The sequence below is a fragment of the Girardinichthys multiradiatus genome, chromosome 10 (assembly GCF_021462225.1).
Source record: "Girardinichthys multiradiatus isolate DD_20200921_A chromosome 10, DD_fGirMul_XY1, whole genome shotgun sequence".
NCBI lineage: Eukaryota > Metazoa > Chordata > Actinopteri > Cyprinodontiformes > Goodeidae > Girardinichthys > Girardinichthys multiradiatus.
Window position 1 is genome coordinate 28,425,181 of NC_061803.1, and position 251,838 is coordinate 28,677,018.

The following is a 251,838-nucleotide window of genomic DNA, read 5'->3' on the forward strand; positions in this document are numbered from 1 at the left end:
GTAAGGGGAAACTCTGGACCTATATTCTCAAATGATATTTCTCCCTTACTGATTTGAGGGAGAGATCCACCAGAGGGGGGTGGAGAGACCAGGAGGTTGTTTACCTGTGGGACTGGAGACAGTGAACACTGGTGTGCCAGGATGATTGATTGTCCAAGAGTTTCTGTAGTTGGTGCAATGGAAGGAGGAGGGTGGACAGGGTTCTCAGAGGGAGATCCACGGAACGAAGGAATCAGGAGACTGCCAGCTGGTTTGATGCAATGAGGAAACAGGAGGCTTGAGTCTTGGTTCGTGGAGCTGGATAGCTTCTTTCCAGAAGACAGTATTCCAGGCAGGGTTCGATGCTGAAGGCAAAGTCAGGTTCAGGTGACTTGCAAGGCAACAAATCCAAAATTACAAAAGGGCAAAGCAAGGTCAAGGCAAAGGCAAAGTTAATGTGGCTTGAGCTGTACCACAAAGGGCAACACTCTGGCAGTGAGCTGCTGGCAGCCTCCTCCTTAAATACTCCTCAGCAGATCATCAAGGAGATAGAGAACACCTGTAACCTCTCCTCCGGTTCAAAACGCCATCTAGAGGCTAAGAACAGAAATAGCACCAAACAGACAGACATGGCACAGATCCTGACACATGCCTCTCTGTGTACATACAGTACAGACCAAAAGTTTGGACACGCCTTCTCATTCAAAGAGTTTTCTTTATTTTCATGATTATGAATATTGTAGCTTCACACTGAAGGCATCAAAACTATGAATTAACACATGTGGAATTATATACTGAACAAAAAAGTGTGAAACAACTGAAAATATGTCTTATATTCTAGGTTCTTCAAAGTAGCCACCTTTTACTTTGATTACTGCTCCGCACACTCTTGGCATTCTGTTGATAAGCTTCAAAAGGTAGTCACCTGAAATGGTTTTCCAACAGTCTTGAAGGAGTTCCCAGAGATGTTTAGCACTTGTTGGCCCTTTTGCCTTCACTCTGCGGTCCAGGTCACTCCAAACCATCTCGATTGGGTTCAGGTCTGGTGACTGTGGAGGCCAGGTAATCTCGCGCAGCACCCCATCGCTCTCCTTCTTGGTCAAATAGCCCTTACACAGCCTGGAGGTGTGTTGGGGTCATTGTCCTGTTGAAAAATAAATGATGGTCCAACTAGACGCAAACCGGATGGAATAGCATGCCACTGCAAGATGCTGTGGTAGCCATGCTGGTTCAGTATGCCTTCAATTTTGAATAAATCTCCAACAGTGTCACCAGCAAAGCACCTCCACACCATCACACCTCCTCCTCCATGCTTCACGGTGGGAACCAGGCATGTAGAGTCCATCTGTTCACCTCTTCTGCGCCGCACAAAGACACGGTGGTTGGAGCCAAAGATATCAAACTTGGACTCATCAGACCAAAGCACAGATTTCCACTGGTCTAATGTCCATTCCTTGTGTTCTTTATCCCAAACAAGTCTCTTCTGCTTGTTGCCTGTCCTCAGCAGTGGTTTCCTAGCAGCTATTTTACCATGAAGGCCTGATTCACAGTCTCCTCTTAACAGTTGTTCTAGAGATGTGTCTGCTGCTAAAACTCTGTGTGCCAATGACCTGTTCTCTAATCTGAGCTGCTGTTAACCTGCGATTTCCGAGGCTGGTGACTCGGATGAACTTATTGTCCACAGCAGAGGTGACTCTTGGTCTTCCTTTCCTGGTGCGGTCCTCATGTGAGCCAGTTTCTTTGTAGCGCTTGATGGTTTTTGCGACTGCACTTGGGGACAATTTCAACGTTTTCCCAATTGTTCGGACTGACTGACCTTCATTTCTTAAAGTAATGATGGCCACTCGTTTTCTTTACTGAGCTGCTTTTTTCTTGCCATAATACAAATTCTAACAGTCTATTCAGTAGGACTATCAGCTGTGTACTGTATCCACCTCCTGCACAACACAACTGATGGTCCCAACCCCATTTATAAGGCTTGAAATCCCACTTATTAAACCTGACAAGGCACACCTGTGAAGTGAAAACCATTTCAGGTGACTACCTCTTGAAACTCATCAACAGAATGCCAAGAGTGTGCGGAGCAGTAATCAAAGCAAAAGGTGGCTACTTTGAAGAACCTAGAATATAAGACATATTTTCAGTTGTTTCACACTTTTTTGTTCAGTACATAATTCCACATGTGTTAATTCATAGTTTTGATGCCTTCAGTGTGAAGCTGCAATATTCATAGTCATGAAAATAAAGACAACTCTTTGAATGAGCAGGTGTGTTCATACTTTTGGTCTGTACTGTATGCGCAAGACATTCGAACCTATACAAACAAGCATGGGCACCTTTTCATATCATTTGTAGCTCAGTTTGACATTCATGTTCAACTTAGAGATATGGAGTTCTTAAGGAAGCCTCTTAGAGGCAAACATTTTTTATTTTACACACGGTCTATGTCAGAAGATAAATATCAGTGCAGGTTTTGTATTCTTGCTTTCTTGCATTATTGTCTATGCCACCTCGCACAGCCAGCTAGATCAGAAAAATCTGTGTTGCACACAGATGTCTGTGGAGATCACTTAAGGACGATAGTGGGCATACTAATCACAAAACGTTTGTGATATTTGGCTTTTGGGTGTAATTTATGGCAAATGTAAAAAGCTCACACTAAAGTGATATTACATTATGAGGGTAGGGCATTTAAGAAGAAGCATGCAATGATGATTTCCTCATCTCAAACGATGTATTGAAACATTGGTGGGTACCATCTGAATCTTTTAATAATTGTTATGCTTGTTTATTTTTATACTATGTTCAACTTAATGTGTTTTATGTTGTACAGTGTTTTATGACTTTACGTACGTGCTTACCATTGCAGTTAAATGTGGGCTAACTAATATATTCAGATGATAATCGGATATTTCCTTAATGGTGTGGCAGCAGGTGAATGTCGCGTGAATTAGTCCAAAACTTGCTGGTTGTGAGTTCATGAAAACCAAGTAAGTTCTCTAAGTATATGTTATAAAGGTTAAATGCACAAGTTGGTATTTCTATATATATTTTGTGTTTAAATGGTAAATGGACTGAACTTATATAGCGCCTTTCCAGTCATAAAGACCATTCACAGCACTTTACACTAGAGCCACATTCACCCAATCACACTCACACATTCATACACCGATACGCAGTAGGCAACTTGAGATTAAGTGCCTTGCCCAGGGGCACATCGACATATGGCAGGAGGAAGCTGGAATCAAACCCACAACCTTCTAATTGCAAGACGACTACTCTTCCTACTGAACCACAGTCACCTCAATAATAATGTAATAATGTAAGCTCCATTGATGGCACACAGTCACGAGTAACTTGTGGTCATTGAGGGCCCTCTAGTGACTCTATGAAGCATTTTCTGTTGAATTCTTTTGAAGTGATATGTTGCGTTAAAAGATTAAAGATTTAAATGGACTAAGAGTGTTTTAGTCATCCTTGACCGGATGCCCGTGGTGGCTATACATTACAATGAACCCCCTTTAAACAGACCTCATAACACTGACTTTACTTATTCTTGACTGAGCACTGTTTATAAACTGTTGCTAATGTAGGAAGGAATCTAGAAGTCCAGACATGACTGCACTAGAATGTAAGGCAGAATGGGTGGCTCCGGGTGCACAGTGCTTAACAAAACTATTCATCCTCCTAGATGTTTTTCACATTTTCTCACTTTACAACACATTTAAATGTACAGTTATTAATATTTTGTTCAAACAAATAAAATCATCCACCTCTGTGAGCAACTCACCCACATTTAACTGATTTTAAAGCAGTTAATTTCAATTTGTGTTTTCTGCAGCTGCACCTTTAGGTGTTCCTTTTGATTACATGTTTCTATGTTTTCTTATGAGCACACCTTGTACAGCTGTTTCAGATGGAGCTTTATGGACATTAAAATATTACAAATTCAGTTGTATGTCATTTCATTTCATTCCATGTTCATTTTAAGTCATGAGCCAAGGTATAACTTCTCACAGAGGCAAGTCGTGCTTCAGAGGTGGACAGACCCCCTTCGCCTGAATGTCCAGCATTGTTCTGGTAGGGAAAAATGCTCAACTATCTTTCTGCTGCACTCTCAAATGCATAATCAACTGTTAGATTACACTGTTAAGGACCACACCTAAATAAGCATCTGCTCTCTGTGGCAGCAAAGTGTCTTCATCGTCATCCTATAATTAAAGACGCAAAATGGAGTGTACTCTAATCCATTATAAAAGCACCTGTGAAGTATAATGACTACTTAGAGCTAGTGGAGCAATGGGACAGAGGGGTCCACAAGAGTCAGTAGATCATTCACTACTGGTAAGATAAAGATCAGTGTTTAATGACATATTTACCCCAGACAAGTAAACCATTTAGTTTGCATGTTTTTTGTGTGTGTTTTTTCCAACACTGTTAGGGCCACATCACATTTCTTCACTTACACAACTCCACCTTTTACTTCACCTTACAAATTAAATATAATTAATAATGTAAAAGCGACGGTAGTCACAAAACTACTGTTTGAGATGGATGAGTGGGTGTCGTAGAGACAACACTGGGAAAAAGATGAATGTACATCTCAGTTACTTCAATAACTAACCTCTAACGTCATTGTTTTTGTCCTGAGGGATGTTTGGGTCAGATGGCGTCCCTCTGACATGCCCTCAGCAATAGGTCACCTATAATTTTGACTGACGGCCATTTCTTCTGCCTCTGAGTGGTGGTGGACCCCTACCTGTTCACTTCTGCTTTTTTCACATTTGCTATAATGGAGTTCAAAGCACAGAACTTGACACTTATTTCCAAGCATTTTTGTCTGACTTTCAAGTGGACAATATTAAATATTGGCAGTGTGAAGATGGCCTGCTACGCATTCCATTTTTTGGGAAATCACATCATTCCTTGCATATGTTGAATAAAGCCAATGAATGCTGTGTAATTCAATTGGTAAATGTTAAACATAATAGCTCATAACTGGACTTTACCTAATTTGACTGTATGTTTTAATTTAATCAGTTTGCTGCCAAATGAGTTGCACCAACACATTCGAAGTGTACACACTTTTGGACGTTGAAATAGGAGAATATGTTTTGAGATTCTCCAAATGATATTCATTGAGCTTTCTAATTTTATTGTCGAAAAATACGAAATTCGAGGCTTGTTTCCTCCCGTTGCCATGGTGAATTGTAGCTGCATTTCATTGATGAGGGCTCCTTATATGCTCGTGCTTAACTCAGCTGCTGGGCGCAGAGTTGAGCGACCTAATTGGTCGCTCAACCTATTCTGTAACCGACAACCCTGGGTATGACAGAGCATGTTAACCTTTCTTTGTGAAACAGACCCCGGAAGAATATATCGCGTAGCCCCATCCTACTCAAAATTCAGACAAAGTCCTTCAGTGTTTAGCTGGAACCTTCGCCGACCGTACTCTTTTGTTCCATTCACTCTGCTCGGAACCATGACTGAAGCGGACTTATACACTCTGTACAAAGGCGTTTATGTACCTAATGTGATACATAGCCCAGAGAGCCTCAACTACTGCGAGGAGTTTACGTTTCGTCCTGACGACGTTGTCATCGTAACATATCCAAAGTCAGGTGAGTGTGCCGCCGTCACACACTTAAAGAGAGGATGTTGTATTTTAGCACTTGTTTTCTGCGCCAAAATTGGAGAAAAACGCACACGTAATGACGCGTTTCTGTAATTTTCACATGACCAAGACCCCTGAGCCCTGTGCTCTACCGGTGTCGGTAGAACTAGTTTCCCCAGAGTCGGGTGCGCGCACTGGGCAGGAGGCGCGGATCTAGTTGACTGTTTAATCAACTTGACGTGAAAGTAGCCGAGTGATGTTAATTTTTTTTTAAAACGTTAAATAACAAGAACAGTATAAAACAACATACGGAAAAACAAGAACAGTGGAGAATAATATATGAATAGAAATGAAATATTTGTAAGGGCGTAAAAAGGGGCGTTTTTAGGGTCTTGGGACATTGGCGGCTGGAGCCCAGATAAAAGATTTTATTTTTCACAAGACAGCGGCCAAACAAAGAAGGTTTACAAAAATGTTACTTGTTTTTTTTTTTTTTGTTAGAAGCTGAATTTAGGAAAAACAGAGTTTAGGACTGATTAAAAAACATTTTTGCTAAAGCAGATAATGACACATTTTGTTGTATTCAGGAAAAAACCCAATCTAAGTTTTTTTTGTGACAATATGTGTTCTTAAACTCAGAGATATTTACTATGGGCCAAATAAATGTGCTTCTTTTCTCATTTATGTAAATGACATAGAAACAAGGAACCAGCGAGGAACTAAACAAACAGAACAACTAATATACACAGAGCACAGAGAGGGGAACAAAAGGCAGGTAATCAAAGAAACAGGGAACAGGTGTGACAAGGAACAGGTGAAACAAATACAAAGGCTGAGGATGGGTGAAAGGACTGAAACAGAAAACACAAACTAAGCAAGAGAATAAATCAGAGGAGGAAATAAAGAACTAGAATAACTATGAACTAAAGTAAACAGAGAAACTAGAGGGGAACATAGAAACAATAACTTAAGAAATAAACAAAGAGCCATAAGGAGAATCAAAATTACAAAATAAACCAACAAGTCCAAAATGTCACTCCATGACATAACCCCCTCCTCAAGTTCGGATTCCAGACGACCCCTTGGAAACTAAAACAAAAGTCCAAAACAACCCGACCAGGGCGGGCGGAGGGGGCCCCGGAAGGAGGGCAAGAGTCCAAAACACAAACCACCAAACCAGGGTTGGCGGAGGGGGGCCTTGGGAGGAGGGCCAGAGTCCAAAACAAAAATAACTCCCAATAAACAAAACAATAAAACCAAAGTCCATAATCTCCAGGGGCGCATAACATGTATGACGTGGCGAGACCCTCAGAGACTTGGCCCTGGCGTCCAACTTGGACCCAGGCAGAAACTCTGAAGACTTGGCCCTGGCGTCCACCTTGGACCCAGGCAGAAACCCTGAAGACTTGGCCCTGGCGTCCAACTTGGACCCAGGCAGAAACCCTGAAGACTTGGCCCTGGCGTCCGGTTCGGACCCAGGCTGCAACGAGTCAGGCAAAGAGTCAGGCTCTGGTGTGTCAATCAAAGTCAAAAAGTCAGTCCGTATCTCCAGTAACACCCCCCAGAGGAAACTGAGCAGGTGCTCAGGATCAGGTCTTGGAGACAGCCCATCCATGGGCTCCACCGAAGCATGGTGTGGGAATGGAGGCAGCCCGCCCACGGGCTCCTCCGTGTCATGACGAGGCTCAGTAGACCCGGCGACGGCCGGCTGAGGCTCCGTAGATCCGGCGGCGGCCGGCTGAGGCTCCGTAGATCCGGCGGCGGCCGGCTGAGGCTCCGTAGATCCGGCGGCGGCCGGCTGAGGCTCCGTAGATCCGGCGACGGCCGGATGAGTCTCTGTAGATCCGGCGGCGGCCGGCTGAGGCTCTGTAGGCGTAGCTGCATGCTGTGAGTCCAGAGGCATGGCTGCCTTAACGGCCACGAGAAGAGGATCGAAGGGACCTCCAGCGGAGAGTGGAGCTGGAGCGTCTAGCCATCCCTCTGCAAGAAACTCATCTAGTAAAATAGTGTGCACGTCAACCAGATCCTGAGGATTGATAGTCAAGTGAGGAACACACTCTAGGCAACGTGACTTCATAAGTTCCTTTTTGATCTCCTGCAACCCGGCCTGAACCCATGGCGGAGCAGGAGGTCGTACCGACGAACGGAGACCAGCAGAGGGCATGACGAGCTCAGGTGCTGCTACTGCTGCTGCTACTGCTGCGGACGTGGCAAGCTCAGGCGCTGCTGTTGCTGCAGCTGTGGACGTGACGAGCTCAGGCGTTGCTGCTGCTGCGGACGTGACGAGCTCAGGCGTTGCTGCTGCTGCGGACGTGACGAGCTCAGGCGTTGCTGCTGCTGCGGACTGCTTGCGGCGCCGGCGACATCTCCGACGAGATGGGGCAGGCTCCGAACTGGGAGAGTGCGCTGCAGGCAACTCTGGCTCCAAAAACGAGGAGGAAAAGTAGACTGGAGCCAGTGACTTACTCCGGGGATGAGGAGAGGGTCTGTGACGCAGCGGACCGGTACCCGGAAGAGGCCTAGCCAGTCTTGTGCCCCAAAACGGTGACCGCTGCTCTCTCTCCTCCTGATCCTGACGTGCGCTCTTCTCCGCGGCACGTCGGAAATACTCAAAAAAGGTAATCATCTCTGGTTCTGCTTGGTCCTCTTTTTGGCTGGTTCCTAATGTCGGGGAAGCACTGAGGGTCGGACCAAAGTGCAGACAAGAGCTCGGTAGCCGCATCATAATTTATTCCACACTCCAGGTAGTATGGCAAAACGTAGCAAAACGAAGCATGAACAAAACATAGTCATGGTACACGTAGCATAAACGAAGCATAGACAAAGCATAGACATAGAAACGTAGCATAGAAACGTAGCATAAACGAAGCATAGACATCACCGACATAGAAACAAGGAACCAGCGAGGAACTAAACAAACAGAACAACTAATATACACAGAGCACAGAGAGGGGAACAAAAGGCAGGTAATCAAAGAAACAGGGAACAGGTGTGACAAGGAACAGGTGAAACAAATACAAAGGCTGAGGATGAGTGAAAGGACTGAAACAGAAAACACAAACTAAGCAAGAGAATAAATCAGAGGAGGAAATAAAGAACTAGAATAACTATGAACTAAAGTAAACAGAGAAACTAGAAGGGAACATAGAAACAATGACTTAAGAAATAAACAAAGAGCCATAAGGAGAATCAAAATTACAAAATAAACCAACAAGTCCAAAATGTCACTCCATGACAACATAACTCTCAAAGTGCCACATGATAAAAACAAGTGCTAAAAAATGAAAACACAAGGAGAGCATGAGAACAAGAAGAGGCAAAAGGAAATGAGGAAGAGTTCAATTAAAAGTTTTCCTAAAAAGGTGGGTTTTAATGCCACATTTAAAGTCATCCATAGTCTGTGGTGTCCTCAGGTGATCAGGGAGAGTATTCCACAAACTGGGAGCAGGTAAACAGAAACCCCAATTTCCCTTTGTACCATGCCCTGTCTGGGGAGGTTTCAGGAGATACCCAGAGGAAGATCGGAGTGAGCTGGCCAATAGGGGATGGAGGTCCTTGAGATAGAGGGGGGTATCACCATAGATGCACTGGTGGGTAATGGGGAGACTTTATACTCAATCCTGGAAGCCAGTGGAGCGATTTAGGGATGTGGGTGATTTGGCCATGTTTGTGCAGCTTAGGCAGGATCCTAGCTGCACTGTTTTGAATGTACTGCATCTTCTGAAGGCTTTTCTCTGGGATCCTGGTGAAGAGGGCATTGCGGTAGTCCAGCCTGGAGGAGACAAAGGCATGGACAAGTTTTTCCGCATCTGCAGAAGTGAGTGTGGGACGGAGTTTAGCAACGTTCCTGAGGTGGATGAAGGATGTCTTGCAGAGATGTTTGATGTGAGCTTCAAAGGTAGATGACAGTCCATTTGACACCCAGGTTGGTGACTGATGTTGACAGTGGAATATCTTGTCCTGAGAAGGTGATCCTGGTAATGTCAGATGACTGAACCTGATGTGGAGCCCTGAATAGGATGGCTTCAGTCTTGGAGCTGTTTAGCTGCAAAACGTTTTGCACCTTCCATGCCTTTATTTCCTCCAGGCAGGTGGTCTAAATGGATGATGGCAGGGCAGCAGAATGAGTTTGGTTTGTTCTGAGGTAGAGTTGAGTGTCATCAGCATAAAAGTGGAATGAAATTCCATGCCTGTTGATGATATGGCTATGTAGAGAATGCACAGGATGGGGCCAAGCACTGAGCCTTGAGGGACACCACAGTTTACGGTATGTTTAAACCACTTGCAATTAAAAAAAACAAAAAACAAATTTATACTTCATGTCATCATTATTCCAGATATAATTTTTATGAAGAGAACAATTGTGTTTGTACAGAAGTAACCAGCTTAATAACATCTGTTTATGAAACAGAGACAACTTCTACGGTATTTTTGGTGTACTGTAGTTACATCTGAGGAAAAGATCATCCTCCAACAGTGTTAGAAAATATAACTGGGAATAGAATTCCAGATAAAGCTTGGATTTTTCATTTCATCGTTCCATTGTTCAAAGATGTGAAGCTAAGGGGTTTAATCCCACCTTTTTCAGCTTTGTTCATTAGAATGCTTTTCTTTATGAGATAGCATTTATTTTCTCATATAAAGTTTGAATTTATTCTGCGTCCTACATTAAGAAGAAAAAGTAAAAAAAGTTGACTTACACTTCTGAAGGTATATATTTGTTATGATTTGGGGTTGTTTGGTTTTTGGTTTCTGGGTTTTTGTTGGTCTTATTCACAGTTCAAGTTTTGAATCATGTTTCTGTTTGTTTTCCTGGTCATGCTTTTGTTTTGTCGTCTTGTTCATGTTTTGTCAAGTTTGGTTTTCGGATCTGGTTATGCTTTTGCTTCATGTTTTTCTAGTTTGTGTTCAAGAGTCTCTGTTTTGCTCCAGCCACGTTTTGTTCTGTTGATTAAGTTTATTCGGTTCACCTGCTCCAAGTTAATCTGTCTCCTTGTTCCACCTGGTTTTCACTCCATATATACACACCTGTTCAGTTAGTCATGGCAGAAACATTCTGTTATGGTTTGCGAGATATAGGACCCCAGAATGCAGACGAGCAGGCAGCGTGATGGTAAGTGCAAAGGTTTAATAACAGAAACTCACTCGCAGCAGGAGGCAGGAACAAAACAAACGGGCAGGCAAGACAGGCATGGCATGATCAAAAAAAAAAAAAACAAGACTTGGTTTGAGAAAAATTGCTTTTATGTGACACACTGCTCCGAGCAACCGGTCCTGAGTATGGCAGTGTCACTGCCACTCTGTGCCGCACTGACAGGTGTATTTCCCTGCTTCATCCCTAGTGTAGTTTAATGGCCTTATATACCACCTTCTTTTCTTTTTGTTTTTCCAAAGCTACAAGGCAAATTAGCTCTGGCTCCTCGTCCAATGACGCCATGGCAAAAAGTGTGCAAAATGTTGGACTTCATCACCAGAAATGTGGGAAATTGGTACACTCGACTATGAAACCTCAAAGCGCGCAGAGTCCATGTAGGGTCCACACTGCACATAGTACACTGAACTGTGTTCTGCCCTTAAAAGGAGACCACTCTTTTATTTGAGTCCTGTCAACATGTCTGGGGAACGTCTGTTGTAATTGTTGGCCAGAGGTAATTGCTAGACAAAGCTGTGTTACTTTCCTTCTTTGCTGGTCCTCGCTGCAGTTACTGCAGTTGTTGTAGTATGACTGCACCCTGCTAATGACAGACAGCTAGCATCTGGAGAGAAGCCTTGATATAGGGTTGCAGAGAAACCTCTACAGTAATAGCTATACTTTTTTGTTTTAGGTAACTAAAAGTTCATATGCTCCTAGTATGGATGGTAATAGGCAGCTAGTTAATGGTTCATCTGTGTTCCCTAAAATAAAGTTTTACTAAAAATTCACATAGCACTTGTGATTTACCTGTGGCCTTTAACAGTTCTAGAAAAAAGAAACTATTCTGTGTTTTCACTACACCAAAATAAAATGAATACTTACTTTTCTGGATTTTGCCCCAGGGTAACTCAGTTTATATCACGCATGTCTCACATTAAAGCCCACAAATGTTCAAAAAAAGACAGTCACTAAGTTAATATGCAGTAAGACTGGCCCAGGGTTAGGGTTAGGGTGAGTCTGCATTATATCCACTTTATTACTTGGCAGTGTCAAAACTTTAAGTCTGCTGTAGGCTGAATCTTGTGGTTCCTTGATACCCAACATTTGGTTCAGTTACTTATGGTTTATGTTTTTCTCTTTTCCATCAAGCAGAAACTACAGTAATAAGTACATGAAAAGTCATCACAATGTCAAGCAAAGGCAAATGGGAATTAATCTCCTGACTGACACTTTTTTCCACCTGTTATGCTAGCAATGACAATTAGCTAAACATTCTGCATATTACAAACGTAACATATGATGTTTGGGGTAGGCCTGATTACAGGTCATTATTTCCATAGTTTCAGACTACCCAAAGAGAATTTCAAAATGTTCTGTGGATACGTATAATTTGTCAAACGAATTACAACCATACATTCAGACATTCAGGCCTTGTAGAGCTGTGCACCAGCTAAATAAACAAAGTACAAGGTGTAATCTTTTCTCACAATGTCACTAAGACCTGATTGGAGATATGAGCAACCTTTTCCCTGTAATTGCACTACTGTGCCCTATAGGGCACAGTCTAAACCGTTTGTAACCCAGCCTACCACTGCTGACATCCCCCTTTTTGTCCACATGGCCCAACCCATGCATCAATTTAAAAAGACTGAAAAAATGTTTTAGCAACAAGGATCACATTAGTTAGAATGTAAAGAAATTAAATATATATATATATATTTTCTTGCCAATAAATTGTTCCTCATATGGTTCATTAATTAAAATTTGTGCATTAAAATAAAGGTCTATTTCCCTATTAGACCGTTTATTTTATGATTTTGTTAGCTTACATATCATTTAAAGCCATGCATGTAGTTTTAACCTAGATAAACCACATAGGATTGATGGATTTGAAGTATTTATAGCTTTAGGTAGTTCTATGTTTTAGCAATTTAAAGTATTAAAATTATTCATTAAAAATGTATTCCTGTATCATTATGTATTTAAATGAATGACGATTAATGAAATTGGCCTCGGAGTTCCCCAAAATTGAAAAAAATCTGGTTGTTCCTAACTGCAATTACCTCAGTTTTATTAAAAACAAAACATGAATTCAGTTCATTAATGTTTCACTTATAAAGGAGTCACCCATCATCTTGATTTATCTTGTATAAAGATGAGTAAATCTAAATTGATGGAAATTTGTCATGCAATTTTAATGTATAAACCCGACAAAATAAACCTAATTATTAATTCCCACTAAGTTAAGAATCATTACTTAGGTTCATCAAAAATATTTAGCTTATCCTTAGATTATTTTGAACTTTCAGCTAGTTTAATGGCACCAGGGGAAGCATCCAGTCTAGTAAATCCTCAATGATACTGCAAGCAGCACTAATAGTGTCCCTATTTCTGTTTATTTTACACTTTTTATTTATTTCTTTTATTTATTTGTTTTTTGGCACCTGTCTCTTCCTTCATACTTTGTGCTATTTTAGCCATTCAACTTTTAAAATGTTCAGCTCATTTAGGAAATTCCAGCAATAACTTTTTTTAGTAATATTTTTATACTTTTTAAATATATATATATATATATATATATATATATATATACTTTTTAAAATATTCAGCTTTTTTTGCCGATTTTCATCCCATTGAAATGAATGGAAAATCTCAAAAATTCCGCAAAATTCAGCAAAAAGTGTGCGCTCTTTCACAGCTAGCTACTTCCACATACTTTCAGCTAGAAACTCCATTCAAAGTTTAAACGGGTCACAAGACATATCTTAAGGCTTGTGTATATACATGTAGACTTTCACTGAAGCCTTGTGGTAGTCTGGTGTAAGTGTATTTTTTCCCTTTAACTGAAAGCCAAATAAATGCTGTGACTCTTCATGCAGTGGTACTGTAAAGAAAGCATTGCTAAGATCTACCACTGAGAAATATTTTTTATCTGGAGTTAATGAATGCATTAATGTGTGTGGATTCGGGACATCTGGACTCGCATGTCACACTATTTTATTTATCGGTCTAAGATCCTGAACCATCCTCCACTTTCCTGTGCCGACTTTCTGCACAGCTTCTGGTTTCGAGGGATACTGGCGAACTACTGACCATTCTTCAGATATTAATTTAACCTTATATGGTGGAAACCCCTTTATAAGTCCTACATCAGTTGATGATTGGGACCACAGTTCAGGTGGAACAGCAGCTAAGGCAGGGTGCCTCTTGCTCTCTTTGCTTTCAGCTAGGCCCTGTATCTGTCACTTTGCCTCATCCAAATGTGTCTATGGATGAACTTTGACTATCCACCCTAAAGTGAGTTTCCAGATTCCTGTGTTAGGATCTACTTTCCAGTCAGAGCTTGTTAATGCCTCATATCTCCCTCTTTCAGCACACTGTATAAAGTTTTCTAATTCTTTCCACTGACCCCCCACAGGTTTAGTTAATGACAGATGAGGTGTACTGCCTTTAAACTGTTGAAGCTGTCTTCCTGACAGTATGATTGAGGAGGAAGATTTCCCTGTTTTGGGGTCAACATACAGATACTGTATGGAAACAGTCTGATTATTTTCTCTGTGAAAAACAGTATCATACTGATGATCTGGCCCTGCAGTATTTTTATATCTCATGGTTACATGGAGTTCAGTATCTGGCATGTACTGTGCCTCCTGGGAAGTTTGTTTTTCTCTGGTTCTCCTCAGCAGTTCTCGAGCTGTTGGTGTGGGACCTAGATCAAGGGACCAGTAATAATGCGGCTGTGAGAGTTCATTTAGGACTAGGGCATCTTCTTCTACTACAGCTTTCATACCTGTTTCTGTTGATACTATATTTATATGCAACTTTTGCATAAGATCTCTTCCCAACAGGTTTACTGGACATTTTTGACTTATCAGAACGGGAGCCTGACAAGTAAGTTTTGTCTCAGGTTCTGTTATTGTTACTGGTGCACTTAGGTAATGTACCTCTGATGTGCCAGCTGCTGATCTAACATGCATTGCGGTGTTAGAATATTTTATTCCGGGTGGATTTTTAGTTAGCACAGTTCTACATGCCCCTGTATCACACAAACAGCTATATACTTTGCCATTTATTATGATGTTTTTATATGGCAAATCTTGCGTCCTACTTAGTGCTATAAGTTCCAGTGCTGCTTGTATATCAACTTCCTCCATTTCACTACTGTTTTTCTCTGCTAGTGGGGGAGGAAGTGGGGGCTGTGGCTGTAATTGTCAATTCTGGGTAGAATTGGGGTTATACACCCGCTTTTCATTACATTCTCTTGCAAAATGTCCTGGCTCATTGCAGATCCAGCAGTTTTCATCTCTTATGCCAGGGTTTTGTAAAATTGTCCTACATTCTCTAGCATAATGCCCTATTTTTCCACACCTCAGACACACATTGCTCTGTGTGTAACTGTGTCGTGGCCCTCCTCCTCCTCCTCCTCTGAGACCTCTAAATCCCCTCCGTCCTCTTTGCCCGCTTGCCCCTAAGCGATGCAAAGCCATTAAGCTGTCTTGCATTCCAAACGTATCTGTCTTCCTATCTCGTTGTGTTTTATGAGCGTGCTGCGCATACTCCAAAGCTTGTGTAACAGTTCCTGTATTTTGATGAACCCAGTGTTTATCTACAGGTCCTTCTCAAAATATTAGCATATTGTGATAAAGTTCATTATTTTCCATTATGTCGTGATGAAAACTTAACATTCATATATTTTAGATTCATTGCACACTAACTGAAATATTTCAGGTCTTTTATTGTCTTAATACGGATGATTTTGGCATACAGCTCATGAAAACCCAAAATTCCTATCTCACAAAATTAGCATATCTTTAAAAGGGTCTCTAAACGAGCTATGAACCTAATCATCTGAATCAACGAGTTAACTCTAAACACCTGCAAAAGATTCCTGAGGCCTTTAAAACTCCCAGCCTGGTTCATCACTCAAAACCCCAATCATGGGAGAGAATTTAAGTACACCCTTTCATCAAACATTTTGACAGGTGGGCGGGACTTCCGGTGAGGGCGGGATTTCCGGTTGGCGCCATGTGGGCGCCATGTGGTTGCCATGTGGGCAGGAGGTCACGTGGTCAAGCAGGTGGTGTGTCCAAGGGGGCGTAACCGTGGTTGCTGATTGGTTGTTGTCATTAGGGGCAATACCTTAAATGAGTCAATTAAAACACAGGGGTGTGTTTGTTATAAATAGAACAAGACAAATATGGTATTATCGGAAACTGTTTGGCATCAGCACCAATTAAAAATAGAGGGGGTGTGTTTGTAAGCATCGTTAAACCTTGAATAACCCAATGAAAACAATAGGGCGTGCTTTAGTGTTTACTTTAAATACAGAGATAAAACTCTGCACTTTACATGCAGCATTCGTTGGAAAAAAGAACACCCGTTCAACAATGGCTAGAGTTAAGAGAGTTTATCGTCAAGCGGAGGAGAAACGCAACGCGTGCCAAGATGATGATGATGATGAACAAGCAACTGCATCATATACTTCCTCAACGGAGATACCTATCGGAATTCCCGTCATGACATACTCTACCGATGATGAGGATCCAACATCAACTTCAACAACCATGGTTGAAAATCAGACCTCGGTTCGGCCAGGTCTGTGACCCCAGTGACCGTCTACCAGTATTCATCCCGTGAATTGAATGCTCCTAAGAAATCAACATACTACATCTGCAGGGTACAAAGACCCCCGTTCGACACTCTGCAGCAAGAATGGTCTTTGGAGCCATATGGCCTGGTTGGCAGCTGGGGTTATATTTTCATGTATGAAATAGGAGAGCTTTGCCTGTATCAATTGGATCAAGATGAGGTATTTAATGGATCACTGGCTCTGTGTACACTCACCCACAGCAACTGGGCTGTGTTAAAGCTTGCAATCCCGCACCTTAATGATAGCCCTGAAACAGTCTCAAGGCAGGAGAGGGAGGAAGAAGAAGAAGAAAATGAACTGTCTCCTCGACCTGTAAAACGGGCGAGAATGTTTCATATACCATCCGATGTTGAAATAGCTGAGAGAGAACCTCTCTTTAGCGCAGTGTGGGGGTCAAAAACCACAGCAAATGGCCGCTGGTCTTTTCGGGCAAGCAGACGCAGGAACAACCGGACGAGTCCCTCAGATCTGTTTGTGTTGGAGGCTTTCAATCAAGACTGCGGCGTATTCAAGACAATGCTGGCTCTGCCGTTTGAAGCTTGGGCAGAGAAGATGAGTGAAATTGGACATCGTCTTTCCGACCTTTTCCAAAAGTCACGAAGTTGGATCGATGTCATGTCAGTGAAAAAAACGCTGACGTTTCCTGTTTTACGTTTAGAACGAACCCTCTTCTGAGGACACGCCCCTTCCTATGATATATATACGGGGGGATAACTGCAAGCTCACAGACACTGAGAATCGTATCATGAGAATGAGTGGACCGACACCATACAGGGATCTCTACAACCACCGAGCAGAGATCCACTTCTCTCCTGAGCACGATGAAAGCTTCAACATTGGACCATATCATCCGCCTTCCCCTGACCTCTTCTCACCATCCACCTCAACATCCTCATTCTCAGAGAACCACTTCAGTCCTGCATCACCTACAGGATACAACATGAAATATCTACCGCTTTCTCCAGTCCTCTGCTCACCATCACCGCTATTCATGGCTGAGTCTGTAGACGCGAATGTCCTGCCTGAAGACATGAAGGTGGTCGTGGAGGAGGAGGTAGCCACCGGCTACTCAACCTCTACCGAAGCCCCTACATAAACCCTGGGACCGATGGAGGACCCTCAGCCTTCAGCAGAGGATGAGAGTAACCAGGAGGACGAAATTGACGGTTGGTTCTCAACCACCCTCATCAATACGGTGAAAACAGCGATACTTCATTTATTCAACATAACCTCTTTGAACTATCTCAGAGAAACCTGCTATGGATGTATAACGAACCACCCGAGCCAGCGTCAACACCATTGCCTGGAGGTACTGGGGGAGGATTATTACCAAGTCAACTTTCAACGCATCGTACAACGACTCGTAACCCCCAAACTCGTTCCTGCTATTCAGAATCTTCTGGTACTTCGACGCATACAAACGGATGACTTCAGAGTGAAGACGATTGCCAAGACGGTTTTATATGAACTGAAATCGGTACAAGGCAACCACAGTGCAATAGCGCACGTTTATGATCGCATGATCGATGAGAAACATCTCAAACAACTTAACTCTGTTTCAGAGTGCTATGGACTGACAAACTGATCTCACATGTTTGATGACTTGTTGTATCATTTTTTTTTTTTTAGTATTCCAGTACTTTAGTTAATCTGCATTATATGATTTTTCTTCTTTTTTCTTTTTACTATTAAATACAATTAAAGTAGGAACATAGTAACCTTTCCCAAAAGTGTTGTTTAAAAGCTAGTAGTGTTTGAATTCATCTGCATTTTATCTGATTTTGTTTTCTGGTTGTTTTTTGTTTATATTAAATACAAAAATAAAAAAAAATAAGGATAAATCTACCCTCCTGTGTGTTTTTTCTCATTATTTAACAAGTAATCGGCAGAGTGAGCATAAGGCAGAGATGGCAGGAAGACGGCTGATGAAGAAAGTATATTATAGCCCTTCAAATCCGGGAAGTTTTGGGGGTGTAGATAGGCTGAGGAGGGTTATGCAAGATGAAACGGGAAAGAAGGTTGCGGTTGAAAAAGTTAAAGATTTTTTATCAGGAGAAGATACCTATACTCTACATAAACCTGCAAGAATAAAGTTCCCGAGAAACAGAGTTTTTGTCATCAGACCATTGAGGCAGTTCCAGGCTGATCTCTGTGACATGCAAGCTCTGGCCATGGAAAATGATGGTTATAATTATTTATTAACAGTCATTGACATCTTTTCAAAAAGGGCGTATGTACGAGTTTTGAAGAGGAAAACAGCCGCTGAGGTGGTAAAGGCATTTGAATCAGTTTTTACAGAAAGTCAGACCCCCAAAAAACTTCAGACTGATGCCGGTAAAGAATTTTTTAACAAGAAATTTAAGGTTTTAATGGAGAAACACGGTATTGAACATTTTGCCACAGCGAGTGAAGCAAAAGCTTCAGTGGTCGAGAGATTTAACCGCACATTAAAAACAAGGATGTGGAGATATTTAATTCTGAAACTAGAAGGATGACACACCTTCAGCGTTAGTTCAACATGAGCCCGAAGAAGAATCCAGCGTGGGAGGATTTTGAGGAGATAAGGAAAGCATTGGATTTTCTTTCTGGAGAAACCGCGGCCATCCGACTCCAGCAAAAGTACATCCTGGACTTGGTTGAAGAGGTGAAAACTTTGCGATTTCTTAATGAACAAAAGGATAAGCGGATCGCCTTTCTGGAGAATCGCGTGGCAGATTTGGAACAGTACACCAGGATGAACGAAGTGATCATCACCGGACTGCGTGTCAGGCCCCACTCTTACGCCGGAGCGGTGGCAGGGCCCTGTCCGGCTGGTGAGCCGTCACCTCGCGTGACGGAGTCCACGGAGGAACAGGTGGCCTCTTTCCTCTTGTCCAAGGGAATAAAGCTGGACTGTGACTCCGTGGAAGCATGCCACCCTCTCCCGAGACGAGGTAACAACGACAGACCGGCAATCATCATGAGGTTCAGCAACCGGAATCACAAATCTGCTCTGCTGAAACAGGCCAGGTTGCTGAAGGGGTCAGACGTGTTCATTAACGAGCACCTGACCAAGAAAAACGCCGACATCGCAAGGAAGGCCCGGTTCCTGAGGAGACAGAAGAAGATCCAGTCCACGTGGACCACGAACTGTAAAGTCTTCATTAAGCTGATCGGAACACCGGAGGAGGCGAAGGTTCTGGTCGTTCGGGACATCACGGAGTTGGATAAATATGACTGAACTATCTGAGGAGCGTTTGAGCACAGGTGATATCACGCACGACTCACTTCAGCATGTCACAAGTTACAGGAACTCTTTCTTCTTCACTTATGAACACAACACTAACACCTACAACTGTTAGTGCCGATAACTTGGAGCTGAAGACATTCAGCTATACGGATTATAAAAGTCAGGACATGGAAGTGGATGTGGATCCAGATAACAATTTCTTTAATGATATGGTTGATAACTGCTGCTACTACACAACGGATCAATACAACAGGGAAGTTAAAGTAGATAATAAGCTTTCAATCATACATTTCAATAGCAGAAGTTTATATGCAAACTTTAACAGCATCAAAGACTGTCTGAGTCAGTTTAAACAACCATTTAGCATCATAGCGATCTCTGAAACCTGGATCAGTCATGAGAAGGAGGCTGACTTTGAGCTGGAAGGTTATGAGTTTAATTATATCAACAGAGAAGGGAAACCTGGAGGAGGAGTAGCTGTGTATGTTGATAAAAACTTAAAGTAGAAAATAGTAGAAAACATGACCAGAGTGACTAAAGATGTATTTGAGTGTATAACCGTTGAAATATATATGGAAAAGTCAAAAAATGTCATTGTCAGTTGTGTTTACAGAGCTCCTGGTTCCAATATGGAAATATATAGAGAATGGTTTGAGCAAACATACACAGCTACATCTCAGAAGGTCTTTTTCATCTGTGGGGACTTTAATATTGATCTACTTAACTCAACTAATCATAAACCTACTGAAGAGTTCATTAACACCATGTACAGTTTGAGCCTTTTTCCCAAAATCACTAGACCCAGCAGGATCACACTGAACAGTGCCACATTAATAGATAATATATTTACTAATATCTTAGATAATAATACAATAAGTGGATTAATTATTCAGCATATTAGTGATCATCTTCCAGTCTTTGTTGTTAGTGACAATTTCTATATAAAAAATAAGAATAAAAGTAATCCACACTTTAAAAGAGTAAGAACAGAGGAATCACTCATATCTTTCGAAGATGATTTACTGAAACACAACTGGGAGTCTGTTTTGCAAGAAGGTAATGTTGATTTAGCATATGAACATTTTCTAAGTACCTTTAAAGTATTATATGATAAAAACTGTCCATTAATAATGTACTCTCACAAAAACAAATACTCAGAAGCTCCATGGAAGACAAAGGGTTTACAAAATGCCTGCAAAAAAAAGAACAAACTTTATAGAGATTTCATAAAGTATAGATCTTTAGAGGTGGAGAATAAATATAAGAAATATAAGAATAAATTAACTGCTATTCTACGATTAGCTAAACAGGATTACTACAGTAAAATATTAGATAGAAATAAGATAAACATTAAAGGGATTTGGAATGTATTAAATAATATTATCAAGAAAAACTTGAGAAAAATTAATTTTCCGCAGTTTTTTATAGATAATGATGGCAAATTGGAGGAGAGTAATGACGTTGTTCATAATTTCAACAAATTTTTTGTGACTGTGGGACCCAAACTGGCAGAAAAAATCCCTGATCCTACAACAACTGGAGCTCTGAATGAAACATTAATCAGTAGAAATCCTTTTTCTATGTTTCTCACTGCAGTGGGAGGAAAAGAAATTATAGATATTGTCAATAAATGTAAAAGCAAAAGTTCAACTGACTGTGATGGTATTGATATGACAATAATCAAGAAGGTAATTGAGGGAATTATCCAGCCTCTGACTTATATCTGTAATCTGTCACTTCAATCGGGTAAATTTCCAGAAAAGATGAAAATTGCCAAAGTTATTCCACTCTATAAAAATGGGGACAGACACCATTTCACAAATTATAGGCCTGTTTCTCTACTTCCACAGTTTTCCAAAATTTTGGAGAAATTATTTGTGAGTAGACTAGATACATTCATTAATAAACATAATCTGCTTTCTGAAAGTCAGTATGGATTCAGATCACAAAGATCTACAGCAATGGCAGTCATGGAATTGATAGAGGAAGTCACTGGCGCCTTAGATAATAAGAAATCGGCAGTTGGTGTATTTATTGATCTCAAAAAAGCTTTTGACACAATAAATCATGAAATATTAATTAAGAAATTGGAGCGCTATGGCATCCGGGGAGTAGTTCTGCACTGGATGGAAAGTTATCTAAGCAACAGGCAACAATTTGTGCAAATGGGTGACTGCCGGTCACCATGCTTGGACATTGTTTGTGGTGTTCCCCAGGGGTCAGTACTGGGGCCAAGATTGTTTATTATTTACATTAATGACATCTGTAAAGTTTCTAAAGTACTTAAATTTGTTTTGTTTGCAGATGATACTAATATTTTTTGTACAGGTGATAATTTGGATCAGCTTATGGCTGAAATCAACTTAGAGTTATGTCAACTTAAGATATGGTTTGATATGAACAAATTATCATTAAATTTGGATAAAACCAAGTTTATGTTGTTTGGAAACTGCGGAAGAAGAACAGATGTTCAGATCCTAATAGATAATATAGCAGTAGAGAGAGTTAAGGAAATTAAGTTTTTGGGAGTAATGATAGACAATAAGATTTGCTGGAGACCTCATATAAAATACATTCAAACAAAAATATCCAGAAGTATTGCTGTTCTCAGCAAAGCTAAATATTTTCTAAATCATGATGCTCTTCATATTATGTATTGTTCACTTATATTACCTTACTTGAGCTATTGTGTGGAAATCTGGGGCAACACCTATAAAACCTCACTGCGACCGTTATGCACATTACAAAAAAGGGCCATCAGAATGGTTCATAAGGCAGGATTCCACGACCTTACTAACATACTATTTATAGAGTCCCGCCTCCTCAAACTCCCAGATCTGGTAGAATTTCAAACAGCTCAGCTGATGTATAAAGCTAGAAATAAACAACTACCAGAAAATATTCAAAAGCTGTTCACTGATAGAGTGGGGGGTTATGACTATAGGGAAAATCTCAATTTCAGAACCTTGAGGGTTCGAACCACCATGAAGAGAATGTGCATTTCAGTCAGTGGTGTGAAGGTCTGGAATAAACTCCAAAAAGAGCTGAAGCAATGTCCAAGCATGAGTCTGTTTAAAAAAAGACTAAAACTGATGTTTTTCAACATGTATTGGGATGAAGAGGCGAGGTGAATGGTATCTCATCTGAGCACGGTATGTATGTGTGTGTGTGTGTGTGTGCGTGTCTGTGTTTCTGCTGTGTGTTTGCATGGGGTGCCTGGGGGTGCGGGGCCCTCTTCTTTGCTTCTGGTACTCTGTAGCTGCAGCCTGACGCTGCAGTTGTTGCAGCCTGGCTTCTCTCGCTGCTCCTCGCTCTGTGCCTCGTGGTGGTGGGGGGCAGGTCGGGGTTCAGGGGACTCTTGTGGACGGCTTGGTAGTTCAGGGGGATCTTGTCTGCCACCTTGCGCTATGGGGTGTGAGGTTGGGATTGGTGGGGGGAGCTGGTGGTGGTGGAGCTGTGGTGTTGGATTGTGGCTCTGATGATTTGGGGGGGGTCTCTAAGTGCCGATATACAAGAATGTGAATGTGGATTTAGGCCTAATGTGTGGTGTGTTTCTGTGAGTGTAGGTATGCATGTGTGCAGTTACATGTACATATGTGGAGGTACATGTTTGTCTGTATGTGTACATGTGTATATGTATGTATGTGTGTATATATATATATGTATGTGTGTATGTGTATGTATGCGTGTGGGTATTTATGCATGTGTATATATGCATGTATGTATGTGTATGTGTATGTATGTATATATGTGTAGATATATATATGTGTATATGTGTGTATATGTATATATATAGATAATTGTGTATATATATTTATTTATTAGTTTTTGGTTTGTGAATTCTGGATCAAAAACATAGATGTTAATTAGGAAGGTTACTCAGTTAATTTAAGTGCAATTAGAGGGAGAAGGGGTATTAAAAATAAGTTTTACTTCTTCATACCCCTTTTCAGACAATTTATATTAATTAATAATCAATGTCAGATCTAAGGTTAAATATACTAACAAGTTTGCTTGTTGGAAAATGTTTATTTTACTGGTTGCTATTTGTGTTTAAGTTAATTTAATTTATTTGGAACTGGAAATTTAATTTAATGTTTACCAAACACTTTTTTGTATGGTATTTGGATATTTGTTTGTTTGTTATAAGCATTTCTGAAATTGATTTATTTACCGAAATCATTGTCTGAAATAAAAAAAAATAATAATAAAAATATATATATATTTTACAGCTAACAATACCCGGCGGTACGTTGATGTACTGCAAAACCTAGCTAGAAGCTACAACCATTCCTACCACTCCAGCATTAAAATGAGCCCTATGGAAGTGACCCCAGAAAATGCCTTTCAAGTGTTTCAGAATCTGTATGATGTCAAGTCCAACAGATATTGCAAGGACTCAGTGACAACATTTAAACAAGGGGATCTTGTCAGAATATCCAAGGTCCGTGGAGTGTTTGACAAAAAATACGAACAGAGTTTTACGGATGAAGTGTTTACAGTGTATGACCGGATACCCCGTTCTCCTCCTGTATACAAACTCAAAGATTTGGATGGAGAACCTATCGAGGGTTCCTTTTACGCTGAGGAACTTCAAAAAGTAAAAATATTTAACGACAAGATGTATCAAGTGGAAAAAATATTAAAACGACGTACGGTCAAGGGAGTCAAACAGGTTTTTGTAAGCTGGAAAAACTGGCCTGAGAAATTCAACAGTTGGATCAAGTTTGATGAACTTCGAAACGTATAAAAAAGGTTTGCACTAAACCTCACAGTTGACACAGCATCATGAACCGTCAGGTAGAGGATGATGGCTTTTACGTTACTCTTCCATCTAATGCTAGCATGGAAGTGTTTAAAAATAATACCAGTTCAAGTTTCCGTGTAAATTTAGCTCAAAATATTGATTTAGAAGGCCAATGGATGGTTGCATTAGCCGAGATTTCATATCCTCATACATGGCATAATTTACCGGATTATGATGCCTACTTTGAATGGAGGAAGGTTGGTGATGTGGAGATCAATACGCAAAGGATCAGAAGTGGCTACTATAACAGCGTTATTCAACACGTGACAGAGATGGAAATGTTTTTCAAAAAATTGAAATCGGGTTTACGCATTAAATTCAGCAAAGTTCAAAAGAGATTTGCATTTCAAGCAAACAGTCCGTATGAAATACGCTTCTTCAACACTCTAGCTTATATGATGGGCGTGAAACCAGGGGAATGGATTCATGTTTCTGAACCAAAACTGGCTCCTTTTCCGGCGGATATAAAGGCTGGTTTCTATCACCTATACTGTTACAGCGACGTGGTCAGCCCTCAAATAGTAGGCGACACTTTTGCACCTTTACTGCGGACCGTCAAAGTACAAGGCAAATTCAGTGATATGATTACTCAGACGTTTAACCCCGCCCACTACCTTCCAGTTTCCAGAAGACATATTGAAAATATCAATATAGAAATTAAATCGGACCAAAACGTTCCTGTAAATTTCGTCTATGGAAAGACCGTCATAAGACTACACTTCAGACTGGTGTTGGGAGTATGATTATTGATTGAATAATCTTGATCAATAATTATAATTACAAATCATAATCTGACAAAATCAATTTCTTAACCATAAATCCTCATTTACGAATCGAGACCAGAGAGGTTTCTGGTGGTGTAATTGTGGCTCAACACCTCTGACAATTACAACCGTTAAATACTCCGTAATAGTTAATAACTATTGCCGGAGATGTCACTGTTTAATCGACCGTTTCTGCCGAAACGTGTGGAACTTGAACCTTATTTTGACTGACACATCACTTTTTGCACACAATGAAACACCAAACGCTCTCTCTTTATCTATGTGAATATTTATTAATTGTCACCTACTCAACATGCAAAATTCTACACACACAGGGGTAAACACATCTAAATAAGCAAAATCAACAAACGGTAGTGGGTATGTATTGAGTCAACCAGCAGTTTATGGCACAACAGAGGAAAGGAGAGGATATGAAAGGGGGGTGTGGTGATGACTGGTGGGGGGTTGGAGCGCAGCTTAGAGTGTCTTTTATGATCTTCTGATCATAAAACTTCCCCCCTAACTCCTGAACACAAAGGATTGATAACTTTTGGCGGCAAGCTAGCACAGTGAGATTGAAGACAAAGGTAAAATGGAGAATTTTACCATGAGGTCGTTTTAACAGTCCAGTTTTGCAACGCACCCGCGTTCAGATAGTAAACACAGACAGCTCTGGGGGACACGGCGGGTCCCGATATTACATAACACATCAAAGTTTCAACAAGCAAGGTTACATGCACATATTATTCAGAACACATGAGATCCTAACCAGCGATTCTGATCGCTTCTACAACCTCTGACCCTGCCCAGGCCTTCTAATAAAGAAATAAAAAAAAGAAATGGGTTTTACTTGTGTCGTCTTCTTCCTGAGCGAGGGAATTCGAGCGAGGAAAAGTGGGGTTGAGGTAATTGTGCGTCCACAATTAACTTCAGGGGAACGGTCAGTCTTTGTCCTTTGGTCTTCTTGACAAAAAGGAAAAATATGATCTGACCATCAAAGTCGACTTGAAAATGAAACACGGTAGCGGTTCGTCTCTCCGAAGCTCCGTGTCTCCAGTTACGTGTTAACTCACGTCTTCGATCGGCAAAAGTGAAACCTGCGGCCTTCTTAGTCCACAGACTTCAGTTATGAATAGTTCGTTGTCCAACGAGAGAGAATGAATGAAACTCTTCACAGAGTTCTTCTCTTAAAGTGACGCTCTTCAATCACCAGATCTGGTTTCCAGCAGAAGGCGACTTTTCAAACATGAGCGCCTCCTATATAGCATCCTGTGACGTCAGACTGGGGACGCCCAGTCATATCAGTCGCAATGCTCGATGGGATATGTAGGAGCGGGCTGTCCTGGGTACAAAATGGCCGATGCCATTGGAGGGGCACAGTGACATCCAACAACGTGCAGATAATCCAATACTCAGCAAACAAGTGGTCCAACACCGGTGATATCACAACGTAGCCTGAGATAAATTTTATTTGTATAAACTATTCCAGAGATATATATATAACCTCTAAGATTGATTGGTTATCATTCATATTACGCTGGTCATTCAACACTGCATCAAGCAGGCAAGAGAGAACATGGCACAGCTAAGTCTGAGACGTGATCCGAATCGCTTTGTAAATTACTATGTAAGTCAATCAGGCGGTAATCTGCCAGGGTTTTATGGGGCCCTGGTCATGTACGGACGCGGAATTGGATCATTATTTTCAAAATTATTCCGCTTCGTATCCCCTCTGGTTAAAAAAGGATTTGCAATTGCAAAACCCCATCTTAAAACGGCTGCATCAAATATTGCTTCGGATGTCATCGGTAGAGCCGTGAGAAAAATGAGTGGTTCTACACACACCGACGGTCAAGAAGGTTCAGGAATTATGGTTTTATCCAAAAGACCCAGAACAAGACCCCCTGGTGATCGTTTAAGGACGGTTAAAAAACAACGACAAACGCGAAAAAGGAGATCAGTCGCAGCTGACAAACGAAGAGGAAGGAAGTCATCCGCAAGTTTTGATATATTTAAATAAGGGCTCTTTTACATAACAAATCATCAGAGTGCACGCTGGCAGAGTTGGACTTATTTTCTGCCCCGATGACACAGCTATCGATCGAAGATAAAATTTACACCGAGATCCAGCCTTTATCAGCAATCACTGATGGAGGGCCGATCGAGTTTTTCATTCCGGGAGACGGAGAAAAGTATCTGGATCTCAACAATACGCTGTTGCATCTCAGAGTGAAAATTACTAACGAGAATGGAACAAACCTGCCAGATGATGCACCTGTAGGGCTCATCAACTACCCGTTAAACACCATCTTCAGTCAGTGTGACGTCACTCTCGGAGATCGAATGATTTCACAATCCAGCGCTACACATCCATATAGAGCCATGATTGAGACATTGTTAAACTTTTCTGAGGATTCTTTAAAAACCCAGTTTAGCTCTGGTCTTTTTTATAAAGACACTGCAGGTGCTCTGAACTCTATTGTTACAACTAACGGCCCTAACCAAGGTCTTAACAGCAGAGCAGGCTTTACGGCAAATTCCAGGGAGGTACATCTCCTAGGCCCCCTGCATGCAGACATATTTTTCTGCGAGAGACTTCTTTTAAACTCTGTTGACCTTAAAATTAAACTTACAAGAGCCAACGATGCCTTTTGTCTCATGGCCGCAAGAGACTCCACTTACAAACTCAGGATATTAGGAGCATCTCTTTTTATCAAAAAAGTTACTGTCTCTCCAGCTGTACGACTGGGGCACGCTTCAGCTTTAATGAAAGCAAATGCTCTGTATCCACTTTCACGTGTGAATGTAAAAACATATTCCATCCCTGAAAATTCAAGGGTATGCAACCAAGAGAATCTTTTCTTAGGCGTCTTTCCCAAGTATGTGGTGATTGCGTTACTGGATCATGACGCTTTTACAGGAACACGCAATCTCAATCCGTTTGACTTTAATCATTTTGATATGGAATATTTAGCTTTGTGTAAGGATGGCAGACAAATTCCTGCTAAAGCCTTCCAGCCCAATTTTAACCAAGGTCATTCAGTGAGAGAGTATTACAACTTGTTTACGGCTACAGGACGACATCTAAAAGATCTTCCACTGAGTATAACACGTCAGGAATTTAATCAAGGATACTCTCTATTCACATTTAATCTTAACCCGGGCGAGGACACAGATGCTCTATCTCCAGTTTCCAGTGGAAATTTAAGATTGGAAATGCGTTTCAGAAACCCGTTGCCTCATACCACCACGCTGATCATCAACGCTTGTTATTACTCTATTTTAGAGATTGATTCAAAGAGGCGTGTGCTGGTGGATTATTATTAATCTAATCAGGCATGAATAATCATGAAATTGAGAGCCTGATGCGTCATCTGCTGGGAGATTTGTTTTGCGGTGTGTGGCCGTGCGACCAGCTGCCGCTGCTAGCTGACAAATTCCCAGGGCCGGCCTACTTTATTGTGAACACACATCCTTCACACATGCCGGGAGAACACTGGCTAGCTCTGACATTGGATGAGAATGGTCAATCCAGCTTTTTTGACTCTTATGGATTCTCTCCGGATTTCGAGTTCTACCCGTCAAGCATCGTAACATTTTTAGAAGACAGATCCTCAAAAATATTGTATCATAATAATCAGCTTCAAAACACTCTGTCCACTGTGTGCGGTCACCATTGCATTTTTTATCTATGTCATAGAGCGTGCGGATTATCAATGCAGCAAGTGTTGTCGAAATACACCGGAGATGGGATTAAGAATGATTTAATGGTATCTAACGTTGTGAAAAAATATCAGAAATGTGTCATTAATCAAAGTTGTACATTTTATACTCACGGAACATGCTCTTTGGAGATGTTTCTGGATTGTTATGGAATTTAAAATGTCTTATTTTTTTTTTTCATTGTTTGTTTTTGTTTTTTTCTTCTTATGATTTAATATTTGTGTAATGATATCATATGTTAGTGTGTGAAGTAGAGAACGAAGTTAGACTTGAAAAATATAATCAATAAATATTTTATTGAATAAAAGAAATAGACTACATGTTTCATTTTCTTATAACGGTTTATGGTGAAAATGTAATCCATCAGGGTGGTAGTGTCGTCTTACGAAGAGACTTTTTGATCTCCCATCAGCATTTTTTGGATCTTCCAGCTCAGATCTCGACCAGTAGGGAGAATGAGTTATCTGCCTTCTTCTTTTTCTTCTCTGCTTAACGCTGGGGGGTGTACCCCCATTTTCAATCGATGTACCCTCTGTTTTGAAACGTCTATATTCTTCACGAGCATAAGGGTTAATGACTGAAGATATAGGGATGTTTACTTCTGACATGGAGTGTAGAAAATCAGACCATCCTCGGGTTTGTGATGCTCCAGATTTTTTAAACGGAAGCATGAGATTTTTCAACAAATCAATCATGTGGGACCCTTTTATAACATTCCCTTTAAATACAAATTCACCTCGCGAAGTCCAACTCTCACTTCTTTCGGATAATTTCTTCAAAATGTACTCGGCATTTTTACAGTTGTGTTTAGGAAGGCTTTTCAGTACTTCCGTAAGAACCTGATCCTTAGGGGCCTCGTCCTGCCCTGGGGCTTGTTTTTCTTGGGACCGCTCATGTTCAGGAACCTCTGTGTCACGCTGCAGCGTTAAACTGACCCGCTGTTTTCTTCTTTGACACCTTGCTTAAGTAAAGTCAGATACCTCTGGAGAAGAGCATCGTATCTCTTGATTTTTTCATAAGAAGTCAAACCCGGCTCGTTTAATATCGCTCTCATTTCAGCATCCAAATTCTCCTCCGCCGTCTGTCTGATGGACGTGTCTGACTGGGTCAGACGCTTGAATTGATGAGGTGAAATGAGAAACATCTTCTGCGATGTTCTGAGAGACATTATCTCCTGATGATTCCACCCACTAGATCACCGATCAAGGGTGCAAGAGCCGTTAAGATGGGGAGAATAAAACCACCTCGTTGCTTTTTGAGAGCCAACTGTTTAGTTTTTATCCCGGTTCTTTTATCACCCAACAATCTGATGATATTTCTTTGTTTCTTCAATTGTCGGTGTTGAGAGGGTGATAGTTTAATGTTACCTTTTAGGATATTCAGTGCAATCTCGCACAGAGCCTGAATAAAGTCGGGAGAGCAGTGTGCGAGAATATCTTTACGTTTCTGTGGACAGGCCTGGTACAAAGCTCTGAATAATGGTAAATTCCTTTTTATACGCGCAGACATGATGACTTACTTTGTTCTGGGTACGTACACAGCAGGCCACTGCTGAGGAAGTATGCCCGTTCTCAGTCTGAAATGTTCTGGGCAGGTAGGCGTAAAATCGATGATTAAATATCCATGAGCTTCTCTCGTTGCGTCTTCAAAACTCTCCAAGAAGAGACCCTTTTGAGATGGAAACATTTGGCGGGCCAGTATATTCAGCTGCAGCTTATCTCTCGGGTTCTTAAACAACACCATATAATTACAGTTCAAACTAATAGTGCTACTGAACTTTCCCTGATGAAAAACATTCTGAGTCAACATCATAACACTCATATTACGATGGTGACGAAACTGGGTAAAGACCTTCATCACGTTTTCATCATCTGAGGCTTGAGCGATAACATCGTCTAGAATAATCAGATGATTCTGATCAGGAGGAAACAGGTTTTCATCTTCAAAAGAATGAGGCAATCCTTCCACAAAGGTAATATTTTTATTCATCTTCTGCAATTCAGCATACATGGGTTGAAAAGATGTGTAAATCCATACAATATTTTCTGGAACAATATCCATGACATGATTACAGTTTTGTAAAATACTTTTTACAAAGAAAGTTTTCCCGCAGCCGCTGGGTCCAACTATCATACATGAGAAAGGTGCTCTAAATCTAGGATCAAAATCAATCTCCTGTAAATCCATGTGACTTTTTATTTTATTTCTTCTTCAACTCTAATAACCGAAAGGCAGAGTTGTCCCGTCAGAAAAAAGACGTCTCTTATCATACACCAGTCGAAACTTTTTAAGAAATGTCGCGTTTGTCAAACGGAATCTCTTTTTATCCCTCCTGATCGTGTGCTGAGGGATTTCAATGACACCCTCACTTGACCCCTGTAAGTAGCCCTCGACCAGCCCTTTGATGCTGTCAAAATTGACCCTCTCGCTGCATTCATGCGTCTGAGTGATGCCTTTAGCACGTATCACTACTTTTTTACGGTTTTTGGTCTGGTATGCATAACTCTTGGGTCCTGTCGATGCAAACTCCGAAATGCTGTCACCATCTAACTCGTCAGTAAGATCACCCAGATAATTCCCCAATTCCAGAGGAGTTTCACCACTTTTTGTCACATAAATCAAACTGTCCGTGTCAATATAAATCAATCTGTCCTGTAACTTCTCCATGCTGCTGAGAAGTTTTAAACGTGCATAAGCGGTGGTGAATGCTGCTATAAACACATTATTTGTCTTACTTGGTGGATATATGACACGTTTGCTGTAGTTACACTGCACTACACACATTTCAGGGTTGAAAAAATGAAAATAGTTAACCCTGTATTTACTCGAGAACATGAAGCTGAAAAAGTCTTCAGGGTTAGTGATGACTGTGGTCTGAGACAGATCACTTCTTTGCGCAAATTTCCCCCAAAAACTGTTTAAACACAATTTTGCAACCTGCCTTTTGGCAGGATTCATCTCGATTTTCTCAGGGTCTAATTGGATGCCCTGATGCAGTTTGTAGTCGCTTATATACTTTGACTTACTCTCCTGATCCACTGCTTCAGACGGATAGCCTGAAGCCTCCTGCTTACCCTTTAAAAAGCAATGAATGTAACCTTTAAAAATTTTATCACTTCTCTTTTCAAAATGCCACACCTCTGTGATTTTAGCAAGACGATAACTACACTCCAACGCTTTAGAGTTCTACACTCGCCCAAACTCCCGTCAGAGCTCTGTCCTGATCATTATGCATGCAAGGACCTGACTGGTAATTTATTTCAGCACATGTGCGGCAGAGAGTGAACACAAGTTTACCTTGGGATGTTCTGTAAGGTAAAACAGGGAACAACAGGTTACGTGGTGGGTAGACCACAGCTTTGATTATACCGAAGTAGCTGCTGGGGTCATCAAAATCTTTGTAAATGATGGTGGGGTGTCCGAGGGGAAAAACGCAGTTGGCGTTTACATAAGGGTACAGAGATGTGTAATCCACATAGTGTACAGTTTTATCCGGTTCCGCTGTGTACCTCAACTTCATAGGACAGGTGCGTCCACCATACTGCGCATCCCGGGGGGATAGCGGTTCGGGTGCATTAACTTTCTCAAGAAAGCTGATCACCCCTGGGTCTGATTTTTTCATTTCAATCCACTCATGCTCCCATATGACTTCGAGACGAAGGCCGTACACAGTTTGTAACACCTTGCTTCTCTCAACAGTGGCTGCGTAAAACTGTTCAAATGCGACCCCTCTCAACGGACACTTGTCATGAGGCATGTAACACTTTTTACAGCCGTGGAAAAAACAGCCGTAAAATTCAAACGCAACTTTGACACCGTTAATCTCTGCATACCCATCCACTGAATATGGCCCGATTTTCTTTTCACCCCTATTTAATGCATGCTCGATAAATATGGCTCTGCTGTCTGCAATCCAGCCGAGCCATTGAATGGACGCGCTGGAGAACGTTTTACTGCTACGTCTGTAGTCCAGAGGTGATGGAATGGCTAAGGTTTGAGGAGGAAGGAAATTGGTTACAAAAACCTTCTTGCAGGCTGATGCTATTGTGATACTTTTAAACGGATCCACACTTGTCTCCTTAAAGAACTCGTCTCTGAATTTTAAGCATCCTTGAAAAAGAATTTCAACGTCATTTTTACAATAACGAATAGCTTCTTTCTTAAAGTCAAAGACCTCTTTGCTCGCTTCTCTGTACCAGCTGTTAAACACCTGTTGTTCTTGAAGACTCATGCGTTCTACAGCGTAGCAGGATGGAGGAGGAAAAGCCCCCACATACTGGAGATGTTGTTCAGAGGAAAATAGGTGGGGAAAAAAACCCTTGCTTTGATCGGTAAAGCCTAACGCTTTCGGCATGGCACTAAGCTTCATGCACATGAAGGACAGGCTATCAATGTATTTTAACCTGTAATCAGGGTCGGTTAAACAGAGAGGTTTACTCCCTACCATGACGAGATGAGGTTTAATCCCTAACTGCAGCATTGCTGTGAGAATCAGGTAACCATCATACCCCCGCGCATTGTGCGCTATTAAGGTGAAGCCTCTGTACTTTAGCCTCCTGAAATGCAGGAGAAATTTTTGGGTGCAATTCAGTCCATAAGCGTACCATTCATCACCTTTCAACGTTTTAGCACAGACCAGAAAGGGGGTATGCATGCCGCTCTCATTGACGAGGCATTCGAAATCATAAAAAATCAGTTTATCATCAAGCTGATTAATTGCACTGCAAGGCTGAATGTAACACTTATGATCATCGCATGTAATGTCTAGGCCGGGAGGTACATTTTCACCGCAAATACTGCATTTTACATTACACACGTGTGGTTTATTCGGTTTACTGATTGGAATAACGTATATCCGTTTGCATACTTTACACAGTTTTACCAACTCACAGTCACTCATAGGCCTTTCAGCACTATTTCTGATGCGTGGTTCCCTGTGTCTGCTGAAACATGAAGAATTACGACAGATTCTTTGACAGCCTGCACAGCTTACAGGATTGCTAATCTCTTGCATACATTTATATGTTCGACACACTGGACAATAACCTTCACAATGGTGTGTATTTGCATTATCATAGCTGGTGTAACAGTAATTACAAATATATCTGCACCCATTAAACCTTTGAGATTTTTTATCCCATATTAATGACCTTGAAATAACAGCAAAAACAGAGGGTTTGAACGATCAGGGAAACTGGTCTCAAATTTACACAGAGCAGTAGAGCCCGTGGTTCTGTGAAATACTAAAATTTTTCTCTTCAGAATGGTTTCAAATTTACCAATATCACTAAAAGTAACTGCTGTTTGCTCGTCGAGGCCTGCCTGATGCTGCCATCTCCTCCCCAGTTCTACAGCACGGTGATCCGTGAGCTCAGGATCAGAGACGTGTGCGAGGCTGATTGCAAAACATAACTGATTACCAGTATTGTTTATAATATACAAATTACGCATTTTCTTATTAAACAGTTCACAGTCTAACGTTCCTGCAGCTTTACGCTTAGAACCTCCTGCTGGGTCATTAACAACCTGAAGAATAAATTCCATGTTATTATCTACAGGTATATTTGCATTCGATTGTACTAAATCGTCGAGGAAGTTTTCGAAAGCTGGCAGGATCATATTTCCATCATCTGTAACAGTAAATGTGATGTGACGATTGAGATTTTCACCCACTAATTCCAGCTGCACAACGTCGTTATGTCTGGTTAACGATCTCGCAGCGTCTGCTAATTCAATGATAATACGCATGATGTCTGTATAGAATGCGGCTAAATCTGGAACGTTACTTGGACAGGGCGGCGGTATGGTACAAGGTCTCCTTATTTCATGGTTATTAAAATGTTCACGTTCAACCACCGCTGGAGGATCTCGCTCTATTTGATCAGAACTAACTGCTACGTCCGTATTGAAATGACCCCCGTGATGATCTGCGGCACGTGACGTAGAAGGATTCTGATGAGTGTCAGGTGGATCATTTTGCTCAATACTGAGTGGACAAAATGCGCTATTTAAATCGTAAAGAGCCTGATTGATTACGTTTAAAACGTCACCGTGCTGATGTTCATTTATTACATTTTCACTGTTAGCAGGAGATGCATTTAAAACGATGTTATCTGCTACTTCTGCATTAACGGGAATTTCGTTAAGTTCATTAACTAAATTTCTTATTTCATCCAGGGCAAGTCTGATTATTTGATCAGAACTAACTGCTACGTCCGTATTGAAATGACCCCCGTGATGATCTGCGGCACGTGACGTAGAAGGATTCTGATGAGTGTCAGGTGGATCATTTTGCTCAATACTGAGTGGACAAAATGCGCTATTTAAATCGTAAAGAGGCTGATTGATTACGTTTAAAACGTCACCGTGCTGATGTTCATTTATTACATTTTCACTGTTAGCAGGAGATGCATTTAAAACGATGTTATCTGCTACTTCTGCATTAACGGGAATTTCGTTACGTTCATTAACTAAATTTCTTATTTCATCCAGGGCAAGTCTGATTCGGTTATCCATTTCTATGAACATAAGAAACAAAATAAAATAAAACTAACCTACAGAAAAAACAAAAAAAACAAAAACAAAACACAGTGATCAGTTCAGTTTAAAATCACCTTGATGTCACCAAAATGCTTCTTTAACAGAATCTGACATGCTGCCAGAAGCGTTAACGATGAGGCCTTATTACGAAGATTCCGTGAGGCTGTAGAGACTGTCTTCCTGCGTTGTCCGTTTCTGTAGCCAATCTGTCCTACCATCTACCTCTGTAAGGAGAATGAACAAAAAATAAATAAATAAATATATATATATATATATTGAAATAATCACATTAAAGCTGGAAAAAAAACAAAGGAATTCAAATTAATTCAGTATGTATGTATGAATTAAAACCACTCACTCATTAATCCACTCACTAGCGTTGCTCTGCTTTGTAGCGCAGAGTCGCTGTCTTTTGGCCGGGGTTAAATATTCTGTAAAAACAGAAGACGTTATCTTATGCTGCGCAGCACAGCGTTCATAAATAAAACGAAAAATAGTTTTTAAAATACACACGTTTTTTTTTTAATCTTACTCCGATTCTTTGCGGTAAAACCTCCAGATTTCACTTCTTGTTGAACTGAAACGGTGCCTCTCTGCTGAAAGCTGTCTTGATCTTTGAAAAGCGACCTTCTGGTGGGTGGATTCAATGTGGCATCTTTGGATGTATCTGTAAACAGGTTTATATGACATTTTATTGAACTATGCTTAAAATACATATATATTGTTTTTATTTAATTTTTATTTATTTTTTCTACCCTGCTCCTGCTCGACAGCTGTGTCTTCCACAGAGCTCTCAGTCGAATCTGTAAACAGTTTTTATCTGAGGTTTAAAATACATTCACTCTCAAAGAAAAATAGATAGTTCTTAGGACTTACTTACTTTCTGGTGGTGCTGGTAACTTATCCGGTGTGTCTTCAGGGGAAATGATGATAATTGACGGGGGAGTATTCAAAGAATCAGTTTTAATTTCTGTGTTAAAGGAAAGTTCAGTTGTTGTTGCGGGTTTCTCTTGTTTGGAAATAATTCGCCTTCTCAATTTTGACTGTCGATTCCAGCCACTGAACCCTCCAACTTGATCATTCGGGTTTACCTCTCTCATCAAATCTATAAATTGAAACATTGTCAAGGGTTAACTATAATATATATATATTTATATATATATATATATATTTTATTGCATTTAACATTTACTTACCATAATCTGATTGTGTCAAGATGAAATCATCAAGGTCATCAGCGGTGGGTTCTATGACAAAGAAACAAATATATATATATATATATATAAACAATATATATAAACAAAATTAGAGAACATTCACATGCATTTAATAATTTCTTAAAAATGAATACTTACTTACTTACTTACGTTTAAAGATGTCATTGTGCTTTTGTGAATTATCAGAAGTAGAAGCCACAATTTCCGGGTTTCCTGAAATATTTACCGACATTTTTTCTTGTCAGTACTGGTATTTTCAATACCCCCGTGAGTTCGCTTCGTTCATCCTGGTCGGTGTTTACATCCCGCCGCAAGCTAACGTGCAGGTCGCACAGCGCATGCTGGCCGACCAGATACTGAGTGTGGAGCGGACCAACCCGGACTCCTTAGTAATCGTCGCTGGTGACTTTAACAAAGGTAATCTGACCCACGAACTCCCCAAATACAGACAGTTTATAAAATGTCTGACCAGAGAGGACAACATTCTGGATCACTGTTACACCACCATCAGAGACGCTTATCACGCCGTCCCACGTGCTGCACTGGGCCAATCCGACCACATCATGGTCCACCTGATTCCTGCATACAGGCAGAAACTTAAGCTCTGCAAACCTGTTGTGAGGACGACAAGGAAGTGGAGCAGTGAGGCTGTGGAGAATCTCCAGGCGTGTTTAGGCTGTACAGACTGGGATGTGTTCAGGACTACTACCAACAGTCTGGACGAGTACACAGAGGCTGTGACTTCCTACATCAGCTTCTGTGAGGACAGCTGTGTACCATCATGCACCAGGGTGAGTTACAACAACGACAAACCCTGGTTTACAGCTAAACTCAGAAGGTTAAGACTGGATAAGGAAGAGGCCTTCAGGAGTGGGGACAAAGACATATACAGAGAGGCCAAGTACAAGTTTGGCAAGGCAGTGAAAGAGGCCAAACGACTGTACTCTGAGAAGCTCCAAAACCAGTTCTCAGCCAACGACTCTGCGTCTGTCTGGAAAGGGCTCAAGCAAATCACCAACTACAAGCCGAAAGCCCCCCACTCCATCAACGACCGACGCCTCGCCAACGACCTGAACGAGTTCTACTGCCGCTTTGAAAGACAAAGGGACAGTCCTGCAACCATCTCCCACGACGCCCCCCAACAGCTGCAGCCACAATCCACCACCCCCACCTCCCCAACCTCAAGAGGGGCCTTGGCACCTCCAATCCCCACCCTGAAGTTCCCCCCCACCAGCCCCCTACCCACGCCGAGGACGGCTCTTTCCATCCAGGAGAGGGACGTCAACAAACTCTTCAGGAGACAGAACCCCCGGAAAGCTGCTGGTCCGGATTCTGTCTCACCAGCCAGCCTGAAGCACTGCGCTGATCAGCTGTCTCCAGTCTTCACAGACATTTTTAACACCTCACTGGAGACATGTCATGTGCCAGCCTGCTTCAAGTCCTCCACCATCGTCCCTGTTCCCAAGAAGCCAAGGACCACAGGGCTTAATGACTTCAGACCCGTCGCCCTGACCTCTGTGGTGATGAAGTCCTTTGAGCGCCTTGTGCTCTCACACCTAAAAGACATCACCGACCCCCTCCTGGACCCCCTGCAGTTTGCCTACAGAGCCAACAGGTCTGTAGATGATGCAGTCAACCTAGCCCTTCACTTCATCCTCCGGCACCTGGACTCCACAGGAACCTATGCCAGGATCCTGTTTGTGGATTTCAGCTCTGCCTTCAACACCATCGTCCCAGTTCTGCTCCAGGAGAAGCTCTCCCAGCTGAGTGTGCCCGACTCCACCTGCAGGTGGATCACTGACTTCCTGTCTGACAGGAAGCAGCGCGTGAGGCTGGGGAAGCACATCTCTGACTCCCTGACCATCAGCACCGGTTCCCCCCAAGGCTGTGTTCTCTCTCCTCTGCTCTTCTCCCTGTACACCAACAGCTGCACCTCCAGTCACCAGTCTGTCAAGCTTCTGAAGTTTGCGGACGACACCACCCTGATCGGACTCATCTCTGATGGTGACGAGTCCGCATACAGATGGGAGGTGGACCATCTGTTGGACTGGTGCAGCCAGAACAACCTTGAGCTCAACGCTCTAAAGACAGTGGAGATGGTTGTGGACTTCAGGCAGAACCCAGCCCCACCTGCCCCCATCACCCTCTGTGACTCCACAATTGACACTGTGGAATCTTTCCGCTTCCTGGGAACCATCATCTCCCAGGATCTCAAGTGGGAGCCAAACATCAGCTCCCTCATCAAGAAAGCCCAGCAGAGGATGTTCTTCCTGCGGCAGCTGAAGAAATTCAACCTGCCAAAGACTATGATGGTGCACTTCTACACAGCCATCATTGAGTCCATCCTCACCTCCTCCATCACCATCTGGTACGCCGCTGCTACAGCCAAGGATAAGGGCAGGCTGCAGCGTGTCATTCGGTCTGCTGAGAAGGTGATTGGCTGCAGTCTACTGTCGCTCCAGGAACTGTACACCTCCAGGACCCTGAAGCGGGCAGGGAAGATTCTGGCTGATCCCTCCCACCCCGGTCACAGACTCTTTGAGACTCTCCCCTCTGGCAGGAGGCTGCGGTCCATCCGGACCAAAACCTCACGCCACAAGAACAGTTTTTTCCCATCTGCCACCAGCCTGGTTAACAAAGCCCGGAAACCACACTGACACTCTCCCTTTCCCCCACACCCCCCCTTTTTTTGCTGACAGGACACCTGTAACCTGTAACTCTATGCGTTACATTAACGCTCAGCTTGGACTCCTGCTTACTTGCACTGCTTTACTTGCACAATGATCACCTGCACTGTTGTATTGCTCTTGCATCTTATACTGCTCTATATTTACTCTCACTCACTTAAAACTGTGCACTTATATTTATATTATATTGTAGATATGTTTGTACTGTTTAATTTGTATTGTATTGCACCGACTACGCCAAAACAAATTCCTTGTATGTCCAAAAACGTACTTGGCAATAAAGCTTTTCTGATTCCGGTTATGGTTCAAAGACATTCAGCATTTGAAGACCCTGACACTGAGGTTAACCAATGAAACAGCCCCCGAACAACATTTTACTCACAGTATTTATACCAGAACATGACAGTGTTATCTCAACTGCAAAGACTATGTTTTTAAGACCAAAACCCTTCTTGAGTTCAAAGGTGATATGGTTATCTAATGAACACCCTTAAACACACCTCTGTGTTTTAATTGACTCATTTAAGGTATCGCCCCTAATGACGACAACCAATCAGCATCCACTGTTACGCCCCTTGGACACACCCCCCTGCTTGACCACGTGACCTCCTGCCCACATGGCAACCACATGGCCCCCACCGGAAGTCCCGCCCTCACCGGAAGTCCCGCACACCTGTCAAAATGTTTGATGAAAGGGTGTACTTAAATTCTCTCATGGGTAAGACTGCCGACCTGACTGCTGTCCAGAAGGCCACTATTGACACCCTCAAGCAAGAGGGTAAGACACATAAAGACATTTCTGAACGAATAGGCTGTTCCCAGAGTGCTGTATCAAGGCACCTCAGTGGGAAGTCTGTGGGAAGGAAAAAGTGTGGCAGAAAACGCTGCACAACGAGAAGAGGTGACCGGACCCTGAGGAAGATTGTGGAGAAGGGCCGATTCCAGACCTTGGGGGACCTGCGGAAGCAGCGGTCTGAGTCTGGAGTAGAAACATCCAGAGCCACCGTGCACAGGCGTGTGCAGGAAATGGGCTACAGGTGCCGCATTCCCCAGGTCAAGCCACTTTTGAACCAGAAACAGCGGCAGAAGCGCCTGACCTGGGCTACAGAGAAGCAGCACTGGACTGTTGCTCAGTGGTCCAAAGTACTTTTTTCGGATGAAAGCAAATTCTGCATGTCATTCGGAAATCAAGGTGCCAGAGTCTGGAGGAAGACTGGGGAGAAGGAAATGCCAAAATGCCAGCAGTCCAGTGTCAAGTACCCACAGTCAGTGATGGTCTGGGGTGCCGTGTCAGCTGCTGGTGTTGGTCCACTGTGTTTTATCAAGGGCAGGGTCAATGCAGCTAGCTATCAGGAGATTTTGGAGCACTTCATGCTTCCATCTGCTGAAAAGCTTTATGGAGATGAAGATTTCATTTTCAGCACGACCTGGCACCTGCTCACAGTGCCAAAACCACTGGTAAATGGTTTACTGACCATGGTATCACTGTGCTCAATTGGCCTGCCAACTCTCCTGACCTGAACCCCATAGAGAATCTGTGGGATATTGTGAAGAGAACGTTGAGAGACTCAAGACCCAACACTCTGGATGAGCTAAAGGCCGCCATCGAAGCATCCTGGGCCTCCATAAGACCTCAGCAGTGCTACAGGCTGATTGCCTCCATGCCACGCCGCATTGAAGCAGTCATTTCTGCCAAAGGATTCCCGACCAAGTATTGAGTGCATAACTGTACATGATTATTTGAAGGTTGATGTTTTTTGTATCAAAAATACTTTTCTTTTATTGGTCGGATGAAATATGCTAATTTTGTGAGATAGGAATTTTGGGTTTTCATGAGCTGTATGCCAAAATCATCCGTATTAAGACAATAAAAGACCTGAAATATTTCAGTTAGTGTGCAATTAATCTAAAATATATGAATGTTAAATTTTCATCATGACATTATGGAAAATAATTAACTTTATCACAATATGCAAATTTTTTGAGAAGGACCTATATATACCGTCTGAGTTCAATTTTAAGGCCTTGCAAAAAGGCTCTCTTCAACTGTTGCTGATAGGCTCCTGCCTCTGCTTCATCATATGGTATAGCAGAGTTTGCTCTAAAAACACGTCTCATCCTGTCCAAAAAATCTTGTGGGTCTTCTTCCTCCTTCTGTTTTGCATTGTGAGATTTTACCATAATCTGCTGTCTGTATATAAACTCTTCGAGTTCTTTCAAAGAGTAAGCGTAAGGCATCCCTTAAATCTAGTGAATTATGTGCTAGTATGTCACCATTATCATCGCATCCAGTGAAACCTCCTGCTACTCTGCACCAGCGATGACCACACAGCTGGGTAAAACACTGGAGCATCTCTCTGCCATTAAGATGAAAACTTCCTCTGAGTTCTGTAATAGTGTCTAGAAATTCTTCCACGCCTTCTTGTATCGATGGGATACCTTTTAAAGCAGCAGTTCTGTCTTCCTGTGTCCATGGTCTATATACTAGAATAGTTGGCAGCTGTCGGTGATTAGCGTCACCTATGTTTGGATTTGCTACCTCAACTAGAGGGAATGTGTCTCCCTCTAAATGTATTTCAGATGGATGAAATTTCTGTTCGTGAGCCATTAACGCTTCGCCTGGGTATATGCTGGGGGTAGTTTTCTTATTTTGACTCCTAGTTCGCACTCCTGTGTCCCACCAGGAATTAGGAGACCAGGGCTCACTAGAAGAGCTCTGTTCTTCTGTTTTAGAAGGATTACTTAATTTTTCTTGCTTACTTATAAAAAACAAAACACAGATCTGTTTCAGATTAAAAAGAAAAGCATGTTCTCTATAGCAACTTGTACTGTGGTGGTAAATAGTTCCCAGTTCTGGGAGAAGGTCTTTTCTTTGCAGTCTTTTATTTTTTTATTCTTTAGAGTCTTTACAGAACAGAAGAATAGAGTTTTTGTAATACCACTGTCCAATCAGATTCGTTCTTACCTTCAGAAACAAAATAATCCACATTTTCCCATTCCCATTTTAAACGTTTTTGCCAAGCAAAATGTGTTTAACAGAACCCATAACTCTGAAAGGTTTTACCACAGAAGTGATTAGGTTTTCTTTGTTTTAAAGAATTTGGTTCTCCTAAACAATTAAGTGGAAAGTGTCAAATGAGCATAAGCTATCACCCTTTGCAAAAGTACTTCTGTCAAATACAGGAATAAAATTTAAAACGTTGCATCTGTCAACGTCAAGCAGGCGTCAAGCAAGCGTCAAGCAAGCGTTTCTTCATTGTGAAATACAGTGACGTCTCCATGCGAGTTGAAGTTTAATTGGTACTACATGACCTCCTCCCCAAACCTTCACCTTTTTCTGGGGGAGTGCACTACAATGTTTTACACAGCAATTTTCTCCTTTTTGCTGAAAGTTCCCAGACAATGAACTTCTGCTTTTAAGTGCCTAATTCACCTTTATAATTAGACTATACTGATTGAGGATCTCGCCACCTCAAAAAAGTTAGGTTCTTTTAGGATCCCAGTACTGAGTCAGAAGTCCTTCCCTCTAACAATAATCGAGTTTGAGGCAGGGAAGCTCAGGTTGATCAGACCCTTCTTTCGTCCATGTCCTCAGAAGAAATAGTCAAGTCAAGTTTATTTATATAGTGCTTTTCAGCAACAAGGCACTCAAAGCATGAGGAAAAACATTACAATGATACAGAAAATCAAACACAGAAAAACAAATCAAATGACATTAATAATCCTTGGGAGTTTACTGGTAAGAGCTGGTTCTAATCCAATTTTCTAATAGAGGTAATTAGATCATTAAGTCCTCTGTGGTAAGGAATTCATCCTGTGCTAGAATAAAGGTCCAAACTTATAAATACTAATAATGATTTGCTTTCACTGGCATGAAATAGTTGTAATACAATCCTTCTAAGAAATCTAAAACTCTATGGTCATTGGTGTAAAAACAGCTTTAGTCCAACTTTTTTTAAAATACTAATAATATTTGGCTTTCGCTGGTAATTCTTCTGAGAAATCAGAAAATTTAGCAAGGGTACGGTGGAATCTTGAGGGTGTGAATATATAAGTCTGAGTGTGTTCGCAAGAATTAGACTGTCAACACTGATAGAAGCGCCATTGTCCTTGAGAAGAGAGGTGGAAGTTTTATCAATCGGCCGCATAGTCCTATCAGCACACAGCTGGTAGGGGAGTGGTGGGGGAGAGTGTCGTGTTTATATAACATCCAGGAGATATTTTGTTGATAGCCAGTTAGCAGAAGTTGGGGCACCAGATTTAGAAAAACAATAAATGTTGTGGTTCAGGCAGTTGTGAATTTCCAACTACCTTAAGAGTTTTTCTGGTATGTCTCAATTGCGAATCCAAATAGTCAAATTTCTGGTACATTCCGCAGATCTCGGGCATACAACTTCTCCAAGATTATATCCTTTAACCTCTGAGTCCAACAGCTGCCAGGCTGCGATTCTAGAATCGTGTCCAGCTTGCGATTCTCCTCTCTTAACATTTCAGTCTGAGAGTTGATCGCTCTACAGACTCCATCCAACATCGCAGACAGCTTTGGAATGCTTTGAACAGCTGCCCACGTTTTGCGAATCATTCAATAAGCCAGGTAACCACCAACTCCAAAAAGCAGAAATCCTGTTATCAAAAGTCCAAAAATTTACACATCTTCTACGTCCTCGACCGACATCGTAGTCAGGTACACAATCTTCCACTGCTGCCAAGAATCCATTGTGTATCCAGAGAAGAACGTCCCGTCTGGACATAATAGGTCAAGAAATCCATGTCACAGCATCAAATTGGCAAAATTTGTATTTATCAAAGGAAGAGATTGATGATTGCCACCCAACCAGCTTTACTTCACCTTGACAAGAGAGAACAGTTTTACAGCATTCAGAAATGTGCTCAAGAGCCCTGCCTTATGAGGGGCTGAGGTAAGGCATGTTGTAATGCTTCCCCAGATATGTTGACAAAACTCAAATAACAGAGTCTTCTCTTCTTAGACTACACTCCTCTTAGACTCCCTGAACTCTGGCATTAATTAGTGCTGCAGCAGTTGGGGGAGTGAATAGTATTATCAGGTCATGCAGAATATCAGGACATAAACCAAGGCACTCTGTAAATTTTCCTCCACAGTCCATAATGATTGTGGTTTTTTGAATGCTCTGTGGTGCTTGCACTTTTAGCACCAACAAAAAATTATTTCTGTCTTTTCTGCATCAAGCTGGAGACATCAAGTTGACTCATCCATTGATGGATATTTTGGACACACTTACTGTGGTCAAAATCTAAGCTAGGGAGATACAGTAGATGCTTAATAAAGTGTCCAGGGAATGTAGAGTTGTGTGAAGTGGTTTTTGTTTGTTTAGATCTATAAATTCAAAATGATACAAAGTAGTTCCAGACTGCCAAATAAGATCTGAACCAGTTTAGTACTGTAGCAGACCTTCCCAACAACTTTTCCTAGATCAAGTATGTTGAATGCAACCCTAAGATCTGGCAAAACCATAAACATTATTTCTGAATAAGGTTATCATAATTTAACTCTTTCTGAAGATATTCTTCAAGCAAAGCAAAAGCAAACTACTTTTATAAATTAGTGTTAGAAGTGGATGGATACAGAACCTATGTAGGAATGTATTACAACAGTTTAGACAATCTTATTTTCTTTGTGTAGGTACAACTTGGATGCAGGAAATTCTTCCCTTGATCATAAGTGGAGGTGATCCGGCCTCTGTTGAGTCTCTGCCTAACTGGGACCGTGTTCCCTGGCTGGAGGAGACCCGGGCCTCCATTCTACAGCTCGAGGAGAGGCCATCTCCGCGCATGCTCACAACCCACCTCCACTATGACATGATGCCGCCGTCCTTCTTTCAAGCAAAGCCAAAGGTAAATCTTTCACAGAGTCTGGAGTTAGGATCATATCGTTATTAAGCTCCTGAAATCCTCTGTGAAATCCTAAGTTTTTGACATTATAAAAACCTCTTGTGCTCCAAGTTTTAACCGGATGAAAATATAAAGTGAACAGGGGTCATTAGGCAATTATGGATTTTAACCACAGGTTTTTGAGCCGAAATCAAATGTTTTTTTTAAACTAAGCGCCTATTCAGCTCATTCTAGTCCTCCTTGAATTTTTAAATAAATTGGATCTTCATACCTCTTTCTTCATGAATGGAAATCTAGGAAGATGCTTATCTTGAACCAGCAGATCGTACTTGCCTGCCTTATATTTTTTTGATTTTCATTGATGCATCTTACTGTAAGCATACTGTACGTCTGTTTGTGTTTTGACATGTTTAATGAAATTGTCTTTTTTTAACATTTCATCAACCAGTTTATTAGACCTAAAGAAAAATTATGAAAAAATGGTATTATGAAAAAAAAGTCAGTTTTGTTTATGTGACTACTTCACAATAGTTTTGTTTTTTGTTTGTTTAGTGTTTTTGACATGCTAACTGAAAAAGTCAGTCAGTGAGTCAGTCATTTTCTATACCGCTTCTTCCAAAGTGGGTCGCGGGGAAGCTGGTGCCTATCTCCAGCAGTCTACGGGCAAGAGGCAGGGTACACCCTGGAGCCAGGCCTGGAGTCGGGACTCGATGGGGAGAACCTGGTGGCTGGATTGCTCCTCCCGGGACCTGGCCAGGACAAGCCCAAACAAGAGACTCGCCCCCCGCCAGGGCCATCCACTGGGGGCCGTCCCCCATCCCACCTGCAGGGGGAATCTTGAGGGATCGGTGCAAAGAGGATTGGGCAGCAGACGAAGGTGGAGACCTCGACGTTCTAGGGAAGTGGAATGTCACCTCGCTGGGGGGGTAGGAGCCTGAGGAGGTCTAGAGATATTGACTAGAAATAGTCGGGCTCACCTCCACGCACAGCGTGGGCTCTGGAACCCATCTCCTCGAGAGGGCCAGGACTCTCTTCTACTCTGGAGTGGCCCGCGGGGAGAGGCAGCGGGTTGGGGTGGGTTTGCTTGTTGCTCCACAGCTCAGCCGTCTCGTGTTGGGGTTTACCCCAGTGGATGAGAGGGTCGCATCCCTGCGCCTTCGGGTTGGGGACAGGCCGCAGACTGTCGTTTCGGCCTACTGGCCGAGTGGTAGTACGGGGTACCTGGCCTTCTTGGCGTCCCTGTCGGGGGTGCTGCATAGAGCCCCTCCCGGGGACTCCATTATTCTGCTGGGGGACTTCAATGCCCACGTGGGAAACGACAGTGACACTTGGAGAGGCGTGATCGGGAGGAATGGCCTCCCCAAACTGAATTCGAGTGATGTTTCACATTGGACCTCTGTGCCAGTCACGGATTGTCCATTATGAACACCATGTTCAAGCATAAGGATGTTCATCAGTGCACTTGGCACCAGGACACCCTAGGCAGGAGGTCGTGATCGACTTTGTTGTTGTGTCCTCAGACCTTTGGCTGCATGTTTTGGAGACTCGGGTGATGAGAGGGGCTGAGCTGTCCACTGATCACCACCTGGTGGTGAGTTGGATCCGCTGGTAGACGATAATGCCGGACAGACTTGGCAGGCCCATATATATAAAGTGAGGTTCTGCTGGGAACGTCTGGCAGAGCCCTCAGCCTGGGGAGGTTGGAGACACAGAGTTCGAGTGGACCATGTTCTCCGCATCTATTGTCGATGCTGCTGCCCGTAGCTTTGGCCGTAAGGTCTGCGGTGCCTGTCACGGTGGCAATCCCCAAACCCGGTGGTGGACACCAGCAGTAAGGGATGCTGTCAAGCTGAAGAAGGAGTCCTATTGGCTGTGGTTGGCATCCGGCGCCTCAGGAGGGGGAAGCAGTGCTTCGCTAACACTGTTTACAGTTGGGGTGGGGAGCTGCTGCCCTCAACTGGGGACATTATCAGGCGGTGGAAGGAGTACTTCGAGGATCTCCTCAATCCTGCCGTCACGCATTCCCTGGTGGAAGCAGAGGCTGGAGACTAGGGGTTGGACTCATCACTTTCATCACCCAGGCTGAAGTCACCGAGGTGGTTAAAATGATCCGCCATGAGTACCTCAAGTCTCTGGATGTTGTGGGGCTGTCATGGTTGACACGCCTCTTCAACAACAGACTGGGGTGTTTGTCCCCCTTCATAAGAAGGGTGACCGGAGGGTGTGTTCCAACTCCTCACACTCCTCAGCCTCCCTGGTAAGGCCTATACCAGGGTATCGGAGAGGAGAGTCCGGCTTTAAATAAAATATGTTAGAATATACACTACTCACAAAATTAGGGATATTTGGATTTTGGGGGGAAATCTGGGAAATGTAAGAAGTTCATGCTACAGTAAAATTATATCATGAAAGTAGGGCATTTTAGTAAAAACAAGCAATGGTAATTTCCTTATCCCAAGCTATTTAGTAAAACAAAAGCCAGCCACATGTCTCAGTACTGTGGCATGTGCCCTTAAGCATCAACTACAGCTTGACAATGACGTCAGTGTTGTTCATACAGTGGCACAATGACTGGATTAATAATGTTATTCGGGTAGTATGGGCTTGTCACTGTACCATTCACAAAGTGTAGGGCAGTTCTGTATTGGTTTAGACACATCTGTCCACACTGTAACACCACCACCACCAAGGGCTCGTCAGGTGACAGTGGCTGATGTGTAGTGCTCTCCTTGACGTCTCCAACATCATTGGCGGCCATCGTTTCTGTTCAATGTTCAATAGATTTTTTAGCAGAGAACAACATTAGGGCCACTGGTCCCTCATCCAGCATAAATGCTCCGTAGCCCATGACTAGCACGCAGACCACGCTGATGTAAACGGTTTCGAATTGTTTGACCTCCCCTAAATGTGCCTGGGGTTGAGTTGCATTCATCATCTGGTTCTGCAGGGCACTGTTCACAATGAAGCAGCCATCAGTGTGGGATGTGGCCAAAGGACTTCAACTTCTATGCCTTTCTGTGACTCTTTCAGTCTATCTGTATCTCTGTTGCAGACTGCTGATGACACACTAAGCTCAGTGGCCACTTCCATCTGAGAACATCCTGTTTGAATTTTAGCAATGACTAGGTACTGTTGATCAATTGCTAGGTGTCATCTTAGTGTCATGATGTCATAATATAAACAGCAAGATGGGGAAGACTGTTTAAATACCAATTCTGATTAAACCAGTAAATCTATTTCTCAATTCATGGATCAAACAACTGAAGTGAATTTTACCGTTAAGCTTCTTGTTAGATAACAGAAAGTTGTGCAAAAAGTACTGAAACATTGAACAGTTGAACATGTGTATTTAAAAGTGTAGATGTCATATTAGGATTACTTTTAAAGGCTATAGGAGCAGATCATTTTAGGTTAATTCTGAAATTTCACCAGAAAGCCAAATATCCCTAACTTTTGTGAGTAGGTTATTTTCTCACGATTGAAAAGGAGCAAGTGTTCAAACTAAATGTTATACGGTCTCTGCAGGTGATATACATCATGAGGAACCCGAAAGACGTGTTTACATCTTCCTTTCACTATTGCAACATGGCGTCATTCTTGGTGAAACCAGGTCCGCAGAGCGAATTTCTCCAAAAGTTTCTTGATGGAAAAGGTTACCTTTTCTATATACCTATCCAACATACTCTGTTTATCTGTTATACAGTGCAGCAACTGATTATAAATCTCATCCTAACTGTTTTTCAAAACTGAAGATAAAACATAGCTAATGAGAACAATGTGTGAATCTGTTCTTTTTTCAGTTATTTTTGGTTCCTGGTTTGACCATGTAAAAGGGTGGCTGAATGCTGAAGAGAAGCAGCATATCATGTACATCTCCTATGAGGAGTTGATAAAGGTGACAGCTTTGTGATTTTTTTCAAGAAAGTAACAAGTTACAGGAATAGGGAATCCTTAAGAACATTAACTGAGCTCTAAGAATGAAATGCGTTGTTCCTTCCTGTGCAGCAGGACCTGAACGAATCTGTGAACAGAATCACTCAGTTCCTAGGGAAGGCATTGGATCCCGAGGTGATAGAGAAGATAGCTGACAGGTGTTTATTCATAAACATGAAGAACAACCCCGTGTCCAACTACTCAGTGGTGCCTCGGGAATTCATGGACCAAACAAAGGGTCAATTCCTTCGTAAAGGTACGTTTTAGTAACTAACACTGCCTGATTATTTGGGATGGAATGGTTTTAGATTCACAGTTTTCAATCCAGATAGACTCACCTTTTTGCAATAATCAAGTGATAACATAGATCAGCAATTAATAATGGGGCATTCACAAATTTTTTATTCATCAATGATTCTCTAGGACATGTGATGTAATCATGTAAAAATTAGTTATTTTAGTTTCAGGCACACCACTGTGACAGTCTGAGATTAAAGCAGGTTCTGTTTTTTTTTTGTTTGGTAAATAAGAAAACACTCCTGATTTCGAAAGACTGACGTTGGAGGAGAAGGCCTGACTCTCAGTCTCCGCTCTAATTCCTATCAAAGGTGTTCTATCGGGTTGAACTGCAGGCCATTCAAGCTCATCCACACCAAACTCTCTCACCCATGTCTTTGTGGACCTTGCTTTGTGCAGGGGTGTGCAGTCATGTTGGAAGGTGAAAGAGCCATCTCCAAACTGTTCCCACAAAGTTGGGAGCAAGGTTATAATCATTAACAAAAACTAACAAAATAACGACAACTAGAAGTAAAAAAACGTTTTGGTTAACTGAAATAAAAATAAAACTAGACTTAAAAAAAATAAATAAATAAAACTAACTGAAATTGTAATGAATGTTAATAGAACTAACTAAAATTAACTGAATTTATATAGATAATGTGCTTAGTTTTCCTTTGTTTGTCTCATGCATTAGTATGAAGTCTAGTTTCTGGTTGTTGTTTTTCTTGCTGTGCAGCATTACGCCAGCAGATGGCAGGGAAGTAAATCGAGTCATCTGTGTTGCCGTAGTCCATCCACACCTAGCCTCATGTCAGCAAAGAGCACCCATTTTCCCACTTGGGATTACTTTGAATATGACTGTGTTTTAGATAAAAGCAAGTGTCTTGCAATGGAACGAGATAAAATGTGGGAAATTATTAAAAATGAAAAATCCCACAAACGAAAGTTAATTTGAAAAGCTCGCACAAGACGGCTAACCTAGCTTACCTTACCCGCAGGATGTGGTATGTAACGTGTTCCAAAAAAGATTAAAGCTATAACTGAAACTAATAAAAACTAAACTGAAACTAAGTATTTTCAAAAAATAAAAACTAAACTAATCTAGCAAACAAATAAATAAAAATAAAAACTAATGAAAACTGCAAAACTATTAAAACCTTAGTTGGGAGCATGGAATTGTCCAAAATCTCTTGGTATTCTGAAGCATTCAGTTCATTTTACTTGTATGTACTGGTATTTGCGTTTATGTTTTAAACCCATTCTATTCAAAAAGGTCGATGACCTCCTTCAGTAGACCAATAGCTCCTTCAGTTGCTGTGTTTAAGAAAAAGACAAGTATAAACAAAAAATACAGAGCAATCAACCTCATCTAAACAAACAACCTATTACAACCTGTAATAAATCTTAAAACACACCCATACACCACTAATCTTCCTCTCCGTTCATACACTGGTGTGATGTTTAGTGTATGACATGTTGCAGCTAGCATAAGAACATTTCCACAGTATTTGCAGTATTGGGTTGAAGATAAGATGAGAATTTAGCTATATTTGTGGGAAACGAAGAACTTTTTGTTTCAAAATATAAAGTTTTAACGAATCACTAATTTTGTTTTAAAGCTACTGTAATCGATGTACAATAATTTAGTTTAAATTGGATTGGTCTAACTATTTTTAATGTTGTCCTAAACATTAATAAATGCTGTCCAGACTAAAAATCTCACGCAAACCTTAGCATCGTTGGTGGCTAGTGGTTTGTCAGTTGTGGTATTCTCCCAGTGGTGGCAAATAATTAATATCTTGTCTGTCAAGATAATTTGGTGGTGCCTTCTTCTTCAATGCTTTTATAACTGAGTGTTGTCTGTCCAGCTGAACACAGCCTTCATCAGATGATTCAATCTACCCTACAGGGTAGCTCAAGAATTATTGCCTTTCTTACTGTACACGTATCAAACACTGATCACTATTAGGGCAAACGTCAAAGAGAACTCATTAGATAGGCTTCTGTTTGACAGCATTAAAATAAATAGCTAACGTACTTTTTGTAACGACAGCAAGTTTTACGGCCATTTGCAAGATATAGTCTTGGTCCCAAGAAAGAGCAATCATGGGGGCAATTGTCATTTGCACTACAAATATCCTTGATCAATACTGTAGTTTATTGTATGTTGCACATGAATATACAAGTTTGGTATGACAACAACATAGCATGGTCAACAAATACACAATTTTACTTTTACTGTATTTTATTTTACTTTACAACAACATCGTTTAGAAAATGGGTTATTAGTTTTTGATACCAGCCCTTTGATCAATCAATTTGAACAATTAAGCTGTTAGTGAAGGCTGGTGGTTTTACTCCAGTGCCGCCAGTGGCAGAGCAAAGCATTACCAGAACAAACACTTCTCAATAATTTTTTTTTCTCACTCGCCTTTAAGGGCAGAACAAAAAATCTAGATTTTATCAAGATTTGTTTTACTTGCAGCTAACTTCTAAATGATGAGAAAAAGACAATTTGGTCAGACTTAAAGTGCCTGTGACATTGAATTTTTATGATAAATCCAATAACATTTATGGAAATGACACATAAATAACATTTTTGAAAAAGTAAAATCATGCAGCTGAAATGAACAGTTTTTAAGATATAAAGTCAAACATGTCACTAAAAAGGCATTTCTAGACTACTCCTGTGCACTCTTTTATGGCATAATACGGGAACCCTGGCATGTAAACTGACTGCTGCTACAACACAGACAGCAGCGAAGAATCTGATGTTTCTTTAGATATATCTCAGTCACTATCAGAGAGACGCAGCAGAGTCAGGAGAAGAAAGTCAGCTTTCATCAGATGGAAGAGCACACGTGCTGCGACATTCGGGTGGCCATCAAATTTGAATCTATTTTTGCTGGATCCCGGAGCGCAGCCGGAGTCAATATGTATGAATCTTACCGCACCACCAGGAAACAGAAAATATCTAAATACATAAAACGAAAAGTGAGTTTTAACTGGTTTAACTTCCACAGAATGAGTTGTTTTGGACTTGCTACCGTATTTATCACTGGCTTTTATTGCGCGATCTGCGTATGGTTCTAGTAGCTCCTTCGCAGACTTCGCAGCGGACCAGAGAGGTGTGAATGTAAATCAGAAAGGCGGGGAAGTTAGAGCAGCAGAGCAGATACAGTGTAAATCCAGGGTCACTGTAAATACGGCAGTGAGTGAAACAACTGGTGGCAAAGCTGAGCATCATGAAGCGTTATTAGAATCTTTAGAAAAACATTTATTTAAATATATTGTATGTGTAATTTATCTTATTTTAATAATAATAGTTTTGGATTATTATTATTAATAATACAATTATTAACAATAACTGCCGATGTCTAACTGTACTTTTGTGACGAGGAAGTGTTCTTACCTGCTGAGTCTTTATGTATCAGAAGTTTGCTAAAAAGTCCTCCGATCACAACTGGCCGTGCTTGGTGGGACCAGCTCACATGTTCCTTGTCAGTTTTCCAGCTCTGATCCAGGCAGCTCTGATCCTCTTCTGAAACAGTGCAGACTAACGACTGCTGTTAATATTGCTGCCCCCACCAGCAATGAATGCACTGTTTCACCATATTTACGCTGTTTTTAGCAACTTGGCTTCTACCTGAACCGTTTATCATTGATGCTCACACAATGAATGACCGGAGACTTGACGTCATTTCCGGGTGACTTTGGACAAAATATGCTTATTTTGTGTCACAATGGTATTTTATCATGTCTTTAATCCTGATATCATGTCAATTACTGCCCAATTCCTTCAATATTAAGATGTTTTCTTTCTTCCGTAATGATACCCTGAATCTGTAAAGCACACCAAATACAGTCATGGTAAAAAGATCAGAACACTATGAATTCTAATCAGATTTGTCAGTCAGTCATTTTCTACCGCTCATTCCATGATGGGTCACAGGGAAGCTGGTGCCTATCCCCAGCAGTCTATGGGCAGGAGGCAGGGTACACCTGGGACAGGTCGCCGGTCCATCACAGGGCAACACAGAGACACACAGGACAAACAACCATACAACACACTCATTCAGACCTGAATGCTGGGCAATTTAGAGAAACCAATTAACATAACAGTCATGTTTAAAGCTGTGGGAGGAAGCCGGAGTACCCGGTGTGAATCCACTCATGCACGGGGAGAACATGCCAACTCCATGCAGAAATACCCCTGGCCAGGAACCAAACCCAGGACCTTCTTGCTAGGCAAAATAATTGATGAGATAAAAGAGTTGCAGAAATTTTCAACTGACTTAGAGCTTTTCTTGTGTTTTATTTCAGGAGTAGCTGGAGACTGGAAGAACCATCTTACACCAGAAGAGGCAGAACACTTTGATGCAATTTTCAAAGAAAAAATGAAAGATGTGAAATATAAATTTGCTTGGGATTAAACCAGTAAATGCATGAATATGCCAGACCACTGACTGAAAACACATTACTGGGTTTAAAAAAAAAGCATCTCAAACTTAGACCTCTTGTTTGGTGTCCTAGGTCAGTTACAAAACAAAACAACAATACTGTGATCCAATTACCTGGGAGGTCAAAACTTCCCAGGTAATTGAATCTGGGGTAAATTAAACCTCAACTATGTTTTAGTTGATAGTTGGAAAACCAGTGGAAACAGCTAACTGTTGTTTTTAGTGATCAGACTAACTACATTATGCAATGTAAGCTAAAGACAATGTATTTCTCAGCATTTAATACATTCCAATATAGTAGAAACACTTCTACTACCATAGTTTCTCAGTAGTTTAGTTATTCAGAATCAGCTTTATTGCCAAGTTCGTACATACAAACAAGGAATTTGACGCCGGTACACTTTGCTCTTTGGTTTTGTTTTTGTATTACACAATATACATATTTACAATGTACAATATACACATAAATAATAAAAAGATGCATTTGCAACATCTGTATGCTGTTGTTTTGTACTCTATTGAATGTTCAACAGAGAAACAGCCTGGGGGAAGAAACTGTCTCTGTGGCGGCTGGTTTTAGTGAACAGTGCTCTGTAACCACAGCCTGAAGGTAAAGCTCTGAACAGTTTATGTGCAGGGTGTGTAGGGTCTGCAGAGATTTTAGCAGCTCCTTTCCTGACCCTAGACCTGTATAAGTCCTGGATGGAGGGAAGGTCAGCCCTGATTATTCTCTCTGCATTCCTGATTATTTGTTGCAGTCTGGACCTGTCCTGTTTTGTGGATGAGCCAAAGCACACTGAGATGGATGAAGACAGGACAGATTGAATGATGGCAGTGTAGAAGATGACCAGCAGCTCCTGTGGAAGGTTGAACTTCTTGAGTTGCCTCAGGAAGTACAGTCTCTGCTGGGCCTTCTTTCGAACAGTGTCTATGTGCGAAGACCATCTCAGGTCCTCAGAGATGGTGGTTCCTAAGAACCTGAAGTGGTCCACGGCTGATACAGTGTTGTTGAGGATGGTGAGGGGGGTGTATGGGGGTGGTGTTCTCCGAACGTCCACCACCATTTCCACAGTCTTGAGTGGGTTGAGTTCAAGGTAGTTCTGACTGCACCAGTGTACCAGCGGATCCACCTGCTGTCTGTATGCAGACTCATCACCGTCCTGGATCAGACCAATGATGGTGGTGTCATCTGCAAACGTAAGGAGTTTCACAGACGAGTCCGATGAGGTACAGTCATTTGTGTACAGGGAGAAGAGGAGTGGGGATAGAACACACCCCTGGGGGGCACCAGTACCTATTGATCTGGTTCAGGAGAAGACGCTCCCCAGTCTCACCTGCTGCTGTCGGTCCGTCAGGAAGCTGTTGATCCACTGACAGGTGGAGGCTGGGACGTTGAGGTGGGTGAGCTTCTGGTGGAGGATGTCTGGTATGATGGTGTTGAAGGTCGAGCTGAAGTCTACAAACAGGATCCTGGCGTACGTCCCTGGGTGGTCGAGGTGTTGCAGGTTGAAGTGTAGACCTAAGTTAACAGCATCATCTGCCGACCTGTTTGCTCGGTAAGAAAATTGCAGGGGGTACAGCAGGGGGCATGTGATGTCTTTCAGGTGCTTCAACACCAGACGCCCAAAGGATTTCATGACCACAGATGTCAGGGCTACAGGCCTGTAGTCATTTAATCCTAGGATGGTAGGTTTCTTGGGAACCGGGATGATGGTGGATCGTTTGAGGCAGGAGGGGACCTCACATTTCTCCATTGACTTGTTGAAGATCCTTGTGAAGATCGGAGCGAGTTGATTTAGACAGGCTTTCAGGCATGATGGGGAGACGTTATCAGGTCCTCCAGCTTTCTTTGTTTTCATGCGCTGAAAGAGCCTATTTACATCTCCCTCGGAGATCTTTAGTGCAGGCAAAGGATCTGAAGGTAGGGGGTTGGTTGTTTTGTGGGTCAAATTTGTTCCTGAATGGGATGTGGAGGAGATGGTTTGAGGTGTGAACGGCTTCCTGTAATGTCTGCAGTAGAAGCCATTCAGATGATTAGCCAGGCGAGGATTCTGTTCAGGATGGGTGGGGGGGCTCCTATAGGCAGTCAGGTTTCTCAGACCAGTCCATACAGCTGAAGTATCGCCAGTAGAAAGGCTGTTCTTAAGCTTCTCACTGTAGCTTCTCTTGGCTGCTTTGATCTCCTTTGTTAGTTTGGGATGAATGATGGTGAAAAAATCCCGAGAGAGAACTGTCTGATGTTGAGAAGTTCCTCTCTGTTGTATGAGCCAACAGAATTGTGGCCCGAGACCACAGTACTGTGGCTGGAAAAACATAAAAACACACAAAATACACAAAGAAAGAGAGAGCGAAGCTCCGAGGCTGCCATCGTCGGCGCCATCTTGGTTGAAATGTATGTCTGTTTTGCTGTAATTGGAACTGGTGAATTGCATGTGGTGAAAAAAATAATGGACGAGAACTACCTCCAGAGTCTTCAAATCAACAGCTTCAGTCCTTAAAGCTGGACACAACTGATTTTTTAAACATGACAGTGATCTCAAACACAATAAAACTGCTTTTAGGAAGGATAAAGCTACAGGAGACATGAATGAAACTATTGGAACATTACCCTACATATAAACCCTTATTTTTTTTAAGGTCTGCTGTGCAACAGCTTTTGACTAATCTTTCTACAATTTTACTGTTCAGTCCAATAGGTGGCAATAATGTGCTTCTTAGTCTACGTTCTATCCAAAATATAATCCTCTTGTGGACATTCATAGTCCTCTTTGTTCGTTGTGTTTTTTCCCTCTTTAGGCAGTCTTTGCAGCCAATAAGCCAATAAACTGGCCATTGTGACCAACTTCAGCCCTGGTTGGATGTTTTATGTTATCCTGACAAGAGAAGGGGGGATAGATTTTATTTATTCACAATAAATATTGGCATCTACAACTTGCTCCAAAGGAATAAAATCAAAGACGACATATGGAGTCTAGAGAAACACCAGGCTTAATACTGTCCTCTTGGTGTCACCCACAGGCAGATCTGCTCTATGTCTTTATATAGGCTTTCCCATACAAAAGGCAGACTATAGCTCAAGTTGTTATGGCCCCTTTATTTGTTTACATTCTTGGTACATGACATCATACATACCAGCTGTGTCACATGCTTTGATGGAGCCCAAGCAACAATTCATTGTGGTTTAACCTGATCAGAAAAAATCAAGTTGTTAGCCATTCCAACACCTGGATACGTATATTTGTGAACCATTCCATTGTAGATTTGGCTTTATGTTTTGGATCATTGTCTTGTTGGAAGATAAATCTCCGCCCCGGTCTCAGGTCTCTTGCAGACTCCAACAGGTTTTCTTCCAGAATGGTGCTGTATTTGGCCCCATCCATCTTCCCATCAATTTTGACCATCTTCCCTGTCCCTGCTGACAAAAAGCAGGCCCAAACCATGGTGCTGCCACCACCATGTTTGACAGTGGGGATGGTGTGTTCAGGGTGATGAGCTGTGTTGCTTTTACACCAAACATATCGTTTTGCATTGTGACCAAACAGTTCTATTTTGGTTTCATCTGACCAGAGCACCTTCTTCCACATGTTTGGTGTGTATCCCAGGTGGCTTGTGGCAAACTTTAAACGAGACTTTTTATGGATATCTATGAGAAATGGCTTTCTTCTTGCCACTCTTCCATAAAGGCCAGATTTGTGCAGTGTACGACTGATTGTTGTCCTATGGACAGACTCTCCCACTTCAGCTGTAGATCTCTGCAGTTCATCCAGAGTGATCATGGGCCTCTTGGCTGCATCTCTGATCAGTCTTCTCCTTGTTCGAGATGAAAGTTTAGAGGGACGGCCGGGTCTTGGTAGATTTGCAGTGGTCTGATACTCCTTCCATTTCAATATGATTGCTTGCACAGTGCTCCTTGGGATGTTTAAAGCTTGGGAAATCTTTTTGTATCCAAATCCGGCTTTAAACTTCTCCACAACAGTATCTCAGACCAGCCTGGTGTGTTCCTTGGTCTTCATGATGCTCTCTGCGCTTTGAACAGAACCCTGAGACTATCACAGAGCAGGTGAATTTATACGGAGACTTAATTACACACAGGTGGAATCTATTTATCATCATCAGCCATTTGGGACAACTTTGGATCATTCAGAGATCCTCACTGACCTTCTGGAGTGAGTTTGCTGCACTGAAAGTAAAGGGGCCGAATAATATTACACGCCCCACTTTTCAGTTTTTTATTTGTTAAAAAGGTTTGACACATCCAATAAATTTCATTCCACTTCACGATTGTGTCCCACTTGTTGTTGATTCTTTACAAAAAATTAGAATTTTATATCTTTATGTTTGAAGCCCGAAATGCGGCAAAAGGTTGAAAGGTTTCGCAAGGCACTGTATGCGTTCCTTCCTGTCTGATCATTGTTCTTGACCTTGCCTTGCCTTTTGGATTTATGCCTCTGCCTGCTCCCTGTCGGACTATTTGGATTTTGGTTGTCGACCTTGTTTCCTGCATCTGGTTTATGCCTCTGCCTGCCCCTTGCCTGACGCCTCTTGTTCCGATCGTTGACCCTGTTTCTGTCCTTGGATTATTGAGCCAGCCTAGCCCTCGAATCTCGAATTATTCAGCCTGGAGTCACTTCTTACCTGGGCTGTGGATATCACTGCCTGCCGCCCACTGAGGTTTCCCCTCTGGGTTTCAAGTTCCACTCAAGACAAAAGCAGGTTAGTGGCTTTTCTGATCCCTGCAAAATCTGGAGAGACTACAAGTCACTAATCCCTCTTTCTGCCTCAGTGATTCCTGGAAGCTGTGAGGAGTGTTACCTGTGTGACGTTTTCCTATGGCTGAATAAACCTTTTAAACTTTCAGTACTGTGTCTGGCTGAATCTTGGGTCTGCCTTTTTCTGATTCATATCAGAAAAATATGGCCAAAAATAGACCCATCGCCAGCACAACAGTGGCGTATTCACGTTGATGAGACCCTTTCCTGGTTGGGTTCCGGCATGGAGGAAATAATTTCCACATTACGTTATGGCAATCTTGTCTCCGAGCTGCCACCATCACAAAGAAACCACGCCCAAGTAACACGGACAACAGCAGAGGTAAGGGAGCCACGCCTCTCTCCGCCTGAGATGTTCAGGGGAGACTCAGACCAATGTCGAGCTTTTCTAACTCAGTGTGAAATTCAAAAGCTTTTTTTTAACTGCTAGATTTACTTTTACAGTCTTTGTGCTCAGGCTCTGTCATGGGTTGATGTTTCACCTGCTGCCCAAAACCTGCACGTATATTAGAAAAACTGTGACAGTACTCAGTAAGAAAGGGAAGATTTGATGTAATAACATTCTTCAAACACATTTCTGATATGTTTCAAGGCATGTGACAGGGACGGCTTGAATGTTTTCTGAATATTTTCTGTTGTTGGCCTTTTGAGGACAAATAGTAGATGTCTGATATAGACATTCTCTTCGGAAATGATGTTTTATAGGACAACAGAAAACATCAACCATGGTAAAGTTCAGATAACAGCTTCTGCCATAAGGGTGTACATGGCATGCCTAAACTGCACATGTCTAGAAGCACCATATTTTTAAAGTAGTAATGTGGCAAACAGGCCCATTGAAGTCTTATATACTGTTTTTACAACTTATATTCAATGACGTATATTAAACAATAGTATCTTGAGCAGCTAAAATCCCGAACAAAACAGTAGTTACTACAGCTTTCTTGTACCAAAGCATTTACACATTGTGGTGAAAAGAAGAAGTTGTGCAACAAACAGGCCTAAACAATTTTCATATTTCCTGCTAACTAAATGAAAGTATGCATAACACAATGTACTAACACATTTACTATGTTCTGTTTTTCAAAAACTTAAAAGCTCTCACACACTTGTCTCTAGTATTTGACTCTATATAAAATGGGCAGATTTTTGAAAACCACCAAAGATCAAGTAAATATATAAATGCCGCATTCATGCTTCTCACACAGCAAAGTCAGGAGCCAATGAGATTTTTACACTGAGTTGGCTCTTGTTAATTAGTTTAAGTAGGCTCATTAAGGCGGCTGTTTATCCCAAGTTGTGCGCAAAAACATGTTAAATTGCGTTTCTTTTTAAATGGCTTTTAAGTGCTAAACCTGAATTGAGGATGGCTTACTGTGGCACAGTAAACAATGTTCTATTAAGTAGTGATCAGGTTCTTTAAACGCAGAGTATTTTAGGACAAAGCCTGACAAAAAAGAAAAAGACTGCGAAATATTCTCCCTTCAAGGATGGAATGTAGGTTTCTAATGTGTACGCTGTGTGGCCAGACTGTTACAAACACACATACATACAATATACTCCTTTTTTTTCTGATGGTTAGTAGTTTCATAATCTTATGTTAATTTGTACCTGCACAAAACCATTTTTGTGTGCATTGGTCTACCCACAAAGTTAGTCCAGATTAAAGTACTTATACAGTGCAGCAGAATTGTCAGTCATCCAAATGTTTGTGTGCACTGCAACGAAAACGAGGAAGCTTTACAAAAAATCTCCATACAGTGTCTTATTTAATTTTTTTCTGTCTGTCCATCATGCATGGAAGTATAGCTGAAATAATAGCACAGTGATGGATGTTAAGGAGGGTATAAAGTGACCAAGATGAGAAATGTTCTTTTAATTTTCTGCATTTCTATTTTCGTTTCAGACTGAGACCAACTTCATTGTTCAGTCATATTGAGATACAGTAAACAGTATATATATATAAACTTATACATTTAAATATATAAATTATACTTGTGTAAGTACAAGTATAACAAGTAGAAGTAAAAGCAAAAATCAGCAGAATGCAGATGTAATACTAATCATGACAATGTCAGACACCAGTATTAACTTCTTTTACAAAGCATTACTGTCATTAAAAACATATACATCAATTTGAACTTGGGAATTTCTTACTTTCTTACTAATTTGAAACAACAGAGCACTTTGCTCTCATACTGCAGGTTCAGTGGTGGTTTATTGGTTTGTACTTGAAATTCAGTGTGTCAAGTACACAAATGGAACAGTATCCAAGGGAAAATTTAGGTATCTGGGGTTAGGAGATTCACGTGCTGTGTAGCAGAAGCTGTCTCGCCAAGTGTCAAACATGCTATTAAAAGAACAAGGTTCCTGTTAAACCGTTTGCATCATGTGTCTGTTTTTGTCTTTTGTGACACACTGGAGTGAAACTGATATTCAGAGCTTTAAAATGCTGGAATATCAATCAAGAGAAATCCAGGGCAGCATCTTAAAAATGGTGTGCTAACATCCTGATGCTATATTATGATTATCTAAGAGTAATTATGGTTGAGTCATAGCTGTAAAACAGAAAATGAACATGTCTGTTGTCACAAAGTAATTGCTTATCGATTATGTTCTCACCTTATTAAACAGAAGCAACATGTAGCAATCTGAAGGTTGAAAAATATTTGGGACAATGTCAGCAAACTATGCTGCCGCTGCTGGACATTTAGAACATTTATAGCTTATTCTCCACATAACCCAGAAGTTTTAAGCCTAACATCTTTTTGACACATGAATCAGAATAGAAAAGCAACCAAAACACAAAGGATGTGCCAGCTTTCCATTTACACCAAGGACACAAATCTACAGTTGTCTTTTTTTTATATATATATTTTTGCAGCACTATAGTAGGTAGACAGAAAAGGGGGGGATAGACATTCGGCAAAGGTCACTGGGTCCGGGACTTGAACCCAGAGCAGCCACACCAAGAACTATAGCCTCTGCACATGGTCACCTACACCACCAGTGCCACACCCTACAGTTGTCTTTAATATGAGCTGACTGTTGCAAGACATAATTTGTTCCCATTTTTCAGTTTATTGTAAAAAGAATGCAAACAAAGCTTATCAGGGATACAATTGTGTTTGTATGAAAGTGCTTCCCATAGCACATTTAGCAGAGTGTATTTGATCTTCTTAAAATGGGTTTAGGAAACTGAGCAAATGGAGGATCAAAGAAATGTATGGCTTACATAAAATCATATATCAAGTAAATAAAATTCAGCTGAAAGATGCATATTTGCAAATGGAGAAAATCCAGCAAATACCTTTAAGAGGACATAGGATAAAATGCAGTTCTCATGGGCTGTTTGTGTTAAATTGCTATACCTAATTTAACTAATCCTATTCAGTAACCTGTGAGTTATTCATTGTTGGATTTTTTTTTAATAAGAGCAGATTTCACACTTATGTATTGCCAAAAATGACTGCAATGGATTTTTAAAGGCTTTATATAATCATTTAATCGTTTTTGTATTAAATACCACAAAATAGTATGATAAATTTTTGTTTCCACATCATCCATCCCTATTAGAAATACAATCCAATAACAGTCCATTTCGCTTTAGTTAAGGTGGAAAATTACTTAAGTGCAATACTTCACCACTGGATTAATGCGCCAACCCGGTCCTGTGTGTAAATACAGTTGCCTCCTCTTGATAAGTTATGAAATACCAGAGATAAACCGTTTTGGATCAATGTCACAAGTCACACTGGTTACTACAAGATCTGCATAATCAGGAAATTACAGAATCTGTCTAGCAGCCTTAAGTAAGCTCAAGGATCTCTAGAAACCACACATCTCACACAGATCTGCAAAGGTTACAAACCCATTTTTTAAGGATGGATGGATGGATGGATGGACGGACGGACAGAGGGACGGATGGATGGATGGAGGATTATAATTGAGAAACATAAACACTGAGCTCTACTACTGGACTCATGCTTATGCTGTATAAAACAATCTGATTAAAAAGAAATAACCCCGCTGCTGATGATGTCCATGTTGCCCAACAATCGAAATTTAGTTTTTTTTAATTTTATTTAAATGTTATTTTCATTAAGAACCCTTTTGGAACATCTTAAAGGTAACACAAAAAGTCATCTTACATTTTGTTTATTTGGGCTTTACAGGGTTAACTCAGTTCCTATTGAACCCTCTTGAAAAGGGTTCAGAGAAACCAAGAAGTAACTTAGCATCTATGATGCTTATAAACATGCTGGTGTTTCAATGCATTTACTTGTTTCTGCATGATGAGTGGTCAGTACAGATGGGTGAGGTCCTACTCTCTTTTAGCTACACATAAACTACATGCATGCAAGATTATACTTAGGAACACTGCTATGCTTCAGCGATGGAAAGAAATTGTTTCAACTTGTCTCACTGTATTTGCTTGTAGAAACTAATGACAGAGGTATAGTTGATATAAGGAGATTGATGTTGCTTTCGGTGGGAATACCAGCCAGACAAACTACCTTTTTGTAACACTGTTTTTTGTTGCCCTTACTTGTTTCGTATGGTGGAAAATCACATTATTGAAAAACTTACAACATCGTTGATCTTAGAGCACAATACTTCTCACATTGACTTAAGCGATTTCAAATGAAGCCCAAAATTATATGTTTATCCAATGAGTGCAAATGCAGAACATTTGTGCGTCTGACATCTCAAGTGGACTGCGAGGAAAAAATAATAAGAATCCAGAAAAAAAGCGCAGACCTCCGCCCTGGCTATTTTATGTCAATTGCTGACAGGGTGACGAACCATGTGGGAATTGCAAGTTTTCGCACCATGGCCAGGCAAGGATAAAGAATCCTTAAAAGACTCCAAGATCTGCATCACAACCAAAATCTAATCACATGTTCTAATAATGCAGCCAATCACCTTCTCAGCAGAGAAGGTGATTGGCTGCAGTCTACTGTCGCTCCAGGAACTATACACCTCCAGGACCCTGATGCGGGCAGGGAAGATTCTGGCTGATCCCTCCCACCCCGGTCACAGACTCTTTGAGACTCTCCCCTCTGGCAGGAGGCTGCGGTCCATCCGGACCAAAACCTCACGCCACAAGAACAGTTTTTTCCCATCTGCCACCAGCCTGGTTAACAAAGCCCGGAAACCACACTGACACTCTCCCTTTCACCCACACACCCCCTTTTTTTGCTGACAGGACACCTGTAACCTGTAACTCTATGCGTTACATTAACGCTCAGCTTGGACTCCTGCTTACTTGCACTGCTTTACTTGCACAATGATCATCTGCACTGTTGTATTGCTCTTGCATCTTATACTGCTCTATATTTACTCTCACTCACTTAAAACTGTGCACTTATATTTATATTATATTGTAGATATGTTTGTACTGTTTAATTTGTACTGTATTGCACCGACTATGCCAAAACAAATTCCTTGTATGTCCAAAAACGTACTTGGCAATAAAGCTTTTCTGATTCTGATTCTGATTCTGATAACCTTATCTGAAAATGTCATCCAAATCCTTTTATCATTTTATATTATTATATTATATTTAAGATATTTAGTGAACAGAAAGAGAGACAGACAAACACCAACAAAAACATAACCTCATTGATTTAATAACTTTAGGCGGATGGCTTTGGCACGTCAAACAATGTGGACAGCAGCTCAGTCATTCCCAATGCCTGATACATTTGAAGCACATTCGCTGAGTCTGGGTGTTATACTGACCTCTGTTGGTCAGTTCTGGCATTACAACAACACGTCTTCATTATATCAGTATAATGCATATACTTCACATAATAATAATAACACAAATGAGAATTGTACTTTTCAGCAATGTCTTTGACACCACAACACAATAATAATAATAATTTATTTTATCGGGTGCAAATATTGTTAAGAAATTTGTTAATATTACTTAGACGCCACGCCATGCTAGGTTCATGTCGTGGCGGAAATAAGCATCCCTCTGTACAACCTGCTAAAACCCGTACTGTCGTCGCAGTTTTAAATGTAATGCTTACCGCTAAACAAAAACAAGAAAAAAACGAACGGACTGATACACATATAGTAAGTAAATTATATAATAAATGGAGACAATGAGAATTTCTTTCTTGTGTTTTTCTACACCGGAGAACTTACATTTACTAGCTTGTAGTTCAACATGAACGCAGCATTGTGTTAGCTTGAGAGGTGGCTACGATGCTAACTTTCAATAAATGTAGCTACCAAAAGTGGCGAATTGTTGCAAAAGTGTATGTGTTCAAAGTACCAGTGCTGTGACGGAGGACCCGCTAATACATTTAAATATGCAGCTGATATAAATAATGACAAATTACGTTGTAGGACTTTTGTTATGTTCTTCTAACCTTAGTCAGCATGGGAGGTGTGCTAACCAAAACAGGCTGCTACAATCTCTTCCTCAAATTATCAGAACAAAGACACGCAAACAAAACATCAACAACTCAGGGATGTTGCCACAGTAACAGCAAGTAGCAAAATACGGTTGTATGTATTTGCTCGAATAGCTTCGTTTTCAAACGTTGCTAGCTTGTTGTATTTATCTGCTCCGTTATTTAAAAGTTACACCCAGTCATTCAATCATTTCAACATAAGTTAGGTCCCAGCTGTTATTTTCAAACTGCAAACACATTTTTGTATTGCTCTTCTAGAAGCCAACATTTACTATTCCACTGGTGTTGATGAGAGAAGCACTGGAAATACATTATGTATCGTCTTTAGCCTTTAATGTGCTATAGCACATTTCTACAACATTTATAGACATGATATAGAGTTAACTTTCCTGTATTTCTTTTGTTTTAACAACGCTGTTTAATAAAACCTTTGGTGACCGTTTTTCTGCTTTTACAAGCCTTAACTTATTTTTTATCATTCCTGATCTTTCCACGGACATTAAGCTCCAGCGTTGGGCCGAGGAAAGAGAAAGTATGATGCACTGAGAGTTTACAAGCAAGCTGACAAGTCCAAGGTATGTTGTTTTACGAACTTCTCACTGCATCCAAGAAAAAATACCAACTAATTTTGCTGCTACTTTCATTATAAGCAGTGTCGTAAAAAGCTCAAAGTTCAACTGCCTCACGGTTTCCAGGTATATATTTTTCTGCTGCTGTAAATCAAACTGATTTTCACCCTGCTTTACAGCCACTAGCAGATATGGAGTTTAGGAACTCCTTGGTATTAAATCAGCTATTTGAGGTCCTAAAAGTCGCCATAGGGGTAATTGTAATTGTGTTGGGCAATAAACCCATGCTTTATATATACAGTATCTCATAAAAGTGAGTACACCCCTCTCATTTTTGTTAATATTTTATTATATCCTTTCATGAGACAACACTTAAGACATGAAACCTTGTTACAATGTAAATTAGTCAGCGCACAGCTTGTATAACAACGTACATTTGCTGTCCCCTTAAAATACATAAACACTCAGCTGTTAATGTGTATACCACTGGAAACAAAGGTGAGTACACCCCTAAGTGAAAATTGTGTCCAGTTAGCCATATTCCCTCCCCATGGTCATGTGACTTGTTTTTGTCACAAGGTCTCTGGTGTAAATGGGGAGCAGACGTGTTAAACTTGGTGTTATCGCTCTCATACTGGTCACTGGACGTTGGCGCCTCATGGCAAAGAACTCTGAGGATCTGAAAAAAAGAATTGTTGCTCTACATAAAGATGTTCTAGGTGCAGCACAGTGGCTAACACCATACAGTGGTTTAACAGGCCAGGTTCCACTCACAATAGGCTCACCATGGTCAACCAAAGAAGTTGAGTATGTGTGCTTAGTCATATCCACAGGTTGCCTTTTCAAAATAGATGTATAAGTACTGCCAGCATTATTGCAGAGCTTGGAGGGGTGGGGAGTAAGCCTGCCAGTGAGGTATGTTGAGTTGTTTTGAGGGGACAGCAAATTTTATACAAATTATTATACATATTATACGTAAATTGGACACTGATTACATTTTATCAAAGTGTCACATCTGTGGTAATGTCCATCAGATTTTTTAAATAAAATACTTATGTGAGGGATGTACTCACTTTTGTGAGATGACGAGTACGAGTGTATATATATTTATATTTATACTCGTACTCGTCTTCTGGGTCGCGGGGGCAGCAGACTCAGTAGAGACACCCAGACTTCCCTCTGACCAGACATCTCCTCCAGCTCCTCTGGAGGGAGCCCGAGGCGTTCCCAGGCCAGTCGAGAGACATAGTCCCTCCAGCGTGTCCTGGGCCGTCCCCTGGGCCTCCTCCCAGTGGGACGTGCCTGGAACACCTCCCCAGGGAGGCGCGTTGGAGACATCTGATAAAGATGCCCGTGCCATCTCAACTGACTCCTCTCGATGTGGAGGAGCAGCGGCTCTACTCCGAGCTCCTCCTGGATGGCCGAGCTCCTCACCCTACATCTCAGGGAGTGCCCGGCCACCCTGCAGAGGAATCTCATTTCAGCTGCTCATTCCGGGATCTCGTTCTTTCGGTCAGGACCCAAAGTTTATGCTGTAGATTTTGGCTAGAGGGGGCCAGCAGGACCACGTCATCTGCAAAAAGAAGAGACAAAATTCACTGGTCCCCAAACCAGACCCCCTCCGGCTCTTGTATATTCATATATATATATATGTGTGTACAGTGGTTGGACAATGAAACTGAAACACCTGTCATTTTAGTGTGGGAGGTTTCATGGCTAAATTGGACCAGCCTGGTAGCCAGTCTTCATTGATTGAACATTGCACCAGTAAGAGCAGAGTGTGAAGGTTCAATTAGCAGGGTAGGAGCACAGTTTTGCTCAAAATGTTGAAATGCACACAACATTATGGGTGACATACCAGAGTTCAAAAGAGGACAAATTGTTGGTGCACGTCTTGCTGGTGCATCTGTGACCAAGACAGCAAGTCTTTGTGATGTATCAAGAGCCACGGTATCCAGAGTAATGTCAGCATACCACCAAGAAGGATGAACCACATCCAACAGGATTAACTGTGGATGCAAGAGGAAGTTGTCTGAAAGGGATGTTCGGGTGCTAACCCGGATTGTATCCAAAAAACCTAAAACCACGGCTGCCCAAATCACGGCAGAATTAAATGTGCACCTCAACTATCCTGTTTCCACCAGAACTGTCCGTCAGGAGCTCCACAGGGTCAATATACACGGCCGGACTGCTATAGCCAAACCTTTGGTCACTCATGCCAATGCCAAACGTTGGTTTTAATGGTGCAAGGAGCGCAAATCTTGGGCTGTGGACAATGTGACACATGTATTGTTCTCTGATGAGTCATTTACTGTTTTCCCCACATCCGGGAGAGTTACGGTGTGGAGAAGCCCCAAAGAAGCGTACCACCCAGACTGTTGCATGCCCAGAGTGAAGCATGGGGGTGGATCAGTGATGGTTTGGGCTGCCATATCATGGCATTCCCTTGGCCCAATACTTGTGCTAGATGGACGCGTCACTGCCAAGGACTACCGAACCATTCTTGAGGACCAGTTTCAGTTTCATTGTCTAACCCCTGTATATATATACATATATACATATTGAACTGGCATCTGTTTCATTACATAATGAAGGAACATGTTAATATAACCATTATTAACAACTAACTAATGAGATTCATTTTCTAAACTCATCAGAATCGAAACATAATTACCTTAAGCAATGTGGAACATTAATGATTAAAAAATGAGGTAGGGTGTGGGGTGGTACAGGGGTAAAAATGTGCGACCCATGTATAGAGGCTTCAGTCCTCAACGTGCCCCGTGAGCTGGTTCCACTCCCAGTCCAGGCACATTTGCTGCATGTCTTCCTCCTCTTCTCACCCCTTTCTTGTCAACTTACTAAAAGGAAATAAAGGCCACAAGTTCAGAAAAAAGTAAAAAAAAAAGATATACTCTCTATTAACTAGCAATATATTGATGTTCACAACTCATTCACTGTTCTGTGAGTGTGCCAATATGTTTCAGCACACAAAATACAAACAAAAATGCATGAAGAGGCTCTGTGGTGCTTTACAGGCCATGTGTGTTGTTCATCCTTTTTTAAAGCCTATCTTTATTGAAATAGTCATTTTCTGTTCCTTATTTCTTTGCACTGACCTGTGTTTTCCTTTTTTAGTTACTGTTTTGTTGTTATCACTGACAGAGCACATAGATCCACTGAAATCACACCCACCCGGTTTATTACAAAGCAGCTGAAGTGAATCAGCCGGGTTTGGCCAGGAATGAGAAACTTAAAGCCACCAGTTTCTTTTACATGACATCACTACTTGTGCTTGTTATGCTTTCCCTTCTGCTTCGTCACGTCTGTCTATGATCAATGATTCCTTATTAACACTGTGTTGGAGGAAGAAAATGAAACAATTAAATGAAATAGTCCCTCACCCAGACAGTCTTGCTGAGATTACTGTCACTAATAAAAGCAAGGCTGTGGATTGCTCCACTACACCCAGCTGCTTCAGGTTGCTCTCGGTTTGCAGTGCCTTAATCTGCGTGGTGAGGCAGGGCCCTTTCTTGGAAAATGAGACTGTGGCTGTACAGACTTGAATGAGCCTGGCTGTGAGTTTCAGTTTCATTTCTCTCTGAGCCAGCTGACTGTGAAACACAGCAGGAGAGGGTGGATAGAGGGAGGGAAGCTGGGAGGGGGTACAAAAGCTAAAGGAGGAAGCTTGCTGGTCATTGTTGGATCTGGTTAAAGAGGTGCACCGCATGTGTGTTTTCTGTTGAAGGAAAAGGTGAGAAACATCCTTTAATGCTACACTGCCTATAAAGCTGTTGTTGCTGTTCTTTAAAGCTGTACTAGTATGGCTGTTGTTTAAGTTATTCAACTCCCTGCTTAATGTAAAGTGGATTTTGAGTATTTTCTCTTGATACAAAGTGTGAAGCTGCTGGGTAGCAACATTTAAAGCTGTTCACACTTTGTTGTATTTTGTTGTTACAAAGTGTTGACAGTTTTGACATTAATGACTAGTAAAACCACATTTTCTATTAATAGAATTATTTATTAAATAAATACTGTAGATACTGATATATCTACAGTAAATCTAAGCTGATAGGTTTCACCTTGTTTGCACGCACTGTTTACTGCAGATTAAGTGTGATTCAGTCTGGGATCACTCCTTCATTCTTCCCTAACATGGCCCACTGCTTATTTAGAGCTGTTCTCTGTATTTACGCTCACCTTCCTCTTATGTGTTGTTCCTTGGTGGTTCTGTTTGTTTTCTTTCTGCTTTTTTGTTTTTTGCATTCTCAGAAGTTCTCCTCTGCCTAATTAACCTCAACCCATTGAAAACCATTTTGGGATCCTCTTGGGTACTGGTTTTCCAAATGAAAAGCTGAATGGACTGTTTTTTTTTTGGACAATATATCAATATATGTACCTGGGTTTATTTGACTAGAAAAGCAGACAGGATCCTTTCAGCTGAGATGTTAATCTACTGACATCCTGTTGTTGCATTGACCTAATTCAGTCTCATTGTAGATACATTGCATAGGAGTTTAAAATAATCTTGTTTTGTAATACATAAAATGTAAACATCTTGTGTGGTACCTCACATTTTCCATTTAAAAAAGATTTAACACAGAAAATGTGGCCATAAAAAGAAGGAGATTTCTTTTTTAAATTGTCCATCCACATCAACCACAGGGCATTCTGAAATTGGGTTTCAGAGCTGCACAAATTGCCCCTGGGCCACATTTTGGACACCCCTGCCATGCATTAGCACTCTGTATATCCACACTTAATACAGATTTTATAGACCATGATTCTAAAACATGCAGAGATTTGTGGGGACATCTTGATGATGGAATAGAAAAAGAAAAGTGTGGGTTAATATTAGCTGATATTTACTTCTTCGTTTTGTAATACAAGATAAATCGATGCATCCACCAAATAAAAAGTAAATTGAACATTAGCCAGTTGTATTTGTAATTTCTAAGTGGGTATTTCTTGAATATTAAAATGTTGCCTTTCTGATCTTCTTTTCACAGTAACAAAACTATAAAAAGCTTGTATTAGTTGATTTATTAGTCAGTCTACCTGCTCAGGTGAAGCCTGCAGTCAGCTGCTTAACAGAAATGCTCACCATAGCTTGCCAACTATTATTTTAAATGAGTTTTGACATAATTACAGGTCCTTCTCAAAATATTAGCATATTGTGATAAAGTTAATTATTTTCCATAATGTCATGATGAAAATTTAACATTCATATATTTTAGATTCATTGCACACTAACTGAAATATTTCAGGTCTTTTATTGTCTTAATATGAATGATTTTGGCATACAGCTCATGAAAACCCAAAATTCATATCTCACAAAATTAGCATATTTCATCCGACCAATAAAAGAAAAGTGTTTTTAATACAAAAAACGTCAACCTTCAAATAATAATGTACAGTTATGCACTCAATACTTGGTCAGGAATCCTTTTGCAGAAATGACTGCTTCAATGCGGCGTGGCATGGAGGCAATCAGCCTGTAGCACTGCTGAGGTCTTATGGAGGCCCAGGATGCTTCGATAGCGGCCTTTAGCTCATCCAGAGTGTCGGGTCTTGAGTCTCTCAACGTTCTCTTCACAATATCCCACAGATTCTCTATGGGGTTCAGGTCAGGAGAGTTGGCAGGCCAATTGAGCACAGTGATACCATGGTCAGTAAACCATTTACCAGTGGTTTTGGCACTGTGAGCAGGTGCCAGGTCGTGCTGAAAAATGAAATCTTCATCTCCATAAAGCTTTTCAGCAGATGGAAGCATGAAGCGCTCCAAAATCTCCTGATAGCTAGCTGCATTGACCCTGCCCTTGATAAAACACAGTGGACCAACACCAGCAGCTGACACGGTACCCCAGACCATCACTGACTGTGGGTACTTGACACTGAACGTCTGGCAGTTCCTTCTCCCCAGTCTTCCTCTAGACTCTGGCACCTTGATTTCCGAATGACATGCAGAATTTGCTTTCATCCGAAAAAAGTACTTTGGACCACTGAGCAACAGTCCAGTGCTGCTTCTCTGTAGCCCAGGTCAGGCGCTTCTGCCGCTGTTTCTGGTTCAAAAGTGGCTTGACCTGGGGAATGTGGCACCTGTAGCCCATTTCCTGCACACGCCTGTGCACGGTGGCTCTGGATGTTTCTACTCCAGACTCAGTCCACTGCTTCCGCAGGTCCCCCAAGGTCTGGAATCGGCCCTTCTCCACAATCTTCCTCAGGGTCCGGTCACCTCTTCTCGTTGTGCAGCGTTTTCTGCCACACTTTTTCCTTCCCACAGACTTCCCACTGAGGTGCCTTGATACAGCACTCTGGGAACAGCCTATTCGTTCAGAAATTTCTTTCTGTGTCTTACCCTCTTGCTTGAGGGTGTCAATAGTGGCCTTCTGGACAGCAGTCAGGTCGGCAGTCTTACCCATGATTGGGGTTTTGAGTGATGAACCAGGCTGGGAGTTTTAAAGGCCTCAGGAATCTTTTGCAGGTGTTTAGAGTTAACTCGTTGATTCAGATGATTAGGTTCATAGCTCGTTTAGAAACCCTTTTAATGATATGCTAGTTTGGTGAGATAGGAATTTTGGGTTTTCATGAGCTGTATGCCAAAATCATCCGTATTAAGACAATAAAAGACCTGAAATATTTCAGTTAGTGTGCAATGAATCTAAAATATATGAATGTTAAATTTTCATCATGACATTATGGAAAATAATGAACTTTATCACAATATGCTAATATTTTGAGAAGGACCTATATAGAGATAGATGGGGCTTTTTAGGTTTACACATCATGACTGTATTTGCTTCTCGCTACCAGAAATATTTTTTGAAATATTTTCCAGTATTGTTTCCAAACAGCCCAGTATGTCTTTGTTGTGTGCAAGAGCAAAGTATACTAACCTACTTTCAGCCAGCTTACTGGCAGTGTCCAGCAGCAGGTGGGTGACGCACAACCCTGCCTTTTATCTATTTCACATTTAGCCTGAGAAAACTTTGATCATTCCAAAGCTTTCTCTTGCATCTCATTAAACTGATTTAAAACTGTTTGAACAGTTTGAGGGAAAAACTGTAACTTTTTAAAATATTTTATTATTTTATTTAGGTTTCATTATTTGATTTAGACTTAGGATGGGAAAAGGAGAGACTGATGGCAGGGAAAAGGAGACGTCTATGCTGATAGTGGTAAATTACTGGCAAACTGCTGTTCAGCATTGATGCATTAATGGAGGTCTCTTTTCCCTTTTGTAGCGAGATGGAGAACGTTCTGGAAAACGTAGTTGCTTTGGTGAAGGAGCACCAGGATGGCATACCACTGACAAAAATGTCCCAGTTCTACAACCAGACATATCACACTAACCTAGCTATACGTGACTTAAACTTTAACTCCATGCTGAGCATGGTTTCTTCTCTCGAGGACCTGCTAGTGGAGGGAAATGTGGTGTTTCACAAGGAACATTGTCGTCAAAGCCAGGATGCTGCTGGAGCTGGATTTAGACCACCAGCATCTCAAACGGAGGCATCAACAAAACCTCAAACAAAAAAGAAAAAGAAGGCAAAAATTCTGCAAAATGTTGTTGGCTTGATAAAGGAACATCCTGAGGGGATTCTCCTGAAGAACGTAGCGATATTCTATAGCCAGACATACAAGAAGAAGTTGTCCCTATCTTCTTTGGGTTTCGCAAATATGTCAGGTCTTGTAGAATCTCTGAAAGGGGATCTAGTTGTGAAGGGGGAGATGGTTTTCCATAAGATTTACCTCTCTGAAGGTCAGCCTGTGGCTGGAACATTAACAAAAATCAAAGAAGACAGTCGCCCCACAATACCACAGCCACCACAATCTCTCAAGGAGAGCGGAAACAGTAACCTAACACCTCAAGCACCTGCGTCCCAGTGGGATAACAGCCCTCACAGTGTAGCTCCTCTTCAGTCAGTGATGAGCTTTCTTGGCTCCTCGTTGATTGGCTCTTCCCCAAACCATTGCATTCCTGGAATCCCACCTGTTGCTGCATCCCAGCCAGCTAACCTGCTGACCCACGAGGAGTTGTACCAGAGAGTGATGGAGGTGAGTTTTTGCACTAAACCACTAATTTCACAATTTGTATTCAGATATAATCCTTAATAACTTAACATGTGAGTTTAAATTAAACTAAAGTTGCAGAATAGAATAAGCAAAGCAATGAGGTAAACTCCTGTTTGAATGTAGGTTTAAAGAAGAAGGGTTATATTGTGCTTCATGAAGAGCCCCTGTATAGATGAATAAAAATGTCTTATCTTTGTTGATGCAACTAAATATAGTGTTCACACTCAGTCCATTTTATTGAGGTGTTGTGAAAGGATTTTGTAAGATCGCTTTGAAATATCTTAGGTCAAATAAGTTTCAAAATGTCCTTTTTTTTAACAGACAGATTACTGGAAGTTTGAAGGCATAGTTCCTCATTACAGATTTAGCAAAACAATGTGGAGACAAATATTAATAAAACTAGTTTCAAGTAGGGCTTTACTAATATGTGCAAAAGAACTGATCATTCATTTTTTAGTACATTTACTTCACCCTTCATAATTATTGCAAAAAATGTGTGAAAAGCTTTAAAAGACGTTTGTCTTTTGTTGCGGAAGCATAATGCCATGTTGAAATTATCTTTCTAGATCGATCAGAGCCATTGGTTCTGTCTTCTGCTCTCTTTATTTTAGTTCAGCCTACAGGTTTTCTGTAGGATTTAGGATTTCAGGGGACTAAGATGGCCGGTTAAGAAGGTTTATCTTCTGTCTTGACATAGCCATATGTTTTGAATCAATATCCTCCTGAAAGACCCCAATATAGGCCCATTTTCAGTTTACTCATAGAATTCACTAGATTTTTATTTAAAGTGTCCTTGTATCTCCATCAGATTATAATGGTATGCACTCTAACAAGGTTCACAAAAAGAGAGGCCCACAGCATCACAGATCTACACCAGAAATAACAACATAGTGGAAGACATAAAGTGCTTTCCATGTTGTCATCCTTTGTTTCACACCAAATCCACCTGGAGTGTTTGTTGCTTATAAACTCAATCTTAGTCGCATTTGAGACTTAAGTAGAGTTTAGAAAACTCTATATGTTCATATTTGTGTCAGTAGGACAGAAAAGGCATTTTTTGACACTCCTGAACAACCAGTGGCCATGTAGATAGTGTCTATTGGTCGTTTTGGAGAGCTGGTGACCTCAAGATGCCATTTTTTGCTGCAGTTGGAGATAATTTTGTACTTCCTTTACAACCCTGCTCAGTGCGCGTAATGACAAAAATAAATACCTAGCCTTAAATCTCACAGTTTAAGTTCCTTTAAACTCCAGCTGTGACATTATTTATCTAACTGTAGATACTGGTAACTTTAGGCGAGTAGCTGTTTTATTGTAGCCACGTCATGACTTATGAACATCATCACAGATCTGCCGTAGCTAAATGGCATGTTTTCTTGTGTTTCCTATTTTGAAGAGTGGGTAGGGGGATTGTACCCGCATGTTATGTCATTTTTAAACCCCAGGAAACAGAAGGTCATGAATTAGTATTCATACGTTTCTAAACACAAATTAAAATGTGAATTGTAAATGAAATTAAGACTTTCAAGTGAATGTGTTTTATAGAAAATGATATGGATTCCAGTTAGTGAAGAGGTCTATTTACTAAAAAAACAAACATTTCATAACATGGGTTTTTCTTTTATTTACAAATTGGACCTTTTTGCATTTTTCAGCGTGAAATTATGTTCCTGCAGTGAAAGAAAGAAATAATTTTAAGACGTTTTTACCAGAGTGCCAGTATTTATAGAAGTTGCTGAATCCGCATTTGAAAACTGATCAGCAACTTCACTAATGTGTTCCAGGTAATAAAGACATATCAACCAGCAACCCCAACAATGGAGCAGCTCCAAACCTGCTACTCTCAAAAGTTTGACGAACCATTTCCACTCAGGCAGTACATGTCGCTGTATGACAACTGGGAAGCAAAGAAGCTGCCGGCTCAAGCTGAGTCAGCAGCAAATTCCAAGACTAATGCATGGCAGACAACCGAAGGTAGCCACACATGGTAGCTTTCAGTTTTAATCATAATTCATATTGTCATTGCCTGTAACTTAAAAAAAACCTGTTTGTTACCATTCTTTCTTACAGCAACACAAAATCATACAAAGGGCGCTGAAGAAGAGACGCGACCTGCAGATGGACCTACCCTGCTCACTGCAGATGACTTCCCAGTCCTGGGAGCAAGCAAGGCTGTGCCCACAGAGAAGAAAAGCAAAGTAAAAGAAGCCAACGAGAAGGAGGCCAGTGCGTTTGTGTTTAGAGAAAGGCATTATGCCCAGCAGAGGGAGGTCCACAGAAGCAACATGCGGGCCGTGGAGGCCATGGAGGAGGAGGATGAGGATCCCAAGTTGAGAAGGAGGAACAGGGCCATGGATCCAGAATGGATCAACAGTGTGACGGAGAGCGTGATACGAGAAATCGCCTCTGATGGAGAGCTCGTCACTAAAGAAAAGGTGAAATAGAACAAAATAAAAAACCCTTTGTTTTCTTGGGTTTTTGACGTAGGAAGTAGCAGCAATCATTGGGATTTGTTTAAATTCAGTTAAATTATTTAAAGCTGACATTGCGGTTAGGGTTAGGCTTACAGAAGCAATTGTTGATGAGTAGTGTTTGTTTTTCTTTTTTTTGTATTTGGATCACCAGTTTTCTTAGGGTTTTACATTTTCACCTGCTGCAGGTGAAATAGCTGGAAAATAAAATTGAGAAAGATCTGCTCATAAAGTTGAAGAAAACTAGAGAAATTCAATGTTGCTTTTTTTATTTTCCTGTTCTCAACAACTTCTTCTAGGTGATATCCCGAGTTTGCACCATGATTCCTTCTTTAGACCCAGGAATGCTAAAACCTAGGACTGTTCCAGCTCTAAAAAACCTTCTATACCTCACAAGAGAGATCAACATGTTCATAGAGGTGGGCACACACGTTTAGTATTATCTCCTTAATATTTGAGTGTTAAGCTGCTATGTTGAGAAGATTTTTGCTCTTTATATAAGGCTACCGAGGCAGTGACGTCAATCTGTACGCTGTATGAGCTGGGTCAATCACTGGCAGGCCTGAAGGACAAGAAGCGCTACGAGGAGCTGAACTTGGGGCCCCTGTGCAAGCTCCCTCTCATACATCGCATGTTCAAGATTGACAGCAACACTAAAGATGATGATATCCATGAGATTGAGACTGTAGACATCTTAAAGGTGCTACTCAAGAAAATCCAAGTTATAGCTGACAAAGTGAAATACAGACCATTCTAAAGACTGATGAAAATCCATATTTCTAACATATCTTTTCTTTTTTTTTAGCAAATTAACATTTTTAGGAGAAGGAATTCAAAGCAAAGGTTAGACCTGGCTGAGTTTCTGAAGCATCTGGCTGATCATTACAGCTGTGATTCTCCATACAAGCTGGGGATCCGGATACACAGCTTCGGGCTGCCGATTTCGGTAAAACAGCGGTTGACTAATTCCTGTTTTCAGCTAAGGACGTGTTATTTTAATCATGTGCGCTTGTCTATATGATGGCAGCTCTCCTTATCCGCTTGGAGTAAATATCTTAGCAAAATTAGTTAAATGTGTGAGGAAAATATTTTCAAAACGTTTCAGGTCATTTGATGGAGAGGAAATAGAATTTAAAGCAGTAAAAAAGTGAAAGCCAAATAAAGTAAACCAAAACGTAAATAAATGTAAAATCAATCTCAGATAGCAGCACAGAATTTGACCCTATAAAAGGTTTAATTCTGTCACAGATGACAGGCTAACTTTACGACTTATATTTCTGACTTGTTTCAAGCAACTATGCTTCTGCCAGTTGTTTTAGTTATACACTGACATACATAAATACCTGAAATGTTAATTAGTGACACCAATTAGCATTTTTACGTTTAATTCTTGGTTCAAATGCTTTGAGAATAAAATGACACATTCTTTTACTTCTTTAACTTCATGCGACGTAGGAATGTTCGTGTTCTAGATACTGATCCAAGTAATTTGCTGATGCTGAGTCCAAGCCCAGTAACTCATTAAAATCAGCATAATCTATATGGTTAGAAACTCAGTAACTGTAAAGTCTAGTGAAATAAAACAGTACATTTTATCTGTATTAAGGCATTAATCATCAGTATTGCATCATATTTTTATTGAGGTTGTATCAGATAAAGTTGTTCCCCAGGTAAGTGAGAGGCTAAATTTAGGGCTTTGCTTTGAACGCCTTAAAATGTAATGACTAGTGTTTCAGTTGCTCTCTGTTTAGCTATAAAGATTAATTTGTTAGACACTTAATGTAAAACAATGTACACATAAACTATTAATCTACTATCAACCAATGTCCACAAATGAACCTTAATGTACCTTAAATTGGTCATTATGAAAGACAGACCAAACCTAGGTCTTCTTGTACTTAATCTAGATTGCTAGCTTATTTAAATCTCTGGTTTGTGTGTTCTCTGAAGAGCCTGATCAAGGTCAGCCGATGTGAGCAAACCATTATGGAGCGTGCCAGGGAGGTCATCCAGAAAGAGTTCGAGGAGGAGACCATGGACCGACTGAGAAAGATCAAAAGGAGTGTTTTAGAACCAATGCAAGGCACAGGTTCTTTCTCCTCTACAAGAAACTTGGATCTCAGGAAAAAGTATGCCTCTATGCCAGCAGGTGATGTCGTGCTGGAGGTCTTGTCAAACGCCCAGGGAGTGTTTAGTCCCAGGATGGTCAAGGTGGGTGCCAGACACTGACAAATGCACTCTATTAACAATCGAGGTAGGAGAAATCGGCTACCTCTTCCACAGTTAGTCCCTAATTCACTGCTCACAGCTGCAGGGTGGTGATTCTGCTAAGTCTTTCAGCATGAGCCTTCAGGGCAGCTCTTTAGACTGAAGCTCATTAAAGTCCTACGCATTATCTCATAATCCTTAATTAGGTTGGAAAATTGCTGGATTTAACATCTTACACACATCTTCCTCTTTAATTGGAGGACTAAACTCATGATGGGAGCTTCCACGTTAATGTTGGGGGTTTATTATTACTGTTAGGATAGGAATCTATCCTGTTTATAATGCAGTTTGTGGTACCAACATTGTTAAAATACTTCAGTCTGAAGTCATGTGTTCTCTTCATGTACAGAAAAACATCTAACAATGAGGTAGACCTCAGATGAACAAATCACTTTTTTTATGTCAGTTTTTATTGTATTGGAAAAACATTTGAGCAAGAAAAAGAAAAACAATGTGATAAACCAAGTCAACCTTACTGACCTTAAATTATTTAAGTGGTTAAGTAGCAACCAAGTTTTGTTTATTATTGATTAACTGATTAGAAGCAAGTAGGAGCTCCTCTAGAAAAGTTCAAACTTCCTACAGTTAAGTCCTCTGGAACATTTAGGTCTGTTTCAACACAATGCCAAGAAGGAAAGACATTAGCAATGGCATCAACAATTTTAGGTGCCCATCAGCAGTTTTATTGCCAAAGATCTGGAGAACATTATGTTGCAGCTAGAAGATGAGATGATGAGTGTTCCAACTGCTGGAGTGGACGTCCCATTAAGTTCATGTTAAAGAAGACCAACCACAGCATATCAGCAAAAATACTTCTTAGCACCTATACATGAGATTCTCACAGAATGATAACATTGAGTCAAAATAGCACCATCTCTCTGTATTATCTCAAAAATCTACAAAGGAAATGTATAACCTGATGTAAATCATACATTATTCCTACTGCTGCAAATATGTCATAACACTATGATTATTACCATTATACTAATGCTATATTTAATGCATAGACTGTAGCAAAAATCTAGAATAAACATCTGCTAACTTACTCCACAGAACATTTTACCTTTTCGATGTTCTGCTTTTCTTAGAGTAACATACATGTAATAAATAGATATTAGCTGGTTAATTAGCCAGGCTATTATTGAAGGTACAACCTGCAGTCGGCCGGTTAGCAGACATGCTGATCGTAGCTTGCCAACAATAGATACGCTAATAGCTGATGAGTGCCTCTGTCACAGTGGGGTTTTGGGGTGGACCGAAGCGCAGGCAAGAGCTTGGTAGCAGCATTTCAAGCAGTCTTCAGTTTTAATCATAGGAAGCAAAACGTAACAAAACTCACTGCAGGTACAAGCATGAAACAGTCCAAAACTTACGAGTATCACTGCAGGAACGTAGCAAAGGCTGAACTTAATCAGGGGTTGTGATCGGGTGTGAATTGAGGAACCAGCAAAGGACAATGAAACAAAACCAACTAATATACAGAGCGAGAACAAAGGCAGGTAATCAGGGAACTAAGAACAGGTGTGACAAGGAGGCAGGAAGGCAGAGGGAACAGGTGAAAACAATACATAGATTAAAACATGACGAGGGACTAACACTACCAAAACGAAGCTATAAACAAATAACCGAATGAAGTATGAGAGTAAAGAATAATCATGAACCGAGAAACTAGAGGGAACATAAGAAACACCATAACCTAAGAATGAACAAGGAACCCATAAAGCAAAACAGATTACAGAGTAACAAAACCTAACACCACACAGACTGAACTGACAGGAAGGGAAGCAGAGAACATGAGGACTAGGATGTAAACAAACAAAATGTAAACAATAAGTAAACACAACCTAACCAGAGGGCTGGAGAAATAAGATAAACAGAGCACCATAATAATAAGAATAGCAATAATGACAACAAAGAGAAAACCATACTAAGTCATAACTAAGAAAGATAACACTGACTAAAGGAGCTATGAACGAGGAGGAAGAGAAACACAACCTAACACTCAAAATAACTGAGGAGAAAACAAAACAAAGCCAACACAAAGTCCAAAAGGTGACACACCCTGACAGCCTCCTCTTTCGTTTCCACACCTTGACTGTTTTTTGCTACTGCATATAGATCAAAGTATCTAAATTCGCTTTTCTTATTAGTGATGGAATAGGAAGCTTCTTTCAGCCAGCCGACAGGCAGTATACAACATATGGGGGAGGGGGAACGCTGAGTTACTCTAAGCTCCATACTGCCGGTGTTACGTCGATTCGCGTTTCCCCATCAGATACGGTTTCCCCAGCGTCTCCTCGCCGCTCACGCGGCAAAAAAGGTGCGTGCTTGTTCAGCGCTCGTAACCAGTGCGCCGTGCTTGCGCCGCAGGAGATCTACGGACACAGTGAAAGCTCAAACAACGTGTTTCGGCAAAGCTGTCCCACTTTTTTGCAACTGTGCTATATATATATACATACAGAAATATATATATATAGAGAGACAGAGAAATAGAAAGAGAGGTTTCAATCATTTTCTGAGGTGTGTTAGGTTATTATGAGGCCAAATGTGATTCAGTTGATATCACTCAGGTTTAAACCATAAAAGATCAAACTCATGAAAAAAGCATCAGGTCTGATGCTCCAAGAATGAGATAAAGCTGAATGGAGTCATATTTCAGTGGATTTAGTTGAATTTTAGTTCTCTGTAATTTATTATTGTCGATTGAAAAAGTTTGCGTGGTTTCCGAACATTTTTGCGATAGGTCAACAGTTTGCATCGATTTACGCACACTTTGACGCAACGTTAATTTTAGTACATGCCGAGTTGACTGTAGCTTGTTTGTTACATCAAAGAAAGTAAAGAGTGAAATGTGAGGACCTCTGTCCTACAGCTGAAGTTTTACCAAATCTTTGTTGAACATTAGGAAATACAGCAGCAGATATAAAACTGGATCAAAGTGTTGCAATTGTCCAATCATAGTCCAGCGTCTCATTTGGACCTCAATTTTAGCACTTACCTGCACATCTTCTTAAACTGAAGGAACGTTGAGTGGACCAGATTTCCCCCACAACAATGTAAGAAACTTAGAAGATCAACTGGTTGGACAAACTGTTTTTACTGACTTCGCCTCAGCTTTAGACCTGGCATCCATGACTACAGGCAACAGAAATGTAAAGATTTATAGAATACTGTAGGTCATAGGGCACACATCAGCTGGATTATAGCATCATCACATCACTCTGTAATATCATCAGTTAATGGTGGCTCTGTCAAATATGCGTCATTCGCAGTTTTCATTTGGAGCAGTCCAAAGACAGAGCAGCCATAGTTCTGTGTTTATACTCAGAATATGTCATAGAAACGCTTCCTAATACAGAGCTGTGTTTCTTTTACCAACCCAGCACATCCAGAGCTTTTTGATGCAGGTGTCAGCTGATCGGCTGACAAGAGCTTTGTTCCAGCTGGCTATCTGTGGGGGCTCCCTGGCTGTTCCACAGGACCTGGTGCCAAAAGATAAGACCCCCAAAACGACTGCGGACGCTAAAACAGTGGACAAAGCTGCTCCAGCCCTCCCTAGTGAAGGTTTCTAATATTGCTGCCATGTAGTCTGATGACTGAATGTTTTTCAGCCACACCTTACTACTATTAATGGATTGGTATGGTTTATATCTCACAGCCAAAGTGAAGCAGTATGTAAAAGATAACCTGGCTTCTCAGAACTCAGCCGTCACTCTGGCACACATCGCTGCTCTGGAGAAGAAGCTGACCAAAAACTTCAACATCAAGGATTTCGTTTCCTTAGAACAAGGAACCTTCCTGGACTTCCTGGTGAAGCACATTCAGGTACATGTACTGCTTCCTGTGTGTTTCTGATTACCATCTGAAGGTACCTGCTGACACCATTCTAACCTCTCTGTGTTTGTTCGCAGCTGCTGCAGGAAACTCTAGGATCGGCTTTGTTTCTGAGACCTAATGTTGAACTCACAGGCAGTGGTTTCAGACCCACCAGACAAGATGTGTTTGAATTCATTAAACAATGTGGCCACATATCCTCTACTGATCCAGACGAGGTGAGTACCTCATATGCTTGAAAACAGTCTTCACTGTGAAAGTAGATAGCAGTGTTAATATTCTAATGTCTTTTCCCAGCTTGCTCACATTGAGTCAGCACTCAGGTCTCACTACAGGGTCCGGGACAGTCGGGACTTGGGCTATGGGACCCTGCAGACGCTGGCTGACTTGGTCAAGAGGCAAAGATCACTTGCTGGAGGAGGAGGAGTGAGCCCTGTGTACTACGAGTCAGCTCTGCTGGCCAAACACAGCAAATCCAGGTTGGAGTTGTCACTAGGCAGACATTTCCCAACCGATTTAGGAAAGGGATGTGAAATAAAATGATCATTTCTACTTCCATCTAAATTAACAAGGCTCTGACTAAGCTCTCACGTTTTTCTTTAAAAAGCGTTGAAAGTGGCTGTGAGTCAGTGGGTCGCCTGGGTGAGATGTCTAAAGCCCAGGCCCTGGCCAGCTTGCTCTCATGCCCTCTCCTGGAGGATGTAAACAACTGGAGCCAATGGGAGATGATCTTTAAACCCAGTCATGGCCCCCTGAAAGACTTCATTGAAAGTAATGCAGGTACAGTGCCATGCCCCTTGAACTTTTAATTTTTTTTTATATTACAGCCACCAGCTTCAATGCATTATATTTACATTTTATATGATAGATCAACAAAAAAAAACAGTGCATTATTATGAAGGGGAAGGGAAATGATGGTTTTCAAAATGTTTTACAAATAAAAATGTGGAGGGTATATTTGGTCCTCCACTTTTCAATATCTATATTAATGACATAGGCCTTGCTTCAGATAGTTCCCATGTACTTCTATATGCTGATGATGCCATCATCTACACTTCCAATACCTCCCTGACTACTGCTTTATCTTTACTTCTTTATCTTTATTGCTTTATCTTGCCTTCTCTAGCCTTCACTTCATTAAAATAAAAAATTTTACCACAGCCTACTTATCTCCCTAAATATTCCTCTTTAAATGGGCCTGATTATGTTGTGACCTACAAATATCTAGGTATTTCTTCTCCTTGTTGAGTTAGCCTTCATCCTATCCTCGTATCCACTGGTATTTGTTCATTTATAAAACTCTCATTGGAAAATCCTGTGTATATCTACAGTCACTTCTTAATTTGCGCAGCATCAACTTTATCTATGCTGTTGAAGGCTCATCAGTCCCCCTGTCCCTAAAGCCTGAACCTAATTTTGCAGTACTTCCTTCCACTTTTCTGCTAGTCAGTAGTAGATCTTGTCAATAGTACAAGATCAATGCACTTGGGAAACTTAGAAAAGTTGTTTCCCAACTACATTTGGTGCCAGTTGTTTTTGATCACACTGCATGAAATGCTTCTTATACCTGGAAGTGTTGTGAACTGCCATATTGAGAAATTAATTTGGAGGTAAACATTTAGCAGAAACCTTTAGTTGAAAAGTGTCTAGATTAGCACCTTTGATAGCTTAAACCATCTTTGACTGTTTTCTTCTTGCAGTAGGAGATGTTTGTTGTGTCGAGTTCAATGTTTAGCAACATCCCTTCTGACAGCACTACACCTTCATGTAGTTGTCTGCTACTGGATGTGTAAATAATACGAGACTTAATATTTGCTTTCTCAACACACAGCAAATACAGGCCTGGCAGTGTTAGAGGTATCACCAGGTTTGCTGCTGAGGATCACCACAGAAACAGGTGACAAACACTTCACCAGCGCTGTGGCAACCCTCGATCCTGTCGGGACAGCTGGTCACCTTGTGTCCATGGTAGCAGCTGATGGGATTGACAATGCTCCCACAGCTCTCCTGGCCAATCACATGGAGAACTCCCTGGCAGCAGCCGTGGCTGAAGAAGGTAGTAAAAATTGTTTTATTGCACAACAGAGAAGTATATTGCAACTGTAGTGTAAATGTTTCATCAGCAAAATAATGTGTGTTTTCTCAGATCTGTCCAAGGCGGAAGAGGATGTGACGTGTTACAGCAGAGTGGCTAAGTTCCTGCTGCAATGTTTGACACGAATCCCCACGAGAACCTGCCATGCGCTTCTGCAGCAGGTCAGTGGCTACTGATTCCCCATCAGGATACTTATTGGAGAAATCTGATCGCCTCTGATGTCTCCACAGAGAATGTATCTTAAATTGTTTCGATATGAAAGTACAGGTGGTGAGAATAGATAGTCTCAGTTGGTTTTTCTAAATGTGCACCTTTGCACTTTAAAAGCTCAATAGGAAAAAGAAAAGTTATTTGCTTAAAATCCAACCAATGGTTTTAAAATACTTTGGCACACAATGAAAATAACCTTTAACATGAAAAGAAAAAGAACAAAATCATGTGGATTAAATAAGTTTCGATCTTTGGTGTTGAAATTTAGCATGCCGAAAAACAAGGCTGTGTCCATTTTCTAGTTGCCAAACCACCTCCATGACTTACATCTAGCCTATCATCTCCTTTAGATTGTCAGCAATACAGCTCCGTTAAGGTCAGTTTGTGTATCTCTGTTGCAACTGTAAAGAAATAGAGCTCATGTTTGTGTGTGAATGTGATCTGCAGGTGTTTCTGGAGCCATTCTCCCGCGTGTTGGGCCAAGCCAAGTCTAAAGAGGTCCTGATCACAGTGGCTCAGTCTGACCCGAAACATCTGAACTGTCTGCACCAGCTGGGCATCCTCCTGGGAATCACAGATTGGGTCAAAGACTACCAGAAAAAGTTGACCCCACCCCAGAGCCAAAACAATAATGCTTATACAGCACATTGGGATCATGCCAAGGTGAAAGTTCAAGTTAAAAAAACATTGACTTACATTGGCAGAAATTTAAGAAGTAAAGAAAATAATTATTTAAACTGATGATTTCATGCTCATCATCTGATTTTTTCCAAACATGAATTAGAGGATTCACCACATTTCTGGCTTTTATTTAACTAGCCACACTTAACAGAATCAATAAATCACACATAAATAACCTGTCTGGCCACATGAAGTTGGCCAAAAGATCTCGAAAAGCAAAATATGCCCCCGTCCTGAAGAAATTCAGGAACAGATGAGAAATGGTTATTAACATGTTGCAACCTGAAAAGGGTTACAAAGCCATTCTTAAGGCTGTGAATCACAGTGAGAGACATTATCCACAAAATGAGAAAAAATGGAACAGTAGAGATCCTTCCCTGGAGTGACCAGCCTACCAAAATTCTTTCAAGACCGCGTTAAAGGCTCATCCAAAAAGTCACAGTAGAAAAATAAAAAACAAAAGGACGTTTGGAAAAGCCCAGTCAAAGTCCGGACCTCCATCGAACTGAGATGTTGTGGCATTACGTTAAATATTCATTGCTGCTAACAAGGACACAACCACACTTTTACATTTAGGGGACAGGCAGTCTTTTTTACAGGGTCAGTTTAGTTTAGATAGCTTTTTTCTCTTGAATGAATGAAATCATAATGGTCAAAAACTACTTTCTATATTTACTCAGGTTGTCTTTGTCTAATATTACAATTAGTTTGATGATCTGAAACATTCAAGTATGACAAAAAACAAAAATAAATCTCTAAGAGGACAAGTACTTTTTCACAGCCCTGTAAAAATAGACCATTGTGAGTAATCAAGTCAAGTTTATTTATATAGCGCTTTTCAGCAACAAGGCTCTCAAAGGTAGGGTAGAGTACTATATGCATTTTTTAAATGTTTGTTCTGACTGAAAAGCATGTCTTGTATTTATCTTTTATTTCTGTTGCTTTAGCCCAATCTGACAGATTCTAACAGCAGCAGTCTGTCCGCTCTAAATATGAGTGAAGACGAGTTGCTCGAGGATGACTCCATTGATAGCAGCTCTGTGTCTTCTCAGCTCAACCAGACCATTCAGCAAGGTGGATGAAATGCTGTTCCTATACAGATATCAAATTTATTTTTAGTATTGTTCTCCTGAATTGAGAACTGAACCAATTCTGTTTCTCATTCTTTTTTGTTCCCCAAATGTCTTTCTCTAGTTAATGGTGACCAAGCCAGAGAGATTGACGAAGAAGAGGATGAGGAGGAGCTATATGAGCTGGCCTCAATTACTAATGGAGAGACCTCCAACATTAGCAGCGAACCTGAATGTGGTCAGAGCGATGAACAGCTCAACATGTGTGACACAGATGAAAAGGAGGTTGACAGCTATCAGTCAGAGGATAAATTCTGTCATCAAAAAAACATAATTGAAGACATCAGGTTTGTGTTTTTTGTTATTGGTGCTCACGCTGTGCTTGTAGGAGTCTTTTTCCAGTAGAGTTGATCAATAACGCTTCCTGTTCCACCTTGCAGAAAACGTGAGTTTGGCATTGGGGTGGAACTGAATGAGGAAGGCCAGAAGTTGATGCAGGTCCACCAGGAGCGACTGGGTCGCAGCTTGCATCGGCTATCGACTGAACTCTACAGCAAAGACACACACTTTGTCCTGGAACTCATTCAGGTGGCTGCTCATACATTCACAGCCCTTAAACATCATCTCTAAATCTTTTCAAAACAATTGTCTTTGCAAAAATGCAAAAAAAAAAAGAAATGACTTGATTCTTCTTCAACTTTCGTGTATTCTTTGTCAGAATGCTGATGACAACAGTTATCCCTCTGAGGGTGGTGTCATCCCAGCGCTCGCCTTTGTGGTTGAGAGAGATTGCATCACTGTCCTCAACAACGAGATGGGCTTCCAGGAGAGGAACATCAGGGCCATCTGTGATGTAGGCCGCAGCACCAAGGGCAAACACACGTTGGGATACATTGGTAATTATGTGTACCATGGTTTGCATTGTCCAAGTTTGACCTTATCGCAAGCTGATTATCAGATTGAAGATCACCTTTTCTTAGAGATACACTGATCAGACTATTGTGGACCATTTCCGATCTCCGTGTGTGTGTGTGTGTGTGTGTGTTTATTTTACTATTTTGAAAGAAAGCTCTAAAGAATTAAACTGAGCTACTTTGCTGTAATTGGTTCCACCTTCCTGTTGTAGGTTTGCTCCTTTGCTCTCTCTCGCAGGCTGAATGAACAGCATGTCTCACCATGAAGTAGAAAATACCGTCTCCTTTTAATTAGCTTCTTTATTTTGAAGACCTCACATTGAGTTTTTTTCCTTCAGTAACAGCATACACACTGAAGAGTGTTGTTATGAGTCCGACATGGTAGCGTGTACATATGGTGGTTAAGTGGTCAGAAAACAATATAATAATTTCTAACAGTCCATTAAAGTTTTCCATTATCTGATTCTGAATACAGACGGCTCCAAACCTAAAATGTTTTTCATATCTGTTTCTACATCTTCCCAGAATTTGACCAATTTTGGACAATCCCAAGAATATGAGTAAAGTCTCCCACCCTACCACAATTTCTCCAGCAAAACCGAGAAACCCTACTACTGTATCTAGATGTGATGATTGGAGTGCTAAAATAACGCATCTTAACTTTCCAGTCAAACTCCCTCCATGTTGGACTATTAGTTCATTTATGTCCTGAGCTAAATGTTTCCTCCTATTCTTCATCTGTTATCATCATATTAGCCTCCAACTCCCATTTCTCTTTAATCTCTGTATTTTTAATATTAGATTCATATTGTTGGCTTTTGTATAGCTTTGAAATCAGGCCTTTTATAAGTTTACCTTTTGCTATTGACATTAAAGTTTCTTTGATCTTAGTCATGTCTATTGCTATTGTCTGCCGTTCCTTATGGGTGTAAGGATTATGATTATTGATTAATTAATATTTATCAAGAATTATAATTTACAATTATAATTTGAGAAACATAAATTTTTTAACTAAAAATCTTTACTTACCAATTGAAATCAGAGATGTCCTCTGGTGTTGGAATTGTGGCTCAAAGCCCTTGTTAATTACAATTATTAAATTCTCAGTAATAATTAATAACTATTACTAGATGTCACCAAAATGTGGGGAACTTTGACTTTAGTTTGACTGACAAATCACTCTTGCTCAAAATAAACACAAACGCTTTCTCCTTATCTACGTGAATATTTATTAAATCAACAGTCTGATACGCCTCGCTATTCTGATTCAATAATCTTCACCTAATCAAGCATGCAAAATTCTACACAAAAGGGGTAAAATATCTAACTAAACTAAATAAAACAGCATTGAGTGTGTATGACATCAAACCAGCAGTTATGGCAACACAAGACAGAATGCTGAACGAAGCTTTGGGTGCAGCCCCCACCTGGCGCAAAGTATCATAAAACCCCCAAAGTTGGAGCACAGAAAGAGTCATCAAACTTTTGGCGGCAGCCGGTAAAAGTTCTAGCAGTCCAATGTTACAGTGTACCTGCGCTCAGGTTTCACACAGTAAAACACAACTTGCGAAGCTCGGCGGCTTCAGAGTCCAGCAATAATCAAAATTCAATAACACATGGCATGCACATAAACTTCGAACACATTGGACTATAAGTGACGATTCTAAATCGCTCTAAAATCCTATTCTATCTTGCCCGAGCTATTTCTAATAGAAACGAAATAAAACGGATTACTTGTTGTTGCCTCCTATGAAGAAGGGAGGGAAGAGAGAGAAAGGGGGGAGTTGTTACGCGTCCTATTCCAGAAACTTCTTTCATGAATTTTTCTTCTTGTTGGCCAACGGGGGAGAATGAATGAAAGTCCACGTGGGATTTTCTTCTCCAGAATGATGCGCTTCAGTTGCCAGATACTGGTCCGGTTTCCAGCGTGAAAAGCAATGGTGGGCGTTTCCGGTGCCCTTATATAGTCCACTGTGACATCAGAGCTGCGACGCCCCTTCCTCTCAGCCGCGATGCCTGCTGGGAGTTGTAGTAGCAGACTATCCTGGGGTACAAAATGGCCGATGACGCTGGAAGGCATAGCAGCTCCAGCAGCGTGCAAATGGTCCAACATTCAGCAACAAATTGGTCCAACATGGGTTTGAGTTGGAGATATCTAGAGATGTCCATTTTCTGTATATTAAATTCCCTCTGAATCTGTTCAAAAGATTTCATCATTGGTCCTATAAAAAGCTGTGCTATAAATTTTGCCACTTTCATTATTATTGCAATAAAATCCAAGTCCATATTCCCAATCTCTACATTTGTATTTTTTTTTACATTTGCTTTGTGACTTTATTTGTTGTCAGAGTTACAAACATGGTGTCGGGATGATCTGGCTTGTTCTACTTCATGCAGGACAAAAAGGGATTGGCTTCAAGTCGGTGTTTAAGGTCACAGACTGTCCTGAGATCCACTCCAACGGCTTCCACCTGCGCTTCGACAAGAACTGCGGGCCCATGGGATACATCCTCCCCCACTGGGCTGAAGAGGAGAGGCCTCTGGATGCACAGCTCAAGAACATCCATCGGCACAGGTTGGATTACTGAACAAAATGGTAAATTTTCATGCAGTTCTATTCTATGGAACCACAAAACATTTTTTGTGCCTCTCTTTGTTAGCTGGACCACAAAAATCTGCCTTCCTTTGTGTTCTGAAAGTCACCAAACAAGGAACCTTTTCCATGATGTCCACCCCTCCCTGCTACTCTTTCTGCACCGCCTGCGTTCCATCACCATCTACAATCAGGTAGGGGATTTATGCACATGCAGTTATGTTCATGCAGTTTTTCTAAGTTATCAATGTACCATTTTATCAAGGTTACATCACTTTTTTCTTTATTTTTTTTTCGCCTCCATCTGCAGAGTGAGAAGCGTCTTGTGACAATGACTCGCAAAGACCTTAGTCACAATGTGTTGGAGGTGGAGCACACAGAGGGCACAGAGCGCTGGCTGGTGGTCAAAACTACACTGCAGCCCAAGAAGGTGATGCATATGCTTTACTTCTTTCAGTAGATTCACACCACATTGCTGGATTAAAAAATACCAAATCTCACTTCACTACATAGACGTTACATGAGGGTTGTCATGATACTTTCTTGATAACGAGAAAAATACTTTATACCATTTTTGAAACTCGCAGCAAACTGTTATTTCTAATAAAAATCACCAAAATTGAACCAATTAGCGTGTGACGATATTTTTATTGCCCTAAATAATACAAAAGGTACATCGCAATTCAACACCCATTTAGAAAACAACATGTAGTATAAAGTGTCACTTTCCTATTTCGCAAAACTGCAGACAAGATAACACATCTTCTGGTTTTTGATGATTTTGCATCATATTGTTGTTTTGATGATTAACTAGAGCCTGGACGGTAGGTTGCCTCAAGTTCTGACTAGTTTTTGCTACTATCTGGGTCTCCATTTGTTAACACTTGTTTTATTACACTCCACTGTAGCCGCTGATTCAGTTTACAGCTGAACACAGAGTAATGTGGGGCAGTGCTGGGGGGTGGGGGGTCATTTCACTGCTTCACCATTTTACACCCGAAGGGGTGAAATCTTCCCTGCAATAATTTGTACCCACAATGCAACAGAGACATTGTACTTTGCGGACTCTGCAACCAACTCTGCACCAGATGCAGAAACAAAAAACACAGCTGGCATCAGAGCTTTTGGCTTCCTTCAGCTTCTCTGCTTGCCTGTTTGTCTGCCTCATAGGCAAAATGCCTTTGCCTTGAAAAGAGGGTTTTGTCACATTAGAACCACAAATGTGTTATGGGGATTTAACATGAATGACCAATGCAAAGTTATTTTTATTTGAAAAACTTTTTTGAAAACCAAGTATTATTTCTTTGCTCTTCACAACTTGTGTTGGACTATCACAACATTCCAATTCAATTCTTTGATCTTCGTGGTTTTGAAAAACTGCAAAAGTTCAAGTGGTGTGAATAATTTTGCAAGGCACTTTTGCTCAAAACATTCAGATTTTAGTTGAGAGGAAACTGAAATCAACATCTTGTACCGGTACGCACCATTCAGGAATATGTTATTCATTGCAACTCCAAGGTGCTGGAAAGTCTTGAGAATTAGAAAACGTGTTTGAACGGGACTTTAGATTAGCAGCTTTGTATCTGTGCCGACATTAAAAAATCTTTTCAAGTTTTTTTACTGGCAAAAAGCTCAAAACGTTTAGAACAAAAAAAAAAACACAGTATCACTGGAGCTATTGCAACAAGCTCCCATTAATGCAACTAATCCTGCATTCGAGATTTTTCCTCAAAATACATTGAACTTCTCTGATATGCTCCTGGTCAATGATCAGAATTCAGTGATAGGCTAAATTTTCATTATTCCTATTATTCTGTCTTCCAAACCTATTTAGTTTCTTTTTAGTAACAGGTTGCAACCTCTGCAATAAAGATATGTAAACAAGCAAACAGAGTTGAATACAGACACGTAAAGAAATTCAGTTTTTATTTGGCATTCATTTTGAACTTTTCCTTGAAGCAGTCAGTGTTTCTGTGGGCTGTTCTGAAGCAGATGTATTTCTCCCTCAGATAAAAGAAGATGTTGAGTCGACTGAGCTCGCTCTGGCTTTCCAGCTCGGCGGTAACAAGGCAGAAAGTCACATCGTTTGCCAGCCACAAAAGCAGCCAGTGTTTGCTTACCTGCCCCTCCGCAGTTTTGGCTTTCGTTTTATCATCCAAGGTGGGAATTGAGAATTCAAAAGGGATAGTTTGTTGAAGAAAAAAAGCTCTGTGTTTAATTTGTGCCCATTTTCTTCTGTAGGCGATTTCGACATTCCTTCTTCTCGGGAAGATGTTGACAGGGACAGCTCCTGGAACCAGTGGCTTCGATCAGAAATACCACAACTCTTTCTCAAGGCCATGGATGTCTTCACCGTAAGGCATAACTAGTTTAAAACAGGAAACAGAAAATATTAAAAATACATTTATGCGTAAAATAGATATTTAATACTTCCAGGAACCAAAGAGCTACGAAAATGTCATGAATTTGGAAAAATAGAAGTAGATCATCGATGTATAGTTTGTTTTTTAAATGCATGTTGTGTGTCAGGCTCACCCGGAGTACAGTGGCCTGAAAGGCCTCTGTCAGTTCCTGCACTTCATTCCCCTACCTGATGAGGTGCTGGACTTCTTCAAGCCGGTTGCTGGGCAGATTATTCAGCTGCTAAAAGGGAGGGCCTTCCTGCCAACTCTTAGTTCAGGTGTTACTCCCAACTGCACTTTATGAAAATAAAACTCTAGCAGAATTTAAAACCAGCATCAAGCAACTCTGTGATTGCTCCCTACCTTTCACAGGTGGTAAGGTTGTGTACAAGCTGCCGTCCCAGGTGGCCGTCTGTCAGGACGCCGTGATCCGTGATGTGATCAGCAGTGAGGAGCTGGAAAGGCATCTGTCTCTGTCTTATCTCCATCCGGGTCTGAGCCCCCCGCCTCCCGCTTCCCTGCTCACTCAAATGGGAGTCCGATACCTGCGGGGATCAGACGTTACCACAGTAACCACAGCTATGGCAAAGGAGCTGGTCAGAGCAGAGGGCATCCATTCAGGTGTGTGGCAGAGCAGTTTAAATTTGCCAAATAAAACAAAGTAAGATTGTAGGACGCTGTGAATATTGTCCTAAATGACAGTAACTGACTGAGTGCTAAATATGTCAATTTAAACTGTGTCATTGTTTCAGAGGGAGGCCTTTGTCAGTTGGCCAGGCTGCTGGTTTGCAACTTTCGAGCGATGGAGCATGGGTATGGAGAGGCAGAATCCATCCTCCAGAACCTCAGAGAGCTAAGCATTATTCCTCTGGCTGACGGACGAGTGGTGTCACTCAGTGGGGAGAGCGTGTTCTTTCCCATGGAAGAAACCAAGACAGAGAAGAAGAAAGCTCAAGCTCAGACAGGTAATCTGATGATTTTAACTTTTGAATCTCCAGAATGTCTATTAAAAAGTCAGTGTTTGTAATGTGTTTAATGGTTTGATTATGCACTGAGGTGTTTATTTAGTAACAATATAAGCAGTTTTCTGTCAGTATTTTTTAATTTTGTCACATTGCAATTACAGACTGCAATGTATTTTGTTCAAATAGACATAGTTGGGAAGTGGAAGTAAAACAACACACAACTGTCAAAAGTCTCCTTTAGTGTGATAGCCAAAATCAAATTCAGTGCAATCAGTTGTCTTTAGAAGTCACCTAATTTGTAAATGGAGTCTGTTTGTATAATTTCATTTCAGCATATAACCAGTTGTTCTGTGAAGGCCTCTGAGGTTTATTAGAAACAAAATAAGAAACAAAGAGCATCATAAAGACCAAGGAACACAGCAGACAGGTCAGACTGAAAGATGTGGACACATTTAAAGCAGTATTAGGTTATAAAAACAATATCCTGAATTTGGGACATCATGGAGCGCTGTTCAATCATTCATTTGAAAATTGAATATGACACCACTGCCAACCTACCAGGACAGAGCTATCCACCTAAACTGACAGGCCGGGGAAGGAAAGCATTAATCAGAGAGGTCCATGGTAACTCTGGAGGAGCTGCAAAGATTCACAACTCAGGTTGGAGAACTGGTTGACAGGAGAGCTATTATTCAGCTAAAAACATGGCAAATCTAGAAGAAAACTTTATCATCCAGCAGCACAATGACCCCAAACATACACCCAGGACTACAATGGAATGGTTTAGATTGAACCATATTCATGTATTAGAATGGTCTAGTCAAAGTCCAGACCTAAATACAATTGAGAATCTGTGGCAGGACTTGAAAATTGATGTTCACAAAACCTCTCCAACCAATCTCAGTGAACTTGAGCTATTTTGCAAAGATGAATAGGCAAGAATGTCAGTTTGTTGATGTGACAAAATGTGGAAGAGATGTTAAAACATTTGCTAGGTTCCCGATGCTGGCAGTTAGTTGCATGTTGCTTTCGTGTCCATTTTTGTGATTGTCGTTACAAACACAATTACCTAAAGCTTCAGTTGCTATTTATACAACTAATCTAGCAGATCATGAGAGGGTAATACAGTTTTGAAATAAGAGGTTAGGTTCATTGTTGAAACACGTTTTGTGGGCGCGGCGCTGGTGTCGTAGGGGTTACGCACGCGACCAAGTGCAGAAGCCCCGGACCCGGTGACCTTTGCCGAATGTCTCCCCCTCTCTTTGCCCTCTTTCCTGTCTACCTACTGTCGAAAAATGAAAAATAAAAGCCTCTTCTGCTGCTGCACAAAAAGAAATATATTTTGTGTAAGCTGCACATACAACGTTAGTCATCAACATGACAAAACAACTGTGTTCTTTTCACAGCTATAAACTTGTGTCGGTCTTAGCATCACATGAGCATCCGTGGTCCCAAAGTACTGCTTGATTTATATGAAAAAATCTCAAATTTTCAGTGTACAGTGCACCTGCAAAGAACATGCGTGTGGCAACTCCACTGTGCTAAACTATAATGTAGCAAGTTAAACAGAAAACATGGCAAACAACATTGCGAAACTATTTAGAAATGGGTTTTAAATTCCTCTGTAGATTAGTCATGTAAAAATGTAAACATATGTTCTTTTATACTCCTTGAAACACAGACCACAGACATAAACGGCCAATCATAGACGGACGTCTAAGGTGCTGAATGGTCTATGTCAATTTGCTGTTGCTTAGAATCATTTGGAATAATAAGGCAGGATTCATTAAAATATCTCACGACTGAAAAAAGAGACATTTTTTTGTCTCTCTTGCTACTTTTGTTTCTCTGTTCTCAATAAATTAGGGCAACAGCAAGCTGGGATGTCAATATTGTAGGTTTCACAGGTTTCTAGTTTATAAAGATATGACAAACTGTTAAAGAGAAGAAAATTTGATAAATATTTATCACATCTACCACCCTCCATCTGTGCTTGAAAGTTCAGCAGAGGAAATATTTTTTAAAGCATGAAACCATTTTAAAAACAGTGGAGTTATTCATTATAACACCCAGGTAAATATTGCAGACTTTCAGATATCTGACTCATAGAAACTCAAACACTGCTTTAAAAGCTGTTCCTGCTTTATAGGAGTCAGCACACTTAGACATTCAGAGAAACACTGTAGGTGTAGGACAGATCTGTCCAGTCAGGATGAACCTGACCTGTTTCTAAGAATAAGCAGATGTACAGACACGTATATCTGAGCACGCTCACATAAAAATACAGGAACACCGCCTTCGTTTTGCGTCACCACATTCAGAAAAGGCAACCAAAGTAGAGCTTCAGCGTGCCAAGCATGAATAAAAGATTTTCACACTTTGATGTAAGCATTCTGCTTCTGCAGTCTATCGTCTTGAATAATCATGTAGGTTAAGTGGTTTGGTGTCTACAAGCTGCTCAGAGGGCTGATGTTCTGTTGCTCCAGAGCTTTATTTATCACCTTCATCGTTTCAGATTAACACCACTGATGACTCCGTTCCAAACACAGAGGTATCGGTTTTATAGAAGAATTGTAGATTTATTTAATCCAGTAAATGTCATACAAATGTGAAAAATAAACATTGAAACACCACTTTATTAACAGCTAAAGATCACATATTGTGCAGTTCCAATTCTTAGATAAAAAGAGTTATCTTTTGGCTGAATGTCAATTATTTCCTTGTCCTCCATGAGCATGTGTTTGTGAAAAAGACTCAAGACACACAATGGATCACTGATTGCTAAGGAGCTATATTCAAAATTGTTTAGGTGTATTAGTGGCTTGTCTTTTTAAGTATAAAAATCTGTGTGTTAGCTCCTGGACTGTTTTGAGGGTATGTTTTGGGCAAATACTTCCTCGTGTATGGTGGTTTCTTATAGTGGGAACATACAATAAACTGCCAAACATATTGGCTCGCCTATCCATTATTGAAGTTGTTCAGATGTTCCAGTCATTCTCACGGCCACATGTGTATAGAATCCAGCACCCAGACATGCAGACTGAGACTTAGATCAGACACTTTGAGCTAGGCCTTTTTGTCTAAAATCAATGTTTGACCTCACAAATATGTTTCTCGCATGAAGTCTCAAATATTTGCCTAAACACACTCCTAAACAAGGTGGAAACCTTCCTGGAAGACTTAAAGCTAATATAGTTGCTAAGGGCGAGCCAACATCAAATCAAACCCTATGGATTATGAGTGGGATGTCAGTAAATTTCTTATGTGTGTGGTGGCTAATAAGGAAACACATCTGGCAGTATAGTGTTTCTGGGTTTTGAGTTCGAAAGGCAGAGATGGCTTATCCATGATGTGTGTTACCATCTTCAGGATATGGAGATCAGTGTTCAGAGTGCGCACACCTCCAAATTGTGCATCTAAGCTGTTTGCTAAGACCAAGGGAAGCTGTGAGTTTTTCATGCTGTAGATTAAATGCAAAATGTATTTATCAGGTTTTCATAGAGAAGCCCTGGCATCTCATTTAGCGATGAGGAGAAGGACGAAGAGCAGACATTGCACAGCCTTTGGAGCATATTTTGTAGGAAATCTTAAAGAGAATCTCTACTCCAGGGTTTTGGAAAGGTGCTCTATTCTGTTTACACAACACCTTGCGAGGGAAAACAGGAAACAAGGATTGCTGACAGGAGATGAATTTGGTGGCAGGGAATTAGTTAGTTAGTTTTCAGGTCAGAGATTGCTGTTGGCACCAGCTCTTTGTATTTACAGTGTCCAGGCTGTGCTTAGAGATGAAGTGGACAGAGATTAGTGTGATAACTTCAGAGAGACAGCTAAGTTAAAGACAGTGTTCTCCTGAAATATTGAGCAGTACAGCCATCAGCGGGGAGAATCGAGGCTTCAGATAGCAGCCTCAGAAAGTAGCAAAGTAGGTCAATAGACATTTCCTGTTTAAGGTGGTGAGGAATATTTTTGTGAATATATCCAAAGCGAGAAAAAAAAGCACTTTTTTGAAGTCTGAGTCAAAAACATGACATGTTTTACACCAATGCTTTGTTATATGGCTAGTTTTATCAAATATATCCTCTTCTCTTTATTTGTAGTCAGACACTCTTAACATTTCTTCCAACTAGTGCCGTTTTCAATTCGCAAATTCCCAGATTTCCCTGGTTCTTCTGTGCATACTCGGCAGTCTGTGTTGAACTAAGGCAGCACAAAAACACAACACAACAAATAGAAACATTGAGTAACAGTCCCCCAGGCAGGTAATTCACAATTAACTATCATGTCAGAATTTTCCCATCACATATCAGCTCTATCTGATCATCCTTCTTTCTAAATAAAGTTAAAATGTAACTCTCTTCACAATAAAATGTTTACTATAAGATAAAGCAAAGATTTGGTCAAACACCTAAGAAAAAGAATTACACAAAAGCTCTCTTACTTCTTTACAAGACTGGCAACTCACTTTTTGCACTTTTTAAAATATAGAAATGCACCATTTCTGCTCTATTTTCTGTTTTTCCCACAAGAGCCCGTTATAAGAAATAGCTGGCGTGTCAAACCATATATTTGAGGGACCAGACATGGTAAATTCAAAATCATTCATTTATTTATCCATTTATTGTGACACAACATGAGCCTTTCTGTGATTGGTCAGAAATTGTTCATATCAGGAGCAGATTGCTATAATATTGCAGCTGTAATAATAACACAACTATGCAGAACAAAGGTTCTGCCTGCAGGGCTTCTACAGTTTTTTTCCTCCATTTCAGGGTCTTTGCTCTGACCCGCCCCGCCCCCGTCATTTCTGTCCAATTGAAGCAATGATCGTTACATCGCCTTTGTTTACAAGTAATACTTCACTTGCAGAAAATACAATGTGAAAGCAAACCGCACCAAACAAGTGGACCAAAGGACTTTCCTGGTGTGAATACACCCTTAAACAGTTATTTGGTACAGTCTACTACTCAATAATTGCATCATGCAGCCTGTTACCACAAAGGTGTGGTGTGTTCAGTGCAAAAAAGATTGGATTTTTAGTTCCTGATCAGGAATGGTCAAATAAATCTTTAAGAGAAATAACAAGAAATAATCGACAGTGTCATTTATTCCTACAGTACTAATATAATATAAACATTCACTTTTGTCTTTTTGCAGGACCACTATCTGCGTTGTACAAAGATCTAAATGTGGTCCACCCCTCTCTGCTGAACTGTTTGGGCCCCCTGGAAAGCCAGCAGGTCAGAGAGTTGCTCAAAGGGCTCGGAGTCCATGAAGTGGAGCCGCAGGAGCTGCTGGAGCAGCACATCTATCCCACAATAAACAGTAACAAGTGGAAGGTGACATTAGACAACTTTAACTTCTGAAAATATCACAAAAAACATTTGCAAATTGTTTTATTTGACTTTTTTGTTCTTTTGTCATCGTTCTTGTTCATGTTCCTGCTTATTCCAACACAAGTCAAAGCCTGAGTCGGTGGTTGTGAGTTACTTGGTTTTCATCAAGCAGCACTCGTCCTCTAGCCAGGAGTACTCAGATATCGCAGTACCCGTCCTCACCTGCAAGGGCCTGGTGTGTCCGGCTACTGAAAGGGTGCATTTCTCTGAGGAGTACAACAACATCAACCTGCCAAAAATGCTGCCAGGTAGGAACAACACAAACACACACCTGTTCGCATGTACACTGTACATGTAGATGTTAAAAGTTTGATTTTAGCCCTAGAGAGCCATCTAAGCCATCCCAAACAATCACCAACACTAGCTCTTAGATGACCTGTTTGTGTATCCATAAATGATTTCTAGTGTAGTTAGAGCGAAAAAATACAAATAGCACGACATTGGTGGTATTGAACAGGCCACAATGTGAGTATTACATAAGCAGCTGTAAAATGTGTTTGTCATGTTGTGGACAACAGGTCAGAACCTCTACTACAAAAAGGAGAGCCATCTTAAAGTTGAAAGCATTTTTATTGTAGGATTCACCGCTCAGTTTTCTGTCATTTAATGGCAATTATCTGATTTTACGATCAAATTGTTTTGCTTCAAATTCTGTTGAAAAAGCAAAATGTCTTCCTCAGGCTTTGGCTTGTTTTTTGCAGTCCACTGCTGCCAGAACCTCACAAGGCTTTGGCTCAGTTTGTAATAGAGAAACAGTGCTGCATTCTTCTTTCTGGCAACACTTAAAAGCAGTGAAGCAGATTAATCAGACGGATTTTTCACCTTGCTTGGATGATAAATAACTGACATTAGCAGCTAAAAAACGGCACACTCTGTAACCTGCCTGCATCTCTGTTTGCTTCGTAGCTCATCCCCGCCATGTTTTTCATTTCTTTGCTTGTGTAAACCTTCATCTCGCCTGTCTGCTCTCCCTTCCACCAGGATACAACTGGATCTTGCTGAGTCCCTGTTATATGGAGACAGATGGCGATGTGGCAGGATGGAGAGAACTGTTCAGCAGACTCGGAGTCAGGGACGGCCTCATCATCCGCAAGGAGCGCCGAATGCTCGCTTCCGAAGAACTGGTGAGGAGGGCATCTTATTACAGCAAGCTGTTCTTAAACACTCACGTCGTGTTACAAATATTCTTCCTAAAGAAAAAACGCCATATCAAAGCCGTTTGAAGGATAAACAGTTCAAAATCATTTCATTTATATAAAATAAAATTCAGTTCAACTTTAATTCAGATGAGTGCAGGTCATTCCAATACAATACAGTATTATAAAACATTCAGATCCAACTAGATCTAGTCAAATAGTCACTTTGCTATAACAGTCCAATTTAATCCCAATTATAGTATACAACACAGCTAAATTCAGTTTTATTTATTAAACCTTTATTTAACCAAAGTAAAGACCCTTTAAAATCAAGACGTCATTCACAAGGGGGTGGTAACCTGGCCAGGAAAGGCAGCAGCACATGTCATAGTGGACAAGACAGACAAAAACAAACATTAAAAATATAAAGTGTGAGCAATTTGACAATTTCTGTTGTCCGTTTCTTAAGACAGAGCAAAAGTATTTCAGTGAGACAAGTTGTGACAGTTTCAGTTCAGATTGGAGGATATTCCATGCAATGGAGACAGAGAAACTGAAAGCTTTTTTTTCCGGTCTTAGTTCGAACACCAGGAGCAGAGTAATACAAAATGTCTTTGATTTTACGGTAGAAGCATAGCTACAATTGTAGCTGAGGAAAACCCAAACCACTTGAACTATAAGCTTTGTTCAAATGAAAATGTATCCCAAAAAGACGAAATCTCAGAGCAACACAATCTGTAAGCCTACAGGAGTAAAACCTATGGATGAGTTGTGTGAGCAGCCAGTGCTTACAGGCCAGAGTCTTCGTCTGCATCTATAAGTCATCATGACAAATAGATTAGTGATAGAGGAAAATATGAGGGGTTATGAGTCACACCAGGAACAAGAGATCGATGGTTGCTTTGAGGGTAGAAAAAAGGTGACTGCTGTGACATGTCACAGAGCGAGCTGAGACTGTGCACATCCCGCTTTCCTGGTTCCTCTTTTAGCCTCAACTACAGCCTCAAGGGATAAAACATGAATCTAAGATAAAAACAGTCCATTCCTGTGTGAGCAGGAACAGGAAAATGAATTCTGCTTAAAACACAGTACACACTGCATGTAAATGATATCAAGTTTTGGGCTTTTGGGACATTACAAAGAAAGGTCAGAGAGAAGTAAATCTAAGTGGTACGAATCTGAGAAAATGTCTGTGGAATACTCCACAGTGAAATTGGCCCCAGATGTATTTAAGTACTTAAGTGAAATGTCATTAGTTGCTGTGAAGCTCATTATTTTCCCTACCCTTCTATTAGGCTTCCAGTCCTTGGTCAGCTGAAAGTGCAATGTGGAACCAAAGTTCAGGGAAGGACTATGTGCTTGATGACTACCCCTGCGAGGAGTTCCACGCCCTGGCCACAGAGCAGCTTCCTGGTTCCCTCCTCCTGCAGCAAAGGATGGCTTTGTTAGAGCTGCTGGAGACCAACTGGGACACGGGGTAAAACACTGAGCATGTCTCTCCTCCGTTTCCCCCCTGATTTTTCTGCTTTAAAAACCAGCAGCTTCCATAGATTCATGTTAGGCTTTAAATTTATGGCCATGGATAATGGTTTCAGGATTACTTTAAGACAGGCTGTAAAAGTGATTTGGTTAAAGTGGGTTGTGTTTAGTACACTGGTCACGTTTGACAGAGTTAGGATCAATTTTAGGGGTATTGTTGCTTTCCCGAGTAAAAGTGAAGGTAGGACAGATGTTCAGTTATCAAGCCCTCAGTGAACCTTTTTGTTAATTTTGGTTATGATGTTATTCAACTGAGGTTTTATTGAACTCATTTCAAGATCTTGGAAAGATTTGTATGTCATGTTTAGCCTTAGAAAGAAGAGAGTGTACTTAGTTATTCCCTGTGTTTATAAACCTGGATTGAATATAGTGGCTTGTAAAAGTATTTACACCTCTTGAACTTTTTTCACATTTTTTCACCACAAACTTTGGCATCATTTTATGTGATAGAGCCTCACAAATTAGTATGTAGTTGTGAAGTAAAAGGAAATGATACAAGGTTGAAAAACATTTTCCAGATAAAAATGAACAAAATCTGGCATGAATTTGTATTGAGCCCCTCTGACCAAATTACTTGCCTTACCTTCCTTTCCCAACCTTTCACTGTAACTACCGTCTTTTGCTGTATGTCTCCACATCTGAAGACTGAATTCTTCGTCCATTCATCTCAGCAAAATAGTTTAGGCTCAGTCAGATTGGATGGATACTGTCTGTTCAGATGAATGTTCAAGGTTTAGCACAGATTCTTAATTTAATTTAGGTCTGGACTTTGACTAGGCCATTCTAACACTTGAATATGCTTCAATGTGACCTATCCCTTTGTAGCTCTGGTTGTATGTTTAGGGTCTTTGTCTTACTGGATAGTAAACCTCCATCCTAAATGATCTAACCTGAACTATTAATCTCTGCAGTATGGGCCTCTTGAATACTTCTTCTCTGATTACAGAACGTGCCACAAGTGGCTCTTTTGGACCTTCCACAATTGCTCTTAGTAACCAACTAAGGTTTTTAAATAGTTGCGTTATATTTCCACAACAAAATTATACTAAACGTACCACTAGTATTTATTTAGATCTATTTTTCTTGTCATTAGTTCGGAAACTATGTGCTTTTTTCCCACCAATATAAATATGCCATGGAAGAAAATGTATCAATCTATCAAAAGTTTAATTTTTTTTTAAACCTTAAAATAGAACTAAAATAGTGGTACTTTACAAATGACAACAGTTTTCCTACAGTAGATATTTATCAATAATTAGAAGTTATCTTTTTTCAAAAGGTCATGTTTGTGGTTGTCATGTAACACAATGGAAACTGAAGGGTTGTGAATAATTTTGCAAGGTGTTGTGTACATTGACATAGAATGACTTGTATTTATTTATTTTTTGCTTGCTCCAAGTCTGTCTTTTCTCTTTCTTTCAGACACTGTTACTCTCAGTACCTCACAGCTCAGGTTATTGATGGCGATGACCGACCAGTCAAAAACACCAGGTCCTCCTTTTACCACTTATTGTGCAGTCTGGAGTGGGTGCCAGCTTATCGCCCAGTAGAGGAGGAAAAACCGGAGAGGAAGTACCTCTGTCCTAGCTCAGTTTACCTGACATCACCAGAAGTCACCAGCCTGCTGGGGACTCACGCCTTTTATGTGGACATACGCTCCAGCAACTTCAGCAGAGCACTAGGTGAAAACACATCCACAAAAACCAGTAAATCAGTTCTAACGTGGCTGACCTGCTTAAACTTTACATCTCAATTTCAGGGATGAAAGAAACTATCTCTGTAGATGTTCTGATTAAGTACCTGAAGAAATGGTGCATCAAACCAGAAGAAGACCACCAAGAGCAGAGGTCAGCTGTAGATGAGACAGAGGGAGCTCATTTCACTTCAACCATTAGTCACGTCCACAATGTCTACACCTACCTTAAGGACAACTGTTCCCAGACCAGCCTGAAGGAGCTGTTCCTGCACACCCCTGCAGTGTTTGTAGTGAATAAATGGTACAACGTGATCTGCACCTGTTTCCTTTTCTTTTTTTTGTTTAATGTTTAAGTCTAACCCTAAAACACCTGGTATGTCTTTCTTTCTGCAGGCATAGTGATAACTGGTGTTCGGGACACTTCTATCACCTGAAGGAGGTGTGTTGGAGTGACAACACCAACATGTTCCATCGTTACAAACAACTGACCCAGAGGGAAGACAGTCCCATCCTGCAGCCCAAAGTCCTGGCTCCTTTCTACAGGGAGTTGGAGGGCATGAGAGACTTCTTCATGAAGGTAAGCTCCTCCAATAAGGCCATTCCACCTTAATATATCTGGCTAACAACAGTCACAGAAAAGGTTGATTTCCACGCTATTTAATTCGCTCTGACTCAGTCACACATGTGATGTCACCCTGAGACCTTTCAGTGTACTCAGACAGCTGTTGAAACCTTATAAATATCCAGCTTTTTGTGAAATGTGAAATCTGTGGTAAATGTCACTGTGGTTCTTTTGATTTCCTTTGCAGTCAATCAGCACATAAAGTAATGCTAAATGTTTGCTTTAAAACCTACATGTATTTAATCTGTCCAAGAAGTCAATAACAAGACAACACAGCACTTCTTACTGCCTGATCGTTGTGATTCGCCAGAGGTCATAACATTAAATGCTTGACACATTTATACAGAATTAACAAAGCAAATCTCTTACTTACAGCAGCACATTACACTACAGTGTACATTATACTAACAGCACAACAAAACACAGTTAACACCGTAAATGCATCTTAATGCACATTTTACTGGTAATCCTCTCTTGGTTTCACCAACACTAATCTCTGCTCATTTGACTGTTCTGGCTGGGGTGACAAAATCTCAAGCAACCCAGCTGGTCAAACGTTGTTTTGGAAACTACTTCTTATGGCGTCTTTTTGCAAGTGTTTGTAATTTCTTTTTCTTTTTTTTTTTTTTTTGCTGGCGTTATGTTCTCTTGAAACTTTTACATTGACTTCTTACATCGCCTTGCAAAGGTTTTCACCCCCCCTTGGATTTTTACCTATTTTGTTACATTCCAACCTGTAACTTAAATGTTTTTTAATCTTATTATATGTCTAAATTGGTGAAATGAAATCAAAACATTTTCCCAAAAAGAAGGAAATTGAAAATTGGCGTCTACACATTGCAATGAAGCCCATCATTCTGTCGGCACTGTACCATTACAAAGTAACTGATTGTAGATGAGATAAACATGTTAACCAGCTGCTTTGGATCAGCCTTTTTCCCCCACCCTGTTTAACAGTAGCCAATCATAGGTTGTATTTTGATGATGACTGGTAAAACATTTGTTCATCAATAATAACTGAAGGCCAGAAATATTTGTTCCAGAGGTCAGATTGGAAAGAGTTTTTATTTGATACTAACTTACATTATACATTCTTTAATCCTTGACAGTGGATCCCTCTGCGATGTGTGTGTGTTGTTAAAGATGTAAGACGCTTATGAGGCGGGATACAGAGGTAGAAGAACCCTGATCTAAGTTCTTGATGCATCTGTGGGGATTTGTCTTCCATATAGCTGCTGAACGTTGATGACAGTCCCAACATGAAGCAGTACGTGGGTTTGTTGGAGCTCATCTGCTCTTCCGCTCCCATACCAACTGCCGAAGTGCTACAGGATGTATCTATACTCTACGCCAAACTCGGTGAGGACTTTTGTTGCAGAGGCTTTCTCACTTAGCGTCTCCCAGTTCTTCACTCTGTCCCATCTGTTAACAAGTCTTGTCTTTAATAAGGATGTAAAACAATTTGTTACATCCTGCCTAAGTTTCTTTGGTGTAGGATCATAATTACATTGGACAGTATTGGCAAAACATATTTGCAAGATTTTAATATTTAATTAAATAGTTGGAGCAAATTAGGAGTATAGAAGCTTGTTGTATAAAACAGCAGCATTGTCTCCTTATTTCTCTTGGAGCTAAAGCAGAGATGAATGTATCTGCTTCTGTCTCTATCTATATATTAAAGTGCTCTATCCTGATATTACTTACAGTGACTTACAAAAGTATTAAGACCCCCTGAACTTTTTTACATTAAGACTATAAACTTCAATGTATTTTACTGGGATGTGGGATTTTATGTGATGCTGCAATACTTAAAAATTGATGTTCATAGAAGGTGATATACAACCTGACCAGAGTTATTTTGCAAAGAAGAATAGGCAAACAATTCAATCTCCAAATGTGCAAAGTTGATAGAGACTATGGTTGCACAAGATCAACAATAAAATAATCATTTCATTATAGTTTCTTGTTTGTAAAAAGGGCAGCGAAAGTCCAAATATATTATTTGCATGCAGAATGTTAATGCATGTCCTTTAAAATATAATAAACTGCATGAGCCATCATTTGCAGATGTCGCATTTATATTGCAGTAATGATTGTTCTAGCAGAGATATGACCTCAGAAAGTTGTAGCAGTAATTAAAAAGCTGGTTCTGCAAAGTATTCATTTTAGGTTGCTGAGTACATATGCATGCAACACTATTCCTATCCTAAAATCCCACTAAAGCTTATTGAAATTTGTGATTGTAATGTGATGGTATGTGAAACAGTTAAAAAGGTATTAACTCCTTAGCAAGGCACTGTGTGTTACTTCCATCATGAGTCTCGTCAGATGTCTCACATTCACTCTAATGATGGGCAGCTGGGTTTAACGGTCCTCCTCCGCGCTCCTCGTCCTGCCCTGCATCTGTCACCATTTCAGATCATGTTTCAGGAATATGTTTGGCTTTGGGAGACTCAGTCAGCTGCTCCCACATGTAAACAAGTTCCCATTGGCATTCTTACTCATCGGAGACGGTGTTTATATGTAGTAAACAAAAGTCATTTTGAAAGCATTGCACTAAAAAGCACAAAAAAAATGATGATCACTTTTTTAGAATCAAATCAAAGAGATTCAGTAGAAAAACACCACAAACATGTAATCACCATCATATCATTTATTCCTTTATTTATTTATTTTTTGCCTTTCTGTCTCCCCAGCCCACAAATGTAAGCTTAAAGTGTCTGGAGACCAGGAAAGCGTTCCTCCCACCGGATTTGATAAGAGTTACAGCTCCCAGTTGAAGGGTGAGTAACACATCCTTTGTCTCTTTGGTCAGACAGGCTTTCTGTCCACTCTCGAACCTCATCTGCTGTCCGTCAGTGAGAGACATGTTTGGAGACACACCTGGGGATAATTTGGTACAGCGGCCTGGAAATAATATTATATAAATATCATTTGAATAATGGTAGAAAGGTGTATTCTGCAGTGTGCATTAAATCCAGGACTAAAGTAACTGGGGAATGTTAGAAAACATTGTTTTTGATAATAATTATAGATCTACCATTCATCATTTATCTTATAGGTACTTCATACTTTTAATTCTGCCTTCTGCCTGAACCCTGAAATATTTAGTTACCTTCTGAGATACCATGTAAAGGACAACGATGGTCTCTCAAAATGGTGGAGATACAGGATTCTTCTCTCAGCAACATGACGGGTAGTTTCAGCAGCAGCATCAGGAGGCAATTAAAGCGACAGCTTACAGCTGCTTGCATCACCACTCAGTGTATTACACACGTTATTTAGTTTCTGCTTATTTAGTATCTGTGAGCCTTATTGTGAAAAGGCAACAGATTTGCTTTGTTCCTGCCTAGTTTAGGTCCATTAGTAATGTTGAAGAAAGTTCAGCACAAGTTCAACAAAAATGGTGGAATCTACTCGTGCAAGAATCTGTGCAATGAAACATTGAAACTGTTATTTTTAAGAGCATCAGTAAGCTTTCCTTAGGAAGTCCTAATTACCCACCCTGTTAGTAATTTGTAATTTGTGGTTTAAGCCCTTCAAGGATTGTGATCCTTCTTTCTTTGTTTACATATATCATTTTTGGGGGTGGGGCTGCACGGTGGAACACTTGTTTGCTCTGTTTTCTGCAGCAAGAAGACGCTGGGGTCTGAATTCCAGCCAGGGTCTTTCTACATGGAGTAATCATGTTCTCCATGTGCTTGTGTGGGAATTTACTGCATCTGATCACCACAATATTTCAGCATGGCAATTGAATGCTGCCCTACCACTTTCACATAGATTTTATTCATTTTAGGCAGAGAAACAACCAGTTTGATCTCCAGAAAGGCTGCCCAAACTTCACTGGCAACATGTCACTCCTGTGCTTGTCTAAGTGAGACCGACTGACTCATTGTGTGTGTCTTTTTTCTCTGTGTCCAGTCATGGTATCTGACAAGAAGGTCTTCCCTACAAAGGACAACTGGGTGCGTCTGACAAGTAAACCCATGATTGGTGATGACAAAGAGCTGGAGAAGATCTTTAAACCTCACAAGGAGGTGTGTCTGCTCTACCTGCCACCACCAGAGAAGAAGACTGTTTCCAAGAGTAAGACTGGTACGCGGTTCCTGCCTTAATGTTCTCAAGTGGTCTATCTCGGGGTATTTAAAAGATTCTCACTTGCTGTGTGGTCAACCGGCAGGTCAGACAGTCGCTGGAGATCGAGCTACTATACCTGTCTTCAACGAGAAGGACAGGCTGTCATTTCTGGAGATATGTGGTATTCGTCAACTCTCCCACTGTGTGATATCAATGCCAGAAACTGAGCTCTGGAAGCCATGTCCATCCATGCAGTCCCTGGTGCGCTCAGTCATCCCCTACATCCAGAGGTTCCTCTACTACCACGATGAGCTGGCTGAAGTCTACCCAGAGTTGATCAACAGTAACATAGCTGAGAAACTCAAGCGCCTTTCCTTTGGACAGGTGGGCAAGTCAGTTGGAGGAGTTTCACCTCTAGATGCTTTAGAGACTCCCAGAAAGCAGGTTCTAGAAAGAAGTATGAAAAAACTTGTTGCACAATTTGGTCACTGAACTGTACTCCCAAGTAAAGATGCAAAGCAGAACCTGCTCTATATAGTGCCCTACAGAAGTATTCACACATCTGGAAGTTTGCCCTTCAATGTATTTTAGTTTGATTTTGTCCATTCATCTTTGCAAAACAGCTCAAGCTCAGGCAAATCAGAGAGCATTTGTAAACAGCAGTTTTCAAATCTGGCAACACATTCTTAATTGTGTTTAGGTCTGGAGTTTGATTAGGCCATTCTAATACATGCATATGCTTTGATCTAAACCTTTTTATTGTAGCGCTGGCTGGATGTTTAGGTTCGTTGTTCTACTGGAAGGTTAACCTTTGCCCCAAGTCTCCACCAGGTTTTCTTACAGGATTGCCCTGCACTTAATTCCCATCTTTCCATCAACTCTGACAAACTCCTCCGCCCCTGATGGAGAAAAGCATCTCCACAGTATAATGAAGCCACTGCCATGTTTTACAGGAGAGATGGTGTATTCTGGGTCACAAGATTTTTTCTTGTAGGACAAAAGGTTCATATTTGGTCTCCGTTTGCTTTGTCCTTCACAGGGTTTGTAACAAACTGTGAACAGGACTTACTTTCTGCCAGTCCATTAAAATTATATTTAGTGGAGTGCACAACTAGTAGTCAATAGTCTTTCTACCTGCCAGCCTTGTTCTTTGGTCCCGCAGTCCACCTGTATGTAACAGGTTATTATTTAGGTGACTTCTGAAGGCAGTTGGTTCCATAGGATTTTATTTGGGGATATCAAAATAAAGGAGAATTAAAAACCACCAGTGATTAAATACAAATGCAAGTCACAATTTTCAGACTGTTTCGTCAAAGCAATTTGAAAGACATGTTCTTTTCTATCCAGTACACTAATGGTTTGTGGTTGTAAAAGGACAAAATATGAAAAAGCATACAGTATATTCATAGCTATCCTTACATGAAGAGATTACAGTAAAATTCATTATAATGTCTCTGGGTTTGGGTTCCTACCTGCTGAAACCACAGACGAACAAACAGAAACTATGTCACCGTCTGCTTTCAGGTGGGGAAGCTGTATATCCGCTACGAGCTGGACGTTGCTGACAGTGAGGTTCCAGTGATAGAGCTGCAGGATGTCATCTGCCTGCTGAAGGATGAGAAAGAGCTCTGCATCCAGAAGGATCACATTCATGACAAACTGGAAATCCTGAGGTTTGTGTTCTTCCCAACCTTCACTTCTGCGGTCAGACTGATTCCCATTCCTAATTACATCAAACGTTTATATAGCATTTCCTTTGGTTTCTGCCACAAGCCTTCATCACAGTGTTGCTGTTAATACCATCCAGTCAGAGTGAGTCAAATGGACTCCACTCTTGTTCACTTACATATTTTCTCCATCTGCAGTTTGGCCATAGAGTCTGGGATAACTTGTCCAAATTTTAACCAATGTTACCCATTAATTATGCATTAGGGGAAAAAAACAGCAAATTTTAACATGAAATGTCTAAGATGAGATTATTTGTGTGTGTTGCAGTGAGCTGGTGAAGCTGTTCTGCACAGAGAGGAGTCACAGAAAAGAACTGAAGCATTTCCTGAGCACCGTGATTAACAGTGTAAGTTATATATGATCACTTATCCATTTCCTTTGGGGAGAGTCTTTCTTTTCTCACAGACTCCCATCCTGTCACCAGCGCTGACTGTAGCTCCAAGTAATGGCTTCTTCTCCCTGAAGTGAGTCACATTTGCTTTATACTGCTGCTTGCTTTGAATCTCAGTTGAGATTCAAAGGCGCTCACATTGGGCCTCCACTTTGATCCTTCTCTGCTGAAGGTCCTCCCCTCGTCTTTTTTGTGTTGAAGAACAATTGCAGCTCGTCGCAATCAAAAGGAAGTCTGGATAAAATGCAGCTGAATTCTCAGATTAAAAGCAGATATTAGTTAGTAAACTGAAATTATTCTCTGTCTGATTACATGATTTATTAATTTGATTGTTAAATGTAACATTTAATTATTTAAGGATCAGAAAGCAGAAGATCTGCCTTACCTTCAACGTTTGGATTATTACAGAACATTCATCTTTGGTTGGCAGCACACATCGATGACATCTACAAAGCTTCAAAATAGCTTATTAATATATATGTTGGTGAAAATGTGCTTTTCAGAATAAAGGATTACGATGGATATCACGTCTGCATAAAGTCCCTGTTGTACATTACAGAGCCAAAAGGCCCTGGACAGATTGATGAGCAAAGAGAACATCAGAGAGCTGCCCGGCGATGAGGAGCTGTGGGAGGTTCCAGAGCCACTCAGACCAGAGACAACCATGGACAGAGGTACACGACACACACACACACGTTGGCATATATATTGTTGTGATGACGTTGCATTGACTTCTATAAATTGTCTATTGATTTCTGTGCCCTAACTCTGAACCTAACTCTACACCTAAGGTCCCTAAACTTAACGTAAAGTCAATTCACACCTTAGCCTTAACCTTACGCAATTAGCATTAGACCTGGCAAATGTCCTCACAATGTTTTTGTCCAGATGCTTATCTACCTTCCTCATACGATGGCAAACACTCTCCCACCCACCCACACACACAGAGGAGAAACATCAAATAATCAGAAACATCCTGTTTACATCGGAACTGCTGATTTGACTGAGAAGCAAGGAAAACCTACAGAGTTCAGTATGAGCAGCTGCAGCTTCACAGTCCCTTTCAATAATTATTGTTATTTTTTGCAAGTACAAACATGTCAGTTTGGGTGCCACACACTTACCAATCAGCATATTTAGGATACAGGGTTGAGGACAAACACACTATTCTCCAGTGAAGGTGCATAGAATGAACTTCTTTGCAATAGACCTGTAAACTAAGGTTCAAATGAACTGCTGAATTGTTTTCTTGTTACCATTATGAAAGCTTCCAGCCGTTCTGTATGTGGGGTATGTATTGAGCAGACATTCAACCAAGTGAGTATGGATCTTTTGTTCCATCTGAAAGCATTGACAGGCTGATAAAAGCTTCAGCAGCAGCTTCATTCCTTGGCTCAGCCTCAAAGGGCCGTTGGTTTGATGGCAGATATCACTCTGTTCGGTTCTGGTTTGGTCCAGTTTCGTGAGTCCCAGATGAAGAAAGATCATCAGCAATGATCCCTGTGTGTAGCCCAGTGTCAGTGTATGAGAGAAGACTGGAGCCAGAGATGAGTTCTAACCTCTACCTGCTGCTTGTGTTGTCTGAACAGCTGCAGCGTTTCCAGCTCTCTCTGTGCCATTTTTCACAACAACATCCATGGCTTTTATCCACAGTCTCCCAACAATCCTTCTGCACATGCCTGGTGGAGGTTTCTTTACGTGTCTGCTTACTTGAATTTGTTCACTTTATGTGTTGCGACATAAAAGGGCAGCTGTTGCCAAGGCTCAAAGGGCGAGAGGAGCAGATCCTTCACTGCAGCAGAACACACACACACACACACACACACACACAAGGATTTTTATGATCCGATGTTTTTACTGCTAAATCTTTTTCATGACCTACAGCATCAGTCAGAACCTTACATACACTCACCGGGGCATGGATTTCATAATTATTATGGTGTTTTAATGTTTTATTTCAACCGGTCTTTCATCAGGGTGCACTAATTACACAACATACAACTTCAGTGATGTTTAAAAAAAATAATTAAGGCGACACTGTTACCTTGCGGGGTTCGAATCCCGGCCTGGGCTCTTTCTGCACGAGGCTTGCATGTTCTCCCTGTGCATGCGTGGGTTTTTTCTGGTTACTCTGGCTTCCTCCCACAGTGCCAAAGCGAAAAATTTAGGCTAACTGGTTAAGCCCCTATTCCACAAAAGGCCACACTTAACACCGATCACAAAAAATGTCTACATTTTAGGGTTCTTAGTTGCATCGCAATAAGTTCCTGAATTCATAACTTTATTCTTCGTCAGTTCCTACAATTCCTGAGTCATCTGGATTTTGTGGCAAATGTTTTGAACTCCTAAATCCAAAACATCTCAGTTAATTCTTAACCAATTCGTAGGTCATTCTTAGGTATCATAACTAATTGATTTATTCCTATGTGTTCTTAACACAATCTAGGATTGGTGAATCAGGGCCGTTGATTGTTAGGTCAAATTCTTATCGGCAAATCACCCTACAAGCAATCACGTTTTCAGTACCATTGAGAGCCTAGCCGTTGAGTCTCCAGCAAACTGGATAATAGATTAAGTAGGACATTCATATTTACCATGTTATCCAACTGTTAGCTGAAAATTATTTGCTTTACTGATAGCGAAAGGGTCATTCACCAATCTTTTCAACAGATGCAGAAATTCTATCAGCAAGTTTGTCCAGAAAAGCCATCACGCACTTCTTAAAACCCCTGCATCGGTCAGTGACTTGTTGTCTTGGAGCCTAAATAATAACTACCGGCTTTAATTCATACATCAAGGTTAAATCTCTATCAGTAACAAACACAAACAAAAGAGAAAACGAGAGAGAGAGAGAAGTCAACAAAGGGAAGCTCAATAAAAGGGGGTGTGTTCCCTGCACATTCATGCGTTTTTAGATCAAATGCTTGTTTGATTGAATGTTAAGAGACACATTCCCCTTATTTGTTTTTACAGCAGGATTTTTCTGAAAAAAGCTGTTTACGTGTCTTGATGTTCCTGACCTGAATAACCTGTAGGTTAAAACCAAGTGATTAAGCAATGAAGCTGAATAAGCAACTAAATGACCAAATATTTGGTGTTTATTGAGCAAAGTTTCAAAAATATAATGTCTAGGATCCATAACAAGACAGTTATTAAATGTATATTGATTAGGATGAACACAAACACTGGTTTATATTTCATTGCATAATGCGCCACATTATTATATTTTCATTTTTAAAAAGAGCCACCACTAAATGTAGTGATGTTATTATAAAATGGAGTAGAAACTATTACAAAATGTGTTTTTATGTGTTTTTAAATGGATTTTATTACATTTTGCAGTGAATATTACAAAAGCAATTTTAATTTATTATATTTTGAAGCCAGAATTTATTACATTATTACACAATGCAGCGTTTCATGAACTTTAGTTTTTACATTTTTGTGGCAAAAAAACAATTACTTCAATTGAAACATTTATAAATATCAACAGTCATTCAAATGACATTCACTTCTGCTAGTTCACTTCGCACTTGATTCTTAGATGCATTCAGCATATTGTTAAGTGATTCGTAACATTCATGCAGTATTCCTAATAGATTCTTGTAAATCATACTGAAGTCTTGACAATATTCGTGCAAATCCAGCCGATTTATTTTCTATCATACCTCTGTCGTAACTGGCTCTTACGGCATCAGAGATTGGACGAGAAAATGTGCAAAATTCCAAGAATCTGCACAAATCCTAAAGTTTAGCAGTTCTTTGTGATTTGTACTATTTGTGGCCTATATGGAAAAGCGAAAAATGAACCTCGTACTTTTTGTGTTCATCAACAAGGTTCTGGCTGCATATTTCACCACTGCTGCCTCGGTATTTACTTCAGAGTGGCATTGTATCTGATTGAGGACATTTCATTTTTCCTTCTATGACTCTGAAATTGTTGTTTTGCAGTGTTTTCCAGGAGCCTCTCCTCCATGAGCGCCCCAGAGGAGCCAAACTGTCCCTCTCAACCAGACGGGGAACAAACGCTGGCTTGCTGGCCTCCTCGAGCATCTATGCTGAACACAAGCAGCCGTGCAGGTAGCTCTGATGCTTCTTTTACAGAGAAATAACACATTTGGTTATAGACTCGTGTTTTTAATGGTTTCAATGTTGTTGTTTTTCTCTCTCACTCCTCCAGGTCAGCCTAAAAGTGATGTGGTAGAGGCAGTCTTAAAGATGTGGCCTCCTCCTGCCGGTCCTAAAGACACAGAGAAGGAAGGTGGTCGCAGCATAAAAAGCTGTGAAGAAAACCAGACACCCAGGAGCAGCAGCAGAACTGCAGACCTTCCTGCCCTTCAGAGAGTCCCAAGCCATCCAGGGCAGACTCACACTAACGCTGCAGCCATCAGCACACCAAAACCTCCAGGTTGGAACACACTGCTTTCTTCTTTTGAAACCACAGCGCCTTGTAAAGGTATTCATACCTCTTAAACATTTTCACATTTTGTTCCATCCCACCCATAAACGTCAATGTATTACATTGGAATTTAATGTGATAAACTAACATTAAGTAGTGCGTAACTGAAGTGAAGGGAGCGGCTTTAACAAATTCTTACAAGTCCAAATCTGAAAAGTGCATCTGGATTCAGCTCTTCTAAATGAATACTTTGTAGAAACACTTTACTATGCAAGTGTTTTGGGGTTGGTCTCCACCAGCTTTTCATATCCATAGATTTTTTTCCCATTGTTCTTTTGAAAATAACTCAGGCTCAGTCAGGTTAAATGGAAAACATCTGAAAACCATTGTAAGTCTTTTCCCACAGATTCTCTGATAGGTTTAGGTCTGTATTTTAACTGGTCCATTCTAACACATGAATATTCCCTTGTAGACTAATGTCATAAATTCAGTACAATGCAGCCTAAGGGGAGTGTGTATCCCACTTGTGCTGGTTGATGCTTGTTCTATACTGGAAACACTTTATTGGCAGTTTCACTTATTTACTGAAGAACAGCACCCCCATAGCATAATACTGCCACTGCCATGTTTTATCCTGAAGATGGTGTGTTCACAGCAATGTGCAGTGTTAGTTTTTCGCCATGCAGCATTTTGCATGTAGACCAGAAAGTTCAATTTTTGTCTCATATAACCAGACCAGAGCACCTTCTTCCACGTGTTTGCTGTGTCCCCCTTTATGGCTTAGGACTAACTGCAAGCAGGACCTCTTATGGCTTTCTTTTTGCCACTCTTTTGCGAATGCCAGATTTGTGGAGTGCACAAATAATAGCTGTCCTGTGAACAGATTCTCCAACCTGGGCTGTGAATGGAGTATTAATACCTCTGGAAAGCACTGTGAAATATTCAAGCACCGCTTCAGGGTCATGTACATGCCAGCAGTTAGTGTCAGCTCATAGGTGCAATAGAACAGGAATAGTCTGCCTGGAGTTTCTTCTTGTGTCTTGAGGTGCATCTTATATTGACAGTGATTACCATGCTGTGATCTTGGGGTTGGAAGAACTTTAAAGCTGTGAAAATCTGAAAAAGACAAAAACTGTCTCTGCAACATTCCCAGATTGTATGTGTTCAGCACACTGTGTTAAAGCTTCCTGTTCCATTTGGTGTTGTCTGTCACCTATCAGAGCCAAGCCAACAGACTGAGACCAGCGATTTGCAAAAAGCTAAGGGTAGAGAGGAGATCAGACCATCACCGACTCCAAATCCCCCATCTGAGCAGCCTGCAGAGTCTTCCAGAAATGAACCTCCTCCAAACAACCTGTAGGTGTCTGCTGTTTGTCTCAGGATATCTGAATTATGCATGTAGAAAACTAATGTTGGTGTTCACTGTTACTCTGTACATCCCCCAACACAACCTTTCTTTGCCTTTCAACCCGTCAGGGTGGGCCCTGAGGCAGTTGTGCCCTTCAGTACATTTCAGGGGACTGCAGCAGCTGCAGACTCTCAGCGTTCTCTCCTGAACATGAACTTCCCTCTGTGGGACAAAGACCACTCTCCGCAGGCCACCCTGGAGGACATGGACCTCCCCTGTCAGATACCCACCACCGTTAGTACACGCGCTGCTGCCTTTGCTCTGTTTAACGGTTGAGTTTCGGCGAGCTTTTCATAAAAGCTATGTTCTTTTGCAGGTGGTGTTTTTAGACGAACAGATGGACCTGGTGGCAATCGGCGAGTGGGGGGAGCAGCTGGTCAACTCCTTCCTGTGCCACTGGAGAGACAGCAGTGACCCCAGGCGGCCCACCCACGTCTTGTGGTGCAATCAGAGCGGTGAGAGCGGCCAGCCCTACGACTTCAAACTGACCTTCGGAGAGGTGGGGCCCATATTTGTGGAGGTCAAGTCGACTCTGAAGAGAGAAAAATCCTTCATCCACATGTCGGCCAACGAGCTGGACTTTGCATTGAAAGAGAAGGAGCGCTACCACATATACAGAGTGTACAATGCTGGGGACGCTCAGAAAGTCCGACTGTGTCGCATTCAGAACCTGGCGCAGCATCTCCACACCAAGGACCTAGCACTTTTTCTCTTTGTGTAGTTTCTGTTTAGGTTTGTAAAAGTATTTGCACTGTATCATCACTGACAGCCTAGACGTTTTTTGTATACCTTTAAAGTTTTATCTACTGTATGTCAGGTATTTTATTCAAGTGTTTTGTCACCACACTCTTATTCCAGCTCAGTTTTTAATTCACGCGTTGCTTTAAAATTAAATAATTTTTTATTCTTCCTGATGTAATCTCAAGGTGTTTCTTGTTCACCTTAGTAAATAGTGGCTCTGTCCCTTAAACTTGGCTCTTCAGCTGAAGTAATTAAAGATTAAGCTTTGCGTGATTTTTATGTGATAGACCAACACAAATAATTGCATAATTGTAAAGTGGAAGGAAAATGATACATGTTCTTACTTATTTTAAAAAATAAAAATCTTGTAACTGTGGTGTGCATTTGTATTCAACCCCCTTTACTCTGATACCCCCGAAATAAAATCCAGAGCAACCAGTTGCCTTCAAAGGTCACCTAGTTACAAGGTCCCTGGGTTCTTTCTGCAAGGACTCCCCATGCAGGTGTGGGTTCTCACCGGGTATTCTGGTTTCCTCCTACAGTCCAAAAACAATGACTCAATTGTCTTTAACTATGAGTATATATGTCTGTGAGCTTGTCAGCAGAATCAAGAATGAGATGAATTAAAAGTACCAGGTAGATGACTGTTGACTTTAGAGCTGATAAAACAGTGAACCAACACCAACAGAGGACATGGCTTTCCAAGTCATCACTGGCTGTGATTGAGGGACAGTTTGGTCCTTCATTCCTCCTTAGCCCCATCAAAATGATTTTGATGCCCTTTTTAGTTCTGTAGTTGTTTAAACACAAGGAATGGGCCAGTTGTAGCTCATGTCCTGGAAACATCTGTGTGAGCGGTGGCTTTTAAAACATTGATTCCTAGCTGGAGTCCCAGCCTTGCTCCTTCCCCCAAACTGTTAAATGGGCATTGCTTCACAATCCTCTTAAGGCTGCAGTTATCCCCATTGTTTGTGCACTTGCTACAGTTTTTCCTTTCACTCAATTTTCCATTAACATTTTTGGCTTATCCTCTTTTTAAAAGGTGTTAATGAATTATGAGGACCATCCCATGGCCATTACATAACATTTTTGTTGTAAACGTTTTTAGCGGTCTTGTGTAATATTTATATTGATGCATTATAATACAGGATTTTGAGTTTCGATTCATTATCATCCTAATGAACATAAATACATTCTTGAATATCAGTCTGTGTGTAACGAATCTATAAAATATATACGAATTTACCTGATTAGATTTGCTTTTTATCCATATTCTAATTCATTAAGACGCAACTGTAAAGATATTTCTGCTACTGCCTCTCTCTTTTTTTGGGGGGGAGTGTTTAAGTTTACTATTAATATTTCCGATGACCTAGGAAGGCAGCATAGTCTGTACGGAGACAGCAAGCAGCAGCGGCTCCCGGCGGAGCAGCGCTGTGATTGGCCGGAGCCTTGAGGAGGGGGAGTGCATTCTTCATCTCCTCTCCTCTCCTCTCCTCTCCTCTCATCCTGGAGATCAGAGCGATGCGGAGACAATAGGACGCAAAGCCGCAGGGAGGGAAGCAGGATGCTCGGATCCACATCCAGCAACGACACACGGTTCTGGGGAGGCTTCTGGCAGGACGCGTCGTTCAGGCTCACCTCGCTGTAGTATGCGCTCTCATAAACCTGCGTGTTTTTTATTATGAGACTGCGTGGACGGGGTGGAGCCTACAGCCTCCATATGGGAACCCACTGAAGGGTGAGTATTGGGAGAAATCTCCAGTCCATCCTCACCAACAACCCGACCTTCTCAGTGCAGATAGCAGCATCATGCAATATCCCACTGTGCTTTAACTCAGCCATCACCTCTGAGTACATCAGCATCGATGCATAAATAATACGGTCACCGCTCTTGAATGGTAATGAATTAGTATCCCCGCTTTTACAGCTAATAATGTTTTACTGTGTGGTTAATTGCTATCGACCACAGCTTTCCACTCGGAACCGTTCTGTGTATAAGCTACTGTTCTTTGGATAATGGTTAGAGGGGTGTGATTGGGGGGTGGGGGTTATCAGATGTCTGCAGCATCTTGTGCATGTGTGTTTGTTTCCTATTCTTTCAAGCGCTCTAAACTGGCTGTGGTTTTCCTCCAACTGTGAAGGGTTCAAAATGCAACACAACGCTGGCTCTTAGAATACTGATGATCGCTGTAGAACACCACCTTAACACAGTATTTACATCTTGTGTGGTGCAGCACAGCACCTGCTTCTAAGAGAGAATGGAGATCTTGGTGGATTTGTAACAGAGAAAAAATATGAACATATTTGTCCTCATTTCAGAAATGCACTGAACAGGATTTTTCCTGCCGATACTAATTTGAGGACTATTAGGGTTTTGACAGATTTACAGTTTTTCTAAGGACTAAGGGCGTAAGGATTCATTCAGCTCATGAGAAGATTTTAGGTCTACAAGACCAAGAGTTGGGATTTTAGCAGCAGTTTTGGAAAAAACAAGGATTTCAAGAGTAAAGATTTCACTAACACAAACTGTATTTCAAAGAATCTGTAATCAGGGTAGAATAAATCCCCCCAGGCTTGACTTGTCCAGGTATTGTGGTTTTTATGATTTCTTGTCGTTAGGGTGTTCTAACTCCAAAAATAATTGAAAATGCTACTTTTTTGTGTTGTAATAAAGATATAAAGGTTTCATAAATCTCAGACGTCATTTTAGAGAATCTCTTCAGTATAGACTTATCCAGTTCATGTGTGACTAGTCTAAGCATTTTAGATTTTGAACCAAATGCTGTCTTTAGTGTCAATAGGAAGCTGCAAATCAAATGTCTACTTTAGCCTCGGTTGTGACCAATAATTATTTTCTACCATAAATAATATAACAGTGACAGAGACTTCTTCTGTGTTTTTGTAACCAAGTGCTTTCAACAAGGCCTGAAGATGTTTTTATCGCCCGACTGTGTCGAAAAACCAGAGCAACACAAGAACTATTGAGGCAAGAGTCTAAAACATAGTTGCAGGTTGAAAACACTCACCAATAATATTGCACCAATTTCACCAGACGAAGTGACATGTTGAAATTAATTCCTAACAACTGAGTTTTTTTTACAAATATCAAAAATATTTTATTAATCTCAAATTCTCTTTTCAGTTTAGAATTATCAAGTTTAGGATTTCAAGTCTAAGTGTGTAAGAGTTTTAGTGAATGGTGACCAAATGCAGTAGAGATTCCTTAAAAACAGTGAAATAGTCAGTCGGGTTAGCTCCAATGTGGAGACTTTAGCGTCTTAAGCAGCTTACGGTTAGCTAGTTGTGTATTCACGTGGTGGGTATAAATAATTTGTTTCTTGTCTTTTTTCTACTGCATACCCAGAAGGCCACCAGACAAAGTGTTTAAAAGTAGTAGAGGAATGTAGTCGGCCAGGTCACCAGAACCTAAAAACCACTTTCCTATTACCCTCAAAATAAAAGTCTCAAACTTAGATATGCAGACTCAAGCCAAGAGCACACACCTTCATATCTGGTTCTCACAAGAATGGTTTACACTGATAGCAATAGATGACAACACATATTTCCCTTTAATGAGAAATATCCTGCCATGTTGATATCGACCTCTACTAAGCACTACCTAAGAAAAACCAGTTGTTTTTTTTTTTTTTGGTGGTTCTGTAGTGATAGTAGTTTTGAATGCAACAGAAAATCAAATAGCATTATTTGTCTTTGCAACCTTTATCAGACTGTTACTAAACTGAAAAAAAGTGTATCAAAGTACACATTGTTGGTTAATGTGGTAATAAACTGAAAATGGTGAGAGTTCCTAGATTTGATGAATTTAATGAAATATAGAAAAAAAAAGAAAAAATGTAATCACTGATTGTTTGGTAAATGTACTACTATTAGTTATTCAAGAGAAAAAAAAATATTTAAATGTGCTGCTGTTGGTGGGGTTGCCTGTGTGTGTGTGTGTGTGCGCTCCTGTTTGTGCTGCTAAGTGAGGACCATGTGTGGTATTTCACCAACAAAGTGAGGGCTGTTGTTGCAAAGGGAGGACATTTTCATGGTCCTCCCTCTGTTTTTTGCTAGGGGTTAGTTTTATGACTACAGTGTGAATTGAGCTTAGGTTAGGGTTAGGGTCAGGTATGTACCAGTAATTGTTAGACTTAGGGGTAGGCCATAAAAAGGGTTGAAAATGAACGGAAATCAGTGGAAGTCAATGATAGTCAATGCAAGGTCATCACAACATACAGTAAGATAAGTGTGTGTGTGTGTGTGTGTGTGTGTGTGCTGATAAAAGAGAGTTTGCTTCTTTATGTAAAATTTAAGTAAACCCCAACATGATGAGTCATAGCTTCCAGTATGGGTTACAACAATAGTCTGATGCTAAACAGTCACTTGACCAGCAAGAGTCCAGCTATGGTGGTGGCTTTGCCTGTTATTTGTCCTCATCAGATCAAAACTCTGCCACTTTTGCTTGTTATAACTGGAAGACTGAATTCAAGTGTTGGAAATGTTTTAACAGGCGAGGGGATTTGGATAGTATCTAATCGTTTTAAAATAGGACTGACACCATGGTAAAAGTATTCACAGCCATCTGAAGAATCAGTTAGAACATGTTTCAATCCAGGCAAAGTTGGGAAAAGTGTTTAAAATTTAGGGCTCACAACACCATGACACATCAGTTATGCATTTGAAAAATATGTTTATGTGTGAATGTGTGGTTTTCCTTTTATGTTGCAGTGGGGTCCAAATCATTATGAGGCACCAGCTTTTGAAAACCTCTTATAATTAAATGTTTGCATTTGGTTTTTGAGTTCAGGTAGAATTAAATTGTTGCATGGAGTACAGTTAAGCATCTATTGATTAAGGTTTTTGGAGAGAGCATTGTATCAGTGCAAGGACTCTGGGGAATGTGCTTATTAGGGATGTTCCTGTCCAATCCTAAGTATCATTTAGGGGTTCTGATCAAGAAATGGTCAGAATGATTGGAGTTGGACTTCCTCTTCCAGGGTTCAAACTAGAGGTGGCACAATTTCAGAAAAACATTGTGCTGACAAAACTGGTCAAGATTAACCCACATTTTCCCTACTCTTTTCTTTCTTTTTCTCTAAGACAATGTTCCATCACACATTGTGAGCTTTAGCATCTCAGCCGCTAAAAATATATATCAAGTGTGGGCATTAAGTAACAGTCTATCCAACAGGCCAAAATATTATTACATACAAAATTGTATTTGCATGTAAAATTTCACACATTGATATTGCAATGACAACTGATTTGACTTATTGTGCAGCTCTATTTTAAACTCAGCTCCTGATATCAATTGCTAGTGTAAGGCCTTTGACTAAAGTCTGGAATATTTTAAATAAAAAAGCAGGCAACACCTTTACAAACAGCTTTTTTAGACAAGTAAGTTTGTAAACCTTATATATTGATACTTAAATGTGTATATGTTGAGAGCAAGTCAAATTCCTTGTATGTCTGCTTAAACTTGTCCAATAAAGCTGATTATGATTGTAGATTTACTTTGCAGTGACATCTTGTGACAAAACAGTTGCAATTAAATTTGTTCTGCTCACCTGGAGCACAGAGGTCATGTTTCTTTTCAGAAGCACTTTTTCCTATCTGTATCACATCAGTGCTTCTTCTTCTTTGTAGTTAACCCTTATGCGGTTATTCTCTTTGCTGTTCATGGGAATGGCAACCTCCTATGCTAGATAACCTATTGCCATATCGTACTGTATCCACTCTTTTTTGATTTCTTCTTAATCATTTTTGCCTCTTTGAACTCTATAGTTTTCTTTAACTAATGACTAGGATTTCCAGTATTATAATATACACACATGGACACAATTGTTGTTACCCCTCGGTTAATGAAAGAAAAACCCACAATGGTCACAGAAATAACTTGAATCTGACAAAGGTAATAATGAATACAAATTCTATGAAAATGAACAAATGAAAGTCAGACATTGCTTTTCAAACATGCTTCAACTGAATTATTAAAAAAAATAAACTCATTAAACAGGCATGGAGATAAATGATGGTACCCCTGAAAATAATGTGACCAAAGGGACATGTTAAATCAAGGTGTGTCCATTAATTAGCATCACAGGTGTCTACATTCTTGTAATCAGTCAGTGAGCCTATATATAGGGCTACAGGTAGTCACTGTGCTGTTTGGTGACATGGTGTGTACCACACTCAACATGGACCAGAGGAAGCGAAGGAAAGAGTTTTCTCAGGAGATTAGAAAGTAAATTATAGACAAGCATGTTAAAGGTAAAGGTTATAAGACCACCTCCAAGCAGCGTCATGTTCCTGTGACTACAGTTGCACATATTATTCAGAAATGTAAGCTCCATGGGACTGTAGCCAACCTCCCTGGACGTGGCCGCAGGTGGAAAATTGATGACAAAACAAAGAGACGGATAATACGAACGGTAACAAAAGAGCCCAGAAAAACTAATAAAGAGATTAAAGGTGAATTTCAAGCTCAAGCAACATCAGTGTCGGATCACGCCATCCGATGTTGTTTGAGGCAAAGTGGACTTAATGGGAGATGACCAAGGAGAACACCATTGTTGAAAACAAATCATAAAACAACCAGACTGGAATTTGCCAAACTACATGTTGACAACCCACGAAGCTTCTGGGAGAATGTCCTATGGACAGATGAGACAAATATTGAACTTTTTGGCAAGGTACTGTACATTGGCTCTATGTTTGCAGATGGAAAAATGAAGCATATGAAGAAAAGAACAAAGTCCCTACTGTGAAACATGGAGGAAGCTCTGTTATGTTCTGGGGCTGCTTTGCTGCATCTGGCACAGGGTGTCTTGAATCTGTGCAGGTATAATGACATCTCAAGACTATAAAAGGATTCTAGAGGGAAATGTGCGGTCCAGTGTCAGAAAGCTTGGTCTCAACAGGATAATGACCCAAAACACACAACTAAGAACACCCAAGAATGACTAAGAGGAAAACATTGGACTAATCTGAAGTGGCCTCTATAAACCCTGACCTAAATTCTTTTGAGCATCTTTGGAAGGAGCTGAAACATGCCGTCTGGAAAAGGCATCCTTCAAACTTGAGACAACTGGAGCAGTTTGCTCATGAGGAGTGGGCCAGAATACCTGCTGAGAGGTGCAGAAGTCTCACTGACAGTTATAGGATTCGTTTGATTGCAGCGATTGCCTTTAAAAGGTTGTGCAACAAAATATTAAGTTAATGGTACCATCATTTTTGTCCAGGTTTGTTAAATGAGTTTATTTTTTTAAATAATTATGTTGAAGCATGTTTGAAAAGCAATGTCTGACTTTCATTTGTTCATTTTCATAGAATTTGTATTCATTATTACCCTTGTCAGATTCAAGTTATTTCTGTGACCATTGTCACGTCTGTATCATTGCATAAAATGTGTCCTGTAAAAATGTTTGAAGGGGACTTTAGGGCTTGAAGAATTCTTAAATGTCCTCTTAACCCCCCAACCAGTTAAGGCAGATGGCTACCCATGCTGAGTCTGCTTCTGCTATCGGTCTTGTCCTGCTGAAAGGAATTTCTCATCTCCACTGTCGCACGCTGCAACAGTAGAGAAGCAATGTTTCAGTTTTTGATGCAGAGAAGCAGCAGCTTTACTTTTAACTTAGCTCATTTTTAAGATGACCGCTGTGAGCAGGCAAAACTGGGTCACTTCACTTGTTCTGATTGACTTATGTGTTTTTTTTTGTTTTTTTTTGCTTTAAAGAATTCTAGTTATTAAGTTAATTTTCTTTGTTTTGGCTTTTTTTATGCCAAAACAAACTGAGACATATTTTTACCAATTTATTATAAGTAAGAATAAACTGGATTAGAAGTGGTCATGTAAAAAAATATCTGACATGCCTAGCATTTTCCATGCAGAGTAAAAGTTTGGTCTTACCTCACCAGAGCTCCTTCTTCCAAATATTTGCTGTGGTGCCTATATGACGTGTGGCAAATGGCAAACAGGACCTCTTATGGCTTTCTTTCAACAATGGCTTTCTTCCTGCCATTCTTCCCTAAATACCATATTTATGAAGTGGCCAATTCATGGTTATGTCAACAGATTATCAAATCTGGGTTGTGGACCTCTGCAGTTCTTGGCTTCTTCTCTGATTAAAGCTTGCCTTGCCGGGCTTGTCAATTTATGTGGATGGCCATGTTTGGCTAGTTGCCATATTTAGCTGAATATGTAATGACATACAAATAAATATAAAGGTGGACCATTTACTCACAAAGTGACTTGGAAGGCAGCTGGATGTTTGGGATGTCAGAGGGGGAGCTGAATAAAAATGGATACCACACTTTTCAGATTGTTATGGAAAAACAAATACACATCCTTTTCCTACCTCTTCACAATTATGCACTATCCCGTAAAATCCCAATACGAATACACCTAAGTTTGTGTTTGTTGTTGTGACATGTTCAAGGCTCAGGAAAACATTTTGAAGGCACTGTACATATAAACCGAACTGAAACTTCATACACTAAGCTCTGAATGTTGTCATAAATCCCCCACATCTGCTATTGTGTCTGTTGATGTTGTTGGCTGAAGATGCACTTGTTATCTCTCCATTGCTGATCAGTGGTCCTTGTCATAGTGTTCTGCTGTTCCTGCCTCTCCTTTCTCATAATTTTTTCTCACACTGACTGGTCCCTGTCAGTGCACAATTTCTTAGTCTTATACATATCAAAGAGGAGTTTGATTCTGTGTATATGTGTTTGTGTGAACAACAATTTCCTCTCACCATGCTAGCATTTGCAATCAGAAGACAAATTATTTGTTGCCAAAAATGTAATGACAAAATCTCTGTCACTGCACATGGGGAACAGGAATGTGGACTTATGCTTCACATGCATCAGGTAAAAATAAATAAATAAAAGAAGAGGATGAAGATGGCATTGATGTAATTTTTGGACGACAGTGGGGCTGCATGAGCAGATGCGGACGTGTCTGCAATCATCGCCTTGGCGAACTGGATATGCTTGGCCAGTCAGCGCTGCCCGCTCGTTGCATAAGCCGCCTGGGATTTAGTCAGCTGTGGCCTGTAGTTGCTGCACTGTTTTCACACAGCCTTCAACCTGGTGGCACAGAGTGTCAGTGTGGAGCACGGAGGAGGCAGGAGGGATCAGCTAAAAGGAACATGATGTATTTTGTTTCTGTTTCCAGGACATTTAATTTTGAACCTTGTGGGAGTAAACAACTCTGAAGAATGGGTTTAAAGTCACATGTGAATATTTATTACAGACAAAATAAAGAAAAAAAGTTTAGATTTGCAGTAAATATAAACAGGAGTCTTCCTTTTAGTTTACTTGACCCTGGCTTGTTCTATAAATTCAACATAGAGAGCGCTATAAAGTGATCCTCATCTCAAAAGGTTTATTGAAACAAAAGCCACCAACCAACAGTGGTAGGTATACCACAACAAAAATGTAAATGTCTCAACATGTTACAGGGCCTTGGGCATCAATTACAGCTTCACAACGACGTCCCATGCTGTTAGGAAGTCTACATATTTTCTGCTGAGGCATGGCATCCCACTCTTTTTGAAGGGCGGAACTCAGGTCATTGAGGTTCTGGGGTACAGTTACAAGCCTCTAGACTGCTACTCAGCTGATCCTATGGGTTTTCTGTGGAATTCAGCTCTGGAGAAAGAGCAGGCCCCTCAATTCGAGATACTCGTCTCCAGCAGCCGTTCTCTAATAATGTGACCTCGATAAGCTGGAGCATTGTCATCCATGAAGATTAATTTAGACCTGTGTTGTAGGGGTGCAATTACTGGTATCATGCTTTTATTGGGGTAGTATGAGCTTGTCAGTGTACAATTTACAAAGAATTTAATAGACACGTGTCTAGTTCTGTATTGACTAGACAGATCGACCCAGACTGTAACACCACCACCACCAAAGGGTCATCTGGCAACAACAGTGGCTGATGCAAAGCAGTTTCTTTGACATCTCCAACACCGTTGGTGGCCATCATTTCTCCTTATCGTCAAATGACTTTCATCAGGAAACAAAATACTTGCTTCCTAGCCCATAAGATGATGATGCCTCTGCCTGCTGGTGTGGTCAGGTACCCTTTCAGGTCATCTAGCATGCAGACTACGCTTATGTACATGGTTTCAAATGGTCTGATGTAACACTTGGGTGCCTATCACCTTCCTTAAATGTGCCTGGAGTTGAGTGACACTCTTCATCTGTTTGCGCAGTTCACTGTTCACAATCAAGCAGTCATCATTGTGGGATGTGGCCAAAGGACGTCTACTTTTATGCCTTTGTGGGACTCTTGTTTAGTCACTCGGTGACACTCTAAGCTCATTGGCCACTTCTGTCTGAGAACATCCAGTTGGACACCTTACAATGGTGAGCTTACTGTTGATCAATTGTTACGTGTCAACTTGGTCTTATGATGTCAAAATGTGAGCAACATGATAAGGACTGTTTAAATACCAATTCTGATTGAACCAGGCAATTAATTGATGGATTTATGGATCAAACACCTGTTGTGAATTTCGCAGTTAAGCTCCCTGCTAGAGATCAGCAAGTTGTACAAAAAGTACTGAAATATTGAACAGTTGGACATGTGCATTCAAACGTGTAGAGAAGGTCACATTAGGTTCACCTGTAAAGGTTATAGTGCATTTTGGGTTCATCCTGGAATTTCACTGGAAAGCCGAATATCACCGACTATGTGTGAGTAGTGTATTTTATTTACTCCCAAATACGACACTAAGGTTCAGTTTCATCATAAAGATTCTTGTTTTTTACATCAATTTTTCCGGCTTTTATTATGCTTGTTCCAGTCTTTTTTCCATTTTCTGCTACTTAAATGCACATAGAAGTCAGAGACTTGCAGTCTCCCCTGCACCTAATAAAAGGGAGCACAGGAAAGTAGGAATTTATTTTAGAGGTAAGTGTCTTTTCTACACTATGTCAAGACATGAAGACATTCAGACTGTGAGAGAGTAAGAATTTCATCAGATAACAGGAAGGCAGAACGCATTACACTGGAGTTCTTTGGACTTATCCTTTTGAGCTTTTAGCCACTGTCTGTTATGGAATATGCTGGATCTTGAGATGTTTTTAGCTTTTTGTAATCTCACCTTTAGGGCCTTTATTCCCTGAAAAATGTACACAGAAACTGATTGTTCAGTAAATCCTGCCAGCGTTACCATCCAAACAGGTGATATCCATTACCGAACAAATGCCCCTTTTCCATTAGTACCTATACAGCGTTTGTCTCAGTTCAGTTCCACTCTACTGTTTGGTTTGTTTTTCATTACGATTAAGTACCATCTTAATGTGGCATCTTAAAAGAGGGTGGCTCCACAGTCCAAAAAAGTAATGTGATGTGATTTGTACACGACACAAACACAATAACAGTGGAGGACCTGCTGCTTGCTCTATAGATGTTGTCAGACTCAACGTGAAAGAAGAGCCAGAGAAGACTGCAGGCGGCAGGACAAAGCACTCTGGATAAGTACAGGAGAGAGGGAAGCCATTGAGCAGTACATGCTATAGGACGTGTGAGGGTTAGTTAACACTACCGAATGTTAGCTTGCTAGTGTGTTCACATACATAATAAGCCCAGCATACAATGATTTAACAGTTGAGGATACAAGTTGTTATAATATGTATGCTATGACTAGTGACATGCCCCCTACAGTTCCACGTAACCGTTACTGATGGAAAAGCGCAAAAAGCAGGTAGAGCTGTTTTTTGCCCTATCCTTTACAGGTGTTAACTAAGTCATTAGAAATACAAAATACTTTGACTCAGTCTATACAATTGAATCTGTTTCTATTATTTTCCTTTAAAACTAATGACATGAATGACTATATTTCTGATGAGGTAAATATTCTACTTTATTAAGGATGGACAGATACACTCACACCACGGGTTGAAGTCGCTTCTGTTCCTAATGTAATGACCACTCACTGGCAGAAGCCTAGAGAATATATGTTAAATGTTGTTCTTATATTTAATTATATTGTGCTGCTCTAAAAGAGATATTGTAATTGGCTAAAATAAGCATCGGTGGGTCAAAACCCAGAGATCCAAAATTATCCACATAATTCTACTTAGTGCACCTCTATCTGCAACTGTTTCAAGTGGTTATGTATTAAAGGTGGGTATCAAGGTTTTGCACTGAAGGAAAACATGGTTAGAAATCAATAAACATAATTACATATTTTTATTATTTATTAAACCTAAGGGTTAACAATGGGGTTAGGGTTGTTGGCATTGTCCATTTTACCATTACTATGGATGCAATAAGTGTTACAAAACTAGGTGTTGATATAAAAGAATGTTTTAGTGGTACCCAGTTTGTTGAAAATCAGTGCAGCATGCTGCTCAACAGTTTTAAGGAAATGCTGAAATCTGAGCCTTAGCATAAAAGTAATTTTTAGACTTAAGGATAATCTGAATCCAATAGCACAAACCTGAAAACACTATTTCATAGGGTAAGTAAAACGGATAACTTGGCTTAAGTACCTCACAACCCACTATGGAAGAAGCAGTATAGAAAATGACTGACTGACTGGTTTAAATACTTCTATTTAAAATGTCTCATTTTATAGTTCCATAAACATGTAAAGTGAATGGTGAAAAAGTAAAAAAATATATATATTATGAAACAATAATGCAAACCATAAAACATTTATCTGTATTTTCCAGATAACAATTAAATAAAAAAAATTGAATACATTTTAAATACAATTAAATAAGGCAGTGAAAAAGATCTATCCTAGCTGTTTCTACATCTTTTTAGAAAGAAAGAATTAGTACTAGATAAATGTTGTATTGGAGACCCTTACACAGAGGAGATTTTTTTACTTTGGGAAACATTCACAGATGAGATGTAAAGCCCAGTCTTCTGCTGCGCTGTACCACCACATGATGATGGGACTTATGGCTTCCCTTTGTGTCTAAACTTTCATGAGACCATTGATGGCTTTGTCACTGTTTTCTTCGCTGTACAATGTTTGTGCTATTAAGACAAGTAAAGCCAGTCAAAGGGGACATATCATGCTTTTAAATCTTTTTTTTCACACTTAAATCATTCAGTTTTGGTCTATATAAAATGAAACTCCAATACCCAAAGCATGAACTCCTTGTTATTGTAGCTCCACAGGCTCCTCTTTACCCATGTTCTAAGGTGTGTCTGAGAGCAACTCGTCTTGGCGCAGTCTCTTTAATTGCTGCTGAGGCACACCCCGCCCCCCTGGAGGTCGAAGAGTGCTGCACTTTAATCTATTCAGCCATTTTTGTAGTTTGAGAACAATTGTCTAGCGGGACAGAAACAAGACAAAAATTGGCAAAAACAATGCAACACTGTTTATGTAATAATACTATTGAAAACACGCATTACAATTCTGTCCTCAAGGAGCTAAAAGCAGCATACAGCATTAACATGAGCAGAAGGCACCATACCACTACCATCAAAAAAATGGCCAGGACGTTATATCAACACACAATAAATTCAAGACTAAAATAAAGTTTGCTGATATTTTAGAGTTATTTGCAGCTTACGCTTTGCTGTGACTGTTGTTTCCACAGACCAAAGGAACTGACTCTTTAATCAGATTAAGTCTTTCAGCAAATCCTTCTGGATACTGGCGGAGGTTGCTGAAGCACTTGTCTTTGAAGTGCTTCACGCAAACAAAGAGGAATTTCCCCACTGATGAGGGAACATTTCCATGAAAAATTATATTTAACCAGACACTTTGAAGAGGTTCTGATCCTGGGGGATGATGTCATGAATATTGTGTGTTAAGACACCCAACAACTGAACCGAACATATCCTCTTTCAGCGTTGGCATACTTGAGCTTGGGCTACAAAATAGCAGCGAGAAATAAATATGGTACGCGAAACTGATCAGCCAGACGTCCATGACCTTATTTAGCTGTTCTGCAGCAAATACTGTGACGTAACAGTTGGAAAAATTTTACAGATGATAGAGAAAACTGAACGGACTGAAAAATATGACCCAAACAGAATATAAAGAAATCTATGCTGCACCGGGAGAATTCAACTTTTCGGCACTTCTACATACTCCAAGTACATAACAAAGCATATTTAAGGGCTAAAAAAATGGATTTTGCATTATATGTCCCCTTTAAGGTCAGCTGCGACTCATCTATGTCTATGTCTACAAAGACTGGAGAATAGAATAGAATAGAAGAGAATAGAATAGAATAGTCTTTATTGTCAACAACAAAGCCTTGTCAAGTACACGAATGTACCATCTTCTATGCCTCAGCCCAAATGACAAGCTGAAGGAAAGTCCAAAGGTTTTATGCATCCACTCACTGTGATATGGCATCTGAGGGAACTCTTACTCATAAAAACTTCACAGAACACTACTTCGAAAATCTTAACAAGTCCACAAAAAAGTTAGATTCATTGTATTTCCCTAGGTCAATGTCTTTCATCCCACTGCAAGGCTGGGGTATTGAAACCCCAATCACTCCACCGCGAAGTAAGTAGGTTATTGAAAAGTACTGATACATCACAGATTTGTGGCTGATGCCCAATCTCTATTTTTTGTATTGTTTTGACCTACCTATTTAAGCTGCTTCCAATCTCACTTTAGAACCTTAATATCAGAAAATGTATAAAGAACTTTTTAATATTTCTTTCTAGCTTTATTGCAATAACCAATATTCATGATTGGAGTGGAGTAGATGACACCTGCTGGGTGCTAGAGAATGTGGACACTTTAACTCCGAGTTCTTCAAAAGGCTGCCAATCCAGAATGTCCCATGACAGAGATTGAATGTATAAAAGGCATAAAACAGAGCAAGTTTCTCCTCCCTCAAGTAACAGCATCTACACTGAAGTGTTCTGGTTAATGTGACCTGATAGCACTTAGGTGTAATGCCTATACTGGTCATAAAAAGAGGTTTTTTTTTTTGGCAAACAGTGACTTGTCAGAGACACTCAAGTTCAAAATCTTCCAATTGCAGTCACTAACCCATTTTCTGAGTACATCTGCAACAAAAGAAACCCCAACACATATAAAAAAGGACACAGGGCATGGGCAAGGAGTATCATGAGGAGAGGCTCCTTTTTGTATCTAAAAACGTTGGTAGTGAATAGATCTATCCATACAATCTGTGGCATCTATGGCAATCTACGGTACAAGATACTCAACATTATTAACTTTTCCGCAGTTCCAGTACATGGACACATGCACAAGCAAAACATACACACAAGCTCTATAGGTAAAGCAGTTCTTATCCATGACAAAAACAAATGGCCTTGTCTGCTCATAACTCCCTGGCCTCTCTTCTAAATGTTTGTTTGTGTTTATCACACGTGTCAAGACAAACAAAGAATACAGGCTTGCTGTGCTGCCATGCATCACCCTAACTGACTCATCCTTCCCCACCTGCTACCATCGACCTCTCTCCCTTTTCACTCAAGAAGATCACACCACCACAGAGGAACATAAAGGTCTGTAGTGGGAATGATAAGAGTTGACATTACATGACATGAGTTATGAAAGCGTGCAAGCTTGTTTTTTGGACTTTAAAAACTGTTGGTGGAAATAGGATTTCTGAGGAGATTTGCAAAGGAGTTTGGTAGGAAAGGGCAGTAAATATAAGAGCTGTCCAACTGTCTGAGCAGCTTATGTAATGGTTGTGTGTTTAGCTGTATGTGTGTCCCTGTATTTCCTCCACATGCGCCTGGATCTAGGCTGTAAGTCAAGACATGGCAGCTCAGCCTGCTCAGGAAGGAGAAAAAAAATAAATCAATCGGTAAGAATAATCACACTGCAGTAGGAAATGGATCTTCTGGAACTGAGTGTTATTGGCTGGCTGTTTGTGTATATATATGTGACTCAGCTCCCAGCAGCCACCCATGGTGAGCATTTAGAATGACTTAGGCCTTCACTGCAGATAATAAGCATTTCAGTGACGACCACACTGCAGATCTGACAGGTAGACTGGGGGTTTAACATCCACTCTGCAGCCCTCACCCTGAAAACCACCTTATATATTATGAACAAGCTCCCCGATAGAAATTGCTTCATAGGACATGTAGTGCAATGCAAAAGTAGTCATACCCATTTTCTCACGTTATAACCACAACCCTAAGGATGTTTGTTTTATTAGACTTTGTGATAGGCCAATAAAGAGTAATGGGAACACACACAGATTATAGTTTGTGTCCCTTTTTTGTTTATTGTTTTATTTCAGTGGCCTCACCCACATAATTTGTGAGGTGCATGAACAAAAGATGGTAAAAACTATTGATTGTTTTAAACAATAGATTTCTTATAGATTAAGATAGCACAAGGCACCATAACAGAGCATCTAAATTGTGGTTCATCACATAAAGAAAGCAAATAAGTCAATTGTTTAATGTCTGGTCTTTTTAAAAGCATATATGCAGAAAAGAAGTATTAAACTTTCAGATTTCGGATGTGCTGGATGAGGTTCTGTCTCTGAGCCTTTAGATCACACACCTCATCACACCACAGAAAATCTAATTAAACTAAATAATGTGCAAACTGCATCAATCAAAATTATTTCACACATTTTTATTGACTGTGATGGACTGGCGACCTGTCCAGGGTGTACCCCGTCTCTCGCCCATAGACTGCTGGAGATAGGCACCAGCTCCCCTGCGACCCACTATGGAATAAGCGGTAGAAAATGACTGACTGACATTTTAATTGACATGCTTTGAATTGATCCAAGCCAGACCTATATCTACCTCAGTAACCCGACATGGCACTCCATGGTAGCCATGTCCAAATGCGTTTCTTTTCACACATACTGAACAGTTGCTTTGAAGTGCAAGGTACTTTAATTGTGGTTTGGATTTTGATATAACTTAATAATGGCAATGTTAGAACAAGAAATCAGCCTGATTACTCTAAAAAAGTCAGTTTGATTCAGGAATCCTCCGCCTATAGGTGTTCAGTCAGAAAGCATGCTACAGTCTTCCCTTTTCATCTTTGAACAAAATAACAAGCTCAAGCCTGGTGCATGAGAAAACCTTAGTGATGCTGCCGCTGATGCATTGAACAGAAGGATGGAAGTACTGTCATTTCAGTGAAAACTCACTTGCAGCAGTGAGTTTCGTTATTTTCAAAGCTGTCTTCAGTGAAAATGAAGATTGTTGATGCTGGCAATCCTCCAGCATTTTACTGTTGATTGTCTTCACAGCACAGATGTGTTACACATTAACAGGCTGCTCCTGGTCTCACACACACACACACACACCCACACACACACACACACACACACAGAGAGAGAAATGAAGAGAGGTATTTAAACCCATAAATAGAAAGCAAATGAAAATCAAGTGTGATCTATAAATAAGCAATACCTCAAAATCACAAGTGTGACACACTGGAAAGATTTAAAGAATGCAGAAAATTCCTGCCTTGTAGCATCACATAGTTCAAGGCAACACTGTTTTTGGTTGACTTTGGGTCTAGTCAGGTTCTTTTTGGACAACAGAGTGTATACTCTGTTCACTATAGGCTTCTGCTCCATGGTTACTAATAAGGTGTTGAAGAGTGATGAAAGACAACTTAATTTTAAGCAAATCGCCCCTGTCTCATGGTATTACATTTAGCCCAGTTTTCTTTCTCTCAACCTCTTTTAATTTAAAGTAATCAATTTATTTGTAATAATTATTTAAACTCCTCTTTCTATCTAGCCATATCTGCCAAATGGTAGAAATAGAATCACAAACTGGAATTTTAATTTATTTGCCGCTACAGATGTGGATACCTTGGTCGATATATATCTGAATATAATATTGTTCTGTGTATGTTTGCTGTTTGTGTTTGATGACCTGTACTTTTATAATGTAAAGCTAGTTTTATTCATTTATTTAATTTTCTTTCTGATTTGAAAAACAGGCAAAAATGGAATGGAAGCAAGCAAATTGATAGTTTGCATACAACTTTTTTATTAGATAAAAAAAGAAAGTCTCTAACTTAGTTCACTGAAATCTAACAGAAGGACTGTACAGATTTTTACAAACACATCAATACATGAAATTGCAAGGTGGAAATTATATATTCAATTCCCTCTCTGTTTTTTGTGCAGTGATACCAGCTGTTGGCTGCTTCTCCTCTCCTGCCTGAGAGTTTACTCATCGCTTCTTCACCCCAGTCCATCATTTGAAGCAACCCCCACCATGAGCTCCTCTCCGCTGGTTTCTCGAGCTAACGTGGACATCCTGGACGAGCTGCAGTTGATTGCCGCGCAGAACCTAGAGAGGCTAGAGGTCAACAAGTACTATGAGGTAATCAGGGAGCTGGGGAAGGGCACCTACGGCAAGGTGGACCTGGTCATCCACAAGATCAGAGGTGAGGGACCAGATGTATGCACAGTTTGTGAGCTGCTTTCTTTGGAAAAGAATCCAAAGTTTAGAATCTTTCTATTTTCAAAAGGTACAAAAATGGCACTGAAGTTTCTGAAGAAGAAGACGACCAAGCTGAAATCGTTCCTTCGGGAGTACAGCATTTCACTGTACCTGTCTCCCTGCCCCTTCATCATCAACATGTACGGCATCGCCTTTGAGACAGACGAATACTACGTCTTTGCCCAGGAGTACGCATTGGCAGGAGATCTCTTCGATATCATTCCCCCACAGGTGCTGACTGACAACTGCCATTCTAATGATTGTTTCATTGTATTATTGTTTCTAAATTGGGTGTTCCCCAAAATAACCATTTCAACATGGAAAACCATTGAAAAGTATAACACTGAAGTGCTTTTCCCTGAAAACATCTCGGTTCAATAATTCTCAGATTATAGTGTTATGGGTCTTGTAGAGGGATATTCTTCATTTCTACATAGACCGGTATGATTTTAACTCAGCAGAAAAGACAATAAATGACCAAATGATTAACTCCTTATTTTATATTACAAGTAGTACCATTAGCACTAGATTCCTCTTCAGCACGAACTATGTTACTCTCCATTATTTGGTGATTTTGAAGCAATTATCAAAACCAACCAGATAATAATTCAAACTGGCAATATAGTCTTGGCTCGACATTTCTATCCATGAATAAATAAGTGGATTTCTGAAAGGGAACCCCTGTCAGGCATTTCACCAACCCAAGAGAGTTGATGTCACTTTTGGGTTAAGAAAATGAATAAATTGTTGGTTTCTTGTGAAGGACACCTCTTCATTTTTTTAGGCATATAGGTAGATCAATCATAATTTGGGTTTGTGTTGTAGCCTGGGGTTTCATCAAATTGTGTAGGATGAAAGTGTATCCTACCTTTACACCTGTTTAGCTCTTTTTAAAGTTCGTGTAAGAATCCCTTGAGTTCTAAATATTTATATTTTTGCGCGCTGTTTTTTGAATGAAAACCTAGATGAAAGCAAACGGATTTGTCTCGCAGTTACTCCTATTAATGGCTTCAAGTTGGAAGGTCCTAACTTTACTGCATGTCCTCTTTCTGTCTGATCTTTCAGGTTGGTCTACCTGAGTCAGTTGCAAAGCGCTGTGTGCATCAAGTGGCCATTGCTTTGGATTATCTGCACTGTAAGAAGCTCGTCCACAGGGACATCAAGCCTGAAAACATTCTCATTTTTGACAGAGAGTGTCGCAAAGTAAAGCTTTCAGACTTTGGCATGACCCGTCGGGCTGGCTCGCCTGTAAAAAGAGTGAGTAACCGTTGGGTTATCTAGGTTGCTACGGGCTCTTTTTCCCCTGCCCTGGTTGTGACCTGTTAAGTTTTCTCCCCAGGTGAGTGGCACCATTCCCTACACGGCCCCAGAGCTTTGTGATGCCTCCCGCCAGGAGGGTTTCTGTGTGGACTACAGCACTGATGTCTGGGCCTTTGGTGTCCTGCTCTTCTGCATGCTGACTGGCAACTTCCCTTGGGAGAAGGCGCTTCCCACTGATACTTTCTACCAAGAGTTTATCCACTGGCAGAGGAGGAGGACGAACACGGTGCCATCTCAGTGGAGACGCTTTACCGAACAGGCCCTGCGTATGTTCCGCCGACTGCTCTCAGTGGAGCAGGACCGCCGCTGCTCTGTTAAAGAGGTGTTCGGGTACTTCAGCCACTCCTGGATGCTGGATGCGGAGCATGATAACAATGGCAATGCAGGGGGAGGAGGTAGCGGGGAGATGGTTAGCGGCAGCAGTGGAGGGGGAGGAGGAAATGTGCGAGGAGATATGGAAGGCACCATCTCAACTTCTTCATCAGGGGAAGAAGATGAGGAGCTCCTAGTCGAGAGGATGAAGCAGCAGACTTTGTCGCCTCGCTCACCGCTCTCTCCAATGTCTCCCATGGCAGTGGAGAGGGGCAGCGGTGGTGGCGGGCTCAAGGGAGCCATGATGGACCCAGGAGGGGGACATCATTTCGTGTCTGTCTCCACTAACAGCTCTGTGTCCTCCACCAACAGTTACGACCGAATGCCACGAGAAAACGGTTCCCCCGGTGGCCGTTTGCTGGTGGCCACACCCATTGAAATCTGCGTGTGACCACAGCGATCTTTGCTTCACTCAACCAACACTTTTATACCTCTTAAACTTCAATAGTTGTGCATGCATTGAAAAAGGACCAGACTAAAAGTACTAACATGTATCCTGTATTCAACATCTTGGAAAGAAAGTTAGCACACTGAAGACTTAGAAGGTCTTAATTGAAGGCACACTTTCCTCATAAGGAAAGATTTTTGAATGGATATCAACAAGAGAGGCTTTGTTTACAATCCACTCACATTATGAAATGCATTTTGGGAGAATATAAAGAAAAGGTAAGAGACAGTGGCTTAAACCATCGAAAAAAAATAAAAAATGTATTTTATGGAGCAATACCAGCAGCAAAAACAATGAAAGACTTCAAAAGCTGTGACAAAGTGATGAAGGATTTGTTTCTCTGCTGAGGACTAAAACAGAGCTCGAAGAAATGCGCTAGTTAACACACTGAGACGAGGTGTAACAGAAATGTGTGTGCTTGTGAGTTGTGTGTGTATGAATATGAAAAAAGTGAATTTATTTAGTTTTGAGATGCAATTTATTTATTGAATCGTAAAAAACGAAACTATTTTTTCTATTTTCTTTCTTTTTGTGGTTTTTATAAGGTAGCTTTTTTTGTTTTCCCTTTTATTGAACAATGTAAAGTGACGTCCAGTTCCATCTCCCTGTACAACGGAAGCGGTTGGCTGATGAGTCAGGGTGTAACGGTCTCTTCAGCTCATGAGACACTATGATACGTAATCCAGGGTTTATGACAACAAGTGGATATTTGTTTTCACAAATAGTGTGAAGGTCTCAAAAATCACAAACTGCTTTGAAAAGATATTCCTTTAGGTGAAAAGTTATTCATTTTAGATTTATGGGTGTTTAAGCTTTTCATTATCTATGGTAGTCAAATTCTAAAATTCTATTGTAAACTAAATTTTAGATTTGAACAAATTTCTTTTTTAGTTATAGCTAGAAACTAGTTAGCTTTAGCGTTGTTAGCTTGCTGTGGTTTAAATTATTTTCTGAGAGAACGTAGAAATTATTTGCATGTATTTCTCTCTGCAGTTTGTTTTCCTATGGGCCATTGAAATTACGGACCAACGAAGGATTTAAAAATCATGTCGTCAACTTTCAAATGCTAACTTATCAGTGTTATCAGCCAGCCTGACGAGCAGTCCTTGTTGTCGACTCAACACTACTTTTTTTCTGCTTAAAAAAAACAAAAACCAAACGTTTCAGATGTAGCTTGAAGCACTGGCCTTTATATCATAGGCTTGAATCTGTTAAGGCCAACACCATAACTAGACATAGCTGTGTGTGACAGAACTTAAACATGACATATCGTACCATCAAATGCCGTTACACCCCTACTGATGAGCATACTGGTATTAATCCTTGTACATTACGTGAAATGATCAACAGATTCCAGACAGAAGAATCTAATACTATTGGTCTGACTTCAAATGAGAGAAAATGATTATGTTTACTTTTATATTCACTCCAGAAATGTTTTTGTGTTGATTTTATTTTTAAAGCTTCACAGGAAAAATGAGTCATCAATGCTTTTTGGTTTCCTTTGTATTTTTTTTGTTTTTACAGAACCTATGGTATTTCCTTTGAAACTCCTATCTAAATACTGTCTGTAGACAAAAAAAAGACCTTAGCTCAATTTGGAGAAAAGAAACAGAAAAGAAAATAACACCAGCTTTGTAATTGCATGACTAGCGCACACCTACAGCAAAAAATACACTAGTTGAAAAAAGGTTTTGAAAAAATATGTGATTATTTTTGCTGTAGCACAATTAGTTTTGACTGTGTGACATATTTGTGTTATCATGTGATCATCTTACCATTTACAAGAACAGCTAAAATAATAAGCATGAGGGCACTAAATCGTGAGGCTGTAATTAGGAACTTTATTGTTTTATCTGAAGACTTTTCTTCTAAATGGCCTTTGATGAGGTAGTGATGCTTTTCACTTTTGTATTTTTATCAGATTCAGAATGATGGCAAAAAAAGGCAAACCATTCCTTTTTGACTATGAGAAGACACCAATAATTAAAGAAAAACATATTTTTCAAAGCATCAAATCATGTGTAGGAATGGCTCTTGCTTTCCACACATAAACCTGCATGGATGTGTTTGTGCTAAAAAACCTCTCTTGTGAAAACCTGCTCAGTGTTTCTCGAACCCCAAAGCGTAGTAACCTGTAGTGTAGCTGCCAACAATATGTTTCTTTATCTAGTGAGTGTCAGTAGCCTCAGCATAGATACTCCTGACTGAGGAACAGCTAGACCCAGCTAAAGCCTGTACATTTTCATCGTGTTCTCCTGCATCAGTGGGCACGTACGCCAAGTACAACATCTTGTGACAATCTCTGACCTCATCAGCAGCCTTCTGACTCAGAACAAAGGACCATCCTGATACAGACACTGTAGCCCTGCTGTTTTCTGCAGCTGGCTGTGAACTGCACACCAAATTCACATGACCACATAAAATCTGTACATGAGCTCATCGTGCCATTAAAACTCTCTGTAGACAAGGCTGTATATTCATGTTGTCTTTACTTTGCTGGTTTTTTTTTTTTTTAAGTTTGAAAAGTCGGGCAAATAACAGAAAATGATATCCCTGAATTAGACGGCTGTTGTAACTCTCATATTGGCTGCTTGGTAACAACCAGTGATAAATTTGGCACCTTATTAGTTGTTTAATAGGGTGCCAAATATATTACCAATACTTTATATTATATTGACGGCAGCAGCAGAAGAAATTGCTGCTTTCAGCTTTAGGCTTATGTGTAAATATTGTGATACTTTTACTGAACACACTCAGAGAACTGAGAAATCTATTACTTCTCCCAGGGCGGCGAGAAGAGAGTTTCCAACAACTACTGTGTGATTAGCCAGAAATGTAAAGTGGATGTGGTTAATATGGAAAATTGATGATGTATGACATTTCCCAGGAGTTCTGCACTCGAGGTTATCATGAAGGACAAACCTTGTTCTTGGACCTCCAGTGAAAGAACCAGTTACTAGTTCTTCTGGACTAAGCACAGGCCTCACAGATTGTCATACCACAAGAACCTCATGTTGATCCGTTCTTCGATTAAACCGGACACTTTTTTTCCTGATGTTAACGTAAGTGCCATTAAGTGCCATTTTGTTCTGTTGAGCTGTTACCTTTGTGACTCATTTGCCCGTTCAGTGAAGACATTTTCAAAACACTAACTACAAGTAACACCACATCAGTTCAGTACTCAGTGAAACGATGCAGCAATAAACAGAGGGAGAAAAAAAACAGGGAATCAGAGTTATTTTGTACAGTGGCATTAGATCAGCATTAGCCACCGACAGACGAAGGAACGCTGACGTTTTAAAATGGGTGTTTTGAAATATTAAGCCAGTTCTGCCAAAACAATAGTTGCTAGTATTTTAGTTACTTTTAAAAAGAATAAAGCACCCCGGTGCTTTGTTATTTTAAATAGCAAGTTTCAGCTTTTGGATAAATTAGTTCTTACTTTTAGAAAATCTAGGAATCTACAAAGTGTGAAAAATCTTGGACATTACTATGTATTTAGTAATTATACCTGACTTACAGATCCATATAAAATTATTCATAAATAAAAACAATTGATTGCTAGGTCAATTTTCACATTACTTAATTTATTATGACTTAGCTCATCGAGTATTTTGGCAATCGAGAATTCTGTTAATTTTCGGATTATTTGGATTTGGATTAGATTTATATTGTCAGTATTTGAATAGCCATGGTTGTATTTATCTGAAGATTTTACCAGCACATGCAAACATTAGATGAGTTCAGCTTTAGTAGCCATTACAAATACAAATCCCACCAGCAATACTCTGTAACATTTTAGCGCTTTTTGTTAACTGGAAGCACAGACTGGATGTTTTCTGTTCAGATGAATCACTGATGTCAAACCTTTCTCTTACACAGGCGTATCATTTTGCCCCTTCCATTCTGGATTTTATTCTAACATGTCATGCAAAAATAATAATCAACCTTGAGACATGCGGTGACAAATGAGCAGTACACAGCTGCTTCACTAACTGAGGCATCAAATGAAAAGATTTTGCGTGGGGGATTTCTTTTTGTAATCAGGTTATTTTAACTACTTACAATAACACTTACCGTACCCTATCTATTAATATGCGGACATCAGTACTCCCAACATGTCCAAACATTTGGTGCAAATAGAAAGAATGATGAGGTCTCCTTTATTCATTCTGAAAACTTGCTAGTGTTTTGGTAATAAGGTGATATACTTTAGGGAATTATGGGACGGAGATAAAAGTTATCTGCCAATATGCACGCAAAACCAGAATATGTAATTGGATACTTTCAAATTACCACCTACACTTGTTTTCTTTGCAACAAATACTTTTGTGCTTGAGCAGAAAATGGTGATATATCTGTTTGATTATTGAGATGTTTAGGTGGCCAAAATGGATTTCTGAGTTTGTAGAAGTCCTCTTTTTGTTTCCTAGTGTCTGAGTCAGTAATTGCTGCTTTGTCATCTTATCCCTAATGCGATATGCGTAATGAAGTTCCATTGTCTATTTGCTGACATGTTTCCCAGCATCATGATTTTAGCAGTTTTAATGAGTAGATGACTACAGCACTAGAACTCGTATCCACTTTTGTCTTTGCAAAACAACTGTCTTCCTGTAAGCTGAGATTTAGTCAATAAAATGAAAATGTGTTGGAGTGAAATTTGCTTTTTTCATTTTTGTAAGCTCAAGACATTTGATGCTGATGTCCTTGAAGGCCAAGTGAATTTTAAGGGCCACATTTGCTTACTGGCCTTTTAAATGTTAGCAGTAGACATGATTTCAACACTGCTCTTTTGTTCCTAAATATCGGCCAATAGACTGGCGATTTTCAAACCAAATGGTTGGACACGGTGTAGCTGTAGAGCGCGCGCCTAACATATACAGAGGCTTTAGTCCTCAACGCAGCTGTCCTGGATTTGAGTCCCAACCCTAAAAAAAGAAATTGGCCTCCAAAACTGTTACGTCATCTGTTAAGATGTTGTTAGTAAATTTAGCATTTCACAAGTGGTCAAGAAAACCACATATTGTGGTTGCATCTTATGCGCTATTTTGATGTAAAATATCAACATACACAATCTACCCCAAGTTGCTCCAAAACTGTGATTAGGCAAAGGTTACAAAATATATAACTGATATTAGCATTGTTAAGACAACTTCAGTTTGTTAAAACACAAATTTTCACCAGTCAGCCATTTAACTATAGTAGTTATTTACTACTTGACTTCCAAGATGCAAACTAGAATTGCTGCTAATTGAGGACTAGGCTAAATGTAAACAAGTATGACTAGTCCAAATTTATTTTTAAACCAAAGTGTTTCTATAAAATATTTTGAAACAGTTTAGACAAAGGTAGGGTTAAAGCAAACATATAAATGATGAAATTCCTAAAATATCTTTTAATTAGGGATGCAATGAATTTGAAAATTCTGCTGATATCAGTATCAGACATTAATGTTGCTTTTAATGGCCGATTACAACATTTACCGATATATATTTCCCTACCTTTGTTAATGGAGATATATCGTGCATCCCTTCTTCCAATCAAATGCTTTTGGCAGTAAAAGTCCTAATAATTAAAACAAACTTGTCATTTTTTTTTTTTAAAAGGTGACATTATAAAGTTATGTCACAGACTAACATTTATTATTTTAAAAAGAGACGTGGATATCTGACTGACAGGGAACATGTGCTAGCAAACTATGCTAACCTCTGCTTGCCTGAAAAACAGGAGCTGTATTTCCGAAGCACCCAGATTGGTGATTTGAATCTTCATATTGAATCAGGAATCCCAAGTCCTAGGGCTCCATTAACTCAGATCAAATGAGTCCTTTAGCCTTATAAAGGAGACAGTTTCCAGCATCAGCCTTGTGTTGCTGAGCTGAGTCAAACTGTTCTGCCGACAAAGGATACCACCTTTCTATATAAAACACATGTAGCCTGGCCCCCTTCTGGGAAGAGCAGAAGTGAGAAATTAATTCTCACCCAGACGTCTCATCTCATCTGTATTAAAATGTTCCCTTTATCTTGTATTCTACAGCGGGGGGTCCAGCAGGAGGGCGCAGGAAGGGAAGTCAAACACCTTTTGTCAGGCCAGGCATGTCTCACCTCAATTAGCACAAAAGGCACTTTCTAAATTTTCCATCACAAAACACAGCAGACTTAGTTTGAATTGGTTCACTCATTGAAGTTAGTGAACTCGCCACCAATACTGATGATTCACAGGTTTCCCTGACCTGGTTTGTTGTACTGAGTCAACTCTCTGGAAACACTGAATTCTGATCAGTTAAAGAGAGGTGCTATACACACACCAGATAAAGGAAAGCACAAGTCAGATGAGGAGCAGAAGAAAAATAAAAACATTTTTTAGAAACATAGGTGTGGGGAGATCAGCTATTTTCCTCTGGATAATTTAAGAAAATATCTTTATTCTATCTTTACAAGTTTTTTCTTCTCGCCACCGTGGAGAGTTTTACATACCAGCGCTCATGGATTTTTGGAGAAGAGCAACAATACAGACTCAAGCGATTCACGTTTTCTACCATTAAATGTGTCTCCTTTTATCCTATAACCAACTTTTTCTGAAACATGTTCATACAGTTCATAACAAAGCTGTCATTTATAGCTAGCATAGATTCCATTCACTGAATAGGGAGCCTGAAAGCTTTTTGATTTATGAAACAAAAAATAAGGTGCAAAATAAAACATTATTTGCGCCCTTACAATTTTTTCACTTTATCAGACTTAAAGGTTTCAGATCATCGAACAAATTTTATCATCAGACATTTAACCTTAGTAAACACAAAAAGCTGTTTTGAAATGAGGATTTTGTTAGCTAAAAGGCAAAATGCGATCCAAATGAACCTGATTCATGTGAATAAGCAATTCCTCTTAAGGGTTTTCTGGTACAGATCAGACTTCATGATTTCCTCAATTACAGCAAGCCATCAGGTCCTAAAGCAGCAAAGCAGTCCCAGACCATCACCCTGCCACTACCGTGTTCGACTGTCAGTACTGTGTCAGTTTTACTGCAGATGTTTTGGTACACATCTTCCAGAAAGTTCCACTTTTGTACCATCAATTTGCAGAATATTTACCTGAAAGTCTTGGGGGTCACCAAGAAGTTTGTTGTGGTTTTCATCTTGAAATTGACCATATCTATTTAAGGGATTTCTTAATAATCAATCAGCCATGGGTATGGCTAGTGGAATTAAAGCAATGTGGTCACAGTAAGGTCATAATGTACCATTTAGGGTCAGTGTGACTGAGAAGCAAAAACAAAACAGTGGATTATTTTAAATGGAAAGGTTATGTGATTTGTGACGTTATAAAAAGTTGCATTTTGCTAAAGTGATAGACACAGAACTGTGTCACTCTGGTGTTATTTCAATTTTAAAATTAGATGCTGCCAAGATGTTTAGCTACTTTTGATCCAACATTTCTTCAGTTCATGAGTACCTTATAAGAAATAAACCCTTTAGCAGGTGTCTGCTTTCAGGGTTTCTGTCCGATGGGTCAGTGGACAAGGGCAATGCTGAAGTAAAGGTGCAAAGTAAATGTAAATATGTGAGAGGGACTCACATAGTAAGATACAATATGGGTTATTACAGTGCCTTGCAAAAATATTCAGACTCCTTGAACTTTTTCAAATTTTGCCATGTTACAATCACAACCTCCACCCTTTGAAAATATGGCCTTTATGGGAAGTTTGCCAAAACACCTGTAAGGGGAAACAGTAAACATGTAGAACATGTTCACGTCAGATGAGACCAAAGATGACATTTTTTGGCCAAGATTAAAAACACTATGTGGAGGGAAACTAACTATTGGACATCACCCTGAACAGTAAAACATGGTGGTTGCAGCATCATGATGTAGAAATGCAATTTTATCTGCCGGTCACAGATGATGGGAAGATAGATGGGAGTTAAATATGGAGAGAACCTGTTAAAAGCTGCAAAACACTTGAGACTGGAGCGAAGGTTTGCCTTTTAGCAGGAAACAAACCATACAAAAAGATGCATCTAAGCCACAGTGGATTAGCTTAGATGAAAGCCTATTCTGCTTGTGTAGCCTAGTCAAAGTTCAGGCCTAAATCCAGTTGAAAACCTATTACAAGACTTCAGAGTTGATGTTCAAATATATTCTTCATCCAATCTGACTGAGTATGAGGTATCATGCAGACAAAGAATGAACAAAAAATTTAAGTCTCTACATGTGAGACCTAGAAGTATTGACTCAATTGGGCTTAATAAAAACGTCTGATTTTTATTTATAACATTTTTTCCTTCCACTTCACAATTACTGCATGTTATACTGTGTATCACATAAAATTCCAATGAAATACAATCAAAAGTTCAAGAACTATAAATAATTTTGCAAGGGGCTGTATCCCGGATTCCCCTGTAAGCCTCATGGGCTACTCAGATATTTTTACACATCACACAGAAACTCCAGAAGGCTGAATGTTTATTTTGACAATTACCAGACCTTTGATACTTCAAGAGGTGAACAAGAAGGTACAAAAACCTGCCAGAAAATCAGATGATGGCAACATTAAAACAATAGGTTGGCTGTCTTCTTCTGATGTGAAACTGAAAAACACCAAAGCGCTGAGGCAGATGGAGAAGGAACTGGAATGTAACTTTTAGTATGTACAGGAAAGACTTTACATTTATGCTGCAGAAAACCTCTTCCTGCTCCATGTGTCACTGCGGTAACAGTGTTAGAAAAAACAGGTAAAAAAACAAAGTCATTACAATATCGGAAATTCAGCCCTGAGAGCAACACGCAAACATTTTTTAATAAAAATCTCTTCAGAAATATCTATTTGGTACAAATCACTGAAGCTTCCAGATTTGCAGACAAACCTGCTTAAAAGAAACGGCATCCTACTGTTTTACTGCATTAAAAATACAAACGGAGAAAATACAGAAACAAAGATGGCACAAAACGATCAGCCATTAGGTTTTCTTTTTTTTTTTTTTTTTAAAGGTGAGACTTGGATTCCTCTGAGATGCTTCATGCTGCTGGTGACACAACAAGTAGCTGAAGCTGCCACTAAATGGATGTTCTGAGACATTGTCATGGCTTAACGCAACTATTACCATCAGAGGTCTCAGGTGGCTCCATGCTGCCCCCAATGGTGATACTGTAAAGGTACGCAGAGATGCCAGCGCTGTTCACAGACTTCCTAAAATTAAACAGGCAGATTGAGAGCTTGGACACACAGGGAGAAGATGTGTACTCAGGATGTGAGGATCAACCAATTTGTTGCTGCATCCCAGGAAATCGTTTACACCTCTGTAGATCAGATACGGCTTTTTCAGAGAGGATTTCAGCTGCCGATAATCTATTTGAGGCCCGAATGAACAGATGAATGCATTTTAGTGATGACCTTTTATAAGGAACTGTAGGTTTGAATCACTTCAGTGACTCTGATTGCAGAGCTGGAGTGAAACTGAAGAGAGAAATGAGAAAATTCTGCTGTGAGCAGACCGGATCTCAGCTCAGACTGTGGAGAGATCCAGTCAAACAGCAACACCTTGCATTTAAAGGGACCTCTTTACTAAAGGAGGACGAATACTCGGTTATTATTCTACAGCAGGATTCACAGGAAGTCCGACTGAAATTCTAAGATTCCTACTAATTTAAAAGGCAGTTCAGGCGAAAATAACATGGACACATATTTAATGATCCCAACCAAATGTGGGAGGCCAAGGTGCTTTGGAGATGGACAACAAAAATTGATATCATCTCTAACAGTTTGATGATGTTTCTTAATAGTGGAATAAGTAACCAATGAGCATCAAAGAGCCACGAAAGAGCGTGGAGCACAGTGAGCTGAACAGTGCTGCAGAGAAGACTGGAGTGCTTTCTGTTAGAATACATTCAAAACACACACACACACACACACACACTGATGGACTGCATCAATGAAACAACCTGAGCTCCAAGGTTAGAACAAGCTGCATCATTAAAGCAAAGATCATAATACCATTACAGATGGTCTAATGTGCTGCTTTCACTGTGTTCCCAACTCTCATCTTTAGGCATGGGCAGAGATGATTCTAGTATCAAGTGATTGGAGTTATGACAGCGCTGCTCCTCCCATCTGTTGCTACACACTGCTACCTGAGCAGATAACCCGACTAATTAAACAGTTAAATCGAGGTTTGGTGAGCTTATTATGATTAATAATTCCATTTCTGTAGGCTACAGGCTGTAGCAGACAGAAGTCACATTGCTACGGGTTTGTAGAAAAGCTTAGAAATCCTCAGAGCAGGGGGAGCCTAACAAGTAGCTAGTTTTAGCTGTTTAAAGCAACTTAACCTGAGAATGGTCACATCCATGGGATGCAGGACTATATTAGAGGATATTTTTCACAAACTAACAGGAGACCATTGTTAAATTTGTCACTGTTTTCTGAGTGGTTTAACATTTATGTAACGATGCTCAGACTATGTTAGTAGACCGCGCTGTTTGCATCATGCACCCAATCAGCTGACTGTGAGTCCAAACGGCTAATTTCCAAATAAAAGGGAGACTTCGAACTACTTTCAGTGGCATTACACAGCAGACAGCCTGTTTAAAAGCTGCCTTCACTCTTGGTGGACTTGGAGTGAACTAACAGACCGCAGCATATTAGGCGGTCCGATGCTAGCAGCAGCTTCAACAAACTTTTATCACCATAACAAGAAGGTTTTTCAGCTGAGAAAAACAGAACAAACCAAACAACAGTGACTTGTGAGATTGTAGACGTTTAATGTCCACTAATATAGCGTTAAATACCACGGCAACAATGAGTTGTTTAAAAAAACTAATAAAATTGCTAAAATCATCCAGAACAGGGGATCGGTCTGACTGTTAGCCTTCCATTGCTTTACGTTTATTCAAACTTACTGTAATACAAGAATACTGCAAAACCAGCTTGTTAGTATTGTATTAGGTGCAGATGTATTACAAAATAGGCATGTTTACTAGTGGCCATTCTGAATGGCTGCTCAATTTTATGCATTAAAATTAAATGTTATAAAATTATCATAAGGCTCAATACGAAATAGTTTGCAGCCAGTGGCAGTAATTGTCGCTTTATTGCTCTAAATAAGAGAAATTTAATCATATTACAAGTTTCGGTTTATCTGTATTTTGTGTAAACAGCAGGAGACATTGGTATTAATATGCAAAGTTATGTCATGCCAGCACATGCCTACTCAGACAGTTGGCTCTGTGAGCGCAGCAGCTTCACTCCATCTTATTTCTGTCCCATATTGGAATAAAACAAATATGAATCTCCTTGACTGGTTGAAGTACATGAAAACGCTTAACCCATAACTTCCAAAAGGAAAATAAAACACACACACACACACACACACACACCCGCACAAAAACAATTAGGCCTCTTTCACAAACAGAAGAAGCTGATAAGAAAAGTTCAGGAATAAATAAACCAAACAGAATCAAATTCTTAGAAAATCTCTAAAAAATTAAATATCTTTGACTATTATTCATATTGATCTGAGCAAAAAGAACAATCCCATATAAATAAAAGACAAATTCAGCATGTTACTCTAATTTTCCTGCAGACCACAGGTGGGATCGGCTGATGAGTAGCGGCAGGCCGGCCTCCTCCAGTTTAACAGTCACAATGAAGAGCAGAGGGTGTCGCTAAGGTTTATGGGTGCTAGCTGTCAGTCGGGGGGCGTGGAGGCGGACCCTGGTCCACCGATGTCCTGGTTACTCGCAGATGCCTGCAGGATTCTGCAAGCGGGTTTTAAAGGAGAATAAAAATAAATGAGGGATCAGGAAGACGCATTTTTTATTGTTTCAAACTAAGAAGCCTGAAAGGCTGATTGGAAGATAACAGTGTTGCTGCGGCTGTCAGCCAACAGCAGACATAAACTTAGTGGTGATAAACAGCTAACTATGGGGCGTGGATTATTTTCCTGAACAAATAAAACACACTTTTGAAAGAGTATCTTTAACAGTTTATAAATGGTATTTCAAAAAAACCAGTTTAAAACAAATATTCATGATATCTTAATTAGCAGTGCCTTGCAAAAGTCATCACAGCTTTTTACCAATGTTGGCATGTTAGGGTGTATTTACACCAGGAAAGTCCAACATTTCCCCTGCCATTATCCAAGGGGGGCGCCCTGCCCCGCCAACAAGACCGGCTGCCCCTCCAAGAGGATCACGGCATGTAGTAATAGTACATTTTCACAGTTATTGGATCGCATCGTGAGCAGTTTCTGCCCCTGCGTTGTCGCTACTCTACTTTCTAAGGCCAAACGTGACGAAAGCTGGACGAAAACACACTCATACTCTGTGTCGCCAACGCTGACTCGCTGCGTTGTGTGTGCTAGCACGCTCCTGACAGCAGACAGAGGGCGCACAGAAAAACATGCCAGTAAAACCTGGAAAGCAGGGAAGGAAATCTGCGGTTTTAGAAAGGGCCAAATTTTATTTTGATGGCTGCACTTCCTCCCCTGCGACCAGCAGCAGGGCTAATCTCCTACTCCTGGTACATATGGCCAAGGTACAACACATGGTTTTCAGTTTTCTCTACAAATCAAAATCTGAAAAGTGTGGCATGAATTTATTTCATGATCTATAATTCTTGTGTGCTTTGATCCATTGTAGTTCTGGCTGCCGATATCCTCTGCCCTAGTCTCAAGCCTCTAACAGATGTTCTTCCTTGTTTTTACCTCCATCCTTTTTACAATCACGAAAATTTGCCACAAATAGTATTTTGCATGAAGGGCAAAAAGTTCATTTTTTCTGATAAGGAGAATGCACCCCAAAATTTTAACTTATTGGAAAGGATTTTGAAAATCATGCATCATTTTCCCTTCATAACTATGCTCTACTTTGTGTTGGATCATCACATTAAATTCCACTAAAATACTTAAAAAGCCACTAATAATTTTGTCCAAAATGTTCTGCCCATTCCAAGATGCCTTGCCATGTGGCAATGAGAAAAACAATTTGATTTTGTCCCATTCTTTCTGAAATCTTTAGCTGCACAGTATGATCAGATCGCCGCACAATTGTTTTTCAAATATTTCAAGATACTTCCTCCATTTCTAGCGAGTCAGGACTGCAGGCAGACACATCTGACGCCCCTGCATGGCTAAAAAAAAGAACATAAACTATCGTTTATAGCCAAGCCTTTCTAATGTTTTCCACTGTGTAGTTTTTCAGTGTCTTGTTGAAAAGGCGTGTGGCGTTTGAGACATTTCTGCTTCTATGAGTCCCTGTAAATCAAGGCTGCTGCTGCAGATGCCTCCGAAAGATCAGAGCTCACCTTAAGACTTGCTCTTTTGTATTTTCATTGATAAAGTATACAAACAGTTTAAGTTGTTTGTGACTGCAACTAACACCATGTTAATGCTACCACAAAAGAAAGCAGACAGCGTAGAAACAGGGTTAACAACTACTTAAAAAAGAAAACAAATAATCAGCAAAATCACAAGGAGGCAGTACTTGCACCAGGTTGTCCATGAACAAAATATTCCCAACGAGCATAAATAGCAATCATTAAAATAGTTGGAGTGAGTTGCAGGCTGGACATGCAGGAAGTCAAAACATGGAAAGTTTGGGCTATATATTGAAATGGATCAAATCAATGCAATGTCCAAGCAGAAAACAAGTTCTTCTAAAATGACGTAATGACAACATGTCTTTATCCATACAAACATCCCCAAACTTTACCATCACTGTGTCAGGCTTCTGTGTGGCACGTCCTAATTCATAAAAAAAATGGAAATCTGGAACCCATTTCCACAAAACAAAACGTTTCAGAACCCTTAAAACGTCTTGTTTGTGTGTATATGTAGGCATAAGATTAATCCCGCCTGGATGTTTCTGTACGGCAACTGTTTCCTTTCCAATTTGGAGTTTATACCTTGTTTTGTTTGGCCAACAGATCATTTAATCCACAATCTATCCTCCTTTTTAGTGTTTTCTGGAGACAAACCTCCTCAGTCAGCAGCAATTAGTGGACACTTTGCAACACTTTGTGTCATTAGGTCATAGATATTATAATGTGCTTTGAGTTTGGTAAATCTAATACTGATCAGATCAGGATGGTGCATCAGGTGTATCCTGAATAGGTGGGGGTGGGAACAATGTATAAAAACCCTCACCCCTTTATCAGATCACAGAGCCCCACTTACCTCATGAGATTTGTGTAAACTGTCACCTGTCGTCCCATCGGCTCCCTGGAAGTGCTTTCAACGTCTTGTTCTGGTGAAAAACACCAACATAAAACTTTCATTTCCACCTCTCCTGTTTTTTTTTGTATTTGTGCTTCGGCACACTGTTGCACAAGTAATTTTTTTAGCCTCTTGTGCTTTTTTAGAGGCCTCACCTTGTGCTTCCTACACTTCATGGAGAAATTTTCCTCGACGAGTACACAGTCTGCCGGAACAAGAAGAGAACGTTTTTAGAGATGTCATGCTGATTCATCTGAAAGGTTCAACCACCCACACGTGCGAGCTCGGGCCTTGGCGGAAGTTTCTGCAGCTAACAGCACTTAACAGAGCTGCTATTTCCAGGCACATTCATGCACACACTGCTTCACACACAGCTAGAGTTACTGGCGTATGTGTTCAGCTTCTCTTCGACAAGATGGCTAATCTGAAAGCAGAACACACAGTGCCTTGCAAACGTGTTTATAGTTATTGAGGATTTTTCACATTTTGTCATGTTACAACAGAAATCAAAACTAAGTAACACATCGATGTAAATAATATCTAAATAGGGATGAAAAATTTAAATGTGAAACGTGAGGCGTGCATTTGTTGTCTGCCCACTTACTCTTAGACCCCTAAATGAATTTGTTTCTTTAATAATCTAATTATTAAACAAAGTCCACCTGTGCGTAATTTCCTCTCCTTATCCTCATGGTGATACAGGGTGGTGGCAGCATCATGCTGCGGACATCCTGTTCTAAAGCAGGTGTATTAAAGCAGGTTAGAGCTGAAGAATACTGAGACTGGGGAGGAGGTTCAGCTTCTAGTAGGACGACATTCAACATACAACCAGAGCTACAATGGAATGGTTTAGACCAAAGCATATTTTTGTTTGGTGTTAAATTGCCACTCACAGATGTGCTCCAATCTGAATGAGTTTGAGCTATTTAGCAAAGATGTTTCAGTGTCCAGCTGTCCAGAGCTTACAAGACCATCTGTAAATGCAGCAGATGGTTGGTCAAGAATTCAGTACGATTTACAAGAATCTATTAGGAATACGACACGGACGTTAGGAATCAGTTAACAATAGGCCGACAGCCTCTAAGAATCAGGCATGATTACATTTAAGTGTGTCTCCATTATTGACAATTCTTGTGCTTTTCCATCAAGATGTAATGAAAAGTGACAATATTTGGGGAGAGAAGAGATTTGGGCAGTTTTAGGGGTTGCAATGGCCCTGAGTGGTCAAGACAATGCTTCACGAATCCCACATTGAGTTACGACTCAATAGAAATGCCTAAGAATCAACAAAGAATTGGTTACAATACTTAAAAAACGACCTAGGAATTCACCGAGATGTTTTGGATTCAGGAGTTTGGCCCCATAATTTTCCACACCCTAAAACCTTTGCCACAAATTTCAGGGAGGCTAATTAGAAATGCCCACCACAAAAAGCATTTATCATTCTCCTTCAACTTCACACTTATGCACTATTCTACACCACCAATGAGGTTTGTGGGTTTTAATGTGGGGAAGCTTAAAAGGTGTCAATACTTTTACATTATTGACACCTTTTAAGCTACGCTACACAGCACCAGGGTACTGTGTAGCGTATCTGCTGTGGCAAAGCAGCTGTAACAATTAATGCAAAAGAAAGCACTGGTTATTCACCTGACTCCAGAGCACACCTGTAGTGGTACTTGTTTGGACAGCCTTTGAAGAAGCAGCCCAATGTCGCTCCTGGATTGTGGCATGCCGAACACATCTGGAAAAACACAGGTCCAAAGAGAACCAGGTGAGTCAAATAGGACGTCTAATATTCAGACGGGGGGGCAAAAAGAATAGAAAACAAATTACAAATATGTGAAGAACAGGTAAACATCCTGACTGTAACACATACCACTAAAAATATAGACATTATCGGAACTAACGGCACTGTCTTTAAAACCGAAGATGAAATCCCTCAATATGGAGGAAAAAAATGATGAAATCAACCTGTAACACAAGTTAAACTCTGCAGTTAGAAGCTTGTGGACCTTAATGAGCTCTTGTAGCTGGCTAATAAACAGGAAACATGGCCCCACTCAACAAGGGCTCACTGTTGAAACAAGTGAAAGGAAAAACTATTTCAAGAAGCTATATCAGCAGAGAGAGAGACTAAAGATGTTGGTTGTTCCCAGAGAGTTGGGTCCAAAATACAAACAAAATGTCCAGGTTGTAGAAGAGGAACATCCAGGTGGACCAAGGATGAGAGAATCTGGACAGAAACGAAGAAATCTGGCTTGAAAATAGAAACTGTTCAACAAAAGGAAATGAAAAAGGAGTAAAAGTTTGTAAGCAAACTGAAAAAGGAAGGAAGGAAGTTATATTTTCGACCAGAAAGCCAAACTACAACCACCATTAACAGCCAAGGTGAAGAAAACAAGGTTCCAGCGGGCCAAAGAGAAGCATTCATGGACTGTAGATGATTGAAGGGAAGTTGGATTTCAGTGATGGATCCTGGATCAGCTTTGGAAAAGGAGATGGTTGTTCGGCTCCGTTTAGACCTCTTTCTTATTCCGTCAATCTAAAGCAGGTTTGCTGCTGATGAAGGCATTTCTCAGGATCATTTTGCCTGTCTTCATCGAGCAAAGGGAGGTCAAACGTTTCTTCAGGAAAGGCAGATGCACTTGTAGACATGGACAGCAAACATTTCTTAATCCAACTCAACTCTTATGGTGGAATTTGACAGAATAGTTCAAGACGAAGCTCCATCCTGCAGCTGAGAAAGGTGGGACCTGACTGATCAAAAATTGTTTTGTTTTCTTATTAAATCAGCGAAGAATTGAAGCCATCAGTACGAACTGGGATGCGTATGGATTCATTAATCCATCATTTCTCCTCTACATACTTAGAAAACAAGTCATTAATTACTAGCCAAATTCCAATGAAGTTAGAAAGTTGTGTAAAATGCGAATAAAAACTGAATACAATGATTTGCAAATCCTGTTCAACCTAAATGCAATTGAATACATGACAAAGACAAAATATTTCACCTTAAACTAATACATTTCATAATTTTTTTTGTGTGCAAATATTAAAGTGCAGCTTTACCGTTTCCTGAGCCACCTTGACGGCTTCCTCCAGCCCGTAAACTTTGCCCTTGACCAGGAACACGCCTGCAGACCAGATGCCGCAATCCTCATGAAGCCAATATTCACATGGCTCCACAGACAGCAGAGGCGGGCTGTACCAGTCCTCGACATCTGCCAGTCCACCAGCCAATCGGGCCTGCTTGGCTGCAGGACTGCTGGTCCTGCCGCTGGGCCGCCTACGGTTCCCCAGGGGGCCTTTCTGCTTTAGCTGAGCTCCTTGACTGCAGGCCCAATGTCTGGCTCTCATACTGCTGGAGGAAGAGTCAGAATCGCTGGAATCGTCCTCATCCTCTTTGAGACCTGACACAGTGGGTGGTGCTTTGGTGTTTGGCTGGTACCCCTCAGGATAATAGGGTCCATGGAGGTCCCCCAAGTCAATTGAGTTGGCCGACTGCCCACACAAGCAGCAGACGAGAGCACGCTGGTGTTGGCTGTGCGTGGATGGCCGTCCCAGCTGCAGAGAGGAGGTGCTGGGTACAACAGCAGAGATGAAGCGGCTGGAGTGAGCCTGCTGCTGCTTGGGTTCCGTCTTTATCTCCTCAGGGTAGTTTATTATTGTGCATAGAGCAGGTGACGACTGCTGCCGCTTGACACAAACAAATGGAGAGAAACTGTCCAACCTGAGGTCCTTTTTTTCCTCCTTGAAGTTGACATACTTGAGCTTAATCTCAGGCTCCTTCGGGGAGAAGATAGAAGAAGGCTGTCTGTGTTTGGGTTTCTTACGCCTCCGTTTCGGGGCATGGGCCGCCTTCGTCTTCTTGGTGGGAGATGCTTTGCTTTCAGGGGATCTGGTTTTGGTGTCACTCTGGTTGTTCTTTGGAGATTTTGGTGGCGGCCCGGGGAAGGAAACTTTTGATGCATTCATTTCCACTGAGGGTTTGGGTGCAGAAAGCAACTCCGGCTTCTTTTTTGAGTTCTTATGTTCACGAAACTGGGCACTTGACTGGGATGGGGGTTTAATCTTTGACTTCACAGAGCCACTCTGGGGTAGGTGCACTGATTTTCTGCTTGGCTTCGCAAATAGAGGCTTTTTAGCAGCTGTGCTGCCGCCTGACATTTCTGTCTCGTTGATGAGTACAGAAACAGAGGTAGAGTCATTGCAACTTTCAGAGTTGTTTCTAGGTTTACCTTTTTTCTCATTCACAGCTTTTCTTTTGACGGATCTTCGTGAGAATGTAGTTTTCACCTTGCCTTTCCTTCTGCGGCCAGGCAGTGTCTTTTTGGAATCGGGGAAGGCAGAATCATGTGTCTTTAGCTGGGAGGCACTAGGTTTTTTACCAGCAAGAATGCAGCCTGACACTTTATAGCGACTTGAATTTATATTCATGACAATTGCCTCCAGTCGAGTTCCTCTACCTGAACGCATGGGCAGTTTCCTTTCTTTTATAGTCCTCTCCAGCGCATTCGCATTCCCATTAACTTGAGGAACAACACTACCGGTTTTGTTCTCCGGATAATGCGACACACAAGCATCACCAGTCAAGTCGATCAAAGGTTCCAACACAGCCCGGCATCTACTGTATGACCGTTTACTTTCGTCACTAGGATCTATCCTTGTGGGGCAAACGCTAGATACAGAGCTTGCCCGAGTGGCTTCATCTGTACTTAAGGTATCATGAACTGCATCATCAGCAGACTCTGGATAAAACCCATCCGCGCTGGGTGACCTAGAGGCCTGAGGAAGGAGGAACACATCCTCCACATCGTCTACTGAGGTAGAGGGTGGGGAGACGGAATCCTCCAAAGGACTCTTGTACTCCCTGCTCACTGAACCCAGATCTGTTGCACCTCCACTGTCGGAGACCACTTGGTCCAGTTTCTTAGCCTCAATGAAAAGCACATCGGAGGTCCCTCTCTCATCATCAATTTCTGATGAGGATTCACTATGTGCTCCGGAAATTGACCAGTCATCATGCTGACCATTCTCTAAACACTTTTTATTTTCAGGAGGAATGCTGTGCTTCTCTTCTTCTCCCAGTCGTTGGTCTTTGTATCCGTCACTGAAAAGGACTCCTACATTAAACTCTGGAGGCTCTTGCACATAGTATTCTCTTGCATCATCCTCTGGTCCCACTTGAGGTTGAGAAAACAAGGGAAAAGGTTCCGCCTGTGTGGCGAGGTTAATGGGCTCTTTATCTTGCTCTGGGTTATGCTGGTTCAATGCATAGCTAGTTTCCCCAAACCTGTTGTCCGTGTTGCAGTGAGGGTGGAGGGAAAACCTGCTGATGGGTGACACATTGTACAGAGGAGAGTTGTGAGTGGAGAAGACATGAGACCTGCTCACGTAGGACAGGGTGACTGTAGTGTGGGATAAGGCATTGTCTGGGTGAATTTGATCCCCTGATCGAAGTGCGACGTCTGAGGACCCAGTCTCTGAGAACTGTAACAAGGGGATGGTGGATCCAGCGTTTGGGGCCCAGCCAGAGCCCTTGACCCTCCGCAAGGCATCGAGAGATGGTGAGGAGAGGAGGCATTCTTCCTCTTTCCTGGTCAAGTCAGTTACGCTGGGGAGAGTGGAGGAGGAGACACCTTGATACTGTAGATCATCAAGGCTCCCTGGTGGCTGCTCCATAACAACTGGAATGGATGGAAAAAGAGAAGATGCTCATGTTATTTACTTAAAAGTACTGGCATACAGTTGTAGTCAGGTTTTTACTCCTCAGTGCTTAATTTACTCATCATCGTTTAATCATCAATTCATTTTATATATCAGACAATTTCAAAGATTTTTTTAAAAACAATTTTGTTCTCCAGTTTTAATGACGGTGGCAGCATCATGCTTGGGGCTGTTTCACTGTCAGTGGTAAAAATTAAAAACTAGACAATTCCCAAAGCAGATAAAGCTATTGAAAATTGCATTCATATTTCATATTTCCAGACGATGCTGGGAACCCAGCCAGCATTGGTCAAATGTACATTCGGGAAATTGTAGATTGCTACAAAACGAGGCAACTATTATTATTACGGGGAAGATTACGATCAATAATTAAAAGCCCAAAGTAAAAGACAATCGAGCCTGTGATGAGTGCATTTAAATCTCTGACCGCAACCGTGACAAGTTATAACACCGATCTGCTCAGGCAATGTCTAATTAAGACAAAGTCTTTTTTTGAAGCTATCATTTCGCCATCAAGTAACACTAAACATTTATCTTTACAATTTTAGGACAAAAGAAAACCGCGACCACTGAAGTCACACGGCTGTCATAAAATAGGTAACTGACGTGTACTTGATTTTAATTCCTGTTGTAAAAAACACAGAAAAGAGTTACCTACATTTACCCTTTAACTTCGTTCTAGTTTACTTTAACATGTCACTGATTTTAAGAAGTTATTTTAAGAGGAAAATACTTCTTCGGCCGAACGGTTAACTTTCCTCACCGACACTGACAGGTCAGACTCGCTAGTTAGCTTAGCTAGCGTTAGCAAGCTAGCCTGGCCCGGTGTAGCTGCGGTAATCTGCCCTCGAGCCAGTTTCCATTGGATATTTTATAGCTTCAACAAAATATGGCAAAGACGGAAAAGTATACTTTAAAGCTCATGTACTGATACTTCCCATTAAGCGACTACTATCTGTCGTCATTTCGGCTATGTCTATTTTCCCAAAAATATATTTATTTTAATGAAATGTCAACTTACACCGCTGAAAAAATATTGCCTCTTCCTCACGAGCGAGTATGACCATCACTAACTTCTTAACAGGAAAAACGTCCAGCGCAAAATATTAAATTAAATGTTTCAGCAAAAATACTAACCTCTACATTGTTTAACTAATTCCGAATTGAAGAACCCATGCTCTCTATAGAAAGTTTATTAAAACGTTTCTTAACACGTGTCCTAAAATAAGCGATCAACTGTATTTTAATAAAGTGCAGAATACTTTAATGGAGTTTGGCAATGCGTTCATTTAGAACGGTCCGCAAAGGGGTAAGGCCCGGCTGGGTGAAACAAAGACAGTGACGGAGGTAGGGGCTCTCTGCTGCGCTCCTGATCGCAACTTACCCGGACGGGAAAAATCTCTGCGTTTTTAAACATTCAGTTAGGGTTTCATCACAGCCTGCGTCTCCTTCAACAGCACATCCCTTTCCTATTAAATCTAGTAGAGCTAGGGGGAAAAAAAGCCCTTAATTAAATAAATATCCACTCACTTTCCAGGAACACACTACTCTGATAGCAGCGATGTCATGTTGGAATTGAAACCTAATCTCTAACTTCCGGAGACAGCCTTCAAAATAAATCACGAAGTTGTACAACATAAGAGTTTAGTTCCGATAGGTCTTTTATTTCGTCATCCAGGTGTTAGTTGTAGGCTGTCAAAGCTTTAGGGAGATTAACGTCGTGTTGTGGAACTGCCTGGGAGTAAAGATTAAGCTCCCCTTTACTTTTCGATTTAGATCAATCTTACCTTTGCACCCAACAAAGTGGATGCAAAAGTTTATGTGACTTCAACAAAAAAATAAAACAAGTGAAACCGCTAACGGTAACCTGAGGACAGATAGGCGTCTTGGTCAGTTTCACTATCAATTCAACTTTAATTAATGTCCCAGCAGGAAATGTTCATCGATAAAAAAAAAAAATTGCTTTAATAGCTAACAAAAATTCCTTTAAAATAAAAACACGTTTTCATCGGATTCTTGAGCAAGTTACTAACCCATCTTCATATATTTAATTTAATTCTAGAACAAGATCCAATCGACCCCTCTTAGATGAAAGGAAATTGGTTAAGCTGTTCAGGTACCACCAAGGTTCAGACCATAAACTGGAAACCACTAGAACCTCCGTGTGACCGTCCACAGTACAGGTCAGTTCACATCAGCACAGAGGATGCTGATGAAGAAAGAAGCCTAAATTCCTACATTAATGTGGAGCTGCCACATGTACAAGCCAAAGGTCATCTGGAGAAAAAGGTTTATGGTCAAACAACTGAGCTTTTAGAGGACAAGACTGGATAACCTTTGATGATGTATGGAAGATAATATATGGTTTGTTATGAAGGAGCTGTATGACCTAAAAGGGCAGCAATGAAAATATTGGGGACAACAACCATTCATTGGTTACCACAGAGAAGAGATACTGCTGACCAAAGACTCAGTGATTTCATAAGCAACTCTTCCTGCTGCTTTCTTTTCAAAGTCTGTTTCAATCTTCTACATCCAACAGACAAAAATGCATTTTATTCTTAGTGACTTTTTTTTTGGTTAAAATTCATCTTCCTTTTAACCTTTTTTTTTTTTTTTTTTGCAATTTACATTGCTGTGTAAACAGAATAAACAGGAAGTGTACCATTTTTCTCAGTTGCATTCATTCATTTTCCAACAAAGTGGAAATGAATAAAAACTTTGAGGAAGTGGAACATAATAGAAAAAACCAGACATAAAAACATCTGATGGAAGACCATGTCTAATATGTGGAATAAAATATTATGGGCTATATTGTTTTAATTTGTGGTATTACTAATTTACCTCCAAGTCCATAAATTTGCTAAACGTATTACTTTCAGATTGTCCTTAATAGAAATGAAATCAGTCATAAATGGTAAGACCTTCAGGTGAAATATGGGTAGTATGTGAAAGCAAACTGCACACTTCATTACCAGACGCAGCAAAGGGTGCAAAAATATTTATTGCTAATAAACCTGTAGTCAGTTGGTGTATATTTGCTTTATATTTACAATAATAGAGTACAGAGGAATGGGAATGTAAAAGAAAAATCCCAGCCATATAAATAAATACAAAGGGACTGCCACAGAACAAGATTACAAACAAAAACCAACTGGAGCAACTCCTATACAGCTGGACCAATGATTGCTGTGAGAGCGAAACAAAAGAAAACTTTTGCTTTTAATCTATGTACTTAAATTATAGTCAGTGAATCTGTCTATAAACATTCTGTTTACCTTTCCAGGAACATTAGGTTTGTGTAAATTTAACATGTTTGTCAATTTGGAAAACAGCCAGAAAAGCAGCATGGATGGGGGCTTGTCTAATGCAGCCGAGCACTTTTCATTCCAAAGCTCGTTTACGGAGCAACACGTACACGTGTGCTGCGATGAAGGTGCAGGGAAGCCACGACAGACTGAACACTGGACTCATTCCTATGGCGTTGTTATGCTAGAGTTATTTCTCAATATGCATCTTTGTTTTGTTTAGCCAGTCAACATTACAGCTTAATGTCATTGGCTAGCAACAATCTATAATGTTAAAACAGTAGCTTACACAGTCAGAGTTTAGTAAATGCGTGGCAGATGCTCTTTTTAAAATCATTATTTACAATAAGACATAGAAGGGAAAAAAAAAAATACAAAAATGTCACAGTTAACTGAAGTGCATGAAATTCAAACTTCATAGCGTGTCTTCTTTAATAACATATATGATCTGTGTTTAGTGACCAGTGTGTAGTGTTTCTAAATACGTCGTAGCAGAGCTAAAATATAGTGGACTTCTTAACATGCAGCACGGCAGGCAGACGTGACGCGGCGCTGTCAGAACTCCTTAGCGTCTTTGTTTTCAAACAGGTGCAGTCTCTGCTCCGCAGTCAGCCCTTCCTTCAAACTCTGGAGGGAAACAAGCGAAAAGAAAATTCGATGTTAGGATATGGCTCACAACAACTGAAGTGTGTTAGGCAGGGATTTTCCTCTCTATTATTCTTTTATCACCCAGTAATGATTCAATTTAACCAGGTATGTTTCTGAGCTTTAGTTTTTAAGAGTTTTCTGGCTGTAAAAACATTTTGAGTGGTAGACAGTAGGGTGTGTCACACCAACTCGTGGATGTGTCTGCTTTGGTTTACCTAAAGGAGAAGAAGGAGTAGGCCTACACGTCTTCAGCTAACTGTCCCAGGGCATGTCTCGATTCACAGACTGAGGACAGAAGGGGAGGAAAAAACAAACACACACACCAGCAAGTGTGTGTTAGACCACTGTGGTGTTCGATTTGCAACAAAATCCCAAGACTGCAGTTCTGATCATACAGCCACAAATTTAAATATGTTTAAACAGGATTTAATGTGATAGACCAACAGAAGAAAAAAAAAATCCTACTTGTTTTTTTTCTTTTTAGGATTCTTTTTACAGATAAACTTCTGAAGTGTGGTGGGCATTATTAATAATAATATTTTTATTCAGTAAATATTTAGTCAAACTCTTTGGCTGCAATTACAGCAGCAGTACTGTTGGGGAACGTTTCTACGAGCTTCACACATGTAGAGAATTTCTGACCATTCTTTCTGCGAAATGACGTGAGCTAAAATCCTGCTACATATTCTTACTTGGACTTAGGTCTGGTCTTTGACTGGGCCATTTTAACACATGAACAGGATTCATTCTGCTGGAATTTGAACCTCTGCTCCAATCTCAGGTGTTGTGCAGCCTGTAACAGGTTTGGTGGCACTGTATTTACTTTGTTCTATTTTGCCATCAACTGTGACTTCCCAGCATGTTGTTGCTACCAATATGTTTCACAGTGAGGAGGATAATGTGTTCAAGGTGATGTGTGTTACATGGCATTTTGCATGTAGGCCAAAAAAATAACATTTTGGGCTCTCCTGACCAGAGCACATTCTGTTACATGCTTGCTGTGTCCCCTATGACTTGTGGCAGACTGCAGACAGGACTGCCTATGCCTTTACTGTTAGGAAGATGATGGCTTGAACAGTTCTATGTTAAATATTTAAAGCAGGGTTAGGTTATCAAACCCAGTATTCTAAGCTTTAAACGTCTCTACCTCCTGACCTATCTGCTGTGTTCCTTGGTCTCTATGCTGCTGTCTTTCACTAAGGTTTGATGTCCTCACAGAGCAGATGGATTTATAGTGAGATTAAATCAAACACGGATGGACTCTTACTTAGGCAACTTCTAAATCCAATTTACTGCACAGGAAAAAAAGAAAAACGTCAATCATTTTCCTTCCACCTTACAGTTATGCACTACTCTGTGTTGGTCTATCACATAAAATCTCAACAGAATCCACTGAAGTGTGTGGTTAATTTAAGGCACTGTAGATAGATAAAACAGCCAGAGGGCATGCACTGTTGCATGCAACTTTTCAATCGACCTGCAGAGGGCAGCAAATAACTGGAGTGTGCATCTCAGGCCTTGATGGAGGGAGGCAGGGCTGCTCTGACTGCTCTCAATGTGTTCCTGCTTCACATCGCAGTGATGTGTTGATACAGCTCAGTAAGAGTATTATGGATTGCCATATCTATACAAACATTAATTGTTTTCCTGACCTACCTTTGACCTCAGGGTGCGCTCCGAGCGTTTGGCTGCAGCAGCCGCCATCTTCAGGATGTCAGGGTTGCTTTTGGACTTCATTATATCTGTCAGGAGAAAGGATAGAATTTTTTTTTTAATGAGACAAGTAATTACATCGTGGACTGTGTTTCAGGGAGCATGTGTATACCGTATCCTCCTCGCTCCAGGTCCTCAAGCGACGGCTCTCCAAGCGCCTCGTGAGCCAGCTGCAGCTGCTCTTTGAGTCGGCCAAGATCCCGCTCTGCCTTGGCCTTCACGATGCTCAGCTCCGTGTAGATGTCCTTGTACTTATCTGTTGCATATTTCTTGTCCTGCAAACACATAGTTTTGCTCAGTCAGGCACGAAGCATTTCTGCATATCTCAGCCAACGCTGAATTATTGACTGTTGCCAAATGAAACCACCTCCAAGAAGGCTGTACAATTCGAAATGAGGTCAAGAAAGAAAAAGAAAAAAAGGGGGGGGGGGGGGGGGGGGGGGGGTCATCGTTACTCTTTGAGCAGCCTGGAGTTCATCTTTGAGGGAGTTGATTTCCTGCTTCAGGTACTGGACCTCGGACTCCTTCACCCTCAACATCACCTGGGCAAAAACACAACAAGAAAAGATGCAGTCGCTCTCACAGCTGCAAGTGTTCCTGAGGAGAAACAGCTGCTGCCACTAAACCTCACCAGTATGAACTCGTTTTATAATCTTATCCATGTGATCTTATGCACTGCAATGAGTAACTGAGCTTTACCTCTAATTCATAGAGCTCCTTCCCCTGGATTGTGGTGTTTGAATCTCCCGCTCCATCCTCATATGTCATGGAGCGCATCTTGGTGATCTCTGCTGCCAGACGGTTGTTCAGCTCCTAAATGCGGTCCAGAGAAGAAGTTCAGGACAGACACGTGCAGAATGTATGAGGCAGTAATTATACCAGGAGTATAGCACAGGTCAGTGTGATGCAGCAGTGTGTGCCTGCACCTGGTTGTGTGCGTTGAGCTCCTGGTTCTCTCTCTGACACTGCCTGAGGGCCTGCCTCTCGGCCTCCAGAGCCTGGGCCAGGTGGGCGTTTTCCAGGCACTTCTGGGAATACTGCTCCGACAACACCTCGATCTCCCGCTGGAAGGAACACAGCTCCTCTCTGAAACGCAACGCAGAGTCACAGAAAGATAAAAAACACTGGATCAACACAGGAAGAAGGGTTTTCATGGGGGATATCTGGATGTTTCTGATTGGGTATCATAATCTGTGTACCATTCATGTCACATGTTCAGAAAACAATATCTGACACACAGATAAAGTATTCACACTCATTTATCGTTTTCACATTTTGTCACAAGCTTAAATGTATTTTGGTTTCATGTGTTAGATCATCAAAAAGCAGAGCACAGTTACTAAATAGAAGGAAAATGATACAGGACTTTCAAAATCTAAAACGTGTTTTCATTTGTATTCAGCCTATTTTATTCTGATAAATAAAATTTAGTACAAACTGCTGCCATCACAAATCACCTAATAAGTAAATACAGTCCACCTGTGTGTAACTTTATCTCAGATTAAAGCAAAATAATGTGTTAGAATGGCTACCCAGTCCTTTATGTTTTCACATAAAAACTCAATAAAGTACGTTGACATTTGTGGTTTCAGTGTATGAATACTTCTGGCTTCGATCCTGTGGCCTTATTATTCTGATAAACCGCTGTACATATAAGAGGTTTCACAGTAATGAAGATAGGCAGGTGAAATGAACATACAGAGCCTCCATGCATGTTCATACAGGTCATGGGTGGAGTATGCGCTGACGAGGATAAATCTGCAGGTCTCACAAAGATCAGAGATGACAGATATTTGGCGGCTCAGTTTGACAGATCCTGGATCGTCAACCCAGAAACTAGAGGTTTTTTTTATACACACAGCTTTACATAATAGTGGCTCTATTTTTAATTATTTCATGTACTGACAATAAATCTATTTCAGGAAAAATTAGATAAAGATGACTCAGTTCACTAAGACTAAAGTGTTTGCCTTTTACATCGATTCACTATTTTTATTCTGCAAAGTTTGACAGATAATTTACCCCAATCCTATTATATACTTTCTTCCATAATTATTCATGCCTCTTAAACATTTTAAGAGGCATTTAACTGAGGTTCACAGGATAATAATTATTGTTTAATTTTTGAAAGTGTAGTTCACATATTTAGACTCCCTAAATCAATATTTTATATAACTATGCTTTGCACATTCAGAGATGGGAATTGTTTCCATAACTCTTTTGAACTCTTTTATTTTATTTTACAAGTCTTATGCAGCCTCCAACAGGTTATGTTCACACTACTTAAATCAAAGAAGTAAAGAAAAAAAAACAATAGTGGTTTATAAAACTCAGTCTGATTGGCTTGCAGTGGTCCTTTCACAAACACACAGACATGGATTGTGTTTGCATGTGTCATTATGATTGGACACACTCAGATAAGATCACAGAGCGCAGCACTCATGTTAAAATATAGCTAACTCAGCCCAACCTTGCTCTGCCATGACACGACATATCACAGTAATGGGCTTTGAGGTAGTGCGTTGCGACCGCTGCTTTCTTTGTGCGTGGTCCCGTCTGTTTAACCTTTCAATGAATGCAACCCCAACAGCAGTGCAGAGCAGAGAACTCACTCATGCTGTCTCCGGATCTCTTCCATATCTGCATTCTCAGCGTTGCTGCTGGCCTTGCGTACCTTATCCAGCTCCTTCTCCAGCTCCGTCCGGTGAGCGTTTTTCATTGCCTCAATAGCTGAGATAACAGGCAGAAAAAGCTTCACTGACAGTTGGTAGAGATTTCTCTGGAACTTTCATCAGAGCAGCATGAGGTAATAAGGCCTCATGAAGGTAGTTTTTACCAGCAATTGTAGCTGCAGTTTCCTCTGCCAACAGTCTCTCCTTCTCCTCTTTCAGGTTCTCCAGCTCTCTCTGGTATTTCCTCTGCAGCTCCTCGATCACCTTCTGATGGGACTCTTCCATGGTGGCAAAGCCCCTCTCACAGGTGGCCTGCAAGAAAACAAAGGTCACAGTGAGTTCCGGGTCATCTGAAGAAGAGCAGCAGATTCTCCTGCTTGTATACGCTGAAGGGGAGGGGAAAACACGTACCCTATGTAAACATTAATAACTTTAAATAGTAAGAGCATTTCAGCCAGGAGCAAGTGGAGTGTGTCTGAGGACAGAGAGGGTTAGGAGGAACGACAGGAAGCACAATACAGAGAAGAAAGCCACAGACAGTCGGAGAGGAGGAAGAGCTGCCACTTCCTGTTCCCATCAACCCTGAAGAAAATCCTAATTCCAGACAGTGTTCAAATCCTAATGTTCCTATTCAATGGATCTTTGGTAGAATGTTGACAGGTGGCTGACAACTACGCGAGGCCAAAATAACAACTTTGTGTGTTCTGAATGAATATAAAGAGGAACCAAACAGGAAGCATGGAGGATTTTCACAGAAGTAACCTTCTCCCTTGGGAAAAACTAACCCAGGGACTGATGGAGGAGTAGAAAAGTCCCCCTCCCCCACAAACATGGGGCTAGTATAAACTTCCTGTTCCGACATCCAACTGAGCAACAGCTTCAGAAGCTTGTGAGGACATTTATTTGGTGTTTAGAAAAGCTCCAGGTCACAGCGGGGGCACAGAGTCACTGCTCACTCTCAACCAAATCTGACTGAGCATTGAACACGCGTGAAGCCTTTTTGTTTTTGGTGCATTGATGTTTGTTAAAACTATACATCTCATGTTTAATCTCCTCTGGAATGAAGCTGCTAACAAATGCAACTATTCCCAACTTTACACTAAATGTGGCAGATTTAAATGGACTTGCTGGTCAGCGTGGGCCCCGCAAAAATTATTTGGAAAGGATTGGTGATAACAAAGAGAAATTCATCCTTGCCCAAGTGTTGATATTTACTCAAGGTTATCATACCAGGAGTATCTCAGACATTGACTAAATCTGCTATTCAGCTGCACATCATTTCCCAGTTTAAGGAATTTAACTTATTTGTGTGAAAAAAATGACATGATTGTTTTAAAAAATTAAGTTCAATATTTTGTTGTTTTTACATGCAATCATTAAGTGCTTCTAATGGTAATGGCAATAGATTTCTCATCGTTTGCCTCTCACAATGTTTTACCAGACAGGTGTGCAAAGTTTAGCATGACCCCCACTAACCCATGAAGGTTGTGAATCGTGTTTTTGTCATATTTTTATACAGACAAAATTCTTAACTGTCAACTACGACCCCATGTAAACAGTTACTGCAGTGAAGCACTCCTCTGCTTCGATCCTTTGGATAACTGAAAAATGAGAGAACTGGCAAAGACATGCGTGTGCGTGGCTATCACCTTTATTCTAATCAGAGAGAGAATGTCGGAGACAGAGTCATGTGGGAGATTTTATCCTTGGAGGGAGTAAAAGTGTTCTAGCAAGTAAGTTTCAAACAGGATTTTTGCTTCATATGCATTTCTCTTTATGACCAACATATCAGATTTTCATAATATTTTAAAAGTAATTAAAAAGTAATAATTTGTAGGTTCCATTTGTACACAGAAGTCAAAGACAATTAGACAAGTTCATAAAAATGAAATTGTATGCCTCCCTAAAGTCTGAATACTCAGGAAGTCATAGTTCACTAATGCCCCTTTTTCATGGGCTCTACTTCGGTGGTCTCCAGTCCACTCTGCCTGTTTTGCAACCATTTCCAATACTGGCTTCTCCAGCCTGGTGCTACAATAATTCAAGAGTGACTACAACACTATTAAGAACCACAATGGCTGGGCCGGGTCAAACTAAATGCCGTGGTGTTGGTTCGAAATCATGGACGGCATTTACGGCCATCGCCCGGCAAGTTGTGGACAGTAAGGTTGTCTGGACGCTGTAACCTCATTCCGCGATGTGCAACATTGAATGTTTATTTTACTTTGCACAGCACACGATGCTGACGGCTGGAGGTACGACTTCAAGCCGCATCTCCAGCCTCAATGGAAACATCAGGTTCTGTGCTGAGTAGAATGTGATTGGGTGGAGTAACGACATGCGGTGCTGGAAATTACCCCAGATGGCTGTTTATTTGCACTTTTGAGAGTTCGTCTCTCTTTGAGAGTAGTTTACATAGAACTATGCATTACTTCTAAAGGATCCTTTACTATTTCAAAGCATAAAACACAAAGAAACACATTATTATTGACTGGTACAGCTAAGAATAACCAAACTTATCAATAAGTACAACAATTCAGCTTGTTTTTGACTTGGGTGTGACACCCCTCCCAGACTTTAGAGTCAAATGAAACGGAGCGTAAATTCTCACGTTGTATAGCAAAATAATCAAAGTTAACTTTCTAGCTGTTTCCAGGGTTCCATCAGAAAATGGTTTCTAAAACCTATCTCAGTTCGTTTTTTAAGAAGGGAATAAAACAGTCCTATAAGGATGTTGTACATGGCCGGCTATTTAGGCGCATGCTATGTTAACCTCTTCCATAAATTGCATAAATTGCACAGTAATTACGATAAACGAGCTGAAAACTATGTAAAAACAGCTCTGAATGCATCAGGGTTCCAAAAAAACCTAACAAGTTGACTGAGTTAAGATTAATTTGTCAAATACTTGAACCACCATCTCTGTCACTGAGCAAAAGCAGCACATTAAGGTAAATTGTTAGTATAGAAAAGCCGAGAGAACGAGGAACTGAACACAATTAATTTCTTACACTCAATATTCATCTAAAAATACCTTTTTAAAACTACTCACATCATTCTGAGTTTACACCATGTTTAACCGTTTAAAATAGGAACTTTAGACATGAATGTTAAAATTCATGACAAAAGATAAATGGGGACTGCTGGTAGCTCTACAACTAAAGCTGAAGGAATAGTCACATAACCCTACAGGGGTTAATTTTCATGCAACACAAAGGAAACGTGGTTTACGGCACAAAGAGCCAAAGAACAGTGATCAGGGTTAGGAAGGGGAGTTAGGTTGGGGAAACAAATGGGATCTGGGAATGTCACAAAGGAAAACAAGGCATCACAGACGAGAGGACGGCAAGGACAAGGGGCGCTTCCACCTTAAGGTTTTCCAGGTCTCTCTCGTATTTCAGCCGCAGAGAGTTTGTGTCACCCTGCTCATCCCGTCGCCTCATCTCTTCGGCCATCGCTGAAACTTGGCTCACCAGCTCCTGAACGCGTTCCCGCAGGGCTAATGTTTGGGCCGAGGCATCCTGTGGTGGTGCATGCTCATCCGTTTCGTTCTTCTCTTGATCTGACGGACTCATCACGCTTCTCAACTCTTGCATTTCCCGTTCGAATCCCTTGAGGAGTTTCCTCTTCTCATCCTCATGATTGTTTTTCAGGTTCTCCATGCAGTTCGTCAGTGACTCTCTCTCTTTAATATTTTCTTCTGAATGAAGGCGGATTGTTTCATTGGCTTTTTCAACTTCCTGCCTTAATTTTTCCAGTTCCTTCTCATAGTTGTTTTTGACATCTTGTAACTCCTTCCTTTGCCTTGCTACCCAGTCCTCAAGTTCAATTGTTTTATCCACAGAATCTATGGGCTCTCCTTCAACCTGGATCCAAGTCTGTGTTGTGGTCGAAGGTTTCAGAGAGGCCAGGGCAAGATGATTCTGAAGATCTTCCAGTTTGGACTGGAGATCACTAGCAGTTTCTTTCAATTTAGGGCAATTTGGACAACTCAGGCTTCCCATCTGCACTACGGTCTGATTTTGCTTCAACTCTCTTTCGTGTTGGACTTTCAGCCTAACAAACACATATGACAGACATGCTTCTTTGAGGGAATCCAGAAGATATCTGGAAAACCCTTTCTGTTCCTGCCCAACACCAAAGCCTGTTACAGCCAAAGAGAGAAGTTTGACATCTCTGTTCAGTTTCAGACTAGAAGCAATCTGCTTCAAATCATGGGACCTTCTCTCCAAAGTTTTTACTAACTGTCTTAGAATCATAGCGTATGTTTCATTATCAAGCCAATTGTACATTTTTGTAAAATCCATTGGTATTTCACACTCTGCTTCTCCTTGGGAACAAACCGTCTTCCCCAGCAGCTCCAAGCTCTTCTGTGCTTTTATCTGCTGGAGCAACTCCGACTCACTGATCTGTTTGTGTTCTTCAGGTTTTAACTCGGTACTGCTAAACACCTGGCTCCAGAACTCCCACTCCAGCACTGACCTCATCTCATTTCCACTAACGCAAAGAGGTTCTTCCTTACAAGAACCAAATAAAGTGCTTCTTAAAAGACCAAGCATCGTCTCTACATCAGAATCTACCTTTGCTAACATCTCTACAACTTTATCGAATGCCTCAGACCTCATCTCCAACTCCGCTATCACTTGCTTGAAAAGTCCTTCATCATCAACCTGCTCATCTCCTACATTTTCATTCTCACCAACATTCTGTCCATCTCTACACTTCATTTCTAACCTCTCACGCAACATCCTCGCTTCATTTTCTGTTTCTGCTAGCTTCTCCCTGCTAACTTGCTCAATTTCCTGATTTAGTGCAACCAGTTCTCTATTTCGGGCTTCCAGCTCCATGCAGCGCTGCTCTGTATTCCGAAGGCTTGCCTCGGTCTCAAGCACCTTTTCTTGAGAAGCTGCAAGTAGCTGTCTGAGATGTTCCTCCTCTGGATGTAATTCCTCATCCTCGTAGTCTGCCTGGAAGCCCAGACCTCTTAGTGTGGCCTCTTTCAGCTGGAGCTTCTTCTCTGTGTCTTTAAGAGTGTTGCCTAGTTCCTCTAAGGTAACTAATGCTTCATGAAGCCTCAAGGACTTTTCATTGAGCTCTCTCTCATAATACTCCCGGTCTATAGCATTAGCTTGATTTTCAGCCAGTTCAGCCTTCAGTCTTTTCATTTCCTCCATGACCAGATGATGCTTCTTCCCACCCTGCTGGCTGACGAGTTCAGCTTTTAGTCGGTCTATTTCTCTGTCGGCTTCTGTCAGCTGGTTTACTATCTCCTGACAACGTTGTTTTAATGCACTGTTTTCGCCTGTTAGAAGTTCAACCCTCTGGGAGAGCAAACCAGTCGTCATGTCACTCGTCTCTGAATGGTTTTCTACTTTGGACACAGAACTGTAGGGGCTTTTTAGATTTTCTAAACTTTGCTTCTGAACTTTTCCCACCATATCCTCCATGGTTAGAAGACGGGCTTCATATTCTCGTATGCACTCTCCGGCCCGGGCCAAACTCTTCTTTAAAGTTTCATTTTCAATCTCCTGCTGGCCCTTCCAAGTCTCCAGGAGCTTCTGAAGTTCATGTTTTCCTGCAGTACATTGAGCGAAGTTATGGAGTTTCAACACTCTTCCAAGCTCCTTCAGAGTCAGAGGTTCGTCGGTTAGGAGATCTTCGAGTTCCTGAATCATATTTGCACTGTCCTCGAGCAAGAAGCTAACTCGTTTTTGGACAAGTTCAGTGGGAGCGCCTTCCGACATGGGTGTTGTTTGGTCAGAAAATGTAGGCTCCTTGACGGAAGAGTGAGAAAGCGAAAGGCCAAGCTGTGCTTGCATGTTGCGCTTTTTCAGCTCTTGCAGCTTCAGGAGCTCTTTCGTCTCCTGGTACTTCTTTGTTAAGCTCTGTGCTTGGGAACTAACCGGTTCGGGCCTCTTCGTCTGAGGCGTCACATCAGCCTCCAGACCCAAAGGGTGCTCCAGCTTGGAAAAGGGACCAGACAGTTGGTTAACACACAGCAGGGGAGACAAAAAGCTTGCTAATAATTCTCAGCGTTACATCTACCAATCATTTTGCTGTCATTTTTAAATCAGAAAGTTATATTTTTATTTCCACATATCCCTAATAAAACAAATAAATAGAAATTCAATTCTTATTCATAGTTATTGTACAAAGAAAATGCAAAAGGAAAGAAATTAAATGTCTGAGGTTAGTCAATCACAACAAAGCATGCATGGTAAATTGTTATTTGTTACTTCATGTTGTAAGTAATGTAGTATTAGTTCCAGCTAGAAGGTATACTCAAGAACAGAAGGCATACAAGGTACTTTTAAGGTGCATTTCTTACACCGGTGACAGCAACTCGGATCATCCGACAAAAATCTAATTCTACTGTACTCTGCATATACTATACAATTAGTTCACAAACACAAAAATAACATAAAAATAGCAGTGGTTCTTCAGCCTTAAATATCCTAAAATAATCTAAAACAGTCATTGATTCTGCCATCCAAACATCAGCAAACAGAGATCCACCACCACACATGGACATCAATGTATACCGTAGTTCTTCAGAAAAAAGGTTAACAACAAAAGGATGATATATGCAGAAATTAATGGAAGATATGAATCTGACTTCCATGCCAAAAATTAGAATACAAATGTTATTTTCAGTCTGAATCAACATTTTAATGATTACAAAGGATATTTCACTCTAATTTGACTTGAAGAGAACATTTACTATTTTAGATCACATAAGAAAGGTCTCATAAGAACACATCATATTAAACAACATCTATCGGAAATGATGATAGATGATAAAAACTGTGAAAGGAGGTCAAAATTATCATTTTTGATGGCATTAAAAATGTGCTTTGAATAAATGTTGAAGTCTATGTGTCCGTTGATGTGGAGTCACTTTATCAGGACAAATTTGGAAAAAGGTCAGGAAAAGACATAAAAAGGGAAGAGGGCTTTTATACTTGAAACAAACGACAACATAGTTTCCTAGTATTCATCTTGTCACTTTCTTTTTTTAAACGAGATGCACTGAGGCTCAGTTCACACTGCAGGTCTTTGCGTGTTAAATGCGAGGACCATCAGACTTCAGTCTGAACGATTTGCAACCCCAAAGCGACCTCCATGCGTAGAAGGAGAATGTAGACGTCACAAAGCAGCGCACTGTTTACAGAAGTAATAATGGATTTCGCCATCTCTGTGTTATTATCAAGCTGACAATATTACGACCTCCTAAGACAACAAAAAGAGAGCTCAACTGCTGTAGAGACGTCTATCTGGATGCAGAGTCGGAGCCAGGACAAAGACCTGAAAGTTGGATCAAATGTGACATGACCGTTCAGACTGCGTACGCTCTGAAAACTATCGGATACATTTAGTGCCACACATGAAAGTGGCACGATTCGGATGTTTTTGGAGGTGAAAAGATCGGAATGGGGCTGTTCTGAGTGCCATGAAAAAGTCGGATGTGGATTGCATTTGCCTGCAGTGTGAACGTAGCCCTGAGGCTAATGACTGGAATTTGCTGATTTTCCACTTGGTTGCACCATACCTTTCTGCTTATAGGTTCCACTAATCACAACACTCTTTAGTAGGGAAGTTCACGCTGAGGGAAAAAGCTTCATAGCTACCTATTTTCAGTATCAGTGGTGTGTTTATAAATGAAATCAAAGGAAACACAGTGAGAAGCTATTTAAAAGGAAACTGCTTTCTACAAAGTCATGTGAGCTTCTCACTGAGGCTGCTGCTACAGATAACTCAACTTTGGCAGGTGCAGGACCTTTTGCTCCTTCAACATTTCCTGCTTTGCCAGTTTGGGTTTTCTACCCGTACGAAACGGAGTTGTCTGCTACAAGATGTTAATTTGTCGCCGCCGTGGGCACGTCTTATCGAATTGGCAGAGGAGTGAGTCGACCAGGAGCCCAATTTATTCTTTTACAACTTCACACATCTGTGATGGAAAATGCTGGATAGTGACAGTTTTTTTGAAAATCTTAAAAAGTTGAAGGTTTAAGTTCTCCAGAAAAAAAACAAGAAGACTGCTGTTTTAGTAACGATATCAGCGACAATTGTGCTAATTTTCAATAGAAAAAGCTACACTCTTTTTAAGAAGGAAATGTGTTGGTAACTTTGACCTCTATAAGCAAGGATTACAGATATTAACTAGTGGTGTTCACCAGCAGCACAGCCATGTGTATGAACTCTAAATCCATAGAAACTTGTGAAAGCATTAAACTTTCATCCCTGTGCTTCACATTAGAGTGAAATAATCCTCTGCGAGTCACATTACTAACTAGCACACTAGTCTTTTGGTCCATATTCAATGCATTTCTGAAATGAATGAATTAAACACAGAACAAAGAGAATGTAGAGAGAAGACAATTAACTAGTAGAAAGCCGGTGTAGTAACAGGGTTTTACTGTTTGATGCATGCAATGAACTCATGCAAGGCCTCATACCCAGGGAAACTGGAGTTTAATTGTCAGTTTGTTTTGTTTTATTACATTAACATAACATGCAAAGAACGTTACAATATGAAGTGGAAGTTGCTGCCCAGCACATCTTGAACTCTTGAACCTTCCACTACAGCAGAGCTAACTCGATGCAATAAGGCTGCCAACTCACCGGGGAGATGTAACCGGAGCGGATATCCTGCTCTCGCTCCAGAGCAATCCTCAGCTGGAGCTCCAGCTCCTGCTTGTGCTTGTTTGAGTCAAGTAGCTGCTGGTGACAGCTCTCCAACTGGGCCTTCAGGTCCTCTATCTGCAGCAGCAGGGGGAAAAAAAAGTTGCACTGGGTATTTAGTTTTTTAACAGGCTTAGCTAGGCATCAGTTAAACAAACTCAGCTCTCCTTTTGTTGTGGAAATTACACAATGACCTAATAGGACTGGGTGGTATACCAACTTTAATCTATTTTAAAACCTGCTATAAAACTACACAATGAAGAGCCCCACCCAGACTTTCCTCTGTTTTTGTCATAACTAAGCTGAGCTTCAAACTTGTTTACAGCTTCTTCTCATTGCCAACCTTACTGCTTTGTCCGAAGCAGGCTGAAGTCTTATAATGTGACTGCATGTTAGACAAAGCTGTGCTCAGGAATCTCATTGAAACAGTCAAATCCAAAAGCTTGCCAGCTTTGTCATCTTATGTCTACCCTGTAGTACCTCTGTGTGACCTGTACTACGTTTGAACTCATTTTACATAAACAAAGTTGAAAATTTGTTTTTTAACCCCATTTGTGTGTGACTGCCCAATGTTGATGCTCCAGTAACCCAAAAATCAAACTGAGGGAGAGTGCTGATGGTGTGGCATTTATTTGGATTCAGTTGCCCTGTGCAAATAATTTGAAGAACACCACTTTGCTGCAATTATAGCTGCCTCTACCAACTTTACACACATTGCTTAGAGACAGACATTTTCTAACATTCACTTTGGAAAAATAACGTCTATGTCTTGGTAGGTTTGGACATTTCAGCTCTGTGAGATGTTCAAAGCTCAGGATGCGGTCTGAAAACCTAAGCCTACTTTATACATCTACCCAACTTTATCCCTGACCTCTCTGCTGACATTTTCCTTCACAGAACAGCTGGGTTGGTAAAGAAACAAAACAACACAACGATTTCCTCTATTTGCCAATAAGTTGACTTCTGAGGGCGTTTGGTAGCAGTAAAGCTTTTTTTAGCGGTATCAGATTAAAGTTCGCTAAGTACAAATGCATGCCACACTTTTAAGATTTTTCGTTCGTAAACACGTTTGAAAACCACAAATCCTCTCCCTTCAGAATTGGGGTGATGGTGGCGACAGGGTCGACTGTTCTTTCTGCAGCAGAAGCGATGCACCCATGACAACAAAACTAATCCACTAAATGGACCAGGTAAACGTACCCCTTGCTTGTAACTCTCCAGCAGCAGCTCCAGCTCTGTGGTCTCCCTGGTGGGCAGAGGGACCCTCCTCTCCTCTCGAATGGGCGTCTTCTCCACCTGTCGCCAGTGTTCTTCGATCACCTCCTCCACCATCTGATGCTGCTCCAAAGATGTGGGACTGACAGAGTCTGTATGTACAACTCCATCAACACCCTCACAGTCTATCCTCCCTCCATCTGTAACAGACGTGTGCCCAGAGCTGGTAGCACACTCGTATCTCTTCCGTCTCTCCTCTCTCCTCTGACTGCGATCGAGGTCACCCTTATCTGCCTGGAGGCTCTCGGCCTCCTGCGCTCGCTGCTGAGCCAGAGCCTGCGCAATGGGCCTGAACTCTGCCCAGTCGAAAGTCTTCGAGCGGCCTTCTCGTCTTCGTTCTCGTGCTCTGCTTTTTATGACACTAGGAGCAGATTCTCTCTCCACTGAAGAAGCCTCACAGGAGGGCGAGTCCTGAGCTACATCTGGTCTAACAAGACCATCCAAAGCAGAGAAGGAGCCATGATCTTCTGTTGAGCTGAAAAGCAGGAAAACAGAATGTTGATGAACACCACAGCACTGAAGACTAACTAACTAACTAACTAACTAACTAACTACTATTAAAATTTCAGATTTTAATTAGAGCTCCACTGAAAAATCTGAAAGCTTTCCAGCTCTTTTCTCAAAAGCTGGAAAACTCAAAGGCGCCATCTGATAAGCTAGTTTGTCTTTTAATCTGGCTAGACAGACTTAAGGAAAACACAAAGCTACAACATTAACTAAAAAAAGGTGAAATGCTTTGAAATATCCCCCCGTCATGACTTCCTGTTGCCTGCTACATAGTGGTCCATCTACAACTGGACACTAAGTGTGTCCAGTTTGCCTTTCTCAACAGAGATCTGAGTTCTTTGGCAGATTCCATGTTTTTCTAAAACTTTGACGTGCCAATCCTGATTTTAGCTGATTGCAATTTCTCTGCTATGTTTGATTTGTCTTGTAAGTCTGGGAATGATCCCAGATCCTCGTTGTGGTTCAGAGTCAACCAACCATTCAGATTAGCTAATCGTTGTGGTGCTAGCTGCTATTAGCAATACACATTGTCCATTTTCTGCGTTGAAATATTCAAACATGCTGAGAAATAAAACCTTGTGCAGTATATTGTGTGTGCGGCGCTTTATTAATGTAATACAAACTGCCAAATGCGGATAAAGTGTTTTCATCTGAAACATTTTATAGATGCGTCAGACATATTCAATACAGAACTTGAGCTGCTCGACGACTTTCAATTTTCCAAGTTGAAATTCCAACTTCAGGGCATCATAATTAGGAGTTCAAAATAACTTTTCTTATATTAGGAGTGGAGACAACATATGACAGTATGAAAGAGCGATCTTAACATTTGGGTAGTTGTTCGCTACTATAAACAGCAGTCTGCATGTCTTTTAAGAAAGAAGACCCATACAATAACATTTTCAAACGGCTGACAACATTACCAAATGCACCGTATTGCATTACAGAGGTCAAAAGGATAAAACATCATTTTACTGTAGCATGTTCAGTTTTCCTGTTTTCTGTTGAACTCTCACTCGATGTTTAAAAGCAGCCCCTTTAGTCGTACCTTACGAATGAACACCTGACACGACCCCCCCCCCCCCCCCCCTCACCCCCACAAAACCCCAAACAGGACATTACTCAGAAATATACCAAACTGGTTTGACCTAACTTGTACTGACCTGGCCACATCCGGGGCAGTGGAAGGTCTCACGTTCTTCATGACTGCCTGGATCCAGTTCCTGCGTATGCCTGCCGTCATGGCTGACAGAGTGTGAACTCCTTCCTGGGTCTGCACACGGATAACCAAGGAATGGGTAGAAATTCAGAAACGTTTAGGAAATGTGTTAAACAAATCTGTTTCATTCAGTGTAGTAGTCAATAATAGAAAATGAGCAGCATTCAGCAATGAAAACCCCATATCGCAGGACTGGAGAGTGCAGCTTATTGAGGATTTTACCACACTTTCTCTTGAAGAAAATGAGCAAAGCATCTTACATGAATTTGAAAACCGTAGTTGCGTTGAGCCTGGTATTCGGTTACATTGTAGCAGGTGGACAGGTCAATTTCACCGTCTAAGTCAGAGGCCTGATGGCAGAAAAATAAGATTAACAGAGCAACATCACAAAAAGAACCAGAAAGAAGTGACAGCATGAATCAAATGAGCTCACCTCTTCTGCAATTGAATCCTTATAGTATCTCAGGCTGTGATCCGTCAAAACAAACCAGTATTTCTTCCACTAAAAAGCAAAACACAGACATTCTGCCACATGAAGTCCAAAAACAGAAGTGATTTGAAACAATAAACATATGAATCCATTATAGTCCACCAAAAACCCCTGCCGTCATAAAGGCTGCTCTACATGGCAGCAGAAGTTTGTTTCTCTTCACATCACGTTCCTTTATTATTTCATTCAGCTGATAATCATCAGATGGTGACTTTCAGTACCTGGCCTTGCTCGTCCAGCTTCACCATCCAGCCTTTCTTGAAGTTAAGCAAGTCCGGCTAAACAAAGAAACAAGCAGCATGAGGAAAACTGATGAACAACAAGGAACATCGAAGCTGACCTCAGGTAACTTAAGGCCAGTGTTAAAGGAGCACTTTACTGCTACTTACCGTGAGCGCTAAAAAAGAAAACTTTCTAGGCAGATTAAACCATTCAAAACTCTTTCACATTTTGTCTTGGTACAACCATATATTTCTATATATTTTAGTGGGATTTCATGTCTCAGACCACCGCAAAGTAGTTCAGAATTGTGAGGTGGAACAAAAGTGATACATAATTTGTAATCAATTTTATGAACAAAACCATTAAAAGTGTGTTATATATTTTTATCCAGCCTCCTTTACTGTTATACACCTTTAAATACAATCCAGCGCAAAGAAATTCCTTTCAGAAAGCACCTAAATATAGAACTACACAATTAAGAGTATGAATAATATATGATATAATCCAGATGTTCTGTTAGAGAACATTAATGAATAAAGTGTATCATGAAGACCAAGGGACACAACAGACAGGTCAGAGAGAAAGATGTAAAGAAGTTTAAAGCAGAGTTAGATTATAGGACGATATCCTAATCATTGTACTGTTGCAACCCTACAAACATGTGGTGGGGCAAGGAAACCATTAATCAGACAAGCAGCCAAGAGGCCCATGGTCACTCTAGAGGAGCTACAGAGATCCAGGCAGGAGAACCTGGCTCATATGGAAATGTTCCAAAAAGAAAGAAGCCATTGTTGAAGGAATTTCAAAAGAAGTCATGTTTGCAGTATGAACAACCTTTCAGCCTTAATGTAAAATGTTGCAGAAAACACCTTGCCACCCAGAATGAAAAACATAGTGGTGGCAGAATCATCCTGTGGGGATACTTTCTTTAAGCAGGCATATTGAAGCTGATCAGTTTTATTAGGATGGGGAAATGGATGGAGCCAAATTCAGGGAAATCCCAGAAGAAAACCTGTTGGAGGCAGGGAAAAGCTGAGACACGGATGAAGGATAACCTTCCAGCCGGACAACAGCCCCGGATATACAGACAGAGCTACCATGGAAGGTCTTAGATCAAACCATGCATTCATTTCAGAAAGGCCCAGTAAAAGTCTAGACCTAAATCCTAATAAGACGACTTGCAAATTGTTATTCACAGATGTTCTCCATCCAACCTAACTGAGCGTTTGTGCTATTTTGTGTTGGTCTGTCACAAAAACATCGCAATAAAATATACAGATGTTTGTGATTGTAACATGACAAAAAGATTAAAGGGGTATGAACACTTTTGCAAATCACTATAAACGACACATAACACACCCCCAGTCAGTCAGCTGTGGGGAGAAGTTGACCCCATCAGTGGGAGAGCAGATTTAACGCCCACATTTTTGAAATGTCGCCCACTGAACAGGGAAAGCTTCTGCCCTGAGTGGGGCTTAGTGCTCAGCACTTGTGGTGAGCTGCGAGTCCAAACCGTGGAAACAACAACACATACATCCATTAAACTGGTGACCACAGGAAGCAGTGCCAAGTTGTGATATTCTCTTCTCTTACACTTCTATCTTCCCACAAACACAGGCAGTAGAGAATGAGTGCAATAGTTGCATGCATTTCTAAAACCTGCAAACATGGAGCATAATGAGTAGTATAACCTGGAGAGGAGAGGGAGCAGAGGGGGCTGCACTGCCCCCTGCAGTGTGGAGGTTTTGCCAAAAACAACCCCACCCTGGTACCACCACACCAAGGCCAGGGGAACATCAGAAATAACAGAAGTAAGTCATCAGCTTGTATCAATGCTACGCAATTTCCTAAACTGAATTGGATCCTAAGTTTTAAGAGATGTTCTATCCAAAACCAATATAGTTCGCTTGTGGGTGTATCATTTACCACCTGCGTGGTAACTTTCTGAGTAAAACATTGCAGAGGTTATTACCCACTGAGATATTTCTCAAGGTTTAATTCTCGCAAGCGTTGCCTAACTAATTCTGGCCTCTCGGCCCAAACAACAACAACCCAGCGACCTCTCTCCTCTGCCGAGGCCTTGGCACTGCCGCTGACCCCAGATCCTGCAGCTTACCAGAACAGGAGAGGCTTTGTCTTGGAGAGCACAGATGCAGAGGAACACACTGACCTTCAAAGAGTCCTGCTTGAAGTTCTTAATCAGAACAAATCTAAACCTCCTCCTTTATTAGTCACCAGGCATTAGTCAGAAAATAATTCTTCATGCTGCAAGAGTAGTCTGGCAACAAGTGATTTTAACGGTCAACAACAGCGCTTACCGAAATGTGCTGTTTTGATAAATTAAAAAAAGCACATTCATCACTATGAGAAACGAGCTCAAGAACAGGATATCATTCCCAGAGGGAAATCAAACCAGAACTAAACAGAGAAACCGGATGATCCAGTTATTTCATCTTTTATGCTGTTTCCATACTTAGGGTTAGTTAAAGGCAAACAAGACATCGCTTTCAGAATTTTTGTCCCCGATGCAAATCCAAGTCATTAAAGAACAGGCTTTTAGCTGAAACCAATCCCAACTAACACTTCATTTAAATTAGTGCCATGTATGGTTTAGCACAAAAACTTTATAACTTTAAAGTAAATGAACTGACATTCAATCAGTATTACATGGTTTATATTAGTATAGTAACAGTCTTTCACTTGACTAACATGTTTGTGACACTGCTCTCTTTCCTATCCGTTTTTCCTGACAATCGAGGTCAACCTCGATATGTTGATCCACCGCAGGTTATCTCAGTTAAAAAGCTACTATATTGTTACAGTACATACAGTACAGACCAAATGTTTGGACACACCTTCTCATTCAAAGGGTTTTCTTTATTTTCATGACAATGAATATTGTAGCTTCACACTGAAGGCATCAACACTATGAATTAACACATGTGGAATTATATACTGAACAAAAAAGTGTGAAACAACTGAAAATATGTCTTATATTCTAGGTTCTTCAAAGTAGCCACCTTTTGCTTTGATTACTGCTCCACACACTCTTGGCATTCTGTTGATGAGCTTCAAGAGGTAGTCACCTGAAATAGTTTTCCAACAGTCTTGAAGGAGTTCCCAGAGATGCTTAGCACTTGTTGGCCCTTTTGCCTTCACTCTGCAGTCCAGCTCACCCCAAACCATCTCGATTGGGTTCTGGAGGCCAGGTCATCTGGCGCAGCACCCCATCACTCTCCTTCTTGGTCAAATAGCCCTTACACAGCCTGGAGGTGTGTTTGGGGTCATTGTCCTGTTGAAAAATAAATGATGGTCCAACTAAACGCAAACCGGATGGAATAGCATGCCGCTGCAAGATGCTGTGGTAGCCATGCTGGTTCAGTATGCCTTCAATTTTGAATAAATCCCCAACAGTGTCACCAGCAAAGCACCCCCACACCATCACACCTCCTCCTCCATGCTTCACGGTGGGAACCAGGCATGTAGAGTCCATCAGTTCACCTCTTCTGCGCCGCACAAAGACACGGTGGTTGGAACCAAAGATCTCAAACTTGGACTCATCAGACCAAAGCACAAATTTCCACTGGTCTAATGTCCATTCCTTGTGTTCTTTAGCCCAAACAAGTCTCTTCTGCTTGTTGCCTGTCCTCAGCAGTGGTTTCCTAGCAGCTATTTCACCATGAAGGCCTGATTCACACAGTCTCCTCTTAACAGTTGTTCTAGAGATGTGTCTGCTGCTAGAACTCTGTGTGGCATTGACCTGTTCTCTAATCTGAGCTGCTGTTAACCTGCGATTTCTGAGGCTGGTGACTCAGATGAACTTATCGTCCGCAGCAGAGGTGACTCTTGGTCTTCCTTTCCTGGGTCGGTCCTCATGTGAGCCAGTTTCTTTGTAGCACTTGATGGTTTTTGCGACTGCACATGGGGACACTTTCAAAGTTTTCCCAATTGTTCGGACTGACTGACCTTCATTTCTTAAAGTAATGATGGCCACTCGTTTTTCTTTACTTAGCTTTTTTCTTGCCATAATACACATTCTAACAGTGTATTCAGTAGGACTATCAGCTGTGTACTGTATCCACCTCCTGCACAACACAACTGATGGTCCCAACCCCATTTATAAGGCTTGAAATCCCACTTATTAAACCTGACAGGGCACACCTGTGAAGTGAAAACCATTTCAGGTGACTACCTCTTGAAGCTCATCAACAGAATGCCAAGAGTGTGCGGAGCAGTAATCAAAGCAAAAGGTGGCTACTTTGAAGAACCTAGAATATAAGACATATTTTCAGTTGTTTCACACTTTTTTGTTCAGTATATAATTCCACATGTGTTAATTCATAGTTTTGATGCCTTCAGTGTGAATCTACAATATTCATAGTCATGAAAATAAAGAAAACTCTTTGAATGAGAAGGTGTGTCCAAACTTTTGGTCTGTACTGTATATACTATATACCACGTAATATTGATATATATAATAATTATTAATAATAATAATAAAACGAACATATTTTCCAAAACTATTTTCAGGGACTTTGACAATTATTTAAAAATGTTTTGATTGGGACCCCAGTTTGATGGTTGGGGTTAGATTGGGTCAACCCAAATAAACAACAAATGTCAGTATTCAATTGTGGTCTTGCCACATCAGACGATAAACAATAAACGAATGATTTGCAAATTGGTGATTTCCCCCAAGAGTTTTTGCCTTTAGTGAGTCAAATTGTTTATATTGTGGGAACGTTTAGATTAGGACCGTAATTCACACAGCTGCAAAGGACGCAATGGAGATTAATCAGACAGTTTTGGAAACTCCAGAGCAGAGTAGAACGCTCACCGTCATGACGGACTCTGTGGTCCTTCGATCCAAAGACTTGGCTCTCCTCAGAGGGGGTAGGGTGGAGGGAAAGTCCAGACCCTCGTAATTGTCCTGCCTCTGCTCCTAAACAGCAGGAAGGTAAAAGAGTTGGTTTTACAGCACTGCAATTCAACAATCTGCAAAACTAAACGTTTAAATGGTTATGACATTAGTGGCGAGTACACACTCATATGTGCCCCAAATGTTTTTTTATTTATAATCAGTTTATAAAGTGAACTGAATCAACCCTTATGTGAAAGGATAGAACAGGAAGGCCCAGGCTCCACCAGGTGAGCTAAACAACTGCCTCCTGAATGTGTTAGTCACTTGTGTCCACATCATGATCAATCTCCTGAGAGGCTGCGACTACTCTGACAGCCACGTAGAAACCAGAACCAAACTCCCTGGTAAAAGGTGGGAGGAAAAAATTTACTCAGCTCTCCAAATCCCTGTGAGAACTCAAGAGTTTTATTTGTGTACATTACTCAGCACACCAACAGTCCAAACAGCTTTTTCTGGGTTTGTTTGTGCCATTTTTATTGGTGCATGATGAACAGTGATATAGAGCCAGGACAATCAGCATTACTGTGATGGATCTCAGCGATACTTAAGTCAGCTTTCTAAGTCAGCGCAGTGGTCCAGGATGGGAAAGGGAAGAGTATTCACAAGGAGAATCTCAGCAAAAAATGGAAGATTGAAATAAATACAGCACTCACTGCTGACCTTTGACCTGAAAACAAAACAAAGAGAGCCGGAAAAAGAAAAGATGGAAAGAATAAGGAAAAAGACAGGTGAGAAGAAGCATCAGGAAAGCATGACTTCCTTCTGCCATGTGATGACGCTCAGGATGTGAGTTTAACCTCCTAGCTTGTACTGTAAACTCCTGGTGGATCTACTGTTACCTCTCTGCAGAGGCGTCTGTGCTCACTGCGGCCCTGTCTGGCTCCACGTCTCTCCGTCTCCTCCACCTCCATTTTCTCAGGATTCTCCAGCTCCAAGGCCTCCAACTTCTCAATAACACCGGAGCGACTAAAAAACACACACAAACCCTTCAGTTAAACATTAGACCAACTACTGGAGCTGTATTTAGAGCAGCTTGTTGGATCAGTTCTTCAGCAGAGCTTTGGTGTTCATACAGCTGCACATCTAAAAATGTTGCAGAACAGCAGAATTTGTCCACGTTGCAGCAAGGGAAAAGTATAATAGCCTCAACTTTGTTGTATTTCTTAAACCAAGGAAAGTGACCCCTGTCTGTACATAAAAAAACTGAAAGAACAAGGTATCTTCTAAGTACATGGTATATTCTTCTGTCCATTGGGGTAAAAGTAGGTGTGGCAAACAGTGACCACTCAAGTTACACGTGCTTGTGCTGGATCCCACCTATTTTTCTCTTTAAAGAAAACATTAGACCAACTACTGGAGCTGTATTTAGAGCAGCTTGTTGGATCAGTTCTTCAGCAGAGCTTTGGTGTTCATACAGCTGCACATCACTTGAAATGTAAGACGTGACACTAAAAAAAGCAAAAGAAAATACAGATTCAATTCAGTGGTTTCATTTCTTTGGCATTGCTCACTGATGATAAAAGTAAATGTATTAACTCCATTTCTAAAGGTCCATAAAGTTTATCAAACAGACCCCGAACAAGCAGTTAACCTTCCTTTTTCTGATCCAATGTTTTGAAGGTTATACTATTTAAAGTGTCATGCATTAAAATACTGTTTTCCAAATGTTGGCCACTTGGATGGATTTCCTCTATCCACCACTGATAAGGATCATACCGAGCCCTAACAGTCAGGGATAATTGTTTTAATGAGAAAAAAAGGAGGTTTATCATAATCAATATCAACAACAGTATTGCAAAGCCAAGTTTTCCTAATAATATGCAGCCCTGGTTTAAAAACAGTCTGTCTGTAAAAAGATGCTTTATGACAATGCGGCCAATTCCCCGAACCAACCTGGCTCTATGTAAAAATATAATTGCACCCGTTGTTAAATCATGAACTAACCAGGGAATAATTGGGTAATCAATTTCAGTAGTCACACACAGGCCTGATCAGTACCTGACCCAGTAGAATCAAGTTATCATTCAAAGCAACACATCGTGCCTGATGCTAATAAAAATCAACAATGATTGAGAAACAGTCACCGGCATGTACCAGTCTGGAAAGGCTTACAAAGCCATTTCTACAGCTTGGGGTCTCTAGGAAACCGCAGTGAGAACCGTATTTAACAACTGGAGAAAAATATGGAACAGCTTTGAACCTTCTCAGGACTGGCCGGACAAACAGAATAACTCCAAGACCTCACTGACGAAACGTCCAGGAGGTCACAAGAGAACCCAGAACAGCATTTAAAGCGCTGCAGGTCTCAGCTGCCTCAGCTAGGGTCACTGTCCTACAAAGCTGTCAAATGACAGGTCAAAACTAGTATGTTTGTGGGGATCGGTCCAGATTACTCTGAAAAAAAAAAAAGCAAACAGTAGCTTCAATACGTCTATACAAACACTGTTCACCTCCAGTTAGAGGAGAAAACAAATGCTGCACTGATTGTAATTTTGTGGGCTGGAGTTTTAGCACCAGTTGCTTAGTGCCTTGGCTGAGGTAGTGAAGTAAACAAAACAAACCAGTGTGAGCTGTACCACAACATATTCTGTAGTGGCTGAGGTCCATTTGTTAGTAATTACTAATCAGTGCCACATATTTCTCCAGACATAGAACCTTTGCTAAAACTGACACAGTGATTGTCAAAATAAGACCAAAGACAGAAGAAGAACTTAGTCTCTGGCCCCAGCTTTCCAAATAAACACAGGACTTCCTAATTACTGACATGATTCAAAAGATCCAGCAGTGGAAATTGACAATGGCTCTTGGCCTTTAAATGCATGTGGTTAGATTTTAAAGAAAAGGTCAATTTCCTGCAGTAGGAAAGCAGTTGTTAAAATACACAAAGGCTCATTTTCAAGTCACTTCTGTCTTACTGTTAACAGCTTTTACTAACTGTGATCAAGCTGAGCTAAGTAAACGTTAAGAGCTAAATACTATAACTAATTCCCGCTAGGAGTCGTCATCGGCCATGGTGGAAATCAAGCAGCAGATCCCCCTGAACCAGGCCTTTGATGAAGACCGCAGTTCTGATCTGTCTCACAGGAAAAATCAGTGCCGGACCACAGATCCAAGAACAGCCTACTCTCACATCTGCAATCATCCTCAATCCATGACACAATACACTTAATGTTCGGACACGCGCCCCCACAGGCCTTTTGTTCAGTGACAGCGATCCACATTTCAGAGAGGAAGGGGGTTAAAACCAGTGGGGAATACAGTATAAATCTAGCCCACAAGTTGTCCTTATTTGGGGACTCGTAGGCTAAAGCTGCTGTCCTTAAATGGGAATAAATGAGAGGGGAACAGAGTGAAGCCAAATCCCCACCAACTAACTTCCTTTTGTTTTTGAAACATCGACTGCATGAAAGGAAAAAGAAAATCTCAACAACATTAAAGTCGTTATTTACTTTCTAGAAGCTTCTTACACTTTTTCATTTTAAACACCACTGATACTGAAAATAGCCAACAAAATATTCATCCCTCAGTAACAGCTTCTACGCTGTAGAGTTTTGTTGTAAATGCAAACTTGTAGCATTTGCTATGGTGCATTTAGGACTTAGTTTCCAAACCGACCGGACCAACCTGGAACATCCTTAGCTATAATTTTGTCTATACTATTTAGATATTGTTCATTTGATTTTGCTCCACAGATTAAAACCCAAATATAGAAACATGCTGACCTTCAGAACAGTTTTGGGTGGTTATCCTTTAGTTTCCACACCATAACTCTTCATGTTTTTCAGACTAAAAATGTTGCAGAACAGCAGAATTTGTCCACGTTGCAGCAAGGGAAAAGTATAATAGCCTCAACTTTGTTGTATTTCTTAAACCAAGGAAAGTGACCCCTGTCTGTACATAAAAAAACTGAAAGAACAAGGTATCTTCTAAGTACATGGTATATTCTTCTGTCCATTGGGGTAAAAGTAGGTGTGGCAAACAGTGACCACTCAAGTTACACGTGCTTGTGCTGGATCCCACATATTTTTCTCTTTAACCAGGAACAAGCGAGGGGAGCTAAATGGCATAGGAAACTGGCCGTGAGAGGAAAGAGACTCGCTTCCTGTCACTTAACCCTCTTGCTATTGGATTAAAAATGCTCTAATCTCTGGTGTGTGAGGAGCCTGTAATCTCCGTGGCCAAGCTGGAGATCATTGAACGGATGGGTGTTTATTCAGTCTAAGTTTACAGTGCGACTTCAGAACCAAAACAACGAAGGAAAGCAATAGGGAGACGTCACTCTTTAAAGTCAGTATGTCCCAGTTTGATGAAATGCAGCCTCTTCACTTGCCTGCCATTAAAACCACATCAGTTTATTGACAGAGTATCAGAACACATCAAAGCCTTGTGTGTCTCTGCTTTGTGTGCAGACATGTTTTTAAAAGGATAAGCTTGTGGCTCAAGTATTTTCAGACCAGCGTCAGCAGTACAGAGCCGAGATTCTAAGAAAGTAGCCCACTAACCTGGTTCAACAGCTTAAATCAGAGAGAGATTGGAGGCCTCACCTGTCGGCAAGGACACTGGGGTCTCAGATCACCTCTCTGGATCACCTGCATTCTCGTCTAGGTCTTTCATTCATGAATTTCAGTACAAGAATACAACTTTGATCAAAGAAAACAGGCTTTGTAATTTAATGAAACTGTAAATATTAAAATCAATGCTAAGCAGAAGAAAGCTGTAGTATCCAGGGAGATATCTATCAGATTTTATGTACTGGGTCCCTGTCAACCAATTAGAACCCAATCGCCTTATTCAATTTGCTGTTTTGTGTAGGTCATATTAACTGAAACTCCATCTTACATGTCTGAAAATGAAGAGATTGGAAACCCGTCACAAAGCTCGTGCCTAAAATTTGTCAGAGAAGATTTTCAAAACCAAAATGACACAAGTTAAAGCAGCAATAAAAAAACAATATACTGATATATATTGATAGAATTTGTCATCACAGACCTTCTCTCGGGACTGAGGACGGCATCTCTCTCCTGTCTGTCGGGGCTCCTGAACCGGCTCCTCTTCTCAGCTTTTCTGGCCTCAGCTTCCAGCCGTCTGGAGCGCGACACATCATGGTGGCCGCTTCTGTGACCTGCTGGGTGGCTGTCAGTACTGGTGACTGTGCTGCCGCTGGCGTCTGAGTCCAGAGAGCTGACCGAGCCACTGATGTGGGAGCCGTTTGAGAGCAGGGAGCTGCCGCAGGGAAAGGGGTCACTGGGTGCTGGAGACTGGCAGCGCGGAACACCTCCCAAACTGGAGCAGGAACCGGTTGGAGAGAGAGGGCTGCTGGGGACTTGAGGAGCTGAGCCATGCAGTGGCAGGCTGCTACGGTCTACTTCATCGCCGTTCACTGACCCAGCATCAGAGCCCTGACCAATAGGCACACAGTCACCTGATAATGAAGGAAAGTAGAGGCTAAGAAAGGCCATGAGAAGTGTCCACAGTGCTTACATATCATTCATGTTTTAAGACTTTATTTTCCAGAACTGCATTATTTCCTCCAAGCCCTTTTTTAAAGTAAAAATTGCAAAAGTACAATTTGAATGTACTGCAGATATTTCAATGGTTAAACTTTAATCATGGATGCTGTGCATAAAGAGGAAGGATGGAAGAACAGATGGATGGTAGGTCTCTCAGATGGATGTACAACTACATTGTCTAGTCAATGTAACAAGGAATAAATCTTCTACCCTTTAATTTCACACTAACCTGGAAACCTGAACAGTTCCAGAGTTTCCAGGCTGTACAGGAACTCTGAGTTTTGCTAATTGTTTACAGACTCTCCTGTTTTACAAAACTGATTCCAACTGCTAATGTTACATTCTTTAGTATTGAAGCTGAATAATATCTGGAAGTTACATGGAGGCACCAAAAACAGTTCTATTCATCTGTAGCATTTCCTGGTGCTTTCAAACCAAGTGATTAATCCTGTAAGTACAGAAACAACAAATTTGAAAAGAAGTCTTGTTGACATAAAATCCAATGAAAAGGAACAAACAAAGTTACCTGTAGAGGGCAGTGGTGATCCCGACGTCTGGTCAGCAGCAGCCCAGGCCGCTGCATTCTCAGCCTCCCGCTGGTTCAGCTCTTCCTGCCAGATGATGGAAGTCGAGTCTGGAGCCTTATCAGCTTCAGGGATTCCAGAACCGGTCACGGCTACCTTTGCTGGACCCGGCTCCTAGACGAGAATGAGGGTACATAAAAACTGTTTAACCAGGAGGTGGACCGTGATACTTTGACCAGGTGTGTTGTGTGAGAAATTCACCTGGGAGGTGGTGGGCTCTACTTTTCGTTTCTTTTTCTGGTTCTGCTTGTTAGTTCGAGGGTATACAATGAGCTGTTCGCTCCACCTACAGGAAAACAAAACAAATTTACCTCATGCTTTTGTGTTACCATTCTACCAACCATAATTCATTCAGAAGGAGACATTACCCGTTGATAATCTCCTTATTCTCTCCTCTGATGAAGTACTCCTGTTCCGGGGTGATGATGCACAGCGAGTTCTTCTGGCCCGTCTTGGGCTCTGCGTCAACAACATCTGTGCAGAGGTTCATGTTCACAGTGCCCTGAGGCAGCGTGCTTGGCTGGAGGAAACACAGCATGACAAATAAGCCTTTAGAGCTGTATAAAACAGGGATATTAGAAGCTACATGTGAGGAGAGCAACAAGAGCAAGATAAACAAATAAATGTGGGAACAATTTTAAAGGGATAGTTCTGGTTTGTTTTCACATGTCCATGGATGGTCGAGTGCCTGACTAAACACTGATATCTCTGCTATCATATTCCAAACTGTTCAAAACTGAAGCAGAGAAAATCGTAGAGAGAGCAGACCTCTGAGACTCTCAGCATTTCACAGGCCTGTGGGGTACGCACATCATGGTTTCCAAGGCAAACTCTCTCAGCTGTAGAACATACTCAGTGAAAAGGGGGAAAGACACACTCAAAATGCCAGACTACAAACACAAGAATGGGAGCATTTGGTAAACCAGCACCATAAGCATAATCTACAAATGTAATGCAGTGTGTTTTCTGAGCATCCACTCAGAATCCTGGTGCTCTCTTATCAGCCTTAGCTGGACTGTCTGTCACAGATGTTAGACAGGTGCTTGGCTCCTTACAGCTCCTTTTAAGGACATGGAGCACAGATCCAGCTTTACTAAGATGTGCGTGCAAATCCCCAAGAGCTGCCAAATAAGGAAAATACAAAATGTCATACTAAAGAGTGTCCAGACTCTGTGGAAGAATTTCTTCTATTAGGAAGAAAACGATCACTGGTGTGAGCAACATCAGAAAGTCAAAAATCAATGCAGATCTAAAAGAACTGTAGGAAAACAATGTGACACAGCTCTGAACATCAGACATTTATAACACCAGAAGCCATTTCTGACTGAAAACATCCATGGACGAAAACCCAAATCAACCAGGAAGTAAAAGCACCTAATGAAAGTCTTTTAGTACAAATATAAATTCACTACAATTGATATATGCAGATAAGTAACATACAATCACACTGTTTGTTCTGCACGAGTCCCTGAAGGACATAAACACTAGCTGGCAATTATTAGCAGGACTTTTAGAGATGCACCTATCATAGATATGTGGGATGATTTGCGATCTCCAACTTTAACCTATTCCAACCTCTCTTTAACAACCAGCCTTCAAAATATCACTGCAAACTTCCTGCCATCAGCAGCCATTATTTACTTACGTAAAGAGCCAAGGCGACGTCACACTGTGTGTGAAAGAGAGGTGGCTGTAAAACAGGGTGTTATTAATTTAAAACACGGCCAAAATCGTGAAACAGTTCACATTTTAACCGTAAGCATCTTATGTTAGCGATTAGAACATTTAGTAATATGTGACCCTTCATGGTATGTCCTTAAGTTGCTCCATTTGCTACTTCGCCAAATCGACCAATCATTCCCAAGACGAATCCGAAATGATGCCCTTTAGCAGTCTGCTTTTTTTCGTACCCCAAAGAAGTCACATGACCAACAGCCATCGATGTCCATCTTTATTGTAGTAGCTCGAATGAACAGCAGAACTAGATGTCTGTGTACTAGAGGCTGACATTTTTTCGGGAGTCCCACGGGTCACGGGAGACAGCGTCAGTAAAGATCACGTGATTGGGACGGTACAGGATAAAAAATGAACGGGAGCAGACGGGAGCGGGAGCTAACCAATAGGAGGGAAAATAAACTAGGATCAATTGTCCTTGGAAATGTAAAACTGAGACTTTGTTATAAACGTTAAGAAAAAAAAACTTGGATCGACGCCGCCATTGTGTAGTTTTTTTCCAAGAAGCCTATACTATAATGTGAGTCAAACGAACTACACGACCCACAAGCCAACAGTGTTTCTGATCGATGTTTTCCACCTGCGTTCAGGATGGAGGAAGCAAACGCAGGTGGAGAACTGGACGTGGTAAAATTGGATTTGTAACATAAAGTCAGAAATAAGGACTTATCTATTAAACTCATAGAGCTGACAGGAAAGTCGCAAATATTACCGAACTTCAGGAGAGTTGAATGCAGCGGTTTTAACACGCAGTCTGCTGCTTGTAAAACGTGTTTAGTTGTAATCAAGTTCACCAGTGATTAAGGGACACTTGTAAGACAGATTCTGGATTAAATCAGCCCTGCATCTCTTCATTCATCAAACCAAAAGTACCAACATGTGTCAAGTCTCATCTGACCAACAAAATTGCTGCATGTGCACTAAAGATTTAAGAGGTAAGGTACGGAAGCCCGTGAGGGGACATGGAGAAATTTATTTATTTTGCGTCCCCACGCAATACTTTTGCGTTCGGCATTTTGGAGCAACAGCACAGATGACAAACTGCTCATAAAACAAACACTGATATGTCATTGATATGGTTTATTTGTCATATGCAGGTTAACACACAGTAAACAATGCGATTAAATGCTTAGGATAAGAAGAACCGTTCAAATCACGATAAAAACAAAAACACTAATGGCGTACAAACAAAAGTACACATCATGCAGCAGTAATAAGCAAACAAAGTGTCACAGATGTGGTTTCGTGCAGCATTATTGTTCAGTAGTTTGTTTGACAGCTTGTGGATTTTAGTCTGATTTGAAGATAATTTTATTTAAGGCTGATTTCAAAATAAAACTCAATAAATCTCAAAACGGGTGTAGTGTTTGTTTCATTTTTGCAGTTATCTGGTTTGGAAACTATCCCACAAAGTATTGCGAAATAACGCAAAGACTATTGCGTGGGGACACAAAAAAGAAAAAAATACCCCCTTGTCCCCTCGCGGACTCTGTATAGAAATGCTTCATCAAGGGAAGATATTAAATAATTATGTTGTGAAATAGAAAAAAATTGAATGTACCATTAAATGTACAATTTATTTAATACATCATGAAATATTAAGTGTACCACTAATTACATCATGTTGTCTTTAAAATTATACTTAATTATTCAGTGGCACATTTAATTGCATAATAGTCCATTTCATGATATAATGGTACATTTATTGTTTCTAATGATGTATTAGATAAATAAATGGTACCTTTAATTTAATGGCACATTTAATGTTACATTTCTTTCATGTTACATTTACTTCACTTATGAGACATTCACAACATTTATTTATTTAATGATGATTTTATTGTATTAATTTTGTCCAGTTTGACCCTCCATTCTTGATGCCTGTATAGGAGGTCATGTCAGAATATGAATCAGGTGTTCTGGATCAGACACACATCTAAAACTTGCAGGGAAGGGGTCCCTGAGGACCAGGGCTGTGAACCATTGAGGTACAGTTTCTAAATTATGAAGGTAATGCCTTTTTGTCCTTTTGTTCAACAAGTACAGTTCTCTTACTAGGTGCATTTTTCTTTTGTTCCAGCAACTTGAAACATAAAAGTGATGTCATTGTTTAAAGGAAACAATCACTTAATAAATAAGTAAAATACAACTATGTACATTTTGTTTATTCAAGGCATGGTCTGTTTCCTTGTTTGATATTTTATTATTATTTCTTCATTATTATTCTTTTTACTTTAACTGGCCTTTACTACAGCTAAAAACAGGGACCTAACTGGTCCTTCAAAGAAAGAAATTGTCAAAAGACTAAATGAAGAAAACAAAAATGGGAGTGGCACAGGAGTGGGAGTCGTTCTGAATGGGAGCAGGATGGGAGTGGGAGTCAATTTACCAGGAGTGGGACGGGACAGGATTTTTTTTGTTATACTGGCCTGGGATTGGGATGGGACAAGACATTTTTCTGTGGGAGCGGGATGGGACAGGAGAGAAAATCCACTCCCATGTCACCCTCTACTGTGTACCCCCTGACTTCATTCTAAAATGACACCCCGATACTGAAAAAACCAACTTCCTCTTGTAGTAACATCTTTTACACTGAAGAACTTAGTGGTCAGCCAGACCTAGGAGGTAAAGGTACGTAGGGCTCCAACAGAGTCGGATGTAATGTACCTGTCCTTTGAGCAGAACAGACTCCGCATTTAAACAAGGAAATTAAATACAAAAACTGGTATAACATTTTTTTTTTGTATATATATATATATATATACACACACACACACACACACACACATAGACACACACACTCACGGCTAATGCCGACAGTAAGATAATTTCCAAAAGCTGACTGTCTGCAGTAAAGCATCGCATCACATTAAAATGTTACAAGGATTTCCTGTGTTTAATGGAGACAAGTTTGATGCAACAAGTATTAGGCTCCAGAAACATCAACCTCCTGATATGAAGCAGATGTGTGGCTAAAGCTGGCTTTTCTATCTTATTTGTTGCTTTGAGGTGGAGTCTGAATTCCTGCAGTCCATCTGATCCCGCTGCTGTCAGTTCAGCAGAAAACTGTTGCTTAGAAAGGGCTCTCTGTTACTGGCACCAAAACAAAGGAGATGCGTTGGCCAAGACGACCATTCAAACACAAATCATTTGTCATGGGTCTCATTTCTACACAACTGGGTCAGTTCAACATCCTGTGGTTGTGTTTGCCATCCACCAGGGGGACTATTTATAACTCTGCAAGGAGATAACATCAAAGGAAAGACTTTCCTCATAGAGATCTTAAGGCCTTAAATTAGAAGCATCACTTAAATATAACTGAAGTCCCATCAGACAGCGATGTTTTTCAAAATAACGGTCAAGTATCAAAAAAACACAGCGAACGGCCATCAATAACGTTGCCAAAGGAACAGCAAAAAAGATTTAACTTAGCTGTGAAGTAAGTGGAGTACACCCACTCCATAAATGATCGAAATCCTCCAGGAAGCTTTTATAGGCTGAGCTAAAGGCAAGTTTACCTCAGCAGGCTCTGGAGAGAAAACTGCTGTTTTATAAACAACATGATCTTCAAAACAGTTTCATTCATCAAAGCCTAAGAGACAGAATCCAGCTGTATCGATGATCGAAAGCCTAAAAACGTCCAGAGTGAATTATTCTCACTAGAGGCTTGTTCGTGGAACTGTCGTTTTATTTTCAAAATCATGATGAAGAACAGGCACTGCAGTAGATTAAAGGAGCCTCCTCCCAACTTCTCATTTAGCCCCTTCTCATGGCCATTGACCCTGTAAGCCTAAAGCTTCAGGGTGGTCTCACTCAGTTTCCACTCTACAGGAAAAAATTACTTTTCTGACACAGCCTTCATTTCATTCAGAAGTGGAGAACTCACTAAACCACTGCTGCTGTGATATTAGAAGCATTGTGATCACCATCCGCAGCAGAGCCTGGAGCGTGCTCTGGCGGTCCGTTTGTAAGGAATGTCTGGGTCTGGGGCACATCTGACGTTTGCTCTGTGGGCTTTAGGGGCTAACGTTCCCTTTCTCCAGCGCTCTCTGGTCCTGGGGCTGCGAGCGCACCACTGATCACCAAATAAGGGCATAGCAGGAGGAACGCTGCTTTAGATGGAAGAGCATCTTTCCCTCTTTTTGTGGAGAAAATACTTCAGTTATGTGGGGCAAGTATTCCAAATAGACTGCTGTCTAATCGGCGTAAAATAGCAAGAGACGTCATCGCTCCATGGACCCTGATCAACATGTGGATTCAGAGGCTTAGAGCATCATTACACGACTAATAGGTCATTCAAGCACGTTGAATCACCTAGTTTAACTCTGCTAATTCTGATAATAGGTTAGAGTTAACGTTTTAACTAATCACTAAGAAATGATAGTAATACCTTAAACATCCAAGAGATAATTTGGGTGACTGAAAATAAAACAATTAAACAATTCTCCCAATTTGCTCTGCCACAGGACGTTTATGTATCAACGATGTGTTAATTCCAGACATTTCATCGTTTCATAACCGTGTTGACAACAAATCCAAGTAACTGATCACATGGGTAAGAAACGGTTTGTTTACAGGAAGTAGGAAGGGAACAGACATGGACCGTCTACTGACATCAAAATATACCACGGCTTTAAAGTTGTGGGTTCAACACTGAAAAAATCCCCCCTACAGGTTGTGCACTGCCAGTCAGCTGGTCTAAAGAAGGCCTCTAACTTTTTCACTCTCTACCAAGACGGACAAGTTTGGCATTTTGAAAATAGTTCCAGTATAAAAAACAGATAGTCATGGTGTGGAAACGTATACAGCACTTTTTTTTTTAACCAATATTAAAGGCTGGGTCAGGAGCAGCGTAGCTGTGAAGCAGTCGAATGTCGGCTCTAGCCAGTAATAACCAGCTAACATCAGCATGCTATGTTTGGGTTGTTCTACCAAGGACAAAATGACAAAAGGTGGTGATGTTCAGCTCAATATGCCTTTTTCCTGTCAAACTACTACATTTGATTTTGTGTTATTTGTGTTTATTCCACATTTGTTTCATACTTAACCAATGTTGGATTATTCTAACAGGAGAAGGAAAAATGTACATTTGTATTTTAAATCAAGGCGATCAGATTATGTTGGAGAGTTGTGTTTAAAATTTCTATGTGAATATTGTTATCCGTTGCACTTTAAACACTGGCACACTAAATCATGCTTAGCTGGGATGAAATGGCAACACATGGGGACACTTTTTTCAAGGCGTAAATTGCCTGGAGCCGCTGCACAGTGGTGAAGAGATTTTGTTGCATAACGTCATCTCTAACTATTGAAGACTTTGTCAACATAGATGGGTTCTGTCATCCATTTCCGGGAGTTTAATGCACATTTCCACCTCTCTCAGTAGAAAAGTGTTGGTAATGCAGATTGGTGATAAGAACATGGTTGGAAAAACGAGTTTACATTTACGAAAACCCCTCCTTGAGTTGGTTTTTAGCTATGTGAACTTATCAGCTGACTTTCATTCTTGATAGGTGACTTTAAAAGCCATGCCTGAGGTGTTCTGAGAGGTTTAACAGGATTACTCTGGTAAACCGCAGCACACAAAAACTAAAATGCTGAGAGAAAATAAAATCTGTCTGAATATGGCTTCTGAAACCCTCTGTGGGACATGTCGACCTTAAACACACCTTCTGTGCCCTCCACAGGTAGTATGAGGCCAGGGGGTAAACATCCAATGAGTTCGCCGAGATCACCAACGTGAACAGGTTGGTATCAACACTGAAGCTTTGGAAAGGTTCAATCCTTGGGGTCTGGAGCACAAAGAGGTCATTTCCATGACCCACATTTCCTGCCTTGGGGAGCAGATGAAAAGACTTTAGGACAATGTGGGGGACAGTTTTGGAAATCGTTGGTACAATCAGAGGAAAACATAACTGCACACCAGCCTGGGTGTCACTGGAAACACCTATCACAGTGGAAACGCGCACACGTATTTTCCTAAGTTTCCTCTCATTGTCATCTCTGGCAACACAGAGAGAGCCCCCAAACGTGACTTCAAGGGCTGAGCTGAAAGGCAAACGGGTCATGAAGCCATAGTCCAGCTCGGTGCATCTCTTCTCCTGTCACTTACAGAGACAAACATGCTAAAAACTGTCTCCTTCGAATACAAACAAAGAGATAATGACTGGCTAGTGGTGTGCCCCCCCCCACTCCCACCCTATTGTTTGCACACAAGCAGCCTAATCTCCAGTCAGATCGGCCAGTATGGGTTTGGTCACCCGTGTCACGTTCCCTGGCGACACACTAGCAACATAAACAAAAGTTCACTTTCCTCTCAGAGCATGTTCCTGCCATCACCAATGCTCAAAAGATTACAGGGTTCGACCTCAGCTACTGCTCTTACCAACATGTTTAACAAGTCTGAGGTGAAATTTTTCTGATTCTGCAGCAGCACTGAGGTTAACAAGCAGTTTCCACTGACTTTGCACATTTTAAGCCCTGCTGATGTGGCGGCCTGTGTTTTTGTAAACTGTCTATGATAGAGAGGCACAGTTGGGTCATCACAAAACCAGCCGAAATCGCTACACTGCATGTCTAACTGGATGTATCCTCATAATGCACTGCAAAACCAAGATTAGAAGCAAAACACTGGAGCTGTGTGGGAGTTTGGACTCATTAAGCCTACTGCGCTTTCAGAGGCTGCGCCATGTTTTGTCTGAAGCACAAACACGTACCAATCGGCTACATGCATCCTCCACAGGGTCTACCAAACATTTTCTACTAAAGAGTTGAAGGCAAACAACAGTGAATGGAGCTGGAAAGCACTGTTGAGTCCAGAAAACTCCCCACACAGTAGTTCCTTAAATTGGGCCACCCTGGTACTCCATCAACCACCCAAATATACTTTGCTAGATATTTTCACATTCATCTTGTAATCTTTTTTAACTATTCTAAACAGAGAAATCTATTTTACTGCTGCCAAGAAGAACTAGAAACTTTCCCATCACCTTTAAATGCATTGCATTTATTTTGTTGCTCTGATTTTTCTCTGAAAGTTATGTTAAAATGTTAGAAACAGTTCAAATCTTCCCTGCAGTAATGGCTCTCCAGACACCTTCATTTGGTCTAAATCTAAATGAGCCAACACCTCACCAGACAGGGACCAGACAGGGACCAAGACCAAAACAGTCTTCTATCATTTTAAAAATATTGACAATCTTAAAAACCATGTATTTGATGAACCATTAAACTGCTGCCATCACTGTACTGGGCAGTTATTTACAGAGAAGCCGATGATTATTTACACAGGAAACAGCGGCAGGAGGTGGGACGTAGATATCAGCGGTGGCTAATGTAACTTTCTCCCAGGCTAATAACCTTAAGTGAAAAAAATACTAGTTTCACCATATTTACACAAACATTTGATACTGAATGCATGAATATGTAGATCAAGTGCTTATTATGCTAAATTTACTTTTGTGCCTTGCTGCTCTTTATAGTACAAGTGTGACAAGCTTGTATTAAGTGGTTAATTAAGCTAACTGCTTCGGTAACCAGCCGGCAGTCAATTTATTAACAAATATTCTACTCATTGCTCCCCAACTAAAGATTTTAAACAGCGCTACCTTCCAGAGTGATGAGAAGTATTCTTTTAGTTTTCTGCAGGAAGTGTGCGCACAACTGTGGACAGAGTGCAACAGGCATTCGAAAGTTTGACTTAACTTTAATAGAAGAAATGACCAGTCGGCTCAGTGCAACAACAGCAATAAGATTGTATCATGTAAAGGAGGGTGCCGGACCAACATAATTAAACACCTCCAGATTCATGGTGTAGAAGCACCAGAGTGCCCCGTCTTTGACGCGCTGCACCGGTGTTTCGTCGTTCGGCTCCGGCACTCAGCCAAGCACCACACTGTAGTCAGAATCAGGTCAGAAAAACAATAAATGTGCTACTCCATTTACCCTAGCATCCAAGGGAAAGATGTCGGTCCAACAAGGTGTGTCCAGCTCTTCTTGAATTAACTACTACTTCAAAATATATAAGTACAAAGGGCGACTACTTCAAGGAATCTAAAATTTAAAACATATTTAAAGTTGTTTTACAATTTTCTGTTTGCTACATAATTCCCAGTTTTGAGGCCGTCAGTGAGAATCTACGTACAATGTAAATAGTCATAAACATAAAGAAAACCACTGAATAAGAAAGGCGTTCTAAAACGTTTAACCAGTAGTGTATGTATGTAGCTAAAATTTAATCCCTTTCTATCTTTTCTGGCATCCTGGAATAATATTTTAAAAAATCCACTTAGTGCACCTTGAGATCATTATAGGAGAGGATCAACCAACAATCTTAACCACCCAAAGCTTGAGCCAACTTGATGCTTGAACAAAGAACCAGCTTAGCACCCAGATCTCTGTGCAGCAAGAGGTGGGAGTGTGGGAAGTAGTACTCACCGACTCGTCCAAGGCAAAGCGCAGACAGCCATGCTCGTAAAGCACAAAGAATCTCCGCTGCCATTTCTGAAAGCAAAACACACACATTTATCAGAACAGCTTCATTTCTAGGTAAGTCCAAAAGAACAGACCTATTGTTCTCCATCCATGGAGCAAAAACAAGCATGGTCTCATTTCTTGATTTCAGATTGTCAGGAACTCGACCGCAGAGTACCGTCTCTGTGAGGAAATGTGTAAACACCATGTTTGCAGAAGAGCATTGGCAGGCGTATGGTGCATGCTCTTACCCGGGATCTTTGCATTGGATTGTCGAAGTCAGTTCCCTCAGGAGCCAAGCACAGCCATCCAGCATAAATAGGCTTGGCCTATAAAAAACACAGGGAAAGGAGGAAAGAACAGTAATTTAGATAATTATAAAAGCTGAGGCAGAGTGTGAGCTAAGGGAGAGGAGGGGGGCAGCGTAAGAAAGACGCTAGCTGAATTGAAGCCTTTCAGGATCCAGATGTTCCTCTGTTCCTGTGGCACATTTTGCATTCCCACACAACCAGTTTGTAAACCTTTGGTGTAAAGAAGAAAGCAAATGTTGCAGGAAAGCTGAAAGACATCCTGTGTAAAGTTTGACACAAACCATGTAGGGGTCACAGCAAACGTGGATAGGGTCACATAAAACTAAGATTGGACTTTAGGGCTGACATAAAAAATCGCCGAGTGGTGGAAAACCAACACACCATCCCCATAGTGAACCCATGCTTGTACTAACATCATGCTGTGTGAATACTTTTTCAACAAGCACAGGATAGCTGATCAGAGTGTATGGCAAGACGGATGGAGCTAAACACAGGCCAGCTCTCATATCAGCGCTCCCTCGCTCTTCCACAAGCCCAACCCAAGTACCAGCTGGAGCGCAGACGGATACAATTTGAAGTCTGGGATTCTGCTGCTGGCCGCGTTGTTGTTCCGTGTCACTGCATGCCTGCAGTAAATCCATACATGCCAGGATGAACTTGTAGGAGCGTGTCTATTAAGGAACGCTTAATGAGCTGAACTCGTTAAAAAGGGTATTTTGCCAAGACAGCATGCTGTGAAGCTCATAAATAAAATGGGTTTGGGAACACTACAAAGCATGATAAACTATCTTAACCTTGCCCTGATGTCTAGACGCCTGAAGAGATTTTCTGAAGAGGGGTTGGGGGGGCTTTATCAGAGCAGCTCTTCCAGAAAGAAGGACAAGGAAGAGTGAATAGATCTCCGTGGTATCAGCAGTAAACACTAAAGTGGTGCTTCCCTGACCGTTTACCCACATGACCAACATCAAATACTCTCCATTCCAATCAACTGACCTTACCAGTACAATACAACGAGCATGTGCATAATGACAACAGGCAGCAGAGGCCTGGTTGCATATCTCAGATAAACACTAGATAATGTGTGAAACGCCACGTGAGAGCTGAACAACAAGATAGAATCAGTGTGTGAACATTGTTGAGGCATTTGTTGTCCAAAAGTTGAAATGAAGTTACCTCCATTCACGCAGTTAGAGTCCTTAAACTGGTGGTTTTTCCAACGCAGAATGATTATTTGCAGGTAAAAAAATGGAGGTAGGTTGGGACAATGTATAGGCTGGACATGTGACGGGGCGAAGTGGCCCAGAGGATCACTGACAGTAGACCAACAATCGGTATCAGAAGCCGAGTTTCATCATCGACTCCGATACGAATCATTTCAAATTTCAGATAGATCTCTCTACCGCTAACACAAATATACCAGTATAAAAACATTGGAATAACCACATCTAAGGTATTCAATTTATAGCCTAACAAAGGATTCATACACAGTTTTCCTAACTTAATATTCCAAACGTCCCAATCCCTTTTTTTTCTACTATTTAAACTTTGCCAAAGTTCACTAGGGATTTAATACTGATATTTCTTGAGGAAACTTAGGTCCTTTGGTGTTTGCAGCAAGATGCTGCATATCTTCTATAAGTCTGTTGTGGAGAGTGTGATCTCTTCTGCCATCATCTTCTGGGGTAGCACCATCAGAACCAGGGACTTAAAAAAGCTCAACAAGCTGATAAAGAAGGCTGGCTCTGTTCTGGGGACTCCTCTAGAACTTCTGGAGATCATTGTACAAAGAAGGATTCTTCATAAAATGAAGAACATTATGGAGAACCCTGAGCATCCTCTTCATGAGACTGTCCTACAACAACAGAGTGTCTTCAGTCCGAGGCTTCTTCAGATGTGCTGTAAGACGGAGCGCTACAGGAGATCCTTCCTGACCACAGCCATCAGCATCTACAACGGCTCTTTAAAGAAACCTGCATAATATGAGCTACAGCAACATTTAATTTCCCTTTGGGATTAATAAAGCATTTTTGAATTTGAATTGAATGGAGTAGTTCCCACAGTGAAGCATCCTACTACAATCTTTGCATGGAGCAGCTTCTCATCTAAAGGTTCCTCGCAACTCTGCTAAAGAAAACTGGAACAAATAAAGAGTGGGATCAAAATATGCCCTAAGAGCAGTGCCTTCCAACAAACCAGGAACAATTTGGTGACGATCTGTGCATTTCCCAGCATGATGGAGCAAAGTTTCACTAGGCAAAAGTGACAAAGTGACTCAAAGCTCAGAACGTTTACATTTTGACTTGTGGTCAAGAAGGTCCTGAGATCTTTATTATTCAAGGGTGGCACCCAGCCACACCAACAACGCTCCTGACAGCGGACAGAGAACGCACAGAAAAACATGCCGCTAAAACCTAGAAAGTAGGCAAGGATATCTGCAGTCTTTAAAAGCACCGAATTTCGTTTTGATGGCAGCATTTCCTCTCCTGTGAGTAGCAGCAGGGCTAACTCTCCTACACCTGTTAAATAATACTAGATGAATGGATTGAGACAATAGATAAAGATGAAAAACAGAAATAGACAAAAGATGTGATAAAGAGACAGAAAGATTTAGAAATAAGAAAGATGGAGAGACAGTTAAAGGAGATAAAGAAAAATAGATATAAAAATTATATATAAATACAGTAGTTAGAAGATAAAGAACATTTTACTTTTTTTTTCTTTCGAACGTTCTGCTGCAATCAGAGGAAACTATGGGCCTATATACACACACACACACAGATAATTATATATGTATATATATATATGTATATATACATATATATATATGTATATATATATATATATATATATATGTATATATACATATATATATATGTATATATACATATATATATATACGTATATGTATATGTATATATACATATATATATATACATATATATATATATACACACACAGGCCACTTTATTAGGCACACCTGTCCAACTGCTCGTTAACGCAAATTTCTAATCAGCCAATCACATGGCAGCAACTCAATGCATTTAGGCATGTAGACATGGTCAAGACGATCTGCTGCAGTACAAACCGAGCATCAGAATGGGGAAGAAAGGTGATTTAAGTGACTTTGAATGTGGCATGGTTGTTGGTGCCAGACAGGTTGGTCTGAGTATTTCAGAAACTGCTGATCTACTGGGATTTTCACGCACTACCATGTCTAGGGTTTACAGAGAATTTACAGAGAATTTACAGGGATCTCAAGGATTAACTGTTAACCACAAATTAAAAGTTGCTGTCAAATGTGTCCTCCAACTCTGAGAAGAAGAACAGACAAACAGACACAACTTTCATATGGATCTAATTTAATTATTACAGTTGTGGAGAACCTTGTGGAGAGTCACAACCCACTTCTATAAGGAACTTTAGACAAATTACAGTACCTTGAATTACCTCTTTCATCATAACTAGCTGGTGAGCTTTGAGTAAATCTTGTTTGACTGTGGTGTAGGCAAACTCCTAATTACCATCCCAAATACTAAGATGGTCTGGCAGAGAAGAACGATGAGAAAGTTCTCTGCAGCAAAGAGATTCCTTTCACTGCTTTCAAGCTTATAGGTTACACAAATAGTCAGAGTTGTGTGACACCAGGTGGATCCACAATCCAAGTACCCCAATTATGACAACAGTGATCCTTTAAACTTCACCTGTGTTTGGTGAGGTACAATCCATGAACATTAGTTCCTTTAAGCTCTTAGGAAACGTTTTCTGACTTCTCATATCTCTTGAAGAAATTCTGCTTGGCTTTTGCGTGTGGACAACAGGAACTAAAGCCGGATTCATGTATTATAAATTTGCACTGTGGCGGGTGAAAACAACTCAACTGTCTACTAAACATCAAACACATTTATCCCATCTGTCAAGAAGTGTGTCGTTTTCACTTTAGCTTCCAAAACAGCCCTAACCCATTGAGGCATGGCCTACTCTTGACTTTCGAAAGTACGTTGTGGTACCTGGCACCAAGATTTTAGCAGTTGATCTATCAAGTGCTCACATTTCCCCATTTGCCCAGCTTCTAACCCATCAACGTAGAGGCCACTCAATAATAGGTGCCATGATAAAACATTTTTTTAAGAATCACTGTTTTGCACTTATCTTCTCAGAGGTCATGACATTAAGCCTAATTAGTATAAGCTGTTAAACTTCTTAAAAACGAACACAAAACATGTAGGAATGGAAAAACTGGGAAAGATTATTAGCATAAATAGCAAAGAAAAGAAAAATTACACCCTTATTTTCAATCATCTACCATTTGTTAAATTACTGTTGCTTCTCTTGAACTTCATTAGAGAAGCTAATGAGCTGAAATGGCGGGATGAAGAAGCCTACAGAAAACGATACAGCTTTCCCGACCACGCACTTCCCGTCACTCCTGCTCCCACTCTTTTAACCTCATAATATCCCTGCTTGCGCTCTCCGTCTCTCCCACGTTTCTCTTAACCTCAGTCTTCCGGCATCCTCCATCACTGTCCTTCCTCCAATCATCTCTGCTGGACAGTGGGATTACTTTTTTCCCCAACGGACCTGATCTCCCAACACAGTGGGAACAAACGATTTGTGTGACTGAGAGAAAACCGTGGCAACAGACGGAGGGCAGACTGGTTGGGGGGATAAAACTCCTTGTGGAGCACACTGTCTGTAATAAAGAAAATGCTCTCAGGCAGCAGCAGCCACCCCTCCCCCAGCCCACCTTTTATTCTACTGCCGAACAGAGAAAGACTGTTTATGCTGGTCACTGTCCTCCTCTTAGCAGAACTTTCTTATGTGGACTCTCGGTTTCAAAGCAAACTCTGCAGCTCCCTCTGAGCTTTGATTAACTCACATTTAATTTAGGGTTCAAATTCACTTAGCTAAATCACCTATTGATGATGTTTTAATCACATTAGAAAGATCTACAAGAGCTTTCTTTCACTGGGGTTACTGGGTTTATCTCGTCTGAACACTGGAGACAGTTACAAATCCCTACCCTCACCTTAGATCTGTTAAGCAAGGCTCAGAAGTTGCATCCTGCTTACGTGGTGTTACATAACGGTCTGGTGCTGCTAACTGGTTTGAGGTTTGTTCAGATGGAAAGCTCACAGAACTTCCTTGTGCAACTGACCAGACTGTTTGGATGGGTGGCAATCAGGGAGCATTTTCAAAAATCCTCAGAGGGACAAAGGTAATGACAATGGGTGAGGAAGAACAAGACGAGGACAAAAAGCCTCCCTGGATCAGAGTGCCTTCATACAGGCTGTAGGAGACAGTGCTGGATGGGTCAAAGGGAGATTTGATGTTGGAGGATGTGATGTAACCATAAGCCCTCCATCCAGACTGTGGCATTCAAAGGGTTAACCCATTGAACGCTGGGAGCTGAAAAAGATGCAAGTTCCATAGGAGCACACCCACAGTTACAGTGGCAGAGGAGGATGCTGACGTTGCTGTTTGATTTTTACGCTGCATTCAAAGGCCCGTCTGGGATCAATTACAGGATATATCACAGACTAAACTAGTGATCCGAGTGAGGCAAGTTCAGGAGACAAGCTCAAAGTACAGATCACCGATGGACTGAGTTTACTTTGTCTCCGACAAATTGGTCACAACCCTTTAAAACACCAAACAGCTTCAGGTCACACAATCTTTCAAGATAAAGTTGCTTGTTGCATTGAGAGGAAATTTCATTGATTTCATCAGACGGACAGAGACGTAGGACTTAAAGAAGCAGCAAAATAAAAATTAAGGGCGGCGCTGGTGGTGTAGGGGCGAAAGCGCGCGACCATATACAGAGGCTACAGTCCTCGAATGGCGGCTGTCCGGGTTCGAGTCCCGGACCCGACGACATTTACCGAATGTCTCCCCCTCTCTCTACCCCTCTTTCCTGTCTACCTACTGTCAAAAAATGGAAAAATAAAGGCCACTAGTGCCGAAAAAATAAATAAATAAATAAAAATGAAAAAGACTTTTTATAGGGACCTTCCATTGAATTCCATTCATTTTTATAGCCTAACCCTAACCTAAACTCAATTCATACATTAGTAATAAACCTAACCATTAACCCATTTCCCCTTGTATGGAGCAGGCAAAATGTCCACACAATGGTGAATGCCCCCCAATGTTATATACACACATGCACACAGTGGATTGCCTGTAATGACATCCTGCTGATGAACTCAACAGTCACATCAAACAGATAAACACTTCTTCTGTTTACCTTTTCTTAAACCTACAAGGGTGCAGCTGTCAGTCTACTTTCCAAACCCCAGCCATGCTTGTGAAAGTGGGTGAATTTCTTAAAATATCTTGATCTAAACATGCTTCCACAACAATGAAATTAGCTTCTAAACTGGAGCTTGAGTAAAAAGGCCACCCCACTGGTTTTTAGGAATAAGGAATCTGTTCTTCAGCTCTGGTTCAAAAATCTCAAGTATTACAGGTTTTCTCAAAACTGATGGCAAGTTGTTAAAAACAAAGTCTGTGATTGAAACCTTTATTTTGTTTGTTCTGAAAAAAAGCTGTGAAAATGCCTAGTGGTGCAGCGATAAAACTGGTTGGTGACAGGATTGGTTCGATTTCCATCTTGACCAGCATTTTATTGGTTGGAAGCTCAAGAATCCAAACTTTTTCCAGCCAGTCAATCCACTATACCTAAACACTACTACCAGGTTTTGCAGAGACAACACTCTACAGTATAGCAGTAGTAACTGTGAGAAGAAGACTCAAAGTTATCTATTTCCTGTGCCAGTAGGGAGTTTCAAATTGATGCCAGAGGAAGGGTGAACAGGCAACTTTTATTTAAAATTTTGTTTAAAATTAAAAAAATATATAGTTTTTCAGAGGCATGTGAGCTGTTTTTTCATGCTGCTATGACATAAAAGCGGCACTTAAGTAGGTACAGGTAATTTTGATCTCAAAATGTCAGCTAGAAAATATTTTGACTTTGTTTTAAATACGTTTGTGCCTGATAATAATTTCTTCCAGGAAGGATTCAGAAAACATTTCAAGTTCTTTTATCTTTTAATGCAATTGTTCCTTAAAAAAAAACATCTAAATTATCTAACATTGATATCAGCAAGGCAAAACCTTACAAGACAAATATGGATTGTATTTCTAAAATAGCCCTTTTATATTTTCACTAATCACAGTTTTATGAACTCAATAATCAGCTTAAAAAAACAGTTCAGGTTTGTGTCTCTAAAGAACTGGGATTTTACCCCTGGCCCCATTTTAATTGGTTAAAAAACACAGAAACACCAAATAGCATGTTTGTGTGTTTTCAGTAATATAGTTTAGGTTTGACAAATTACAAGCTGTGTTCTAAAAAAAATCTGTAATCCTTGTACAGAAACGGGGATTGTTTCTGTTTGTCTGACCTTTTAAGTACTTTTAAACTTTGACCTAGTGCCCTTGTAAAACAGCACATATCTTTTAAAAGCTATGAATTAACCCTTTACTAAAATGCTGAATGGGATTCTAACTTGTGTGTGGGGATCTGGCTTACCTGGGTCAGGTCCTGGTCGGTCAGTAGGTGCAGCTCTCTCGGTTTGAAGCAGTTCTGACATTTACTCTTGTTAAAGAAGTTCGCCTGGAATTTCCTACAGGTGTTTTCCTTTGCAGTAGACATTATCTTTTAACATGTATTTGTTTGTTTTTTTAACTCACTGGGCTTAGCTTTATTTCCCGTATTTCTGTGTGCCCCCCCTTATCCCAACTTGGAATAAGCTCCAGCGCTGCGACGCGTTTTAGAGTAACAAACGCAGTTTCAGGACTTCAGCATTTGCAACAAACGTTTCCTTTTCTCGCTTAAACTGCATCCAGTTGTTGCTTCCCGGATAAATAATTAGCTGCCATCAAGCCAGCATTTCCAGCACCCAGCTCAGTGATGAATGCTTAACAGTCCCTGGCCTGCAACCACAAAGAGAAGAAGGGAGACGGTGGCTAATATCCTGTTAGCTTCCCAGTGGATCTCAAGCTCAATAGCGGGATGGCGAAGACCACTATAGCGGCATTCGCACAACTGCTGCCTTTAAGCTGCAGGGAGTTATATCCGATTCAGTAAAGCAGACTCCAGTGAGCTCCAAACCCAAAGAAAAGCTTATAGTCAAACAGCAAACTCCAAAATGATCCGCAGCAGTCGCTCCATGCGAAGTTCATCTAGTGCTCCTTAGCTCCGGTTAGCGGTGGAGGCTAGCAAGCAAATACACAGCCAATGAAATCCTTTCCTGGCTCGCTTCTTCAACTTGACTTTTCTCTTTTTTAAACGAGGGAGGGTTTAGGGGTCCAAATGTTATAGGTTTTCTGCCCTGGTAAGAAAACTGCAGGCCGGCCGACCAATTCTTGGCCAGTCACAGAGGAGGAAATGAGCGTTTAAAGGTTCGGTTCCATAACTAGCCTTCTTAGTAGCAGCAGCGGGTTTATTTTCTTCTTTCCCAACAGAGCGAGGAGGAGAGGAGAGGAGAGGCGAATACACGCAAGGGATCGAAGGGATCTCGCGATAACTACGCACTGCCGCCACCCACAGACAGAGCAAGGTTACTGAAATATTTCAAAATCTTCACCTTGCCCTGTCCCATTAACTTTTTCACATTACCATCATAAACTTCGCCGTATTTTAGTTGGATTTAATGGGATTAACTTGAACACCTTTACACAGTTTGGGACAATTAAAACTTTCCATATCTGAGTAAAATAGTTTGGCAGGCAGAGTGGGAAAAAACTGCATGATATTTTGTTTCTTTGTACATCTAATACAATTTTAGGGTAAATTGCAGACTACACAATTTTTGCTAAGCAGCTGTTCAGTTAGTAACATTAATCTCCTTAATCATGGCGGATAAAAAAGTGACTTCACTTTATGAATCCATTAATTGATGGTGTGCTGAAATAGTATTCGTCCATGACATTTAAGTTAAAAGAGCTTGCCTGTAAAAATCAGCTAGATTCAAAAGGATTTTACTGACAGAAAAATGAAACTGTTCCAACAGAAATATTAGAACTGATATTCTGGAAAAGAGTGCAGATATTATTGGAATGTTAAAAGATTTACAAATTCCTTTTAGTTTTGAAAATCTCATCCTGTTCTTCTCTGCCTCCAAATGCTTCAGCTGTAAGATCATATATGTAATGATGTACTGCGCTATATTGCCAAAAGTATTCCATTGTGTGCCTTTATACACATAGAAATTTGAGTGACATCACATTAACTTATAGGGTTAAATACAATGTTGGCCCACCTTTTGTAGCTATAATGGCTTAATCTCTTTATGGACATTTTTGACCATTCCTCTTGGAGCACATTTTTGAGGTCAGGCACTGATGTTGGCAAGGTTCACACCAAAACTGACTCATTGATGTCTTTGTGGACCTTGCTTTGAGCACTGGACCATCCCAAAAGTGTTCCCACAGAGTTGGGAGCATTAAGTTATTTTGTTGGGGTTTTTTTACCTCTCATTAACCAGGATAAAGTCAATTTTTTGCAACCACAAAATATTAGATGTTGGCCTATAACTACTAAGCATTGCTAGATTACCACCTTTTAATAAGGGAAAGACAAATGGTGACTTCTATATTGAAGGAATGGCCTGTTTTTCTACATTAAGGTTAAAAAGAATTGTCAAGGGCTCAGCTGCAAAGTCAGCCCCCATGTTTAAAAACTAGAATCTAATAGATTGAGTACCTGAGATTTCTGATAATCTAGAGCTTTGAGGGCTTTATGAAAATCAGCAACAGACAATGCACAAAATTGAAATGCTCAACAGAGAGAACCTCTCTTTTTATGCTGATTTAAAAACTGTTTCGTTTACTGGGAGCTAAGAAGCAGAGTCCAAACCCCAGAAAAGCAGCTCCACACCATAATCGCTTTTGCACCAAACTTTACATTTAAGCCAATGCAGTCAGACAAGTGCCACTCTCCTGGCTACTGCCAAAATTAACATATACATCCAGATCTGGTGAGGAATGGAGGGCTTTATTTACTCATTTTGATGTCCCACTATGTTGAACCCTGGGACTGTAAGTTTTTAACCAGCTTTATAATGCCCAAAAGCAAAGAATGGAGCTGACACTTCAAGGCAGTACCAAGTGAGCATGGTTCAGATACTGTACACTGCATATGTGTGTATTAGTGCTTTACTCAAGTGGAGGCTATTCTAAGCAGGGGGGGAAGGGAGGGGGGTCTATTGGAGAGCACTTAGACACACAGAGGAGTAGTGTTGTGTGAATGGGAAAGGGGGAAGAGAAGGGCCTCCATTACCCAACTGAATCCATAAAAGAACAACAGCCAGCCAGTCCTGCTGAAGGATTAGCTCCCTGTCCATGCTGTAAGTGAACCAATAATAACACAGATTACAGGTGTTTGTGTCTGTTAGCTGGTTGCTATAGTTGTGCACACACAAGTCGACTAACCTTAATCTCTAGAGTGATCATAAGATTTTAATATAGATTAACCTTTATCTTAATGTACTTCCACTTGTTAGATATGACAGGAAAGGTTGGACATTGCTATTAAATGTAAGGCTCTCTAGTTGCTGCCTTTAGGGTGTCCTATGACAATGTTCCAAAGATGACAGTCTGAGGAGTCTCCGTGGCAAGAGTATATTTAGCTGTTCACCTCAAACTCACTTTACATGGAAAGTGTGTTAGCAACGAGTCCAAATACAAACATTCCCCTAAGGGCGCTCAACACATTTGGTGCAAACATAGTGAAGAATACAAGTAGGACATACAAACATATTCATCCGCTGCATATTTACTAAGTTCAAAATCTGCCAGTGTTAGAAAATAATGCTGTTATACTGGGGTTTAAAAACCGAGTCATATATGTTGTCGTGACGATGCCATCCTTTGCTTCCTTGCATGTCCAACAGCTGCTTTGAAATGCAAATGTGTCAGTTCCCTGAACTGGGAATTAACCTAAATATTCTACCTTATTAAGCCCTGAGCAGACACATTAACTGTTTCATAGTGTCAGTTCTGCCTATTTGCTATTGTGGGGATATCAGTGGTAAGGTTACTTTGTCAGCTGAAGTATTCTTTATCAAAAGTATTCACACATCTTTACCATTTTCTTACACTTTGTCCATCCACAAACTTTAATGTATTTCATAATACATAATAAACAAACACAGAATACTGCATAAGTGTGAGGACAACCCATGGTTTTCATTATTTACAAATGAGTATCTAAAAATTGTGGCTTACATTTGTATTCACTCCCTTTACTTTGATACTACTAAATAAAATCAAGTACAACAAAATGCTTTTTGAGGTCACCTAATCAGTAAGTCCACCAGTGTGTAATTTAATCTTAGCATAAATCAAGCTGCTCTGTGAAGTCCTCAGAGGTTTGTTTGAGAACATTAGTGAACAAACAGCAGGTCAGAGAAAGGTGGCAAGAAGTTTGAAGTCGGCTTAGGTTATAAAAACAACTTCCCAACCCTTTAATATGACACAGAGCACTGTTTCACCATCCAATAATAGATAGACTATGGCATGACATGGCCATAGTCCCTGCCTGATTGGTCAGGGAGAGCCATAATAAGAGAAGCAGCCATGAGGCTTTTATGTAAAAGTAACAAAAACAACATCATTGCTGTGAGAAAGTCTGAAGAAATATACTTCAGATGTGGAAAAGTTCAAGGGTTATTAATACCTTTGCAAGTCCCTGTATTTACAACCTAATAGCACTACTGGTGACAGTTTTCCCCCAAAGGAATAAATTCAGATAAATAAACACACACAGATTGGTCTTCATGAGAAAAAAAAAAAAAGTAAAACAAGCCAGTTTCACATTGTTTATTGTGAAGCTCCATAAACTTCAACCCCTAATGTTACTCTCAAATACTTACATTTAACAATGTCACCTCGTATGAGTAAATGGGATGTTGATTTAACTACCGGAACCAAGTTTAAGTTTTGGAGTAAAATTTGCTCAAAAGCTTTCAGAATCACCTAAAATGCCAACCTTCAGCTTGTACAATACAAAATCCTTCATTGAACTCACTACAGAGGACAAAAGCTGTTCCAAATGAGCCTCCCATTTACTAACACATGCTCAAACTGCATGGGAGAGAAACTGTATGGGCTTTGCCGCCTCAGCATCGGGGGTGGAGGATTATGGGGATGCAAGCACCGGGACAGTACTGTCCCTGGGCGGACTGAGTATTTGGGTGCTGCTCTGGGGTGATGGTGGTTCTGGCATGGAGGTGTGGGTGGTGGGGTGAGGATGCTGCAGCTGCCTGCACTGAGGCGGTGTGGAACCGTGGACCACTGTACACTCTTGTCTAGGCTACTGCCGTTCTTGGGGGGGTGGTGGATGCTTCCATACCTGGCCCAGTGGGTAGGCAAGACGCCGTGGTGGCCGGGGCTAGGTGGGCAGGGGGTATGGGGGCATGGGTAGGATAGAATAGGGTCTGAGGTTGGGAGAATGTCCCTGGACAATGGGGATTTGGAGGCTTGGCCGACCGCTCTGTGGGGACTCCATCTGGCATCTTTAGGTGTCTTTGGGGGCTACCTGTACTTGGTTGTGGCTGTATTGGTGTGGGCACAGGCTGGGCAAGAAGGAGCCACTTGGGGAGCTGACCTCCGGAGGGATTTGCCTGACACTTTGACGCCTATCCCCTCCTCCCTAACATATGCGATACCACATATAAGTAGGGTCTTATGGAATGGGGCACCTCAATTTTAATACACTCTAGACTCTAATGGTTTTGGGGTTGGGGTTGGGGTTGGGGTTGGGGTGGGGGAGACTATCAGCAAGCAGAGGGGTCTCGCACACCCCAGCCAGAACCCCCATTTTAATGCTCTTTAGAGATACGCATCTTCATTCATTGAAACATTTCACATTACCACAAACACATATGCAAACACCGTAGAGGGGAGGGGCTGTGCTCGGAGGTGCATCTTGGTTCTCTATATCTCCTGTCCCAGCGCCTGTGCTGGTTTGGTGGGGACTGGAAGTGTGGGGATAGCCTTGGGTTCACCATCGGAGAACCCAAGGCTATGGTTGGTGAAATATGGTCTTTCTGCTGTGCGTGGGTAGGTGGGTGGGGGCCCTGGGCCACTGGGGCACTAGATACCAGGCTTGGTTGGGGATGGCATTGTGGCTTGGTTGGGGGGGGGGGGGGGTCAGTGCCCCACATCTTGCCCTGTGCCTCTTTGGCCTGGTGGCTCTTGCTGCTGTGCTTCGCTGATGACCTACTTTTGTGTGGGACATATGGCTGCCTTTGGGTAGCCCTCTGAGTAGGTCTGCCTTTGGCTGCTTTGGCCTTCTGGAGCCAGGTCCACCTGTCCTCTGCTGCTCTTGGGTGCTGTGTGTTGCAGGCCTTCTATCGTTCTCTCCACTCTACGAACTGTGCAACTTCAGGTGAGAAATTCTACACATACGCTCAACCTCTCAATGTGGTATGCCTAAAATGCCAAGACAGGTCAAATAAAAAAGCATTACCACTACAAATCAGCAAAAAGAGATGTTAGTTGCTGACAGCCATTGATCCCGTTATATTTTTTTCAAAGATCACACTTTTTATTGGACTTTAACAAAGAAATTCCACAACAACCAGATATGATAAGAAATAAAAGATTCTATTGTGGAATGTTTGAATGACCGAAATTAATGTTGGACTGTACAGGACCTCTTTGGATGGCTTCTTGAATATTCTGACTGAGGGACAATAAAAGATATTTCTATTCAACTACTTTATTGTAAGAGGAAAGAACTAAGTCAATGTTAGCTAAGTAGAGACTAAACATCACCAACAAAAAGTACTGAGGACCACTTAATAATTTTGATCTGACTATCTAAACTACGTGTAAAATAGATACCTAGGGAGACCAATCTCCTAGGAACAGCCCACCAGGTGACTAATGGTGGGGAGGTGTACATTCTGCAGAAGACCAGCAAAGGTGTCTTCCAATAATGTGAGTTTCAGGTGACTACTTCAAGTGAGGTTACCAGGAAGAAACCATAAGGATAAGAAGTCACTCAACAGAGATGCAAAGGGAAATCAAGTTAGAGTTTTGAGACACAAGTTGACAGGAATCTAAGATAGATGAGTGCACTTGAAGCTAACGAAACGAGAAGCATCACCTTAGTTACCACAGCAAATGTCAGACAATCTGGCAGAGAAATATCAGCCACACTGGTCTTAAACACAGGGATTTTGATGAACAAATGAGATACAGATATGTTTAGGTCAAGACAGTATGTCAGATTATACTGATCAAGATACCAACAGTATAAGGATTTCACAATGCTGGAATCACATTTAAAAGATCTACTGATATGATGCAATGGATTATTCTCTTTCATGACCGCACACCAAAAATTGACAATAGCAAACAAAGAATGTCCATTGCTGCATCATTGACCTATCTGTCTGAAAGGTTCATGGAGCTCAGGTTGAACAACAAACTTTAATTATCGGATTGTTCTAAGTACAACTGAATTCAAACTTGCTTTTTGTTTTGGTAACTGACAATGAGTTTGTGTCCTCGGAAGCCCCTAACCTGGTCCTGCTGTCCTATAAGCCCAGACAGTTGGTTCGACCAACATATTGTCTCATATCCCTCCCTGACCCCTGTTCTTTTCTTCTCTGCAGAACATGGCCCTCCCCTCAGTGATGGTGTTGCCCCTGCTGATAGTCTGTGCAGCAGGAGTGTACTACATCTACAATGAGGTCATAAAGTTCATGTCCAAGACCTTAGTGCGCAACAAAGTCGTGGTGATATCTGATGCTGTGTCAGGAGTGGGAACTGGTATTGTTCAGAAATGTATCTCTTTCAGTTCTAACACATTGTCACATAAATCCAGATTTTATGAAGTGTCATCAGAGATAGGAAACAAATGTTTATGCCCCTTTTCCAATGGCTCATTTTAGTTGGTGCGGGTCTGCTCCACTCAGTTTCGCTCTACTCTGTATGGTATCAGTTGTGTTTCTACTGACCCACTGACGGCTGAAGCCATGCCAGCTGAAGACCCACCCCTAGGCGACAGTGCAGTGCCCTGTGCAACTATTAACGTCTCTGTGTGTTAGTTGTCACATTAAAGTAATGCGTAAAAAATGAAAATAATAATTAAATAGAAAATATAAACATTAATAAACTAATTTCTAATAAGGGTTGTATTAATGTATATGCAAGAATGTCTTATATATAATTTTTTATATATATAATGATCCACTGGCATAATTATCTGGACCACAGTCCAGCCAGAACTTATGGAAAAAGAAACAGATATGCTGCTGTCTTAACTGGTGAAGCTCCAAAGTTTGCCTGAGGAAGTTAAAAGTTTTTGTCTCAGTCATGGCAATATTGGGGAAAACGACATTAAAGCTCAAAACAGTGGACTTTTGACAGCGGTGAAGTTAGTTTTATGTTGGATATTAGGTATTCGTACTGTGTGGATTCAGCAGAGACTTCCTCCCGTTTGACCCGATGCAGGCAGTCTGATTACGAGCAGCTGTAATTCGGCAGCCTCTGTGTAGTTCAGAAAGCTGATGTGCCCTTTTTCTTTTCTGTCAGGCTTCAGGCATCTTTTTTTCTTGTAAATAATAAAATTATATTTCAGTTCGACCTGCTTGGCTATTGTAGTCCTCAATATTGTTGTAGACACTCATGAGTTTTACTAACTTTTATCCTGTACTACCTCTTTGAAAACCTTCTCATCTCTCCGGATACCATGGCCAAATCAGTAAACAGCAGTCTGTTCCCATCACATGTAGTCTCAACTCAGCCCCAGTCATACCTGCTGAGGAGCAGGGACCAAAACAGTAGGTACTGGTACAGAAATAAACAGTAATGGAAAAGCTCGCAAAAGAGCAGAGTGGGCTAAATTGAGCCAGTGGAAAAAGGGGAATAGTGATGGGATTATGAGTGGAGCAATGATGTCATCAGGCTGGATCATCGGACCATACATCTAAACAATGAGTGGTAACCACTCACATAGGATTGTATCATAGTCACATTAGATATCATTACCAGGACTTGACTATAAGGTGATTGATAGCATTTGCATTAAGGATTTGGATGAAGCTGTTTGGTTGCCCAGAATGTGGAGGAACTCTTTACAACACTGTTTGGGATGACAGCGAGTGTAGTTACTTTCAAATACCAGTTGTTTTCAACATTGGGCCAATGTGACATCCTTATGCCCCATATAGTGGGCAACTGCAAGATCTAACCCCCCATCCTCATGTATTCTGAAATGTCTATTCCATCTACAAATAATCCCTAGTCTCTGGTGACCTTCAGTCACTGTTAAGACTGACTTAAGATGCGCTAGCAACTGTCTGACAGTACTTTCTCTCAGAGGTATTGACTTTGACTTGATTCGAGTTAGACTTGAGTCATAGATTCTTGTGACTTGTGACTTGACTTGAGCGTGTGTACTTGAAATGACTTGATGCTCTCATTAAAGTCAAAATATTATAACGCAAAAAGAAAATGTTAAAAATAAAATATTTATCCACATCCCTTGTTTTCTCATGTCATTGACATTTCCTCCTCATCCCACCAAATCAGAAATGCCTCATGCTTTCCAGCAGTGATGAAGCATGTTTCTTCTTTTGTGTTGACAGGTTTAAAGAAAATAGTTCTATAAATAATACAAAAATATTTTTCTATTGATTATAAGTTTGATAAACATAAAAGACGGAAAAAAGAAACATGGGGAAGGAATTTTCCTGTTTCTCTAACTAGTTAATTGTATTTGGAATTATGACACTATCATGTGAATAATGAACTTTTTATTGGCATTTAAAATGTGCTTTGTGATTTCCTTCATCCATCCATTAATTTTCTTCTGCTACATAATATTTATGGTCTTGTAAGGCAGTTAGGTTAGGCAGCCTATCCCAGCTGCCAACAGGCGAGAAGACGGGTACATCCTGAGCAGATCGCAGAAAGTTGCCAGTCCACTGCAGAGCTGAAAGCATTCAAGAAAGAAGTTAAAGATTTATAGAAAGCATTTGTTTAGATGCTTTGTGATATTCAAACAAACACTTTTTAGTTTTTTTGTGTATAGTGTTTTAGGGATAGCTCATTATGATTTGTTAATATGACTTGAGATTTACACAATAGGACTTGTTAGTCTTGACTTGACTATAGAGACCTGAGATTTACTTGTGACTGGGGAAGTAATGACTTGGTCCCTTTGCTTTCTCTCCACTCATAAGACCTTCACTTACTCCCTCCTGTTCTTGTTTTAGATGTGTTTTAACATTTAGATTGTAACCCTCTGGGTCTTACAGTATTCTATCTTCAATTGAAATAAGTAATATCTGCATTTTCAAAAGAACGATTGTTTTAATTTCAGATTAAAAAACTTAATTTTTTTATTACTGGGTTTTAGAAGTTACAGTAGATGTATTCTGTGTTGAAAATGAATATTGCTATACAGGTCCTTCTCAAAATATTAGCATATTGTGATAAAGTTAATTATTTTCCATAATGTAATGATGAAAATTTAACATTCATATATTTTAGATTCATTGCACAGTAACTGAAATATTTCAGGTCTTTTATTGTCTTAATACGGATGATTTTGGCATACAGCTCATGAAAACCCAAAATTCCTATCTCACAAAATTAGCATATTTCATCCGACCAATTAAAGAAAAGTGTTTTTAATACAAAAAACGTCAACCTTCAAATAATCATGTACAGTTATGCGCTCAATACTTAGTCGGGAATCCTTTGGCAGAAATGACTGCTTCAATGCGGCGTGGCATGGAGGCAATCAGCCTGTGTCACTGTGTCTTATGGAGGCCCAGTATGCTTCGATAGCGGCCTTTAGCTCATCCAGAGTGTTGGGTCTTGAGTCTCTCAACGTTCTCTTCACAATATCCCACAGATTCTCTATGGGGTTCAGGTCAGGAGAGTTGGCAGGCCAATTGAGCACAGTGATACCATGGTCAGTAAACCATTTACCAGTGGTTTTGGCACTGTGAGCAGGTGCCAGGTCATGCTGAAAAATGAAATCTTCATCTCCATAAAGCTTTTCAGCAGATGGAAGCATGAAGTGCTCCAAAATCTCCTGATAGCTAGCTGCATTGACCCTGCCCTTGATAAAACACAGTGGACCAACACCAGCAGCTGACACGGCACCCCAGACCATCACTGACTGTGGGTACTTGACACTGGACTTCTGGCATTTTGGCATTTCCTTCTCCTCAGTCTTCCTCCAGACTCTGGCACCTTGATTTCCGAATGACATGCAGAATTTGCTTTCATCCAAAAAAAGTATTTTGGACCACTGAGCAACAGTCCAGTGCTGCTTCTCTGTAGCCCAGGTCAGGTGCTTCTGCCGCTGTTTCTGGTTCAAAAGTGGCTTGACCTGGGGAATGCGGCACCTGTAGCCCATTTCCTGCACACGCCTGTGCACGGTGGCTCTGGATGTTTCTACTCCAGACTCAGTCCACTGCTTCTGCAGGTCCCCCAAGGTCTGGAATCGGCCCTTCTCCACAATCTTCCTCAGGGTCCAGTCACCTCTTCTCGTTGTGCAGCGTTTTCTGCCACACGTTTTCCTTCCCACAGACTTCCCACTGAGGTGCCTTGATACAGCACTCTGGGAACAGCCTATTTGTTCAGAAATTTCTTTCTGTGTCTTACCCTCTTGCTTGAGGGTGTCAATAGTGGCCTTCTGGACAGCAGTCAGGTCGGCAGTCTTACCCATGATTGGGGTTTTGAGTGATGAACCAGGCTGGGAGTTTTAAAGGCCTCAGGAATCTTTTGCAGGTGTTTAGAGTTAACTCGTTGATTCAGATGATTAGGTTCATAGCTCGTTTAGAGAGCCTTTTAATGATATGCTAATTTTGTGAGATAGGAATTTTGGGTTTTCATGAGCTGTATGCCAAAATCATCCGTATTAAGACAATAAAAGACCTGAAATATTTCAGTTAGTGTGCAATGAATCTAAAATATATGAATGTTAAATTTTCATCATGACATTATGGAAAATAATGAACTTTATCACAATATGCTAATATTTTGAGAAGGACCTGTATACCATCAAAATTAGCTAAGGTAGCCTGCAAATGTTTCTTTTTACACTTCAGATTGAAGGTAGGTATTAATCATCTCAACATTTTTTTATATTTTATTTTTTTAATACCAAACAGTCATTAAGCATGCTTTATTTTCTTCTTCAGAATGTGCCCATCTCTTCCATAAGGCCGGTGCCAGACTCATTCTGTGTGGAACTACCTGGGATAAGCTGGAATCCCTGTATGACTCCCTAATTACTGACTCTGACCCGAGAGAGGTGAGGAAATGAAACCAGGATTAATGGTACATGCCAGAAGGTGTGTCATTTCAGGTACATCAGACTAATCATGCTTCTTTTAAAAGGTGTTAAGCCATCTGTTTGGCTCAGAGGCAACATTTGATTTGGGCTGTTTAGGCAGTTACAATAACATTTATTTTCCATTTGGGATTCATAAAGTGTTTTTAAGGCTGTCTGGTAGGTCAGTTGGCAGCAGTGCTGCCTTTCAACAAGAAGGTATTGGGTTCATATCCTGGGCTGGGGTTTTTCTGCATGGAGTTTGCATGTTCTCCGCATGTGTTGGATCTTTTCAGGTGCTCCAGCTTCCTCTCAAAGTCCAAAAACGTAACTGTTAATTCAATTGTTTATTAAAAAATGTTCTCAGGAATGAATGTTGTTTGTATGGTTGTTTGTTCCGTTAATCTTGAGTTGTGCATATTTGTAAAGTAAAAGATAAATAAGACATGATCTTACCACAAATTTTCTATTAAATTCAGGTCTGGACATTAGGTGGGCCATTCTGACCCATGGATATCCTTCATAGTAGTGCTGGCTGTATGTTAGGGTTGTTTTCCTGCTGGAAGGTGAACATCTGCCTTAGTCTTTTGCAGCCTTTTACAAACTCCAATCTAGTGCTGGCTTTCGTAAGGTTTGTGAAAGTGACATGAACAGTCCATGGATATCAGAATCTGTCCTTGTTTTGATCAGAAACATGTTCTGTCACCACCTCCCAGATAAACACTTCCTCTGAATAGCACAATGGAAGGATATCCTGTCTGACAGCAGGCTGTCCTCATGTGTCTTCGCTTACACAGACCAGAGCACATGGACTCTATGGCGAGAGCAAGTTTAGATAGCTGTGCAGGGACAGAAAGCAAATCCATATGTGTTTACTATCAAGGATGTTTTCTTTACTGATGGCTCGGCTATCCTTTCAGTGCTTCAGTGCATGTGCTTCACGTTTTATTTTATATTCTTGCAGGACTGGATTAAACCATTTAAACTAGAAACATTTGTTGTATCTATAATTATTACAACATGTTTTTAGGATACTTTTTAAAATCAAATATCCTGCATTTTCTGTATGAAGACTTGCAATCAGTTACCCACACAAAATAAAGGATCACTTGTCTCGGTTTAGACATTTGCCCCAAAGCTGGTGATCCTGGATTTCAGTGATATGGACAGCATGGAGGATGTAGTGACTGAGGTCATGGAGTGCTATGGCTACGTGGATGTGCTGATCTGCAACAGCAGCATGAAGCTGAAAGCCCCCATTCAGAGCGTCTCTCTGGAACTGGACAGAAACATCATGGACATCAACTACTTTGGCCCGAGCACTCTCGCCAAAGGTGGGTGGCATGTTGATACAAATCAGCTTGGATTTAATTTGTTTTAGCTTCACTTTGTAGATTGACTTTATTGAATTGTGGCAGGTGTTCTTCCGGCGATGTTGTCAAGAAGATCTGGACAGGTTATACTGGTCAACAGCATCCAGGGCAGACTGGCAGTCCCATTCAGAAGCTCATGTAAGCTAAAGGTTTAGACTCCAGCCTTCAACACACACACACACACACACACACACACACACACACACACACACACACACACACACACACACACACTCTTGTTTTGCTATATGTAGTGAGGGCCATGTGTTGACTTCCATTGATTTTCAGTCATTTTCAACCCTTTCTATGACCTAACCCTGACAATAATCCTAAACCTAACTATTACCAGTGCATGCCTAACCCCAACCTTAACCTAAAGTCAATTCACACCTTAGTCCTAAACCTAACCGTTAGCAAAATAGGTCGTGAGGACCAGCAAAATGTCCTCACTTTGGTACAAACGGTCCTCAATTTGATGGTGAAATCGGGAAAATGGTTCTCACTGTGATGCCAAGACAGGAACACACACACACACACACACACACACACACACTTTGTAACAAGTTATTTACATCTGAGGCCAAACATTTTAGCTGTGATACAAACGTCTTTAGACATTTCACTCGTTACATGAAACAAACATTTTATTTAGATTTTTGGAATACATGCAAAATGTTATTTGTGGCATAAAACTAACAGTGCACATTACCTTGAATGTTCCTTCCCCACAGTGGGAGATGATAGTGGCAGCATCATCCTGAAGTAGCATCTTACAGTTGGAGTGCCTGTGGCAAGAGTTGAATAATCTCCATCCAGTCTAGCTGTAGTTGTGACATCAAGTATTAAAATCAGCCTCTGGATATGAAAAGCTGGAAGATACATTCCCACTCATTTATTTACAAAGTATCGACTCAGGTTCTAAATACAAATGCGTCTCACTGTGTTCAGATTTTTATTTGTAATATCTTTAGAAACTAAATATACATGTTTTCTGTTTCTAATTTGTTGGTCTATCACATAAAATCCCAATACATTTCCCTCGAGTATGGAAATTCCACCTAACAATATTACAAATGATAGAGATCATCTGGGTCATTCAGAACTTGAAAGTTTGAGGGTTACTTGACATGAAGAAGACATCAGGAAGAACATCCATCAAGGGCCAGAACCTTGTTAGGAGTGTGCTACAGAGTCATTTTACCACCGGTCCAGACGTATCTGCTCATAACTGGCAGCAGGTGGGTTTTAATGGATTGGAAATGGATTTGTCTGGAGGAAAAAAGAATGATTCCACTGTGGTGCTAACAGTGAAGCATCCTTAAATTGCTTCTAATCCAAGGGAGTTAGATTACTCAGAGCTCTGCCCGTGAATACTGGCATATATGAAGAGTGGAATTAAAATGTTCTCCAGGAGCAACTTCTTTCAACAATCGAGGAACAATTTCGTGAAGATGAGTGTTTTTTCAGTATGATGGACTGTATCACAAGGCTAAAATACAAAGTAGCTCTAAGAAGAAAACACTGGAACATGGGAAACATCCCTTTTTTGAATCCAATTGACAGCCTGTGGCTGATTCCCTTAGAGCAGGTGGATAAAAGGAGGGCAACAAACTGATCAACTCAAAACACCAATAACACAACGAGCCACCATCAATCAGGGTTTAGCCAAGACGTTGATACACAGTATAACAGAAGTTCTAAAGAACAATCTTTATTATTGCCAATATCCAATCGTGACATAAGTTTCACGTATTTACTAATATAAGCCTTTGAAATTGATTAATTAAGTGTTCTTAAGTAAACCACTTGAAAATAGAAGTAAAAAAAAACAGCTTTTGGGTCACAGCTAACATTGTTAGCCATGACTTTACAACGTTATTTTGTATCAAATGGGTAACCATGTGAGCTACTACACGGTGGCGCAGTTCTTAGCGCTATTGTTTCACAATGAGAAGGTCACCGGTTCTAATCCCAGCCTGGGGTCTTTCTGCATGGAGTTTGTATGTTACTCCCTGTGTATGTGGGTTCTCCCAGGGTGCTCTAGCTTCCTCCCACTGTCCTGGGTGTACCCTGCCTCTTGCCCAATGACAGCTGGAGACAGGCACCAGCCCCCCTGACCCTGCCAGGATAAACAGGTATAGATAATAGAGGGAAGCATGGATACCTAAGTACCAACAGAAACCAAGACAATGCTTCGTATTGATTTTGTTTAAATGACTTTGGATCGCCTGCGATGGACTGGCGACCTGTCCAGGTTGTACCCCGCCTCCCGCCCATAGACTGCTTTAGATAGGCACCAGCTTCCCCGCGACCCACTATGGAAGAAGCGGTAGAAAATGACTGACTGACTGATTTGGATTGCCTCATGTATATCCAGCAATAGTCACCATGCAAATAGACCAAGTCATAACTTATTTTTCAGAATCAGAATCAGCTTTAATTCTAAGTTTGTACAAACAAACAAGGAATGTGACTCCGGTACACTTTGCTCTCAGTGAGGACTTTTTATTCTATTTGTATATATAGCAGTGGAAATAAAGAATATCTTTTAAAATGTATATATATACACAATTGACTTTACAAGAGAAGATAATGTGATTATCAGTCCAAGTATACATGGTGTCGTTCTGGACCTCTGACTGTCAAGAGTTCATCAGACAAACAGCCTGGGGGAAGAAACTGTCTCTGTGGCGGCTGGTTTTAGCAGACAGCGCTCTGTAGCCCCTCCTGAAGGTAAAAGCCTAAACGGTTTGTGTTTTGCCTTAACACTGAACAACAAGGGCAAATTTGGAAAGAATTCCAGTCATGAAAATCACCAGCAGTCTGGGTGTCAAAACTAAATATGTTCTTATTACGATAACACTGTTTAATAGTACAAGTTATCAAACTGCAAGTAGCAAGTTGGTTAAGCAGATTACTGCAGTGTCTACAATTAATCATCTAGCATCAACTTATTAGACTTGTGTTATTCTAGAAAAAGCAGAACGGGAAAAATTGACAGAATTCTGCACAATAAGCACTCTTAAACCACAACTACATTCAGCCCCTATATTTTCTCCTACAATTTTTTGTTAAAGCTTTGTGAAAATACCATTAAAAACGTGATAGTTTTACTCAAGGTATATGTACTTCCAGGCGTTTTTCCAGAGTCCTTTGCAGTCAGTGTGGAATTTACTCACCCTTCTGGAAATGTCACTCAACCTGTTCCACTGCATCTATATTTGTAACAAGTCTGTAATGAAAAGGTTTTTTCTTGTCTCCCACGCTGGGAAATGATGTAACCTTTTGAGAATGCTTGAAAAAGGTAATCAGGGCCAGGAACGTAATTAATTACTTCCTGCAGTCAAAAACATTCTCTGGTCTGTCTTTGCCTTCTGTTTATTGTTAAATAAATCTGAATACAGCAGAACAGTGAGAAAACATAAGCTTTTGTTCAACAACTATGTAGTTTCTTTAGTTTGTTCACACCCATTAAAATCTGCAGATTGGTCTCAGTCCAGATTTGATTAGATTTGAACTTTTTCATTCATAGCATTTACTTACTGTGTACTTTCTAACTAGACTGCTAGACCTGAGGGCTTCCATCATTAGCCAGAAAACAATTAAACAAAGAATGCTGTCTGTAATGAATGGAATGAGACTCTGCAGACATGCTTGTGTTATTATTTCTGTGCACTGACAGATGCTGCCTCCAAACATGCGGCGCAGGCCTTCTTCGACTGCCTCAGGGCCGAAGTGGAGGAGTACGGGATTGTTGTCAGCACCATTAGCCACACCTTTATCAACGCCTCTGAGCCGCCACTTGCCGTGGAGCCAGCTCCAAAACAAAATATCCTGGCTGAATGTGAGTGTGACATGACCAAAAGATGCAAGGCACATATTTAAACTTATGAAAATATTTGGAAATGTTCCTGGGACAAGTCTGGATCAGTCTGTTTTTCCACAGATATTACCAGTCAGCTCAACCACGGTGTGCAGCCCTCAGTCCTGGCCAATGAGATTCTGCAGACGGTGAACAGGAAGAGGAAGGAGGTTGTGCTGGCCCACCCCATCCCCAGGGTGGCCCTCTACCTCCGTTCCCTCTTTCCTCCCTTTCTCTTTGCTGTGCTGGCTGCTGGAGTAAAGGACTCCGTGTTGGCTGAGCAGATACAGTAGAAGAAAATAGATGCTGATGTGAAATCTAGCAAAAGATTGTTTGAAAATGTCACACATAAAAGTGATTGTCCTGAAAGCTTCTCTTACTACGTGATGCTTCCAGATTTAAGTTTTGACTTTGACAAGTTTAGTGATTGCGCTACAAACTGCTGGGTTAAAAATACCTTAATTTGAATTATTTTTAGATTACTTTGCTAGCCTTGTCCCAAGTCAAATATGAACGATCCAGCCCTTGGGACTGACTCAGCATAGTTGGTTATGTATTAAAAATAGATTAAAGAGACCGACATCTCATTTTAGGGAAACCATAGTGTTGTTTGAACCTAATAACCTTTATTACTAAGCAATATTTTGGGTAAACTGTATGATTGTCATTTGTTTTATTTTGTTCTGCAATAACAATCAACAGATTCAAAAGGATAAAGACAACAGCTTTATAATGTCTCATAAGATATTTTGTGACAAACAACTAAACTTTCTGGAACATGCCAGACACTTTCTGGAACTTTCTTCAAACTTACCAGATATTTCCCTTTAAAACGTTAGTGAACGTTTTCAGGTATTTTCCCTGGAACTTTCATGGAACAAACTGGTTACTTTCCCAGAACTATAAGTAAGAACTATAAGACTTTTAAAAGGGTTGTTATTTCCCTGGAAGATTCTTCCGAGAAAGATTTATGAAAGTTCCTGTTGAAGCCGCAAAACGTTCTGCAATGTGCCTGGTAAGTTCCAGGACAATTCAATAAAGTTACCTTTTAGTTCTGAGAATGTATACCCCGAGTTATATATTGCTAACTAAAAATCTTACTGAGTACAAACGTGAATGTTCAACATAACAATATTTTAACTACTGCAGGTAAAAGCCATGTTCTTTTAAATGAAAACCTAGTTCTCTTGGCTGAACTGAGGTCTTCTACACAAACCTCTAACATTAATACAGTATTACACACAGGAGCTAAGGTGAAGTCAGATCAGGTCATTTTTAAATGGTGGTCTGTGAAGAATGATGAAACTCCTACTTCCCTCTTCTCTAACACCACAGATGTTGACCCTTGTAGACTCAAAAGCAAATACAATAAATTTTACTAAATTGTTTTCACATTTTCTAATGTGAAAAATGCTGTGTGTCTTTTTTTTTTTAAATAGGTTAATTGCTAACGTTTATTTATGAATTTTATTTAAGGCAAAGGGAAAAACACCCATGTGATGTCAGAACAACAAGGAAAATATACAACGGAACATTTTTAGCTTATAATAGTGAGAAAATTTAACTTTAATATGAGTTGACTTAAATACATGAGGCAAGTTTGTTGCTTTTAGTCTTACAAATTTTCTTATTTCCCTGGTGAATGTGACAAACTCAGGACTATTATCATCTGGTAATGTTTACTCACGTTATACACTTACTTGGTGAACAGTCAATCACCAAGTAAAGCAGCCAGACGAAACAGTGCAATTAGGAAATAATTAGCTATGCATGAAAACCTTTGAATTTGCAAGATGTGGTACCTTTAAAACTGCCCTAAGGTTTGGCATCATGAGTAGAGTGATAATGTTACCTTTGCAGTTGCTGCAGTGTCTGGCAGTCAAAACAGTGAAGGAAATCAGATACAGAGGATTTCTTGTAGATTAGAGGCCTCCAAAGGGGATAATATTGACCAAATACCATGGGGGTGCACAACTGAAGATGCTAAAGTTTCCATGAAAAAAAACTACATGAAAAAAATTCTACTTAAGCAAATTGTTTTAAAAGTGTAAGTTATTATACCGGAACCCATCAGTATTTTTCTGAAAATGTGCAATAAGAAATGGTGTGTGTTATCTGATTTCCTTTCTTTGTACTTTTGGAGTAAAATTGGAAATATACATTTAGTTTGAAAGTTAATATTTTAATTTTCTTCACGTATAAATTTTAAATGGTATGTTTTTTTTGGGCAGAAAATGGTTGTAGTTCATCCACTAGATGGCAGCAGCACTTATGACAGTTCATGTTTTTTTTTGCCTCCCCTCTGCTTTGTGATTCAAAGTGTCTCTGAATTTATCCTACTATACAAGGAAAAATATAGATATAATTGTTGAAACTGAATCAATATTTAAAATTTTTGTTGGTTATAAAATAAACATATACCCTAATACTCTTCCATGTACATTTTTCCTTTTCTGGTCAAGGCTTGCTCTGACCAATGTCTATTGTCATCTATTTTTTTCATTTTAAGCACTGAAACAAAAATAAATACATTTCCTGTAAAAAACACATTTGGTCCTTAAAGCAGACACATATCACAAAGGTTGGCCAGCTTTAAATGTAAAGTAAATTCAGGAGGTCCAATCAGGGAGTTTCTGCTGGTCGTGTATGTAGGTTGAGTGCTTTGGGGGGGTTGGGCCTAAGTATCACGTCCAGCTGGTAAGCGCGAGTGTGTCCTCTAGGTCACTCTCCTCAGGGGAGTTCCACATCTTTTGTCTCCGGGGTCCTCGGGACAGGAATGCGCCTCTAATACCCACATGAATAAATGCAGCTCTGTGACATTTCCACGTGTCAAACAGAAAATATTTCTTTAAAGAACTCTGCCGGATTCTCCAAATTGGCGTTTTGATCAGACACATTAACATATGTCACCATCACTATTCACAGCACATGAAATTATAGGGGTTTGCCTCCCTAGTGAGTCATTGTTTAACAGGACTTTGCCAATAGTTGATGAGCACGTCGTATCATATCAGCCACAATTTGTCGGATTTATTTCTGCTTAAAGGTAAATCAAATGGAAAAGCACTGAGGTGTACAGCAATATCAGTGAATGATCTAAGTGCAATAGTTTCTCTCAATCATCTGTCTGGGCTCTCTGGTGAGCAATATATAGATAACGCCAAACACGGTGAAGATGATTTTCCTGAAGCGATATTCAGAACTGATGCTTCCAAAATGCAAGGCATGACTTAAAAATTGGAGTCACCTCGCAGGGACGTCTGCTGCTCTGAAATGGTCTCACTATGAGTAAAGTAATCACCCTTATCAATTTTTAAAGGTCAGGTTATTGACACTAACTTGACTTATTGAGGTTATGGAGAGGCCATGGTAATGATTCCCCAAGCTTTCACTTTCAACACCAGAGGGACTGGCTCTTGCTTTAAAATATTGGATGAAGGTAGACTTTACTGCTCCAATGAGCATTAGTGTAATGTTTCCTTTGTCCATTCCTTCTTATTGCTTTGTTCCCCACCTTGCAGCCTATAAATAAAAACACACTCTCTTCTATTTTAGTTAGCATACACTTTGTAGATGTCTAAACCATTTGATCCAACCCGATAAGGTCATTTTAACTTTTTCCTAACATTGGGTGGTCAACAGTTTATTACTTACAACTAGTCTAACCATGTAAGATTTATCTTTGCCTCACTTAAATCTTTTGGAATACACTTGATGGGAATGTTGTCAGAGGGTGGGCATGCAGATATGTGTGGACATCCTTGTTCTGGCAGTTGTCTAGAAAAACTGCCAGCTAGGGAGCACAAAACGCGACAGGGTTGAACATGGATGGGGCAGGAAGTCTATTAGGTTTAATACGCTGATCTAAGCAGGATTGTTAAGTTCGGCTGGACAGCCGGTGGTAACCTTGAACAATATTTCCGCAAACACTTCTATTTTCTTGATGACTAGAGGAGCTTTCTAAGAGCTTAGTGTAACACTTCATCCATGCTTCTCAGCTCTTAAAAGGTACATTTTATCCTGTGAGTTGGTTGTTGTTTTCTGACCTCAACCGGAGTTCAAATATCAAGTTTGCTCCAAAATGTTAATATGTTAAAATTTCTCTTGGTCAGAAGAAACATCCACCCAAAAAGTTGGTGCCTATCTTCAGCTGTCATTGGGTGAGAGGCAGGATACTCCTTGGATGGGTCGTCAGTCCATCACAGGGCAACACACACACACACACACACACACACACACACACACACACACACACACACACACACACAGAGATCAGATTTAAATCTCACAGAAACTGGCAAACGCCATCACATTTTGCTTTGCTATCTTCTCTCAGAAGGGAGAGGGTAAGCTGTGTCTGGTGCTGGAGGTGATTAGAGACAACGTCTTTTCTTTGGAAATCTCTGGGTCAGATTTTCTTCTGCAGAAGCTCAGGTCTGAGACAGCCAGTCCTAATTCCAGCTGGTTTACAGTTGTCGGATGCACAGACAACAGACTGCACTAACGTTTTACGAACCAAAGGTTCTTCAAAGTAGTCTAACTCGGCCAGCAAAGTCTGACATCCATGCACGTTGTCGCCCCTTATGCTGCTTTAGTAAAGTGCCACGAGAAGGAGAGTGAATAATGCTGGAGTTTTGTGCAATAATGTCATGGGGATTCCAACTGTGACTCCTCCTTTCTGGAAGTTGTCCTGAAAATTGGTTAATGCTGTTTATTTAGTGATTCCAAGTTTTTACCAGTTTCTTTTGTTTTTGTGGTTCAGTGCTTGTTCTCCATCCATTCCTGGGCCCAACATATACCATAAACCAATGATACATAAACCGTCATTCACAGTTGTGGTTCTTGCATTAATTAGGTAAGCATCTTCTTCTGCTGCCCCTAACTAATTAGAATAATGAAATAAGACTCAGGGATGAGGTAAACTATAGTCTGGTCCTCCACAAGGCACGTTTGTTAGCTACTCTCTCTAGGGGACTCAACACCCAGGGGTGCCCATTCCCCATTGATTGCACATGCAAAAAAAGCTATAGAAAATCTGTTCAGGGAACAATTGACAGATAAATTATATCTTGTCATCTGGTGCTCATGCCACCCTGGGCAAGTGCCCATATGGCCTACTGTATATAAAATATATCTTTGCATTAACACACATGGTGACACAGATCAGGTTTAGTGTTTTGCCAAAGAGCACATTATCAATGGATAGGCTGGAATGAAACCCACAATCCTCTAAACAGATAGAAAACTACTGTTCTTTCCTCAGACATATGGGCTGTCAACTGCATGCTACTGTATTTAGGAACAGATAAGATAGATCATTTCTGTACATTTAAGTAACACTAACAGACAGAGTAATCTGGTTTCAAGGTTTGAGAAAACAAAGCGGATATATAAGTCAGGTTTTGATTAACAGCCAAAACTGATAAATCTGACTGCAGCTTATTTACAGGGGAGAAATGTCAGTTGTATTACATATATGTATAATGCTTGCTCACTTGGCATATTAAAAAGGGAATTGCTGGGATGTTTACTGGGAATATCCCAGTGGAAGGAGACCCACGGGCAGATCCAGAATTTACTGGAGAGATTAAATGTCCCTTGAGGCCTGAGCAAGCCCTGGGGTTCCCCAGGAAGAGCTTATAGTTGCTGGAAGTTGCTGGAAGTCTTCTGCTTGACTATTCCAGCATTTACTGTAAACAATAGCAAAATCTTACTAAGACAAGTTGTGCTTGTTAGAGCAACCACTTTTGACAAGAAACATATTTGACTTCTAAGCTATTCTTAAACACAGTAAAATTTGCTTCATTCTTCTGCATTAATTCCTTCTGATACTGTGCACACTGCAAATAAAAGTAAAATGTCGACAAAGTTGTCACCTTAGACTCACTATGCAAGATTAAACTGTTCTTTCGAGGAATAATCACAGCATCACATGTCATCTTGATACATATTTTATTCTTAATCCCTAAATCTGCTGTGAAGATTATACATATTCAATCTTAAGGGAAACTTTTCCTTAATCTCTCACAAATCCTCACAGATCACAAATCCACCGTGTCTTACATTCGTTTACTTAAAATATCTCTCCTTGCCACAATAAATGCATCCACAAGAGTAAAACTGCACTGCCAGCTGCATGTTATAAGCTTTAATGTTTAATCCTTTGGTTTTTATTTCTTTTGGGCACAAAACATACTAATGTTTCTAATCACCGTAAGATAGAGAAGGTCCTGGGATATACTTATGTAACCACCGAAATTTAAATCAGATTTTAGAGTTGCTTTTGTGTACAAAAGTACCAAAAATATAATACATATATAAAAATAAGCTCAAACCCTAAACCTTTGTACCAAAAACATAACAGGATTAATTTGCCAAGTGTAGATCTTAGAGTACATCTTTTTAGAATTTAATACTTTTACTTACATAGTGTAAAAGAATGTTAACTGTCCTGTAGCAGATGTTAATAAAATGTGAGTGTCTCTATTGATTGTCTGCGTGGTATGTATGCTCATGTTCAATGTCAGACACTCAATCAATGTGTTGCCTTGTTTTTCTTACAACCAAGTCTGATTTTCAACCACTGACACATAGAGCACTTCATCATTTATTACTCATTACAAATGAATCGCTGAAATCTGGACCCATTAATATTATTGTATATTGCACTGAGCTGAAAATCTTCAGCAAAAGCATTTGAGGCAATGTAACAGTTATTACAGAGATCATATTTTTCAAAGCTGGTTGCTGTCAAGAGGTAATGGTTGGTCAGTATCTTATCTACAGCAGACAACTCTTCAAGGGTCTTTATTTTTTATGAATACAGAAAGGTTAATACCACTCATTCAATACTACAAGCAAGGCAGAGGCAACATGGATTATCATCTTTATTTACAGTCATAAAAATGTTAATTTGGTTCATGGAAACACTATTTCGTTGACCCCCTACAACGTTATTATGAATGCATGAATGCAAAGCTGCGTACCCCCTTATAGGTTTCTTTTGTTTTAGTTTTTTGAGTTATACTTTAGTGCTTCAGATTATCAAACAAATTTCAAGTAACCCGACTAAATACAAAAAGCAGTTTTTATACAATGATTTCATTTCTTAAGAGAGAAAAAGCTATACAAACCAATTTAGCCTTATCTGAAAAAGCATTTCCCAACTAAATCTAACAACTAGTTGGAACACACTTGGTTGCAACAACTGCTATCCAGCGTTTGCCATAAATGACAACGAGTCTTTTAAATCTGTGTGGGCAAATCTAGGCATGCTCTTCTTTGCAGAATTGTTTTCATTCAGTTTCCTTAGGATGAACGGTCTGTTTAAAGTCATGCCACAGCCTGCCATTTTAACATCAGGGCAGACTTTTACTAGGCCACTTCAAAGCCATTTGTTGTCTTTTTTTACCATTCAAGGGTGAACTTACTTCATATTTCCATGCTTTGGATCATTATCCTGCTGCACAATCCAAGAAGGCTTGAGCCTGAGGACGTGGCATTCATGGGATGACATTCTCCTTCAAAACTTTCTATGAAGAGCAGTCTTTGTGGTTTTATCATTTATGGCATGTTGTACATGTCTTGAAGTGGCAAAGCAGCTCCAGACCATTGCAGTACCACAGCTAAGTTTGCTATTGGTATGATGTTCTTTTCTAAAATGTTTTTGTTAATTTTTGAAATTGTAAAAGGATCTATAACTTCCAATAAGTTATACATTTGTCTTGTTAGTCCAGACAATATTTTCCCCAAGTCGTGGGGATCAACAAGATGTTTCTGTGAATCCAGCCTTTGTGTTCTTTATGAATCAACAGTGGTTTTGGCCTCCCATGGAGGTCACTTATGCCCAGTGTCTTTCTTATTGTTGAATTATCAACAACCTTAAGACCCGCAGGGCTTTAGATGTTGTTCTGAGTTCTTTTGAGACCTCCTGGATGAGTCGCTGATGGACTCTTGGAGTAATCTTGGTCGAGCGGCCAATCTGAACTCATTTGGACTTAAATCTGATCGAAATGCTGTGGCATGGCATTTAACAGGCTGTTCAGTTTAAAAATCTTTAAATGTGGCCGGATTAAAACAATTTGTGATTTGTTTGATATTTGAAACACACAAGGGTGACAAAGAAGCAAACATCTTTCCGAAAATTGAAAGGGGCCAAATACTTTTCCACAGCACAATACAATAAAGATCTTAGTAATCTCAATGACTTTTCTTTGTAAAACAAATGCTGCAAAACAAAATATTTTAAACAATCTTGTTAATGAAAAAGTAAAACTGCAAAAAACAAAAAATATTTCTAGATCAGCAAGCCAAGGGCCGGAGGGGGCCTGGTTTGGGGACCAGCAGATTTTGTCTGTGACTATGAAATGCAAGGCTGTAAAGAAAGATGTTGACATAGTGCAATGTGATATCAGTGCTTGTGAGCCACAGCCACCTTGCTGAGTTTCAAGGTATTGAGTTATGATGAGCTATCCCTCTCCGTGCATATTATATTAGAGCTGTGGGAATCTAAATGCAACATTATTGACAATGTGCAATTAGGGTGGGGTCATTAGGTCCAGTGCTTCCTCCATGGCAGGAATGCTGCCTTTCCGGGAAGACAAACCAGTAGGTGCAAACAAGAAAATAAACTCAACAGTGCTAACTTTCCCCGCCCCCACCATGAGGCTCATCTTAATTAGAGCGGGGTGAAAACAGGAGGAGGGGTGGCTAATGAAACAGAAGGGGCACCAAGGCATAAAAATGCCTCTAAAGCATGCTGTCGCCGAGTGCCCTGACGCTGGATCAGGTCCTCACCCTCTTGGTCTCATCAGGCCACTGAAACCCAAATAGGAGAGGCTTGCAGAGAGGCAGAAGCTTTTCAAAATACTTCGTTCGTTCGTTCGTCGTCTTCCGCTTATCCAGGACCGGGTCGCGGGGGCAGCAGACTCAGCAGAGACGCCCAGACGTCCCTCTCTCCAGACACCTCCTCCAGTTCCTCCAGGGGGAGCCCAAGGCGTTCCCAGGCCAGCCGAGAGACATAGTCCCTCCAGCGTGTCCTGGGCCGTCCCCTGGGCCTCCTCCCGGTGGGACGTGCCTGGAACACCTCCCGAGGAAGGCGTCCAGGAGGCATCCGGTATAGATGCCCGAGCCACCTCAACTGGCTCCTCTCGATGTGGAGGAGCAGCGGCTCTACTCCGAGCCCCTCCCGGATGGCCGAGCTCCTCACCCTATCTCTAAGGGAGTGCCCGGCCACCCTACGGAGGAAGCTCATTTCAGCCGCTTGTATCCGTGATCTCGTTCTTTCGGTCATGACCCAAAGTTCATGGCCATAGGTGAGGGTAGGAACGTAGACTGACCAGTTAATTGAGAGCTTTGCTTTTCGGCTCAGCTCTCTCTTCACCACAATGGATCGGCACAGCGCCCCCATTACTGTGGCAGCCGCACCGATCCGTCTGTCGATCTCCCGCAAACAGGCTCTAGGTGATGAGTCAGACAAAGAATGGTTCAAGAACCCCTCATGAAGAACAAAATATCGAGGCACGTGACGTCGCCCGGTACGGCGGAGCCGGGGTCCCACCCTGGAGCCAGGCCTGGGGTCGGGACTCGTCGGAGAGCACCTGGTGGCCGGGTTGCTCCTCGCGGGACCCGGCCGGGCCAAGCCCGAACGAGAGACGCGAGGCCATCCCCCAGTGGGCCCACCACCTGCAGGGGGAACCGTGAGGGACCGGTGCAAAGAGGATTGGGTGGCGGACGAAGGTGGAGACAGCTCCATTCTTCCCTCACAATTTCAAAATACTTAATTGGATTTTTCTCAGAAAATAAACTATTCTTCTTAGAGAGTCACTACACAATGCAGAATTGGCTTAGGTGAGTGCAGCATGCCTATCATCATCAAGAGGATCATGTCTGAGAGGTGGTTTGCTGGTCTAGAATTACCTGATAAAAAAATGAAACACATTATTGAACTGTATCCTTCCACCAATCGAACCTGAACAAGATATCAAGATACTGGTACTTGAAAAACTTGTGGTAATTGTCGTAAACATTTTGAGAACCACTGATTGAACCTATTCATTATAGTTCTGGGTGTATGTTTAGGGTAGTTTTCCTGCTGAGAAGTGAACCTCTGTCCCAGTCTCAAGTCTTTTGGAGCCTATAACCGGTTTACTTCCGGGATTGATCTGGATACGGTTCTTTGAATTCAGGTAGAATTATTCATGGGAAATGAGATAAGTGAGAAAAAACTAGCACTAGCACAGCCTTGAATACACCATCCCTACAATAAAAATTGCTGGTGGCAGCATAATGCTATAGGCATGCTTTCCTTCAGCTATGACAAGGAAACTAGTCAAAGTAGACAGAAAGACATATGGAGCAAGTACAGGACTGTCCTGGAAGGAAACCTGTTAGAGGCTGCAAATTGTGATTTGCACTGAAGCAAAGGCTCACCTTCCAGCAGAACAACCCTAGAAATACATATTTTGCAAAAAACAATTGAAAGACATTTCAGTAAAAATGTGGAAAAGTTCAAATGGTTTGCTTATGCCTGCAAGGAATTTTAATTTTTTTAATCGTGTTGCACTCGTCTTGTTATGGTATTAAGCATTTATGGACAGAAAAGGCATCTGAACGGTTAAGATCTAGGTTTTGGATGCTTTGGCAAATATTTTCTATTTAAGCACTAAACGTGGTGCTGCAGAGCCTTCTTACTGTGGCAATAAAAATACAAAATCCAGCATTTCATCATTGTGTATGTATTCACAGCCACACTGAGATAAAAGTATGTTCTCTAACCTATCCCTTAGCTGACGCACCTGTGCTTGCTTACAAACCATTGTAATGCATAAATGATGAGACACTATAACTCTTTGAAACAACCCACTTGTCACTGTTTATAAAGGTTACAATTTAGAGACTAAATGAATAAAAAAGCTTTGCACATAAGCATCTGTTCTCTGGGAAATTGAAGTATTTTTAATCCACAGTTTATATTGTGAATTAGATGCTCCTGCAATCCATCCCTGAGACAAGAAGCCCGTAATATACTAAGAACTGATAAAGGTTGTCAATAACAAGGGGCTCCTGTTCGCTCTGTGGAGCACAACACAACAGCTTAGTGTTGGCAGGGGAAACATTAAAGCAAAATTGCATCCGTAAAACAAGTCTTCACCAGAGCACCTCATCAGGACAGAAGGTGAAATAGCTTTTTATGGCACCCAGATTGCATGTCATACCCAATTTACACACTGTACTCACCCTAACTCCAACACATTTATTTGGCCTACTCAAAGCCTTGGGTGTTTCTCGGAATCCCACTTCTTTACACCTTCACATTGATTAAACTTTTGCTGGCCCGTGAGGATGGGGAATCAGAGAAAGGGGGTGAGAAATAAAGGTATGGAGGGATGTAGACAAGAGCAGAATCTGGAATCCTAATTGTCTTTTAGGAGGCGATTGTTCTGTTATGTAGAGCTCTCTGCATTTTTTTTTATGTACTCGCTGAAAGGTCCTGTGTGTGTTTTGGGAGAGTGTCACCCCTATGTGGACACTAACAGGTCTCGGATCACTAGTTATGAAAAGAGTGGCTGCTAACTGTTGTGTTTCTGCTGGTGGAACTTGGCCTTTTGATTGGCTGTGCTCCGGCTGCAGGCAGGAAGGGTTATTTGGATTTTTGAATGGAGGACATGTGGACCTTTGAGTACCGTAATCTCTGTGACCAGTCACAGGGTACTGATGTAACATATGGAGAGTGACTTTTGTTGCATATATGACCTTCTTGGAACCAAACGTTGTCATGTAAAGTGTAATTCTAAAAATGGGCGAAATGACTTGAAAATCATTATTACAGTAATTTTTTTATATTGTGTGAGTACATATAACTTCAAACTTCAGTGCTAAAGAGCAATAGTAAGAAGTGCTTAACTGTGTATTCAAAGAAAAATGATATGTGTTTTCACAGTAATAAATTGTCAAATGTGTGCCCTGCTGTTGTATTTAGAACCCTGAGGGAATGCTTTGCTTCACCACCTTTTGCTTCAACTACAGCTACAAGTCTTTTAAAGTGTGTCTCTACCAACTTTGTGCATCTAAAGACTGAAATGTTGTCCATTCATCGCTGGAAACTGGCTAAAATTCTGTCAGATGGGATTTAGTGCCAGGACTTTGACTTGGCCATTCTAACACATGAATATGTCTTGATCTAAACAATTCCATTGTAGCTTTGGCTGTATATTTAGGGTTGTTGTCCCTGTCCCTCTATTCATATTCCTTTCAACACTGACTCACTGACTCCCTGTTCCTGCTGAAGAAAAGCATCCCCGCAGCATGGTGCTGCCACCACCACAATGGTTCACCATGATAATTGTGTGTTCAATTCCACTACACTTAATGCAAAGCCACTAAATGGAAACTAGTTAGGTTGATACTTTCTTGTTATATTTATTGCTTTTTTCCTTTGTGCCACTCTTCCATACAAGCCAGATTTTTGGAGTGCACGACTAATTCTATGTTGTCCTGTTGACAAATTTTCCCACCTGAGCTATGAACTCCCTGAAAGTCCTCCAGAGTTTTTATGGCCCTCCTGGCTTATCTTGTTAGGTTTGCATGTTAATTGAGCAGGATTCAAGCTCATTGTTGCCTTTAACAAAGTGTAAATATTGAGTTTTGCAAGAAACTGTAGACTTTGTAGTCTAATTATTTTAATTCAGCATTCCACAGGAAAGACGGGTTCAGCTGGGCTTGGAGTTTGAAGATTGTGTACAGTATGCAACCTAAACAGGTTAACTTTTTAAAAGACAGATGGTGTGATCGAAAGTCCAGTGTGCAGAACTTTCAACAAAAACAACAAACAACACATTTTATTTTCTTTCTTCTAGTCATAGTTTCTTTTTGCTTATTTTTACCAAGACAAACGTAATGATGTGACTGAAGTCATATTAGAAGAAAATAGGTAGAAGTCCTGGGATGCCTCATCCCCAAAGTGATGCCAAGTTTTCATCTAATGGCTTGTGGTAAATCACTTTGTTGGTAAATTTACTCTGCCTGCTGTACTTATGGTTCTCGGTGTCCGGGGATGGGTGCTTTGGTGTGTGCCGGCTCACTCCCAGTGGCTGCTTGCCAAGGCCTGCGCCCCTGGGCTCTGTCGAGCCTCTGCTTGGGGAGTGATATGTCCTGGGGTCTCGGGTCTCTGGGTCCATGGCTGGATCTGCTCGGGTGTAGACGGCTGACGGCGGGGCCTGTGGGCTCATAGCTGCAGCTCCCTGTGGCTTCTGCACTGTGGCTGCTGGGTGGTTCCCCTGGGACTTTCCTCTGCTCTTCTCTGGGGGGGTTGCGGTAGTCCCAATGGTGGTTCTCCTGGGGTTCCTGTGCTCTGGGGGGCCTTTAGATGTCTATGGCTTTGATCTCCCCTGTATCTGTCCCAGGTCCAGGGCGACAGGTCTGTGTCTCCTCACACTTGCTATTGCATATTTGTATGGAGAAACCTTGCATACACAAGCGTGCTCACACTCAGACCCACAGGTGTTTAGATTCAGGTGTTAACAGATACACAAATGTTCTATATTGAGCCGCATTTACCACTAAATACATCTTGCATTCATTAGTACCATGCACTTTATGGTAAAAAAGCTGTTAATATGAATGTTTCTGCAGGTGTAGAAGCAAGCAGGGCGTTATCTTGCATTCTCTTCATCCTTCTTTCTCTCCTCCATTCTTTTTTCCTTCTCTCCCTTTTTCCTTTTTGCCCCAACTCTCTCTCTTTTGCGCTTCTTATTTATTCCTTTTCGTTTCTGTCTCCGTGTCCGTAACAATTGGAACAATCCCAAAGCAGTTTCTAATAAAGTTTATTTTATAAATATCAAGCAGAGCATTATAGCGTTAGCCATAATGCTCCACTCGTGAAAGTAAATCTGTTGGGCTTTTTCTTGGCACTCAGACAAAATTCTGAGTGCTACTCTGTCGGACAGGTCACCTTGTTGGTGCAAATGCTGTATTTAATTTGTCTAGGAAGATTGAACTTGGAAAAACCAGCAGGATTTGTTGATTGTTTTGGTGCTAAATATTAGCAATATAAGCAAAATGCAGTGTAGTTCCCTCAATTCTAAGCATTTCAAACACTAAAAGAACATATTCACAGTAGATGTCCACTATATATGTTATTCCATATGCTTGGCAGCCATATTCGATACTGAATGTTTGGCTGCTCAGTAAGGTCCGTCTTGCCCACTTTAAACATAGACTTCAGGAAGCATTCTTGCTGTGGGGGTGGAGGGAGATAAGCCTTTCAAACTGGGAACTTTGAAAACTTGTTCCCCTCCCATGTATAAGCATCACAAAGAGTACAGGGAGAGGTTTTATCTTTTGTTAGAATGTCCCAATCCAGTACACACAGAGACACAGACGTCTTTTGGTTGAACAAAATGTGAAGTTTTAGACGGTAGATTCTTTTCCCATCCCATGTTTGCAAACATGATTTTTGGGGGTTGGGTGGGTATTATTCGAGCCTGGCATTGTGAAAAATTGGCAAAACATTGATTCTAATGATTTTTTATATTTTAATGCAAGAGCTGCAAAAAAAAAAAAACAAAAAAAAACATTATAAATGTGATTCCAAACCCATATCTGTAAATTGGTAGATTTATAGTCCATCATAAATATCTTCACCTGTCCGAAGACAGTAAAATATAAAATGTTGAGATTCCAACAGAAGAGATTCTAACTCAATTTAATGTCCATAAAAGGATTAAAAACAGATATCAGATTGCAATAGTAGTGTGTTCAATAAATGCACTTTGAATGAGAGTTGATGGAGCGAAAAATGCCAAAGGGACACAAATTGCTCTGTCTTGTCTAAAAGACATATTAATGACTAAAAAAGGATAAATGAAATTCTCCTGAAAATACCCATCCTGACCAAACAACCGAATAAAATATAAAAAACACAAGAATGGCGAATGTATCTACAGACAACTGAGCTTCAATATCCTAACTGGGCCAGTAGGTGGCAGGCACATGGAGAAAAATAACACTTTTAGAATGACTCACGATTTGGCGTAAAAACTCTTAGCTTAATTATTATTTAACATTGCTAACCATTTCCTAATTATTATCATTCTCATCAAAATGCTGCAGTGTAACAGTGGCAGGAGGAAGAACAAACTAGCTACACATTTCAGTCCCTGTTAAAAACGACACAGTTGATCAGAAAAAATGATTCTTTTAAAACCCTATCCAAATGCAATTTGGAGGGCATTTTTGAAAAAATAATGCTATCACAACAGATTTGTGTATCTCTTAGAATTTTATAGCATGTGTTTAATACATATGACAGAAACACAACAAGAAGGTAGGTTTAGCAATTTAGCTACATCTGGTAACTTTCCTTGACTGTGAAGTGTTGGAAATGTAAAAGAAACAGAGAGCTACATAGCATCCATTGAATTTTGGTTGAATCAATACAGTATTTTGCTGTGTAAGAACACATTAGATGCTGCTGGATTAGCACAAGTATCATTTGATCAATTTAGCACAGTAATCAGACCAGATCAAGGCCCTGCTCGTGGTGACCTAAGAGGATTTAACAGGAGCAGTGTTGGTTTCGGGGACTTCCACGATCAATGGAGAGCCTGTTGGCTCTGTTCAACTAAGAAAATGGTCAACAGCTTTGTTCTCTGCGGGAGTAGTACAGTATGTAGATAATACTAAGGCTGTTTTGAGTAGTGGCATACAGTGCCTTGCAAAAGGATCCCGTGAACTTTTCACAATGAACCCCTATAAATAAAATATGCTCCAAGGCAAGACAAGTTTATTTGTATTGCACATTTCACTAACAAGACAGTTTAAAGTACTTTAAGTGATGAAATCATGAGAAAAAAAATAGAGATAAATAAAAAAATGTTAGACTACAAAGTGGAACTAATGAGGCTTTAGTTCATAGTTTAAATACAACAGTCAAAGGCAACTGGTGCAAAACCATGCAAAGATTTATAAACTAACAAAAGTCTATTCTCTGAGATACAGGGAGCCAGTGCAATGACTTCAGAACTGGGGTGATGTGCTCTACTTTCTTAATTTTAGTGAGAACGCGAGCAGCAGCATTCAGGATCAGCTGCAGCTGTTATGATTTGGGGTTGTTTGGTTTTTGGTTTCAGGGTTTTTTCTTATGTTTTTCACAGTTCAAGTTTTGAATCATGTTTCTGTTTATTTTCCTGGTCATGCTTTAGTTTTGTCGTCTTGTTCATGTTTTGTCAAGTTTGGTTTTCGGATCTGGTTATGCTTTTGCTTCATGTTTTTTCTAGTTTCTGTTAGTTTGTGTTCAAGAGTCTCTGTTTTGCTCCAGCCACGTTTTGTTCTGTTAATTCAGATCACCTGCACCTATTAATCTGTCTTCTTGTTTCACCTGGTCACACTCCATAAATACACACAATTCTGTCAATTATCTGGGAAACATTTTTCATGCTCAAGTCTTGTTTTCGGATCATCCCATGCCTGTCACGGCTTGCTCGTTTGTTGTTTTGTTCCTGTCTCCTGCTGTGAGTGAGTTTTTGTCAATAAATCCTTTTTCACTTACCATCAACTGCCTGCTTGTCTGCATTCTGGGGTCCTATATCTCGCAAACCGTAACAGCAGCTGTCTCATTAACTTTTTAGGCGGACCTGTGAAGACACACATGGATGAGTTTTTCAAGATCCTGCTGGAACATTAGTCCTTTGATGCTGGAAATGTGCTTTAGGTTATAGAAAGCTGACTTAGTATTTGTCTTTATGTGCCTCTAGAGGTTCAGTATTCAAACCAGTCTTGTTGGATAATTGAATCTCAGTGTTAATGCTGCTGTTTTGATCAGCGTCCATAGGTTTCTTTTCCAGCTCCTCGGTTTATCTCGCCATGCCCAAAACATGCATCTTAGTTCAATTGGTGACTCTCAAGTGGTGGAACTATGGATGCCTGAGTGTATGTTTGAATGATCTTTTGTCCCAAGTGTCTTTTGTATTTGCCCTGTGATGGACTTGGAACCGCCCCACAGTGTACCCCGCTGCTCATCTGTTGACCATTGAACAGCAGTCATTTTTGCATAGTTGCCATACTAGGTGAGCCCCTCCCCCTGCACTCAGTGTATAATCAGAAGGTAAAGAAGTTTCTATATTTCTGTATTTTTAAAATAGGTTTCACCAACCAAAACTGTGTTTATTTTATTTATCTTTATCAAAGCAGAATAATATGATCTGGATTATGGCTTTCACACACCTCATCACAACAAAGGATTAAAAATGATGGTTATTACATTTCTAACTGTCTTTTGAAGAACCCTCATTCAGGTAACAGTCCAGTCCAGACCAGTAGTCTTTTAAATTTGAAGACCTCTATACAAAAAAGCCTTTAAATTTTGCACTAATAGGAATCTTGAATCAGTAATAAGATTTTGCATCTGTAGCCAGCTACAGGGGTTGGACAATGAAACTGAAACACCTGTCATTTTAGTGTGGGAGGTTTCATGGCTAAATTGGACCAGCCTGGTAGCCAGTCTTCATTGATTGCACATTGGACCAGTAAGAGCAGAGTGTGAAGGTTCAATTAGCAGGGTAAGAGCACAGTTTTGCTCAAAATATTGAAATGCACACAACATTATGGGTGACATACCAGAGTTCAAAAGAGGACAAATTGTTGATGCACGTCTTGCTGGCGCATCTGTGACCAAGACAGCAAGTCTTTGTGATGTATCAAGAGCCACGGTATCCAGGGTAATGTCAGCATACCACCAAGAAGGACGAACCACATCCAACAGGATTAACTGTGGATGCAAGAGGAAGCTGTCTGAAAGGGATGTTCGCGTGCTAACCCGGATTGTATCCAAAAAACATAAAACCACGGCTACCCAAATCATGGCAGAATTAAATGTGCACCTCAACTCTCCTGTTTCCACCAGAACTGCCCGTCGGGAGCTCCACAGGGTCAATATACACGGCTGGGCTACTATAGCCAAACCTTTGGTCACTCATGCCAATGTCAAAGGTCCAATGGTGCAAGGAGCGCAAATCTTGGGCTGTGGACAATGTGAAACATGTATTGTTCTCTGATGAGTCCACCTTTACTGTTTTCCCCACATCCGGGAGAGTTACGGTGTGGACAAGCCCCAAAGAAGGGTACCACCCAGACTGTTGCATGCCCAGAGTGAAGCATGGGGGTGGATCAGTGATGGTTTGGGCTGCCATATCATGGCATTCCCTTGGCCCAATACTTGTGCTAGATGGGCGCGTCACTGCCAAGGACTACCCAACCATTCTTGAGGACCATGTACATCCTATGGTTCAAACATTGTATCCTGAAGGCGGTGCCGTGTATCAGGATGACAATGCACCAATACACACAGCAAGACTGGTGAAAGATTGGTTTGATGAACATGAAAGTGAAGTTGAACATCTCCCATGGCCTGCACAGTCACCAGATCTAAATATTATTGAGCCACTTTGGGGTGTTTTGGAGGAGCGAGTCAGGAAACGTTTTCCTCCACCAGTATCACGTAGTGACCTGGCCACTATCCTGCAAGAAGAATGGCTTAAAATCCCTCTGACCACTGTGCAGGACTTGTATATGTCATTCCCAAGACGAATTGACGCTGTATTGGCCGCAAAAGGAGGCCCTACACCATACTAATAAATTATTGTGGTCTAAAACCAGGTGTTTCAGTTTCATTGTCCAACCTCTGTATGTTGTATGGCCATATTTCCTAACAACTTCTAATTCTCATTCACTGGAGATCACAAAAAGCTAATAAACCCATTCTGGCCTAACTGACAAATAACTTTTTTTCCTATTAGTGTTTGTGTCCCCCCCCCCCCCCCCACACAGAAAGGCGCCCTGGGCAATGAGCCATTTAACCCATATGCAAAACCACCATAGCTACTGATGACAGATACCTGCTCCCTTTGATCCTTAGCAGGCCTAAATGGGTATTGAAAATAGATTTATGCATTTGACTTTTGTATTACTTTTTGTGTTTCTTTTTTTTTTTTTTTACAGTTTTACAATAAAATCTAAGAGCTGCAGAGAGGTAGAATTTTTTATGGGAGTAACCCATAAACTCAACTCTGCTGTTCAACCCATAAATGCATTTTCTAAAACAACGTCAACTATTTAAACCTATTTTGAAATTACTGAGACTTAATATGGCTCACTGTCATCCTCAATATTAAGTTCTGCCGAGATTTCATTTAAGTGTGCCAGTTTCAAGGTCCTGCATGCCATTATGAATTCTAGCTTTCACTGGAAGTATGCTTCCTGTGATACCCACATAAAATCTCTGCAAATATACACAAGATGCCACTGGGAACTGTAGTTTACAGAGGAACTAACTGGCAAATAAAATGCCTTGTGTGAACTCAACTGTTAAGCGAGCTGACATCTTAATTTCAATCTTATTAAGATGTAGGCAACAACACATTAAGGCGTTAACAAAAATATAAAATACAAGGAACTTAGGTTGCTTCTTTCAAAGTTATGACATCATTTTAAATAGGGAGAATGTGCAATTTGCAAAGTAAGTGAAGCCAAAATGAAATTAGCCCGCATCAACATATAGAGTGTTGTTCTCTATCACTCTGTGTGCATGCGGCTTCTGATAAAGACAATAAAAAGTTCAAATCAGCCCAGGCAGCATCAGGCTGTAGGCCAGTTTGTAGGCCACTGTACCCACGGTTGCGTATGCATTTGGGGGCCCATTACATGAGAGCAGCATGTGTCCCAGCTTAGTCAGATGGGCTTCTGTCTCAGTGGGAATATACACATTATGGGGACAAGGGACACACTCACACAAGCATGCAAACACTGAAGAAAAGATGTGTAAGGCTGTCCATCATGCTTAAAGTGATTACAAGATGGTATTGTTTTCACGGTATAATTAGAAGTCGACAGGGTGTCACATAAAATTTGGACCACTGGGGCTTAATGAAAAGCCTTAATAAAAGAGGGGTTTCTTGGATTAGAATTCCTAAACATATTAAAATGGGATATTTGTTTTCCAGTCACAACAGAAGTGTAAGAAAACTATGGGAAATCATTTTCATCACCAAAGTAGAAAACTAATTAACATAAAGCATAAGTCCAGATGAGTTCATTTCTTTGACATTTTAAGTGCATTTATACAAATTAATTATTTATTATTTGACTCTGTATGCACTGTATAATATTGTCAATGCATGGATAAGATAAAATCCCAAATAAATGCAAACTGGTGCATCCTTATTTTATATCTATTAAGAATATGTACTGAAATGAAAATGTTTTATTCTTATCTGAATCCGCCTGTATCTTCCTTCAGATATCAGTAAGTTAAACAGCATAAACAGCAGAGGGGAATAACACCTGTCATATCTCCTGACACCTAAGCAGAAGGACTTTACGTTCTTCATGATCTGAGTGAGTCTTTAATAAGCATTCTCTCTTCCACGTGATGCTTCCTGCCATTTGCTTCACTGGGCGATAATGGCAGCAGTCCCACTATATTATCAGATTTTAGCTCAGATATGTTATAAACCACCTTTCAGGACGTGGTGTGGTAGTGGACCCAAGAATGCAGACAGACAGGAAGCAATGTGGCGTGGTGAGTAACCAGATTTGATTTAAAACAATATAAACTCACAACAGGCTCAATGTGGCAGATGCAGGCATGGACAAAACTCTCAAAGCATCCTTTGTAAACAGACTTGACATAAACAGATGAACTGTGATGTTTGAATGAACAGAAATGCAGTGTATACATGGAGCATAATTCTTCCAACTATCTATTTTCCCTAAAACCTACTTCTGAATTTCGACCGTCTTCCTTGTTCCAACTATTTTGGAGAGCTTAACAGATTTGTTCAATCTCAGCTGAATGCAATAAAATAGAATTTTCTTCTTTTTTGTGTTCCATAGAGACCTAAGGTTCTTAATTTGTGTCCTAGATAAAGATTTGACTGTTCATTTCTCATTTTAAGATCCTATGTATCACCCTTGGAAGAACGTTTGTATGCGAAACATACAGGGGTTGGACAATGAAACTGAAACACCTGTCATTTTAGTGTGGAAGGTTTCATGGCTAAATTGGACCAGCCTGGTAGCCAGTCTTCATTGATTGCACATTGCACCAGTAAGAGCAGAGTGTGGAGGTTCAATTAGCAGGGTAAGAGCACAGTTTTGCTCAAAATATTGAAATGCACACAACATTATGGGTGACATATCAGAGCTCAAAAGAGGACAAATTGTTGGTGCACGTCTTGCTGGCGCATCTGTGACCAAGACAGCAAGTCTTTGTGACGTATCAAGAGCCACGGTATCCAGGGTAATGTCAGCATACCACCAAGAAGGACGAACCACATCCAACAGGATTAACTGTGGATGCAAGAGGAAGCTGTCTGAAAGGGATGTTCAGGTGCTAACCTGGATTGTATCCAAAAAACATAAAACCACGGCTGCCCAAATCATGACAGTAGCCAAACCTTTGGTCACTCATGCCAATGCCAAATGTCGGTTTCAATGGTGCAAGGAGCACAAATCTTGGGCTGTGGACAATGTGAAACATGTATTGTTCTCTGATGAGTCCACCTTTACTGTTTTCCCCACATCCGGGAGAGTTACGGTGTGGAGAAGCCCCAAAGAAGCGTACCACCCAGACTGTTGCATGCCCAGAGTGAAGCATGGGGGTGGATCAGTGATGGTTTGGGCTGCCATATCATGGCATTCCCTTGGCCCAATACTTGTGCTAGATGGGCGCGTCACTGCCAAGGATTACCGAACCATTCTTGAGGACCATGTGCATCCAATGGTTCAAACATTGTATCCTGAAGGCGGTGCCGTGTATCAGGATGACAATGCACCAATACACACAGCAAGACTGGTGAAAGATTGGTTTGATGAACATGAAAGTGAAGTTGAACATCTCCCATGGCCTGCACAGTCACCAGATCTAAATATTATTGAGCCACTTTGGGGTGTTTTGGAGGAGCGAGTCAGGAAACGTTTTCCTCCACCAGTATTATGTAGTGACCTGGCCACTATCCTGCAAGAAGAATGGCTTAAAATCCCTCTGACCACTGTGCAGGACTTGTATATGTCATTCCCAAGATGAATTGATGCTGTATTGGCTTCAAAAGGAGGCCCTACACCATACTAATAAATTATTGTGGTCTAAAACCAGGTGTTTCAGTTTCATTGTCCAACCCCTGTAGTACTCGACTGTGGCTCAGTAGGAAGAGTAGTCGTCGAAGGTTGTGGGTTCGATTCCAGCTTCCTCCTGTTGTATGTCAATGTGCCCCTGGGCAAGGCACTTAACCTCAAGTTGCCTACCGATCTGCGTATCGGTGTATGAATGTGTGAGCGTTAGTGAATGCGACTGGGTTAATGTGACTCTAGTGTAAAGCGCTTTGAGCGGTCTGTATGACTGGAAAGGTGCTATATAAATTCAGTCCATTTACCATTTACTTTCATCTACGCACCTTTAGATCTCACTTATGGGACATCAGCACAGCTACTCTAACCTATGGTCTTGTTACCTTTTTTATTATTTATGGTATTGCATTTTAAGAGCCAATTTTCTTCTCTCTGGTCCAACACATAGGCCTCTCAAAAAACTTCACTTGGTCCCAAACTCAGCCGCTGGCATTGTCACTGGAATAGCTCTCACCATGGAGCACCAATATTACCCATGCTTCAGTTTCTGTTACAGATTATGTCAAGATACCCTCAAAGATATCACCTGCAATAAGCTTATTATTACAGATTTCTTCATTTACAACATCATCTCTTTTCTGGGTGTTTGGGTTGATCTCAACACAAAACAATGTTTGGTGTTATTCTTTTCATTTTGTTGATTCTGTGAAAAACAGTCAACCCTATTAGTGCAAGTAAAAGTGGCTAGATCTGGGGTGTGCACAACTTATCATGCCATTGATTCTCTAACTCCTGAAGAGATACCATGAGCTTCTTGACTGCTTCTCTGATTGTACTCTCCTTGCTCGGCTTGTTTGTTGGTTGAGGTATATGGCCATGTCTTACTAAGATTGCAGCTGTTCCATACTCTATGGTGGATTAAATAGTTTGAGATGTTTAAAGCTTGGGAAATAGTTTTATAACTTAACTCTGCTCTTAAACCTCTTCACAGCTTTTTCTCTGACATGTCTACTATCTTCCTTGGTCTTCATAATGCTATTTGTTCACAGAACGTATGATTTACTGAGATTAAAGTACATAAAGATGAGCCTTAAGATACTAATTAGGTGACTTCTCAAGGCAAATAGTTGCACTGAATTTTTTTCAGAGGTATCAGAGTAAATAGAGATGAGTGGATATGTAAGCCGTGCTTTTCATATTTTTATTTTGCATAAAATCCAGATATTATTGCACTTTGTGGTTGTAATGTGATAAAATTAAGAAAACTCAAGGGGTATATATAGAATAAAAAGATCTGATCCAAACACTGAACCCTGCAGAAACTCCAGAATTCACTCTGGTACGTGAAGAAGATTCAAAGTCAACATAAACTGCAATGTTTTGGATAAATATGATCTAAACCAGTCCTGCCCTATTCCTTTGAACTCTGCAACATGTTCAAACCTTTGGAAAATAATACTATGACTGACTGCAGTGCATTAAACACTGCACTTGGTGCACTTTGTCCTGCTGTGCAACATAATTGCATGCCAGACAATGTGAAGCTGATAGAGCCTGTATCAAATACCATACCATAACCCATTGTGTTACGAAGAAAATTTTACATTGTGAGGTTTAATGTGTGATTCTAACAGATATGTAATTGTACTTTCCTCTCTTTTAAGCTTCAGGGCTATTCAAGTCTGACTGCCAAGCCTATGTAATTGTTCAAACACAAAACAACTATGAATCAAAATTGACATAGTCATGAATGATTTTGAACTGTACACATGTGTATGTCTGTGACTCCATATGTGTCCTACATGGGCCAATGAGAGGAATCCCCAAAGGGACAGGCTAATTGAACTGGGTGATCCGTCTCCGGCTACTTACTGCTGTCAGGAGGGGGATGGGTAACGGAGGGAAATGATAGTGATTTGGGGGATGTGAACTATTTTTAGGTTGATAATGTGGACGTGAGGATGGCATTGACACTGCAAAGCACTGGGTAGTATTTAAAAATGCCTGGAGCTGTAATCAAATGTGAGCATTAGATTAAGAAGATTAGTAAACTAATGACCATCTAATAAAGAGTGTGTTAAATTATCTTTATGTTTATAAATCAATCAGCTGCATAACTCCACAAAAACCCTATCAGAAGAATGACTTGTTTTATCTCAATATGTCAGTATGAGCTTTGACATAGTGAAATTAGAATCAGGAGATTTCTATATATCTCTCAAGTATTTTGAATCCACTACAAAAGGAACAGTCTGACAAAAGATGGCAAGAAGAATCAATGAGAGCTAGTAATCAAGGGACTCAAGATTTGGATATTAGTCAACCAATATTTATTTACCACCCATTAACTAAATAAAAGAAATGGACAGATCAAACAACCTGAAGACTGACAAAAGAAAGACGAACAGCACTAAAACTTATGAGTTTGTTAGGCTCTTAACATACTGAAGGAAGTGGTTTCATTCTCTCATTCTCAGTTCTGGGGGCCCATTACATGAGGTCAACTAACTTTAAGCTAAGTGGAGAGGGAAAAAAGGAAGATAAACCAAGATTTATAACCACATTTTATTCTGTCAATTTTAACACCATAACTCCCACAATAGAACAGGGAAAACTGCCCTACTTGGACAGATGTGAGCTGTTTAACTTTCACAGAACCAGCTGGTGTCTCTACTTTAGTCTCTTTAGCTTTATACAGTCAGGTTTCTGCCCCAACACCAACAAGCGGGCTATCTTCTGGGTTTGGGATGTCTGGTGGTTCCCCACTTTGGCTTAATTCCTCACAGAATTTAAATATTAGCATTAAAGGGAAAAGCTCCCTTAGATGAGTTTACTGGTTTAAACTAACAGAGCCTCCACTGTGTGTAAGGATGAAAAAATAAAAGTCTTCCAGGAACTTTATATTCAACTCTATGCTAGTTTCCTCTGTGTTTTCTCATCAGCCAACAAGCACAACAATGTCTTCACCTCATTGTCGAACCATGGTATTGATTTCATTTTCAGAGACACTCTCATGACTCAACCAGTGACGCTTCCTCCTAGCCAATCAGTGACCGGGAGTCTTTTGATGTTGCATTTTCAGCTCAACTTTGCTCGTTTGGAAGTAGATACTAAAAGAATTGACCTGGTACCAAGGAGCAGTGCCTAATTAAAAAGCCTAAAATTGTAATTAAGTTAAGTTAAGTTAAGCAAGTACTAGTGGAATGAGGGGCTTTTGACTTTTCTAAAGTTTTGCCTGTGACTCAGTCCCTCAGAAAAATCTTTCATTGGAGAAGGGCTTACAAGGCACTGATTAATAGGATAGAACAAAAGAGAAATGTCCTTTATTGTCCCACAGTGGGGTAGTCCAGTATCCACTGGGACTGATGGTGGTCCACTCCTGACAGCTGCAGCTTGTCCTTAAGAAGTCCAGGCTGGATTGTACTATGGCAATGGAGAAATCAAAGAACATGATCCTTAGAGTGCTTCCAGGCTTTTCCAGGTGGGTCGGAGCTCAGTGCAGGAGGTAGATGATTGCATCATCCACGCTGATGCCAGGCTGGTAGGTGAACTTCAGCGGATCCAACAAAGACCTCAGCAGGTGATGAAGATAACTGAGCACCAACCTCTCGAGGGTCTTCATCGCCTGCTTTAATAACCATGGTATCACTGTGTTACATTGGTCAGCAAACTAGCCTGAACCAAACCCCATAAAGAACCTATTGCCAAAAAGTACATGGGAGACACCAAAGACAACACTGCAGAAAAGCTGAAGGCCACTATTAAAGCAATCTGCGCTTTCATTATACCTCAGCAGAATGACAGGTCTATTGCCTCTATCCATTTCACTTTACCTCATGCAAAACAAGCCCTGACCATGTATTGAGTGTGTCATGTTTCCTTAGGTGTTGCTGGGTCATGTTTTTTCCTCTCCAGTGATCACCAAATGGGGGTGTGGCCAGGGAGACAGCAGTCAGTGCACCTGTGCTTCATCTTCTCATTAGGCTGCATTCATTTAAGGGACAGTCAGACATACTCTCATCGCCTGAGTGGCGAGAGACAGTGGTGGTATTAAGCCTTTTCTTTCTAAGATCTAATTTCCATGTCTGAGGGTATTGCTCCAAGTTCTCCTTCCTAAAGTTCCTGAGTCAAGTCTCCAGTGACCTCTAGAAACAGTCCAGTCCATTCTCTACCTGGAGATGTACCACCTCCATGGCTGTGCCTCTGCAGCTTCTTTTTCAGATTCCTCCCCACCTGCCTGCAAGCCCAACATCCAAAACTCGCCTCTGAAACTTTTCTGCACCACACGACCAACCACTGTGCTCATCTTCTCCTGCGTACCAGTAAGGATTCTCATAGTTTATTCTCATCTCCAATGCTTACCTACAACTGTGATCTCTTCAATTCATAGATCCTCTTGGAACAGATTGATTTATGCATTTCTTGCATTTTTGTAAATGAACATCATTTCAAACTATTTTATGTTTCTGTTGGTGAATTTATGCATGTGGGTAGAAAAGCCTCCTAAAACAGTGAAAGAGTATATACATTACAGTACATGGTAATACTTTTCAGTGACTTTCCTGTATTTTTTATATTGGCTTTATTTGTAATGATTTTTTTTAGATTTAGTTAATTTGGGATTTCTATAATAAGCAAAATGTAAGCCATAATAATCAGAATTAAGAGGAAAAGGTTTACATATATCGATCTATGTGTGAGTTTTACAATTTCAATTAAATTAACTAAACATTCTTATTCATTTCATACTTTTGATTATAGATTTTTAAGAAAGACTGGATAAAAAATGGCTTACATAAATGGAGCAGATTTGTCGAGGAGAAGTACACTTAACATTTGTCATAGATGGACAGAAGGATAATAATCCAAAAAAAAAAAACCCACTGAGTGGTGGTCAGGATTAATTTCTTCCTGGTTTCAAACTGTGTGCTGGCAGCAGGTTTTGTAAAAGGTGAAACAGGAAACTGGATGGGATTACTCCCATGTTGCACTTCTCTCTACTCATCTTTAATCTCCTAGCAGAGAATATCCGAACAGAAACCTCCAGATAACAGATTTATCTGGGATAACGTCCATGTTGTTGCATGGTCTCCCTTCCTCCGGGGGGCTGGGGGGGAGCAGTAATCCGTCTCTCTGTACAACAGGGATGTTAAACAATGTTAGCAGATGTGTTTAGAAGCCTTTGGAATTGAGGACAGGCTTTCCAGCAGGTAGTCCTGATCTCTTTTTTCTCCCTTGATCAGCCTCTGTTGGTCTTCTACGCGCTCATATACTTTATCAGTGCACCCTCTCTCTCGGAGTGCTGGGACATTAACCTGTTGTCTCGGGCGATTAGAATCCAGCAGTTAGACGTGCCATCAGATGAGCGTGTTAGTGTTCGTTCATGCATGTGTGTAATAATACGTTTTAATGGGAGTAAAAATACATTCTCTTTGTAGACGCTAAATCAATATGGAATGTGGGGTGTTTCATGCATCAGCTCACTGCAGACGGGTCAATACCAAAAATGCATCAAGACCCAGAGAGAGAGGCTCTTTGCAATTACAATTCATTATTATTCCATTAGGATCCATAGAGGAACACTTCTGTCAATAAAAAGGGGGAGGCGAGCAGGACCTGCAGGCAAACTAAAGTCGCTAAGCTGAAGAATGTTGTTCATCATTCCATATGGAAAACACCTTCATCCCTTCGCATGCGTTAATCTTGTAATTTAAAGAGGTTAAAGGGCATAGCTTTGCTGATTAGCCCCACTCTACTGTAGTGGAGATGCAGCTATGCTGATAGTGGCGTTAGCACCTGCAGCAGAGTATTAGGACAGATTAGGGTTGGCCTTTACAGCACATTAAACCCCCCTTACTATTTTAGAGTTCTGCAGGAGGCCTGGCACCACTCAGAGGAAGACACAGAGCGGCCAGGACACAAACAGGTTAACAGGTCAGTGTATGACCTGAGAGTGAGGAAGCAGCCTGTGTGAAGAGCCATTTCAGGATGAAGCAATGCACTGGCTGAATGGTGGTGAAAAGTTACACAAAGCTGATTTTATTACAA

The 251,838-nt window shown here is 40.7% G+C and overlaps 6 protein-coding genes across 14 annotated transcripts; 4 read left to right on the forward strand and 2 right to left on the reverse strand.

Moving 5' to 3' along the window:
• The first annotated feature begins 5,242 nt into the window (after window positions 1–5,242).
• On the forward strand, window positions 5,243–54,336 carry LOC124874895 (sulfotransferase 2A1-like). 2 transcript variants are annotated; one of them, XM_047376509.1, is made up of 6 exons: window positions 5,243–5,600; window positions 45,007–45,218; window positions 48,741–48,867; window positions 49,016–49,110; window positions 49,221–49,404; window positions 53,751–54,336. In XM_047376509.1, exons 1-6 carry the CDS (start codon window positions 5,318–5,320, stop codon window positions 53,858–53,860), a joined length of 1,011 nt encoding a protein of 336 aa, XP_047232465.1. In that variant the 5' UTR covers window positions 5,243–5,317; the 3' UTR covers window positions 53,861–54,336. The 2 variants fall into 2 exon arrangements, with proteins under 2 accessions (XP_047232465.1, XP_047232466.1); XM_047376510.1 differs by having other exon boundaries at window positions 49,224–49,404.
• Window positions 54,337–64,861: 10,525 nt separating this feature from the next.
• Window positions 64,862–116,741, forward strand: wu:fj29h11 (protein NO VEIN). Of its 4 annotated transcripts, XM_047376980.1 has the most exons (48): window positions 64,862–65,181; window positions 65,592–65,662; window positions 72,901–73,714; window positions 75,517–75,706; window positions 75,803–76,167; window positions 76,503–76,622; window positions 76,706–76,903; window positions 77,009–77,149; window positions 78,154–78,414; window positions 81,855–82,035; window positions 82,130–82,296; window positions 82,383–82,523; window positions 82,603–82,784; window positions 82,913–83,085; window positions 84,137–84,361; window positions 84,452–84,561; window positions 85,058–85,273; window positions 86,239–86,365; window positions 86,486–86,708; window positions 86,802–86,949; window positions 87,080–87,257; window positions 89,673–89,850; window positions 89,936–90,062; window positions 90,179–90,298; window positions 91,878–92,028; window positions 92,110–92,222; window positions 92,398–92,548; window positions 92,643–92,891; window positions 93,023–93,235; window positions 98,390–98,571; window positions 98,693–98,876; window positions 99,610–99,752; window positions 101,060–101,241; window positions 102,726–102,985; window positions 103,063–103,300; window positions 103,393–103,576; window positions 104,854–104,980; window positions 106,318–106,404; window positions 107,543–107,716; window positions 107,802–108,082; window positions 109,223–109,371; window positions 109,694–109,772; window positions 110,377–110,491; window positions 113,769–113,897; window positions 113,998–114,273; window positions 115,437–115,572; window positions 115,693–115,858; window positions 115,941–116,741. In XM_047376980.1, exons 3-48 carry the CDS (start codon window positions 72,905–72,907, stop codon window positions 116,343–116,345), a joined length of 8,955 nt encoding a protein of 2,984 aa, XP_047232936.1. In that variant the 5' UTR covers window positions 64,862–65,181; window positions 65,592–65,662; window positions 72,901–72,904; the 3' UTR covers window positions 116,346–116,741. The 4 variants fall into 4 exon arrangements, with proteins under 4 accessions (XP_047232936.1, XP_047232935.1, XP_047232938.1 ...); XM_047376979.1 differs by having other exon boundaries at window positions 64,862–65,662; XM_047376982.1 differs by having other exon boundaries at window positions 64,864–65,662; window positions 113,998–114,225.
• Window positions 116,742–117,776: 1,035 nt separating this feature from the next.
• bsk146 (brain specific kinase 146) lies at window positions 117,777–141,576 on the forward strand. The gene is made up of 5 exons (XM_047377828.1): window positions 117,777–118,106; window positions 134,456–134,718; window positions 134,803–135,005; window positions 135,840–136,031; window positions 136,114–141,576. Exons 2-5 carry the CDS (start codon window positions 134,547–134,549, stop codon window positions 136,855–136,857), a joined length of 1,311 nt encoding a protein of 436 aa, XP_047233784.1. The 5' UTR covers window positions 117,777–118,106; window positions 134,456–134,546; the 3' UTR covers window positions 136,858–141,576.
• A 3,789-nt stretch (window positions 141,577–145,365) lies between these two features.
• On the reverse strand, window positions 145,366–158,931 carry si:dkey-94l16.4 (transcription factor 20). Of its 4 annotated transcripts, none has more exons than XM_047377223.1 (6): window positions 158,390–158,931; window positions 154,202–156,819; window positions 152,780–152,873; window positions 151,285–151,334; window positions 151,091–151,160; window positions 145,366–148,673 (listed from the first exon to the last, which is right to left on the reverse strand). In XM_047377223.1, exons 2-5 carry the CDS (start codon window positions 156,812–156,814, stop codon window positions 151,113–151,115), a joined length of 2,805 nt encoding a protein of 934 aa, XP_047233179.1. In that variant the 5' UTR covers window positions 156,815–156,819; window positions 158,390–158,931; the 3' UTR covers window positions 145,366–148,673; window positions 151,091–151,112. The 4 variants fall into 4 exon arrangements, with proteins under 4 accessions (XP_047233179.1, XP_047233178.1, XP_047233177.1 ...); XM_047377222.1 differs by having other exon boundaries at window positions 158,244–158,931; XM_047377221.1 differs by lacking the exon at window positions 158,390–158,931 and adding an exon at window positions 157,881–158,003.
• Window positions 158,932–159,845: 914 nt separating this feature from the next.
• On the reverse strand, window positions 159,846–207,630 carry LOC124875216 (myosin phosphatase Rho interacting protein). 2 transcript variants are annotated; one of them, XM_047377219.1, is made up of 24 exons: window positions 206,659–207,630; window positions 199,068–199,145; window positions 198,781–198,846; window positions 188,979–189,130; window positions 188,812–188,896; window positions 188,553–188,724; window positions 187,506–187,938; window positions 183,356–183,482; window positions 182,433–182,537; window positions 177,595–177,651; window positions 177,317–177,385; window positions 177,144–177,233; window positions 176,828–176,937; window positions 175,083–175,632; window positions 173,823–173,960; window positions 171,104–171,163; window positions 165,365–165,512; window positions 165,141–165,258; window positions 163,455–163,614; window positions 163,228–163,341; window positions 162,984–163,070; window positions 162,641–162,803; window positions 162,472–162,557; window positions 159,846–160,794 (listed from the first exon to the last, which is right to left on the reverse strand). In XM_047377219.1, exons 1-24 carry the CDS (start codon window positions 206,779–206,781, stop codon window positions 160,723–160,725), a joined length of 3,363 nt encoding a protein of 1,120 aa, XP_047233175.1. In that variant the 5' UTR covers window positions 206,782–207,630; the 3' UTR covers window positions 159,846–160,722. The 2 variants fall into 2 exon arrangements, with proteins under 2 accessions (XP_047233175.1, XP_047233176.1); XM_047377220.1 differs by lacking the exon at window positions 171,104–171,163 and having other exon boundaries at window positions 206,659–207,628.
• A 1,709-nt stretch (window positions 207,631–209,339) lies between these two features.
• Window positions 209,340–226,099, forward strand: dhrs7cb (dehydrogenase/reductase (SDR family) member 7Cb). The gene is made up of 7 exons (XM_047376110.1): window positions 209,340–209,476; window positions 213,755–213,911; window positions 218,303–218,415; window positions 219,557–219,767; window positions 219,852–219,944; window positions 223,489–223,650; window positions 223,753–226,099. Exons 2-7 carry the CDS (start codon window positions 213,758–213,760, stop codon window positions 223,959–223,961), a joined length of 942 nt encoding a protein of 313 aa, XP_047232066.1. The 5' UTR covers window positions 209,340–209,476; window positions 213,755–213,757; the 3' UTR covers window positions 223,962–226,099.
• The last annotated feature ends 25,739 nt before the right edge of the window (window positions 226,100–251,838 follow it).

Bases quoted from the DNA above. Each gene is read 5' to 3' on its own strand.
- si:dkey-94l16.4 (XM_047377221.1), bottom strand. From the start codon at position 157,926: ATGGTCATACTCGCTCGTGAGGAAGAGGCAATATTTTTTCAGCGGT. The intron at 151,335-152,779 runs GTGAATAACCAG...TTGTTCCGGCAG, and splicing joins CAGGTGTGCTCTGGAGTCAG to ACTGTGTACTCGTCGAGGAA. The intron at 151,161-151,284 runs GTGAGGCCTCTA...GTTTTTCACCAG, and splicing joins TGAAGTGTAGGAAGCACAAG to AACAAGACGTTGAAAGCACT.
- LOC124874895 (XM_047376509.1), top strand. From the start codon at position 5,318: ATGTTAACCTTTCTTTGTGAAACAGACCCCGGAAGAATATATCGCGTA. The intron at 5,601-45,006 runs GTGAGTGTGCCG...TTCTTTGTGTAG, and splicing joins CGTAACATATCCAAAGTCAG to GTACAACTTGGATGCAGGAA. The intron at 49,111-49,220 runs GTGACAGCTTTG...CTTCCTGTGCAG, and splicing joins CCTATGAGGAGTTGATAAAG to CAGGACCTGAACGAATCTGT.
- bsk146 (XM_047377828.1), top strand. From the start codon at position 134,547: ATGAGCTCCTCTCCGCTGGTTTCTCGAGCTAACGTGGACATCCTGGAC. The intron at 134,719-134,802 runs GTGAGGGACCAG...TATTTTCAAAAG, and splicing joins GGTCATCCACAAGATCAGAG to GTACAAAAATGGCACTGAAG. The intron at 135,006-135,839 runs GTGCTGACTGAC...CTGATCTTTCAG, and splicing joins TCGATATCATTCCCCCACAG to GTTGGTCTACCTGAGTCAGT.
- dhrs7cb (XM_047376110.1), top strand. From the start codon at position 213,758: ATGGCCCTCCCCTCAGTGATGGTGTTGCCCCTGCTGATAGTCTGTGCA. The intron at 213,912-218,302 runs GTATTGTTCAGA...TTTCTTCTTCAG, and splicing joins TGTGTCAGGAGTGGGAACTG to AATGTGCCCATCTCTTCCAT. The intron at 223,651-223,752 runs GTGAGTGTGACA...GTTTTTCCACAG, and splicing joins ACAAAATATCCTGGCTGAAT to ATATTACCAGTCAGCTCAAC.
- wu:fj29h11 (XM_047376979.1), top strand. From the start codon at position 72,905: ATGGAGAACGTTCTGGAAAACGTAGTTGCTTTGGTGAAGGAGCACCAG. The intron at 98,877-99,609 runs GTAGGAACAACA...CCCTTCCACCAG, and splicing joins CCTGCCAAAAATGCTGCCAG to GATACAACTGGATCTTGCTG. The intron at 115,859-115,940 runs GTTAGTACACGC...GTTCTTTTGCAG, and splicing joins CCTGTCAGATACCCACCACC to GTGGTGTTTTTAGACGAACA.
- LOC124875216 (XM_047377219.1), bottom strand. From the start codon at position 206,781: ATGTCTACTGCAAAGGAAAACACCTGTAGGAAATTCCAGGCGAACTTC. The intron at 187,939-188,552 runs GTAACTTTGTTT...CTTCATTATCAG, and splicing joins ATCACCACTGCCCTCTACAG to GTGACTGTGTGCCTATTGGT. The intron at 163,342-163,454 runs GTGCAGGCACAC...GACCGCATTTAG, and splicing joins AGCTCAACGCACACAACCAG to GAGCTGAACAACCGTCTGGC.